Source organism: Corvus cornix, chromosome Z (assembly GCF_000738735.6).
Source record: "Corvus cornix cornix isolate S_Up_H32 chromosome Z, ASM73873v5, whole genome shotgun sequence".
Taxonomy (NCBI): domain Eukaryota; kingdom Metazoa; phylum Chordata; class Aves; order Passeriformes; family Corvidae; genus Corvus; species Corvus cornix.
Window position 1 is genome coordinate 13,996,461 of NC_046357.1, and position 276,911 is coordinate 14,273,371.

General features: G+C 44.1%; 2 protein-coding genes across 2 annotated transcripts; one reads left to right on the forward strand and one right to left on the reverse strand.

Moving 5' to 3' along the window:
- Nucleotides 1-5,615: 5,615 nt before the first annotated feature.
- Nucleotides 5,616-210,253, forward strand: PDZD2 (PDZ domain containing 2). The gene is given in 31 exon segments (XM_039566737.1): nt 5,616-5,706; nt 9,136-9,246; nt 31,312-31,384; nt 70,195-71,008; nt 141,266-141,668; nt 154,444-154,586; nt 155,273-155,405; nt 157,514-157,681; nt 170,240-170,351; nt 172,257-172,405; nt 173,056-173,175; nt 175,647-175,761; nt 177,451-177,524; nt 177,681-177,719; nt 177,721-177,907; nt 178,955-179,072; nt 181,516-181,648; nt 184,451-184,532; nt 185,489-185,592; nt 186,371-186,539; nt 187,688-188,478; nt 189,643-189,787; nt 191,822-195,135; nt 195,137-195,169; nt 195,171-195,242; nt 195,244-195,389; nt 196,018-196,135; nt 199,177-199,278; nt 202,265-202,535; nt 204,530-204,664; nt 206,035-210,253. Coding segments are annotated over 28 exon segments (8,022 nt in total). The 5' UTR covers nt 5,616-5,706; nt 9,136-9,246; nt 31,312-31,384; nt 70,195-70,529; the 3' UTR covers nt 206,202-210,253.
- A 5,371-nt stretch (nt 210,254-215,624) lies between these two features.
- LOC104686752 (translation initiation factor IF-2) lies at nt 215,625-220,607 on the reverse strand. The gene is made up of 3 exons (XM_039566980.1): nt 220,536-220,607; nt 218,818-219,421; nt 215,625-218,500 (listed from the first exon to the last, which is right to left on the reverse strand). The coding sequence occupies exons 1-3, from the start codon at nt 220,605-220,607 to the stop codon at nt 218,298-218,300; spliced, it is 879 nt and encodes a 292-aa protein (XP_039422914.1). The 3' UTR covers nt 215,625-218,297.
- Between the last annotated feature and the right edge of the window lie 56,304 nt (nt 220,608-276,911).

Below are 276,911 nucleotides of genomic sequence, written 5' to 3' on the forward strand. Positions count from 1 at the left end.
CCCTAATCTCTTAAAACACTTCTGTTTGCACAGCCCTTGATTAATGTGATACTGACTAGGCACTGCCTCTGCTATTTGTGCATTAGGGCTGTGGACATTCCCTGCTGACAGATTGCTTTGGCAATGTTTAAGCAAGGCTCGGTATCTATCGCACAGTTATTTGATAACTCCTTGGTGCTGGTTCTGTGCAGAAAGAGTTCAATCAGTGCTTTTCTTATCATCCTGTTGAGACAGCACACACTCAACTATGGTAAATAAAACATTCCGGTTTCTCCTGTAGGTATGACCAGGTAAAGATTTTTGTGCAAAGATGAAGTTTAAATTGAGGAAGGTGCTTTTGAAATGGTAAATGACTCTAGATATGTGACCACATATTTAACAATGAAATCTAATGAATTCTAAGACACACAGAGGCACTTCTGTAGGCAAAGGGAGAAATTGATTACCTAATAATAGAAATCAAAGAAAAACAAACACAGCATCAGAGCAGATTTGAAAAACACTGCACAATATAAAGAGGGGGATGACTAATTTGCTAAAGAAATTAGCAAAAAATCTTACCTTGGTGAGAAGCTCTAAGGTCTCTAGTGACTGATTTATTTTAACCTTAGAATTTATATATCTATTTCTTTGGTCTCTTGTCTACAGTCAAGTTCATCCAGTGGGTGAATTTGTCCTCTGATATCTTATATCACTGAAATTGAAACAAGTGTTGATCTTGGAATTGCATGGAAAAGGGTCTTTAGAGAACTGTGTCTTATGTATGTACCAAAATAATCTAAGGCTTTTACCCTCAGGAGCTTGGAAAATTTATATTTCTATGAAGAGTTGTAGCTGAGTGTTTGAATTTGAGACTTTTTGACTCGTAATATTGACTTTGGTCTCTTACAGTATTTATATAGAGTACGTATCTTAGACTTTTGCAGCAAATGAAAATGTAATGTGTGATATCAAGAAACAATATAGAATAAATGTATCTAAGCACATATTTTCTCATTTTAAATTTTAGATCTTGTTGATAATGGCCCTTTTGCTTCTTGCCTTTACCTCTCCACCCTGTATGTTTAAGGCAGTTATGCTTCTGTTTCACGCTAATTCAAACTAAATACTTCTTAAGGGTTAACCACTTTTGTGCTCTGGGAGAAACTCGTTGCATCTGGGGAACTTTACATCCTAGTCAGGCTTTTCATTTAGTCTATGAAAATCCAGGAGAGACATAAATGGAGAGAAATCCCTGATGATGGAGTCACAGCTCTAAGCTTGTTTTTTCCCCTTGCTGTAAAGATGTAGTAGGGTTTCAGAAAGGAGTGAAAAAATATTGGATCAGAATCATTGTTTTTTCATTATTGCTGCTCCCGTTTGTGGTTGATGATCCAAATTAAAGCTGGAACAAAGTGGAGTGTCACTGTTACAAATGGCACAAGGCTGCGCAAAGCCAAATTGTGACTATGGCTCCAAGCCTGGTGTGACTGTTCACTTTCTGTGCAAGGCTCTATCCAACTTCCAAGATTTCTCTTTCTCAGCCCTTTTAGTCTCATATTTACTGCAGCACATTATGGAGGAGACATATGTAATGTATTCCCTCTCTTGGGCTTTGCTTTTGCAAAGAAAATCACTGTGACTGCTGCTGCAGTGGAAGCAGCATGGATACACTCCTTCAAAGTAAGGCAGCGTCCTGGAAAAATTGCTCTGCTTTTGAAGTAATTATTTCCAAATAAAATTGGAACAGTGTGCCCACCTGAGGACCATGATAACTCTAGGTTATTACTGTAATCATGCTGGTTAATTTTTCCATGTAGAATAGTTCATTTTAGTCTCCTTGTGAATGGAATTTATAATAGCACAGCCAGTGGTGGCTTGTCCTTGGTCTATTTTATACCAGCTATGTCTACGGGGGAGTCTGAGTAAAGGGCAGATATAAGATGAGAGAGAAGATTATTATATCATAATAAAGATGAAGGGTACCAGTTTTGTTCCATAAACACAGCAAAGCACAAGTCTTGCTAGCTCACAATGTGTCAGGACTCACGCTGTGGTTTTTAAATCACAGACCAAAATTTGGAAGCTGCTGGGGGAAAGTCATAATTCAGGTTAATCAGTCCCAGATACTTATTGCCCCACTTTTTGCTGTCAGTGGTGGCAGCATTATGTGCACCCTACCTGGATATGACGATGTTGTGCTTTTTCATTTACACTTTATTCTGTACCTACTGCTAGACAGTCTGTCTCCAAGCCACTAGAAAAGACCCATCAAATCAGCTACAGGAAAACTTCAGAATAATGTAAACCCCCCATATCTGGGGATTTCAGGGAGAGCTGAGGGCAGGCCACAGCTCAGCAGATCTGCCTGAATTGCTGGATGCTGTCCAGCCATCCCCAGAGCTCAGCAGAAGATGGACACTGCCAGTGTGGTATGGGTCAGGGCAGAAAATGCTGCTTGCTCTTGGAAAATGTGACAAAATTACAGATTGCTGAAGATGGTATTGGGATAAAATGTTGTTAGGATGACAGAATTCTGCTGTGTAGCAACTCTGAAAGTACTCCATGTTTCTGAAAAGATGCTACTGAAGTACAGTCCCACTGATACCGCCACACAAGGTTATATGATTTCAGGAGCATTTGGATCTCAAAAGCTGAAAATTATTCCATCAGCCTAATCTGATCTTTCTCTCTGCTTTCTGGTTTCTCTCTTTTTCCTTGGGCTCCAGAATCTCTTTGAGGTTCCTCTGGGGTCCAGATAACTGTTTTAGTTTCAGCATTCTTCCCTTATCTAAAGCAATATAAAATGAGACTTTGGGCACTCTCTGGCAGGTGAAGTATGAAAGACACTAAGGGATATATTTAATCTCTACTCAGCTGGTGTCTGAGAAAAACAGAGAATGCTACTGATGCTATCAACATCTGACCAGGCTGCAAAATACAAGTACTGCAATATAAATGTTGGGAGATCTGTACTCACAAAGCCCCATTTAATTAGGATTTTGATGCTCATATTGCATCAGAGGTGTACAACCTTCAGGAAGAGCAGTAGGAAAAGTAGTGTTTCTCAGATGTGTAACAGGAGAATGTAAAATATTGCTGACAGCCTCCAGAATGACTGATTCTGGTTGTAGATAAAGCTAACCTTTCCACAGAGATCTGCAGAATAAGCCCAGCACAGTATCTTTCCCACCTTTTGGCCTGAAATCAGAAGATATAAGCTGTGATTGATTTACATCACAAAACCGAATGCCAACAGCTGCCTATGAAAGCTTAGTAAAAGACATTGTTTATGAGCATCAGCTTTGACTCCAGCATGTAATCCTGCCAGAAGCCAAATGATCTGCAGCAGGAACACCCAGCCTTCAGTGCTTTATATTGCTATCTTGCAACCTATGCAGAAAATGGGGAAAACGGACACGACTGACTTTAATAAGATTTAAGTGGTATTGTTATATGGGAGGAAAGCAGTCCCTTTCCATGCCACTTCTATGTTGGTGTAATTCCTGAAATGAACAGAATTGCTCTGATTTGAATAAGAAGTGATTCAGGCATAATCTGCTCTCTTGCCTTAACTGTGAGCTGTGCAAATAGGTTGGACTTGTGGATCTTTAAAAAATTAGGATAATGGGTAATCGGAAGTTAGTGCACGTATATTTTGGTGATTCTGATTCATTCAGCAGCAGCTGCTGCTGAAGTTAATCATAGTATTTGCATGGCTATTGGATATGATTTCCCAGAAGAATTGATAACAAGGGAGAATTGTGCCCTGAAACAAGGGCTTAGCACTCTGGGGTGCCATGGGCCCTCTGGGAATTTTTCATGTCCCACTGGGACATAATCACAGTTTTGAGCTGGGGAGTCAAAGGGTATAATTCTCAGAGTTAAACTGCTTCACTCCATCATCCATCTTGCTGTTGTGAGCCAGCACCATTTTCAGCAAGCTACCTGGCAGCATGGAGGAGTGATTTGCAAGCATGTCTGTTCTCATGGGGATAAATAATCAACTGAGCATCATTCAAAGGCAGGTTCCTAGAAACAGGGGGGAAAAGTCACGAATGGGGGCTGAATTAGTCTGATATTGCAGTGCTTTTAGAGAGGCCCTGGTACCCTGTGACTTTGCACCGGCGGGCGCACAGGGCAGCATTAGCCACATGGTGTCTTGATTGGTGGCAGCCCCAAAATTGTTGTCACTGGCATTCCATTGAATTGTGTGCTGGGTTACCCCTGGACCTGCAGGGAACCACCTAACAGGCTTCAGTGTGAAGATGCAGGGGAAAACCAAGGTGGGATGAGGTCTTCCTGAGCACTGTGCGTTAATGGGGTCTGGAGAGGTGTCAGTGTGTTTGCTGGCAGTGCTGGTGGAAAAAACTCCACTTGCTGGGAGCTGCTCTCCTGCCAGTCCCAGCCGGTATGGCTTGCTCCGTGTGCCTGGGATTCCCTCACGGAAACAGGAATTACACTCCTGTTTTTTTGCACCTCATCCTGGAGTTCATCACTGTGAAAGGGGTTGGGTTTCTTTTCTTGTTTCATGGCCTGGCCGACACCAGGCAAACCTCCCTGCTCTGCACAGAGGGTGTTCTGGGGTGTGCTCTGCAGTACTATTCTGTTTTCATGGAAGCATTATTCATTCACAGAACAATCCAGCTCAGCTCACAGCATCCTTCCTGTGCTGAAGAGTCCTAAGGCACTGCCTGGTACCTCGTGCCGAGCCTGCCACTGCAACAAGTGCCTCTAGACAACCTTCTGCTTTAAATGCTGAGCTTGATTTAGTTATCAGCCCAGACATTGCCATCACCAGCAATCATCTTCAAAGAAGTGATAGGCAGAGCATCTGGGCCAAATTGTAACGTGATTACTTGACAGAGTCTTTAATAAAGACAATACTTTAGAGACACTTTGGTTGATCTGAATTCTCTCTCCTTTTTTTTTTTTTTTAGATTTAATTTTAGTACAGCAGTGCTGGAAACACACTCCCTGAGCCTTGTACAGGGGCATGAGTCACGAAAGGATTCTGGCTTGAAAGAAAACAGAGACACTGACCGTTCCCTTTTGCAGTGCCTAGGGAAAGTGAACCTAAAAAAGCAAATAAACACTTCAGAATGCAGTTTGATTTTAATAGTCTGAAAGTTTCTCGTTAAAAAAAAAACAAACCCAAAAAAATCGAAATCTCACAACTTTATTAAACAATTAGAAAGGATCGGTTTAGATTAAAAAAAAAAAAAAAAAAGAAAGAGTAATTCACTATTCATTTAAGCCATCCTTGGAACTAGCACTGCCCGCTGAGCGAGAACCGAAGATAAAAGCGATACAAGGAAATCGTTTAAAGGACTTGAAAAATCCCGATGTGCCCGAAAACATTAAAACCCTGGCAGAGAACAACGCCTGCTCGGCGGGGGCCGTAGATCCCAGGCAGCTCCTGCAGCGCCGGCCGGCCCCCGCAGCGCGGTCCGTGCCCCGGCCCGTGTCCGGTCCCAGGTGTCCCGCGGACGAGGGGAGAGAGAGAGAGAGAGAGAGAGAGAGACAGGGAAGGGAAGGGAAGGGAGCCCCGCCCGCCCCGTCGGGCCGCCCCTCGCGGGATCCCCGCGCTCCCGCCCGCCCGGGCCGCCCCCGCGCTCCGCGGGCCGGGCCGGGCGTACGAGGCAGCGAGGCAGCGGCGCCGGGCCGGGTGCGCCTGCCCCGGGCACGCCGGGCAGGTGTCGGGGCGCCGGACCCCGTCCCGCCGAGGTGAGTGGGGAGCGCGGCGCGGCTGCGGGCGGGGGCGGCGGAGCCGGGGCTGCCCCGCCGGTGGCTTCGCTCCCGCGGGGCTGGGCCGGGCTGGGCTGGGCTGGGCTGGGCTGGGCGCTGCGCTCCCCCCGCGCTGCCGCAGCGGGACGCGGGGGCTGCATCGCCCGGCGGTCGCTGCGGTCATCCCGCCCCGCCATTGGCACCGGGGGCTTCGTGCCCCGGAGGACGGTGCGGTGCAGCCCCCTCGCTGTGGCCACCGGGGCTGCATCTGCCGGAGGTCGTGAGTGCCTCCCCCAGTTCCCTGGGGGCTCCGTCTCCTGCGGGAGGGCAGGGTGCATCTCTCCGCCCTGGGGCTGAGGCTCTGCATCTTACCCAGAGTTGTTTGTGCGGGGCGACAGCCCCCCCTCCGTGTGTCAGTGGGGTGCCTCCCCCGTGATCCCTGAGGCTCCCTCCCCAGGGGGGCTGAGGGTCGCATCTCCTCTGGAGGGACTCAGGGGGATGCGTACCCCATCGTCTTGGGGGCTCCATCCCCAGGAGGCTGGTAGGTCCATGTCCCAGGGCCGGTGGGGTCCATCGCTCTGTAAGGTCAATGGGGCAGGTGTTGATAGGGTCCGTCCTACCAGGGTTGGTGGGGTTTCATTCCTCTGGGGGTCAGTGGGCCACATCCCCTGATATGGGCGTGCTTGTAAGGTCTCTGACCAGCCCTCGCTCTGCTGATCCCGGCGTGCCTGCCTGGGGGGCGGGGGGCAGCTCCATCGCCTGCTGTAATACTTTGTCCTATCTCCCCGCGCCGTGGATTAGGTTATGTTGTGACAGTGCCTGTTACTGTCTTGCAGTGCAGCAGGACCCGGGGATGTAAGGAAGAGGGGTTGCCGTTGCAGAAAAAACAGCAACCGCCCCCCTTCCCTGTACGCAGCAGTTTAATAAAATCAGACAGCATGAAGCATGTGGCCGATTTTTTCCCCCCTAATCATCAGAAGGTAGTTCTCTGTGTCATTAAATAGTCCTGTTAGCACAAAGCGGGCTGTGATATATGCAGTGTTGTAAGCCCGGGAGCAGTTGTGGATGAGATATGTAAGAGGAAAACATCAAGAGCTGACCTCAAACTCTGAAGTTAACTGTGCTGCCTCTCCTTCGGGTGGCCTGGGGTACTCTCTTAAACCTGTCTCAGTTTGTAACTATCTGACCATTCTACGTGGCTGTAAAAAGCTCTTGTGCCCCTTTGAAGGTGTCATAAAGCTGTAAATGGGCTTAATATAGCCCATCCCGTTAACCTCAGCGCTTTCCCTCGGTATCGTTTTAATGAACGGCAACGCTCGTGAATTTCTCTCAACGGGCTGTCAAATCCTCTCTGCTTCTGGCTGGGAGAGAGCGCGGTGAAGCCTTGGGAGAGGAATCGTCCCAGAACTGCCTTCACTCCCTCGTCCCTGGGGGCTGTGGGAGTTTGTGGGGGATTGACACAAGATGCTGGTGCGCTCTGGGCAGTGCAGTGGCAGCGGGTTCAAGCACTGTCCCTGCATCAGCCTCTTGTGTTTAGTGGACACATCACGGCTTGGGCTTCATGCAGCCCCTGGCAGAGGGGCAGCCAGAGTGGCTGTGAGCAGGTGTTACCAGAGTGCTCAGTTGCCTCGGTGGAAGGTCCTCTGCCTTCATTTCAAGGCAAACTGCAATGCCTGAACTCCCTCTGCAACTCTCACTTTCATGTGCAGGATGCATGTCCTTGCAAATACTGTGCTAATCCCTTGGGATGGCTCACAAACTGTAGAGTGCCTTCTCCCTCTCTTGCATGGGTCTTTGCACTCGACGAATTATCTTCTGGGTAGCCAAAGCTCAAGGTGTGTGGAAGAATAGCCTGCAATATTACTGAGTTAATAATTTTCTGAAAAACAAAATGCCTGAATGCAAATAGAATGGAAAATGTGTCTTTGAAGTATTTTTTTCTGTAAAATTATTCAGTGCCTAGCCTGGAGGAAACCTATTTTTTTAAACTTTTATAAAACTCACAAACATTTTACAGAAGTGGGAAGGATTTCTTTTTCTTTTTTTTTATTTTAAAGTATTGTGGTTTTCATGACGTGAGGTCTTTTCTGTGTTCCCTTTGAAATGTTGACAGGGGAATGCTAGTCTAAAACACTTGATGAGTGAGTAGATGTTTAGTCTGGTTTACCAGCTCCTGAGCTGGCAAAGGCAGCTGCCAGCAGCTCTGCCAGGGGCACAGAAAGGCTGGGTCCAGCCAGGGATGCCCAGGATTCCCAGGGCAGAAATCAAGATTGTCTCAAATGAGTTGAAGTAGGGAGAGAAGGTCAGAGTCCAAATGGTATTGCAAAGGATTTCCTAGGAATGCAGAGAGCTGCAGCTATCTCGTGTGGCAGGTATCTACTGCAGGGGTTATTTGGCAATGCTGGTGCCATCAAACCTTGATGTTGTAAGGGTCAAATTTAAAAGTTATTGCATATTTTCATGGTATTGCCATGGGTGTTTTGCTAGCTTTTCAGTAGCTTTGTGAAATAGGGAACATCTCTGAGCAGGATTTCGGCTGGGTGCAAGAGTGCATGCCTGTGTTGGGAGGTAGGGAAGGCTTTAATGTAAGGTCCATCTGCCTTAGCTCATCTGCACAAGCGTTGGGAAATGCTTCCTGCCTTTAAAATCCAAGTCATTACATATGTGGAAAAAACCCAATTTTTTTAAAAATTATGGTTCTTGTACACAGCACACTTTGTCTCCTGAAAGGACAGCTGAGTTGCCCCAAATGAAAAGCTCTGGGTTTCACCAGAGTAGTATGTGAAAAGGTCTTATAATGCAGGCACTTTTCTAAACTGTTTTGAATGTTGTTGCTTAAAGTAGCTTCTTTACTATATTTGTACACATTTCTATACTAGCTAATATTTCTGAGTTATTACTGTCTCCAGTATAGAACTTGTTCTCTTGGCTGGGTTTCCTGCAGGTGTTCATGGGTGCTCTATGTAGCATTCTTACCTGAAATGGGCTCAAACAACTAATAAATTCCATTAGACAAATGCAGAATTAAAAAAAAAAAAAATTAGTTTTAACTGGGCAATGTTAAGTCAGGAAATAGGCTGAGGCTCCAACAGCAATACTAACTTGGCTGCAGTACACATCCTGTAAGCTCTTTTATGACATACACCTCATAATGTAAACAGGAATAAGCACGTAGATTAATGTATGCACAGAAGGAGTAGAAAAGAGTGTTTTTCTGGATTTGCCCCCCTTGTCCCAGTGACAGCTGGGTCTTGCACAGAGCCTGGGAAAGCCTGGCACTGCCTTACACCACGCTGGGCAGTGCATCCAGCACCGACTCAGGCGTACCCGACGGCTGATGGAGTGAAAATAGCAGCAGCAAATGAGTAATTTGGGTTTTGTTTCTGCCAAAACAATAGCAGGGTAATGAACTGCATTTTGTTCCTTAAGGTCTGTCAGTTGTATGATCCTTGAGCATTCCCTCTTGTGCTGCTCCCCACCGGCGTGTCTGGCCCTGCTGAGGATTCTGTGGTTGTAATGAAGTGCAGTGGCTTCACTTTGGTGAGTCTCAGCTTTCTGCTTCTATTACCCACGTGCTACAGCAACAGCTCTCCCGGCTAATTTTAACTAGATCAAGTACAAAAGTGATTAAATGGATATTGTACTTTAATACAGATCTGCAATGGACCAAGCAGTATTGCTCTTTCTATTATGTTGTCTTAATTAAAAACTGTGTCATTAATATATTTCACTGAATTGATAAATTTAGCCTGAAGGTCAGATACTCTAATCTGACCTTCGCCATGTCACAAGACATTATATCTTGTGCAGCTACCACTGCTCTGAGCTGGAGATTTGCATGCGATGTGGTGTCATCTAGGGCAGAGTCTGTGGTCCTTCAGCAGCAGCTTCCAGCAATGACAAAGGTGGTCTGGGTGAATAAAATTAATTTATGGGTACTCTCCAGGAGAAAATAATTATCCTTTTCTGTCTAAAATGAGTTCCTAATGTAGTATTAGCTCACTGATATTGCTGCCTTGCTGTGACATTGTAAAGCTCTGCAAGGGAGGTGGGAGCAGCTGTAATACTGCAATCTAACACTTCTACTGTTATACCTGCCTAAAGGCACCTCCTCTTCAGTGCAGCCTCCCAAGGATGCTACTAGAACATTGTTGTAAGCCATGCTGTTGTGCTTTAATTTCATTATTGTTTGATTTGGCCAGCATTTTATTCACTTTCTCTGCAGTGTTAGACAGTTTGCAAAGGGGGTTCGTAACTGGGTGGGTTACAGCACTTACTGTGTGCACTTAATCTAAATTTCTCTCTAAATGGAATTGTATTAAAGTGATTTGGTAAAACTTTGAAATTACAGTAAGGCTGCTTTTGATAATTGACTTCCCCTCCCCCAAATAACTGTGTTTATTAAAATTATCATGACTCACACGGAATGGTTCAAATCAAACCGAATGCCTGGATCCCACTGGGTTTTGGTTCTGGCCATTTTTACTGTGTGAGAAGCGAAGGTAGGTACTGCTGTGGGGTCTCCCTGTGGTGAAGGGCCAGCTGTCCCCTGTCAGCTCTCACAAGTGGAACAGTACCTGTCAGGTTTTGTGCTGGGGGACTTGTCAGGCAGAACACCACTGAAAAACGAGAAAACCATGGCAAATGGTCTCTTAACTACATTAAAGACTTGTGAAACTTCTGTCATTCTGCAAAAAAACCCTGTAATTTTTACACAGTGGAGCCGTCCTCCCTGACTCAGACTGGGAAAAAGCCCTATTCAATGTTACATTTTAATCATATACAACACAAAGACTTTTGCTGTGCTGTTTAAAATCCAGCTTTCTTTCAGGCTGTGTTCTGCCGGGATGTTTTCATCCAAAACGGACTGCTGAGGCTGACAGGAACAGTCTGAAAAAGCAGCTCTAACCTTCCTTCCTGCCACTTCAATAGTGACACCCACTGTGGGAAACTAGGGCATAAATGCATTAACACTTGTCACTGGGAAGAAAATCCTCTCCATGATGGGGACCAGAAGAGAGTGATTCCTAGATTCATGATACAAATTGGTTCATTATTTATTTCAATCAAAGTCTGTTGGTGCTGCTACAATGAAAAATTAAAGTGCACTTTATGGAATACATGTGAGCTGACACCCTGCCAAACCCAAAGCCTTCCTGACCTACAAAACGAAGGAGAGCTTTGATGCTTGCTCCACTCTTTGCAAAGTCTCAGACAAACAGGCTTTGTCCAGAATTTTGACTGAGGTAGGACCTCCTGAAACAGATGCCAAACCCACTGTGTTCACTGTTGCCTTCCAGGGAAAACATCCTGCTTTTGCCTCCTGGTATTACAGATCTGCATGAGAGCAGCCCAGCTGCTTGGTCTTCCGTAAATACTTTGGACCTCACTGGGTATCCTCTTACCCATGCCACCATCCTGTTGCATGTTGTCTGTAAGTTTAGCAATGTTCTCATCTTCCCAGATTGGTAAAAGACAGCTTGTTTCCTGCTGGAGCAGGGTTTTTCCACTCCTCCAGCTGTATGCAAATACAACACTTGTATAAATCAGTAAGTGTGATCTGACTGAAGAAACACACTCCTGCTTCTCTCTCTGCTTACAGGGCAAAAGCAGTTGCCTGGTAGTGTGGGGAAAATCTGGCTTTAATACTGAGCTGTGTATTTTACTGGATGTGCTGGTCTTAGTATCACAGAATGGCCAGGACTGGAAGGAACCCTAAAGGTCATGTAGTTCCAACCCACCTGCCATGGACAGGGACATCTTTCACTAGATCAGGTTGCTCCCAGCTCCATCCAATCCGGCCTTGAACACAGCTTCCCTGCGCAACCTGTTCTAGTGCCTTGCCAACCTCATAGTAAAGAATTTTTTCCTAATACCTAATGTAAGCCTGCTCTCTTTCAGTTTGAAGCCATTCCCCCTTGCTCTGTTGCTACAGGCTCTTGTAAGAAGTCTGTCTCCATCTTTCTTGCAGCCTCCCTTTGGGTACTGGAAGGCCACGATTAGGTCATCCCAAAGCCTTCTCTTTTCCAGGCAATTTTCTCAATTCCAACTCTGTCTTTCCTCGTAGGAGAGGTCCTCCAGCCCTCTGATCATCTTGGTGGCCTCCTCTGGACTGGCTCCAGCAGGTCCCTGTCCCTCCTGTGCTGGGACCCCAGAGCTGGATGCAGTGCTCCAGGTGGGTCTCAGCAGAGCAGAGCAGAGGGGCAGAATCCCCTCCCTCCCCTGCTGCCCACGGGGCTCTGGATGCAGCCCAGGACACGTTTGGCTCTCTGGGCTGCGAGTGCCATGACTGGGGCATGCCCGGCCTCTCACCCACAGCACCCCCAAGTCCTTCTGGGCAGGGCTGCTCTGGGTCTGTTCATCCCCAGCCTGTGCTGATACCGGAGGTTGCCCTGACCCAGGTGCAGCACCAGCACTTGGTCTTGTTCCCATGGCCCCGCTTCTTGAGCTTGTCCAGGTCCTTCTGGATGGCATCCTGTCCTTCAGGTGTGTCAACAGAGTCACTCAGCTTGGTGTCACATGCAAACTTACTGAGGATGCACTTGACCCTTCATCTGTGTCATTAATGAAGATATTAAATCACACTGGTCCCTGTATGGACCCCTGAGGGACTCCACTTGTCAGTGACTCTGAGACACTGACCGCTACTCTGTGAATGGGACCTTGTAACCAGTTTCTTATCCATCTAACAGTCCACTCATCAAATCATTTCTCTCCAATTTAAAGAGAAGGATGTTGTCACAGGGATCATGTCAAAGACTTTATGAAAGTCCAGAAAAATGATATCTGTAGCCCTTTCCTTGTCCACTGATGACTCTATCACGGAAGGTCACTAGTTTGGTCAGGCAGGACTTAACCTTAGTGAAGCTGTGCTGATTGTCCCAAAGCACCTCCCTGCCTTAGCCAAGCTTCTAAGAGGCTCTGTTCCATGATCTTCCCAGGCACAGAGGTGAAGGTGACAGGTAATTCCCAGGGTCCTCTTTTCTACCCTTTTTAAAGACGGGTACAATATTTCCTCTTTTCCAGTCACCTGGGATTTCACCTGACTGCCATGACTTTTCAAATATCATGGAGAGAGTCTTGCAAACTACATCAGCCAATTCCCTCAGGACTCTGGGATGCATCTTACTGGGTCCCATGGACTTACAGATGTGGTGGTACATTATGTACATTCTGTATTCAAGTGGTCATGGAGCTGATCTCTACTTAGAGTGGGAGGTACTTTGGTCCCCCAAAGTCTCCATCCTGCTGTCCATCCACTCGAGGGATGTGGGAAGAGAGGCTGCCAGTGAAAACTGATGACTGAGTTCTGTTGGGGTATTTATTCTCAATACAAAGAATCCATGGGTTTTGAGAAACCTTCTGTCCAAAGTCTGCAGCGAAACACAAACCCCAAAGGCTTTGCTTACTTAATGGCACCCTATGTTCTGATGCACGTGGTGCAGCTCCTTTGTGTCCCTGTGCTGGGGAGGAGGTGGATGGGACCCCTGGCAGCCACCTCTGTTCATTGTAGTGCCTGGCTGTCAGCCCATCAGCTTTAATCAGGGCTGGCAGGAACTCCGATGGCAACTGACTGTGTGTTAAAGACTAAAGTCCCTGTCTCATCTGAGCTCAGTTCCCTTCGTGAAGGATTTCAAATGACAAGTGGGACAGGTATTAAACTTTAACCAGCTGTTCATCTTTAAAATATTAATCCTGTTCTTATGCTCTTACCTGTCTTCCCAGCATGCCTAGGTTTGAAGGACTCCCAAGAGTGATGACTACCTATCTTGTGGTCATCCCAGATCTGCAGTGCCAGTTTCCAGTTTTCAAGCCCTCCTCACAAGTGTTTTCTGCTGGGAACATGCTCACCATATTTATCTGGGAATACAAATACTGACCTGAATTCAGGCCAGCTTTCAGTTTTCCTCCCAGGCTCTCAGCAGCATAGATTATATTCCCCTTCTCTTAATCATCTTCCCCACCCTTTATTCTACTGTACCACAGAGCAACCTTGCTCCACATGGGTTGTATTTGGATCCTCCACTTCTTGGGGTGAGGAGCTGAGCAGAGAAATGTCTTCATTGCCATGATGGGGCTTGGGCTGTGAGATGACATGTGGCACATCCTATTCCAGCAGGAATCCATCTGCCCCCTCTTACAGAGTAGAAGACATCCTCCTCTTTATCTTCTGAATAAAGCTACAAGCATTTTTGTGTGGGAAATCTGTCCCGTAACTCAGCTGGAAATAAATAAATGCAGCAAACAAATGGGTGGCACTGTTCCAAAATGCAGTTACTCCGTCTGGTGCACCGTGGCTGCTGAGAGGTGTGGGGCTCTGGGGAGCGGGGTGTGATGGGCTCGGCTTGGCCTGCAGCCTTGTCTTTCAGGCCACATCCACAGGCTCATCAAAGGATTCAAACTTCTGTGCAGTGAGTAGTCTGAAGTGTGGTGAATCACAGCTTCTGGATGTGTGGGGTGGAAGGGACCTGCTGGGTCACCTGTGCTTTACTTTCAGGAGGATTCTTCCTAATTAGAGCACGACTTGTGACTTGCAAGATGTCTTATTTGGGTGGTTGAATAAATTGCCATCCTCTCTGTGAGACGTGAAAGTGTACTTACTAATATGCCTGTAAATGTCTCAGCTGTGAGGTTGTTATTTACTGCACTATTGTAATGCAAATGTTTGTGGTTATGTTTGCATTGATCACACAGACAGTGCACACAAATTTTATTCCTTGTGGTATTTAAGCTTGCTTTTTTTCCCCTTCCTGCTGTATCTGTTCTGTTAGACACTATATAATAGAAATTGCTTGAAGTGTAATTGCCTGTCACTCAAGTGCCATTTTACAATATAGAGCTGTATCAATTAAAAGATTCTTCCTCCTCCAATTAATTTTAATTCTTGGGGGTAGATAGCATTGTTTGTCTACAGAACACTCCACTAAATCATTTGGTACTTTGTACATTTGTTTACTTTTAAATGTAATCTATGTGAAAGGTAATGGCCTGTAGTTACAGCTGCAGAAAAGAACATTCATTGTCAGAGTCTTCTGGCTGGCTGTGGTGCTCCTAGCGTGGATGTAGCCTGACTGCTCCAGTGTGATAGATGTGAAATCACTGGTTGTACACAGCCAAAGAGGGGGCAGCTGCCCTCTTTTCATGTGCATCTTCGGTCGGGAGGTAGGGAAGTTGGAAGTTTCCTAAATGAACTATTTTTTCAAGTTTGTCAGTCTGAATACCAGTATGTCCTACATGACTTGTGGATGCAGGCAAGCATTAGAAATGGTAGCTCAGCTTGAGAAACACAGGGAAACTGTTTAGAATTGGTATTTCTTGTTTGGAGTGGTCCTCCAATGGAGTCGCTTTTCAGTGCATACAGACACTTTGGAAAAATGGAGCCTGTGAGTAGGAAGCCTTGACTGCAGTAGGAGCCTGCTTTGAGATTAATGATTTTATCTGTATATATAATACAGATACCTCCTACAGATGGGATGATAGCTCAGGGGTAATCTCTCTGATGGGAAGCAGGAAGAGCTGCTGTTTCGAAGGTATGAGATGACATCTTTTAGTGTCTCTCTTCAGTGTTCGTTGAGGATAATCCTACCTTGGGGTAAGGGATGGCCTTAAATTTGATGGAGATTGGATTAGGTGCCAACTGATTTAGGTATCTAATCTATAAAGAATAAAACTATTAGTTTGAGTCATGTAAGTACACAAGGAAATATATTTTGAACTTCATGTACTATTAGATAGTCAAGACAGTGGACATTATGTTAGCTACTGGCAGTGACACTGCCATGGGCTCATACTCTGGATCTCTGGATCCATTGTTTTTTTGTTGTGGGTGGGAGGCTGTTCCAAGAACTACTGTAAGCTGCTAAAACTGATTACATAATTATTTTTTAATTTGTAACGAACTGTTAGTCTGTCAAAATGGAACTTGAGGTTTTCTATGGAAGACCTAATACTTGCCTTAAAATCACGTGGTTTCATTTTGGTCTGTAATTGCCTGGAGTTTGCCCAGCTGCACTGACTGCCAAAAATAGTTGATATTTCAAGGCCATTGTGTGGGCTCTGAGTGTCAATGTGTGTACAGCTTGTGTTAAGAATCAACATCCCTTATTTGGGGAAAAAAAAAGATCCATTGGGGCCCATTTCTGCTAAAGCCAGAGCAAACCTGGAACAAAACCCCATGTCTTTTACAGTCATCTTTTTCTTTCAGCTCCCACGTCCATTTATTTCATGATGCTGTTGGCACTGCAGGGACAGTTTGTTCTTCCTCTACTGCGCTCAGAAACTTTCTGTTTGCTGGGAGGTGCCTTTGGCAGCTTGCATTGAGGAGCAAACTGTGATTTCAGTTTAAATGAACACTGCTTCTCTTAAATAAGAACTTGTTTAAACACAGTCAGGTTAAAAACCAACTAAGAGTCTTTATAGAAGAGCTTCCAGTTTAAACATGGCCTGGCAGGGATGTGCACAACTTTGCCAGCATTTCAGAGAGGTGACCCTTTACAGCGGTGTCCCTGTCTCCTTGTTGAAGGTGCTCAGCAAAGAGAAGGCTCTCAGTTTCCCTTAAATCAGGCCAAATTTTGAAGGGATAGTGAGAAAGGTGGCTTATCTTGTGTTGATACAAAGTGAATGCAGGTTTTTTCAGAGACCTGCTTGTTTCAGTGAGGAGTGTGTAGGAATAATCATCTCTTGTGTGTTGGGAAAGACTTATAAAGTCATTCAGGGTGCTGGTGTGCTTTCTTCTGGCTACCTGGTGGATCAGATATAAGCTGCTGCTCAGTCCAGGCCACTGTCTGAAGTGGTGTCCCAGAGAAGCTGTGTGTCCATGGGTGATGGGCACAAGCCTGGAAGAGTAAACCCTCTCCCTGTGCTAGCAGTGCTCTTGGTACTTATTGTTCTGCATTGCAGGAGCCCAAACTGATATCCAAAATATGAGTTACACCTGCTTCTTAGTCTTCCTGATCACTTTGGTGTTTCTAATCCCCACTTTATGCTCCTGTTGCTATGAAGAAAGGTAAAACAGGCAGAAGACCCTGATTACGTGCTTGAGAAGCAATTAAAATGGTGTTGGAAATGCTGCCAAAACATGAAAAGCAAAGGGAAAGGATGAATCCGGGAAAAAAAAAAATTCTGTTTCTTACACTGTGTGTATTATTAATAGATGGAAAATTATTTCAGACAAAGCTGTGAATTTTGTTTGCCCTTCTAAAAACATTCTAATTTTTTTTAAAGCTTCCCTCTGAGTATTACGGCCAACCTCATTTCACAGCTAGATGTATTCATCTCCATTAAATGCAATGGACAAAATCTACAAAATCCAACTGCTTAACATTATGAGCAGCTTGCATAAACATGAATTATTAAGGTCACAAAAGCTCCTAGAAACCAGTCGAAATGAGTGCACTGTTGCATTTCTTTTTTCAAAACATGCATTAATTAATAAGGGGCTAAGCAGCCAGACTGTTCCTCCCACCCCCCCACCCCCCATCAGATTTTGCTTTCATCAAGTGGAGGGGAAAGTGTCACTTCTCTCTCTTCCTCCTCCCTTTTGTTTGGCTGGAGCACAGGAAGGTGCCAGACTTCATTCTTCACAAGCCAGTCATTCACAGCTGTGATGCCCTAAAATGCTCAGACGGGTTGTGTTGGGGCTATTACAACACAACACCCCCTCCAGAATGGCCAGGGGTTTCATTTCATGTCTTCTTGGACTGCCAGAATAGGAGCAGGAGTCTGAAGACAGGCTGCCTGGAGCTAGAGAGTAGTCACAACCACATGTTCGGGCAGTGCAGAGAGGTCAGGGTGCTCACAGGAGAAATGTGGAAGAGAAGAAGGCAATGAGGGGAATGTGGTGGTAGCGAGAGGTCTCATCCTCTCTCTGGAAGCACCACACGCCCCGGTTTGTGTATGTGTGGGCATCGTGGCATATGCTGGTCCCCTCTACATGTCATGTGCTGGTCCTTCTTCCATGTAGTGTGGGCACAGGCAGCACGTGGTGGCCATGGAGGTATCAGGGCTGTAGGAGCATTTGGTGGGAGCTCCTCTGCAGCCCAGGAAATAATTTCAGCAGCTTGACTGAGGAAAGGGCTGCTGTGACTGAGGGGCCAAGCCCTCCTTGTGTTGCAGAGTCAAAGCACATGTCAAGTTCAACACAGGAAGATACTTGCAGCAAGGAGCTGAAGAAGAAAAAAAAAATCCAGTAATAGTGTTAGTTTTTAAAATTAATTAATTCAGTTGTTGTGCTGGCTGTAGAGGAGGCAAGTCAGATTAACTGTGTGGAGGGAAGAGGCTGCAGTGTCCGAGTGGGAGTTGAGGAGAACTTCAGTGGTGGGTGTGGGTGGTGTGGGTGGTAGGCGAAGGCTGAATCTTGTTGAGCTTACACAGGAAGAAGCAGCTCAGATGAGAGAGCTTACTCATGGGACTCTATGTTTAGGAGAGGGGATGCCTTCAAAGACGGTCCTAAAATGTCAAAAATATTATAAGTGAATATTGCAAGTGAACTTGTGTATAAGGTGGTTGAGCCTTGGTGTCCTGGAGATAGCAAATGGCTTGAGACTTTCTTACCTGGTTTGTACCTTAAGTAAACCCTCTAAGGCAGACACCTCTCTGTGGCTGTCGGTGTGGAGAAGGTGGGGATGAAGACTGATGGTTGGCATCTCTGCTCTCTGTGGTCCTGGCATCTGGAGAAGAAACTCAGGTAGGCAGGGTTTGGATTGTTGAACTCCAGAAAAACCAAGTCTTTACTTTTGGCCTAGCTGTGACTCCATTTTGCTTGGTGCCCTAATAATAAAGCACAAATGCCAAGACATCTCATGTGGTCTTCTAAAAATCTTCCCAGGTACCACACCTGCACTTTATCTGTGAGGAATCTAATTTCTGCAGCCACTAGAGAAGCTGTGTTCAAGGAGACAAAAATGTTAAAGCGATTGTTCAAATGCTTCTGCTCTGGGGTGGGTACCTAGTTTTAACTTCCCAAACAGCAAAGAGGTTCTTTGGGATGAGTTTGGAGGGAGGACCTGCCTCCACCATGCTGCGAGATGGGACACAAAGGCCACAGTGCAAACATTCACACCAGAGATTAATGTTTATTGGGCCTGCCTTGTTAAAAATCAAGAAAAATATTTGTGCCATGCTTCATTCCAGCATGGTTGTTGAAAATTAGCCTCATCAGAGGCTGCTCTTGATATATAATAAAAAAACTCTAAGCAACAAAGGAGCTTTAAAAGAAGCAAAGACTTGACATATTTGTTAATACTCAGGGTAGCAATGCATTAATTTTAAGGCATGCTTTTTATTTTTTTTCTTAAATAAAATGAGGACACTAATTAAAATTAATCCATTTATAAATCTTTCCACATCCAATTTTAAAGCGTAAATAAAATATTTGCCTTGTCCATCCCTTTTCTCATCCTAAAACAATACAGACTATGTAACTTTTAACTCTTTCAGGTAATGAGCAGATAAAGGTATCTCTAATGATTTGCTAAAAGTTACAAAAATTGGTGGCACAGTGGAGATAGCTTTTGAAGTGCAGGAAGGATGGCTGTGGAAATGTTGGGAGTGCCTTAAAATGGGTTTTAAAGCTTGCCTTTGGGATCTGCAAACCTGAGCAATTTCTTACCCTGGCTGCCTCCCTGTCCTCCATTCCCACCCCTTTCACAAAAATGACCTGTCTGTTTGCTGCCTTCCTTGATGTGCATTTTTCAGTGTGATAATTTGCATTATAAAATACATAGGGATGAATTTACTCCAGTTTTACTCCCAAAGTCAGGCAGGATTTTAATGGGTGAGGTTGGAAGAAGAGAGGTGGTGGACCAATCCACAAATATGCCATATTTGATTAATTTATGTGATTAAAAAAAAAAAAAAAAAAAAAAAGAAAGGGGTGGGGGGCTTATGACAAAGAGACTCTGAAGTTTTAGTTCTGTGACACGTGAGACTGCAGTGTTGCCAGTGCTGAAGGTGTTTTTTTCTGTGCCTTGTTTAGAAAGGAAGCTGAACATGACGACCTTGGGTCTGTGATTGTTGGTAGCTCCTCAATGTATGTTAATTAGGAAAGACTTCGAGAAAAGTAGTACAGCTGCTGAGGGAACTACACACTCTAATTTTTTAATGTGTTCCAGATATTACCAATTGTGCCTACAGATCTTTGGTGCACTTGTGGCTGTGTGGAGGATGCATGTGAATATGTACCACATTTGCATGTAGAGTGTTGGCAAAACTGCTACCCTCTTCCCCCGGCCCCCCCAAAAAAAAAAAAAATCCCAAACAATCAAAAACCCTCTATAGGTGATACTTTAAACGTTAACATAAACTGTGTGTCTCTGCTTTGTCTCAGGCCAAAGTGAAGTGATAGCACGGAGCACGTCTGTTGTGTGTGAGGATGCTCCCCTCTGCTTTCATATGCAGATTTTTAATAAAACAAGTATGCATCTCTGCTTCTTGTCATTCCTGTCCCTGGGAAGTTTCACATCCCTTGCTATCTTCTATCAGTTTTCTGCTCTTTGATTTTGATGTCTGTTCTTTATAAATCTTCCAGCCTGAAATCTGCCCAAAACTGCCCCCACTTCTCCTTGGCAGGACTAAAACTCAGCAGCTGCAGACAAAGTGAAGGTAAGAGGAGGAAAATTGCAAATCCTCAGAGAAAAATGTGCAAACCAAAGTTATGCTGCCTTGGGAAGGAGCAGCTTGCTATGGCTCTCCTACAGACGCAAGTGGGCAAGGAGTAGCTGCTTGGTTGATTAGCAGATGGAGAGTTTAGATCATTGTTTCCAGCAGTGTTTGCACGCTAAATATTTATCCACGGTGCACAGGAGCATTGTTCCACCTTTCCCAGAGAAGTAGTGCCCAGGTAGGAGGTTTGAGCCCCCCTTACTCCCAAGGCTAATGGGATTTAGCTTCGTGATAGCAAGTTTGTGGCTCTTAAAAAAAGTTGCTGAGACCTGCTGTTTTCAGCTGTGCTAGTGGTAATCAGTCTCCTTTTGTGAAAGCATAAAGAGACAGATGTTGCAATTGCAGGAGTCAAGGCTCCACTGGGTGTTTGCTCGAGGTGTTCTCTCTCCATGGGGCGGTGGGGGAGTTCAGGAAGACACAGCTGGACGCTCACCCTCCTCGTCACCAGAAAATGAGAGGATTTCTCCTTGCAGAAAGCACCTTCTCCATGGAGCCATGGTGGGCCTTTTGTCCTGTATGCTCAGTTTTCTGCTTTAAAGTACTGTGCAAAATGACTTCTGTGCTTCCAGCTACAGATTCAGAACTGCTAACCACCCACTGTACAGCTGCTAATGCACAGATTATCTCCACAGCCAACAGCTTTAAGTAATCAAACAGAGATAGTTTTACCTCTGTGACTCAACAAATAAACACCAGAATCAGGAAAAATCCTTTTGCCCACACAATCCTACCCAGGCTTTCAAGGGCAGAGTGAAGAGTTTCATCAGAGCCTGCAGAGGTGTCAAGGTCACCAGGTTTGTCCCATCCTGGATCGATGGTGAGTTGCCTGTGCAGTGGTGTCGGGTGCTCTCAGGAGGTCACAATGCTCTGTAACCTGATGAGACCATCTCTTGCTGCTACTGCAAAAGACATTAAATGAGTAGAACATACACTAGAAGTTGTGTTTGCAGTCCTGCTTTCACAGAGAAAATTGTGGCTTGGAACAGCTTTTGTTAATGACTTCAGCCTTTAACTTTCTGTTCTTCGGAAGAACCGACATTTCTCACGGCTATCATGGGTTTAGCACCATTAAGGAAACACAACTGTTACATATTGTAACATTGCATCTGTGGCTTCTTTCTCACTGACCCAAAGCCACCAGTGTTGAGAAAGAGAAGAATTGTAGCCCAGAATTATCAGAAAACATTTTTGCACTTTAGAAGTCTGTTTCTTTTTGCTTTTATTTCCCAGATCAGCTAATTGTGACCATTTTCGTAGAAATGTGGTTTTTGTGTTAGTAAATTCTAGTTGCTCCAAGCTTCTCTCATTTTCCCTGCCCTTTCCCCCTTTGTTCTAGTCAACTCATTTCCTTATTCCTGTTTTTAAGGATACTTAGCATGTTGTCATTGGGAAACAGCACTAATTTCTTCATGGAAAGAAACTGCTTAATGTTTCATGTGTTACAGTGAATAATTAAATAAAGAAAAATATATAAGCCCACAAAAGTAGCTGGCAGCTGAAAGGAAGAAAGCATTTGCAGTCTGCTGGGGAAAAGTGACATTCCTGGCCTGGTGTCTTTAAGCACAAGGGTAAGATTTAAAAATGAATAGGTCTGGCATGACATTAAAAAAAAATCTGGACTTTTCGACTTTCAATGCATTTATAACATTAATCTTTAATTGTTCTATTCTTGAGCTACTGGTTGTGAGATCAGAGCTGGAATTGGTGGGGCTAAGGAAAACCAGGCTGGTAAGTGGAATGAAATGTCAGCAGGGACCATGACCTAGTGAACTGCCAGGGATGGAAAGGCTGTCAGCACTCAGGCAGGCGGGGAGCCTGGCAGCCTGATAGAGTATGGCATGAGCAGTCTCCACATAAATAAGGGGCTTTATTGCCCTTCATAGTCCTTTTCACCCTTTCTGGGCTGTACAGTCATTGCCCCTTTTCTTTCAATTTTATAATGAATCTTGAAACACAACTGTTGGGCTTTGCAAAAGTGGGGTGAAAAACTGGGCAGATGGGACCTCTGTCCTGGGAGTTGGGAGAGGGCTGCCTGCTCCCAAATGATCTAAATGGACCATGGAATTTTTTTCTTTTCAAATGAAACCAGAAGTGAGCAGTAATTTTGCAGTGACCTTTGCAGTTTTACAGAATGAGATCAGACAGTTGCCATCCTCATGGCAGAGGGAGCCTTGTTCTAACAGTAATTCAGGGCCCAGTTACAAATGGGGAACTGCACTGTGTCTTTATCTGCACCTCCTCCTGTCTAGTTTTTCCTCTCACTGCACGTATAATCTCAAATGTATAACATGCTTTAGCAGAATTTGCTGAGACCAGAGAAGATAGAGAGTTGTGCAGAGCAGGAGCTGCCTGTGCCATTGCGCATCGCTTTGAATTTGGTTAGTGTTTGTCTCATCAGCTGGGGTAGGAGCCTTTGTGTTCTCCTTTTTCTACCCCTGTGTGCTGAGATTTGGAGGCTGGATCACATCATTTTTATCTGCATCATCCAATTGCCTTTTGCATTTTCTTTTCTGTGTGTGATCTGCAGCTCTGGCTCCAGTGAGGACACAGTGGGCAGGACTGTAGTGGTGGCCCGTACCACCCTGAGAATTGTTGATGTAGGTCTGGTGTGCTTCATACTCACCAGAGTGACTGCTCAGCAACCACAGAACATCTCTCATCCCTCCAGCCTTCACATGCTCTGCTGCTCTGCCAGTGTGACTGGTCTGACCTCTGCTCAGAGTGAGAGATTGGGTCCAATTCAACTTGTAGCAAAGTGGGGAGAGGCCTAGGGAGCTGTTGCAGCAACCCGGAGAGTATCCAAAAGGAGGAGAAAAGGGACTTTTCGTTCCCAAGAAGACTGTTAGAAATTCTTGTCAAGGGTTGGGCTGTATCAGTGCTGTTAACTCTTCTGCTGGCTTATCTATGTACTGCTGAAGTTGTGACCTTTTAGATCATGTCCACCAATTCTGCTCTTTAAATTGACAGACTCTGCACTGAATGGCTCATACTTGGTAAGACAGATATGGAAAAGATGAGAAAGACTTTGAGAGGAAATGTGGTTTTATATTACAACTTCTTGCACCTCATCTTTGGTAGCTCACCAGCGTGTGATGGGCTGTATGGCAGAAAGGGTTGTGCCATTTTAAATGTGCTGCTTATTTCACTGGCTTAGACCTTTCCTGTAGACTTGATTCAGCAAGGTAAATAACCACACATCTACTTTGAATTGCGTGAATACTCCTACTGAAATTAGTGACACTCTTCCTGTGGTTCATTTAGGATGCATGGTTGCAGCTGACCCAATTCCTGCTGAAATAAGTGGAAGAATTTCCCAGTATTCTATAAACCCAGGTCAGGTCCTAAATCCGTTTAACCCTTTGAATGCCTGCATCGGTGCCTGCTTACCTCAGTGTCATGGTTGGGGAGTGGTACAAATGCTGGCATGCATAGCACTGACCCCCATTTTTTCCGTAAGGTGCACCAAAAGAGGAGCTCTCCTCGGCCCCAAACACACTGCAGTTCATCTTCTGATGCTGCTCTGTGTCACTATCTGATTCCTCCTCTGCCTTGATCACTCTTGATTTTATTCAGCAGAATCTGCATTTTCCCTGTGTGTGAGTAACAAATAAGAGGAGTCACTGCACTTGAGAGTCAGTAGGAGAGTAACAGCAGCCAGACCTGGAAATCCAGTAACCCTGGCACCACTGACCTGAGGATTAAACCCTGCTCACTGAAACGTGAGCCCAGGCTGCCAAATTGCCCATGATAAACTTGAAAGAACTGGGTAATAAAACCATGCCCGCTTCTATTTTCTTTGCAGCAACTTTTTAGCTGGAGGCTTATAACCGGCTGCAGCAATGTGAATAGAGACCCCCGCAAGAGACCTGGCAGCGCTCAGTTGTGCTCTAGGATCCCATTCTTGGGGTTTTGTTTGTTTGTCGTCTGGATTAAGGGGATTAAAGACTTAACCTTTGTACAGCCTTTCAAATAATAATGTATTTGTGCTTGTACTGCATGTCAGGGAAGCATTCCCCCCCGCTCCTGATTTCATGATGCAAGTGAAGATCTGAGACTGGTCAGGCTCATGTAAAGTTGTGTCTTGTGCTTTAAACCCCCATGAATTCAGCTCAGTGCTCCTGTTCTCCTCTGTTTGGTGGTGTTGCTGGAACCAGGGCAGAGTACCTGCTTCAGACCCCAATCCCAGGAACTGGGAGCTGTCCTGTTAGTGGGGGGGTCGCAATCTGAGCTGCCAGATCCTCGTCCAGCTGCTGCGCCTCTGGGCTGTGTTTTTTGTAATCAGAAATAAAATTTATGCTGCCAGATGGGACCCTGCTGCATGTCAGTCTGTTGGTGGCTGGCTGTGGCTATTCCTTACCTCCTGCTCTGGAGTGGCTTTTTAAAAACAGGTTTCAGAGGTTTGTAGTTTGCACTGTAGCCCTTTGAGTGAATGGCAGTAGCTTTTTTGAGATTCTTTTGGGATTTTTTGGGGGATTATTCCAACAGTGACTGAAATTTTCGAAAGCATCTAAGTGATTTAACAAATTTATTAGCATGTGCAAAAACCAGACTAAGGAAGACTCGAGAGCTGTCTTTAGCTTGAACATTTTTCTTCTGCTCCCTGTGCATATTCCACATGTGATTAAGGGAAGACCCAAGGCCAGCTTTGGGACCAGCTGGTCCCACCTGCAGGTATATCATCTGCAGGCATGTCCAGGACTTGCTGTCCTCAATATGGTGCAACACCTGCGTGGTCTGAGGGATGCCAAAGAGTCAGGCAGACATAGAGATGTGGGTGGCCCTGGCTTTAAGCCCTTGTCCTTGGAGCTGCTTCCCTACAAATAGCACTGATCCCAGAGACACTGTATGTGGGGGTGGGAGTTTTGGGGATTGGATTTGTTGGGAATGAGCATTCATGAGAATGGGAGTCCTTGGGTTGAAGTGTGTGAGGAAAAGGCTTTCCTCTGGCAGTTTTCTCCTTGGCAGGGAGGACAGTCTGCCTGGCTGCCTCATGGCTAAAAGCAGTCCAGCAAGGAATGCACGATTTTGTGATCGCTGTTTTTGGAGATATGGTGATGCTGTAGGATTCCAGTAGATGCAACTGTCAGCATGGCATGCTGCAGACACTTGGTGGAAAAAAAAAACCCTCATGATTTTGGCTCTTCTTGTATACAGCAGACTGGATGTAACAAGGATGATACAACTTTATCATCTGGATCAGGTAACAGCATTACCATCTGGGTGTCATCACTTTCGGTAACTGTTGCCTCCTCCAACAAACTGCAGCTCTTTCCTAGACAGAGCAGCCAATGTAACTACTAATTTGAAAGCTACAAGACAGAGAAAAGCCATGGATCTACAAGTCTGTATCCAAGAGTTTGTACTATCCAGCCATGCTCAGGACATGAGTGACCACTGCTTTCCCTCCAAAGACAGCACATGCTGTGTCAGCCTCTAACAAAGCTTTGTTACCATCAAGGACTTCACTCTAGGGAAATAATTTTTAGAAGAACTGCCTGAATATTGCTTGAAAATGTACTTTAAAGAGAATCCTTAATCAAAGTGATGTAACAACAGGGGTATTTACTTTTCTACTCGACCCTGGAATCAGTAAGTCACAGAGAGTTAACCCTTTTCTGCATTTTAGAGAGGATTTTATCTTGCAGGAAATTTGCCCTACCCTGCTGAAATTTAGAAGATGTGAGTCTCCCTGTGTCTCCTGCACAGCGAAGGGAATACAAACTGAGCTTGAGCAATATATGTTAAATTTGCCAACAGTTCTCCGTTGCAATAAATACCTCTTGCAACATAACACTGCAATCCATGGATTGCAAGCATGTGCTTTCTGGATTATAATACACTTCATCCACTCCACCAAATGCCCATAAGGAAATTGTAAGTGAAATCAAACCACAATATATGAGTGTGAACTTGCACAGACAGTTGATTTAGGACACAAGCACCTCTTTCTGGCTCTTGGCTCTACAATTTTCAGAAGCAATTCACAGCAAGTACGTAATAGTCAAACAAGTTGGGTTGAACATTAGGCTATGTGGTGGGTAACATGAAGAAATAGATGAAAATGTGGTTACAAATCTGAAACTTTATCTTTGGAAACTCTGTGTAGCATTTCTGAGAGCTCCACTTGACCTACAACTGCTGGGTAGAGGCAGTAAATGTGATGTAAAGGCAGTGAAACTGAATTAATTTGAAAAGTCTAAGTGAATATTAATAGGACCTGCTATATTCAACAATTTACAAGCATATCTGGCATTTATAGATGAACTATGCTGTTTGTTACATATTACATTAAAGAAGAATCCTGAGCCAACATATCAAAATGTCAAACTAACACAGCATTTTTCTTTGATCTCCTTTTTTGTTAAAATGAATTATTGATAGCCTTTTTCATGGCTGACAGGAGAAATTTCTGATTTTTATTTGCGTACTAGATCAAATCTCTTATTCCTTCTGTAGACAGAGGTCTTTACAATAATATCTAGATATGATATGTGCAATTGCAGAGCTTGGATTCTTTCTAGTGGGGAATGTTCTCCCCACCCATCCCGTGCTGTTGTGATTTCTTAAGATGATATTTTCATTGGAAGTCTTTAAGCAAACACATAGCCCACCCTGGAGCCAGTGGTCAGGGCGAGAGTGCGATGGCTTTATGTGGGCCTACAGACCACAGTGGTGGGAGTGCAGCTCCACAGAGGGATCTGGAGCTGGTTTCCTAGGATCTGTGGAGAAAAACCTGTTTGTCTTTTCAGTGCTGTGGCTTGGAGAAGGTGTTTTCCAGAGTGAGGTTAGATTTATGCTAGGTTTCAGTGAGATGGGGTGTACGGTTCTGGAGGTTTTGGTGGTACCAGGGGATAAAAACATCTCTATTTTCCACCATTGCCAGGTTTGGACATCAGCAAAGCCTTGGTCACTGCAAGAGCTCTCATCTGCTCCGAGTTCCATGGTTTGCAAAACTCTGTTTCTTTTCAAATCTCACCCCAGCTCTCTGGCAGTCGTGTGTTTCTTAAGGATCCACCTCACTCCTGGGACTTGGCAGCCCCCATACCCATTTGCTGAGCTTCAGCTACAAACACAGAAGTGGTTTTGGCTTGTTTTATTTTAAGGTCAGAAGTCTCTGTCAGAGAAACAAAGCTTCCTCCTCTTGGTCTCCTGTTTATCCTGTTTAGCATTTTTGATTGCATCCAAAAGATGCTGCTTGAGTTTGGCAGCTGTTGGGGCTCTTCCTCCGACATCTCGGGGTTTACTCAGGCACAAGGAAGGATGGTGCAAACTGTAGCCATAAGGCTCATGAAAGGTTTTAGATTTGCATGGATTTAAATTGTTTCACTTGGTTTAAGTCAGAATAAATTGACTGGAAATGTGGGTGAGGGTGGCCCTAGGCAGAATGCTGCATGGGCGACAGAGGGACACACTTATCTGCTTATACTCCCCCATCCTCAAATGTGCTTCTCTTGCCTGCATCCCATAACAGATTTGCGAAATGCATTTCCCTCCCTGCAGTTGTGGAAGGGGGGGGACCAGCAGCCCTTGTCTTTCTGTGCCTCCGAGGAGATGCAGAGCCTGTGAGTGCCTTTCCCTGCCTTCTGCTGTCTCTCAGCCAGCAGGTCTGCTTGCTTTCTTCATGCTTTAATCAGGTTTTTTCTCTCCGTTCTGCTGACCCAGTTTAGGCTCTTTGAAGGCACGGCAGAGCTCCCCGGTGGCTGCAGCTCTGCCTTCAGGGGACATGGATGGGCGGTGGAGCAGAGCAGACAAAACGGCAGCAGCAGCACTCAGCCCAGGGGAGGAGGGTGGTTTTGGAAGTGTGGGTCTCCTTGGTTTGCTCCCCTAGGCATATTTGGGTGCATGTTTTTCTCCCTTAACTGCTGCGTAGGGTGTGCTGTTGTTTGTGTTTGGTTTTTTTTTTAGTTCATTTTTTTTTTCAAAGGAGTTTTCATTTAAAGGCTGCTGGAGCAGTCTGCAGTGGGGTTTCAGACACACATGCTCACAGTTCGTGCCTTAATAGCACCTGACATAACCTGGTCACAGGCACCAGCCAGGCAGAGATTATCCATCCCCCACCACTGCTCTGTCCCCTCTCCTGTCCCCTTTTGTAGGGCATCCTATATCTCTGGCGGCATTCCCTTCATGAATCCCTGGAGGATCCTGACAGGAGCCCTCCTGCCTCCCCTTTTTATCCTGGGGTCTCAGTTTCCTGTTCAGGTGTTGAATTTGGGGCGAGTGTGGCTCTTTTCTTTGTGTGTGGGTGGGGATCCCGGCTTTGCTGTGACTGCACAGGGATGATTGCAGCTCTGCAGTAATAATTACGTGAGCCAGGCTGAAGAGTGATGGTAGGGGAGAGGATCTTTGTGGTGGGATGACTCAGGGGTGGGATGACGCAAGCCTGGGCCCTGACTTTCTCTTTGCAGGCTGCAGAAACTTCTCTGCAAAAAGCTGGCAACTAGGTCGGGGAGTAATCTACCACATGGCTGCCAGTATCCATTCTCTCTGCTTGGCACTGGCCCCACTTCTTACTGCAAAGGCCTCCAGAAAAAGCATGAGACCATTTGTTTTCATTGTTTTTGTTGGTATTTGGTGGTTTCCTGCCTGGCTGAAGGATCTCAGGTGGTGTAGGAGAAAACTAAGGACCTGTCCTCATGAAATGCTGTTCTCAATGAATTCCCTGACAATTGGCCTTTTGGAACTTTTATTACAAATTGACTTTATTCCATCCCATGTCCCATTAACCAAGAAGAGTAATATTGGTTTGCACACAAATTTACTTTAACCTGGGTGAATCTACCTGTGTAGACATGGGGTATCAGAGGATCTGCATGTATAAAGTTGGTCTGGTGCTGTGGCAGCCTTTGAGTGACCCTCAGGAGAGGAGACACCAGATTGTGTTTCATTTGCCATACTTGCGACTTTTTCATGGCTGGTAAGTTCAATCATGTGGGCTGGAGGTCACCTAGATGGGGATTGATAACATTTGTGGTTTCAGCCTTCTGCACACTGTTGCTTGATTTGTGGTCATGCTGCAGAGACTGTTCATAGCCTGTCCCTCCCTCTTCTAAATGCTTCTTTGGGTCCAAGCACTAGCCCTGTGAGAAAGGGCACAGAAAGATGGACTTCTGGGTCTGCCTGATGGTTGGCAGGTAGAAACCAGCTTGTTCCAACCTAGGGTGTTTCCCACGAGTGCTTTGCTGCTCAGGCTCCATGTATGGACAGTTGTGTGCAGGTTCTGGTGTGTAAGAGATGCCATCCCTGTGTATGAAAGCTTTAGTATCTGTTCTACAGATTATGTATTCTTATTTCTGTAACCTCTCTTGTTGCCTGTCCCTTGTCTCCTTGTACATCTCCATGGGGGCTAATTTTGAACACTGGACCTCTTCTAAATTCTGCTGGTGGTTTCCTCATGCCTATTCATTATTCAGTGAATAAAACAGGGTACTTTGAAAATTAGTGTGAGTTGTATTTGTTAAAGTGGGTAGGTAGTGGCTCTGGAAGTTTTCCCATGGGGTTATTTTGGTCCTGGCCCTCAGGAGCAGAGCTGCTGGCAGAGCTGGGCTGTGCCAAGGCGCCTGGTGGTTTGTGGTGTACACACAGGCTCTGCAGCAGACCCCTGGCTTCATCTTTCACTTGAGATCGTGCCAGGATTTAAGCTCTGCAATGAAAGGAAGTGCAAAAACCCTTCTTCACACACATGGTAGTAATACTTTAAGTATATTTATAGGAAGGGCTGGTATTTTTTCCTGTTGGTATTGAATTATTGTAAGAAGTATAGAAGTGTTACTACAACGGAGTTCTTCGTCTCCTCAGAGCATTTCTTCTCCGCTGCCTAACAACTCTGTGTGGTGCTGATGTTGTATGGCCATTTTGGGATCGTTGCTCTCCTGCGGGCTAGGCACAGGTCTTGGAAACCCCTCTGTACCACCGTATTGCTCCACCTGAGGGATTATCAGTGGGGTTTTTGTGTGTGTCAGACACGGGTTTGAGAGTTGCATGGGGTAAGGCTGAACATCAGAGTTAAGACATGGCATTGCTTTTGGACTGATCCTGGGTGGACTCAAGCAGAGCACACCCTGAGACAAGGTGTTTTGCACTGCCTCCACAGCAGAAAGAGAATCATAGGAGCAGCTCAGCTCTTCTGCCGTTAATATAGTGCTTTAATTTTTAGTAATTTCTCCAAGAATGAGCTGTGAATATTTTTTCCCCCTGTGCAATAGCTGACTTCTTAAAAGCAGAGGCTATGTTTCTTGCAGGCTGTCTTTTCTGTGGTTTTATTAATTTAATCAGTATACAGGTGTATATACATGTGGTCATCTGACCAAAAACAAGTGCTGTCAGAGCTTTTGCTCCTGCATTCAGGGCATAAAAACTGGCAGTGCTTTGGGCAGCTCAGGTAGCCTTCACATTGACGTCTAGAAAAATCTAATCAATTGTTCCTTCAAAAAGCCACCTTTCTTTTCAAGCAGCTCAAACATGCATTCAGATATATAACACAGGCAGAAGAACTGAGCTGAAATTAATCCAGTGTGTAGTTCCTACAGTGACAAAATAACAGGAAAACTTAGTAGTAGGTTGCCCCAAGATGGCACTCTGTGTGCATGTCATGCTAAAATACTATTATGGTTCTGGAAGACCATCTTTATGATCCATGCACAGCTTATGTCTCTTCCTGGGGAGGTAAAGAAGGTGTAAGCCAGAGGTGACAGGCATGCAGCAAGTATTGTCACACAGCCCTTGAGTGATGGTCAGTCAGGGCATCAAGAGTGTTGTCAGAGGTGATGCAGGCAAAGACAGGAGGATCACAGGTGAAAGGGAACTAGTGGTTTGTGACCAGTACATGACCTAATATGTTTCTATCTTTTTGCATGCTTTTTTTGTATTGATAAGGTGATGTAATTCCCAGATACTCATAATATTTCACGCAATTGTTTTGCTATTCCTTTATCGTCTCCTATGCAGGGTACAATCCTTTGACAGGGAAGAGAGTCATGCCCTAAGCAAAATCTGACTGCTGAGGAAGCAGCGTTTCCAGGTAGGTCCAAAATAATAAAATAACTTCCTCTTCTTTTGTTAGTGGAAAAAGCCCTGAAAAATTAAAAAAAAAAGAAGCGACAGAATAGAGGGGAAAATATTGTACCTTAACTTTAGGTTAGGGATCATAGGATTATAGATCAGCTTGGGTTGGAAGGGACCTTAAAAGTCATCTCATTTCAACCCCCCTGCCATGGGCAGGGACACCTTTCCCTAGACCAGGTTGCTCAGAGCCCCATCCAGCCTGGCCTTCAACACTGCCAGGATGGGGCATCCACAACTCCTGTGGGCAACCTGTGCCAAGTGTTTCACCACTCTCACTGTAGGATTTTTTCCTAAGACCTAATCTAAACTAAACCTCTTCCAGTTTGAGCCCATTTCCCTTTGTCCTACCAGGCTGTTGTAAATTGTCTCCCTCCAGCTTTCTTGTCAGCTCCCTTCAGGTACTGGAAGGCCATAGTTAGATCACCCTGAAGCCTTCTCCTTTCCAGACTGAACAAACCCAGCTCTTTCAGCCTTTCCTCACAGGAGAGATGCTCCATCCCTCTGATTATCTTGGTGCCTCCTCTGGACTGGCTCCAGCAGGTCCCTGTCCCTCCTGTGCTGGGACCCCAGAGCTGGATGCAGTGCTCCAGGTGGGTCTCAGCAGAGCGGAGCAGAGGGGCACAATCCCCTCCCTCCCCTGCTGTCCACGGGGCTCTGGATGCAGCCCAGGACACATTAGGCTGCATTTTGGAAATTGTTAAGCCCAAGGGGATTAGCCAAATTTATATTTTAATGAATAGATGATTGTCAGATATGTTTAACTTTGGTATCTTAGGTAGCACGTGGGGGACATTTTTTTCCTTTTTTTTTTTTCCTTGTGGAGTAATCTTTATGATTCTGCTTTAATTCTTTTTCTTGTCTATCCAAAAAACTGGAAAAGAAAATTTTAAAATAATTAAACTTTTCTCCTTATCCTGTTCCTCTCTAGCTGTCATTTATAATTCTTTAATGACATACATGCCTTGAATAAACCATACATTTCAAAATGGTTTGTAGGAGGAAAAAAGCCTTTCATGCTTTTGCACTGTACTTTTTGTAATGACTTTTATCAGCCTATGACTGAAAATTTGTCTCCATTTTGGAACTTTCTGTAATGGATTGAGATAAAATCTAATTTTGTACTTCGCATACTCCGTGGGCCAAACAGATCCTTCATTTAATTCCATTAAGCGGGTTTTGCAGAGAAAGGAGTAATTTACAGGAAGCACTTGGCCCCACACCCCCTTCAAAGTGACTGGCAGATTAGCAATGGCACAGGCACGTGGAAATGGGTGCAGCCTCCTTCATATGGGTGGAAGATGAAACCTCGAGCGGCAGGATGTTTTCTGGCGCAAAGGGATGTTACCCAGCAGTGCTGCTGCCCTCCGAGCTTGCTCAGGTGCTCACCCACCGCTGCCTTTGCGTGTCACCTGGAGGACGCCGCCTGCGCTGATGCAGACACTGATTGTGCTGCTCCACAGCCCTGACAGCGCTCACTAACCTGGATTTGATGTGGCATGACAAGACACCAACTTTTGCTCTGGCAGTGAGACTGTTCACGTGCGGTGCAGTCTGACAGAGTCTCCCAGGACGTTTGAGTCGTATCCGTGCGTAATGGCCTTGTGCAGTTAAGTGGAGCACGCTGTCTGAGATGAAAGTCAAATTTCAGAGCAGGCTTGCTTTCCTCCCCTCCCTCTCCCTCCACCAGTGCCGCTTTCACCACCGCAACGGGATGTCTTCCTGTTTCCCCGTCGCTCCCCAAAACACACAAGCCCTCCTTCCTGCATGGTGTAACTAATCTGGTTTGCTGACTGAGATCTGCTGGGGCCTTTAAAGTGATGCCAGCTACTACGTACTCAGTGTAGCATGGCAGCATTTCAGAGTGAAACTAAAAATCCAAATCCAATAAGCAAGGAAATAACCATAAAGAAGCAGCCCTGGTTTCCATTCTGTCCATCAGCTCGCTGCCTGGTGGGGCAGCTTTGCACTAAAAGTTGGCCATGGACCATATGTTAGAAGTATGAAGACCTCTTTTTTCCCTCTTTAAGCTCAAATCTATGAAGAGATGCATTTTTTAAAATCCTATAGGAAAATCACATTATTTTCAGGGATGAGCTTTCAGGCAGTTTGGGTTCTTTTTTCTCTCTGTTGGGATTAGCAAACAGCAGCAAAACTCACCCTTCTCTTCCTAAATCCCCATTCAAAATGGAGGGGAGGTTACCCAAGCTCAGGTTTTGTTCTTTTGAGATTTAACTGAAAGAGAGTTTCAGTGAGGGGGTTGTGATCCTGTAAGGTGCTGGCTTTCATGAAAATTAGCAGAACAATTTTGTGAAAAATATTTGCATTTCAAGTGAATGCAGATTAGTAAGACTTTTATGGTGAAAAAGACTTTCATGGTTTTGTGAAGAAAACAGGTTAAATGATTTCTTGTTTGTTTAGTTTGTGGAGAGAAGATGACTTTTCAAAAAAGCCTAAAGAACCCTCAAAACACAGCTACTGAACATCATGTAGGGGAACAGGATATGACAAAAGCCCAAAGTAAGGGGGGAGGCCATCCATAGTGCCAGAATGGGTCCTGGAAGTAGGGAGATGCTTGCTTTTGGAGAAGAATGGAGCGGGTGCTGGAAGCTCCATGGCTCTCTAAAATGGCAGAGCGATGCTCTCTTCTGCCAGAGCGTTCCAAGAGAAAAAGGTTCTTACATGGTTTCATCAGGCCAATTTTAACTTTTATTTTATTTCTATTGTACAAAACAAATAAAGAAATTTGCCAGTGTAAGGAGGATTAAGAGGGGATAATCCATTTTTGTGACTCATTCCGATAAGAAATCTCCCTGTAGCCTTCCATCTGAAGACAGTTGCTGACAGATTGTACAAAATATGTCCCTGCATTTTTAGGACCCTGAGACAGCATCTTGCAAGCAGATAAAACCAAATAAAACCTGACAAACCATCTTTGTACTGGAGAGATGAGAAGAAAATGCAGATAGTTTCTGCTAGAGGATTTGAAAATGAAGCTATGAGGAAGGGAATTTAGTTTTAACTTAAACTCCTTAAATGTTCTCTTGAACATGAAGTATCTCAGTTAATTAAAAGTTATTGCATAACTGCTGCTGGGGAGTGAAAAGTTTATTTTTAATTATACTGCCTTACATAATTGTTACATGATGACAGAGGCAGCATGATGAAGTGAAAGAGATTTAACTATACTTTTTTAATACAGTGAAATTAAAAAGTGAGGTGTTGATGCATTAATTCCTCCTTGACTAGTACCTGGATCTGTTTCATGATCTCTGCTTCAGCACTTGGTTTTTGAGGACAGTATCTATTTGTTCTGTACTTGTACAGCCCACGGCTGTGATGACAACTTCTTGAGTGTGGTATTCATCAAGATAATAAATAATCTTGTCCACTTTCAGCTTCTCCTTTGATCTTGGAATGTTTTGGCCAGCAGACTGGTACACATGCATTTGTAACTAATACGCCAACAAATCACATCTATAATTTATCGTAATCATGGAAAACCTATTTCAGCTGGATGATTTCCTAAGTAATTTATTTAACTGTGGTTGTGGAACTGTATTTTCTGCCTTGATATGAAGAACTGTTGGCTTTAAAAGCTGAGCATGCAACAGGACAGTTAAGTATGTTGTTTTTAACCAGAGAGAGCATCTACAGAAATGTTGCTAGCACAGAAAGGGAAAATGAGATGGAGAGGAACTGAATATTTGCGTGTAAATAAAAGAGAAACTTGATTTCTCTCTAACTTAAAAATATCTCCTGTAAAATACTCCCTTCCCTCTTTGAAGTCTCTGTGTCAGTGTTTGCCAGCATTGGAAGGGTATCACTGTGGAGCTTTGGGTCATTAGGAGAACTTGCCCTGCTTCTGCGCGCTCGGGGATGGGGCTGGTGGAGGCGGCCAGGCCCTGCTCCAGCCTCAACTCCATCATCCAGCCCCAGTGTGGTGCCTTGATGGCTGAAATGTTGTGTCCTGAAGTGTGACATTCAATTTATCGAAACAAAATACTCATCTGGAGGAGCCACCACCAGCTGATGTGGCTGAACAAAAAAACCAGTAAGGAAAACAGCAGCTCACAGACTGGTCCTGGGTTGATCCTTGTTAGACTTGAAAAGGCTTGTTTCTAGCCACAAGCAAACTCCTGTCCATTTACTTTTGCTTTGACAAGCACCTTTCCTACAAAAGGACTGATGATGACGATGAGTACTGTTGAGCTGGCCTATATTGTGTAGGATTTTTAAGCTAAATGATGATAGACACCATAATAGCTCCAAGGAAATCTGGTGTGAGACTCCTCTGCTTTGTGGCTTTGTCCTTCCCCCTCTTCAAATTCTGTAATTTCTGGAAGTACCAAAGACTTTCTTGAGTTACAGAGGAAAAGCTGGAATTGATTTACAAGCTGACCTACTGGGGCTTTCAACAGAAACTTATGGCTATTGAGTATTTCTGACAAAGTCTTGTCAGAGGTTTAGAGCTTGATTTGTGAATGCGTTTATTAATTAATGTTTGCCTCTCTTTCATGGCTTTGACTATTGTTTTTTTAAATGGAAGCCATCACAAAGGGTTTAATTGCAGTGAGTTTTAAATTATTTTGTCTTAGAAGTATTTGTCAAGAAAAGCATATGAAATTGAACGGATGTAAAAATTAATAGCATCAGATCCTTCCAATAGCAGGGAATTAACGCAATGAAGATCTGCAATGTCAGGCTGTACCTATGGAGTCAGCTATGCAGAGTTCCCTGTCTGAGGTACATGAAATCATTAATTTAGAGGGAATGACAATATTGTCTGTTGATGTTTCAATGACTATGCTTTCGTCCTGTTGTTTGATGGGGTGATTAACATTCAGTAGTACCATGTCCCTGGTGTTACCATGCACCTGTATGAACAGCACTGCCCTTCCCTTTCATGCTTGTCCATGTATCTTTAATTGTCGTCTAAGTATAAAGCCCAAAACCCCAATAACTTGATTGTTAATTTGTAAGCTTCTTATGTCCTTTAGAAGGGCTTAATTAAACTGTTTTTGGATAGCTGGAAAAAGTAGGACAGGAAGGCACTATGTCAAATAAGTCTCCAATCCAGTCTGATCTCCCACCACCAGGGTAGGTCCCGGAAACCCTGGACTGAGATTAAGATACCTTCATGAATTTGAATGCTGCAATCCTGCATCTTTGTTTTGGCAAATATCAGGGCTATATTGCATATTGTTTATCTTAATTTTTAAAAAAATATTAGTGGGAAGTATGTGCCAATTGCAAAACTGGAAGAAGAGGCTTAATTAAGAGGCACTGAGGCCGGAGACGGTGTTGGTGTTGGGGTAGGACTTGATGGGTGGAATGGTTCAGCTCCCCATCCTCAAACTCCAGAAGTACACTGCCTGGTGAAGGGACACAGAGGAGCTGCAGCAAGCAACAGATAACCCCATCCACACCCCAGGAATACATAATAGTGTGCATTTCGGTACATGGTGTTAGACGCAGCTTTTAGGCATTACAGGATGGGGATGCAATAAAAGACTGCAGAGAGCAAATACTGATGAGCCCTGACAAACCTCATCAATTGGCCAGCACACCAGAGCCACCGCCTCCTCAAAGGCACTTCAGCTTTTCTTTCCTCTTTGTGAATTAGTTAACCTTCCCCAGATGCAAGATAAATCTCTGTTTTAAACACTGGCTTACTGAACTCAGCCCTGAAAATTAAAATCTGTCTGCAACTGGGAGTTGTTGGCTTCTGCTCTGTGGTTCTCTGGGGAAGAGCCACTCACTCTCACAGCTGGTTTCCCTGGGGTTTGGCTGAAAATCCGCTGCTGCTTCTGCCTTGTGCCTGTGTGTATCCCAGGGGTGGGAGGCAGTTGGTGTCTTGCTTCCTTGCTGGCATTTTCACATGGGAAGTTTGTAAATTTGAGATCAACTAGAAATCAAGACAAGGTAGAACTTAGATTCATTTGAGAGCTTTTTTTTTTTTGGGGGGTGGGGTGGGGGTAGTGGCCACTGATTTACTAATTTGTTTTTCTAACTCGTGAGTTTCCTCCCCCCATAAATGTAACCAGAAAGGAGGTGGCATTACTTGGCAAAGGAACATTTAGGTTACGTTTCGTTTTGCTGGAAATGTTTTCCCTTAGCTGTTAAAAACAGATTGAGGTTTTTGACAGCACAATGTATTGTCCAGCCCATGTGTGGGTGGCAGGGAACACTTTGTAGGGGGGTGCCAGATGTTTTCCTCTGCCTCAGGGGAATATCTTTGAAAATACTCACCCTTCTGGTGAGATCTGCTGCTGTACAAACTGCAGAAACTTAAGAGGGATCCCAAACATTCGTGTTGCCTGTGGACACTGAACTGGTGCTCTTGTACATCAGGAGCTCAGTAGGAAGCCAGGGGATCTTCTATCTTGATTTGAAGCTTTGTGACCAGACAGGTCTGTGACTCATCATCTCCAGTGAATGGCTACTGCAAATTATTTGAATTTTCTGTGAGTCCGTAACCAAGGTAATGGCACTTGTGGTCACTGGTGGGGCTGGCTGTCCTGTTTCACTCATGGATTTTCTTGCCTCTGATGGTACTATGGGAATGGTTGTCTCTGGCTGAATGACACGATCCCTGTTTTGCTTGGTGATTGAAAGTGTCTGCTTTGCTCTTGAAATCAGAGCTGAAACTTTTCTTCCACTGATGTTCATTTTACTCGTGCCTAGCTGCTGTTAGATGGGTATAGAGTGCAACTCCATGAATATCCGTTCTCCTGCACTGTGCTTTGGGGTCAGTAAAGAAAAAAAAAATGTCTGTGTTCTTAGAGAGAACACAGCATTCCATAGGAGTGCTCTCAGCCGTCGTGGGGATTTGTGTCTGTTTTCTGATGGGTATCTATTTTTGCTCTGAGGAGATGTGTGGACCAGAGTGTCAACAAAATGTAGGTCCAGAGGGACACTGGGAGTTGTGGAATTCAGCTGCCCATCCTGGAACAGAACAATACGCTTAGGCCATCCCTGATGGATGAGTCCTAGCTTACTTAGCCTATTCTTTTAAAAATCTAAGGCAAAATCATCTTCTATTAGCTTGTTCCACTGCCCCATCCTTGCAGTTTTTTTCTAATGTGTAGCCTATATATTCCTTGTTGGCAATTAAGCTGATGAATTTTTGGTTTATTCTCAATGGACATATAGTACAATTGACTGCTGTCCTTTTTGCAGCCTTACCCAGCTTTGAAGACCTATTGTGTTCAGACCTTTCTTTCTGAGCATGCATACATTCTTTTCTTTGAGATTTTCCACAGACAGACACCCACCCCTGCAGTAAAATATCCAAAATCTGGAATATTTCTCTTGGTCACCTACTAGGTTGTCTGGGAAGCTTTCTTACTGTATGCAGTAGAGATGATTAATGGAAATATGCTGGTTATAATCTGTCATGGCTCTCTTCATTTCTAAGAAGTTTCTTTTTGAACCTCTTTATAAAGATGACTTTACCAGCTATGAGTACACATGTAAGCAAAAAAAAAGCCAATTGTCTTTAACACAAAATATTATTGAAGTTCCTTTTTATACAGCAGCAATTTAAGTTCTTCCTTCTTCCTTTCAAAATATAGGATGGAAAGATTTAGGGAATTGTGGGCATTTTTTCTTCCTTCCTACCTCAAAACCCTGCTGCAAAAATTGTGTATCTTCCAGAATACCACAGGGCAATTTTGTAAATATGGGGGCAACCAGAGCTGGAGTTGCTTTGTGGATTTGAATGACTTCAGACTATTTTCTTGCAGCTGAATATTTGACTGTGTGGGAGGGTTTTCTCCTAAAAGCAATGAAAAAACAGGGGGAAGAAAACACTAAGTACATTATAGTTCCAAATTTATTCAACAGATCACAGTTTCCATACCACCGATACAGATTATATCACTAATATTTCCCACAAAGAAAGGAGGTAGTGCCACAGACCTGCAATTAATATTTCACTTCAGCAAAATATTGTGATGTAGCTGTCCTGATTCTCAATATGTACAAAATCAGCATGTTCCAAGCATGATTTTGCACTCTGCTTTATTTCCTTGGGAGAAGCATTGCAGCAGCAATTGGTACTTAGTTTATAAAAAGTGCAGTTGTTATCACTTGGAGGGATTTTTGTGCCGTGTGATGTGGTGTGGCGTGTCCTCTCTTCAGATTATAGACGGCCAAAGCTAATTGCAAGTGTGATACCAGGCTGCAGCCAGCTCAGTGGCTGCCTGGCCTGGCCTCTTGGTCAGTTCCCATGCTCCACACTCCAAAGTTTGGGCTGCTGGTATGAAAAATACGGTGTGGACATCTGCCTGCCCAGGCTGCTGCTGCTGTTCCCTGTGGAGAGAGCCTGGGCACTGGCGTGCAAGGGTGTGCCAGTCCCCTGTGGGTGCCTGTGTCAGCAGGATGGAAACACTGAGCAGCCATGCAAGGAAGAGCAAAGACTCTAGGTCTGGCCAGCAGGAAAGTGAGCAGGCTGGATCTGCTTCTCCAGCTAAGACAGGCTTTAGTGTTTTGGGTATAACAAAGTGAAGCCTAACCTAAGGGTGTGCATCTGTAGAAGGCAGGGGATTTTATTTTTCCTTTTTCAACCATTTTTCTGCAAAATGTTGTAAGTGCTTTGTTGCAGACAATAAGTACATTGTTGAAGAAGGTTGGTAGGCACTGCCTGGGCTTGACACAAGTGCCTGTGAGAGCAACACAATTGGTATAATGACTGACACGCAGAGAATAAGATGTCTGCAGCCGAGACAAAGTGCTTTGTGTACTAGGATTTCTGCTGCCCACAGATGCTGAGAGAAAACTTCAGAACAGCTGGGGAGCTCACAGTTTTGGGTGAAGGCTTCTGTTATTTCTAAGGGCTGAACTCTGGATAGTAGAACCAGAAAACCTGCAATATTTACCACAGGGCACTTGGTGCTCCTACTTAGCTTTGCATTACCATCTCTTTAGAAATGTGAAATTCTACTTTATAAATCAGGGTGGTTTTTTTTTTCTTCTACCTCTACCTGTTTCCATCACCATCATATTACGGATGTCACCAGGTGCAGATGGTCATCAAACCACCATCACATCCCTGCCTGTGCAGCAGTGCACCTTCCTCTGTGTCAGGATCCCACAGGGGACGTTTTGCATGCATGCAGCTCATTTAGGAAAGTACTTGGAACTTCCAGACCTACTGGGAATTGAATTTTATTTTCCTTCCCATGGTAACCACCAGTTTTTGCTCAGCGCAAATGGCTGTCTCTCAACAGAAGACACGTTTTTAATGGAGAAATAACTGGTAAAAAAAAGCAGAGCTGCCATGTGTTTAGAGAAAAGATGTGCCTTAACTAAACCATCACTTCTAGAAAAGTTGTTTAGTCAAGCTGGCACCCAGCTGCCTTCACCCTGGCCAGCAATAGTCTCCCACCAAACCACAAGACTCTGCCTGGAATTTGTTTTCTTAAGAAGTAATCCTTGCAAATCCTCATCTCAAATTGCAATTTTCTCTTTCCCTAGTTTCCCCGATTTTGCTAAATCCAGGTATCCTTGATATCCCTTGCCTGTTATATCTTCCCTGTGCCTCAGCCAATTCCCTACACTCTAATCTTTAATCCTTAAGTTGTTTTTTTTCTTTAGCCTGTGATTTTGCATTAGTTAATCTGGGTTTTGCACATGCCTGGTTTATTTTACAACACAATTTTAATTTGGATCAAGAGTGAGCATATTGTTGCTTCTTCTGAGCGAGCATAGATGCTCTGTAAGTTGTCCTCTGGCAGTGAGAGAGGGTACAGCTCTTGTTCACTCTGCTCTGGCACCAAACATGCTCTGGGTTGCCCACTGATGGTCACCTTCTCCACCAGTGCAGAGCCACCTCTGCAGCTCTTCTTGCTGGCACAGGGAATATGCTGTTAGAAGTGCAGCTGTGACTATGGGCATGATAGACTGGCACAATTTAGGACAGGTCAGAAATTCTCCCAGAACTGATTTGGGAAATTGATTGGATGGAAGTTGGCACAGAAAAGCACCCAGCCCAGTGCAGCTGAGTAATCCTTAAGATGTTTCCTTCGTTTGTGTGTTGATATATAATATTTTCGGCTAGTGTCCAGGCAGCCCACCAAATTCTGTTAACAGTGTGATCCTAAGGGGATTAGCTAATGACTTTCCGTACTGATTGGGTAATGACTTTTTGGAAAGTGAGAATTCAGCAGAAAACAATCCTGGCAATTACAGTCTGCTCATGTCAATACTGCAAGTGCTGCAGAGCAGCTCCATGAATAAAATGGCTTAACTTCTCAAATTAAGTCTCTGTCTGTATCACTCACCTCCCTACGGAGTCTCCTGTTCTTGTCTGATAGAGGAATACCTTTTGTGCTCCAGACTCTTTGGGGGTGAGAGTGGTTATAATCTCCCTGAACAGACTCTTGTTCCATCTGCTGCAAGAGCTTTTGGTGGCATGCCCTGGATCCTGTTGGCATTTCAGGTGCAGCCCAGACCTGTGGTGGCTGGTGGCACATTCATGTCCTCCACAGGCTGCACAGATCTGTCCCCTCCTTTGCACCAGGAGAGATACTCAGTATGCTACTGGAAACAGCCAAAAAGCTTTTCTGACTTTGGAGGAAAAGAAGGGATTTTAGGCATCCAAATCTAGTACAGGCATCACAGGGGACATAAATGCTCGTTTGAAATGTATGGTTAAGAGGGGAAGTCTCTAAGCAGATCCCTGAATGAAGGTCTGGAAACAAGGGGAGAAATAGTTGCATATGTAAACATTTACAGTTCAGATGAGGTCAAGAAGAGGGCAAGTTTCCAACCAGTATTCTGATAGCTCTTCCAGAAAGGTGGAGCATAACCTCACAATGACCCTTAGGATATGCAAAGGAGAACAATTATGCTACAAGAACAACTCAAAAGAGAAACAAAATATACCGAGGATGGGTCTTCTACCATACCAACATTAAAGGCTTTGTTCCCTCCTGGAGGCAAGAAAATGTGTGTGCAGCACAATCTTCCTGGTACTTGCAGTTATTTTTACTTTTTCAAAGCACTCGTTTTGCCAACAAGACAACAGTTTAAAGATGTGTTAGCAGCTGCATTTGCAACTGCATCCTTCAGCCATTGTTACGCATAATTGTTTTATCAATTCTGTTATGCTCCCAGTAGTCTGGTGTGAGAGCCAAAGCACATCACTGAGATGTCTGAGGGTCCCATCAGAGGCACTGAAACTTGGCTGACTAACTGCTTTGTGCTGTTTGTTTTACCCTTGCTGCTTGAAGCTTCATGTAAAAATCAAATAAAGCCCTCCAGCCTAAATGGGATGGCAAAGTTCATGGTAACAACAGTGGCCTGCATGCCACAGTGTGCCTTCTGATGTATGGAGTTTATATCATACATCTTTAGCAAATAGTTAGGAAGAGGAAATACTGCAGATAAGCAATTTATTTGAGCTAAATGTGGCTGCTCCACTCTCTTTCCAGCTACTGTTAGACACAGTTTTAAGCAGTGTTGGTAGGCTTAGTTGTAAATAGTAGCTTAATATTGGAAGTATTGGGTACATCCTGATGGTGAGCATAGAGAACTCTTACACTTCTTTTTACCGTTACATATTGCTTTGGAGATTTTTTTGTGCTACATGCAGGTGTGTTCTTCAAGTGGGAGTAAGCTTACCTCTCCCATAGGTGCTTGCATCCTCCTTCCCCACTGTCACTGACCTGCTTCCCTGAGGAGGATAATGCCCATCCCAGGTTTCAAGAGAAATTTGTTCAGTGAAATGCAGTTACGTTTCTTCTTTATTTTGGCAACCATACTTTTCCCACTCCTCTTCACTTGTAGTACAAAAGTCAGTAGTTTTTTATGAAAACTATTTTTTCCTCCTCCTCCTCAACAAAAAAATTTAAAAAATACAGCAACAGATCTTTTTCTGGAGACCAAATATGATATGTTTTGAGCATGCAAACCCAGGAGATTATAATGCAGCCTGATTTGCAGCCTCTGAGTGCAGTGGCCATTGCCAGCTGTTGGCCACAATGAAGTGCTCTTGTGTCCCCTCATTGTCACTGTCATCTCCAGTGATGCTATGAATGGTGCCAAGTGCATCCCTCACACCCTGCCTCGGAGTCCTCAGCAACAAGTCCCCACCACTGCCACTTGTGAGCAGAGATGCCTCCCAGGCTGCCCCTTTCCCTGTGCTCCTTGTCACTCAGCTGCTTTTGTCCTTCGCTGGTGGGGGGCAGGCTCTGCTGCCTCTTGGTGTTGTGTGTATTTCTCCAGCTGTTGCAGTTGTGTGCCTCTTGGCCTCTCACATTTTTTCACAGGCTGAGTCATCACCACTGCTCCTGAGCACTCCTGCACCTTCAGCATCTTGAATCTTGGTCTAAATCTTAGGCTTGCGCCAGTTTCTGGCATTTTCCTTCATTGTCCTGATTTTGCAGATTATAAATTTAAATGAAGAGGGCTCTGATTTTTCACTCTCTGCTGCTCCTGGGCTCTTGTTGCATAGTAAGCGACCAGCTGACAAACACTGCGTGTAACATCATGCATATTCCTGCTGACATTGTTGACAGCAGAGCTCATGCATAAAAAAATTTATGCCATAAAGCATAGGTAGCTCTGTAGACTTCTGCTCTATTTAATGCCCAAGTCAGAATATTGGTCAAAGCTTCTCTAAGAACAAGAGATGACATTTCCCCATCTGCTCATGTGAGGGGAGGAGTTTTTTCTTTGAAAAGCAGAGTAATTGTTAGAAGACGAATGAGCAGGCCAAACTGCAATATGCTCCAGAAGTAATTGCTCCTGAGTTGCAAATGTGTTCAGTGAACAGGGGCTGTGTAGCAACGCTGTTGGGAACATGTGTGAAAGCTTTTTAATGCTGCTGGCAAAGCAGAATGGGGCTTCTTTTTTGACCGTGAAGTAAAATAAGAGAAGGATTTAATAGTAATTTTCAAATAAGGTGTAAGAGGAAAGTTTCTGTGCTTCTTATCTAATCTATCTTCTTCTGAACCATGCACATTTGTTAAACCAGAGACTTAATGATGGGGTCTACAGGCATCATGGTCCTGTTCTATGTAGCAGCCTTTCTGCTGTTTTTGGCAAATCATATAATTGTAGGATAGGCTGGGTTAGAAGGGATCTCTAAAGGCCATCTAGTTCCAACCCACCTGCCATGGGCAGGGTCACCTTTCACTAGATCAGGTTGCTCACAGCTCCCTGTCTGACTTTGAATGTTTCCAGGGATGGAACATCTACCACTTCTCTGGGCAACCTGTGCCACTGTCATAATAAAAAATGTATTTCTTATATCTGGGCTGAATCTACCCTCTTTTAGTTTAAAACCATTACCGCTTGTCCTGTTGCAACATGTCCTAACAAAAAAATCTGTTTCTTTTTTATTAAATATTAATAATTGAGAGGCCACAGTAAGTTCTCCCCAGATCCTTCCCTTTTCCAGGCTGAAAAATCCCAACTCTCTCAGTCTTTTCTCATAGGAGAGGTGCTCCATCCCCTAATTGTCTACAGTGGCTGCCTCTGTACTGGTTCCAGCAGGTCCCTGTCCCTCCTGTGCTGGGACCCCAGAGCTGGATGCAGTGCTCCAGGTGGGTCTCAGCAGAGCGGAGCAGAGGGGCAGAATCCCCTCCCTCCCCTGCTGCCCATGGGGCTCTGGGTGCAGCCCAGGACACGTTTGGCTCTCTGGGCTGTGAGTGCCATGGCCGGGGCATGTCCAGCCTCTCACCCACAGCACCCCCAAGTCCTTCTGGGCAGGGCTGCTCTGGGTCTGTTCATGCCCAGCCTGTGCTGGTACTGGGGGTTGCCCTGACCCAGGTGCAGCACCAGCACTTGGTCTTGTTAAACCTCATGATGTTCCCATGGACCACTCCTCAAGCTTGTCCAGGTCCTTCTGGATGGCATCCTGTCCTTCAGGTGTGTCAAACACACCTCACAGCTTGGTGTCACGTGCAAACTTGCTGAGGGTGCACTTGATCCCACATGTCCATGTGTTGATGAAGGTATTAAATAGTCCTGGTCCTAATACAGGCCCCTGAGGGACACCACTCATCGCTGATCTCCATTTCGACATAAGCTGTTTATCCATTCCAAGATGTGACTTTGTGGCAAGAACTGCCTCTCAGTTTGCTGAACCACCCTCCTGCATTCAGGGTGCAGGATCTGCAGGCACCTCACCATTCAGCATCAGCACTTCCTGCCCACTGCCCATGTGATGAGACTGTTCACCCAGTTCCCTTCTTTCCATGCAAGGCCTCTCCCACTTCAAGGACACCATCACCAAGTGGACAGAATTATGACAGTTCTTTCATTGTTGAAGAGTCTCTACTGTGCCTCAATGTTCAGTGCAGCAGGGAGCTGCAGCCCAGGTCTTGCCCTCACCTGCCTTGCAGAGCCATCTGTGGCAAACATCACAGGTATGTGATATGAAATAAAAGATGTTAATGGAAACTATCCAAAAGCCAGGTGGCCAGGGTATAATCCCCTCCCTGTGAGAGATGTGAAGCGAGTGTAACAAATATGTCATATTGCCTATTGAGATGCCCTATTCACTATATTTCTAGGACAAAGACTGTCAATTTTCTTGCTGATTTTGTGAGCTAAGTCTAAACTAAGTTTCCCGTTGCTCCACTTATGCTAAAAACATTCCCAGATAGAACAATGAAGGAGGCTTGGGTCATACATTTATTTACACATGAATGAAAAAACACATGCACGAACATTTAGCATTTTATTTTTGTAAAGACAGGCAAAACTCCTTTTTTTTTTTCTTTTTTTAAAAATTCAAATCTGTGCTTGAGTTTTCATGCATTTGTTACACATTTCTGAATTAGTGGTGTAAGTTAGAAATCCTTTGTTTCTCTATCTTTGCTGTTACTTGGCTAGTTTACTTGAATTTGATAATGCACGATGAAAAGCCTGTGGGTAATCTGGGCGTTGCAGCTGCCTTAGACCCCATGCAGTGTCAATCCTATGCTGCCTCATCTGAAGAATCTTAATCTTTTTACCTGAAGGCGCTGAACATGATTTAGTGGGAAGATGTGGGCTGCACATCCTGTATCCCTGTCCACTTCTGCAGGCTTTTGTGTTTCATGACATCATGCCACCGGTGGCACAGAGGAGTTGTCAGTCAACCATCCATGAACACACCTTTCTGCCCAGAGCAGATTCTTTCTAGAGGTTTGTTAGGTGAGAGACATGTTTGACCGTGGTGGTAACGGTAGTATTTAATGTTTCCTAGTATCTAGTGGCACTTTGTGCCAAGCTGTTTCAAAGGCACTCACAAAGACAATGGATTGCAACCTGTTAGATCTGCAGAAGGGCTGTACTGGTGAGCTGGGGTTACTGGGTCCCCATGGTATACAGGCACCTGGCAGTGGTGTGTTTTTCAGCAGTAAATGTTCAAAGGAGGAATTTAAAGCATTCCAGTGCAGCTTTTCCTTCTGGGCAGAAGATATTTGTGCCGACCTGCCTCTGTGTGTCTGTGGACTGCTGTTTGTGCTGTTGAAATGCCAGCTGGCTCCGGGCATCTGCGCTCAGTCCTGTGCTGTGAATGAACAGGCGCCGTTCGGTTGGGCCCCATAAATAGCTTTTGTTCATTCATTGAAAATACAGTAATTGTAAACATGCTAGTTTAATAACTGTGTTTAATTAATGGTGGGTTAGTAAACGATGTGTGGAGAGGAGGTTAAAATTTACTAAAGGCTATCGCTGTGCAGCTCTTAATTGAATTAAGTATGTATTAAACTGGGCCTCTTTCCTGTCCCTGGAGAAACAAGCTGGGCACTGGAGCGTATGGATGCTATTGATTTCAGAAAGTTCTGGTTAAAGGCAGTACAAAAATGCTCTCTGGCCAAAGTCCAGATCCTTCTGCATATATAATAGGCCAAGGCAGTGTTAGCACAAAAAGATAGAAATCATGATGTTTGCTTAAGGAATTCATATACCTGTTATTATTATCACAAGTCATTTCCCAAGAGAAAGTGAAAAAAAAATTCTCTACACTCACAAATTTAGCCTTATTTTGAAATTGTTAGCTTTTGTAATAGTTTTTGTATAGGAGAACAGGTTGTCCTGTGTCTGGTTTCTCTGTGTATTTGTAAAAGCATATATACACTTAAACACAGTGTCAAAAAATCTGAAGGAAAATATCAGCAGATTTTATTTGGTTTTTTTCCAGCAATCTGTGTCCAGCAAGACTGTTTATAGAAAAAGTAGTCCTCGGGGAAGGTTTGTAACACAGACAATGAGGAGCTGCCATGTGCTAGGCATGGCATCCTCATGCCCTGTTTCTTTTATAGAAACTCATCTCATGCTTGAAATGAGTTTCTATAAAACTTGTGTTCTTAGCACAGGAAAGTCATGTGCACATGTGGAATAAAGATTGTCTCTGTTTGCAAACGGGAAAATTAAGGAGAAGCTGCAATTGAGTTTGCTGGGAGATTTGGACAAACGCTACAGTTCCATGTAATGGAGTAAATTTTTTTTAGCTTTTGGATTAAAAGCTTCTAGTGGACTTTTTAATGTATTTTGAAGGTCAAGCATTATATATTGCAAATGGACCTTTTCATGTTTTATGAGTATGTGCTCCCACTGTGTTCATGTGCCTTCTTTGTTTTGCCTTTGCATTACAACCTTTACAAGTAGTTTCTTTTGGAGCCAGCTAGAGTTTTATCCACATGAAAAACCAAGAGTTGGCTTTGGATTTTAATTTTTTTCCCCTCAAGATGCACAGCTTGCATGCTCAGGGAAAAGCAGTTTGCATGAACTCAATGGGTCAATAGCCCAAACAAAAATCTTGCAGAGAAGGAACTTGATGGTATTTGTTTCACAGATCCACAGCATCAGGGCACAAAGTCTTATCAGAGATGTTGGATAACTAACTCCCAAAATGCAGATAGCTTGTACTTGACTGATTTTTCTCCTATTGCATAAGCTGCAGAATCAAAAATGATATAAGGTGACCATTAGGAGAAAGCTGGGAAACTCTCATTAACTATTTGACCAAGCCCTCAGTTACAGCATTTTTTCAGAAAAACGGTGTTTTCCTTCAAGTCCTTAGAAAAATTCTGTTTGAACTTAAAAAGGCAGATATTGTGCAGAATTTATCTCCCATGTTTGTTAAAAACATGTTTTCTAGTTTTCTAGAAAAGTAGGTCACACTAGAGTGCACTGTTCCTTTTCGTGTCCTACAGACAGAAATGTAATCACAGAAAGATGTTCTAATGAAGCAATTAACAGGGAGATTTGTAAAAATATTAGAGGAATGTCAGTTTTCCAGGAAGTCAGGCAGTTTGGAAAGGACCAGACTTTTAAGAGACTCATTTACCTGTAAGAATATCTGAAATGCTTGAACTGTCAACAAGAAAAAACAAAGTAACTCAAAAAGTGATATACAAAAAGCATATAAGGAAATTTAGTGGGTTTGGAGGTCTGACAAAATGCAGGAAGCAGTGGAAGAAGTATTTAGTGACAACTTCTGAAAAAGGGCAAGACAACGCAATATAGAGATCATTGGTTTTGGTGATGTTTGTGCCCTCTGTGTGCCCTTGGTCCTGATGCTGCTCATGCTGGGGTGAAGGGTGAAGTTTCCCCCCCATGTGAAGGCTCTGTGAGTTCCTGGAGCTTTGCATGCCTGGATCTTGGGATGACACCTGTGCAAGGAGATCTGTTATTCTCTGGAGGGCTCTGTGCAGCCCCCACGTTGTGAGTGAAACGGCTGCTTTAAATATCAGTACTAAGGTTTGTGACACTGTGGCACAGTAACACACTTCTGTTTGGGTTTGTGTTGTGAGTATTATGCCTCTGGTGTTTTCCTGAGAGAAATGTGCCTGGTGAGAACTAGAGCAAGCTAAAACTGCTAAAGCTTGCTTACGTGGTAATGTTATCTCTTCCACGGGCTATTACTCTCCCACAATATAATTTAGTTGAGTGTAAGTTGCTTCAAAGAAATCCTGCTGGTGTTGCTGCTTGTTACTCTGCAACATTTGGGCTAAAATAGAAGGAAAAAAAGGGTCGCTTAGCTTTGATGTCTGATACTGTTAGGAGTGAGTTGCTCTTTCCTGCTTCAGAGAGCTTCTCACAGCTGTTGAGAGAAGTACTTACCCCCAAAACGCAAGACTTGTATCCCCCAGGGCTGGTGGAGAAGAGGTTGTGAATAATTTGACTTGAAGTCAAGGTGGTGCTCGGTGGAGCAGGAAATTAGGAGTGCTATTTTTAAATGCTGAAGAACTTATTAAAAAGCAGTAATAGTTTTCATTAGACAAAGAGCTTTGAGTTTGGGAGGCTCATGATTTGAGGTAGCATCATTCATCAAGTAAGTGTTTTTTAAAGAGTGCCAAGTAAATCTGTCTTTCTGGAAGGGTTGGTGACTATCAGGAAAATTAAGTAAGGGATGCGAAGCTTTTTGACATAAATCTTGGCATGCCAAGTATGTCTCTCTAAATTGGCAGCTGGTGTTGCCACACATTAGCATTTAGAATAAAATAAAAATGACAAATTTGTCTAATGTGAGAATAAAACTAACACAGAAATTCTGCTCAGTCTGTATCTTTTGGTCCTCTCTCTCCCTTGCTCAGTGCCTGTGATTTTCCAAGAATTTGAAAGATGAGAAAGACACAAGCTCTCATGCCCCCTCCCCTTCTAACACCAGATGAAAATCGGCCCGTGGACATAGGCTTGCAGCAAAGGAGGGATAATTCAGACATTAGGAAAGAAAATCCTGACCGTAAGGGTTGGGGTTACTTAGCCAGAGAGGCTGGGGAATCCACACCAGTGGAGATTATTGTGCAGGAATCTGCAGGGTTGTGCCATATCTGTCCAAAGCTATTTCAAGCAGGGAGGTTGAGAAGAGGCCCATTGAGTTACTTTCCAAACTAGGTTAGTGTGCTTTCTGTGACAGACGAAGGGCAGTCAGGCTTTGAAGATGGTGATACTAGGTTAAAATCAAGAAGGCAGAAGACTTACCTTTCTTTGTCCCTACTCAGGACAGAAAAGCGTGTTAATGCAGAGAACATTTGACATTAAAAAATTATGTACAACCAGAGCAGAATAAGGTCCAGATCCCCATGGCTGCAAAAAGTTGCTTTGATTTTTTTCCAGACCTTTGGGTTTCTCAGCAGCAAGTTCTCTGCCTAAGGGCTCTTCAGAGAACAGGTAGGCTGAAGCTGGCAGGTCTTGAGATTAATTTTTTATTTTTCTGCTGAATGTAAGTCCAAGAAGATGTGTAGTAATCGTGATAACACATTTACAGCTGCACTGGAACACCTTGACCCTAAGCAGGTCATAAGCTTCAAAAAAGTAACTGTTTTCTGTGATGTTAAAATAGCATTTATTCTTTGGCTTTGTAAGACTTTATAGTTCACTGGAGTGTGAACAAAAGCTCTCTATTTGGTGCTTCAGTAAGATTTTTCTATTTATTAGTGCCCAACATATCTCTTATGTCCAAGACAGAGATGACTTTTGAGGTCTCATACTCTTCAGCACCTGGTCGTACATGTTTACACAGAACTGTAAATGAGAGATTTCCTTGCACCATTGAGTCACTCTCGTTCAACAATTGGTATATATGTAAGTAAAATGAAAGGTTTTTTTAAACTCATTATTCAATGCAAAGCTGATTAGTAAGACCTTGAAACCTAATATCCCCACGAGTCAGTTCACAGTACTGCATGAAACCTAGCTCGTAGCAGGCAATAAAAATTAGAGGTGACTTGAGAGTGAGCCATTATATTGTGTTTGGAGGGGAATTCAGGCTCGGGCACACAGTGGAGTTTGCACTGGGTAACACAGGTCAGCAGAGCTGTGGTAACTGGGGGTCAGTGATTGCCTCTGACAATCAACGAGAGGTCAAAACCAGGCTATTGCGGGGCTCCTGCCCTGCTCACTGCCTGGGCATGGTCCTGCACCTTCCTTTTCATAAGCACTAATGCCTCTGTGGCCAGGTCCAGCCTGGCTGATTCCCTGGAGCAGTGGAAAGGGTCCTGCCCCAGACCAGCTACTCTCTGAATCCTTGGTATGAGAGAGCATGTGAGGACATTGTGCATTCCCAAACATGCAGCAAGGAGCTTGCTCAGCTGTGATGAGTGGCTTGGACTCTGAACTTTTTTTCTAGCTAGATTGTCAGATTTTGAATTTCTACATTCTCACCACTCTCATGACAATAAATGTTTTGTGTAGCTTCCAAGAAACAAAATATTGCTTCTTGGTGCCAGATGAGGTTTACTTCTACTCTAGTGATTTGCAAAGTAAGTCTGAAGTTTGCTGAGGCTGATTATGGTTTTTAGAAACCATTGCTTTTAGCATGAGGAGTTTGGTTTCTAAATGCCCTTTGAGGGGGTTGAAAATCCTGCCTTCAGCCTCCCAAACCACTGCTGTGGTTCAGACTGGTGAGGTTCTTCAGTCATGGAAAGTGGAGCAGGATAGGTTTTGATTGCAGCATCCCAAGGACGAGAGGGCGGAAGAGGGTGGAGGAGGGAGAAGATGTCTGGAAAGACAGTGTCTGGTTTGTGTGTGTGTGTGAGAGAGAGAAGAGAGAGACTAGGGCTTCTTTGCTGGAGGAAGAAAGCAAAACCCCTCTCTGAGGGCATGGTCCTGCTCTTGATTCACTACATGCAAGTTGAAAAGGGCAGCCTGGCTGGATTTCTGTCTGCTCTCTTAAAGAAATCTCTGCTCTCCAAAGCCTTTACTGCTTTAAATGTAAAGATCAGCATCACAGCTCACTCTCCTGAGGTGTCTGAAGCAGAGGCAGACTGGTGACCACTCGCTTGATCTTCATTAAGGTGCCTTTTCAGTGGTTTTCCCTGAGTGTACTGGAGCTGCTTTGGGTTGTGACCAAGGTGTAGTCTCTTGTTTGTTGTCCTGCGTGCCCAAGTTGAGGGAAGGAGTTTCCTACTCCTGCAAGTCCCTGCTACCCCGAGGGGCTGGTTAAGGCCCATGGGGTGAGTTGGTGCCCTAATGAGCTGTGGCCATATGGATAATGAGACAGAAGCTAAATCCCACACACCTCTGTCCATCTTAAAATTGTGAACTGCAACATAATTTATCTGAGCAACCTTGTTTTCAGTATTTTCTTCCCTCTTCTTTTCCAAGTATTGTACTTCTGCTTTGGAAACTGCTCTGCTTTGTATTTATCCCTCTCACATGACAGTCCAGAAAGCTTGCATGCATCCTCTTTTTTTTTTTTTCCCCCCCCAAGTACAATTAACTTCCAACTAAAGATTAGCAGTTTCAAAACGTAAATGTAAAAATATGTGTTCCAATGCGGGAAGAGAAGTTGTGAGCAACCTGCCTATCCTCAGGAGAACTGCAAGGCTGGAAACCCCAGGGATGAGTAGCTGAGATCGGTTAAACAAGGGCTTAATTTTTTCTTTGAAAAATGCTATTACCTGGTGTATTAAGTCTATTCAAAAATAAAGTAATCCAAAATATCTCTTGGCAGATTATGGTTTTAAGAAATCCCATTTAATTCTGCTTCTTTCCTTAATGGATTCCTGTTATGGTTTGCACTTTCAGGCTTTCTGTAGAAGCAGGGCAAAATTTCCATCTGTGTGTTTTGTCTGTGGGGAATAGAGAGTCCATAAATTAGCTATTCCTTGTGGAAAAGCCAGCAGTGGCAATTCCTGTGGGACATTGTTCCTCTCAAGGGACAACATCTCCTTTTCAGGCTTGGCTCCTGCAATGCATGTTGGGCACTTTACATCGGGGTGAGGACTGGCAGGATGAGGATGTGTGGTCATCAGCCTTGTCTGCAAGAACAGTATCAGACACCCAAACTCTTCAGATTTTTAAGGCTGAAAGTAGGGAAAAAGGCAAAAGAAAAGAAAATATTTTGAGATTTTTTAGTATAGTTCTCTGGAACTTTCAGAGCTCTACAGGGGTTTAAATACGACATTCTAGTGAAAATGTCTCTTTAAAACACTGGGTTTTCCCAGTGGATGAGAATTCCAGTTTTTTACTAACTCTATAGTATTTTTAAGGTTTCCCATCTTGATGCTGGGCATCTGGCTTCAGTTTTCCTTTTATGAAAAAAGCACTGGGACATTTAAATAATTCAAGGGAGAAATTATATGCGCTCAGCAAACAGATGTCAAAAAAAAGAGAAAGAAGCTTAAAATCTAGGCCTCCAAAGTCACTTCCATATATTTCCTTTTTAAATAATGCATTTTTAATCAGCTTTTAGAAACAAAGTGCCATGCTGACATATACGTACTTACCCAGTGTTTCATCATGGGACAGAACAAAGAAAGTGAAACCAAAGTTACAAACTATTGTACTATAATGTGTTAAATAAATGTATGATACCAAATTGGTTCACCTGACAAAGCCCAGAGTTACAAGACTGTTGTGTTGTTGTTCTCCAGATGATATGAAGATAATTGAATGAGTTTCTATGCTTTGTAACAACAGGAGTTCATACAAGGGCTCTTGTGGCTCTGGTAAAATAAAAAAGGGAATTAAAGAAGAATACCCTTTTCCAGGAAATAAGATCACTTTTCTGATTGTAATTTGTAATTAGATTTTCTGATTTGTCTTTCATAGTCTTGTTCAGCACATTTTCCGATGAAATAATTTCAAGGGTGAAGTTTGGATTGTGGAGTGTCTCTGCCCCTCTCCACGCAGCACAGCTGTAGGATGGCTCCTGCCCTGGGTATCTTCTAAACTGTCAGCCAAAATATGAAGAAATGCAGTAATCTGAAGGGAGTCTTGCATGTTTTAGTGGAATTAATGAAAGAAAAGTAGGTGAAGACAGACAGAAAGGACCTTGCCCTCCTGAGTTGGCATTGGAGGGGCCAGCCCAGCTCATTTTGAGGCTGCTGATAAAGCTCCTGTTGCCACACGGTTTTTCGGTGCTGCCACGTCATTAGTTTGAGTTCGAGGTATTTCAGTCCTGGTTTAGCACCTGGGTTGGAGCTCTGAGACAGTCTGATCTCTGAGAGCTGCAGGTTTGCCTGGAGTGCCTGGGAGAGAAGGGACAGTGCAGGGTCTCTTGACACATCACAATTTCCACTGGGCTTTGAGCCAGCTAAGGAAGATCTTTGAAGATGACTGAATAATCCAGTGAGGGACAGAGGCTGCTACACCTTCCACTGGTACCTCTAAGGGCAGATCAGGTTCAGTGGAACAAATCTTCTGCCACTCACTGCCATCAGTGTGAAGGAGATTTCTGGGTTTGTCACCTCTCCTCCTTTTACATTTTGGTGGGGGGAGGGGGTTGCTCAGGCTTTAAGGGGTCTTTTTGAAGTTGTGTGTGACACCCTGCTCCTCCTCTCTTTATCCACCCTGCCCAAATTGGACCACGCTAGCAGCTATTGCAAAAGAGATGCTATTTAATCAGGTCCATGCTTGCTTGTTGCCAGAACAGGAGCATGTGGGACTAGCAAAGCAGGGAAGGTTGTACCTGCTCTCTCTGGCACTGGGTGGAAAGAGTAACACTTTGTCATGCTCTGGCTTTCCTGGCTGCTGGGTTGTCAATGCTTGCTGGCAACTCCTCCTGAGCTTTGCTGCTTGGGAAGAGTGGTTCTTTCTGCAATTTCAGAGTATTTCCTTTTCTCTGTTGTTTTTCTTCCCTGCCTGCAGGTTGCTCATAATAAAACATCGGTAAGACTGATTTTTGTTATTAGATACAGAGTGCATGATATGGCTATCAAATACCTCTCTTTGGCAGCATCTTAGTATGTTGCTTGGGATGCTGTGATGATATATCATCATACTTTAAGAAAAGTATTTTCAAATACTAAGAGTTGGGTTGAATATTCTAATGCTGCAATATATACGGAATATTGAATATATATAATATGATCTTTGGGAATATTCTGGTGACAACATATACATATTTCAGCTCCTCATCCCAAGCATGTTTCTGAGCACATGATAAAACAGATACATTGTAAGTCTGATTGCTTACTGATATAAGCAATATTACATAGTTCCTTAAGTGTTTGAAGGATTAATACTTTAGTTTTCAGTAACTGGATTTTTGCCTATGCTGCACTTGCTTTTTTCTTAAAAAAATATCCCCAAATGTGTATTTAATTTATAATATTTGATTCCAATATTGTAGTAGCACTATATTTAGTTTTAAAAAGTCTATTTGGTTTAAATAAGGCTCACTTTGAAGCTTGAGCTTAATGGTAGATTTGGGGGAAAACAGGGGGGTGCGGTGGTTCTGTTTTGTGTCTTTTTCTTTTGTTATATGCTGTTACAGCAAATGATTATGATGAGACCTTATGTGGGGGAGTCGGCTTGTTGCATGTTCTTAATCTTTGGCATGGCTCTGAAAGTCTGCTTGGCTTCTTTTAGATATGATCTGCAGTTACACACATGTGAACACCATAATACATGAAAGTGCATATGATGTTTAAGTCCAGTGTGTGGTTAATACACCAATACTGCTTGGGATAGTAAAGATTATTGTGTGTGTTTGCTATGAATGGACTCCCTCTTTTGTTCCTTCAGCCCAGTAAGAACATTGACTCAGAAACTTGAATATTTAAAATGCCTGAAGGCAAGACTTTGCTTTCCAGGCTTTGCTCCTTGTCTTTGCAGAGATGATGACTGCATAAAAGCACATGATTAGGTGGAGCACTGAATCATTATTTATAGACCATAACATTTATTTATGTATTTTTAATAGGGGCTCAATTCAGCATTGAAGTCTTCTAAAACACCGAAGAGATGCACAAGAACTACCATGACAGCAAATTCTGTGCTTGAAACCTTTGCTCCAGACCTTGTGCAGATTTAGTGAGATTGTATGTGATGTCAGTGTGTAGAAAATTAGTCTCCTGACCAATGAGAGAATTGAACCAACCATGGTGGTTACAGGGTTCCTGAAGAGTGAAGTTGGTGAAGACTGTGTGTATCTGGGTTGCAGTATCTGGACTCTGATGAACCTTGTGTGGAGACTTCAAGGAAGGCAAGCATCTTCTGAAGTTACCCTGAGAGCACAGGCTCTGCAGGCTGGGGATAGGTCCTACAGTTATGGCAGCAAATACTTCACAATTGTCAAAGCCATGTAAAACCCCCCTTACATTCTAAGAAGACAACTAGCTGCACTCTCCCCTCCTTTTTATTGACAGATGATTTTCAGTCAGGCAAAAAACTGTTTGAGAGGAACTAGACCAAAGACTGTAGTGATTACCCTGCCTAGTTATTTCTGGAACCAGAGTACCATCCTGGTCTTGCTTGTGTGGATCTTCAGAAACAGCCATAAAATTCAGCAGCCTCCAAAAGCACGATCACACATTGCCTGAGAAAGGTCAGAAGAGGCTTGGGAGGCTTCCAGATCCATGTTCCACGAGGTCTGCCTCCAAAAAGACATTGCTGCTGTGGTCAGTATTGGGGCAAGTCCTGTATGATATCTTTATCCATGGTCGGGACAAGGGGATCAAGTGCACCCTCAGTCAGTTTGCAGATGGCACCAAGTTGGGTGGCTAACGCAGTTCTTGTGCTCGATGCATGAGCTCTGGCGTGCCCCAGGTTCAGAGACCAGCCCAGCTGCGTTTACTTCTGTGGGTCGCAGAAGCGACTTCGGCATCAGGAAAAGAGCTGCTGGCTGAGCTGGCTAGCTGGCTTCTTTGCAGAGGGAAACACGGCAGGAGTCCGATGGTATCGGCTCACATTAGCTCGGAGACAAGGAAGAGAGAGGCTGTTCTGGTCTGGCTTCTAACAGGTTTTATTGTGAGAAGTTTCGCAAACCCGAACAAGCTCGGAAAGGGATGAAATGCAATGGGACCCCTCCCCAGGCTTGTCCTCAGTTTTACAGGGAATTTGAAAACCTCGGGGAAAGGGGAAAACAACCAATGAGTTACAAGCCAGGGGGAGGATACAATTTAACAAGAACCACTGGGGGAAACTGAGAGGCGGGAGTTATAACAAAGAACCAGTGAACAACCAAGTAACCGAGAATTTTCCCAAACCGGGGGAGGCAGCTTGGACCCGGGGGGGGGCGTGCAGCTTAGGCTTCTGAGCCGCCCCATGACCCACCCTCTGAGTCTGCCTCTTTGGGAAACTTGATCCAGGGGATGGGCTGGGATTGATTGGCATCATGCTGCCCCAGCCCCGCAGGAGGCTGGGTCACCGCAACAGGTGGGAGTGCTGATCTGCTGGAGGGCAGAAAGGCTCTGGAGAGGGATTTGGACAGACTGGATCCATGGGCTGAGGCCAGTTGTGTGAGGTTCAACCAGGCCAAGGTCCTGCCCTTGGTCACAACAACCCCAGGCAGTGCCACAGGCTGGGACAGAGTGGCTGGAAAGCTGCTGGGTGGGAAAGGACCTGGAGGTGCTGGTCAGTAGTGGCTGAACATGAGCTGGAGTGTGCCCAGGTGGCCAAGAAGGCCAAGGACATCCTGAATGTATCAGCAATGGTGTGGCCAGCAGGACCAAGGTGGTGACTGTCCCTCTGTACTCAGCACTGGTGGGGCTGCACCTCAAATCCTGCTTAGTTTTGAGCCCTTCACTGCAGGAGAGACACCGAGGTGCTAAAGTGTGACCAGAGAAGGGGAACAGAGCTGGGGAAGGGTGTAGAGCACAAGTCCTGTGAGGAGCAGCTGAGGAAACTGGGGATGTTTATCCTGGAGAAAAAGAGGCTCAGGGGCATCTTACCTCTCTTTACAACTCCCTGACAGGAGGGTGTAGCCAGGTGCGGGTCAGTCTCTTCTCCCAGGGAACAAGGGACAGGATGAGAGGAAATGGCCTCAAGCTGCACCAGAGAAAGTTCAGGTTGGTCATCACGAATAATTTTTTCACTGAAAAGGTGGTTAAGCATTGGAATGGGCTGCCCACGGAGTCAGCATCCCTGTAAGTGTTCAAGAAATAACAACCTGGCATTAAGTGCTATGGTTTAGTTGACAGGGTGGTGTTCCATCAAAGGTTGGACTCAATGACCTTGGAGGGCTTTTCCAACCTAAATGATTCTATGATTCTATGAAAGAAATGGAAGCTGTGGTCAGCATCAGCAGCATTTATTCTCTGAGAGGTGACAACTCATTGCTTCCAGCGAGTTTCTACCAGCAGTAGACCTTCAATTTGGGAAAGAAGAATTTAGTCTGGCATGCATGCTTTGGGAGGCTGCTGTAGTTCAGCTGGAGGTTAAGAGGACAGAGGCAGCAATGACAGGGTTATGGTTCAGTGGTCTGTGTCCTTCAGAGGTCACAGATGAACCCTTTGTGCCTCAAAAACCTCTGCATTGACTTGAGAGCAGGAAAGGGAACTAAAATAAAACTGCAGAGTGCAGAGACTAACCCTCCATCTGTGAAAATCCTGCTGTTGGCTGCAGTTGAAGCCATGTCCTGTTTTTGGAGATACATTCCCTAAGGAGGTGATGAGCAGTCAGCTTTATGTGTGCTTTTGCCTGTCAGAGACGTAGGGAACAAAGCTGAGCTCTGCCGATGTGCGTCACACACCTGGACTTCATAGAGAAGGAGTGAAGTGTAAATATGCAGTGTTGAAGGGAAATGCAGTTATTGCCTCCAGGTAGATATTGGTGGTAGAGATGTAAAATATTATCTGAAAATCCTTTGGCTTTTCACCTCCCAGCTCACTGGGAGGTAAAAGAGAACATTGGTGTGGATGAGTAAGTGAGCAGAATTGCAGATTCTGCCAAAGCCAAGATGGGAAGTATGTTCTCTGAAAGTCCCTTCCTAAGCTCTACTTGGCGCGCTTGCTTGGGAGCACTCATCGTACGCTGTTAATTATTTCCAGTGCTCAGGTCAGATTAGAGATGATTAATGGATTTTGGGAATAGTGATGTGGAAATACGTCTCATTATATCTGGTAATAATAATACCAATAATTTTGTTTGTCTTAATTCAGACTTATGAGAAAATAGAAAACTATTTATTTATTTATTTACTTACTTACTTAAAATTTTGGCCTTTCCAGTAACATGGTGAAATCCCATCAGTTCACCTTCCAAGTGTGTTCAATTTGCAGTGTTATAAACTGTTGGTTTTCTTGGTGCTTATCAACATTTAATTTAAATAGTTTGTTGGGGACATTTGTTTGTTTAATATAGAATCAGAGTATTGGAACATGAGATGTTTGTGGTTTGTTTGTAATACTAGATGCATGACTCCTGAAGACAATGCAGTCCAAATTTAACATGTTATTTACATTCTCTTGTTTTATGAATAATTATTGCAGATATCTTTCCCACAGGAAGATCTCGAGAAGAGTGGAAGCATTTAAAAATAATTACAGATCTACAAAGCCTATTTTTGTCCCTATTTTAATGTAAGTGTTGTTTTCAGAAAGAACTGGCGTGTACAGTAAATTTCTATAGGAGTGTTCAAAACATGACATGGAAGCCCAGTCCCTCAGGAAGCCTTGCAATTGAGAAAGGGTTTTGGCTGTCAAGGTGCAGGTAAATAGGTGCTTGTTTCCAAGTCATACAGGAGTAGGTGACATTAGTGAGGGCCTTTAAAAGCTGGGTTGTTTATTTAGGTGCCTACATGTAAATTTGAAGTCTAATTCTTATTACTTATATGCCTACAGTTGTGACTCGTTTTCTGTGTGAAAATGTGTGTGTGTTAGATAGAGATGTGCTATTTTCAAACTTGGAAAAGGCAATGTTTCTTGGAATCTGAATACTTAAAATTAAATTTCCTCTGTGGTTACACAACTGTAGAGTAAATCCAGAAAAGCATCACTGACTTTAATTATGTTACTCCAGATTTTTCCTTCTATAAATTATGTCAGAAACTAATTCTGAGTACTATGAACATTCATAATGGTGCTTCCCAGCATCAGCTCTGGACTGTTCAGCACGTGGAAGAGATCCAAAGGATGATTAGGCATGTTGGTGAACAGAGGAGTCTGAATAATTGCAGAACTGGATGGGTACCATTCTTCAAGAAACTCTTTAAGTATAGTTCTTTCATTGTTGAACAAGCTTGCAATAACTTGGTTCCTTAAGCAAGATTTTTTTGTTCTGTTATCAAATTGAATAGTCCTTAAGGGTTTATAGATAGATAAATAGTTTTAATGATCTGACAGCTAAAGAAGTTTGCTTTGATATAGTCTGGGACACTAGATCATGTGAGAATTAGGTGATTTTAAGTCTAGTCTGAAGTAAGTTGTTTCATTCTGGTTTAAATGAATGCAAAAAAGCAAGCCTATTTTCCTTCAATACTCAAACGTACATTGAGCATAAGAGAATATGGGAAAGATTTAGAAAGTCACTTAGAAATTGCAAAGCTTCTTCATTTTCCCACCTGACCTGGACTTGGAGGAGAGGCTGGGTGCTGCAGACAGTTTGTATATAAAAAGGATGAAGATGAAAGAGAATAATTTGATCATACTAAAGGGCTTCTGTATCAGTAAGAGTTTTAGACTTGATCCTCTCATTAATAATGGATGGCCAGACGGATGCTTCCTCCTCTGCTGTCTCTTTTTAATTCATCTGAATGATGGTGGAAAATGGAGCCCAGTGGTTTGAGCCTGGCTGTCTCTGCAGTTTAAAAGCTCACTGTGTCTGTCTTCAGATCTCCTCTTGCAACACAGCAGTTTAGGTATGTTGAAAAGCACATTTGGGAGGTTTCCTTACCAAACCAAGCAGGTCAAACAACCTAGTTGTTTAATACACAAAAGACCTAAAACTGTGAAGCTGCATCATCGCAGCCCTGGCTCAGCATTTTATTGCCATCTGCAACACAACTGGCTTTGGCTTTCCCTGCTTTCAGAGCAGGGCTGCCTGTATGATTGTTCACTGTCCCAAAATACATTGTATTTGCTGTCCCCAGAGGACATCAGCCTCTTGAACACAGGCAAGACTGCAGGGAAGTGGTGTGGGGGCTTGTGCTGCCTGACCTGGAGTGGGAGCTGGCGCTTTTAGTCAACACCACAGTTCAGAGCTTTACTCTTACCTGCTGACATACAGCAGATGTGTTTTTCAGCTTTCACCTATTCATGTTATTTTTAGTAATATCATTAAAATCCCACCATGTTCCTGGTCCAGTGGAAATACTTTCCAGGATATCATGATCCCTGATTTCTGGTATATTTTCACATAATGTGTTTTGGAAATGTGTCTCTTTTTATGAGCTCAGTTATGTTGTATGGACATAAAGAGGAAGAAGGAAGTGGATGGCTTCAGGGTTTTAGAAGGAATAAGCAGCTTCTACCAAGGGGCACTGGTTGGTTTTGTGAGAAGTGAGGCAGCTCCTCCTGAGCAGTGCTGCTGACAAGGACGTACCCTATGGCCTTTGAGGTAATACTGGTGGTGGAAGCCACTGGAGACTTCACACTGTCCCTGGACTGAGAGTGATACAGTCCTGCAGTGCTGTCAGCTTGCTCTCAGATGATCTGAAGCAAGGGTAGAAGGAATTAGGAGAGCCTCGCTCTCTTCCCATCCTCTGGTGGGACATGATGCCCCACATGGTACACAGTAGCGGGGGCACCTATGGTACTTAGAAAATTTTCCAGTGGCCCTGTGCCTACAGGAAAGCTTCAGATGAGGCTGTATGGGATGCCTACTTTTTTTGTAACTCCATTCTCTCTTTATAAAAATGGAAACAATCTCATTTCCTTAAGGAAAGATTTTACTAATTGCCAGTGTTTTGGATACTATGAGAGCACCTGGAAATAAATAACTCCTGTAGAGAGCTATTTGGTGGTGAGGTTTTCAAACCAAATCAAAGTATATAGTTAGATTTTTACCCAACTGTTGTGCCCCCCTTTAGAGTGTAATGTTTCCTGCAAGAATTTTGCATTTCCATGCTTGGCTGTTTCAGTGTCCTCTTGGTGAACTGTTCTTTGTTCTCAGGGCTTGCTTGGGCTGATAACTGTAAATGTCCTGGCAATTATAGGTTTGATTTAGTAAGTCTAGATGTTTGCACAGATCTTTTGATCTTTAATATAGTGGACATAAATACTTGAAAATCAAAGCAGTTAAGAAAGTGTTGCAGGGAGCCTGTCAGCAAGAACTGATACAGTTTCACCACTGCCTTTATTTAGCAATGCTGTATTAGATTTCTCTCTGTGCCCCGTTTGCCTGGTTAACTGGTTTAAAGCAGGTTCCAACTGATCATATTCAGATACCTCTATTTTACTTGCCCACACATTTTTCAGGCAATGGAGCAGAAAGTACACTTTCTGTGCAAGAAAGGTATCATGCATCTAGTCTGAAAATAAAGATCTACAAGAGGTCAGATAACTATTTCCTCCTAAGAGTGCCTATTCCTCTCCTTTGGCTAGAAATGAAGCCCATGGTGACAAGCTCAGATGAGGATTCAGCTGATGTTAAAGAACAAAACCCCCAGTTTTAATATTCCTGTATTCCTGCTGGTTACTTGTGTGGAGGTCAAACCTGAGGCTGTGGTTTGACTGTGCAGAAAATCCAGCTTTAGGGCTCCTACAGCTGTATTAAAAGCATTGAGCCCATGAAATATAAAATGCTGACTGCTATAAAACTTGCTGTCAATTCAAATTTGTTCAAAATCTCTCAAAGCCTCCCGGCATAAGATTTAAATTTTTATTGCCAGGTCACATAGCAGAAGTCTTCCTGTGGTTGGCATAAAGCTGACCTATAAATGTGCACTCTGGCTAATTCAGCAGAAACATGACCGTGTGCCCAGATCTGATTTGTACCACTGGGTAATCCAGAATAAAACAGATCTGCTGCTGTCCTGAAGGATTTCAGACCTCAGACCATTACAGCAAAACTATCTTTCAACAATAGTGTGCCTTTTCGTGAAAAACCTCAATTCAGTTCCAAGGTAGTTTTTTTCCTATTGTTACTTTTTAGCTATTAGTTTCTAACTAGTAAGTAGAAGCTACACTTGAATAGAAATTAGTAAATAAACGTCTTTTGCTGGTAGTGAATTTGTTTCTTCAGTGCTGATATGCCCAGATGACTTTAGGAAAACAAGTACCATGCCTTCATCTATATATAAAAAGATTAACGGTATATGTCAAACGTAACCTTTAAAGCAATTATAAAGTGATCTCACTCAGGGGATGAAAACAATTTTTTGAATAACTGTATGTATGTTTTTCTGGAAGTTTAGGCCAGGATGGAAATGCCAAAGGGGTTATCCTGGAGGATTGGGTCTTAGCCATCCGCACAAATCACGTTTTAAAAATTGGTAATGGGACATTTTAATGGCTCTCTATATTTCTGTTTCCCCCTACAAGAAAGTGATTACTAGAGCTCTTTACATCATTCCTTTGAGGACAACATAGGAAGAAAAACCTCAGTTTGTCAGAAAAGAAAAAAGCTTATTGCTTATGCCCTGAGTATCCACATATGCTTTTTGACAGTTCCAGCCTCAACTTATTTAAAGAAAATATTCTTCCTTTTCCATAAGCAATAATTTAAGACAGCTTTTTTGCTGCCTTAAGAAAGTCTCAAAGAAGGAGCCTCTCTTTACTTACATCACAAATGTTTAACTTGGTATTTTGAACTGAAAAGCTGGAGATGAAGGAAGAAACTGTGTTACTTCCTGAGCCATAACTAAAAACTTTCACTGAGGAATGGAGAAGAAGATAGCCGGTTTATTTATGTGGGTGGTATTTCAGCCCTTGAGAGCACATCTTAGGTGGGCGTGCTGGGTGGAACAAGGGCAGGTAAAAGCTGATTTTTCTGGCTGTAAATACTCCAGGGATGAAGGTGAGAAGAGCTGATAAACACTAAGAAGAGCAGAGAGCTGTAGAAGCTGCATGTCTGTGGGTATAAACTGATTGTGAATACATTTAAGCCAGAATACAGACCATTTCCAGCTATGTGGTGTGTTCGGGCAGCTTTCCAGCAATGTAAGTGTTCTTCACTTCTGTTTGAAATTTGATGAGTTTTATTGATTAGAGCATGAAAAAACTGCTGTGATATCTGGGGTCTGGATTTGATGATGCCCCAGAGGATTTTTGTGGCTGGTGGCACAAGGAAGAGGACCAGGCAGCTCCGCTCACTGGGTGCTGGTGGCACACCTTTGGGAAGAGGCTTCAGCCATGCAAAGTGGCTGTTTTTTTCTTGATTGGATGGAAAGGAGTGGTACTTGGCTGTTTGCACTGCTGGGTGAGAGGGGCTGTGCTTTTTTCAACCTTTTTGATCCTCTGAGAGCGTCTGGCCCAAAAGTTTCTCTTCTTGCAAAGGAGGGTACCTGTCCTGTGCTGTCGGTTGGCTCTGGACTCAGTCCATGGGCCTGAAGCAGTGGGGGTTAAGTCTGAGCCCTAAAACGAGTATTTAGCATGGTGAGAGTCTTTCTAATGTGAAATTCCTTGAAAAGCTGATCTCCTTTGTGGGTCCTCCTCAAACTGAGTGGTCATACTGTCTCTGCACCATCATGATCCTTCTATTTGAATAGGACTAATACTGTTTCCATATTCCACTCAGGATATTAATTGACATTTCCCACCCCAGTATCTTCCCAGTTGAGATGCTCTGTGCTTGCAAACATCCCGTCTGCAAAATCTTAGTTCGCTTTATCCTTGAAACTGTTAACGAAGAAATCTCAACAGACCACACTACTGAGATCTAGGTAAGATGGGAGATTTAATTACCAGAGAATGTGAATCAGTAGCCTCAGAGGGATTCAGAGCAACCAGGATGAAATCTCTTTGGTGGAAAGCTGTCCCCAGGAACAGGGACTCCTTCTCCCCAGGCAGGGGACTTCAGGCCCATGGGGCTGCCCATTCCCAGTTCTGGCTTGTTTTACTCCAGAAAAGTCTAGGCAATTCCACGGTGGGCATAAAATTAGAGTATTTTGTACACAGGTCTGTACTTGATGTGAGGCAGGTAAGACAGTCTGGTAGTTCTGTCACCTACAGAAAGTAAGGTGGTGGTGACTCCAGTAAATTTTCTCACATGGGTTTTGAGTCTATTTTGTGGAAGTCAAGAGTAAAAATAAATTTCTTCTTAGTGTTGAGGTTTCCATTTTTATCAGGCAGGTCTATTTTTTCCCTTGATGAACAGTTTATCACCTTTCTGTTTTTTGCTTCCATTGGTATTGGGCACCTGAGCTGCTCTTCTCACCAGCACAGAGGCGTTCAGCTCAGCGCTGTGCTGTCTGTTACATCCGGAAGGAGCATTTCCTATTTATGCTTGTCTGGAGTAATTTTTCCAAATCCAGAAGGTTTTGTTTGAGAATATCAAATCCCTTGAAAGTACTGTATAATTATCTACATGATTAATTTAAGTGTCTGCCGTGGCTCTGCAGCGAGCTCAGGGGCGTAGACAGGCAACCCGCAGCGTATCGACGCCCGCAGCTTTTCCTGTGGGGAGAAGGAATGGGGTTTTGAAGACTGCCTGCCTCCGGCGGCATGGAGGGGGCCGTCATGCTCTATCTCTGGAGGGATGTGTGTGCATGGAGGGGGAGAGCCCTCCAGCAATGTTGCTAAATGAATGATGGATGAGTTTTGCATGGAATGCAGATGCCTCTGAACACTCCAGCCGGCTAACTGCAGGATTGAAGCTGAAGTCAACATCAGTGCCCTTTGCCAATGCAGAGGAGATTTGGAGACTTGAGCTAAAATCTGAGCTGCTTTCAAGGAGCCCCAGGATCTCCAGGCTGGAGACCCAGGCAGTGCTTTTGATCTGGGGATAGTTGGTAAAAGACAGTCCATAACATGTCTACCCAATATCAAAACGGATAAACAACTGAGAGCAAAACTCCTTAAATTATTAGGCAAAAAGGCCCTCAAAGAATGATCTGGCCCAATCTTCTCTAGAGAATGAATGGTTCTGAACCCTGTATGGTTACTGAGAGAGCTGTACCAATGTTTGCTGTTAAAGCAAAGGGTGGCATAGTCACAAGGGTGTCATTGTCATAACTCACGGGATATTACCCATTAAATGGCCTCTTACTGTACTCCCACTAAGACATAAAATTATGTTGAAGGAAGTGAAAATAAGAGGGATTGAAATGGAGAGATCTACTGTCTCCTGCAACCCAAGAGATAGTGTCTCTAGTCATTGTTCATGGCAGATGTCTGACCCTCTGCAGAGACCATGCGTGATGGTCAGCACCTGAGATGGTGTTCCCCAGTGCTTTGATATTCTTCATCCTTCTGAGTGTTATCTAACCACTAACCTAAACCTACCTGGATGTGATTCACATCCATTACTCCATCATGGACAAGAGGAACAGACTGCTCTTCTCCTCCTGGTCACTGTGGGGCATTTTAAAGTACATGAGGACCTTTAGCTTATGGTATCACAGCCCACCTGCAATACCTTCTCCTTTTTAGACTAGCAGGCCCTAATTTCTTGAGTATTTCCTATTAAGTTACACTTTCAAGACTGGCAAGTAATTTCAGAGCTCTGCTCCAACAGGGTAGTGTTGCTGCTGAGACCTTCCCAGCTCTGTGTGTGGCTACAGAAATACTTCATATGCCGTGTTGGCTTTGTCCCCGCTGATACATCCTGGGACAATGACCTTTTTTTTTTCTCCAACAGCAGGACTTTATTGACAGCAATGATTCCCTCTAAAATATCAAAGCCAGGCTGGATGGGGGTCTGAGCAACCTGGTCTGGTGGAAGGTGTCCCTACCCATGGCAGGGGGTTTGGGACCACATTCCTTCCTAACCCAATCCATTCTGTGATTCTGCGATTCTATGAAACGCTGCATCTGGTGCCAAAGATTTGCCTCATAGCCAATGCTATCTAAGTGACATTTTCCTTTTGTAGTACTCTGCATTTGTTCTTGATGAACTTTACCCTAATTTTTCGAGTATGTTTTTCTGATTTTTGTCAAAATATTTTAGATGCTAATCCCATTCTCCAGTGTGGCTGCAGACACTCCCAGCTTCGTGTAATCTGCAGATTTAATATGTGTACTCGCTTTCATTGTCCAGGTCACTAATGAATGTGCTGAGCAGAACCAGACTATATAGATCCAGCAGAGCTCCACTCACAGTGTCCTTCTGTTTTCACAGAATGTCATTAATAACTACTCCCTGGGTATGGATTTATAGTAGTCTCATTTAATCATATTTCCCTAGTATATTTATGAGAAAGTTGTTTGAGACACTGACAAAAGCTATAATAAAGCCCAGATAAATGACATCCAACAACTTCTCCATTAAGAAAAGAAATTAATTTGATTTTACATGGTTTGATTCTTGTCTCTCCTGTGTCTGCTGCTGCTTATAGTTTTGTTCTCTTCCACATACATGCAAACTGTTTCTTTGTTTGATTTGGAGATTTTAAAGATGATTGAAGCTAGACTGACTGACGTAATAGTCTTCTGCTGCTTCTCTTTGTACCCTTGAAGACAGCCACTGCATTTGCTGTTGTTCTTAATTCTGACCCCTTAACTGTTTGAGTTCTCACAAGTGACTAACAGGGAGGTATCTGAGATGGTTTTACCTGGTTTTGTAGGGAATTTAAATGGTGGTTTGTCCCACTCTGCTGGACTGGCAGTACCTGACTTGGACAGAGGACTGATCTCTTATCCTGGAATTGTCAGAGACGAGGATAGTATGCCTCTGTAGTGATATTGTGTCGCACTGTGTATACTAATCCCCTGTGCACAGCTGGTAATTTTAACAAGGACTAAAGCAAAAATCAAACCAGTGTTGCCTCTTTCAGTGTCATTTTTCAGTAACTTTCTCTCTAAGTAACATTTTTCTGGACCATCTTCTTGGTATTAATATGCATAGAAAGGGTAATTTTTTTATCTTCTGCAAGTTTCATTTCATTTTTATGCCATGATGTTTCTATTATTTTTGCCTATGTGTTCACACTATTTTTTTTTAACTTGTGCTCAGTAACCTTTTGGTGTTCTTTCTTCTTGTCTTTGAGGAAAATGAAAAGCTCGTGATGCTGCCTAGTCTTCTGATCCTTCTGCATTGAGATGCTATTGTACCTGTGCCTTTTAAGCACAAAATATTGTTTCTTCAAGAAAGTACAGCTCACCTTGATTTCTTTTTCCTTTAAAGTCTTCTCCATGAATTCTTGCCTAGCAGGTTTTTTTTTAATGTACTGAAGCCAGGCATTTCTGTTTTGCTGTTCCAAATCCCTTGATTTTACATGCATTCTTACACGAGTTTCTTTCCACCTTCTTACCCCCAACACATCCTTCTCTGGAGGCACTTCCCTGCTGATTACTTGACCCATCTGTTACATGAGAATGTTGCTGAAGGCACTAGGACCTTTTGTCTCCTACTGCTTTTCTTTCCTAACAGATATCTCATGCTTGTACTTTCCCATTACCATTGACTCAGCTGTTACCAGCTGTTTAGGGTTTGTTGTGCCCTCCCCTGTGTTTGTTTTGTTTTGTGCTTTCCCCCTTTATTATTAACCAGATAAATTAGCAGTTCTCACTCCCCCTGTGTTCTGGACCTCAGAAAAAATATATACATCATCCTCTGTATGCCAAGAGATTCTGCTTTAACTTTTTTTTTTGTTGGTCCATATATAAGCTGTGCATTTTTAGATCAGTATTCCAGGTCTAGGTCTTACTACACCAAGTTCCAGTCATGTCAGTTAAATCATTGCTTTTGTCTTAAATACGAGATCTTAAATAACACTTAAATTCTGTGTTAAAAAACCCGCATATTCACCATTGTTGCATTAGATGTCTAAGATGTTCAGAGGATTTAACCTTATCTTCTGGTGACGTCTGTGTCTGTGTTATCACCTCTTGTTTTAGACCTGTGCCCGGGCAGTTTCTGTCTCTATTCTTTCCCTTTTCTTCCCTGTTTTTCCTACCCTGAGTCTAACTCAGAAGTCCCTCTCACTAAGCAGGGGGCCAGTTCCTCCTTTCCCAAGCTGATGTCTGTTCCTGTAGAGCCGTAAGTGTAACATCACCCTCTTGGTGAAGAGGCTGGTGTCCTCCTGTAGGAGCATCACATGTGGCCCTGATCTGTTGTTGTCCCTGCCTGAGCTTTCCTGGGGTCGCTCCTGTCCATCTAGGTAATGCCCACAGCCAGGGAGGTGGCAGAACTTGGCATACAGCTTCTGAGCAGCAGCATTTTGTGAGAGGAAAATTCTTTTGGGGTTGTAAGCTCTTTCTACAGCTTTTCTACCTAACACAAGCCTTTTATACACATCTGCAAGAGCAGACCTGTGTGCTTCAAGCTCGAAGCTGCTGCTTTCTTCAGCTTTCCTGGTGCACAGCTCACTGAGCAGCATCCACTGCTAGGAAATAAATCCCTGAAAGAATCCGGTCAACCAGCCTTGACTTGTGTCAGGATTTTTTCTTGTTCCTAATGATCCTGGCAAAAAAACCCCCCCATCTTGCCCTCTTGCCTGCTAACCCCCAGCTCCTGCTACCTCCTGGCTGCCTGTGTGCCTCCCTCTCCAAACTGCAGGAAATTGGAGAATTCACTTGCCCAACTCTTTTCCCAGAGAACTGGATAGTCACGTCCCTTAGATGCTTCACCCACAGGGCAGCTGTGAGCCACTGCTGCCACTAAGGGAGGGACCCCATTGGTGTCCTCACCCTTCGTGTTTGCTGCTGCCCATCCCTCGTGCAGCTTGGTGGGGAGTTGAGTCCGGGAAGAGGCCGGTTTAAGCCTATCCCAGCCCAAAATGACTGGCGTGGACGGCAGAGCTGCCAGCTTCAGTGGCCGGTGAGGCCGGTGCCCCTCCAGCGGCCCTTGGAGCGGGTTTGGCAGGAATGTCTCCCCTGCTTCGGTGAGAGCTGCGGCAGGAGCATCCCCTGGGCTCCGCAAACCCGTTTCACCGGGAAGGTCAGGAGCTAATGGTGACCTTTTATTCCCTTGCTGAGGAGAGCAGCTGGTGCCCTCAAGTGGTAAATCGCAGAAGGAGAGCGGCCGGGCCTGCGAGCCGGCCTTGGGCCGCCGGGGCTGGGGCTGCCGGGCGCCTGCAGTGGCTCTGGCAGGTCTAACCACGCTGTTCTTCCCTTGCAGGACGAGAAGCTGTGGTGATCGTGGTGGGAAGGACGCTTTGTTCCCGACGGAGCGGGGCCCCGGCGGCAAGCAGACCTGGACAGCCACAGGCGCTCCCAAACACCTCACCCTGTTCGTAAGGCCGGCTGCACCGCCTTCACACCAAACATCCTGCCTTGACTGTGCTCTTGGTCAGCTGGAACCCCCAAAAAATCTCCCTGAGACTAGATGGAGCTTGCTTTGGACCTGCAGCCCCACTCCAGCATGTCCCCAGGGGCTGCGGGGGGCCACGGCGGACGACCAGGGAGCCGACTGGAGGCGGGGCTGGTGCCGTGAGGGGATGCCCAAGGACAGCGATGCCCATCACACAGGACAACGCGGGGGTCTTCCTCCCCCTCCTGTGCCAGTGGCTGCAGAACAGCCGTCGGGAGGGGGCCGAGGGAGCCGAGCAGCAGCTCTGCCGCTCGGCCGTCCAGAAGCTGAGTGAGTACATCCAGCTCAACTTCTCCGTGGACGAGAGCAACCTGCAGCCAGGGAGCTGTGGGACTTTGGATACGGAGATCTGCACCATGTACCTGGCCCAAGAGATGCGGAAAAATGAGGTCCTAGGCTTGAGCTTTGGGAATATCCCTGCTCTGGGAGACTATGGGGAGAAGCGTCGGGGAGGAAAGAAGAGGAAGGTGCATAAGGGGCCTGTGCTTGATGTTGGGTGCATTTGGGTGACAGACTTGAAGAAGAACAGCCCGGCTGGGAAGTGCGGGAGAGTGCGCTTGAAAGACGAGATCCTTTCTCTGAATGGACAGCTGATGGTCGGTGTGGATGTCACCGGAGCAAGGTAAGGGTGGAGGAGCCACCAGCAGCCGCCCCTGGTGCCACTTGGTGCAAGTCACAGTTGATACTGAATGGAAGTCCAGGAGCAGAGGTTTTGACCCCTGCTTTCCAACCCATGAGAGAGACCTGGGTTCATTCTTAAGGTCTTGTAGAAAATAAGTAACAAAAGCAAATTGATAATTAGCCTACATGTGCTACTCACACTTCCTCTGGAAAATTTTCAGGGGTCATTGGGTCAAAAATTTTTATGTTGCAATCACCAGGGGGGCTCCACTAAAACAGGAGCCTTCCTGGGTTTGTATAAAACTGTTTCCTTAAGCAAAAATGAACACAGAAGCAGCAGCACTGGAAGGTATTTTTACAGGTGCTTCTTATTTTTGTTGAATTATTTCAGTTGAGGGAAGCTTTTTTGACAGCTAAATGTTGTCTGAGACTTTCTCAAAGCAAGACATTTTTGTGTTTTCCAGTTTGGAACAACTTCATTTTAATAAATTCCCTTTGATTTTAATGCATTTGCTCTCTTCTGATGTCTCCTGACCCAGAAAACTTGAAATCTTTAGGAGTTCAAATAAAATATTAAGGTTTTTGCAATGATATAGATTATTCTTGTGGTGTTTTTTAAATTCAGCTATTCCATGCTGTAAAATCAGTTATTGTCCCAGTTTTGCTTTTTGTGGGCTGGCAGACTTTCTCACATTACCCTTTGCAAAGGCAAAAACATTTCTCTGCTGTAGATGAGGGTGTAAATGTTCCTTCATACCTGAGGTTACAATGTACCTGAGGGCATGACATCCTCCCCCTCTTGCCAAAAGGGATCTATCTTGGGGATGGACACTTTTGGAAATGAAGTGCTGGTGAAGTGATCCCAACAGGCAGTGAATATGGCAGGAGTTTGGGCTGACCATCACTCCCAATTCTGCCACGTGGCAAGATAAAAGCAGTGGCTCCTCAATCTGTGGGTGCTGGGCAACTCAACCTTCTGTGGTTTTACAGGTATGAAAACAACCTTCTGTAATTCCTAGCCTGTAATTCAATGAGTGTATAAATATTGGTACCATGGCAGTATCAATCAGTGGCACCTCCAAATTTGAGAGTGTTTGTGGCAAAAAGCAGTTAGTTTGCTGTTTCCCCTTTGTCAGATGTCACTGTTTCTAAATACAAGGGAATTGCTTGCAGTGGGCAGCAATAATGTTATCTTGTTAATAATGTAAAATGAGAGGTAATAGCCAATGAAGTCCAAAATATTTGGATATCTGTCCTTTCTGGCCTGTCCCTGAAGCCTTAATTTAGGGCTTGTTCCTTTTGGAAAGCTCTGGTACTAAAACAGCAAGCTTTGACTGCAGCTAATGGGAATGAAGTGCTCCATTTTCCTTACTTTTTTTGGCCATTACAATGGCAGCGTTTTGGTAGTGTGGGGCCAGTGTTGTTCTTGAAATCCTATTTTAGAATATTCTACATCCAATTTAAGCCAACATTTAGGACATTTCTTAGTCAAGCCTGTTTTATTTTCAGCATCCAAAGCATCCTTGTCTAACTTACTGTTGACTGCTATTTGACAAGGGCGATGTTGATGGATGACAGTTTGGGACCTTGAGGATGCTACCAGTTGGCTGGCTTTTGCCTATCAGGAAGCTGGCTGGCAGCTCCAACCCCATGTTCCCACATTGTTCATCTGGAGTGCTTGAGGATGCTTTGAGAGTCTTTCAGTAGCTTTCTCCATTGGGGTGCTCAGAAGGGACGTAGTTCTGTCTAGCTTTATACCAGGCTGAAAGGCAACATCAGCTTCCTTCTGGGAAGACTGCCTCCAAGAAGAAGCTTTTCTAGAGTATTTCCATATTGCTGCTATGGTGGAAGTAGCAAAGCCCTTGCCCCTTGGTTTTTCAAGTTGTTATTGGGGCAGGACAGCACACTAAATAGTAGTTCTGACTGAATTTCTGACTGCCTAATTATTCTCTGGCTGAGTGACAAACACTTCCATGTCAATACAAGGGGCTGTGGGTGCTGTGATTTGTGGTGTGATGTACTTAGTGGTGCCTGCACATGGTCAGTGAAATTAAAATAGTGCCTTAGTTCCTGCAGCACCAGGCTGGATTGGGCAAGCAAAATCACTGCTTATGTATTCATTCCTCACCTGCCAAGTGTTCCAGGGCAGCCCCTTCTTGCCTGATGGAAGGAATTTTTCACATGGATGCTTTAGGGAATCTCCTGATTTATTCCCTTACCAGTGGAGGATTTGGCATGAGGATCTCACAGCTCTGCCACTTCCCATCTCTGCAGCAGGGTTTGCAGCAGTGTTCTCACACACCCTGGGTTTCATGTAACCTCAGCTCTAGTTCCAACCTGCCATCCAAACCCTCCCTGTTCCAAGGGGCTAAACCAATACACTAGACAAGAAGAAAGGAGAGGCGAGGGCACACAGTCCCTCCTGCTGGCTGTCCTATGGATGTGGTCAGCCTCTAGAGGATGCAGGGGCAGATGACTGGAGCTGTAATGGATTGGGCAGCTCTGGACAGACTGGGCTGTTTTGGCACCTGCCTGGTGTGCCTACAGGTCCTCAGGTCTTGGAGTGGTGCTGGGGTCAGACACAGTGAGTAAGAGCAGCACAACACTTCTTGGAGGAGCCAGCTATGAGTACCACTCACCTGTTTCTCCTTGCTAGGAAAGCTGAATATGACTTCTTTAAAGAAAAGGTATTTATTTAAATTCCACATGATTTCCATGTAAACAGCAGAGACAGGTTGATTATTGCTGAATTTGTTTCTTTTATTTTTTTTCTTCTTTTCATTTAGAGAAACATTATGCAGTAATAAAATCATCAAAGCTCTTCGCTTAACAGGGTATTATTACAGTAGAGAGGAATAATGTAGGTGGTGTCATTTTTGGTGATGTTAGTGACTGAGGGAAAATTATTGCTCTCTTTAGAGTTAGCAAATTGTGTGTGTCTATCAAACACAATTGCAGGGAAATGAGCTGTATTGGAGTACTGAATAAAGGTTAGTCAAAACACTGCCTGTTTATTTATCTTCTGTCTATACAACTGTATCTCCAAAATACGTGGGTTATGTTCCCCCAGACAACAACTTCCTATGTATTTTGGAACTATTCTACTCATTTTGGGCTATTACTCACTTACTGGAGGGAGGCTGTTCTGCAGATGACAGATGAATCCTTCATTTTTTGAGCATAACTGAATGGGGCTTCATTGAGCAAGTCTTGGGAGGACTGAAAAAAATTATTTTGTCGTGAATATAATTCAGTTTGAAATATTTTATTATGGATTTCATCAAGCATAGCTGCAGTGCTTGGACACAGCTACCATATACATTTAATCTTTAAAATCAGTGCTAAGTAGATTTCCAAATTCAAACCGTTCTTGAAGAAAGCAGAGTAAGATACATCACCAGTGATGACAGTGTGGTAGAAACATGAGATATTATTATAATTTTGTCATTAAGAAAACTCAACCACTCCTTCAAAATATAATCTTTCTCATTGCCAAAAATTACCAAACATTGCCATATGTGGGAATACAGTCAGAAGTGGCTGGCTTCTTTTTAACCCACAAACTGGAGCTACTTCCAAAAAATGAAGAGAGAAATGTTTTGACAGCCATACCTTTGCACAGTGCTTTCTTAGTCTCTCCTCTTCAGTCAGTGTCCTGGGGGGAGTTGCTAAGACTCCTCTGCAGCACAAGATATGGCATACCAAATGTCAGGGAAATCAGTTTATTTTCCAAGATGCGGAGAAAGACCTTCAAGAATCAGGTCTGCCATGGAGAGGGAGCTTCAAGTGCCACTGCTGAAGGCAAAGCTTTTAGTTTACCCAAAGCTGAGGGTTTTCAGTAGAGCCAAGGTCTTTCTAAATGCTTGCTGCTACTGCACATCACATGTTCATGCCTCCAGGATAGCTGGACCTATGAAGGTGAAGTCCTGTTCCTCCTAACAGGTCAATACCATTAGTAGGTGTGTGATATATGGGCATTCTAAACACAAACCTGCTTCTCTGTAAGTGCTAGCAGCTGATTATAGAGGAAAATTCAAAACAAAATTACAGGTCTCAAAACATGCATAGCACTTTGCGCTGCCTGCTGTGGCAGTCAGTAACAGTCCTGGTCTCTGTTGGGTGAAATCTTGAGGTTCTTTGTCAAAAAAAAGTTCTTGCTGGTGCTGGAAACACAATATGCAGTCCCTGTCTGTAATTAGAGACAGATTCTCCCCTGAGCAGGGGTCTTCAGGAGAGTGATCTTCTTCGTTCCCTTGCTGTGAGCCCTATAGACAAGGAGCAGACCTGGACCTGCAGAGCAGTGCACGTGCTGTGGAGCTGGGAGTGGCGAAATCTTTGCTGTGTCTGAGAAGAGCTGCTTGAAAATCTGAGTGTGGTTTGAAAACTGTTGTTTCAGAAGAGCACACCTCTTAAGGCACTTTTTTATTGAGATCCCCTTCCCTCAGAAGTTTGAATGGAATTATTTTTTAAAAATAAATTGCTTTGCTCCTGCAACAGAAGTATTTTCTTGCTGGGAGGAACATCCTTCCCCTCCAAATGTGGTCACTCTTTGATATTCAAGTGTTCCAGTTTTGCATTTTCCATGGGGCACTGCGTCTTGCCATATTGTGTTGAGGCACTGCCACTGCCTCAGGAGGCTGGCTGTCCTCGCCATGACTACTTTGTCCCTGCCCTGGCAGCTGCAGTTGTCTCTGGAGCATCTACAAGATTTTGTTGCACTGTGTTATTCAGCAGTGTGTTCAAAATGCTTCCATGTGCCCTGACTGATGTGTGGGGATGGGGTACTGTGGGAACCAGGATCAAGGGCTGTGCTCCCTCAGCACATCAGCTGCAGCCTCAGGCCATGTTTTGGGTAACAAATCCATTCCTTAGTAGGGTTGGGTGTTGGGGTGTATGAATGCCTGTGTTATCGTGGAAGGGAGTGGTTCAGGTTTCTGTGCCTATGATGGGACTGTGTTTCATTGAAGTTTTTGGGGATTTATCTTCCTGGGAGTGCAATCTCCTTTATACTTCCTTTTTATTACAGAAAAATCACCCCAAGAAAACCATCGCTGGTCATCACAGAAAGCTTTGTCTCACTGCACCCCCACCTTCCAGGCGCATCAGGTCGCATGGATCGATTGCTCTGCTTTACTGTGTTTCCTCACCTCCTTCCTAAAGCAAAAATGCTGCCAACACAAAGTGCTGCTCAGTATAAACAGCTGCTTTGCCTGGTGTTAGTAGGGCCTTCTCTTGGTTATGTCCGTACGAAAATATTTTTGTTTTAATAGGAAAACAGATCCTGTCTGTTTGCCCTTGGACAAGGGGCAAACATTTCTGTGGGAGCTCCTTGTTAAAATATTAACAGCACTGACTGCCCAGCGAAAAACAAATACAGTGGTCCTGGAGACTGCAGCCTCCAAATGCAGTCTCAGGGAACAGAGTTCTCATAACTGACCTAAAAAATACCCCCAATCCATTGTGAAATTGAATTAGTTTCCTTTTTTATATCATATTACCAATCTTCATGCTGCTAAGTGATGGATAAGGGCACAGAGGCTGAGACCTGGGGCTTGTTATCACGGGCAGGGATGAGAAGTCTGTGCTGATGTGCCCTCCCAGCTGCCTGGTGTGCAAGTCCTGAGGATGGAAAATAAGCAGCACATAGGGATTTTGGCAGAGTGCTTTCTCCTCCAGTTGAGCTGCTGTGAGCTGGGATACAGTAAATGTGTGCTCAACCTGTGCAAAATGAGAGAAAGCCTCTGAATGTCTAACATTTTCAAGGCACAGTCCGAGTCTGACTGTGCTCCTGAAGTCTGGAGCATGCAGTCCCCTCTGAAGCATGGCTGCTGTATTTTACACTGATAGTGGATATAAATCCCCTACTTGATAGTGGGTATAAATTCTTCCCTCTCCCTTCCCTTAAAATATAGCAGGACTAAGAAACTAAGAAAGATACGTTTTTCTTCCCTTCTTTTATGTCTCCTGGAAGGTATGAGCAGACTTAGCCACACGTGTTGAGAAATAAATTGCTCGGAAGAAATGAGCTTTATTCCAAATCCTCTCTTAAGAGCCAAAGTCTTAAACAGAAGGTCACTAATCCCCAGACTCAGGAGAGATCATTTAGCTGGTTTGTCCTCTTTGCTTTATTAATCTGAGTGTGTGTTCACTCTGTTTCCCCTCCTCACCCTCTGGTTCCTGCCATCCCTCTCAATGTCCCCATGCTAAGCCTCTGTGGAGGCACAACTCATACCCTTGCAGCAATGGTCATTTGCAGCATCCCATCACTACAACTGCCTCCTCAACAGACTTTCTGAACCCCTCATCCTCCTCAAATTTGCATCTTATTTATCTTCTTTCTCAGATGAATTTTATCTAAACCCCAAAAAAAGATGGAAGCACTTCCAGTGATTTAAATAGCTCACATCCTGTATGTGTTGCATGTTTGTCCAAAAATTTAGGGAGCAATATGCCTTTTTCATACTGTCAACACTGAACAACAGAGCTGGCCTGTCTCTGGAAATCGTGATCCCTAGGAGCATACATAACTAGGCAACATCCCCAGGGTCATCTGCCAAAATTGCTCCCAGCCCTGCCTCTGCACGCTTGCTTTTCAGAGACATTGCATCAGGCTTGCAAAGACTTGGACAGAGGTTGGCGGTGTTGCCTTAGGAGATGTAAAAACTTCAGAGGTTATAGAGAGGGGTTTTTCTCTGCTTTGTTTTTGTTTTAATGAGCTGTGAAAGTTCTGATGAGAAATCTGTACCCTGCTGCTCAATGTATGGCTGTGTGTCTGAATTTAATTTGCTGTTCTGACCATGCTGTAATTACAAGAGAGCAAGCCCAGTGTTTGGGAGGGAGCTCTGCCCTCCCTGCTCTTTCCTGCCTGCTCATCCACTGTGGGAATGACCTGTTTTGGTGAGTCAGCCTTGTGCCTTGTCATTTACCCTGGTACCAAAGTGCCAGCAGGATCCCTTTTACATCCTGAGTGGGATTTTCAGCCTGACACACAGCAGGCATCCCATGCTCTCAGGTCATCTGGAAGTACAGTCAGGGTGCAGCAGAACTTAGCTAATTGGCAAACTGCTGGAATGTGCAAAATAGAGTCGCTTTTTTCCACTGCTCAGCCAAGTAACAGGTGAGGCCTTCAGCCACAGCATCAATTATTTTCTCAGCCTCTCCAGCAGTGTGTTTGCTAGCACAGAACAGTGTTTTAGCTATCAATAATTAAAAATACAGATGTTATAAAACAAGCAAGGAACATTCCATGCCTATTATTCCTACTCTTTCTGTAACGTTTGCGCCCTTACACACCAGTTTACCATGTGCAGTCATTCACAGTGTCTTCTAAACTGTAAATGTGAATTTCTCTTCATATTCTGGAGTCCAGAACTTTGCACAAAGCAGGCTGTAGGCTAAAGACTGATTTTCTTGAGACAGAAGTTCTGAGCTGCTGCAAGAGGAGGAGGTCACTGGAGCCAGGTTACTGAGTGGCAGTGAGAATCCTGGGAGGTTGTCCTTTTCCACTTGTATTGACTGATGTGCCATGAGTCCTGGAAAGGTACAGCTTCTTCAGTCCTCAATTCAAATATTTTTTTCTTATAGCACTGGGCTATGTGAGCAGTGTTTCCATTCTTAGATATGTTTTGGGGCTAGTCTGCAAGCAGGCCATAATCATACCTTCTTGCCAACCTCTGGGTGTGATGGTTGCTGTCCTGGAAGATGTACTAGAACTGAACTGTGACCCTCCAGAGCTAAAAGCATTAACAGTGATGTCATCTTAAAACCAGCTTATCCCCTGTCACTGGGAATCAGGCCTCAACTGGAAAGGGCAGGAGCGGGGAGGGTTGAGAAATGATGAACAGGAGATGGTTCCACAGGCAGAGGCTCAACATCGGCCTCAGGGAGATGGTTTGTCAGCATGAACCTGTCATCTCTGAACATAAGTGAGAGGATAAATACAGTAAACATAGGTGAGACCAGCAAACAGGCAAGTACATAACCACAGAGGCAGCTGTTGCAGTGGATGGCTTTTGGGATGGGATTTTTTTTTAACATGGAGAACTCATTGCTTTTTTTAGCTGATGTGACACTTGCCTCCAGCTCCAAGCAGTATCACATGCTCCTTGAAACTTACTTTTCTGTCTCCTTTTTGTAAGATGTGGGCTAAGAGGGGAAGGGCGTATGTACCAACTGCAGACTGCAGTATCATTCACTGTACTTGCTGCTTTCTCTGGGTGAAATGTATGATGTTCAGCAAGATCACCTGATCCTCCAAAGGAAAACACATTTAACAGACCAGTAACAGGGAAAAGATAAGCTGGCAGGCATTGCCACAATATTTGGGGCAGTTCAAGAATACTTGTACCTACCACAACAGGACAAGAGTAAGGCAAATGGTGATTACTAGCAGCAAATTTCACCCTAGAGCATTTAAGACTCAGGAAGCCCATCCAACTAAAGTCTCTCTAAAAGAATGTGAGAAACTAGAGGTAGATTGTAGGTACAAAAATGCTGCTAGTGAGGATTTTCTTGCTATTTTCTAAGTCTGTGAGAGACTTTTCTCTCTCACAGAAGAGGTAGCAGTGTTATGTAAACAACCAAGCCACCTGCAACCTTGAAAAGTCTTGTTTATGGTATAGTAGAAAAGTATTTTGACAATGGATGTTTTAGGATTTTAGCCAATCACCCCAAGGGGTGGCTGATCCTTTGTCCAATTAGACTATGAAAAACAAAATTCTATAAAAGAGTTTGTAAAATAATTAAATAAATCAATCTTGCTGCACAATTCCTGCCTGCTGGATCTTCTTTCCTCCTCCTCACTGTGGCTGCGGGACACGGTGATATACCGTAGGAACCAGGCCTGCGGTAATAGTAGATGGAAAATGGATTCAGGCTTTTTCAAAATAAAACAGAATTGTTGAAATGTGACTGAAGGAGATTACTGTTTCTGCTGATGCCTAAGACTCTTTTCTATTGTTTAAAAAGGTGAGAAGGTCTGGTTTTAACCCTTCTCTGTAGTAGGTATTATAGATAACCAGATGATCTTCTAAAAAAGGCAGCAACTGACAAAACAAATAATTGATTAATAGAGCAATAACCTTGACTGTGTTTCCTACGCCATTACTTGATCACTGGAATGGGTTCAGGCTAGCAGGGTAACTATCCGATGAAACAGAAGTCAGGGAAGTCTTCCTTCCCATGCTCATACACTTTGACCAGTGTCTCTTTTTGCCATGATAACTAAAGAATTACTAAGTGCTTGTCAATTTTTCCCAGCCTGGGCTATTTTTATTCTGGTAGTGAAGAGAAAAACACAGACGTGGTAACCAGTAAACTTTGTGGTACCATCTCTCTGAATATAGAGTCCTAGGCTAGAGGCTGGGAAATTCCTTCTTGAAACTCATGGATGACAAGTAGAGCCAAACCAGTGTGTGATATTCTCACTGAAAATGGTTTCTAATGAACACTAATTGTTCTGCTGAAAACATTTCATGTTTTCATCTGTGGAAGAGTTCTACTAAAACAGATTTTTCTCAGTTTCCTCTAGAGGGCAATGTCATATAAATATTTTAAGCAATTTCTGGGCTCTGTCAACCGGGAATTTTTCGCCTGTCTTATCTAGGAATTTGCAAGACAGCAGTGAAAATTGTTTCTTTACATGCTTTTAAGATGTGTATATATGTAACATAATCTGATTCTTGGGCTTGTAGAGTGCAGTAGCTAATCCCTTTAAGAAGCAAGAAATATGTTGTGCATTTTAGATCCATTTGGCTATTCTGGAATGCAAAGAGGGAACTGCTGATGAAGACCTAACTCTCTTCTTTACCCGTGTAGCTTCAAGGACTTCTAGGAGCTGCCTCTTATGTGACAATTGTAAAAAAGATTATAATCCAGTCCTCTAAGAATGAAGTTACTAGTTGCTGTAGTTTATGTCGGTAGCTGGAACTTCAGAGCAGAGGATAAATGTAAATACCAAGTCTAAGTGGTTCATAAGACCTAGGAAGCAGAAGGGTATTGTGTTATTATTCATTTCCCTAAGAATTTATGTATATATTTCCAGGTTCACAATCTGTATATCTTGTTTGATGGATATTAGTAACAGCACAATTTTCAAATTATTTGTCCACATAAACAGCTGCTAAAATTAGTATGAATCAAAGGTGGCCACCCTGGACCTCGATAATATAATTTAAGGGATATTTTTAGTCACTGTAATATAAAAATGATAAGTATAGATAGAGGCTGTTTTGTTTTCCTTAAAGCTCAGATGTAGGATTTGAAACACATTTCCCTGGGCATAAAGTCCTTTTTTGTCACCTGTATCATTATCTTCCTTCCTTCTCCAAAACTGACATTACTAAAAGAAAAATTTGCTCTTGACATTGCAACATTAAAATGGCCTTAGGGAAATCCTTTCACAATTTTGTCTCCTTTCCTCTCCTGATGGTCACTAGTCCTTTGGAGAATCACCATAACAGCCTTATTGGATTATCTTGCAAATCCCATACATTTACTGAATTTGTGGATTAACATTCTTGATAAAAATTTTTTTCAAAAACAGTCGTGGGCAATCTGCAGTTGTCAGGTTCTTTAAATGAATAAACCTGTTTGTTTGTTTTTCCCCAAACAGGAAACACAATTAATTGAAGTAAAACACTTATTCCCAAAAGTGCTTTATTTTGAAAACAGTGGCCCATGAATAAAAAAGCAGTATTTGCATTGGCTTCAAAGCCAGCAGGCATTAGGTAGAAAAGCAAGATTTGCCATCTGCTTTTGAATAATAGCAACTCTAAGAAAAATCTGAGGTCTTCTGTAGGTTTTAAAATCTTAAATAGGTGAGAATTGCTTTTTAATTATTGCTGATGGCCAGGCAGGACTTTTTCTTAAACCATGCCTTAACAGAAGTAGGATAAGCAGTTTGCAAATGTCAAGTTCCTGGGAAAATTTTTTAGAGACCTTAGAGGAAACTAAATATTCTTAGTTTCATTTCCCCTGCTGCATGAGAAGCTTCGTGTTTGAACCTTATATTCATCATCACCTTCATTTAGGGCTTGTGTTTAGATCTCACTCTCTAAATTAGCTGACAGCTTAATGCTTAATCACAGGGGGATTATTCTCTGCCTGGCTGGAAGGAGCTCTCTTTGGGGCTGTAGATGTGTGGGGAGGTTGGTTCACCCTGTGCTGGGATCTCTGTACGTGGGTAGCCCAGGGAATGTCATGCTTGCATGGCTGCAGGTACTGAAGGAACCACCAAGGCTCACAACTTAGTCTTCTCCTTGCCTTTTCTGCCTTCCTTGCTGGTGAGTGCTCTGCACTGCAGCTCTCTTGCCGCTATGCCTGACATCTCTGATAATTCCATAACACCATGGGCTTCCTGGAATGCCTTCCCACTCCAATTTGCCTTCCAAATTTCCTCCTGCCACTGCATATCTGTCCCAGCAATACGCAAAATAGTCTACTCCCTGATCTGGTTTTCTATCATGGCCTGCATTTGGAAAGTAAGTGGTATATACAGCAGAGCAGAAAATTATTTAGTAATCCAGTTTCATCAGGATGAACTACGTGGTTAAAATAAATCAGATTTCAATAGTTCATCACTTATGCTGTGGAGAAAGAAATAATAATTTAAAAAGGTGTACAGATGCCAAATGGATTAGAAGTTAATGACTGGTGTGAGGAATTCTAAATCAACAAGGGTTAACTACAGGGCTCTGCCTTGAAATGGATTCTATTTTAAATTGTGGATGAGAAAGGTGGAATATCAGTGCTTTATAAGAACGATTTTGTGACTTAAATGCTTTCTCTGATGACCTGAGAAACAAATTATAAACAGTAAAAATTAATTTAAGGAGCATCATCATTAAGGAAAAAATCATGCAAGTTAGTAGAGAGGTAAACCTCTCTCTTCAGACACATAGATTTCAGATGAGCTTCAAAACAAAAGAGGTAAATGACAAGAGGGTACAAAAAATTTAGGACAGAAGAAAGACTTAGAAATTCATTAATCCTGGCTGGATGAATAATAATCAGAAGTGTTTTGTCTAATATGTAATTAAATTAGATATTATTATCTGTTAAAACCATTCAGCCAGCTGTAATAACCAAGGAAACCAATCCTGAGTCCAGGTGTTAGCTCCCACACTCCCTGAGGTTTTCCCGGCCTCAGGGATATTCTCTCATTTAATGATAGTATCAATAATAGTATTAAAGACTATGAGAAGGAATAGTTTCCCTTTTTATATAATCTTCAACATGCAGAGCAGCACACCTGGGACCCACTGTCCATGTCCTACATCAGGAGAATCATGTGTGACTTTACGAAGCCAAGTCAAGATCTCCTCTAGATTAAAAAATGTCATATACCATGCTATATGTGGAGTCATAAGCTGGTGTAAGAATCCAGAATGAACCCAATGTAAAGAACTAGTTTAAATTCCATGTAAAGTTTTGACTTCTTCACATTTTAGTGGCATTTGCTATTTGCTTGTAGCTCATGCTGCTCTCTGCTGTAAGCCCATGCTGGTTCTGCCTTCACCTTCCATTTCTCTTCCACATGCTTCTATTTTAAATCACGGACTTGTAAGTTATGTTTTCGTAAACTGTATATGACTTAGAGCTATGTATCTACCTCCTGTCAGGGTCTTACAGCCTAATGGATAGCACATGTGGACTCAAGAAGTGTTGGGTCCTGGTCAAGCCTTTTCCCTATGCTGTGAACATGTCATGGCCCCAGTGACAGGGAGGTGATGACAGCAGCTCACTTTCTGCAGGTGCTTGAGCTCTCGCGGGGGAAAAGCACTTTATTAAATGCTGGGGTTTATGGCAGAGCATTTCTTTCCAGGTACTTGCTTGTCTGTTGAAGGGTTATAAAGTCAGAGTACCTTCATAAGGGCTAAAATTCTTTGAAATACCTGTTTCTGCAGAAGTACATTGGAGCAATACAAATAAGCCCTAGCTTAGGAGATACCTGCCTGTTTATGAATTTAGCTATTATCCAGTCTTCCCAAGTGTCTCCAAGAGGCATCAGTGGACAAGAGTGAGACTTATTTACCTGTAGAGTTTTCCTAGAATAATGACAGAATGGAAAAACTGAATTCTGTTTTTCTGAGGCCTCGAAGCCAAAACCCTGTCCTTTCCGTGCCTAGTGCTGGCTTTGTGGAAAAAAAAACCACAACAAAAACAAACAAAAAAACCCCACCCCCTCAGCCTTGTTTTTGTCATGGTGATCCAGCCAACACACATCTGAAGTCTGATCTCCAGATACAGTATTGGAGATTTGTGGTGAACTGAGAAGGTCCAAAGCCAAGCCTGTTGGAGCTGCCAGTTTTCTGGTTGGAGTGCTTGCTCCAGTTTATAAAACTTTGCGTATTATACCTTATTGCGTTATCTCTTAGAGCTGAAACAGTGAAAAAATCTCACAGGGCTAGTCTTTGGATGGGGGTTTATTGAGGAAAAAGAGGCCACTTTATGGTTTTATTGGGGAAAATGGGATGAAATAGTTTCTTATTCAATACAACTCTTATTTTGTGAGAACTTCTTTCCAAGTATAAATAGGCTTATTGGGAAGCTGAGGAGGAACCAGTACGAAAGATAAGCGTGTGAGGAAGAGGAAAACAGGATTAAATATAACCATATTAGTTCATTGCATGGAAGACACATACTGGGAACAGCCTGGTAATGCTGGGGCCATTCCATTACCCTAGCTCCCAAACTTTACCCTCTTTCATGGTCACTTCACACATCCCCTTTTCTTTGTGGTCTCCAGTTTGCCAGTCAAGGAGCCCATGGGAGATATGCAGGGGTGGTGTGTGAGTTTCAGGTGCAGACTCAGGGAGGAAGGTTTGTATGTAGAACAGAGAATAATGTTTCTTGTGTTCCTCAGGCTCCTTTTCTGAGGATGAACTTGGTGCATGGAAGGGGACAAAAAAGTGCATGTGAGTTTGGGCTGAGAGTTTCCTTTTTGGTCATGTTTTGCCACATGCTCTTTCAGCAGCATTCATCAAAGTAGCCTGGAAATTGTGTCCTGGAGAAATAGCTTGATTGAATATATAAGCTTTAAACTTAGCATTGCTCTTATTTTTCACCAGGTTGCCTGCATATTGGAACTTTTAACCTTTAGATTGTGCCAATTGATCAAAATGTTCCTGTGTCATTACTAAAGCTTGATTTTTTTTTCTTTCAATTGATGGCAAAATCTGCTCCTGACATAGGAGCAAGGCTTGGAACCTTACCAGATGAAAACCTGAAACCACAGAAGAGCTTTTGTTGTTTGGAATACCCCTTCTTAGTACAATCAAAAGGCAAACTGTTTTTCATTCCTTGTAAAATGGATACATATCCATTGAGAGGACAGAAGGTGAATCCCAAATGTTAGGAGATACAGGAGCAGTTCCTGATTTTCATATGTGTAAAAATTATGGCAGGGCAGATGGATTAACTAAAGAGGTGACTCTTGGTTTATGACCATGTAAAAGGAGAATTAAACCTGCAGGATGTGTTCTCAAATATACTCAGCTACCACAGATTGGTCCAAAAGAAAACATCACACCTCAAAAAAAAAAAAAGCTAAGGACTAGTCATAAACCATCAATCCAACAAGATTAAGAGATAGCCTAGGGAAAATTCCAAAAGGGACCAGAAATCCAAGAAGGATCCTGCCCATGGAGCCCATAGGCACAGTGTCTGAGATCTGCAATCAGTACCAGATGCTGCTGATACGTGGTGTGGATCTTGTAACAAAGAAATGCTGGACCCATTCAGCCCAAGCAGGAAGCCTTGCAGATTAAATTTGTATTAGTTGGAGCCTGCAGATTGCTTTAGCAAGCAAAATTGAGCCTGGGTGTTAAGATGATCTGGATCAAGAAACCCAAATTATGTTTCCTCCTTAAAGAGGAATGAGCACATTTTGGCACCAGTTTTCATAACGGTTTTAGAAAGAAAATATTTGGAAACAGATGCAGTATGTTTCTGTATATTAAATCCAGCCTCTGAAATAAAGCTACTCTCTCTGACTGCACAGAACGGTCAAAAGACTCCTGGAACAAAATCCCCCCTAAATTTTATGTGTGTTTTAAGGAAGACTCTTGAAATATTAATAAGTGGCAAGTGGATGGCACGTTTGGATATGTGCCGGGAAGTATGCACAGATGAAATGCAGGATGGTTTGCGATGTTTAAAAAGCAAACAAGATCTGGGCTTCCACTTGGAATATCATAAGGATCACAGCATATTACATTATTGGAGGCTATTCTAGCATAAAATGAAAGCCACATTTGGAGCAATCTCTGCAGCCCTGGTCTAGGACACTAAGGAGAGTAATATAAAATGACTCCAGAGTGGAGCACAGGTTGCTGGAGGGGGCAGCCTCTGTTGTAACCTACATTATTTTTGTAGTTAAAGAGAAGGGGGAAGTGTTGCTTTGATAGGAAATCCTAGTGAGCAGGCACATATGGGCAATGAACTGGGGACCTGGGAAAGTTAATCCCTGAACTGAGAGCTTGTGTAGCCCTATCTGCCACACAAGTCCTGCTAGGTGGGGTGCTGGCAGTGCAAGTAGTGTCTCAGCATCCTCCTGGGTGTTTGCGAGGGGGTAAAACACTCTGTTCCCTGGTCTGCTCTGAAAACACACCATGCCAGAACTTGTGTTACTCACCTTGAGATGTGTTTGAGTGTTGGTGCACTGCTGGCGCACCGAGAGGGGGTGGTCTTGCTACCCCTGGCCCAGCATCATCCTGCCGTTGAGGTAGTGACAGGGGCTGGGAACTGACACCAGCCCTCCTCTCCATGGCCCTTCCCTCTCTTGTGTTTATCTTATGCTTAATTTCCCTTGTGCTTTTTCTGGGATGTGTGGTCATGTTCCATTTTGTGTCATGGCTAATCACTTCCAACACTGCAAGTGAGGGAAGGCAGGGCGAGCACCTGGAGGCTCCATCGTGGAGTAGATTGCCAGCAGTATCTTGATGGGCTAGTTACTCTCTTGCCCAAATCCACTTCCTCTGGTAGTTTTGGAAATCCCAGTATGAGACCTGAACAGCCACAGGTGTGCAGAACCCTTCCAACCTGCAGCAGGGCCTTGCTTCCTCCAGATTGGGGTTGGTGGGTCTGAGGTGCATTTTTCCCTCTCTGTTGACCCTTTGGGGTCAATACTGTGTTCTGTGTGTACAGAGAAGATTCAGATTGCTGTTCTTGTGCAAAGGAAACAACCCCCCTTGATAGCTGCATTCCCCTAGGCTGCTGAGCACCCCGTGCAACATTTTACACTCAGCAGAGCTTAGTGGAGTTAAAAATAGTACTTGTTGTCAAAAGACTTCTTGGTAGTAAAAATGTCCTTAGGATACTTTGTGAAGTGGTAACCTTTGGACATAACAGGGTATGGAAAAATCAGAACACAGTCTTTAATGCTTTAAAAAAACCAAAAGAAGTTTGTCTTAATTGCACAGTATGGGAGAAAGTTTAAGAGCAGAGAAAAGTGCCATCACCTTCGGGAGGGAAAGAATGGAATTTAAATGGAGATCTAAGGGTGAGTATGTAACGTAAGATACTGTATTTTTGTTAAGTATTTTTTCCTTTGTTTCTTGAAATGAAAGTTTATCTGGGAGAAAATGTCTGACTCTGTGTAGTGGATGAAGGTCTTGCTGGGAGTCTTTGAATCCAAAGCAGGGTAAAACCTGGCTTTTCACATTTTATTTGATTTTAAAGGGTAATGTAATTCTAAATTTGGCCCACAAGTTATAATTTCTAAAAACAAGCTTAGATAAATGTTTCCCCCCTGGGAAAGAAAAACAAAAAACAACAAAACAGTCTTAGTGATAACAGATTGTTTTGAGCAAATGCACGTTCCTGTGTAGAGTCTCAGAACTGGGCTGTACACTGTAAAGAAGTGAATGTATTAAGTGAACAGAAATTTAAATTAAAACAGAGGACATTACTGAGAAAAATGCATACATTAAACAGGGATTCAGATGTGACAGACAGTTTGATGATTTTTTTCATTCTAATAACTGTAGCTGGAGTTAAATGTAGAAGATAAGGCAAATTGCTTAAAGGCCATATGATTTCTGGCTTACTGCTCTCTGTTTTACTTCAGCAATACCAGTACATTTCCTGATATCTGTTTTCTGCTCTCTGGTCTGGAGCTACTGCTTTGTATTTCGAAATTAAATATAATATACTTAATGCCATGTAAATCAGCACTGTAGTGAACTATGTGGTACCATATTGTTCTGGCACTACAAAGTTACCTGAATTGGAGAACTGCTGGGTGAGAAGGCTTTATCCCAATTTGTAGTAGACTCTAAATAAATTATGAGCACATAAGGGAAATAATTAAAGAGTGAGGTCAGAGCTATATAATGTAGATGCATTGCATCATGCTTTGGAGTTTCATGGAATATTCTCTGGAAGTATTTTTTTAATTTAGAGAATTAACTTTTAAAAATACCAGCTTATAAATAAACTGCAAATGCATAAAATCAGCTCTAATATGATTGCTTACTAAATATGTTTCACAAACAACTCTCTGCCCTCAGAGCTCAACCTCTGGTTAATAGACCATATTTTGAAGATCATATTCCAGAAGGGGGCTTGTGGGGAGCAGTGGGAGGGGGTTATCAATACAGTCAGTCTCACCTTACCTCGCTGCAAGGAAACTACCAAGCAAAAAAGAAAAGAAAAATAGTCTACTGGAGACTAGTGATCTTAAATAACATTTTAAATAACAATTAGAGGAAGTCACAGTGTCAGCCCTCTGGGACAAAGACCCTCTGTCTGTATTTTCATTACAAACTACTGACTGTATTTTGAGTGCTATAAAAATAATTATGGACAAGTGAACAAAATAATAAAATTGAGAGGTTCAATTTCTTGACAGCTCTCAATACAGTTTCCCATGGATTGCTTTCTATATTTTACCTAAAAATCCCTGTCGTCTGTTGCAGAAAACATCTCTGACTGTAGCCCATGTTAAGCGAGGAGCACAGATGAAAAGCTTGCTGACACACAGAGATAGGGCATCAGAATGCCTCCCAAAAATCAGTGAAAAAGCATCTAATTTCCTACTATTTGTACGGTGGCAGGAATAAGTGAGTGTTTGCAAATAATTCTAGTTTAGGTCTTGTAAAAGCCTGTCTGCCTGCAATTTGCACAAAAAAACCCACTAATGATTAAGGGCTAGGTTGTTTTCAGCCAAACCTGGAGATGCTTGGGATTTTTTTGGTCACTGGAATTGTTCTGCACACCCCATGAACTTGCAGCCAGCACAAAAGGACGAGGGTGTAACTCCCAGCTGAGCTCTGGGTGGCTCTAGGGGCATGCTGGCTGTGGGCTGTGGTATTCAGCTCTCCAGGGCTGTTTATAGTAGTTGTGTGTTGGAGCTATTAAACTTGCATTAAAAAAAAAAAAAACCAACCCAACCCAAACTACTTTTGTTTTGCTTGTGTGCAGAAGAAATGGAGAGGGAAAGGTTTTCTCTGTGGCAGTCCTCCCATAGCTAAGAGCATGTGGTGCAGAAGTAGTGCTTTCTGGAGGTGGTGGTTGCAGAGGCTCGGGAAACTCAGTGGCCTGAATGCCACAGACTGGCTGAGTGAACTGTGAGGAGACCCACGCAGAGATCAGAGATGGGGTTTTTGTATTTACACCGTCACAGCTGGGAGCAGAGCGTGGCCTTTGCAGTCTTTGACTCCGCCCTGGCATGCTGGATGCCTATGCAGTATTAACCCTCTTTTGTGTCATTTTTGTGGTTTCTGGCTGAGCCCTGAAGTTTATTGTTTTGTTTCAGGAAAAAAATGGAACATCATGTTGTTGTCCTGGTTTATATGTGGTCCTGGATGCTTATTGTGTTTTTAAAGGAATTTTGTTTAAATATGCATATTCATTTTGATGTCCATCAGATCCACAAAGGTCCTGGATCCTGGGAACGTGTACCATATAATTAACTTTATCTCTGTGTGTTGTGTGTCAGGGATGGCAGACATCTGGTGCCCAGGACACAGCAGTGTTTACAGAATGCAAATATCTGTGACTGTTGTCAAGAACAAATGTTTCTGGTGCTTCCAGCTTCTGCAGGTAATGCTTGAGATAAGACTAGGCTTAAATATGGTGCAGTTTAAGTAGTTAGGAACAGAGCTAATACTTAAGAACTTTCCTCAGTTGTTTCCTGGAAGTGTTAACTTCTCATACTCAGACATTAGTGAAACTGATTTTAGTGACATTTAGTTTGTATGAATGTGGCCCTGTGGTGATTTGTGTAATTTGTCGTTTATCTGAATGTGAATCAAGAATTTATTTGTATGAAGACAGTCATAAGGAAAGAACCAAAAATAATGGCAGTCCCAAAAATGCCATGCAGCATTTCTCTTGTGCTGGGGCATGGGATCCAACTGCACCTTTATTAGCTAAGAACTGAAGTGGCTTTTTCTGCAGCCTTCTTTTGACTGCCTTGGGAAATGGTTTCATCAGTCCACCATCCTTAATTTTCTTAATTTTCCATTTTGTACTCCTGAAATTCAAGCTAGAAATTAATTTGATGCCCAACTCCGTGGGGCAGAAGAGGATGATCTGTGCTAAGTAGTTCTCCTTGCATATGTATGAAGCCAATTTTCTTTAGACAGATTTCTTTAGATAAATCAATGCTTTATCTTTATAGAACCGTATGACTCAAATCCTGTTTTGGCTTATAGCACAACAGATTACTTTGAAATGCACAGCTGCGTGTATGTGCGTAAAATATGTAAATGCTATCAATATTCTTTAAAATAAAAGCTAAGAAGATTTAGGGCCCAATCCCCCAAATTTCAGTGGGATGTTGCTTTCTAAACAGACCTAGAAAAGCCCTGCACAGCTGTCACCAAGCTGGGAGGTGCCTAATAGTTCTAGATTTTCCTGATGCCCAAGAGCCAGTTTCTGTGCTCTCTTCCAGGGCACTTCAGTCTTGCCTGAGACTGAGCAGCTCATGTGTCTCCTTGTGCCATGGGGACCCAGCATGTCATTTCCCTCTCCACTGTGCCTCCTCAGGCCAGTTGGGAGGAGAAACCACCTTCGCAGTCCCCAGGCTTCTTCTGCGACGATTTTACCAGGCAGAATTTTGTGTTTTACTTTGCATTTGAATAGGAAATTGGGTCATATTTTGTGGCCCATAGGATAAACATTTGCTGGATCCTTCTGGACTTCCAGTATGATAGGAGATTGTGCAGAATAACTAACTGCTGTGGTCTCTTTTCTGTTTATGACTATAGCCTAAATAGTTAGTGACAAAAGGAGGCATCCCAGGGTGTGATTCCCACTCCAAAACTCTTTTGTATTATTATAATAACCAGGTCATGGGCAAAACACAAGCAGTTTTTGGGTGGGGACTCAGAACAACCTCTCCTCCCAAATTAATGTCCTGAATTTTGGATTCTGTTTTGCACAGAGGAATACATTTAAAGAAGAGGTGGTGGGGAGGCCTTGGGCAGGAGTCCTCTGGGAGCTACTTATTTTCCTAGGAAAATAATGCTGGTGAGCATTTCTCTCCTTTTGAGCAGAGGCTATGGAATTTGCTGTCCATATCCTGGATGAACTTCCCAGCACCTCTGCTGCTCAGAGGATGGATGCAGCCGTCGCAGCCCCCTCTCACCGTGCTCAAAATCTGATCTCTGCTTTTTAAATGAAGGGGCTTATGAATTTTTCTTTCTTCTCAGGAGATGTCAGACTATGAATCATGGTGGGAAGGGAGGCATTTCCTGGTTAGCAGTGTTGAGCCCCAGAAAGAGGCACATCCCAAGGATTGAAGGCTTCCCTTCGGGTTAGCTCTAGGTATTCTAACTATTGGTGTGTTTCATTTTGGCACCTAATTAACTGCCCATGCTCCCTGGGAGCTGAGGCACTGACATTAGGCCATGCATTTTGCTTCAAGGAACACAGTTCAGAGGCTCTTCTGTCTCCTTCTGAACTCCTGTTTCCCTCTAAACTCAGGGAAGGCTGAAAATCACGCTGAAAATCCTGAAAAACAGGAGGGACAGTTATCTCTGTGCAGGGTAGTACTTCTTGGAGCCAGAACTGCTGTGAGCAAAGCTAAGCTCTTAAAAGATGGCTTGAATATAGCATGGGACTCAGCAGAAGAATTTAATCCCTGTCCATCTTGATTACAGTGTGATCTGCTGACTCCTTGGGCAAATGTAGTTATACTTCCCCCCCCCCCTCCCCCCAGTTATAGCGGTGGGTTTTTTACCTGTATATGGCCAAAACTTCTGTCATCAGGAGATGGCTGTGACGGCTGTAGTATAGTTTAGATGGCAGAAGTAGAAAATGCAATATTGGCTGCTGTTAGGTCTGCCGGGAACCGGCTGTCACACACCTGGAAAATGGCCGTGAGATGTTAAATGACAGCCTGTGATAAAGACACTTGGCTTTGGCACATCAGGCCAGGCTCCGGGGAAGGGAACAGCTCCTGGCAGTTGTGTGGAGGCAGCAGTAGGGATTTTAATTTGGATACCAGGAGTGAGAAACATTTTCAGCGGGGGTGGGGGGGGCGGTGGGGCCGCATACGCAGGACGGCTCTCAACTGGAGCCTGCTTTGGGTGGAGCAAGTGTAAAAAGCACCGTGTCTAGGGCAGGTACCGCTGCAGAGCGACCTGTGAAGGTGCCCGTAAGCAGCGCAAGGCTACCCGGCACATCCCCCCGGCGGGGGCGGCTGGAGCTCTGGGAGGGGTGGGCGCCGGCGGCGGGGGCCCGGCTCTGTCTCCAGGCCGAGGGCGGGCGGTCCCTGTGCCCCGGGGTCAGCGCTCCCACCTGCGCGGCGGGCGGGGCGGGGCGGCGGCGCGGGGCCGTGCGTGGCCGCCTGCAGCCGCGCCCCGCGCCCGGGAGGCGGCGGCGCCGCCGCCGAAAGTGCCTCCGCGCCGGCAGCAGCGGCAGCGGGAGCGGCGGCAGCAGCAGCAGCAGCAGCACTGCCAGCAGTGACAGCCACCGGCAGCCGCCACCGGCACAGGCACAGCCACCGGCACGGGCACAGCCACCAGCGCCGGCAGCAGCACGGGCACAGGCACAGCCACCAGCGCCGGCAGCAGCAAGGGCACAGGCAGCAGCGCAGCCAGCGCCGCCGCCGCCGGCGTGCACCGGCTCCGCGGCTCGGCGCCGGCAGGTGATGGAGCGGATGAGCGGGCTGCGGGGGGCGGGCTGCGGGGACCAGCCGTGTCGCCGGCGGTAGCGGGGAGGTTGAGCGCGGCGGAAGGACGGGAGGCGAGGCGGAGAGGAGCGCGGAGCCGCAAGTTGTGCCGGCGGCTGGAGCGGGGCGGGTGCGCGGCGGCCCGGGGGGACCCGGCTGCAGCTGCCGGGGTCCGGAGGGTCCGCGCTGGCGGCGAGAGCCGCGGTGACCCGCGGGTTGCGGAACGTCCCCCAACCCGTGCTAGGGGCCCCGAGCTCGGGGCTGGGCAGAAACTTCATTTGGGATCTGGCAGGAGGGTACGCGTTCCCGTGGGGACAGGACTCGGTTCAAAACCACTAAACAGTTCGTTTGAAGAAAACCTTTACAACTCCAGGCACAAAATGCTTTCCTGTAGGACACACGAACACCAGATTTTTAAAATGAAAGCGCTGCTGAAAGCCTTGCAGAGGAGCTTCTCTTGGCAAGCCTGCGTACTGATGGCTTTTGATGAGGAAAATACAGTCTTTCAACTGGATGAAGAAAATAGAGCTGAATTATTACTTCCTAAATCTATCATGATTCCTGGCTTTCAGTTAGGAGAGCTTTTGGTGGCGTTCAAGTGCCACAGCCATCGTGTTCCTTAAATATCTCCTAATCCCCGAGCAAACAAAAGTCTGTTGGTGTTTAGTGTGTTTGGTGCATGTAGGGCAGAGCTGTACTTCATTCTCATTTCATAGTTACTTTGTGATGATACAAATTCAGTGCTTCTGCTCAGCTGAGTTTTGGCAAGGTCCTCTCTTGCAGCGGAACTGGGGGACCTTCTAAATGAAGCTAACAAATAAAATATGCTTTGAAATGGAGTGCAGATGGGAAGCCTCTTAAGTATTGTGTTGCACAACAGTGCACTCTCTGTGTGTGCGTTCGACTCACAGAACTGTGGGGTTGTGAATGCATCCACAATCTGAACTGGACCCTGTGCTGTTCAGAAATACCATGCCACGGTGTCTGAAACAGCAGCAGTTCCGCTGATAAAAGTTAGTTCATCTCTCTCCTGACCGTACTTTTGATGCCTGACATCTCTGGTCAGCATGTTTCTTCAGAAATTTGTATATGTCCTAAGTTTTTAATTCTGAGATATTCTTAAATTTTGGAATAAGAGTAACTGGTGTTTGCTAGCTCAGGTGGGTGGTCTCTCAACTTTTTTTAAAGCTGCTTTGTGAGTTTTGCAGCTGTCCCTTGTATTGTACAGCACCTGCGAATGGCTGTTTCATAGTGACAGTCTATAGCAATAGACTGATAGTAACATGCTTGACAATAGAAATTGAGGTTCTCTATCCAAATTTCTTTATCCCTGCATCTCATCCTTTCTTCACAGTAGGGAGTGTCCCTTTGGCTCCATCTCCTGGCTCAAAAAGAGGATCCCCCTTCATTGGGAAGGTGTGGAGGGGTGGCAAGCCTCTGGGTGGTATTGGTGAAAAGTGGGTGAGAAGGGTGATGAAGGCTTTTTCTTCATCTTGAACTTTGTGATCTTGGGATCTGTTACACCAAGGTCCCTCCACTCTGTTGGAAACTGGAAATTAGGTTCTCACTTTTATTTCCTGAAAAGAGAGCATGTCTCTTATGCTACTTCTTACGTCTTGGAAAGATTTTTTACTTAGTGACTAAATATTATCATGGTATTTAGAAAATCATAATTTAGAATTTCATTCCTCTCATGTATCTGCTCTCAACAGAAGGGTTAGTCATCTTGCGTGATACATCTCTGTGTGTGATATTTAGTGGAAATGTGTTAATGATATATCCTTTATGTTATGATTTTTCTGCATGGTCAGGAAAGTGTCTTGCCTGCAAATTATTAATCCACTTGAAATAGAGAACCTGTGGTGCTGTGGAAGGATCTTGCTGTGATTTAGCAGATGTATGACTATGACTGACTTTGTGTGTGAGCAGAGGGAATCCTATTCTGCAAGTACAGTGAGATGGCAGGAACTTTCCTCTGTGGAGCATCTTTTGCATGCCCTCTCTTTGGTGGAGAACAACTTCCTTCAAATGCCAAAGACAGGAGAGAAAGAGCCTTAGCCAGACTGTAGAACCAGGGTGCTTGTCCTACTTGTGACAGCCAGATTTCTTTATCTACCCACTGTACCCCAAACTGAAAGGGGAAGGTGTTCGGCTGTTCTGTCACTGATATTTAGTGTTTGAGGTGCTGATGGGGGTAGCAAAGCAATGAGGAATAACTTCCTAGAGCTGGTCAGCAGTGTGAAATTGGGAAGATCTCTTTTGTTTCTGTATAGATGTTCTCTGCATTCCAGCAAGTGCCAAAGAGTACGTCAGTGTCGTGTAGTGCTTCATTGTTACTGCCTAAAGTATGACAAATCATGTGGGCTTAGGGTAAGAACTTAAAAAGACAGTGTGGGGTGGTCTGGGTGCTGCCTATGTTTTTTTTGTTTGAGTGGCACCTCAGTAGAGGTGTTTATAACCCTACCTATGGACAGCAGTTTGCTCTGCTCTGGTGCAGTGTCCCCTCCTTGCGTGCAGAGACATTCCTTCTAACACGTGCGGTCTGGCAGCAGGGGGACTCAGGGCAGGGAATAGCTTTCTGTGGGCTGTGGTGGCTCACAGCTTCTCTCTGGTCATCAAGAACCCTTCCCTTGAGGCTGAATATGGTAACTCTCTGAAATCATTTTTTGTCCACAGAGTCCATTGCAGGGGGAAGAAAAAGATAATTCTCAGCAGATTAGCTCTGTATATCTTCTGATGTCTGTGCCTAGCTTTTTACCAAGCTTTGTGCCTGATAGGATCACAGAGCCACTACCACCAGCCCTCCGAGGCTGAGCTGAATTATTTTCTGACTTACGTATCACAAAGAGAAGCATCAGCTCAAGAGATTCCAGCTGCAGAACGTGTGTGTGCGCAGCATGCCTTGTTCGGATGTTATTTCCTTAATAAAATTGCTTGTTCGGTGTGAGGAGTTGGCTGATCTGGGTGTTAGGTTTTTTCCTCCTCTGTCCTACTAGCCCTGGGATATGACAGTCAAGTTTTCTTATCTCTGGCTGGTTCTGTAAGTTAATTTAAGGTCCACAGTCTTGGTAGAGCTGTGATTGCAGGGAACTTGAGGTGGTAGCCTGTTTGACACGTGTGGGTAGAAATAGATGCTGCTGGGGGTACTCTGTGTTTGCAAGGGACTGCAGAAAGGCAGCAGCCCTTGAGGAATGCTGGCTGAAAATGCTGGCTGCAAGGATCCTAGTTAGGTTTGAGTTGCTTGAATATGCCCTGACTTCACACACCAACTCAGACACATGCACTTTCATTCACTGTAGGCTGAGGCACATTTCTTCAGAGTCTTGTCATTTTTCTTCCCTCTTTCTCCTTCTCATCCCCCAGACCTTGCCCTGTGGTAGCTGTTGCTCTAGTGGAGAGGCTGGGTTTGCAGCAGAGCCTGCACTGCCTATGAGATGGTTCCCAACTTGTGGAGCAGGATTTGGTACCTCTGCTCTACCTGATGAGCAAGAAACATTTTGCTTGTCACGGGAATGCTATCACTCGTGGAGCAGTTGCACTCAGTGTTTTGCTAGGCTAAAGACTTGTAACAGCCTGAGACTGCTAATTAGGAATAATATATTCAGTTAAAATACACAGTGGAATTCTATTATTGTAGGCCAAAATGTAGTAAAAGAGTAAGAGCTTAGTCCAGGATTCAGAGAAAATGTTGTCTTTTCTGCAGAGTGCTTTGTGAATGTTGATAGTGATCAGTGTTTGAAGTCACATGACCCAAAACCTGACGAAGGCCCTGGTCTGTTTTCCAGAGTTACAGAGAACTGGGGTGTATGGAAACTCTCTGACTTGAGGACAGAACCTCAGTCCGTCTGATGTCTCAGAGGCTGATCTGCAGGACTTGTGGTTGTGGGAAGGTGGTCACAGCACTCTGTGTTGTCGCAGCTCAGGTCAAGTAGATCCCTAAAGTGTTAGAACGTGGCTCTGCTTCCCCTAGGCCTGCATGGGATGCAGTGTGGCTGTATTTGCTTAGCCCTGTGCTGGAGTGAGCTGGCCTAGGTGTGCTGGCTTTGGGGCATGTCATACCCCTGCCATGTTTTGTTTCATCATATACAGTTCTTCTCCTGACAGTAAGCTATTGACTAAAACTAATGTTATGTAAATCTGAAACATAAGTTGAATGCTGCAAAGGGAAGGCTGTTGGCGTGGCTGGCAGCGTTGCTTTCTGAAGATTTAGATCCACATTGTAGTTCACTTGGTTTGTCCCACAACATCTTGGTTTGTCCCACAACCAGTTTCTACAGAATAAAGAAGCTCTTGGCTGTAGATGAGTTCTGCCAGAGCTGAAATTTGCAGTGATTTACAGAATTTGACCTTTTGTCTCAAGAAACTGTGTTGTGTCTTCCAAGTACTACTGTGAGTATATACAAAATGGACAGGGAATGTGTCTGCAAATCCCTGCAGCTGCTGGTGAACTGGGAAAGCAGCAAGGGCAGCATTGATGTTGCTGACACAGGAGTTGCAGAGAGGAACAGGAATCTCACCGTACTGAACAGGAAGGAAGCTTATTTTCAAGTTCTTGTCCGTAAGGATGGTCAAGAATGCTTTGGTGGGGTCAGACTTATGTGCTGTTTGTTCACAGATTATCTTGCAGTCAACTAACGATACCAGGCAAAGGACCTTTGTCCTTTGTCTTTGAACACTGACCTTCCTCTTTTGGGGCAGGATATTTTCTTATGTGGGTTGATCCTGTTATAGCTCTGGTGCTCTTTTAGGTCAAAGCTGAAAGGGGGGATGCAGCAACGAAAGGAAAAAGTTCTTGAAATCCTTAAATACACTGACATGTAGGAAACAGCTTTTAAAAGACCTTTTTAAAATATGAATGAGTGTGGGATGTAAATGACTTGCTAAGGGGCCAGTTTCCAGAGACAGGATAACCATAGGGGACTGCTTGGCTTGTACTGTATATTCATCCAATTGGCTGAAGTTCCTGGCTCTTTCCCAGATTCTTTAATGTGAAAATATTTCTTGAAATTGATGTCTTGATTCTGTGCATCTTGACCAGTGACCTAGGGATAAGTGTGACATGCTGAGCTGATACTCAGGCTTTTTGGGGTTGAGTACAAAACAGATTTGTTTATTGACTGAGTGGCATCTCCGGTGTAAATTCTCTGCTGCTTGGTTGATGATGAGCCAACAGATAAGAAATTGGGGAAAGTTGCTTTCTTCAGCAAAGGGAGGTTATTTCCTGTATATCTCCTGGGAAGAAGGCTGTGAAGGATGTAGAAATGCTTTCTGCGTGAAGTCACCTCAGCTTTTTCATGTTTGTGAAATATAGGTGAAAAAAGTAAAATGCTTTTGGTAGGCACCACTTGCTTAACAAGACCCAACAGTGATGCAAGGCTTAAAACTGTGCTGCTCTGCTGAATTCCCGGTGCTGGTGTCTGAATAGCAGAGTAGGGAGTAAAGAGTGAAAAAGGGCTTGGGAATGGGACATCCCTCTAGGATGGTGCACACATCTGTGAGAGAAAGCGTAGGAAAAACTCTGAAAAGTGCCTGCTAGCAGTGGAAGGTAACCGAGATAGGTAGGTTGTGTCTTGTAGACAGAGCATGTGTGTGTCCATGCAGCAGTATTTTCGGTCTGCTTGAGGTATTGGTGGGCTCTTCCAAGGGAGCTGAGAAGTTGTGGGGCTTCAAAGGGAAGCATCTTTTCAGGGAACGCGCTGCCCAGACTTAAATGAAATTATCTGTGATTTACGCCAATCTGTAAGAACGTGTCTGCTCTTTCCTAGCTGTAGGCTCAGTTTTAAGCTTTGGAAAAGGAGAGGTAGTGTCTCATCTCTTCTCATGTCCAGCTGCTGCAGTCCTTTTTAATGTGTTGCTTTCACTTAAAAACCATGAAGCATCTTCTGGTACAGGTTTTAAAGCAGAAGTTTAGACCAGCCAAGACGGTCTCCAGCAAAAAAACTTCTAAAGAAGCCGCCACTCAGCCACAGTACTTGAGCAGCCTTCCAGAAACAGCTGCTGGGGATGCAGAAAGCTGAACTTTCATGGCTGAAAAGTTAGTTTTACCATTAAAACTAAAATTTAAGAGAGTGCAGCTGCCTGCAAAGTGCAGCAGCTGGCTTGAGCAGCCAGGACACTTCTGGAGCAACAGGGAGTAATAATTTTATATTATTATGTCTTGCATGAGCTCAGCTGCCCTGTAAAAACAATGCAGAATTGGCCAAAGGCAGTTGTTTGTGTTTCAGGTGAATTGCAGGAGAGCGCTTGGGGGAACGTGGGAACACGCACTGATAGTTTTAAGGACACTTGAAAGAACTGATTATAATTTAATTTGGATCTCAAAAGCTACAATATAAGAATCATTTCCACTCTGTGTTCCTATTGCTTAGCAAAATCTCCTGCCAGTGCTTGGATAAGAGTAGGAAGTTGTTGTCTTTGGTGTTGCAATGACGACTTTCAGAATTCTGCCTAATGAGGGGGATGTCAGGTGTGCCAGTCCCAAAGATGCAGCACAGTGAAAGCAACAGATTGTGGTCCAAAGAACAAAGGGAAATTGGTAATTTCTGTTTGTATTATGTAATTGACTAATGACTCATTTTCTTCTCATGAATGGAGAGTTTAGATGACCTAAGAATACCCTATGTTTTGTTGTAAGGTTTGAAGCTTGAGTAGAGTACAGCAACTGCAAAAATATGTACACATGAAGCTACTCTGTGGGCAGAGTATTTGGTTGTAGGGAAAAAAAATCTGAAATGAGCTAGTCGTTCTGCTTGTCTTTTCTACATCTAAGGTGGCAGTGGGATGGTAAATTCACAGAAGAAAAGCTCATTGGGTAGATCTCCTTCCTTGCAAGTCTCCTGTGGCAGTAGCAGTAGTTAATGGAAGTAATGTGAAGTCTAATTTCTACCCTGCTACAGAGGTATTTTCAGCTTTTGCTGTTGAGATGCTGCAGAAGGCATAAACATCCACAGGTCTCTATACTGCAACATATGGAAAAGGTATTTGTATATAAATATTTGAGCAAGATGTTTTTGTGTTGTGTGGATTTCCAGGCACCTCCTGCCTAATCCTGCTTCTGATGTGGCACTCTCGTACTCGCCTCACGCTCGCTCGAGTGTCTACAGGAGCACTGTCTGGAAGGGTAATGTCAAAAGCATCAGTCATGGGTTTTTATACTGATTGACATTAATTAGCCTCTATGTTTTCCTTCTCTCACCCTTGTCCCCTTTTTAACTTCATGTTTTTCCTTTGAAACAGAGATTAATTTGAAGTAGCAAGATAGTCAGCTGCCCTTGTTTGAACCTGCCTGCACTGTTAATTTTGTTGGGCAGTGTTGGGGAGTATTGGGGAGCCAATGAGGGTGAATAGTTTGCTATCACAGTGATGGTTTCTAAAGCCTTCAGCCACCAACTACCTCCTTTCCTTTAGAAGTGTTTCTCTTCTAACACAGTCCTTTTGAGTGACCTGCTGTGCTTTTCACCAGCCTCCCTTTGTTGTCTTCTTTTGACTTGATTTGGGCATAGCCTCAAGTTTCCTGAGGAGAAGTCATCCCCTTTTCAACTGTGTAGAGATCTGGGAAGCCGAAGTGGCTTCTACTGTGTCTGTGTCATGAGTGTGGACTCCATCACTTAAACACCATGTCTCTGTGGTGACAGCACAAGACCTGGTGGCGGGGGGAAGGCCTGGGAGGTTCTGGGGTAGCAATGCAGCTCCTGAGCCTTGTTTGGTGGGCTCACTGGTCTGTTATGGTGAGGATGTAGATGATCAGGACCAACTTTGGACCTCCTGCATGGCTGGCCATGTTTTTGGCTATCTACAACAAACATCCTGTAGAGTTTGAGGTACTGAATAGTCAGTCTCCGACCTAATTTTTTTTTTTTTTGCAAGCCTCCTTTCGAGTTCCAGCCTAAGCGTCTTCATAGGTGGTTTGTACTGCTGTATCTTTCCTTTTTTGCCCCCAAAGAGAACCTTCATTTTGCTGTTGTAGCAAAGCCATTGCCTTTTTGTCTCATGGGAGAGGTCATCCTGCTGACCTTTCCTTGCACTATTCCAGTGTCACATAACCTTTCTTGAACTCTGTAACCTCAAATTGCACATCGTTCCAGCTGAGACCTTACTAGTGTCTTGCATATTTTCCCGTTCCTCACTGAGACCTCGAGCAGCATCTGGCTTTTTTAACACTCTTGCCATGAGCCACTAAACCATCAAAATCTTTCCCTTTCTATATCACTTCCAACTGTTGAGCTTTCAAGCTGCAGAACATATTTCTTTAATCCTAAAGTGCATGACTGCACTTGGCTTTATTACAAGCTGTACCTCTTGTCAGTTGTTTTAGTCCTCAAATGTTCTGAATATACTTCTGCCCATCCTCTGGGTTGACAGACTTTCCCAGCTATCTGTTGTCTGCAGATTTCATTCACAGTCCCCTACTTTCCCTATCAAGGGAATTAGTGGAACTGCTAGATAAGACTGTCCCAAGGCAGATCTTTTAGGAAATCTGTTTATAGTTTGTCTCACCAGAATTTCAACATCTGCACAAGCTGCCCTTCTTATGGCTTTTGGGAGGTGGAGCTTGGCTTGGCTTTAACCCTGGTCCTAAACAGTAAACAGGATGGATTGTGGAGCTGGGCTGGTGGGTGATCCACACGCAGACAGGCACTGCGTGTACGCGGTATTGGTAACAAGAGTACATGTGTCAGGGCTGTGATGTTGAATATTTCCTCTTGGACGGAGAAAAATGGCTTTGTGTTCTAGTCTGTTATAATCAACACTTAACAGTTCCTGGAGAAGTTTTTTTTTTCACCTTAAAAACAAAAAAAACCCAAACGCAGAAAAATAATAGATACATGAAACCAATTATTTGATTGTAAAGTGGGAATGGCACTTCTAATTTATACTCTTATTAACTGTAGGAATTACCAGAGCTGAAAATATCAGTTGTGTCATCTCTAAGCATTGAAGGCATTACTGAAATAGAATTGTCACTGTCTTTCTTGCTTATTTGAGTGTGTCTCTGGCAGAAAAGATCTTGAAAACCTTAATCTGTGTCTTCCTTTATGGCTAGTGCCAAAAGACCAGAATAGATCATCTCTGTGGGCCTCATAGAAGCCCAGTTCCAGTTGGGAGAGGATTACTGTGGTCTCCCAGAGCTTTGAGCAAGCAGGACAGCCGTTTCTAAAAACATCAAACACACCAAGTGGGTCATTACAGAGTGGAAAAAAAAAAGAGCTATATTTTGAAGCATATGTGGTATATACCTAAAATGGCTAATAATCCAAATTATTAATGGAGAACACAACAGATCTAGGGCATTAGCTTTATAAATTTTGTGAATACGTGTATCAGAGAGAGAAGTCTGTACTTGCATGATATTCACTAAAATCAGAGTTTGAGGAAGGTGAAGTACTACAAACCCACTCTTAACTGCTATGTTTCCTTTGTTCAGTGGCTTTAAAGCACACCTGGAGAATTCTAGCACATAAAAGGAGCAAACAGGCCATTCCTGGGCCCGGAGGGGGATTAGGAACTTGGTGGCATCTGTGAGATGTTGAGTTGAGGTAGTGAGATTCTGGACTACACTAGCTTGAAAATGAACAGCGTTTGCTGTCCAGCCACAGAAATCCATGTGTGACAACTTTCTCTGTGTGTGTGTACTTGAGGAGACAACTTAGAGCTTTGTCCTTGTATTAGTATCTGGAAGAGGAGTCTGTACACAAACAGATCTTTTTCGGTTAAAGAATCATCTAAAGGTAGGATTTTAAAATTTATATTTTTTCAGTGCCTAACATCTGTTCCCTGCTGCTGTTCTGCACATATTTGCTCATCAGAATGCCAGCATTGGGTTCACAGAATCTCTGTTAAAGTAATGGAAATGTCATATGATTGGGTCATTAGTATTTAGTCAGTTGGGTGTCAGTTGTGCAGTGCATGGTTTCCTTTTTTTTTAATGACTCTCGAAGCCTTTATAGGGGCTGATCCCTTTAAGTTGCATGACAGAGGGTTTTTATCACTTAGTTAAAAAATTTCCTGCTTGAAGTCCAATTACTTTCTGCAAAGGTGTGGAAAGCCCCAATTCTCAACAGAGGTTATTTAAGGGAATGTTTGTACTTTGGGTGGCCAGTATAAGAGGCTTTGATCCTTAGATCTGCTGAACTGCGAAACTTGTGCAAAAAATACTTTCCAGACATGAGCCAGTTTTTGTCCTACCACCTGGATTCACCTTACGTGTTAGAGGTGGTGGAAGAGGAAAGGCCAGGTGGGGATGATTGCAGCTGTCTGAGGTTTTGGCACTGTCCTAATTTTCAGTTCTGGTGCTTTCTGCAATCTATTGGAACAGATTTTTGAGACCTCACTACCACAGCTGTGGCGTTGCATGGGCTGCATAGCTGCATACCAGCCCGGGAATGTTAAACAGCGTTATAATGGATTCTTATTTTCATCTTGTGATTTAAAACAAGCTCTTCAACATGTGGTTGTGGCTTGTGTGTTGTCACTTTACAGCACTTGCAGTTTCAAAACAGGTGACTGGAATTGCAGTGAATTTAAGAGCAAGCTTGCTTTTTCCCTAGGGTTTTCCTCCTGGTGACAAAGTTCCCTTCCTGGTACCTCCAGTCCAGCAGGGGTCCAGGCAGTCTGTCTGTTCCCCAAAGTCTCTGCTACAGAGCTGCTGGCCAAGAATTAACTATTTCAAGTATTTACAGTGCTGCAGATGAGATTCCTGTGCTTCCATCTCAGTGAGGTTCCCCATCTTGCGGCAGCATGTGGGGAGGAGGCAGCAAAGCTGAGGATGAGCAGCAGAAATGTCGAGTTTGCCTTATTGTGTGAAGATTTATAGTGTTTGCTGTCGTGTATCTTAGCCTCATTTAGAGTATGCACTTAGGCATGGCCTGTTGATATAAAGCATGCCAAATCTCCATCACTGAGTTTACAGGGGAGACACGGGGCCAAAGTCCTGTCTTAGCTACCATATAGGATTTTCCTTTAATGAGAATAGTGAAGTAATGGCTTATTGGGACTTCGGGAGCAGATCCTCTCCTAGAATAAATAAAGCTAAGCTCATTTAGAGCAATTGAGCATTAATCTCTATAAGACTTTTCCAAAGATATATTGCAGTGAACATAACAAGGAAGAGAGCTCATTATTTTCCAAGAGAAGTGACAGATGAGAGTGCATTTCCACTCCTCAATTATCATAGCTTCCTTTTTAATCACATCACTGAAAACATCTAGTGGCTGTTGCAATGGCAGTATTTGTGAATGGAGGCTGGATGTATTCAAAACAGCATGAGTCCGGCAATTTTTCCTTCTTACACTGTATCTTGCCAAATACCTAATTTTCAAAGATTAGGGTCTTGGAGCACAGAGCTGAGGGTCTGATTGGCTGGAGGACATTCACGGCTCAGTAATGAAACACTGATGTATAAAATGGTAATTGATCCCTGGAGCACTGCGAGCGCTGAGCCAGATCACATTATGTGCAAATTCCAGCGTGGCAACAAAGACTGTACAAATGTTGGCACAGAGGGTTAAATGTGAGATTAACTAACCATGCTCTGCAGAGATAGGACTAAAATGGAATACACTGTTCAAAATTTTTGGGGTGGTTCGTCAGAGAAGTGGTTTTCCATGCAGTTACAATCTCTGTACATCTGTTTCACAGATGCAGTCAGAGGTGGTTTCTTCTTAGAAAGGGCTACTGCAGTTTACTGCTAAGTCCAAGCCTGACCAGTCACAAAAAAGTAACTTTGGAAGCTAATGGTATTTTTTAATGCACCTGTAGCTGTTATATGTTACTTCTGCAGACTCTTTTAAGCATATTGTATGCTGAGGAAAACTTTTTTTCTCTGTGTCAGAAAGGCTGCTGCAACACTTCAGTTCCAAAATAATTTAAAAAATAATCCCCACCCTGCTGCTGTTTTTAGACATTTGTGTTTGGCCTGTATGACTCGTCTCTCCATGAAGTCCTAACAGAACTGGTTTTGTGTGGATAGTTAAGCAAGCAGGACATTGCAGTTGTGACAATGGATTTTGTGCCCCTGGGTACACTGGGAGACTGAGCTGGAGCTCCTCTGTCGTTTCTGATCTTCCTGAAGTAATGGTGATTCTGTTGTCCTGGGCTGCTGTAATTGCAGGTGCAGACCTTCCCATGTTTCTTGCCTTGCTTGGAGACTATCCAGACTCCTTTCTGCTGCACTGAGGGAATAAGGGTCACTTGAATATGCTCTCTTCTTTCTTTTGTGTGCGGGTGGCGATAGCACCTCTGTGGTTTGTGTGGAGGCACCTAAACTCTGGATGTCTGAATCCAATGCAGAGGCTGCTTGAGAGTGTGCTCACCACAGGCTGGACTCCACCATACCTCTGTTGTATTCCCCATCTGGCGTCTTGAGATCATTGGTGTGTACAAAACATTTCTTCAGCTCTTCCGAGGTAATAAAAGTCATCAGTGTGGGTGGAAAAAACATCCTTCCTTCATCAAAAGCTTGGAGAGGCTGAAGCTAGGATAGTAGCCAGCCCCTGGTGCAGGACGAAAAATTATGCCTGGGGCAATCAGCTAATCTTTGCCAATTCTCTACGCTACTCTGGACAAACTTTCTTTTCCTGCAGTGTGTTTGACTGAAAGCAGTCTCCTTTTATTGGTAATTTTGGAAAATGTGAAGGTAAATTGGTCTGTGTTTAGAAGGGTAAAACTATTCAATTCCCAAAATCCTAGAGACATCCGTCCTGCTCCCTGCCAGCCAGGGTCACGTTGTAGCCAGTTGGGTGGTAGAAATTCCTGATGGATTAAGTGACAGTCCATTTTCCAAGCTGTTGGACAGTCTCCGAGATGAATTGCAGGATCTTCTCTTGATTTCTTTCAACAGTTGCCTATTGTGTCTGAAAACAATTGCTCAATTCTTCGTTTTAACCATGGCAAGACTGTAAATTAGGTTGCTTGTTTCTTTTCTTTTTGTTTGGGTTTTTGTTTGTTGGTTTGCTGGGGTTATTTTGGTTGGTTGGTGGTTTGTTTTGTTTTTTGTTTTTTCTCCTTTAATTTTCTTTTTGCTGCATCGTTGAGTCATAAATCTAGTGGAAGTTGGTAATTCTGCCTCTGCTGTGGTTGTTCTCTGGAGCAGGCGCCATGTGGTCATGGCACCATGTCTCTCAGAGTTCAAGGAGCTACTGGGTTTAGTTAAAACTGAGGCAGTTCTGTGAGGAGCAGGACTTGGTGATCTGTATGGGCCCCTTCCAAGTTAATATGTTCTGTGATCCTTTGCGTAGTTTAACTTATGCTTGCTAGGTTTTGCACATACTTGTAGATATCTTGTGAAATTGCAGGGTGGTACTGCTGTGGACTTCCTGTCTATTCAGCGTAGCCCACAAATGGAGCATCCAGAGCTCAAATCAGTTCAGGTAGTAACAATTAAGTGCTGCTACATGAGTTTCACTATGGTCTTGAGTGTTGCTTACATCATTTTAGCCTAATCTTGTGGGGAAATGGTGTTTAAGTATGCTGTAGGTACTGGTGATGTCCTGTGAGGCTGTTGAATCATTGCTGTTTGTGAGGCCAGTAGGAAGCACAATTGTTAGGGTGGGTGCAGTGGATCTTCAGTTAACTGGTGTGCCCTCCATGAGCCGGATAGCCCATGTGCAGAGCAGGGTACATGATGCCACAATTTAAAACACCACTTTTGCACACAGATGAAGATGCAGAAGGGCACCTGGGAAGGTTGGTAAGAGCTATCTCTGTTTTCAAAACTGCTGGAGTTGCAAGAGGACTGCCACTTCTATAAAAAAACACAAACGGCAAGAAACGCTTGTTTCTGTTTGACTCTTAATCCCCCTGTATTTTTCACTACAGCTGTTGCCTGTGGGGTTTTGAATTACTTGGTTTGGACAAGAGTTAGCCATATGAGTGTCTCACTGACTCTCCCTTTCCCGTTCTGCCTCTCTGTGTTGAGCTGTTGGCGTTATGAACATCCCAGGATGATGCTTAAATACAAATAAACAGAGTTGCCATGGCAATTAAAAAAAACCTGGAGAACCGCTTTTGTAGTTCTTGTATAATGCCTTGTATGATGCCATGTTCATAGAAACGTCAGCTGTGGGTGGGATAATACAAGTTTTTTAGGAGAAATAATGAAATTAGGATCTGATGGATAACCACCTAGTGGTGATGGAGTTGTTGAAATTCATACTTGCAGCCTTTGGTACCTTGCAGCCTCCAAGAGCTCTGGGTGTGCTGCGCAGGGCAGGCTTTCTCTCATTTTCTTGAACACTTGTTTTGGGTATTTTTCCGCTCCAGACTGTGCCACTTGCTGTGATTTGTGGTGGACCGCTTCTAGTCTGCTCAGTTAAATGAGCAAAATGTCTCTGTTTTCTTCTCCTGACAGCACCATGGCCATCACCAGCTGACAGATGCTCATGAAGTTAGGTCAGTGGTGCTCCACTGCCAGATGATTGTAGTTAAAAAAATATTTATAACTGGCTAGAACTTTTTTTTTTATTCTTTGCATATTGATTGATTGGCTTTTAGCTGTAGCCAGTACATATTTTAGACAGATGAAAAACAGATTTTTTGTGAGCATTCTTCTTGTGTCTGTTTGCTTTAAGAATGCTTTTAATACTTGGCTCAAAGGAATTTAATCTTTTTTTTTTTTTTTTAATCATCAGAAGATGATCATTTTATAGCATGTTGAACATTAAAGTTAATACAGGTATTCAGAGTGTATGAAAGGTTTTTTGTACATACATTTTTAACACAAAAATACCTTGCATGCCAGCAATGCCATCAGCTTATTCTCTTCCTTTACCTTGTTCTCAGATCATTTTATTTCTTTAATCTTTTACAGATGTACCTTCTTACAAGCAGGATTGTAAGTCTATCATGCGTAATAAAGTTCTGTTTTCTTTACATATCTTATCTTGGCAAAAGCACATTAAATATAAACTGGGAAAATGAAAAGTATAATAAGTAATTAACAACAATGGTTTTAGTGCAGACATCATAGAAATAATGCACATGTGTATTTTAGAATGTTTCCTAAAATTTGACCATGAGCTAATTGCTGGAAGTATTGGAAAGATCTGAGTATGAAGGAAAGAAACACTCAATATGCAGCAAAATTGGGGAAAATGTAAAATAAAAATGGCATGGTGATCATTATTCATTAGTAGCATGCCTCTGTGAGGACTATCAGGGGCTTAATGCAGAAGTCACTTGACGAAATTTGTTGTGTGGTAGGCCAAAGGTCAGTGTCGATGATTGCAATGATCTCTTCTGGCCTTGAAAGCCTTGAACTGAGTAGCTCCAGTCATGTTTCCAGCAGTATAGGACCTAAAATATGGGAAGTCCTTATTCTGAAGAGTTTGCAATGCAAACAAGAGAAATACAGAACAAACAGGATGTGCCAGAGAACTCCAGAGAGGAAATGACTGGGATGTCATTGTTTGTGAACGTGTCATCTGTGAGAAAGCACTGTAGATTTATAACTTCTGGGCATCATGTAAGAAAGGAGCAGAGAGGAGGACTTGAAATGGGTGGAATAATGTCTAGGAGGAAAGATGACAAGAAGCATTTTATCCATTGAGAGAAGAGGGGAATGGAAGAAAACCCACAAGGATAGGCCAGTTGCTGTTTTTGGCTGGCAGATGGGAGAAAAATTAATAAAGGCTGCTTGGACCTTAAATAGGGCTGACTCAATCTGGGCTTTCAGGGCAAGGCTGCTGAGTGAGAGCTTTTTGCACCAGAAGGTGTCTGTGATCCTGTGGTGTCTGGTACCCAGGCTGGTGATGATACTGAGCTTCGGTCTGCTCCTTCATTCAACCCAAATTCTGCAGACAGGACTAAGTTCAGACTGGGCAAGTAGTAGTTCTCTTACCTATTAGCAAGGGGATAAGATGAAAGGGGTGACCATGTGTCCTGGCAATGGAAGTGGGTGAGGCACTGGGTTTTTACCTGCTTTGGGCCTTGAGCATCTGAGGTTGTGGCCCCAAACCTAGGCTGTGGCAACTATCTCTAGGAATCCGCATGCAAAATAGTTACATCTTAATCTATTTTAATATTAGGGATGTAAACTGAGGAAAATATGTGATGTCTTCTAAGTGTTTAAAGATCTACTCTGACAGCTGCTAAGTAAAAGCAGTGCATTTAACGTGGCATGGCTTCCGTCTCTTGCCAGCCTGTGCCGCTCTGTATGCATGGATATGTACCTGCTTTGGAAATGCAGTCACTGGTTTGTGTGCAAAGATCAGACCCATGTGCATGCCAGGTGTGCACTTGACAGGGATCGCTTGCCTTACTGGGACCTCTGGACAGTATTACTGGCTGTATTATAAAGACCATTGCAGTCTATGTTGTTCTGTTTAATATATCGTTTAAATAGCAAGGATTCCACATGATAGATTCTTTTTTCTGTGTGCACTGAAAGCATTTTAAAAACCGTTTAAATATAATCCATATTAATTTGGCTGTATGGATGCCTTTTCAAAAAGCACTGAGAAGAGAGAGAGGAGACTTTGGGAGCATGCCATTTGCTGCCTCCCATCAGATGCCAAAATTTGTTAGTAGATGAGGCTTTTGGATATTTTCTTGGCGGTCAGGGGGTTCAGAGCTGTTTCAGTGCAGGATGTGATATTCCTCTGGGTGCTGTAAATCCTTTATATTTACAGTGGGATGGATTGCTCTAACTGGAAGAGATGAGCAGTAACGCAGGCATGCCTCCCCCTTACCGCTTTCTCCTCTGGGCATTGGAAGACCTGCATGCTATGGGTGACTTGCAGGGATGGCCAATATTTGGTGCGTGTGAGCTCGGTGACCATGACAGGAGGTTGGGGAGAGCATGGTGGGTGATGGCCAGAAGAAAATTTTTAGAGACTGTAATAGTGAAGATGCTGGGCCACTTAGCAAATACACATGCGAAAGGGTTTGAAAAATGTGTGTGTGCAGGCAGGCAGGGTTTAGCTGAATAGCTCTTGAGGTGGGACTCCAAGATCTGCTTAACAGTTGAGGTGAGTCATTGGGATCAAAAAGCATTCAATCTGTGCTGTGACAATTTGGTTGCTCCTGTCCTCTCTTGCTGCAGCATTTCTGAAGAAGGGCAGTGGGGCTGGTGAAGGCTCTGGAGCACAGATCTAATAAGAAGTGGCTGAGGGAGCTATTTAACCTGGAGAAGAGGAGGGTCAGGGGGGAACCTGATCCTTCTCTGCAGCTGCCTGAGGAGAGCGTGTAGCCAGGTGGGGGGTTGGTCTCTTATCTCAAGGAAGAAGTGACAGGAAAAGAGGAAACAGCTTCAAGTTGTTCCAGAGGAGGTTTAGATCGGATATTAGAAGTAAAAGTTGTTCACTGAAAGAGTTGTCAGGCACAGGCTGCCCAGGGCAGTGGTGGAGTCTCCATCCTGGAGGTGTTTGAAAGAATGTAGATGTGGTGGTCATGGGTATGGTTGAGTAGTGGGCTTGGCAGCCCTGTGTTAATGGTTGGACTCAGAGAACTTTTTCAACCTAATTGATTCCCTGATTCTTTATTGGTCCCATGAGAGGAGCCCTGTTCATGTAGCATTTATTTGGTTCTTGGTCTATAGCAAAATTGATTAAAATTGAAGCATTATTGATGATAAGTACTGCATTATTTTTCTGGATCTTTTTCTCATCCATGCAGAGAAATGAAACACTGCATTATTAATTTTTTCCCTGCATTACGTGGTTGTCTAGTATCTGCTGATCTTTTGAAGTCCTGCACTCTGAAGACCTCACAGCTGAAGTGCTCCTGGCCTTAATTCAAAATTTTGAATCAAAATCCCATTACGTTGCTTCTGTGTTCAAGGGATGGAACCTGTATTTCTGTGGGACCTGGGCTGGGCACACAGTGTGGATGCTGCTGCCAGTGAGAGCGGGGGTGGTCTCCTTTTCCCCCCAGCTGCCAGCTGCTTGGCAGAAGAAGCAGAAGTCAAGGAGGAAGCTAAAGTGGAGCCTAAAATGTCTGCAAAGCGCTGGAGAGGGCTTTTGGCCTGGTTATGGCTCCTTCGCTCAAAGGAGAGTGTCTTTTTTTGGCAAGGCAAAAGTCTCATGAAACAGGTCAGATCAATCCATCTGCTTTTTTGCTAGAAAAGCAAAATTCAAATGAGACTCGTTATCGGCACAGTTTATATATTTAGGAGTTGCGTTAATTATCCTCATTAGCTTAGTTTCTTGAGAGAAATGCTCTTGATCTTACCCCTTGTGCCAGAAATACAATCTGGAACGAGTCTGTGAAAATAAATAACACATTGATATGGTTCATGCAATGACTTCTGAGTACCCTGCTTGGGCAGCATCTGTCATTGTGATCAATCCTGTCTCACCTTGTTGGGACCCTTCAGATTATCTTTATTGGACTTCAGCTGGTAGGAGCTGCCATCTAGCAAATCAGTCCATGTGGTTAAGAGGTACTGCTCTCTGATAATACTCAGTGCAGCTTACACTTGTCAGACACTGGAATCTATTTACTGAATTCTTTTCAGACAAGTCGGTTTTGGCACTTTGCAAAGTTTCCTTCCATGTGTCCTCACTGGCTGAATGCTAATTTATTCAGAAAGGCTCAGCTCCAAATGCACGAGACAGTATTTTCAGTGTTTCCTACTGTCTGGACAGCATTGCATTTGGAGAATTCATGCCTCCTCTCTCCTTTGGGTCCTTAATTTCCTTTGCGAAATGTGTGATGATGTGACACAGACACTTTATATACTTACATTAAATGGCATTGTATTGTAATGAGAAAATGGATCTCCACTCATAGCCTCTCCATTGGGAAACACCCGATAAGCTCATTGTATCTGTACAATAAATTCACTCAAAGTGCCTTTGACAAATGACATCTCTGAATTTTCTAGTCTTTAGTGATTCCTCTAGCCGGGAGGATACCGTGAATTAGCTGATCTAAGCTGAATTGTCCTAAATATCCTGATTATTTCTACTGTCTGAACCAGTAGTGGAAACAGAGGAAAACTGTAAGGAGAAAGGGATAGAAATTATAGGGTATGCAGGACGAGAGATTGTCAGGTCTGAAGGGCACTTGTTTCCATTTAGTCTGACCTTGTGTATAAAAAGTAGCAGTAGACCTTCTTGAGTGATGTTTGCAACATATAATCACTTAGTCCAGGCATTGGGATGAGATTTTGCTCTCAGTTCCAATTCCATAAGCAGCTCAGATATCCATCTGCGTGGCTCTCAGCATCACAGCACCCGATTATTCATGGTGGATTAATGAGATGCAGAAATTAAACCAAGGAAGTGCTTTTGATCTCCTTTACAATCTAGGAAATAAGGCACAGTGTCCCCTGCTCCCCTTCCCCTGGGAACTACTTAGTTTGAGCGAGAGTCATTTAAAAACGTGTGTAAGCACCAAGAAGGGCTTGCGTGCTCTGCCAGCACAGAGCTCTGTCCTGCCCTGGCACCGGGCGTGCTCCACATTGCGACTAACCCACATGGCCTGGATTCAGGCTCTGTTTTCCAGGGCACCTCAGCTGCTTTGCAGCAGCACGTGCTCGATGCCGCTGCCCTCGTGGCTGGGTCAGGAAGCTTAGTGCTGATCTCATGCCTGGACATTCAGCAGTGACTTGTGAACTGCATGTTCTTAGACCTAATTCCCCGCCGGTCTCATCAGTGAGGTGACCTCTGGGTGTGCTGGCCAGTCATGCATGTATGCACAACAGGCACAGTGTGCAGGTGAGTTCTTGTGGCCACTCTTTAATTATAAAAAATAATTAAAAGGTGGTTAGAGGACGTCATGCCTAGTTTAGTTGGGCTTGGGGCTCTGGGATTAGGGCACTTGCTCATGGACAATTGCATGGAAGGACCTTGTTAAAGCCTTAATCCAAATGTTTTCTGTTTCATGGTGTGGATTTTGCTTTTTTGTTGGTCTTGTTGTTTTGTTGTTTTTTTTTTTTTAATGAGAGGAAAGCTAGATGCATCCTGTTAATTAGCTGTGGATGTTTCATTGCATCTGATCTGACTCATGCTTCCTCAGCCCACATTTGAGACCTTTGGTAAAGACAAGATCTTATTTCTTGGGAATCGGGTCATTGGGATCAGTTAGGGAAGGAAGCAAAACAAAGATTTTGGATTTAAGGAACTCCTCCAGAGGTGCCTTGTTTTTCACTGGGCAATGTTTTAGCAAGGTAAGGTGTTACTAAATCTGTCTCTTGGGTTTGGAAATCTTTGTGAGATGCTACTAGTCAACCAGGTTTGAGTTTGAAGAAAAACAGGCAATTAAGTGGGGAGGCATCAGTTTCACCTGCCTACCACGAAGAGCCAGCTGATGTCCCAGTAAATTACAGCTTTCAGGAGGCTGTGATTCATCTCTGCAAGCGGCACAACAAGTGGGAGAGCAGTAGTTTGGCAAAAGTAATGTTCAGGCCTCTTAGCACACTTAGTATTTTCCTGTAGAAACTTGGGGACAGATTAGCACATGGTGTTCTTGCTGGAGCCTCTGGAGAACCCTTTCAGAGGGAAACAGGAATAGCATGTTTTTCTTCCCTTGGTTGTGGCAATGCTTTCTCACCCTGTCCTTGTGCTGATGCCAGTGTTAGCATGGGTGGATGGTCAAACAGGTCAAAGGACCAGTGCTGTTGAAAACAAACCCTTTGTGCTACGCTCCCAGGTTGGTTTTTCATACAATATCCCAGTCTGGAAGTGAACTTTAGATATCATCTGGTCCAGCATTTCATGGGAATAGGAGCCTGGATGAGTTTATCTAGCACCTTGCATGGTGACACCATGAAAAAACCTCCAGCAATATGGACTCTCCCACGTGCCTGAGGAGGCTTCTGTTTTTAATTGCATCATATCTCTGGTTTGCTGATGGAGCAGCTGGCCAATGTGCCCTGGCCATGGCACATGGATGGCAGTGCAAAAGCAGACAGGCACAGCATCATGGTGGCATTGATTCCGCTTGTCCTAATCTTGCTTCTGCTCTCAGGTCTGCCATGGATTTGCTGAGTAGCCTCAGGCAGTCACTGTAATCCCATCACAGGTTTCTCCATGACAGGGCTAATGCCTAGTGACCTGTGTGGAGCAGTGGGGTGCATCCAGCTTTAGGTAATCCAGTTTAGCATGTGGACTAATAAGGGCTGAGAGCTGAGCCCAGTTTGTTGGTGAAATACTTGTTTGTTTCTTATCTCATCATGGCTCTGGGGCCGTGGGGGAGCCCACATCTGAGTGGGATGTACATTTACATAGCATCCCAGTGTGGGGACTGATGAAACCTGAAACAGCCTGGACTATCAGTTATGATCCTGTAGGGGACCCACGGCATGGGATTGTTTGAATGGTGTGCAGTGATGAGAAGGACATCATGGAAACCCTACCTGATTGTGAAAGTAAGTGTGGCTGCTGTGAAAATAGACACAACTAATTGGATTACACTTAAGAGGAATGTGGTCTTATTCACTGCTGAGTGATGAGCAGAGTGACTTTTGGGCTGTGAATATCATGATGTGATTTATTAGTAATCACTTCCATAGTGGTTTTCATCTGTAGATCTAAAGTTGCAATTGGTATGAAGGTACAAAAGTATTGTTCTGACTTTATTGAGGCACAAAACCCTCTCAAACAACCTGCTGCAGGGCATTTCATGAGTCAGTGGGGTTGGGCATAATGTCTGCTTTGAGGAGGATAGTTTTCCTGTGATTGGTTTGTGTCGGCTGATGCCAGGTCTGTATGTGATTTGATTAATAATTGTGAATGTGACTTGAAATTTTACGGAGTTATTTGCTGATGGTGGGTTGGAGCATTGCCAGCACTTGCTGACAGTAGAGGCTAATTCATGCTAATCTGTAGTCTTCATATGGTTTAATCCAGTTCATCTCAAGTAACGTGTTTCTCCTTTTAAATTCTAGTGCTCCTTTCTATTGCTTCAGTTGACAAATAGATACCTGTGTGTTTTAATGGGAAATAGGAAAAACTCTGCAAGCCTTGAGAGCTCTGTAGGTGTCCTAGCTGCTCTTAGTCTGCTGCTTTCTTGAAGCTGGAGCTGGTTTTCCTCCTTCTCCAATTAAGCCAGATAATTAAATCTCCTTTTTTTAAGTCATAGCCAGCATTTTTAATCCTGTAACTCAGCCTGCCAGAGGAAGTCCTCTACATTTCTCAATGCAGCAGATCCCTAGTAAACATGGCATTAACTCCAATCCCATGCTGCTTCTCTCTGTTCATCTGTCTTTTCTTGACCTGGTGCTTTTATGCTTTGTGTTTCCTGTGCTAATGGTTATTTTATTTAAATGCCAGATGCACTGTGATTATACTTTTAGCTCGAAGTATAGGGAGGGTTTTTTAAGTGTTAGATTTAGCTACATGTACTTGATATTTAGAGTACAAGCACAAAGATGTTTTGACTAAAGCTGCCTAGACCCAATTTGACAATCAAATAAAAAGCTGGAGGTTTCAGCAACATGTCTTCAGCAATACTAATTGCTTCCTCACTTCTGTATTCATTGCATGTCCTTTGTTTGATGGTGAAAGCTTTTAAATCAGCCATTGCATCTTACCTGAAGGGTGCTTTGCAGTTGCTAAGTGTAGGTGTAGGGTATGATGATGAGACAAGGAGCTGAGTTGAAGAACTTGAAGTCTTGTGGGGCTTTATATACAGTGATGCTTTATGACTTTGATGTACCAAACAAAATTTGAAGCACTACAAATAATGTTTCGCTTCATGGATAAAGAAATACAGATATCTCTTCCTGTTTGGATGTTGTCCTTCAGGACTTCTGAATTGTTTCTTTCTCCGTACCCAAAGCATCTCCTTGTGGAAGCTGCTTTCAGAACTACATTTTGATAGTTGTTGACTAGTTTCATTTTCAATTAAATTTGAATTTGCTGTGTGAAAGACATGAAGATATATGCAAGAGGCTACTTAAACGGGGATGTGCAAAAAAGCCCTATGCAATATTTGGATTGCTTTATGACACTTTGTCATGGGTTAGCAAGCATAGTCCCAGAAGTGATGTTCTTGCAAAGGGGTGCTTAGCTTCCCCCATGACCTGATAGAACCTATCAGCTGGCCAGTTTGAATATGGACAGTTCTTTAAGCCACTTAAAGTTGTGACCACCTCTGTGATCCACACTTAAGAATAGAAAACCTCCCCCACAGGTCTGTCTCGTTTCCGGTGCTGGGACAGGTGGCTGCGGGCCCTGTGTGGGGGCCAGCAGGCCAGGCCCAGGCCCTGCTCGGGCCAGGCCAGGCTGGGCCACGGCCATCCTGGAGCCGATGGACCCTGTTCCACCCACGGAACCCCCCCCTTATAGCCCTGCTGTGGGCAGACGGGCCACTCCCCTTCTCCAGTGCGGCCAAGATTCAGCTGAAGCTGCACCGCTGTCCGGCAGAGATCATGTGACCAACAGCAATAAGCGAAATTCCAGCTGCAAGGCCGAGGTGAGATTGACCCTTTTAGTGCTGTGAAGAGCTGAAAACCTGAGGGAGAAGAAAGAGGAGATGCTTAAAGCTTAAATTCTGTTGTAAAGCTACGATAGATCAGAGTACCCGTTGTAATTTCATGAAGGCATGGGGGGTGGAGCGTTCAACTTGTACTTGAGAGCAAAAGCACCTGCGCTGAGATAGGCAGATGCTGAAGCAGCTGTAATTTCATGATAAGTTTGAACAGGGAGAGATGGAAGCGATGAGGAGTTTTGCTCCATATGGAAAAGGAGAAAACCTCAGTTCCTAGAGATGCTCCCAGAGATAGTCCTAGAGATGAAGATGAGGAGGACCCTTTGCTCCCAGGGAAGGAGAAGGGCCTCTGTTCTTAGAGATGAAATGCTCCCAGAGATGGGTGAAGAGAACTTTTGTTTCTGAATGGCTCAACCTTAAAATTGTACCCCAGTAATTTCAAGAGTGGACCCTCGAAAGCAGTTGTGGGAAAAGCTGCAAGTCGTGGGAAGGGACTCACATGCGAGCAGAGAACCAAGCTGGGCGGCTGGCTGATTGTGATAATGTTTTCATAGCATGGATAAGAGAGACTCCTCTTCCTAAATGGACTGAACAAGGTTATTATGGAAGTGATAAACAGACTGAACATCTCAAGGGCTGTCTTTATACATTGTCACTGGGAGAAGGGAGAAAGGTGGGGGGAGGAGAAGAGTTTTGAAGGTGTGGTGTGGTTTTTTTTTTTTCTTCTTTTAGGTCTGTTAATAAACTTCTTTATATTCTTTCAAGTTTGGTGCCTGCTTTGCATTTCTCCTAATTCTTATCTCACAGAAGGTAAACAGTAATGAGTATTTTGGACCAAACCACTACACACTTGAAAATGAAGACTTGGGTTCTGTAGCTGCAGTAACCTGGCCCTTTGCATAGCATGATTGGCATAATTTTGTGCTTATTTTATGGAACTCAGGACTAGACTTTCTTTCTTGCTGAGCTGTGACCTGAGGGAGCAGAGTAAGTGATGCTGTGGGCAAGTCCATACACTTGTGGTTGGAGCGTACAAAGCCAGCTTGGACACTTCAGTGTGCATACCACAAGTGCATCCAAGGTCTCTGTATCATCATGTTCCCAGCTCCCATTTGTGTCATCGGGGTGCCTTTTTGCCACAGCAGTTTGACAAAAGGCTGTGATGTACAGTGTTTGTGTATGTTTATATTATGTCTCATTGATTACTGTCTGTTCCAAAGACAGATTAATAATTAGCAAAACAAATTGCTGAAGAGGGGGTGTGTGTAGGGAGTGGTGCTGGTGATGTAGGTTGTGATGTCTGGAAGAGATCCAACAAGGCATGCAGCTGTCTGCTGTATAGTTAGGATGAGGTCGGGTCGACAGTGCAGAGTGAGACTTCTTGTCTAGGAAAGAAAAAAAGTAAGAGTTTAGAACAAGGAGAGAAGTAAAGATAAGAAAGCAAAAAAATCCCCCTTTTTTTGGGATGTTGTTCCAAATGGGCAGTACCGTGAAAGGAAGAGTTGGCTTCTGGGTTATATATATTGGGAGAGAGCTTTCAAACAACTGCCTCAGTATCTCATGCTGTTCCTTTCCAGAATTCTACTTTTTTTTTTTTTCAAAGGAATGTTTTCTTTTCCCTCTTTGCTTATAACTGGTTTCTGTGAGGAAAAACCTCAGCGTGAATCAGTAGCTCAAAAAAAAAAATAATAATCTTTCACAAACTATAATTTTAAGGGTTTGGGTGCTGGGGATTACTTTTTGCTTCCCACCTAAAGTGATTTCAAGGCTTTTGCAGGCTGGGTGTACAGCTGGGGACCATGGCCCTCCAGTCAGGGGAAGCTCTGATGCCTCATTATTCAAGGATGCAGGGAAGAACACACCTGGGAGAGCCTTGTCTGTGTATGTGCCACTGCAGTTGTGCAGCACAACTGTGCCAGGTGCTTCTAGAAATGACACTGCACTGATGGGGGATTATTTGGGCTACAGAAGTGAAAATTTCTGGGGCTGGAATGCACCGTGAAGGAGGGAGTAGACAGGGAACTCCACAGGGGCTTTTTATCTACTCTGTATTTTCTGCAAGAGAAAAGCAGACCTGAAGCATAGCTGCGACTAATGCGATCCTGAGCTGAACTTTGCAGCTTTCCCCTGTGATCGCAGCAGACTGACCAAAGCTCTGCTCTTGGAACTGGCTGATTTCAGGGTGTGTCATTGATTTGTTCTGGATGGTGGCAATTCCTCTGACTTAACTGCAGTTTTTTAAAAAGGAGGGGTTGTGTTTTTCATCCATTGCAAAATTGTATTGACTGCATTGTCCCTGAAATATAAATAATAGGTGCCCCTGATTTTTGGAGAGGAGAAAACCAATCCAGGTTTAGTTCAGGCACTGCTAACTTGCTATCTTTTTATTCCTCACAAAAAATTCTTCAGTTCTGATTTCACAGAATTGGAAGTAAAATTTAGTTCTAATTTTAGAGCTAAAATTCTACCATTTTAGTTATACAGGCACTGTTCATATCATGCTACAAAGAAAACGCAGAAACTTGAGTGTGCCTCTGTAGTTACTAAACATTTGCTGTTGTAGATAAAATTGGAGGGAGGAGGAAAAGCCAGGCTGAGCCAGAGGGTGATCAAAAGTCCAAAAGGTCTCAGAAGCCAGTGTGCCTGGGAGAGTTTAAAAATGGGACACTGATACCAAAGCCATTTTGGTGCTTTCAGATGTGCCATCCTCGGAGTTCAAGGACCCTGGAGCCAAAATGAATGGCGTGGGTTGGGAGTAGTTTATAACTTCAAGTTGTCACTTTATTTTCTTGTTGTTATTGTCATACAGTTAAAGTCATGGCCATTGAGATAAAAGATGAGGGGTTTTGATTGGATTTTTGGGTCTCTAATTGCTGCTGTGATGTGGCTGCCTGGAGGCAAGGACTTGCAAACTGATCTTTCCAATAGGAGGATTATAGCTGAGGAGGGAGTGCTGAGTTTAAAGAAAGAAAAGTTTAAAGCTGTCATATAGTGGATTCCACTCAGATGAAAAAGCAGAGGATTATAAAGCTTTTGTAAAGAAAAAAAAAAAAAAAAAGAAAAAATAGCATTGTTAAGGACTGACAATGGAAAAATTGCTCTTAGGGAAAAAAACCTCTTGGGACTTGCATTTTGAAAGGATGATTCCCCAAAAGTAGAGGGTGAAGTGAGCTCCCAAAAGGCATGATAGGCAGCTCTTGGGGCTGTGCATCTCTGAAATTCTGCTCTGGAGAGAAGTTTTCTCAGCTAAACTTGTGGCTGAGTTGTGGTTGTACAGGGCTTTCAGCAACGTAGCCCCTCTAATCTGAGTCTGGGGCTGGGGACTTCATATACTTTGTAGGTTATTTTTTCTGTCATTATGTTTTGGACCCTCACATTTTGTGTAAAACTTGTGGCTGGGGTGGAAAAGCGAGAAAATGAGATGGAGAATATGGAAACACAGAGGCATTTGAAGAATGAGGGGAAATAACTTCCTTCTTTCCATATTGTCTTGATGCTGCCTTAAGCCATTGGGGCAGGAAAGGATTTAAGTGTTCATTTCAGACCCTTGATGTGCTGTCAAGTTAGCCCAAGTAGACAGGGCACTCAGGTACCTGAGATGTGGAAACCCAGATTTGTTCCCATGCTCTTTTTGTGTGATTTACCCAGGATTATTTGTATTATTTTCCCGACTTTCTAAAGATCAGTGGTATTGCAGTGTCTGAAGATTTTTCACTGTTGTGTGCCATTGGGTCTCTGAGTAGCCTGTGGTTGTCTTGGATCAAAACATGGAGCAGTGTCACAGGCTTCAATACTCCCTGGTAAGGGCCAATGTATTTAGTCACGGTAAGTGTAAAAGATCTCCATTTGCAATTGAATTTGATTTCTGTACATGGTAGTACTTTAAAATACCACCTTCATGATAACAACTTCTTTCTGGGTCATGTCTGCATCAACTGGAAGGGTGATGGCTGTAATATTAATTGCTACAGAAAGAAATATTTTTTTCACTTATTAGGAGAAATTAGTTAAATGTGAAAAAGCTGGGTCACACGACTGCACAGCACACACGAGGCCAGGCTATAATCCTTGGCTAAAAACCATACACACATCCACGTTAGGTTTTAAGATGCAAAACTAGAAGTTGAATGCCTTGCTAATTTCCCCCCAATGCTAATTGAATTACTGGGGCGTTGTGAAAACCTGTGGAAAGACTGTGTGGAAAGAAAGCAGCTTGGCTGGAGGACCTAAGCTGACTGGCATCGCTGGGGGCTGGTATTTCTGGAGAGGCTGGAGTTGCCAAAAGCTTGCAGACACTGTGCTGAGCATGGCCAAGTGACCAGGTTAGCATGGGAGTCCTGCCTTGCTGACAGCCACAGGGACATGCAGGATGCACTTTGAGCTAATGTGGGCCAGGTAATGGAGCAGGCTGCTAAAATCCTTGAGGCTACAGAACAGTCAGGTTGATACCTGCCTTCCTAATGCTGGCAAGGAAGCGGAAACACTGACTGAAGCAAACCAAATCCTGCAGTTTACTTCAGAGCAGGGATTGCTGCTGTGCAGCTGGCTGTGGTTCTCTCTCTTTGTATTTGTCTTTTAAAATTCAAATGGCTTTGGCCAGAAATGTTATAGCACAAGTCTGTGTCTCAAAGGACATTAGTCTGTTGAGACACTTGGCAGGACCACAGAATATCTGAATGTGGAGTAACTTGCTTTTTCATTTTGTAAACCCTTATGTAAACTCATTGTTTGGATCACTGGGAGTTGATTGTTTAACTTTTCTCTCTGCGGTTTGAAAAGCAACAACAACAACAAAAAGCCCAAAAGGAGAAAGAAACAAAACACTACTTATTTTCCTGGTGTGCCCATGTAACACTTTTCAAATGTAAAAGCCTCTTAGGATATGGAAAAGCAGCAATACTATTTATACTGCCTTTATGAAAAGACTGATCAAAGGAGCACAACTGTGCTTGGCTTTATTTAGCGTTGATGACTGCATTAAGGTCAGGGTGCTTATTATTTTATTGAATTCAAAAGTTGTGGGCTCTGCAAAGCACAAAGCCGGATGAGGCTCTGGTGTGTGCTCGATTTATATCGTATTATGTGCCGTACTGTCACAACATGTTTTGTGCTCTGATGGCTGCATTTCTCTGTCAGTCATTTGGAAAGTCTACTTTGTGTTTGGGGCTTGTCTGTCTCACTTTCTCTCTTTTTTAGATTTTTTTTTTTCCTTTAAACCTTGCTGAAGGGTGTTGAGAATTAGGAAGGTTTGACCTTGCTGGGAATGCATGAGTTTTCCTCCATGGGAGAGAGCTAATCCCAGCTGTGTTCAGCTGAGCAGCCAGTACTCTCAGTGCACAGGTGCAGAGGGGTTAAAAGACATTCATGTGCCCTGACTCATCCTGGCCAGCTGCTGTGGTCAAGCAGCTTTCTTGGCCACTAGCAAGGCTGTGAAGAGATCTGTGGAGTAAAAACAGGCACTCAGAAAAGCCCAAGGACTTGAGATGAGGGCAGTTTCTGCTGATTTCCCATACAGACATGGTACCTTGTACCAAAATGTTCTGGTGTTCTCTAAGGATATGGGACAGAGTGTGGGGTCAGTGCCCTTCTTCCTGGGGCTGGGGAAGAGTGCTCACATGGACAATTAAAAGGGTTAATATTAAAATGGTGGTGTGCCAACTGACTGCACAGCTGATTAAAGCTTTAAGGAGTGGATCATATCAGATCCCAGACCAGAAATCTCACTAAAAAGCTTTGCATGGCTTTTTATGGGAGCTATTGTCTCTTTTTCTGCATACAGAGTAGTGACACAGCTTTTTTTCTGTCCTGTGGACAGTGGCTGTGGCTTGTGAGCGGGAAGCACGGTCCAGCTCTGAATATTGCTGGCGTGGGACAGCAGCCTTTTGGCATGGCATAGTTCAGCATTTTATTGTTGAGATCTCTCCTTTTGTAACTGCTGGTCATGTTGGTGGTGAAAGCAGTGCAGCTTTTAATGCAGACAAAAGGAATTCTTATGTGTGAGGCAAGTTTGAAATAGTTGGGTTTTCCCACGTTCTCTGGACTTCAGAGGTTGGCTGTGATTCCTGGCCCCCCACTCCTCCTCCAGTGGTCCCATTTCTCACTTTATGGATCAGGTACTGTTTTTATTACCTTCATTTACTTCCTAGGGAGGGTCTCTCTCTTTTTTTTCCTTTCCATTAACTGCCTTTTCCCTACTTGTAATTTGACCTTACCACCTGCTTGGCAGTAAAGATGATGTGTGACCCTGAAAAATGAAAGGTGATTGATTCTTTCCTAGTCTGCTCTTGTACAGGCAGGTTTAGGCAGCAGTGGCCATGGTGGGTGTCCTGCCTGCAGCCTTGTTGGCTGCCTGGCAGAGCTCTCCTCCTGTTGGATTTGGTGAGGGCAGAGCCCAGCTGATCCACAGCCTACCTACATTAGCCCTGGTCAGATGAGCTGGAGGTGCTTAAGAGCTTCTCATTTTCCAAACACTGAAAACTTTGGTCTGACTAAAACTGGCAGCTACTCCAGTAACAACACTTCCTGTAGCATGTGGGATCTGTGTGTTTTCCCCTTGATCACTTGGAAGGAGAGCTGGTAGTCAGGACCCTGGCAGAACTGCAGATGTCCCTGTGTTTTTTCAGTCACATCTTTGCATCTGTTCATCTCAGCATGTCTTTGAGACCAGAGCTGTTCACAGGGCTGTACTCACACCTTGCCTGCCCTCCTGTGAGAAGATTAAAGGTCAGCCCTGGGAGCTGTGGGTCTGCTCCTGGTGCTCCTCAGATGGTCTCAAAGACAAAAGATGGAGCTGAGTTTCAGGGATGCAGGTTGTGTGTGGTCCTGGCTGCTGCAGAGTGGAGCACATCCAAAAGCTGGGCTTGCCCTCCATGTCAGTAGCTGTGAAGCAAGTGCCTGTAGAGCTCTGGTCTTGCAGCTGTATCCTTGCACAGCTTTGGTGTAAGAGATTAATGCACTGTTGATGCTGTGAGGTTGTGATTTGATTTAATTTATTTCACATTGAACTCATTAACTGCTCTCTGTCATGCATATTTTTGACCAGCAGTGAGAAAACTGTGATATGGGTGCCAAGGATGTGTTAGCTGACTGTGTAAAAGGGTACAGATGGGATGGGTGGGGAGACACTTGTCAGCTCCTGACTTCCACTCAGTTTCCACTGCAGGCTTCACTGCTCATTTGGGGATGAAATGCAGGGTCTGGCACTTGAGTCTGCAGGGGTGCTTGACCCATCTTAGCGATGTCATTAATGATATAAAGCAAGTGTTCAACTGCAGTCATAATTTCCTTAGGGTAAGGACCTCCATTTTGAATTCTTTGTGACAGGATCAGTAAAGGTACAAAAGAAATTAATAAACTGAGCAAATCAGTAAGTCAGTAAATCTAATAGGGATTTAAGGTCTGCCCTCCCTTCATTGAGCTTGAGTAATGATGATTATATATGAGTTTATACTGCCAAGTTTGGACTTGTATCCAGACTGCTACTTCAAGCCTCATGTCCTGGCTTTTAGCTTCTGGTCCAGATCCAATACATTACGATTAATATATGTATATTGGCAAGTGTAAATAGACCTTAAAATATGGTAGATATTTGTGAGATATTGGTGTGCTCTGTTCACAGCTCTGTTTCATATATATGCATCACGGTCTTGATTTTTAAAATTGAATAAACTGGAGGAGGTGACAAGCTTTTATGTGCAGCAAATGGCTTTTGTGACCCATTTTGGAGAGAGCTGGAAGTATTCTGGAGGCTGCTGGGCAATACTGGCTTCCTATCCAAAGAGCTGACTTAGGAAGGTACAGAAGGAAGGTAAGTAGAATGTATTAAGTAAGTTGAAAAATGAAAGTGAAATGGCACAAAATACATAAATAAATTTGGTGTGATAGCTCTTTTCTTTTTAGGAGTTCAACTGTTAGGTAAGTTAGATGACTGTTGCTTTGCTGAAGGCAAGTCTGTCCAGGTGGTAAATTGTCCTCAGTCCCTCCAAGGTTTAGATCTTTTTTTGATTTCTCAGATGGTGAAAGCAATCCATCTTGCAAACTGAGTTTCGCCTGTGGCAACTCCTCTAAGGCATCAACTTCAAGCATGGTCCAAAGCTAATTAAATCAAAGAGTATTGATGAAATAGTTGGCCTCATGCTTTGGCTTTGCGTTCTCCTTGCTTGAACAAGGAGCTGCCTTGAAACCCTGACATCCGCTGATGTATTTAGAACTAGGGAGGGAAAGAACTTGTGCCTCTGTTTCTTTGCAAAACAAAAGTGAAAATGCTGGGGGGATTGAGGAGAAAAATATTCGGAGAGGAGGGCTAACGCCTAAACTGGGAGGTAGGCTAGGATTTTCAAGGGCCAGGGGCATGTGGAGAGCTGACAGCACCTTCCTCTGCTGTTACCCAGCATGTTTCCATAGGGTCTTTGCCAAAAACTTCCCCAAAGTGAGGGACTTTAGTCACAGCCACTACAAGAAGGGCTTTGTGAGTACAGTCCTGCCCCTTGTCCCCTCTTGCTTTCTTGTGTCACAGGCAGCTTAGGCCAGCTCTGGTTTTGGGAATACGTGGCATCTTTCATGAAAAATGCAGTAACAGCTGTAGCACGGCAATTCTGCTTGGTCAAATGAAACTCAGATTTGCAAACCGCATGATGAGAAGGCAGAGCCAGTGCTGGCTCAGTGCTTTCAAGGTAGTAAAGGGCTTTCTGTTTACCTCCATGGAGTATGCATGTTTTATATATGTACAAGAAAAGTGCAAAATCCAGTAGAAAACATCTGATTTAATCAAACTTTTGGAGTTTGATAACCATTTTGATAACTATAATGGTTTGGATAACCATTTTGTTTGATTTTAAAATATCTTGTAACTTTTATTAACATCTACATCACTGTCCTGCATTTAATGCCAAGCTTTACATCCTGTAGCATTTTAGATTTAACATGTATTTTGTTAATCATCCAGACCCCAGACTTTGACCTGGCACTTGAACTCAGTTGCCCAGCACACTGCAGAATTTTTGTACGTGTATGTGTTTCTATATTTGATCAGTGTGAGAGCAAATATCCCAGACAAAGAAGAATTGTTCATGGGAGAGCAACTGCCACAATATTTCAGAAAAAAGGCTGTAGCAGTCTAATTTTAAGATTTTTGCATATAACAGATGAAGCTGTTAGTAGCGCCTTGGCATCAAGATAGCACCAAAGAAAAAGGAGATAATCAACAGGTGCCCATCCTTTGGTTTTGGTATTTTCCTGTTTTTAATACCTCATTCCTAATGCATAATGGGGGTGGTGCTGTCATTGTCATGGAAACGGGGCATGATGGCGATTAAAATAGTTGTGGGTCTTTTGTTTCTGGGGTGCGTGTGGTCACTGAAGTGTCTCTTCTTGTGCTCAGTCACAATTTGCTGAGATATCTGATGTGTGTGACTTCCACGAGCACAGCCAACAGAGACCATGTGTTTTGGTGCTTCTCATCTGAGTAAACACCAACAAATGGGACCCACAAATCAACTTATTCATTGAACACAAGTGCCTTGGGGAAGTGGTGGTGGTGTTGGATATTTCTGTCTTCAAAGAAGCTGGTATTATGCTAAACTGCTTTAATTTTGGCTGGTAGGGAGCGGGTGGACCCAAAACCTCCTTGCTGCAGAAGGTTCGTATTAAGTGAGAAGAAAGTGGAAGCTGGAAGTCCCTGGGGCAGTTATTGCTGTGCTGGGTATTGTGGCTTAGGGCTCCTGTCCTGGCTGGCAGGAAGGAGAGTCTTGTGCCTCCTGGTGAACGGGGATGTGTCTCTAAAAAAAGACACTGTGCTCTTCTTGGCACAGCTTTTTGAAGGGCTGTGAAGAAGCAGCTGTGGCTCTGAGCCATCACTGTGCTCTGGGAAGGAAATCCTGGTCTTGCAGGGCAGGCGGCAAAATGCTCATTGACTTTTGGGGAGGGTGAGGATTTGTCAGGGTTTTACTGCTAGAGGTGGGTGTGGATGAGGACAGAGGACAGACTAGGGCTGTTGTAGGGTTGCATTGGCCAGGGAGGATTGAAAATAGCATTGTATGAAAGTGCCCATGGCAGAGTTGCTTGGCATACACATGTACAGCCTCAGCTTTGCATGTGGGCTGTCTTAATGCCCTTCTGTGTTGCTAAAGGAGCAGAAATGTCCTGCCACAAGGATGTGATCCAGCCCCCTGCTTGTCCAACAAAAAAATTCTTGTTGCTAAACAAAAGGCTTTCTTAAGAAATATATAGATGCCCAGAGTTTGAATTTATGCTTTTCCCTGTGGGATGAGTCATTGCACTGGTTTTTAATAGAGCCCCTCTGGATTTATGTGGCTGCTGCTCAGATTAAACTCTGATCCGGTGTGTGAAATAAGATTCAGTAGTTGTCGTGCTCTACTGCTGTCCTGACACTTGCAGAGAATTGCTGGTTAAAGTCTGCTTCTGGCTTTTTCTGTGAAGATAGCAGTTACTAAATACATTATGGAGCATCCTCCTTTCAGGTTACACTGGATGTCTACATGTGTTGCTACTTGATTTTTTTTTTAGGCAAACATTGCATACCTGCTGGCTTGTTGGTTGTATTTCATTTAATTGAATTCAGTCTTATGTGAGAACATGCTGACAAGTCCAATCAATACAGTCAGTGAAAGTGTAGGAAGAGGAGGGGAAGGAAATCAGCTATATGACATGTTATAAACTAATAACAAAGTTGTTGTGATGATTTGTAATGGTAATTTCTAGTTCCCCCCCCTTCCCCTGTCAGAACTTGCCTTTTTTTCTCCTCCCTTTAGTTGCTGCCAGGTTCTGCCCTGAAATTCAGAGTTATGATTTGTCACACCTTTGGAGCAAGAGGTGTCAATTCCCTTGGGCAGGGAAGTGAGCTGGAAGAGCTGGTGGAAGAGCTGGGTGCTTTGGGTGGGGCAGGGAGCGGAGGAGGAGCAGGAGAGGAAGGGGGATTGGGGCTCTAGGGAGTGCCGGTGCTGCTGAGCCCTCGGATCATCCCTGCTGGTCTCTGCTGTAAGTAAACCTGCATGTAAAGCAGATAAATGGAAGTCAGAAGGGGAAAGGAAATTTCTTTTCCTATGATGCTGTTGCCTTTGACTTTCTTTACTTTTTTGATTTTTTTTTTTTTTTAAGAAGCAAAGGCTTATCTGCCAAGTAAACCTGCTCTTTAAGAAGCAGGGATGGCAGGAACTCTTGGAATTAAAATTTGTGAGCCTTGCAGTCTGCTTCTCTGCCCTTTGCATGTCTTGTGGGGGTTCATAAACTTTGTTTTGCTTGATGGCCTATCTGCATCTATGAGGAAGGGTTTGCCTCTGGCTAGTGTGCCCTTTGCATTAAATTAAGCAATCCACACTTCTCTGTCCTGTAAAAATGGAACTGGAACAGCTGTACTGCCCATCTGTAGTACAGCAACTATTTTTTCTACCCGCTTTACTTTTTTTACTGGAGCTTTTGTTTTTGTTTTCAGCATCTTCTCTTGTGTGTCTGTCTTCCATCCCCTCACGCTATCTGTCACTGTTGAATATTCAAACTCTTGATCTGCACATGGGCTAAAAATCATTATTGCTTTGAACTTACAAATGAATTAAGTGAATTCCCACATCCACCGCAGGAAAGGAAAATATTCAGTTTGAAATATAATTTGGAGCCTATAGGAAAATGCATCTGATGAAGTTTGTGCTAATTCTATAGCTTCAGTACCAAAGCACCAGCTCTGTTATCATCAAGAGTATTGAGTGTAAGCTCTGTGTTTTCATAGTAACTCAGTATGGCTAATTAGTTTGAAGGCTCTTTGAAGAAGCCAATGTATTGACTAAATAAGCTCTTATTTTTCAAAGCAACTAAAGGCATTCTTAATTTACAGAGCAGATAGTTGTAAAACTGCCTTTGGTTTGCATACTAGGAGCCAGTGTGAAGCCTGAGTGTGCTTGGAGTCAAGTTTACTCCTGCGACGTCTGCCAGGGTTGGTGTCAGTGTGCTCGAGGGAGGTTTCTGGGTCTTTGGCACAGCAGCATGGCATAAATGTGTGCCACTGGGCTGGATGTGTCCAGGAGGAGGATGTCATGTAATGACTGCCTCTGCATCATTGAAATCAGGGGCAGTATTACCAGTCTGTTCTCTGTTTGCAGGCAGGTTGGATCCGATAATGAAGAGCAGCTTTGAGTTTCTAACCAGATGACATGGCTAATCCTAAGGCATGTATAAAGTGGCCATAGTTATTAGGAGATTTGTGGCTTTGAAAATTCGGATTCCCTTAGTGCAGTTTGTTAATGGCAAGGATTTGCGGTAAGTGAATAATAGATGAAAGTCATCAAAAGGCTTACAGGGGATTTCTTGTGACGTGGTGCTGGTCTGTCTCATGCCAGAGCTGCAGATTTCTGGGTGAATCATAAAATCTAAAAAAAAGGAAAAAAATGAAAAAAAAAAGGGCAGTCATTCCTGTTTTGTGCCACTTTGAATGGTGAAGTTGATGCTGTGATGCATTGGGAAGTACAGCCTCAGTGCAGACTGATAGATGCTTAATTCCCTTGACTCTGGCTTGTGCCAGCAATGCCCCAGCAGCAAAACAGACCCTTCCTAGCCCCGGGGTCTGGCAGCTGGAGGGGAAGGGATGCCCCTGGCCATCTTACCTTCTGCAATGTGCAGGGTGAGCAGGGCTGGTGCTGCACCTCCTCACCATCTGGCACAGCTCTTCGCTGGGCTCCCAGGGGTGTAATGCCTTTGGTACCACAGCACCAAGCATTTCCAGGAGCTGCTGGGCAGCAACCCCAATGGGCTCTGTAGCTCTGGGTGTTGCCTCTCCTATGGGACTGTCCCCCACTGCCTAGGCTGGAGGCTGTCCCAGTGCTTGTGCCAGGGACTCCTCTCAGCTGGGGTGGAGTGCAGTGATGCCTGGCCTTACCTGCTTCTGTGGTCATAGATTTGGTCCTGACTGGTCACTGGGCTGGTGCACCTTTTGGATCAGTCCCTGCTCACAGAGGCCAGGTCAGGGCTGCAGGCAGCCCCTCCTGAGTCCACGAGGAGCACAAATCAGTGAACAACCCTCCCTGTTGTCATGGTTTGATGGAAGTGTGAAGCGGAAAAAAGTTGGGCAGAAAAGTTGTGGGGTGGTATCCTGACAAGAGACGAAGCATGAGAGCTTGCTATATCCAATTGTTTTAATTAAAAAAAAAAAAAAAAGTACTTAACTCTGCTGTCATGTTCCAAGTTGAATTGCACCTGTGTTATATTTGGCAGCATCTAATGAAGCTACAACTTGAGGCAAATCCTGATGAGTTTTGCCTGTAGAAGCAGCAGGGGAAGATTGATTTGGTGCTGGGAAAAGCCAGTTATGTGAAGAAGGCAGAATCCCATCTACCCTCCTGACTGTTGAAATAATCTCCACTTTCAGGGGTGCTAGTGGGGACTGTCCCAAGGCAATTTCTGTGATTTTCGTCCCCATTGTGGCCTACCAGAGGGCCTGCATGTGTGTTTTGTAGTTGGAGAGTGGTTACAACAGCCTGTAAAATCTGTATTAAATCCAGAAACTACACTGTGTGCAAAGCATTTGTTGGGAAGTTGACGTCATCTGCAAGCTCTAATCCATGGGCCCTCCGAGGAGGGCATGTCTGTCTTGTTTGTGTTGCAAAACCAAGTGAAAGTTAGGAAATGTTTATGGCTACTGCCATGTGTGTTCCTTAATTCTTCTCCCTTTTGGCTGCCTTCAAACTCACTGTGGTAAAAACAGAAAGTAAGGATGTAATTAGAAGCTGGTTTATGTGAGGATCCAAGAGGCAAACTCCCTACAGGCAGATAAGCACATGTATATCTGGCATAGTCCAATTCCTGCCTTTGCAGGCTGTTTTGTTGCAGAGACCTGCTGTAATTCCTAAATTCGCTTGAGCATTAGATCTTGGGGAAGTGCAGTGTCAGTGGAGGTGTCATCCTGGGGACAGTTGTCACCTGAGGGGGCGTGACACCTGGATCAGTGACAGCCTCAGCAAGTTGGTAAATGCTGCTCTTCTGCTGCTGATCTGCTTCTGCCTGGGAATCCTGAGCATCCGTCGGTGAAGTGCCTGAATTCAAAGCAGTGCACTTGCCTGGGCAGAGGTAACCTCAGCCCTGTAAGCGGGCAGCTCATTGGGAAATGTTTGTTCTCACAGGGAATTGTAAAACTGAATGAGTATCAGCACGGTTTGCTTGTTTCAGAGAGGGCGAGTCCTTTATTCTGGCCAAACGGCAGGAATATCAAAGATGTGTTTAGGCAGTGGGAGACAGAAGGGGTTTGGTGTGACTGACGGAAGCTGTTGAGCGAGAGATGGTGCTTTGTGCAGGGTTATTATGGTTGGAAACCTGTCGCAGCACGCAGAGGAAGCACGGTTCAGCAAGCCCATAGTCAGAGACGAAAGCAGTTCATCCCCAGGATTTACTGTGTGCACAGCCAGTCCCCACCGCGGAGAGCAAAACAGTGATGTTAAATAGCTAAATAAACCTCCTGTCCCCGCGGGCGATGGCCCTCAAAAGGCAAAATTATCCTTTGTGAGAGTGGGTGCAAGTGAAAGGAGACGCTGATGGCCTGGCAGGGAGGGCTGAGTCAGGGCAGCCTGTGAGCACCGTGGTGTTTGTTGGGTGACGGCATTGCCCGGGCGTGTTGAGAATCTCACCACCTGTGGAAGATTCACTCCTTTTCCCCTCTTCTTTGGGCCTAGCCGTCCTGATGTCACAAAAAGTAATGTATGTGGGGGTACATTTGTATGAGTTCAGGCTCCTTCCCACCTGTTAAGGTTTCTTGCAGTGTTGTCAGATCATACTTTCCAACTTCTCCCCTGCTCCGATGGAGGGTTCGGTTTTCTATTTTGCTGTTAGTGGAGAGCTGATTTTCTCATCTCAAATACATGTTTCTGGCTTTGTGAGCTTTGTGGTCAAATTTCAAGATCTGGGGATGCTGAATAACAGACATTGCTCCCCCCAGAAGGAAGGAAACAGTTGATATAAGTAGCTACCATTTTCAGTATTAGGAAGAATCCTGGAAAATGCTCAAAGCCGAGCGGTCTTCTGAAGGCCAGTAGCACTTGCTGCTAGAATTGGCCTCCTCAAATAAATCTCAGAGCTGTGAATTTGTTCCTTCCCTATCTGCCCCCCAGCCGTTGCAGGGTTATTTGCAGCCTGGCCTCTCTCTTAATAGGGCTCCTCTCAGGAGCTCAAGTGAGCCTGCAGTAGCTTTGGAAATAAGTCTCTTCTAACCTAGCATACTGCTTCCTGCTGTAAAATAGACTTGATTAAATTTTCTGGCTCTCATTTTCATCGCTCGCAGACATCCAAACCTTCACTTCTCAGTGGAAAGAGGCACATTGGGAATTACAACTAATGCTGAAACCTAAATAATGTGATTTGCCAAAACAATGTTGCAGAGATTGTTATTTTATTTTTTTTATTTCTCCCCCCATTTAAAATAACATTGTAAAACTTTGCTGCTGGAATGAAAGCTATTTCAGTGAGATATGTTTGTTCTTTTACCTTTTTGGCATTTGTGATAATTTCTGCATGGGGGAAAAATAGGCAGTTTTATCCCAAAAGGATGATCTCACCTCCCAGAAGCACTTCCCTATGCTCCTGTAGCAGTGCTGGCTGGGGGCAGATTCAGACCCCCATGGTCTTGCAGCCCTCCCACCAGTCAGCTTGGCATCAGGGGGTTGTCATAGTCACAAATGGAAATTTTTGTGGCATCCTCCCTGGCAGCTGTGTCTGTGCAAAAATCCTAGATTATGGTAAAGAATATAGTCCGTGCTGAACTTCTCATTCAATTTTGGATACAAACCATTTCTCTCAGGTTAAATCTATTCCTGGCTGTTGCTGCTTCCTGGTGTGATTTGAAACTGGGGGCAGAATTAGATAAAAGATTTGCAGGGAGGAAGAGGGAAGGATGTGAGCTGGATGCTTAGAAAGAGGTTGTTTTAGAGGGGTGATCCTAAAATAGCATGGAGGATAGCAGGAAGCCCTGGAAATAGGGTGGTGAGGTGTAAACACAGTGACAAAATTTGAAAATGCAGGGTGAAGTGGCAGCCGCATCACACGCATACTTTGTATGTGGGTCACACGTGGATGGCTTTTGACCCTCTTCCCTCTTCCTTCGTGTGAGGCATGCATGCCTTCCAGTTGGGTGGTTTATTTTGGACAGTGCTCTCAGGCACATGGTGTAATTCTTGGGGCTGTCCTGTGGAGGACCAGGAGTTGTACTCGAGGATCCTTCTGGGTCCTTCCCAACTCAGAAAGTTGGAAACTTCCAGCTCAGAGTGTTCTGTGGTTCTGCTCCATGTTTTGCAAATGTGAACTTGTTTGGGCATTCCAGTATGGAGTGAGTCTTAAACCTTGGTAGGAACAATATGTCATCCAGGAAAGAGCACATCCACCTCTGGGCTTCCAGAGGAAGGGAAACAGATGCCTTCTTTGGTAAAAGCATAGAAGAGGTGTAAAACTCAACCTGTCTCTTAAGTGCTCAGTGAAACATCAGTTGCACAGAGGGCCATTGGGAACTGGGAGCAGTTGCATAGGACAACATTTGGAGCTTCCAGGAGCATGTATTCTGGAGGAGGTCATCGTGGTGGGAGAGACTGTGTCTGAACAGCAGTAACACAGCATGAGTCATGGGGTAACTGCAGGTGATAATGCCCATGTGAAACTTGGTATCATTTTGTCCTGTTACAGCCAAGATTTTTGTAATTTTTAAACTGATAACTAGCCACTTTAAATTGTTTAGTATATTTGTATATGTTTAGTAACTGGAAATTGTATCTGTGAACTTGGCTGTGTATCCAGCTAAACGGCTGTTTGCAGCAGAGCTATGAACTAACAAATTGGAGCCAGGATGGTTGTACACTCTGCCACTAACCAAGGAACAAAGAGAATTTGGCTCCTTAATAGCCGTTAGCCTGTCTCTAGGACCCAAATCCAAGAAGCACCATGTATTTCTGTCTACTCTGACTTGTAAATGCAGATGTGGGAGTTGCAGTAAGATCAGCACCTCTGTAAAGCTTGAGTCCAAAATCTCTGCAATCTGAGTGCACCATCACTGCTCTGCCCTGCTAGCACAGCCATACATCAGCAAATCCCAAAGGATTTTGTGGTGCCTGCAGTTGCAAAATCTGCTAGGTTCAGGATGTCCGTCAGAGCTCTGGGGGTTCCTCAGGTGTGGAGAAGCTATGCAGCTCCTCAAGTCGTCCTGTTCAGATGTTTGTTCTGGGAGGGGAGAGGGATTGGTGTAGCCGTTCACGTCTTTTGTCCATGTGCAGTGTATTTGGAGGTTCCTTCTCTGCTTGTTGCTCTCCCAAAGCCCTAGATATGCTTCTGAAGCATCTCAACAACATGCAGGGCAGAAGTGTGTGTGTTTTGTGCTGTGCCAGCATAATTGAAACGATCCAGCCTGTCTTCTCTCCACACCTGTGATGGGGATGTGATTCAGCTGGGCTTCCTTGTCTGTGGCGAGGGTGGCTATCCTTTGGGTTTTAGAAATGGGAGGTGTGAATGCCATGCAGCCAAGGCCAGACACTGCTCCTGTCTGTATGGTGTGTGCAACTCCCTTGCCCTAGGCAGTGTCCACATGCGTCTCTCGGCTCTGCACAGGTGGGGGCTGTTGGTGGGAGCAGAAGTGTGGTCCCCTGCCACTGCCAGCCTTCTCCTGTCCCTGCCTCTGCGCTCCTGGGACCAGATGAGGGTGTTGGGCTGTGTTTTAAAAGTTTGCTGTGTCTGGGTTAGTTTCAAGCTGGATCGGTTCCCTCTTTGGGTTCATTGGTAGTGTTGCCCATATGACTGTGCCAGCACCTGAGCAAGCAGAATATGGGGTGGGAGGAAGGCTGTGGTGTTCTTCGGTGTAGGCTGATCCCAGATGTAAGGTGATTGTGAAACTGCAATATTTAAATTCAGTGGCTTCACCACCTCAGACCTTGCAGCAACTCTGGGATGCCATGTTGTTGGCCCTATCTTACCATGGAAAGACTTGCCTGGGGTGCTGTCAGGGATGTGGAACACAGGAAGAGGAAAGGAATTCAGTCTTCCCAAATTCAAAGCCATGTCATTGCGTTGGTACCAGATGGAGTGAGGTATCTCACCAGGCTTTTTCTTGGTCCTGTGTCGCAATTCCATCTTCCAGCAAAAGCTGTAGGCAGGCAGGGAGTCCACAAAAGTACAACAGCAATCCTCTGTCCACTCCCTTTCCACCACTCCTCAGAGTTCAGGATTTCACAGTGTGCAAGGAGGTCTTGCCCAAGGCCTCCTGCCAGCCTTACCAAATATACATTGAAATTTAACTTCCAAAGTTGTTTTTTCTTGAAAATTCAACAAGTCTAGTTGCATTCTTTGCTATAAATTTAATTGTGAAAAACATGCCATAGACAAAACCACTGGGTTCAGCTTTCTTTTTCAGAAGGCTGCCAGTTTGGCTATCCTGAGAAAAACCCGGTGTGCCATAGAGAGCCACGGCCTCTGGGAGACTTGGGGGAGTTGCTGCTTAACCTTGGCCACAAGCTGAGGGTTGCTCATCCTGGAAAGGGAGATGGGAGCACCTTTTGTGTTCCCTGGGCTGTTTGAATGCCCGCCCTGGGTGTGATTAGTAGCTGAGCTCTGTGACTGACTTTTCCTTTGCCTGTTCTGCCCTTCCTCATGCTTATTAAGGGAGGCAGAGAACATTGTGTCCCTTGTATGTGCCATTGCCTGCAGAGCCTGGGGCAGGAAAGGGCTTGTTGGTGATGAGATACTGGATCAAGCTCATTCCTGGTGTGCTTCAGCTCTGTGCCCAAGACTGTGTTGAAGTAACAGCCAAGTTTACCAATTGCTTTCTGCTAAGATAAATTATGGCTGGAGAGCGTAGTCCTCCAAGGAGGTGGATGAGAGGGCTGCTCATGGGGTGTCCTTGCAGCTCTCAGGAGGTGGAACCTCTTGCAAACTTGGATGTAGCAAGGCTTGCCCAGGACTTTGTAGGTTGGTGTTTCCCTTTGCCTGCAGGCATTAAGGCAGGCTTGACTCCTGGCTGAAGATGTGGCAATCTGTGGAAAGCTTCCATTGGTGCTTGCCAAAATCAGTCCTCAGTGGGACGGGTATTCTTGCACAGTGACAGCAGGCAGGTGAGGGTTTCATCAGGATCCCTGTGCCCTTCCATCAGTCACTGTTAGTCATTAATTTGCCTTACCTGAAAAGCAGGTTAGCTCATTTGCAGGTGTCATGGAGAAATGGTTTGTTAAGTTTAGCTTCTAAAATCCCCCTTGGGGCTGGAGGTTTCAGTTCTGTGAGGATCTGCACTGCCCTTCATCTTTCCAGCCTAGAGAAGATTGAGTTTCAAGACATTTTACCATGCCAAAGTCCTTCTGAGAAGAGCATAAAAATTTGTGGTCTGCCTGTCCTGCAAAGGCCATTATAGGTCCCAGGAGGGCTAAGCAGGGGCTCTGAAAGTGGTCGTCTCGACTGAGGTTTCTGCTCCGTGTCTTGGTGAGCCGCACAATGGGCTGGCTAGTGAGATGTCAGTGATGCTCTGTGTGTATCATTTCCAAAGCACTTTCTGATCTATCAGGATGAAGGTTTCTGGAGAAATGCTAAATAGTATTATTAGTGTAAAATAAACATACTTCAATATTTCTGACCCTAAAGTGGATCCAGATGCTTTCTTATGGCTGCTGGATCTGCTTTGGTTTTTCCATGGCTCAGTGTGGCTGTCTGCATTTGTTCAAGTGAGATAGGATGTGACAGAGAGCTTGTCACAGCATGCTCTTGTCAAGTCAGTAAATCTTTGTATTTATACATGCACACACTCAAATATATATATATATATAAAGAAAAAATGACTGTCTTAGTCCAAGACGCTACTTCCGAGTCTGACACTTCACGTGTGTGCCAAGGAAGCTGGAATAAACTCAGTGAGTTTATCAGTTCTTGTGATCACAGCAGTCAGCTCAGCTGTGTAGGGGAGAAATGGGATTTGGCTGAATAACTCAAAATAGTCTCCCAAGAAAGTGAACGTGTGTCTCTGTCTTTATTGCTCTGATACAAAAAGGGTATTAAATGTCTCTTGATACCAGCTACAGATTGCATTTTCCAGCCTGTGGTTGAGCTTTGCAAGAGGTAACTTTCCAGCTCTGTTTCAAGTGTAAAACAGCTTTCTTCTGGTTTTAAAGATTATTAACATTTTCATGGTTTCTCTACTACAGAGAAGATCAAGTCCTCCCCACTGCTTAAGGGTTACATTTTAGATGGGTTGGGGTTTTACCAGCACTGGTGCCAGGGTGAGATCAAAGCAGCAGAAGCAGCTGGGTGGTCCTTCCTTCTGAGCATGCTAGTGGGAAATGTTTCCAAGCCAGTATTTCAGTGATTTTTTTTTTTAGATCCTCTTTGTGGCAATGATGCTGCAGTCTCTGAGGGGACTCCCAGCTGTGCCAGGGAGATTTGACACTACCTGGCAAAAACTGGAAAATACAGAAAGTGTGAATGGGTATTCTGCTGGTAAAATGTTTTGGTTTGATAGCTGATACTAATAGGTGTATGATCAGCTAGTAAAATATCTTGTATTCTTAAAATCAGTGATAATAGAATTAGTTATGTGTTGCGATTTGGTGGCAGCTGGAGTATCTGTCCAAGGTTTCTTAGCTGGTGTATGAGATCTAAGGCTTTCACCAAAACCTATTCCATCCCCTGCAAACCAAAGTGAGAAACAGAGAGTCTCATTTTTCAATAAATTTAGATCAATCAAAGCTGAATTAGGGATGTTCTTTGTTCACACACCTTCTCCATCCAAGCTGAGGTCTGTGTTCAAACTGAGTGACAACTGGGAGGTTGCAGCTCATTCCCCACACCTGTGCAGAGAGCTGCTGCATGTGCTCATCAGCTCTGATCCTGCCCTGCCTTGAGACACTGTTGGTGTACTACTGATTGCTAAAATCTCTCTGAGTGCTCTACAGGGACCAAATCTAAAAAAAAAGTTTGTCTGCATTGTACACATTAAACCCCTTGAGAAGGGGGATTTGGGGTCCTGTCTGTCTTTTTGCTGTTTTCTGCTGTCCAGAGACTGCATAATTACATTTTATTGAGTCCATCCCACTACTCCATTCTGGAATGGGATGCTCCTGGATTGATAAAAAACAATTTAAAATCGTAAGGTTCTCACTCATTTAATACAACCTTACCTGTTCTTTGCACAAAATGTTGAGAGCTTTCTGTGCTTCCCTGGTGTTTTTTGGCTTTTTACTTAAACAGCAAAGAAATGGCAAAGGAAGAAAAGGAAGCCAGCTAAGTAGGTGGCACATACTTAGCAGAAATTACAGGTGGCTCAGGCTCCTTGGTTGCCATCATCCCTGTCTTGGGAGGGCAATACAATAAAAGGACCACAATTTCTTAGTATATTATCTTCCTCTTGGCTCCTGTCTTGTGGTATGAGTTTCATGTTATATCAGTGCTGGTTTTCCTGCTGTTTGGTTTGAAACAAACTCTTGAGAAAATGATGCCACTTACTGCATCACTGGTCTCAGCAGGACTTAGCCTGTCCGGAAATACCTGACATGATCTGATGTATGCAGTGACTTGCTGCCATGCAAAGATGTCTCATTGACCCAGAGAATACTTATTTTTTTCTCATGGAAACTTACTGTGTTCTTTGAACTGCTGAGAAGTACTCAAGAAGACATAAACCCATGAGTTACTACAGGCTGCATGCCTGGAACATGCAGGCCATCTCAACATATGGAGTAAATCAGCACAGCTCTGTTGACTTCAGTGCAGCTGCACCTATAACCACTTGCTGTAACCCTGCTCAGACTGGAGGGATGATTGTGTATGAAGAATGGATAGGAAAAAACCCTCCCTTTTTCTTACAGCTTTACACTTTATGAACAGAATAAATGTGCCGTGAGCGGAGGTGAAATAGTAAATTATTTTTGCCTCTCTAGAATTACTTTATTTGGACATACGCTAAGTTCTCTCTTGTTCCCCTTACTTCCTAAATCAAGTAGTTGATATGCGTGCACTTGGTTGCTGGCATTAAAAAATACAGGTTTTCAGAGATTGGTGTTTCAAAAAGCCCCATATACATGCACCTGCACAGAAACAAGTCAGACAGACTTGACACTGTGTAAAGACAGGGTGGGCAGCACCCACGCAAGCCACACGACTATGGGAAGAGGAGCTGCCTTCCTGCTTCCATGTGCCAGGAGAAGCAGTGCTATCAGGCTTATGTGTGATGGATCAGAGTGCAGTGGTATTGCTGCAAGCAAAAGTCATGAATTTTAATCAACTTTACTGGCTGCCTTGAAATTTGAGTTGAAAGATAAATGTGAAAAACAGGCAGCCCATATTGTTTCTGGAACAGAACTGCCCCTTTTCAGTTGATTAAAAGAATTCTTCCTTTAACTTTATAATCAAAAATACTTCCATCTTAGTTCAGGATTTTTTTTTTTTTTGGCTAACCCTTCAGGTCCTGCCAGCTTCGTGTGTCCCCAGAGCCAAGTGTCACCTTGTGGCCACCCAGACAGCTGACCTTTGCTGCAGAGACTTCTCAACCGCTGGGGCTTGTTGGCTGTCTGATTTCAGCCGTTTGGAAAAAGATGGGTTTAGGGCTTTATTTAAATACTCTTTATGTCTGGAGAAGGGGGAGGAAAAAAAGGATTGCCTGGTGAAAACTGAAAGGACTGTCCAGGGAGTTGGAGTTCAGTTTATATTCACTGGGAACTTTGGCACAGCAAGCATACTTGTCCTTCCCGTCTGTTGCTCCAGGGCTGCTGTTAAGGTTATTTAGTTGTGGTATTCATTTGAACATCAGTCTTCCTAATTAAATATAAGTGATTTGAATGCTGATGTTGTCTGTGGGGGATATAGAAGCTTTGGGAAGAAGTGGAGTGAAAATACCAGCTCTTGTCCCTGATCAGAAACACACACCCATTATGTTACTTCCAGCCACTGCCAGGCTGGTCTGGATTACTTTGAGTAGTTGAGAGTGCTTTCCTCACTCATTTGCTTCAGGGGTTATCATAGCTGCTTTTCCTGTTTTGCCGTTAAGTCACCTCTGTGAAGGATTAAGTTTGAAGGATTTATTTTAAGGCCAAACAACTTTCAAGACAGGGAAAGGGAAAATTAGCCTACAAGCAGCAGGGATGGAAAAAACTTGGTGGCAGACTCCTGAGTGGTTCCTCCTCTCTCAAGCGCAAGTGCTGTGCTATTTTCTCTCATGATCTATGGTTCAACTCCACACCTAGCTTCTCATCTCCACTAAAAGCTGTAGGTTCAGCAGCTGCTCCATATTAGTGAAGAGATCATTGTAGCAGAGGCTTATTTGATGCTCTGGGAAATTCATGCTGCCTTCACTAGTGGGAAAGGCAATATAGTTTTGGGGCCTAAATTAGTGTGAAAGGGCACATACAAACCTGCTATGTACAAATTCCAGCTTGTTTGTACTCTCAGTTGGTTACACCCTTGGCTCAGAACCCAAATATTTCAAGAATTTGGGTTGAGGTATATCCTTTCCTAAGAGAGGCATGAAGTTAGATTCCCCTTTTGCATCAGTGGGTGCAGTTTCTGTAAGGTCACAGAGGGTTTGTTTGAAGCAGAAATGTTAATTGCTCCAAGGCATGTCCAGAGACTTCGGGAGCAGAGCTGATGTGTTGCTCTGGTAGGAGAACCTGGGGGCTGCTCCTTGCACCGCTGAGATCACTTGGCCCCTGTTTTGACTGGAATATGCTTGCTATGAAGGAAACCCACCTGATTTCCATGTCCCTATAAAGAAGTTGGGATGCCTTGTAGTGCCATGCTTTGCTGTACTGGGGCCGTTGGTGCTGTGCCTGTGATGCCATGAAGATTTTTTGCCTTTTCTTTTATACCGCTGTTATACCTTTTTTACAACTTCTGTATTCTTAGTGCTTTTCCCCTACATTCTTGGACTTGTTTGTCAAGCTAAGAGACTAAACATTTTAGAAGCTTCTTAGCTAGGGATCAGTGTGCCCCAGACCCCAAGGTCCTCTCCAGAACACATTCTGTAAACTAAGATAGAACCATCCAGGGGAAGGCTCCTTGGGGAGGGGGGCTCACTTGAGCCTCTCATTAGAGAATCTTTAATAGATATGCTAATTAATAAAAACCTATAATGTCATACCTGATCTTTTGGGGTGGGCATTCGGCAGGGTGCATTTCAATGCATATGACCTGGACGTGTGCACCTAAGGATCCTTAAAATAAATACCAAGGTAAAATCCCTTTTCCCCTTCTAACCATGTATGACTCTTGATTTTAAGACCAGGAAAAGGCATCACCTGCTTACCCTAGTGGCTGATTTTTTGTTTTCCCTGAGGCCTTCAAAGCATGTACATATTCTTAAACAGAAGATTAGTTTCAGTAAGGAGGCTCATTTCAGATGCAGATGCTCTGTGGGCTGCTGCACAAATGAAGCCTGCCTGATTTTCAATTTTTTTTAGAAGATACTTATTTTAATGCTCTGCTGGAAACATTCTCTGCTTTGCTTTCCTTATTCCACCTTTCCATGTTGCTGTGCTGCAGGTATGGAGGTCAGGGTCATGGGAACTGGTGGCATTTACCAGCTGTCACGTTACACTGTGGTGGGATCAGCCTGGGTGGCTGGTAGGGCTGTTATTTATTCCTGGTATTTTCTTCCAATACTGAGGAAAGAGAGCATTTGCCAATGCCTCGAGTTGTCCTACATCAGGTAATCAGCTGGCTGAGACAGTGCATGAACATCACAGGGCGCAGTGTGCTGGGATGCCGGGGTGGGACGCGGGCACTGTGGGGTGAGTGGTTGGCGATCCTCACGCATCCCTTTCCTTGCAGTTACCTGGCCGAGCAGTGCTGGAATGGCGGCTTCGTCTACCTGATCATGTTGCGCCGCATCAAGCGCAAAGCCCCTCTGCCCCCCTCCAACGGCAACAACAGCAACAGCTGTGATCCCAAAGCCAAGCCCAGCCCCGAGCCCGGAGAAAGAGCTGCTCAAAATGGGAAAAGGACCAGGAAGTTCGGGGTCATCACTAGGACACCAGGCAGCAAGGACAGCAAGGAGAAGCTGGGCTCAGAGCACGGGAACGGGCACTGCACCCCGATGGAGGTGGAGGTTGCTCAGCCGGAGACCTCTGAAGCAGAAAGCAATGGGGAAGAGCAGCACCAGGGCACCGGGGCACCGTACCAGGGCCGGCTGTCAGATGGTGGCATGCCAGACATTGGGGACCAGGCTGCCCAGGTATGTTTGCTTTGTTCCTTCTAGAGAAGGAAGCAGCAGGTATGCAAGCAAATTAGGTTGATTTCTCAAATCAATTCTCTTGTTTCAATGCTCTGGCCTTGAGCTGACCCTGTAGGTGACAGAACAAGCTGTCAGGGTACGCAGCTGTGGGATGGGGTTTTAAAATGGGGCAGGAGGATTGGGGAGTTAAATAATAATTGTTGGAAACCTCTGTCATACTCCATCTCTGATGGAGGGGAAGGTCCTTCAATCTCTTGACCTGCCAGAGTTGGCCTTAGGATTTTTTGTTGAGGCAACTCATGACCCTACAACACTGGAGCAGGCGGTGTCAGTAGAAGATGGTAATTTTGTCCTTTGAGGCTTCATGTTTAGCTCTGCCTGAACTTGATGTCACCTTACAGTTCACGTTAACATTGGGATTGAAGCTTCCCTTTTTGGTGCACCAGACCACGTTGCATGTGTTTGTGTTACAAAACTTATTCGGCCAGTGTCTGGGAGCCACATGGAAGTAATTGTGGATTTTGCTCAGAGTTGATGAGATGGACAATTTGTTAATACTTGGGATGACAGTGGGATCGGGGCTTTCATTGCTTCTCTCTTTGTCGTAATGGAGATCTTGGGGTTTGTTGCTTGTCTAGAATTGCAGCATTTCTGGATGGAGGAAAATAACCCAAGCCTTGATCAGGTTTCAGTATGCATCTATCATCAGAAGCACTGTCTGCCAATCTTTCCAGAGGCACTGATAGTATAAACAGATGAAGGCTACTTTGTTGGGCTTGGGGCTGGCTGCAGCAGCTGGTTTTGGTTTTAAGACTTCAAAGCTGGTGACAAAGCACTGTGAGTGGACATCTCATCACTAAATTCTGTTGAGAAAAGCGGGGGATTAAATGTGCCCTCTGAATGAGTGCTCCTCAGCACTACTCCAGGGTAGTGGTGATCGTGGTTGTGAAGTTACAGTAATTTAATTTAAAGTACTTCGTAGGAGCTAAAAGCAATTTTAAAAAAGCTCTGGTTTTTAAAGAAGCATAATTGCAAAAACTTGCTCTTCACATCAGTGAGACATGTTGGATTTTATGGTGCAACAGAAAGGGTAGGGTGTTTGTGTGTGTGTTCTTGCAAGCCTCATAACTGTAGTCATTCTGAAAGAAAACATTAAAAGCTTAAAAATAAATAAGTGAATCATTGGGTATTTTGAAAGCTCTGGTCCATATAAAAACTTGCTGAATCTGTTCTGAAGATGTCTAATTAAACACATGTTATAAATGAAGTTGATCAGACATTTTTTTTTGAAGTGGAAAGCCAAAAATATATATATGTAAAAAAAAAAAGAAATTTTTGATACAGAGCCATCTTGTTCTAGGGCTACCTTGATGTTTTGAATCATTTTGGTCTGAGGAGTAAATTGTTAAATTCAGAACATACATATATATATCAATGTGAGCAATAAATACATTTTTAATGCAAAGCACATACAAGATGGCTTTGTAAAACATAAAAACATAGCTGAGGCACTGGAAAAATTCAAGAGCTATAATCTTTTCAGTTGTGGTGTAGTGTCGTTTAGTAAAATTGCTTCTTTTTTTTTTTATTTCCTTCCCCCCCTAATATTTTGCTTAGAAATATGACCTCTGTCTGTGTCAGTACTAATTACATTTTCCTGACAGTTGAATGAGGAGAAATGTGAATAGATGGAGCCTGAATACATGCCTAGCTCATCCTTTGCTTTTTAAAGACCAGGGGTCCTTAGAGAAGCCCATCACTTAACAGCATCTGTGGGGTAGCTGCTATCAGAGTAATGAGTAGCTTACTTCAGTTTCTTAGTAAGTATTGAATTGGGATGGTGAATAAAATTTTCAAAATTATTTGTGTCCTGTTTAAAAAAAAAAAAAAAAGGGAAAAGCAAGGAGTAAATACACTTGGGAGCCTCAGATCTCACTTACAGCTCCATTTTCAAAGCGTGACCTGGCACTCAGGCATAGGAGATCCAGTCGTGTCAGGAGCCTTTTGGAAACGGCATCCAGGATGTCCTGTCAGAAGCTGCAGCCTCCTTCCAGGCTTCAAAGAGTGAGCCAAACCTCCTGTAGCCGCAGGATGAGTTATCTCCTCCTGAGCAGGGACAGGGGGCATTGGCAGGGCACCCTCTCCGTGGGGAAAGCAGCTCCATCCCCACTGCCTGCCCCATGCTTGCCATCTCCTCCACATGTTGACTAATTGACTATCCAGGGCTGTCAGCCATGTGCCCTTGGGGAGCACTATATTTGCTTTCAAGGGGGAGAGGCAGCCTGTGGCAGACAAAGAGGTTGGCTGCAGGTGGGAGGAAAGGCTTTGAGAAGCCGCTTGGGGACCTGCACAGATGTGGGAGGACCTTGTTGGTCCTCTGCATTGCTCTTTTTCCACCCCAGGAGGCAGATTGGAGCATTACTGAAACTGCAATGTGTAGTCCAGGAAAATAACCTTTTTTTTTCTCTCTGTAGAAAGTTAGTTTGAAGTTGTTGTAACCAAAATAAGAGATAAGAGGTTGGGTTGATCTGCATGTCTTCAGCCACTGCTGTGCTGATCCCAGTGGCCAGCTCATGGCCAGTGCCTAGGGCATGTTGTGCTGGGAGTGCTTTTGAGGCATCCACATGTCATTTCAGTGCCTTTTGCTTTCAGGGCGCTTCTCCCACAAGCATGGGGTTGTTCTGCCATTTTCTCTCCTGCTCACAACAGCAATGCTGGATTGTGAAACAGGCGAGATGACTACTGTTTGTCAAGTGAACCTGCCAGGAGATTCCTGTGTTACTGGTTTGTGTGCATGTGCCAGTCCCCTTCTTCAGGCTTGCTTTCATCTTTCAGATCTTGATCTTCTCTCCTTGCACTTGGCATTGCTATCACCATGTATAAACAAATCTGCTAGGCTGTCTGCTGGTATGTAACCCTCAGTAAATATTGTACCTGTCAATTAGCAGGCAGCATTTAATGTTTACAGGTGGTTAAGTTATGCTGCAATATTTTTAGGATGAACATAAATGCCTTTTAAAAATGTGGGGATTCAAAGCAGCAAAGCTGTGTATCTGCCTGGCAGGAAGATCTCTAAGATCTGGAAACCAGACCTGACCTTGGAGAGGACCCAGGCTAGCAGCAGTGGGAGTCAAGGGCAGTGATTTAAGATTAGGCAATCTCTGAGCTGGAGTAATGATCCATCACATCCTGGGAAGATTGGGGAGCTTAAATACAGATATCAAAGTTTACTTCTTTTATTCAGTGGCCTGAGACAGGGTGTAGTTTTGCAGGCTGGTAATTATACAGGCACAGATGGAAGAGGAATATGGGAAGGGTCTGATGGAGTCCATTAAAAATGATAAAGAAAAGGAAGCTCTGAGGTTTCCTCACAATATACCAGTCCTGTGGTTTCAGTGTGTTGACTGGTAGGACAGAATCCCTCCGTTTTGTTCTCAGTTTCTCTGTCATGGTGTTTTTGGAAGACCTGCAGACTGCTTCTGTAGCCGCTCAGCCCCTAAGGAGTACCCAGAGATGGCCAGATACAGCTGGCATGGGCAGGGATCAGAATGCAAAGACCAGATTAGGCACGTGAGGGGCGGGAGTCTGGTTGTCAAAGGGGACTTAAACTGATCCAGGTTTGGCTGACATGATGAGAGGCTTTCACTGATTAAGCCAGAGGGAGCTTGGACAAAGATGAGTTGTACCAGAACAGACCGGCCACCTTGGCTTCTTCCTGCCCCAGCAGGATGCTCTGAAAGCCCTTAAAAAGCCAGCTGTTAGGAGCAAAACCAAGACACCCCCAGAATGCTCTTGAATCCTCTTACTTCTTTGTAAGTATCCAAATTTTTAAGGGCTTGGAATCCAGATCCAAATTTATCAGTGATTGGTGGAAACTGTCTACAGGACATTGGGCTGAGTGAAAGTGCTTTAATAGTTAATGGAGGCAGGTAAGAGGGGCTGGGACTGTGCATTTCAGTATTTCTCCAGTGCCAGAGATACATGGCACAGGAGGAGTTCAAGGTGTCATGGGTGGTGGTGGCGGCACTGTGGGGTGAGGTTGTGGTGGGATGCCTTTCCAGGATGGAAACAGATCAGCATCCGGTGGCCCTGGAAACTGTGTGTGATTTTAAAGTCTGTGCTTTTTTAAAGTCAGTGTGCCATCTATTAACAAAAGGAGAGAAAGGGGATAGCAAGGGAACTTCAATGCCTTGCCTTCTAGAGGTTTTGGGTAGGTCTGGGTTATGGCGGTGCTTCAGGATCTTGGCTCCATGCTGTTAACCCCATTACTCTGGTCACAGCCACCAGAGCAGTGTGCCTGCCTAGCCAGCTTTGCTCTTACAGCCCAACTGAGCCCAGTTTGCATGGACCACAGCCCCCTCCAGACATGTGCGCTTGTACACAGGTGCACACAGACTTGTGTGTATGTAGAGAACGAGCCAGAATTTCCTTTTTTACTGCTCCAACTGCATGGTACATTTTATCAGCAGCTCTCTTCATTCTTCACGCCCATCATTGCTTTCTTACTGACGTGGCTCATCTCGGGTGGGGATGAATGCTTTTGAATTGCATTTTACTTCGCAGTTAAGGAAGGCTGACAGCCTTTCTATAGTAGTTCTTGCCAATTAGTGTTGGTAAATGCCAGCATTACCTTGACTTTTGGTTAGTGGAAAATGTTCCTTATCTTGCCAAGCAGAAGAGGAAGGCTAATAGCACATTACAGGAATCAAAACATGAGGCTTGAGATAATGCAATGGCTTTAAGCATTTTATTATTTTGTTAAAATTGATGGGGAAAAAAAATTCTCACCCTTTTGCTGTACCAAAATGAAAAACTTACTGTGAGCAAGGTAGTCCAGTACAGCTACTGTAGCTAAGTTGCTTTATGTCAATTTTTTTTGGCAACCTAAGCAGTAATTACTGTTTCATCAAGGCTTTTATAGGATTCTTATGATGCATGATTTAGACATAAGTAACACTGGTTTTAGGTGTTAATGTAGATACTTTTAGTCATGTAAAGGCCTTCCTCAGAATCTGATTCAGTTCTTAACATCTTTTTATCTGTTGTGTTTTCTTCCAACTTTCATTAACATTGATCCTGAGGCTATCTACTGTCTTGAAGTTTTAATGTGCACTGTGATAAGCTTGTCTTCCCTCTTTGTTGCTGTTTTGGGTTGTAAACTCTCTGAGGGACAAGGGCTGTCTTTTAATTGTAGCTGTACAGCACTGACAAAACTTGGCCTTGTTTTTGCTTGGGATTTTAGGAAGTGCTTTGATGTAACTAGCAGTGAAATTACAGTTAATATTTTTTGCTGCCAGTTATATCCCACCTCGTCATAAAACAACAATTGTCACAATTTTCTGGGGTTAAGTTGCTTGCTGCCAGATTTTTTCAACTGACTTATGATTCTGCCTGCCTTTGCTGTGATTAAGTGATAGCTACAGCTGTGGTGCTGTAGATTTTAATTTTGAATAGCAACCAGTTCTTTTATCTTGTTTTGTTCTGAATTTTCCAAGGGTGCTCGGATGTAGAGTCTGGAAATGGATAAGTTACAGTGTGTTGGTTTTACTGTGTCACCTTGAAATGAGGTCCTCACTCTTGGGAATGAGCTGTCCCCAAAGGCAGCACAGGAATGTTTGAGGTTATATTGCAGGAGGTCTCAACCATACTCAGCTATCAAAAACCATAGGTGAGAGCACCACTGTGAAAGCATTTCCCACCTACACAGAAAGTGGATGTTCGGGGTTTTTTTTTTAATATTTTGTGTACTATGTTAAAGAAACAGCAAACTCACAACTGAAATGCAAATGCCTAGCTTTAGCTGAAATGTAAGTTCACACCATTTTATGTTTTAATCATTAAATGCCAATAGTTGAAACCAAGTGGATGTGCCTAAAAATAGAGTATGCTGTTTGCTTAAGTGCTGTAATGTTTCAGGTGTTTGTTGGAATTATAAAGCTACGTACACTTAATTTGTGAGGCAGAGTGCTGAAAGCACTTAGCAAACCCAAAAGATTCCTGTTGTGGACAGATGTAATACCAGTCCCCATGAGAGACCACTCTTTGGCTGACATCAGAGTGTGGTGACCTCCTCTAGGCTGGGCTTTAATCCTATTGCAGGCTGCAAGGGTGTTTTTTGAGAAACTTCAGACTAACCAACCAGCCATTCCCAATGGCCCAGTAAGAGCATGAGACTGGGTCAGGTACTCAGTGGAGTGCAAACACCTGTAACCCTTTAAAAGCCTGAGCTCCTCAGGGGCAATTGCCAGGCAGAAACCCCCCAGGGCCAGAGACAGAGGAGAAGATCCTTTGTCTGATCTCACAGTTAAGATTCAGTTGATGGCAAGAGTGGAACAGCTCAGGGAGGTGCAATCCAGATGGTGATGGCTCAGGATGATAAATGACTCCAGCAGACTTTTGTAAGGGGTGATGGTATAGTTCAGGTGCTTGCACTGGCTGATAAAATGTTTAAAGTCCTTGCCAAGGAGATGATGTCAACAAGCAGTCTGTCTCAGGAGATGGATCCCTGGGCGACCGTCTTGTTTTAAGTTGTGGAATTTTCATCCACGCTGCTCTGCTGCCTGTTTCGTGTGTTTTAATGATGTGTTTGTGTTTGGGGGAGGGTATGTTTTGCTTCTTACTGTTCCCCAGGCTTCATCCCCTAGGACACTTCACTTTTCACAGGGAAAATACTCATATTTCAGTGAAAAGATGCCAAGTGTCTGGAGGCTGTTTGTCCAAACAAGGGGACTTGTGAGATCAGGAACCAACACTTGAACACAATCACAGTTGTGTCTGTGCTCCTGGCTCCTAATTTGAGGACATGGAGAGTTCATATTGTCAATGCTATGTAATTCCTGTTAGGTTTGGGAATTTTCCCCCTCTTTCAAGTAGTGTAGGAGACACACAGTGTATGGCTTGCATCATCCAGATGTAGAAGCCAAAGGCTTCAGTGGTTCAGTGTTAAGAAACTTTCATAGGCAGCAAGGATGGACAAAGAACTCCTGTCTTGGAATAATTTATTGATGAAGAAATTTAAGATTTTTTTCCTCCCCTGCTTTTGATTTATCATGGAGTTGTTTAGCTTGCTTGTGCAACAATGAAAACAAAACTCAGGGTAGTAGATGAAAGCAGGAGTCCTGCTGTCAGACCAACCTTAAAAATAACCTGGCTAAGATCAGACAAAAAATTCATTCATTATCCACTAATTAAATAATTGCTTTGTTACGAACCTGCAAAAATCAGATTTTGGCATGATTTTCTGGTACTGAGTCATTCACATTAATATCTGCTATGTGAAGAGTGATGGCTTTTGACTGTATCTTGAGACTGACACATTCAAGCTGCTCACTTGGTGTGTGATGGTGCAAGATAATTCCCCAGCTACCATCTGTCTGTCCCACCTGCCTGCTGGGGTATGGGGATAGTGGGAGGAGGCATGATGTGATCCAAGGTGGGGCAGGGAGCTGGGAGTAGTGCTTTTAATTTATCCCACATCAGTGAAGGATGCTGGGCAGTGGTATGTGCTGGTATGGCCATCCCAATGTTCTCCCTGTTGATGTAGAGAAGGCTGTTGCACTGCAGGTGTGAATGTCATGCGTTTCTGTTTGGGGCATTTTGTGCTGGTTTTCAGCTCTTTGTGATCAACGTGCTGGTTGCCAGCTGCTGTGAAGCTTATTGAAGTAAATTTTTATAACGCATGGAACTTGGAACTTTCTCTTCAGTGTCGCATTTCCAGAGCAGCTTTGTGGCTGGTGAGGAAGATCTCACTGTTTGCTTCTGCTATTCCAAATGGGAAACCCTGTGAAATTTGTAAGTGGGAACTGGTCCCTGCAGACAGACGGTAAAAATCCATGTTGAATTGTGGAGGGAGGGAGACATCCCATGGGCTGCATTCAGGTCCAGGTCAGTTAGTCAGTGTGTGCATACAGACCTTTCATGGTTATTGATATTCTTATCAGGGCTTATCTCTGTTTTTGTTTTAAAATTTTTACATATTTACATCAGGTTTGCTGCTGTGACAGAAAGTGCTTTTTCATAGACAACTATTTTACATTTTCCATTTTACTGTCTGGCTTTTTAACTACTTACAGCATTTCTGTTTTCCATTTGTTTACACCTTGCTCCTGCCAAGCTTGTCTTTTATTAAAGATTTCAAAGCCTTTGTATACACAGATTTGCAGCTTCTTGAACACAGCACAGTCAAAATAAGTCAAACCCCTTTAAAATCCCCTGCAATTAGCTAGTGAAGGAGACGCGGGGGAAAGAATGGCTCCAATGTCTTTTGCTCATTTATTTATTTATTTTCCTCGACACTCGGAGGAAAAACGTTCCTTTTTGTTTTATTAATGATGTGCTTATGAAATGGAGCGTTTGATGGTGTGCACTCGGAGCAGGCGGAAGGCAAGCTTCCCCACGTCGTGCTGGCAGTGCGCTCCCTTTCTGATCTGCAGCACTTTTAGTTTATTCCAGATGTACGCTTGCTCTCAGCAGAGGCTGCTTGATGCACAATGGCTTCACGGTGGAGAAAAATGGCCTGTGGGGACCCACTGGAAGCTGCCAGTTGTATTCTCTATTCTCACTTGTGGTCTGTTACATAAGATGACCCTTCCCCTCTGAGCCCCCCACTTTGCAATTAATCCTAGCGGAATATTCATAATGTCTTTTAAAACATTTTAATTATTTGTAACCTAGGCACTTTGAAGTTGATCCGATTCAAGTGGAAAAATCTGGTCCAAAGGGCTGCCTGCTTTGAAAGAGCCAAGTTGGGAGGAAAGTTGAGTCACTAAGAGTGATGTAACTGCAGAGAACAGAAATTAGCCATTAGTTCAGCTGCAGCCTGACTTGACTATTTGTGTTTCTGCTTGCTGTGTGAGGGAAGTCAAAAAATGCAAGTCTGGAAGGGATTTCAAGAGATGACCCAATCTCATCTCCTTCTCTGAGACTGACTTTGACAAATGTTGGTTCATCATGTCCATGAAATCCTTTGTTGGGAGGAATCCATGTAGGCAGGGCTGCTGCTGCCTGGGATTACAAGCAAAGTCTGTTGGGTGGATCTGGGCAGTCAAGGTTTGTTCAAGTCACTAACAATTAATTTTTGCTTCTTATTCCTTTGAAACTCTCAAAGCAAGCATGTCTTTCTGAGAGTCCATCCTGGCCAAATCTCAGGTGAACTGCATGATATTTTTTGGATCGTCATATACTTGATCCCATGTTATGTCGTGAGCCTGTTCTCAAGTGCTGCACACAGTGCTTGTGACCTGTCTTTGGTTAAGGGATATAGTTTAGTCTCCTAAGGAGTAACCAAGGCTGGATATCACCTGGTCCCTGGCTTCAGTAGGAGCTGGTAGTGCCTCGCTCTCCATCCTTCATGAGGATTTCTGGAGTTTGAGACTGGACTGGCATCAGCTCATCTGTGCTTTGTGCTTGAAGTGTTTTTGCACCAAGAGCTGTGACATGTGCAGATTTCTTGTGTCACTGGTGAACAAAGCTGGGGGGAGGTTATTCTGAGTTATTTGTAAGTGAAGCTGTGAGAACTATTCTGAGAGGATGGGAAAATTCAGCTCTTAATAGAAACGTGGAACTGACAGCAACTGAGCAGCAACTGGAATCGTGCAGCCGATCAAAGAAGACCAGTCAGCATTTAAACTCATCCTCTGGGCAGGGATTAAGCAAGCTCCAAGGGCAGTGACATCATACCTGCAAAATGCCAAATCTAACTACACTTGGAGTTTCCTTTGGGTATTGCAAGTCTCTGGAGTGGAGTGAATGCACCAGAATCCTAGCTTTCATTTAAAGACTAAGTGAGCTTGTAGGCTTTTTGTTCATGAAGGAAAGCTTGAAAATATGGTACTTCAAAAATTTTCAAAAAAACCCACATTTATTACTACTTTTTTTTTTTCTTTTCTTATATTTTAAAGCATTTAAGTTTTGTGTAGTTGAACCTGAGAGTCTCCAATAACTCAACAAAACCAGCTTTAAGTAAAATTTAAATGCATTTATAAATCCTTGGAATTGGCACAGAGCTTTACTATTAAGATTTTCCTGTGACGGACTCCCATAAGATGCACATTCAAATCAGCAGCATTTTTAGCCAGCTGTGAAGTATCCCATACTGCTCTGTACAAAAAACACAGCAGCTTAATGGGGAGGGAAAGGGGGTTCTGCTGGACACCCCCTTTCTCCAGAGGCCTTGAGGAAAGGCTGGCAGTCTGCTCTTCAGTACATAGCTTTCAAAATCTTGGAGTGACATCCCTCAGAGGTATGTGTGTATTGGTGGGGGGGCGTTTGCTTTCAGCGCGTGGTTAAGTGAAGAGCTATGAATGTTTTATGAAGAAAAGGGAAAGAACAGTGAAGGGTTCTGATTTCCAGTCGACGACGCTGGGTTGTTTATTCCCAGTGAAATGCCTGCAGCTGACCAAGGACTGAAGGGACAGCCTTTTCTTACACAGGAGTTGGTGACAGTGGCATTTGAAAATGAGTGAACAAAATACATGTTTGGGCATGTGCCAGATGGTTTTGTTGTCTGTATTGTGGATGTGTTCTTCTGCCCGTGTCTGGACTGCGTAGTGCTTGCAAGTGCTTTTGATTACTTTGCAAGGGCGTTTGATTTTAGTGGGCATTCAAGGGGAATGAGATGGGTGCCTGCATCAAGAGCAGCAGAGTCTTGCCATTTGCTCTTATTAAGTGCTCTGTATATGAATATTTGAGAGTGGATCAGTTAAGAATAAATTTGGAATTTTTTTGGTAATAAAATGTGTGATAGTGAGGAGTGCTGAGGAGTGCAAGCCAGGCACTGCACGACGGGTCTTGGTGTAACTTACGTTCCCAAAAGCTTTTGCAAGTCATTAAAGGCAATTTTATGACTGCATTGTTAAACTTTATTGAAAGGTCTGCTTCCAAACTGAGTTTAAGAACGGGACATTCAAAGTGACATCTTATGAGGAGAATGGATGATCATCCTTTCAGCTTGGGCTTGGTTGGGGCAGGCAGAGAGATTGTATTTCTCTGTTGTACTGTCTTCATTATGTGTGCAATGTACTTCATAGCAATAAAACTTCTCTGAAGCATTTTCGTGCTGTAGCTCAGTTCTGCTTTTTAACTAGATAAATATAGTTGACTCTTGCCCCTGCATTTAACACAGTGTCTCATGTGTCTAATTTATTTTAAAGTGTCCTCTGTCCTGACATGTCTTGTTACTCAGCAGGGCTTTTATCAAGGCATTGAACATTCCAGTTAAACCTGCTGGGATATTGCACATCTGCAACGCTTTCAAGTTAACAAATTATCCACAGGTGTATGTTTTCAGGCTCAAACTTTTGGGTAACCTCTTAAGGAACCTGGTTCGGTTTTTCTTTTTCTCCTACCTGTGGTCTAAGGACTGGGATTCATTAGTATCATAGTTGTTACTATTATATTCATGTTAACATTCCCATTAGTAATGTTACTATTGATAATTATTAATTATTCTTGTTATTTTTCACTTTGTTCTTAAGATATTGTTGTAGATACTGACCTCTTTGTTCCTGTATCTGAAAAAGTCGTATTTAAAAGTTTCAGGGATCAAGTGAAAAAAAAAAAAAAAAGCACATTTTATTCACTTAATACTCTGACGAACAACGCTGGCCTAAAATCTGCAGGTTGCTTCCACAACCCTTGGGTTTGCTGGTATATTTAGCAGTTCTCCTTCTCAGAAACAAGCAGCAATTTGTGCATGCTCTTCACAGTTTGCCATGAAATGTTAATCATCTTTGCTACTTGGGCGTTTGGGTACTGCAAGAATGTTACTTGTGTGCATAACACACCCAGTCAGAAATAGCTGACCCGGTGCCTGGTGACTACGGCACATAGCTTAAAAATTGCCTCCGAATTGTGCATTTTGCTGTCTTGCAAGCTTGAAAACTTCCAAGGGTTTTTCATAATTCTGTAATCCTGGTTCTTCCCCTCTGTGACAGCGTCCTGGCAACCGCTTTACTTGTCTTGCTTGCTTGTTTTTCTCTTTCCTTTTTTGCTCTACTGATACTGTCACACTTGTGTTTCCTTGTGCCCAGTCCTGCCAGTAGGACTCATGGGAACCAGTTTTGTTTTGCATTTCATATTGCTCTGGATTTTGTAAACCGCTTTTTGGATAAATCTTTACATCAATTAAAAATAACCAAAACCAATAAAGGTGTTCTGAACATTGCTTATTACCTTGCTCATACTGAAAATTATTCTCCACAGACGGTAAATTTGTTATTTACAATCTGTACGACAGCTGCCCAGTAAGAAATACTTGATTGGCAGTTGATAATTTGAAGTTGTTTTCTTTCCTGTGTCTCAAATCCTGCAAACCCCTCTGGAGAGGGAAGCACTGTGTGATGCCAGTCTGGTGCCTGCTGCAACAGCAGCTGCACCACCTGATGTTCAAGGTCCCCCTTGAACCACGTCTTGCTCCTCTGCAGCCCTGCACAGCTCATCCTTGAGTTTTGGTGAAGGGGCTTGAGGCTGCTGGTTGCTTCAGGAAGGATCAGGGCATTGAGAGCAGCGCCTCTGCGTGGCTCAGAAAAGCTGCAAACATCCCTGCAAGGAAACTTCTACGTGCTGACCCTGCTCTGTGCTGCCTCCTCCTTTCCACCTCCTTCGCTTGGACCACAGCTAACATAGCAAAGCTCAGCAGAAACACCAGTATAGCTTGGGCTATACAGGTGTGTGGTGATGGGCAGATAGGTGCTAAATAGCTTCCTCCTGTACCCTCCCAGCCCTCTCTTGGTGTTCCAAATCCAAACTGAAGGACTTTCTGCACGTTTTCTCTCAGCGAGAAGGTTGCCGCATATGGAAGATGCACATCCTGAAGGGTACAGATGGGCTGGGAATCCAGATAACGGGAGGCAGAGGGTCGAAGCGGTCCCCTCACAGCATCATCGTCACCCATGTCGAGGAAGGCGGCTCTGCACACAGGTGAGGTGACAGTGGTGCCTTCATGGTGGTGGGTGTGATGGAATGTCCACGGCCCCTGCTGTTAGCTGGATTCACAAGAAAAGTGTAGGGGTTTTGCCCTCCCACTGTGTGAGGGTGAGAATATGGCATTTTTAGCTTAAAAATACGTTTTTATGTTTGATCACTGAAGCTTGTAGAAGAAGGTTTAGTCCAAACTGTAGACAGATCAAACACTTCCTTGGTGGTTGGAGGGAAAACCAAGGAGCCGCATGGCTTGTAGGGCTTTTCCCCCAAGTTCCTTTTTGGAAGATGTGCCTTTCCCATGGGATCTGTTGTGCAACCCAGGGTGCTCACTGCCAGCCCTGCTGTTCCTGATGGGGTGGAGATGGAGCAGAGATGGGGCTTGCTGCTATTGCCTGACCTAATCCAGTGGGTCACAGAGAAGACTTGTGGGGTTTCAGCCCTGCAAAGAGGGTGAAATGCCCCTGGCTATAACAATGATTTCCTCATTGTGGGAAATTCCATTTCCTCAAAGTGGGCACCTTTCTGAGCCCCGCTTCCTAGAAAGTAACACTAACTAGTAAGTGCAAGCCTAGCTTAGTAAGATCACGTGTTGTCCATGCCTCCAAATCCTGCCATGTGCCACTGGAGCCCAGCACTGTGGGAGAACCACCCTGCAGCTCCACGTTCCCGCTCTGTTTCTGCAGGGATGGCAGGCTGATGGCCGGCGACGAGCTTCTCATGATCAACGGGCAGTCACTGGTGGGGCTCTCCCACCAGGACGCCGTGGCCCTCCTTCGCTCGGCCGCTGGCCTGGTGCAGCTGGTGGTCTCTAGCAAGGTACAGACATTTCCTGGGTGGTCTCACAAATGTATAACCACAAATGTTTGTGCAAGTGCTGCGTGAAAAAGGCGTATTTTCCATAGGGAATCACATGTGCACGTTTGCTGCGCTGAATTTAAGGCACAGCAAGGGGAAATATATCAGTAGCTGCCGTAAGTCTACGGCAAATCAGCTCAGTATAGTCCGAATTAATGATTTGCTTGTACTGTCACTGTCACTCAGTGTGCAGATGAGTATTTATTCCTGCAGACATTACCTAAGTTCTGGCCAAAACCATTTTCTTAAAATTACATGCTAAGTAAAGCAGGCTGTTCTGAGCCTCTTCTGCTTCCTGCCTGCACAGGCTGTGTACCTCTCATCTCTGTCCTATCTGTGTGCCTGAGATTTCTTCATGATGATCTCTTGGCTCGAGTTCCTTTTTTGTCCTTGTTAATAGTGTGGAGTGGAGCTCTTACAGATAAAGAAATGTGAAATTTCAGGGAAATGAGAGTGGAACTTAGTAATCAGTTGGACTCTTCATTCTGTCTTGATCACAGAAGAGGTTGAGGGGATATTACATAATATTTTCGTTCTTTGTTTAAGAAGATCTTGCTCAGCCCTGTTTGCTCTTCTCCATGGTTCACATCCTGCTTCCCCTGGACCTGGGTTGCCACAGGTGTTTGGTGGGTGGCCAGTCAACTCCCAAAAGCACCCAGGGGTCTCAAATTAGGATATGTCTGCAAGGTGAGGGTCACCAGGGCCTTTGAGGTGGTGACAGGAATATTGCAGCCCAAGCGGAGCACTTGTATACCTGCATTTCCAGGGTGTCAGCAAGGCACTGTGTCAGTATTTTTAAATTTTTGATTAGCTTCACCTTCAGATTTCCCCAGCCATCTCAAAGCAGGTTTCTGTGGCTTTAGTGTCTGGATGCTCTTAAGGCTTCCCCAGGCTCTGTATGCACATGTTTTTCAAGAAGAGACACTATTCCACCATATTCAAGGTGAAGAGCCTGTGACTTCTCTAACATTTCTTTTAGACATTGAAGTTCATTGTAGACCTTCTTCAGGGTCACAGTCTGGTGTTAACCCCACCAATGTTTTTTCTGAATACACCACACTTTGACCTGAAGTAGGTACCTTTTGTGTTTTCCTTAGACAGCTGGGCTCTCCCAAAATACAAGGCAGTAAGCTGCATGTATTTCTCCTTAAAATTAAATGCTTGTTCATATGGTCACGTCATCGAAATAATCATCATGCATAAGCTTAGGACATAAAACTTCACTGTCCTGATCAGGCTGTGAATCTGCTTGTCTGTGCTCTGTGCACTCGGACACTTTTCATGGCCCTGGAAGGGGGGGACTTGGAAAGGCAAGCAGTAGGGAATACAGCCTGTGCTGTGTTTCTGGCAGCCCCAGAAAAGGTGTGGATAGGTGAAGTGTTCCCCAGCAGCTCCCTCTGGGCATTATTTGTTAGCATAGGAATTCAGCTTTGCCTTTTGGCCTGGTGAGTGCTCAATAACACAGAATTTGTTCTAAAAGTAATGAGTCTGTCTGGCCACTGCTTTTGGCTGAGGCACATGTTTGCCTGCCAGAAAAGATGGCAAACACTGGAAACAGATGCTGGAGCATCAGGACTGACTTGGTAGAGGATTGGTAGGTCAGCTTGCATTGTATTCTCCTAAGTAGGGTTGTCAGTGTATTATTCTTATGTGTGTAGGTAGATAAACATGTGAAGGGAACATCCACAAGGAGGGAACAGGAGCACAGGGTGTGATTTGGGATGCAGTGGAATGAGTAATGGGGTCTGTCAACTCTCAGACCACTCGCAGTGACGTTTACTAAACCCAAAGTGGGGAGGAACTGGCTGCTGGAGAAGCATTTATTTTAAATTCTCCTTTATGAAATCTAAATGTTTTAAATGTGCACTGGCGTGTGTTTACTATATATGCACTTTAAAACCAAGCCTGCTTTTTATAACCAAACCATTAAAAGTTTGAGCACATGGAAGTGTGTAACCAGGGGGAGGATTACCAGGGAGCTCACACTGGGCAGGTGAGGTGGAGCAGTTTTACTGTGACACTGCTGTTTTTCTGCATGTGATGTAATACATTTTTTGTCTCTCGGGTAGGAATCTTCCGAAGGCGATCTTCTGAAGTATCCTTCTACCAGTTTGCCAGACTTGCTTAGCACTTGCTCAGTCCAAGACTCTGTCTCTTGCACTGACAATAAGGAAAACGAAGAGCCAGAAGAAGAAGATGTGAAAGGAGTGAATGTGTCTCCTGAAAAACTGGTTGCTGTAAGTGTGGTTTTGGTGTGACATTTTTACTCTCTCTCTCTCTCTCTCTCTCTCGATGCCCATTTGCATCTGTCACATTCTTCTATAGCCTGACATGGAGCAGGTCCTCGGGACGAGGCAATCCCATCCCAGCCAGCCGTTCTCCGCACAGGAAGCGGGTGAGAAGCTGGAATGGGGATGGCATTTACCACAGCCTCTGCCATCTCTGCGCTGCAGCAAGGCAGCAGCACACGGAGCAGGAGCTCTCGAGACCTCCAGCCTATGTTGCAATCGTGGTTTTGTTTTTCTCTTCGATTGTTTTCCAGCCACTTCCACTGCTTTTGTTGGATCTGATGCAAAGTCTCTTGCCGTGCTTACGCAGTTACATGATCTTCTTTCCCCTCCTTTTGTAACAAAACTTCTTTAACAGTTTATGATCCAAGTCTTGAACTTTGTATTTGCTCTGTTGAAGCCAACAGACTCTTTGGAGAAGGGATAGGAATTTCTGGCTGTGAACCATAGTTGAAGTTCCGCTGAGTAAATGCTGCCAGTTGATAATCTCACTTGTATTCCCTTCAGGGCTGCATTAAGAAGAGATTAAGTGGGTTATTGTTATTTATTTGTAATGTAGGAGCTCTATGAAACTTCATAGGTCTTCTGGGCCTCTCTTGTATTGTACAGACAAAAAATAAAATGTTTCTAATCTAAAGAGCTTGCGGACTTGTTTTCCAGCAAGGGAAGGCATGTGGATTCACTTGAAGCTTTTATCTATTTCTTATTTTCCCTTCTTGTCTTCCCCTCCCCCTCTTGTCTGTGACAGTTAAAATAAATCAGTTAAGCCTCTGGATGGCTCAGATATGATACTGGTTTGGTGATTTGTTTTGATTTTATATTCTTACGCCTGAGCAAAAAAGGCTGCTCCCCAGGATGAGTCTCATGCTGTAGTCTAGCTGATGCTGGTGTTCACTTCCTACCTGCCTCTCATCTCTGACTTACTTTGAGTCAATGTTTGTAACAATTCTCACTCTCACACATCTCAGTACTCTGACAATTTTGTTATTTCTTCACTGTCTTCTCTTCTATGTGCCAGAGTGCCTTTTTGGGGGGAGGAAGAGAAAAAAAATAAATGGGGGATGCTTAGCATGCTGATGTTGGTGTAGTGTTTGTGTGCTAACTTGAGTGGGCATTTAAGCATTCTTTTGACTATCAAAATACTTCAAATTCTTCTATGTATCATGCTTCCAGTTCTGGTAGTTTCTAATAAGGCTATGGCTCAGCAGCACTTAAATATAAAAATCAATTTTGACAAAATTTAATTATGTGTGGCTTCAGGATTAAGCTCTCTGGCATTCCAGTGACTCTTTTAGCACACACGAGGAGTTATTTGTCACTTGGTTGGCTCATGTGTTTTCCAGCAACTGTGCCTGGTTGCCAGTGATGGCTTTTTTATCAAGCGTTTCCTTTCCAGATTAACATAATGCTCAGGGAAGCTCAAGATGGTTGAGGTGCACGTGACCATGAGGACACAGCTGCATGAGCCTCCCAGAGCCCTTCAGCTTGGACTTGAGTTTAGAGCCTGATGTCCTTTCCAGTGCCACTGCAGCTGGCAGTGATGGCAGCCACTAACTCAGAGCCAGCTGGGTTTGCCTGCCTGACTGGTATTCTCGCCCCTGATGGCAATAGCTCTGTGCTTTCAGAATACATCATGGAAAGGCTGAGGGGAAATCACAGAAATCTGGGTACAATAAACACTTTAGAAGAGCAGCAGCAAGATTTCCTTTTCTTTGTGTTTTCTGCTTCTATTAATTTCTTTTGTTGAAAGGATGTAATTTAAAGGAATGTAATAAGTTATTGGTGACTCTCTGGGACCTCTTCTGTTTTTGCTTGATCTGCAGCTGAAATCATTGCTTTTCTGATCCAAAGCACAGAATGTGTTTGTGTTCCCCTTGCAATTGCTGTGTCAGCCTCGGAGTGGAGACAGGGCTCTCTGCAGCCTGGGGTGGGCAGTCTGCACAGTGTAAACCTCTCTGCTTTACATCCTCATCCATCCTCATTGGGTGTGGGCAGCCTGAGCTGAGCTGGGCTGTGCAAATACTGCATACCACCAGCCAGGACAGAGGAAGGTAAATGTATGGAAAAGATAAAATTCATGTGGCTTTTTTCCACCTGGCAAGACTGGGGGGGGATTTTTCATAACAAAGCTTAAAAGCTGATTTCAAGGCCAGTATGAAATCAAAGCATCAAAAGATTTTATTTTTAAATATATATAAATGTATAGTCAAATAGATTATTGCAAAATCGCTTTGGAAATCACTGTTCTTTGCTGCTCTCACGCTTTTGATGATATTCATGTGTCTTCTCTTTCTCTCACATGTATTCCATTATATCTGTACTGTAGATAAGGGATGACAGCGTGACTGAGGATTAAAGCAGGAACTAAGCTGAACTATTTTTAATCAGTGCAAATGTAATTGTATTAGACTTCCACGATGGGTTGTACTCAAGGGCAGGAGCAGGTAACTGAGACTCTGATCTCAGTATAAGAGTCAAGACATCTTAGATTTGAAGCTGATTCTCAACTCAGCCCTGTCCAGGAGTTACCTTTCTTACCTCTGACAAGAGGTTAATGGATTTTCTTGTTTACTCTGTGGGGCTTTGGAGGGACTTAAAGGGATGCTGTCAGGTGCTGGGTGGTTATGTCATAATGAGTAATTCAGAGTGTTTTATTGTCAGCTGAGGCTTCACTGTCCCTTTTCTGACCCAGAACAATATCTTGTCTAATTATTAAGTCTAGAAAATACTACAAAACTTTCAGGAGCTTCTAGGTTTGTCAAAGATTTATTCTGTTGTTAACTTCTCTGTGAATGTAGTTCACTGCTGAGTATTCAAAACCTTAATTAATAGACGTGATGGACTTGCTGCTTTAGCACCTGATTGCCTAAAGGCTGAACCAGGCAGAAAAAACCATCACTTGGAATGAAGGTATGTATTCAAATCTTCATCCTTGTTGCTACTTAGAACTCAGCTGGACCAGGCTCTCGAGGAAACTGATGTAAGTTGTGTCACTGTTTTGAAATGGGCTGCCCCCCCAAGGTCCCTTCCAACCTGGCTTACTTTAAAATTCTGTGAAATAAAATAATAAAAATTAAAATTATCTTGTCTAGAGGCTGGAGGCCAAAAAGTTTCCCCACGAGCAAGTTGTTTTTTCAACTCTCTTAAGTTCTGCTCCAGCATTTTCAGACAAGGAAATAGAGTCCGAGCTAGTCAGCTTCTGCAGGATACAGCAGAAGAGTTTAGTGGCCCTTGAAAACTGTAATTTAAGAGAAATACCACTTTAAGTCTTACTTGAATGTCCACTTGTTAAGTTTCATTAATAAAAATCACATAATACAATTTTATTTGAGTTTGCTTTTGCAGTCTCCTTATGTAAAGCCCTGTTTAACATTAAACATGCCTTAAAGTTCTAACTTTATTCAGCCTTGTGCTGCCAGGCAGAAAAAGGATTACATTAATATCCTTAAAGTGCATTTTTTTCAGAAGTAGTTTGGCCAAAATGTTCCTTAACTTCAGACACGAAACTTCAGAGAGTTGTGTTGTCCTTTAGGACAGCACAACAATTTTAGGGATTTTAAACTCCTCCACCCTAACCCATATTTTGCCGTGTGCAGTTGACACTGCTGTTCTAAAATGTCACTATTTATGTCCAAGTGTGAAATAGGATAATATGATAGTATTTGCCTTGGACGATTTATTTTTAATTCTAATTCACTTTTACTAGTTTTTCTGTTGCTTGAAATTGAATCTGTCACTGTATTGCTGGCTGGTGGAGCAACCTGGGAAGTGAACTCTAAAGAGAAGGCTCATCTACCAAGAGTTTGCAAAGTGTCCAATGAATTTGGGGCATTTTTGATCCCTAGACAGAAGCATGTGCCATTCTTAATTGCTTCAAAAGTTACTTGCCTATGTATGGTTCCATATCTGATGGTCTGAGTATTTTTTTAAACGTTCAGCTTCAGTGACCACCTTCATATTAATGGCTTGAAATTCTAACAAGTTAGTAAACACAGCAAGAGGGTGTCTGCCTCGGAAGGTTTGGATCTGCAGTTGCTGGAGGCAGGGATGGAAGGCTGGGGACTGCTTCTTTGTACTTAAATCTTGTGTTTTCCCTTGGGCATCTGCCAGTCCTGATGCTGGAGGCAGGACCCTGAGCTGAGTCTACTCCGTGGAGAATGGAACTGTGCAAAAGAGGAAGGGAGGTCATCCTTACCTCTGCCTTTGGAGGGGGCGCTGGGAAGAGAATTTGCCTCCCTATGCCCAAGCTCACTGTGCAGGCAAGCCCTGGGGACACACCCTCTGGCATCACCCCCAGCTGCGTGACCCTCTGCTGTGGGTATCAGGGCCTTTCTACTCATATTTAATCATTTTGAGATGACCTGAAGTGTGTGATCTGTGCCATCGCACCAGCACTGGGCACGTTGCACGTGGACACAGCCATGACCCAGCAAGGTCTTCACTCTCCTACCAGGAACAGAAACAGGATGTCTCCTGTTTAAGGTTCCTTTCGTGATCCAGGTTACCTGATCCCTGCCAAAATCCACTTGTGGTTTTCATGCAAGACATGTAACTGAAAGGGGATGAATAAACCTGTTTGGTGAACGTGAAGAATTGCATTTGTTTAGCTAAGTTCCCTCCCTGTTTATATATTTTTTTCTGTGCTATAGGACTAACTAGTTGTTTTCTGCCATGAGCCTTTCTGTCTTACCAGGGAATCCATACATAATTACCTGTAGCCATGCAAGCATAATGAAGAGGATAACAATGCCATAACTTTAAAAGCAGTCTTGGGGTCAAAAGTTCTTCTGGAAACACTGAGAGAGAATTTCAGAGAAAGCATTAGCATTGAGAAGGAACAGGAAGCATAACTCAACAATTAAATGTGTGCAGAGCCTGGGGAGGGGCCCTCGTTACTTGGAGTACTGGAGTGTTTGTTCCCATTAGGGCACTGCAGTCTCAACACAGGCTGCATAAACATGTCTCACTCCTCAAACAGCACTGCATGGCTGGAAGAAAAGCAAGAAGATGATTTTCCTGGCAGAAATTTGGTTAGCAATGAAATACTTTACTTAGGGTGGCGGGAAAGGAAGAAATGGAAGAGCCTGGTGTGGGGCTTGGTTATGTCCTGGGAATGGTTCAGTAACTCTTTTCATGGTGAGGTCTGGCAATGTTTGCAGATCTTGCCTTCTGCCACATCACCCTTGGAGATGAGGCAGGCAAGGGCTGTGTCCAGCTACACCTTGGTATGGCTCAGAGTTGCTGCTCAGCTGTAAATGCTGAACTTGTTGAAAGTCTGGCTGAACTGTACCTTTCTGAGGTACGGTCTTGTCCAGCATATCCATGGGTGCCCAAGCAGTACCCTTCACCCATGCTGTGGCTGATGAGATGCTGAGTCCTACAGTGAATCCAGAAGCAAGTTTTCAGAGTAAAGTTAGGAATTTGGCCAAGAGGAAATGACAAAATGCTTGGAGACCAAATCTTGTTCACACAGATCGTGTTGTTTCTAGAAGCCCTATCACATTAAAATAAGCATTTGCAGTTCGACTTGTTGAGGGTGGGTTGCTCAGCCATGGGCTGATTGTGGTGGTGTCACACTGGTCAGGGCTGGAGGAAGGTGTTGGCACACATCACATGAGCTGGGGGAGGAGGAAGAGTGCTGAAAGGCCCCCAGGGGGTGCAGTGTCACTGAATTACTGTTTTTCATACATTGTAAAATTCACCTGTCAAGGAGACATTAACATGAATGCGTTCTTCATGTCAGGAGGGAGCTCCTCAGAGCACTCATATCATTCCCTGTGCCTGGCTCCCAGCCCTTCTGGGCCTCTTCCTGCTGCCTCCATCTTTAAGGCAAGACCAGAGAAAACTTTCACCCAGGGGCCCAGGGGCCAGTACTTGAAGGGTTCTCTGTAGATGTGGTGCAGTCTACAAAATGTGAAATACCTCCTCTTGCTTTGGCTGGTGGAAGATAACCTTTCTGACTTGACCATAAATAACAGTGTAGAAAAGGCCCCCAGTTATAATTTTTGCTCTTCCTATGTGATATATTTGAAAGCCAAGTCAGCAGAGTAATAGAAACACAAGTTTATCTACAGTACAGGTTCTGTATGGTCTTTGTTTTTGTGAATGAGGGCTCTTCCCATAAAGCATCAGATACAGTACAGCCTGTCTCTCCTTTGGCTGTTTGGATAACTGCCCAGTTTTGAAGGAGATGAACTGCCTTTAACAAGCTAAAAATAACACCCTCATGGCACTGGAACAAGAGAAATGCTGTCGCAGCCATGCGGTTCACATACATTAGCAGAAGGATGATACAGGCTCTAGAATTTTTGAGTTAGTGTGGATGTCTCACTACCACATCTGCAAATTTTTGATCATGTACGCTGTCCAGTCTTGGTTGGGATCAGGTAGAACTCATTTGAGATGTGCTGTGCAGCCTCTATAATGTATGAGGCTTCAGATCCTTGAAGATGCAGGTATGAAAGACACGTAATTTTTACATATTCCATGTCTTCTTGTGTACTTAGGATGGTATAAACTGCCAGTTTGGAGTTGAAATCCAGAGCTCCCACCAGTGGCATCATGGGAATGCTCTCTGCAGCTGTTGGTTGATGTCAGTATTAAGAAGGTCTTGTTTCATTCTCAGGAGAACTGTTTATTTTGAGGCGTGATTATTGCATGTTTTGTCCCTTACTGGGAATAAAAAGGTTGTCATTATTTAAAAAAAAAGAAAGAAAAAAAGATAAGCAGTTTATTGTTTGTCAGGATGCAAAGGCTCCGGATTTGTGCTAAGCCATGAACCGAGCATGTATTAAACAAAATAATGGAGTAGCTGAACTAGCTTTCACACTGCTTGAGTTCCATGTTTGTCATAGATTCATGGAATCCTTTAGGTCTCTGCTGTTTACTAAGACTGGTCTTCTGGGATTTCTCTGCAGCACATAGAGACATCTCGTGGGCAGTGACTAAACTACATGGAAAGCATGTGTCCTGCTTTTTTGATGTTTGGGGGGAGAAAAAGGATAAAGCATAAAAAGGAGAACAGGAGGGATCTGTTTGTGTGCGTTTGATTTTCTTTAGCTCAAAAGCTGTTTCTAGTGAAAATCATAGTATACTGCAGAAGAAGAGTAATCTGGTCCAAAAAGGATTGGGAGCTGTTTAGCTGGGAGCATCTTACTGTTTCCAAGTGCATGTGTTGTCTGCAATATGTGTTTCTTGGAAAACTTGGCTGCGTTAGCCATTTCCTGCATTTCTTCCTGTTTAAAAGGATATGTTTTAGAAGATTTTTTTCTCTTCAAAACATTATTAATAATTTTAGTGACTCTTTGGAAGTCTGAAAATGGAGTCTGCTTTGCTTAGTTGCAGCTCTTGACCAGTGAGTCATTGGAGCCAGCACAGCTGGGATCCTGCGACATCAAGAATCTGCCAGCATCCTCTGAACATGGTCAACACATTGTGGCTCCTGCTATCACACACATTCAAGAAGGTTTTGGAGAGTCTTGTAAAAAATAAATACAACATTATGGAAGATGAGAGTAGCTCAGCTCTTCCACAGTGCATTTCCAGTCTGTTTACAGAGTGTGCATAGGCAGATAATGCTGCTGTCTTTGTGCTAGTGAATGCCAGGTTTTGTTTCTTGTGTGTGACTACTCTGTAGATTTTGAAAAGAGACACAAAAATAACTGTGCCTCCTGAAGTGAATAGTAATTCCTTGTCGAGCAACTACTGCATTATACTGAAGGCTTAAGGTCGCTTTTGAGTGCAGGCATTCGGTAAAGTGGCAGACTAGATGTTCTTAGAGACCACTTTAAAAGCTTTTGTTTTGTTTATTTGGCATTTCCACCTATTCAGAAAGCTAGGCAGCTCCAGTTCTTGACTGTTTATCAGATTTCCTGATCTCTTGCTGCGCATGAACCAAGAGGTTTCCAACACTTTCTTTAAAATTAAGTAAAGGAGGCCTTGGGTTCCCATCTCCTTTGCCTGGGTGGGAGGAAGTATGGTCTGCACCAATGGTACCAGCACAGGGAATTCCTAGGCAAGCTTCTGGGGAAGGTGGTGGATGCTTTGTTATATCAGTGCTGCTAAACACAGCCCAAATTTGAGCCTTCCTGAAGCCTCCCTGGTCAATTAACAGAACTGCTGTCTGCTCTGTCAGCTTTGCACCAGCTTTTTTGAAACCAGGGCACTGTTTTTTTCTGAGGTGCCAGTTTAAGGCACTGGATTAGTGCTGATGTGGAGGTGATGTTCCTTATCTTTTCCTCCATCCCTGGCTCCAAGTTGTTCTCTGCTTTTGTGTCATGACAGAGGGGACTAGTAATGCAGTGCCCTTTGGAGGAGGGGAATCCTCTAGCTTTCACCAAAAATTGCTAAGTCTGGATTTAATCTGGACTTCTTGTGAGCCCCATGGTTCAGTTGAGGGAGCTCCCTGGGTCTTGGGATGTGCTGTGCTTTGGAAAAATGCCCCTGGGTGCTGCAGCCCCTGATGCAGTATGTCCCAGCTCATCAGCCTCCTCCTAGGATCTGTGCAGCTTTGTACATGCTCTAAAACAGAGCAGTAAGGCATGGCAAACTCAGTGCTGTCCAAGATTAGAAAATCCATGTCCTCTGCATCACTTGCAGTGTTAATTCTCGTAAATTATAGTGCTGCAGTTCGTAATTTGTCTGTGAGATGGATTCAATTAAAGTGAAAAACGGCTAATTTAAAAGTGAAGGTATTTTACTTTCTGTGCAAGGCAAAGGGGCATGTGGAGCTCCCTGCCTAGTGGATACATTTAAGGCTTAAAGCATGCTGTGCCCCATAAGGCAATAAGTAATTGCACAAATGACTGAAACAGCTAGAATTATACCATATCTTGGAAAAAAATCTTGACAATTTTTTGAAAGTTAAAGACTTTAAGGCATCAGTTAGTCTCAAGGGACTAGGAAGAAAGACTCTGTGCAGGGAGCAGGTGAAGGCTTGCATTGGGTCTTGTGGGCATTGCTCTGAAGGGTCCGTGCTGGCTCCTCGTGGAGGCCTGTTGGGTTCCTCCTGATGGCTGCCCCACAGACAGTGGTGTTGGGGCAATTCATGGTTAAGTGTTTGGGGTAGTGCTGCTTAAGGAAAAATTGTCGTGGTCAGAGACAAGGACAGAGTGCCAATGGGACCAGAGAAGATGCAGAATTTTCCCATGGAGCTTGGGCTGGGGCACAGCCGTTCCTCTTTCACATGGCTGTTCTGAGGAAGGGCGGTGGTCTTGCTGGTGGACTTGCTTTGCCAGTGCGGGTAGGGCAGAATTTGGCATGCTGCAGACTTCTCAGTCTGGTTCTCGCTGCTTCATTCCCAAACCACCAGCATAAACTGGTCTGCATGTTGCTAGTGCTCCTCAGCAGAGCCAGCCAGGCTGTGCCACGGGGAGTCGGGTGGGCTCGCTGTTGGGAAGGGCAGCAGCTGAGGAGCTCTGCAAGGGCAGCAGAAAAGCAGTTTGCTTATTAAATTGTATCAACCTCTGTGTGCCGTCTTGTTTTTGTAGATAGGCAGGGATTGCCAAGCTGTTTGCGGTTAAACAATACAGACTGTCATAATCCTGCTCTTCATCTCGCCTAATTAAGAGCCTGGTCATGCTGGAGCTTTGCCCAGGCGAGGACTCTGAGGGCAGTTGTTCATTCTGGTGCAGTGCCAGGACCGCGAGTCCCTGATAGCGCCGTTTCCTTTGAAATCAATTGAGATGTCACCGTCACTTGATCCCAGAGCTACTTAATGAACTGGCAAAATGGGCTCTATTTTTACATCTCCCTTCAAACTACTGTGCATGTTAAAGCTCCCCTTGTCCTTAATGCTGGGATGGCACTGGGCAGGATTTATTGGTTTAGTTTAATAAGAGACCTACAGGACTGAAATAATAAGCTTCATTTCCTTGAAAGTGAGGAAAATTAAAGTGGCATGGTTAAATCTGGGCAGCCACCTCGAGACAGTAAAGCGATATGTTCACAGCCAGAAGGATAAGGTGGAGCTGGGTTTTTCTTCTTGTGTAAGTTACAAGGGAGCCAAAGATTACAGACACACACGTCTTTGGGGAGTTCTTGCAGGCTTTGTAGATCAGATTTCTAAGTGTTTTCTGAATAGGATAAAACTCCTGGTGGTTTATTAGGCAAGCTCAACAACTTAAAGAGTATCTACTTCATTGCAAATGCTAGTGTCTTCCCCTATGTGTTTATAATTAGCGTCAGAAAAATACTTCTAGTAAAATAAAAAATACCCACAGACATAGATAGTCTAAATGTTTTTACTTCCTAATTGTTGTCTGAAGCCTATTTGGATAAAATATAATTTCAGGAAGCTGCTGAGAATGTCTTGAGGCTTTCCCTAGCATTGGCGTTTGCACACATGTGATCTTCTGTGGATCATACATGGGGTTTGGGCTTTGACGTCTGTAGGCTCACAGGCTCCAGGATTGCCATGAGGGGAAGGTAGCGTGGGGTGCACAGTTTTAATACAAGTGGCAATTGTGTCCTGGTTTTCTACCCACCCCAGCAGATGAAAATGTATGGAGTTGCAGAATGCATTGGTACTTTTCTCCTGTGGCACAAAAATCAGCAAAAACCCCAACCTACCGGCAGCAAACCAAACTCAAACCTCATGTAGTAGAGGCACAGGATGTACTGAACAGGTCACCCTTGAGCCTGGGCTCAGGGTGGAAACTGGCCCTGGTAGAGGTGATTTCAGCATCTTTTTGTACACTGCTACAACCTAAGTCATTTTTTCCCCTGTCCTCTGAGCTGGAGGAAGTTATCCAGCTTTGCGCTGGGAGCTGTGTGGTCTTATCAGGTGTAACTGCCCATGTCCATGCAGGCTGCTTAAAGCAAACAGCTCTATAGCTCCAGACTTGAGCTGCATTGTGCTCAGCTCCAGAAAAGTCAGATTCGACCCATCCCTGTCTGTTCAGATAGTTAAACAGCACACCAGCAAAACTGGCTGCTTTAGGGAGACATTCCTCTTGTTTTTCTTCATCTCTGTGCTTCACATATTCCCCACCACAGAGTTGGCACTGGCCCTGGGCACCAGTTGGTTTGTTGGCACCTGTAAAGCCACCAGCTACATGATTTTTTGTGTCTGTGGAAATGATTTCTACCCTTCTACAGGGGAGGCATACTCAGTTCATAAAGAGTGTTCTCGCTTGTGGGGTAAATTTCAATGTATCTTTGTGAGATCCATGAGGTCCTGTCTTATTTCCACATGCTTCTGCTGTCTTCTGGATATCCCAGAAGTCTCTTGGAAGGAGAGCTTGTGATACTTCGGCTGTGGCCTAATTGCTGATGGTTTGGGTGTCTTGGGTGGGTTTTTGAATCTGATGTCTTACATATTGTCTGGAATGAATCCCTCATTAGGATGACCAAATCATAAGTGCTGGGTTTTTCAGACTAATGAGTGAATCACATGGTTTTAAGTTTACATGGATCTGTGAGCTGCAGAGCATTTGATGCTAGAAGTGGACTCTGAAGTAGTTGCTGCAATGTCTTGAAAAATCAAAGACTACTACCTAGGATGTACAAACTGTGTAAATTAAGTGTAGCTGTTCGTGTTGAAGGGGAAGGAATAAAAAGCAGTTTCCATTCCAGCTTCCTGTTTTCTGCCAGTTTTATGTTTTCCTGAAGTTTCTACTGTTCAAACTGAAATCATGAAGTCTAGACTTTGCACAAAAGATAAACTTTGGCTTTGTTGGCTTGGGTATAAGAGGGACTGGGGGATGGGAGGCTGGTTGTGGGAAAGACTGACGTTTTTAAGACTGAATAGCAGAAGCAGAAATTATTTTTACAGGAAAGTGTTTGGTTACTTGGGTGGGGTTTTTTTAAAACTGACTTCCAGCAGTTCACCAGCACCTTCCAAAATGCACGGGCTGGGCAGAGCCTGCGCATGGGCAGTTCTGCTCCTCCTGACCACAGGATAGCAGGAGGCAGAGAACATGTGGCCGTGCTGCATACCTTGTTACTTGGCGTCCGGGCAAACACACTCGGTAAACAGACTTCTCCTGTCCTGGTGCATTTACTCAGGGTGGTGGGGTTGTGATTCCACGTGTAAACTTAAACTGCACATTTCCAGGCTTTTAAAGTGCTTAGCTGTCATAACTTTCTGTTAAAAAAGCTTTTCGTCATCAAGCTTTGCATTGGTGCTCAGCAGATACTAACAATAAAGTAATGCTTCTTGAAAGTGGTTTTCTCTGTAAAGATGTGATGTCTGTGGAAGCCTGCAGAGCAGCACAAATGCAAGTGAAAGCTAGAATTTTGTTCAAATACATGCAAAAGCACCTGAATGAGGTGCCGCAAGTGCTGGATGCATTCTGGGGGCATTCGTGTGGTGTCTTGCAGAGGATGCAATGTCCAAAGGCATTGCTAAAAATTACTTACTGCAAATGTATGCTAGCTTAGTACAATGACATGTTTTGGAAACAAACATGATATGCAATGGAATTTTCTGTTCCGTAATGAAAATGAGAAAAACGTCACCAACGTCTCTAGTTTACAACAATTTTATTTCTTTTTAATTTCTTTTAGGTGCTGGAAACTGAGAAGTCTCAAGATCCAGCTTGTGCCGAAGTGTCCAAAGGAAACAATCAGAGTTCAGCTCTTGCAAGTGGCATACTGAAATACAGAAGTCGATCCCAAGGTAAAGCTGGGCTGATAGAAGATAGCAATTGTAGATTTTTAATGTGTATTTTTTTTAACTGTCTAAAAGTGAGATGGCATTCCTTTGAAATCGTATTAAGTTTGTTTTGGAAGGAAAATCCCATCTATAAGATAATTGTATTCAGCCTCTTGAGCTGAACTATTGTAGGAACAGAAATATCATGCAAAACTTAGAAGTGTATTTCTTTTTTGTTTCTTTCGTTCTCTTTTTTTTTTTTTTTTAATAATTCAGTTTGCTCTGATCCAAATGCCTTTATGGTGACTAATCCCCAGATTTTCTGTTGCTTTGTCCCCACATCTTAACAGTAACCTGTGTGCAGAGCTTGATCATGTTCAAAACCCTAATGCTTTCTGAGGCTCCCTCCCTCCTGTGTTCACTGTAATTTCCAATTACTAAGGTATTTTTAGCGTCCTCCAGGATGCTCCTCTGCCTGTAGCCCTGAGGCCGTGAGTTGGTGGCTCAGTGGGGATCCAGACCCTGTTCCCATGAGTGCTGATGCCCTTTGGCTGTGGGTGAGGCTGAAGCATCTACCAGCCTGGACAGCAGCACGAGAAGGGAAGATGCATTCAGAGATGGGCAGAAAATACAGAATTACAACTGTTCTCCTAGAAGAAGGGAGGGAGAAATGATGGGAAAGGGTTAGTCGTAGGTGCCAGGGAATGAAGGAATGCCAGGATGCTGGTCCTGCCAAGATTGCGATCCTGTCTGTGTGCAGTAGCAGCAGCCTGTGTGCTGGGGGAAGGGGAGTTGAAAAGCAGAGGTAATTTCAGATCCCAAAGCAGGGAGCAGGTTTGAATTGCACTCTGGGCACTGGATACAAATTCTGCCTATGGATGCATCAGCAGAATTGTTTTCATGCTGAGTGAAAAAAAAGCGGCTGCCCCAGCTCTATGCTCCATCCCTCCCTGGCACTGAGAGCGATGCTTGCACAGTCTCCAGGCAAGGAGGAGGTGGCAGAAAATGTGTTTGGGGCTCTCCTGAGCAAATTTTCAGTGCGTCTACCTCAGCCCATGACTCCCTGTTCCTGGAGTACAGACAGGGCAGTGAGGATGAAAGCTGTGAAAACACAGCTGTTGCTCTCTGTGACAGCTACAACATAATGCTGGTTTAAAGTAATCTTAAATCCTCCTCATGAAATCCAGCTTGTGCATATTTGGCATGTGTCTTGGGTTTTCATCTGTAAAATAGGGGTTAATGGCCCTTCCCTGTGTGGTGGGGAAATGACAAGGATAAATGTGCGGGAACTGCTGTGGCCGGGGATTCTGCAGGGAGCTTGGAGAAAATGAGAATTGGAGGAGCCCTTGGTGCAAGGAGTGGGATACTCTGTGGCTAATTACAGGATGTCCTTCAAGACAAATAATTCTATTTGTTACATGAACTCTGCACTCCTCTCTTTAAGACAAACTAGGATTGTTGCCAAAAGGAGAGAAAATAGCATTTTTTTGGCACATTTTTACTTCTTCCATTCCAGAAAAAATTCCCTCAGAGTGACATGACACCTCCAGAAATGAATACTGCTGCAGTGTCAGGTCTTTTAATTTTAAATACATGAAGCTTGAGAGCTTAGTGCACTGGCAAGTGCCATTGGGTGTGAACAGATGAATTTCTTTCCTGTCCCTGAGCTACTGACTCAATTATCTTCTTCTTTTCCTTAATACGATGAGTTCAGTATCACTGAAAGATTGCAGGAAACCTATGACAGCAGGAAAAGTTCCTGGTTGAGTGTGATCAAAACTGGTTTCTAACTGCCCGTCTGAGAAGCTGGTAGCATTGTCTTAAGGCACTTTAAGTTGGTTTTTTCAGGAGGTGATTATTGCCTGCTGGTGAGAGAGGCTAAAGCAGCTCTCAGATGTTTGCAGGATGTGTTTCTGTGGTTTTTCTTAGGTGCCGGATCCCGCTTGGAGTCTGTGGGAGAAGATGATGAGCTGACAGTGGAAAATGGTGAATCAAATTATGAAATAGCAGTGAAATATTCCCGGGGTGGAAGAAAGCACTCTCTGCCCCAGCAGCTGGAGTCAGCAGGAGCCAGACAGGTGAGAGGGAAAGCGGAGCTGGCTGTGAGCACCCCACTGTGCTCGGTCCTATGGCATCTGCCTGGAGCTCATAGAAGTGGGTGAGGGTCATGAAAAGAAGCACGTAGGTACATCATGGGACTTGAACCAGGCCTGCAGACCAAAATGGGATGTGTTGGCCACCTACGGAGAACTTCTTTGAGCATTATGATGGAGAGTACTGCTTGCTTGTGGCCACAAGGTCCTAAGGCTGTTCATCTTAAAGTGTTGCAGTTCTAGAGATGTGAGGATTTTACAAAAAAAAAAAAAAAAATCCTAATGCTCTTTATTTTTATTATTTCAAAATGTAGACCTTTCCCTTCTTTTTTCCTTTCTCTTTTTTTTTTAGCAGATAAGGACTTGAGTATATCATGAGGTTACCTTTAATCCTTTTAATTCAAATTGTGACTGATACATTTCAAAATGATTCTACTGTGAGAAATGTGGGAAAATTACTGTGGCAAGATTCACTTTGATTGTAGTGAGCTGGGGTTTCATTCCTTGAACATTCCTCTGAATATATCTCTAAGATACTGCATCCCTCTTCCTTGACACATACAATTTTCCCGGTATGACATCCCCAGTATCTGTGCCAAGCAATCAGAGCAATTATCCTTGTTTGTTGATATTAGGACTACCATATTGTGAAGAAATCTACCCGTTCCTTCAGTGCTGCCCAAGTGGAATCTCCATGGAGACTGACCCAGCCGTCCATCATTTCCAACATTGTCCTGATGAAAGGGCAGGGGAAGGTGAGGGTTTCTGTATGTTTCTCACATGTAGCAAAGCTGGCATTTAAGAGGTATCTCCTGTACTTCCAGCTGCCCTCAAGCTAGCCGGTAGTAATGCTAATGATAAACAAATCCCATTTCCAAACATAAATGCCAAAGTTACCCCTGCAAAGTACAGGGGATGTGATGTTCGTGTCGCGCACTTGACACAGGGTGGTTTCATTGTGGTTTGGTGCATCTCGCCATTACTGAGATATCACATATTAATAATGGATCTCTAAATATGTATGTTTATGCAAAGTTGGTGCAGCTACAGAACAGTACCTGTTCACATGTATATTTATGGACAAGCATATTTTCCCTCTGTGGAAGCTGAATACATTTAAAAAAAAAAAAAATTACTGCAAATTAAGTGTTAAACCTGAAGACAGGTTACTAGCTGATTGCTTCTCTGACACCACTGAATTCCATGGGTCAAAAAGTCCTCTTCTCTCTCCCAATAATATGTTACACACTTGCTAGGTACCAGCTGGCTGAATGCTAAGGAAAAATATATAAGCGTTAACCCAGGTGTATATTGTTTCCCCTAATCAAATCCACACTAGTATTGGAGCTGTCATTTAAATATGCTAAAAATATGCATGTCCTTTTGTGAAATACTCTTTAAAGTCATCAGATGGATTTGTTTTAGACTAAGAAGACTTGTTTTGACTTTCAAGCTCTAATGCAAAACTAATTCCTTATTGTGCTTTATATTTAGCAAAGAGAAATACTGATTTCTCTTGGTAGACTGACTCACAGTTGCTTTAACTTTCCTTGGTTTAGGAGCTGTGGGTTTTTTATGACAAGCAAATATTTTTTCATTTTTCACATACTTATTTTTTGACTCTGTTTTTCTCATAAAATTAGATTTTTTTCCTCCCCCTGGGATAAGCCACCTTCTCCTGCCTTTCTGCACTTACCTCCAAGGTTTTAGGAAGCAGCGGGGAGAATGTAGACTCTAGAGATATGAACCACCTAAAGCAGCTGCCATTTGGTGTGCCTTCCACCCACCTCTTGGGTGATCTCCTCTGTTAGGGATTGCACTTTGTACAATTTGTGCAGTAGCACTCACTTTATTATCCCTGTGCAAACCTGGGACTTGAAACATTTTTCCACAGAGTTGCAGTGTTCATGGCTGGGAGCCAAGTGTTTGTCTTCAATTTTTCGTCTGTAGGTAGATCTGCAAGGGGTGGCTTCCTCTGTGGAGTGGCAGTGCTTGTCTGGGAAGGTGGGCTAGTGTAGGAACTGCTGTACTTTGCAGACATATTTCTCCCAACCCACCCATGGAGCCATGGGGAAAACTCTTGTGTCCAGGCATGGGAGTACCAGGAGCATCCTGCTTTCTGTAGGTTGATTTACAGTTGCTAATTGCACTGGGTTGAACAGTTAGTGGAATTACGTTGTGCTGCACAAGGGACCTAAGTTGCTTCCTTTCCAGAAATAAGTAATGTCTTATCAAATTCCTAGAAACTTTTAACTGTGGTGGCCTGCTCTGTATTCACGTAGTGAAGCAAAAGATCTGATTGTTGTATTGGACTGTAAACACAGTGCTTGCCCTGGCAGCATCCCTCAGCTGGAGAGCGCTGCCCAAGGCAATAATAATATCCATGGCTTCAGATCACTAAAGCATAACAGTTCTCCACATCCCTTGTCCACCTGGTCGGTGACTTTTCTCTTTATTCTGTAAAATGCATGTACAGCAGTGACGAGGGGAAATACGGGAAAGGGTTGTGGATCAAGGAAGTGATTTGTCTGGGAAATAACTCAGTAGAAAGAGGAGAGGTTCATTGTGCTATGTTCATCAGTTCTCTGATCAGCTTTGCAAGATGGTCTCACAGCCAGCTGCGGTACTGCAGGGATAAGAGCTAATGGATGGAGCCCTGGGGAATCCATTGATCTAGATTTTTCTAAATACAACGTGATCTATGTCTCCAGAATAATTAAAAATGTACATGTGAGTGGAAGCCCCCACATGCCATTCCCCTTTAATCTACATTCCTGACATTGCAGGACTGACCTTATGTCATGGTCTGAAGCTTTTCTTCTTCCTGAGGAAATGTAGGATCTGTGACATAAGAGAAACCTATAGTTAATCCTGGATATAGATCTCAGGGGTAGGAATTGACTGTCTGTTAATTTAAAAGGAATGTGTTATGTTTTTAAAATGAGAACGCCTTCAACCCAGTGTTTTGAAAAACCCAAAATAATCTCAGAAATTTTGCTGTATCAGCTTAGAGTGCCTGCTGCTACTTTTTGGGCTGATGAGTGTGTTGATAATCAAGTGAAAGTAAATGAGGAAATGGAAGGAGAGAGTAAGATGGCAATGCAATTCATCAGAAGGTTTTAGGTTTTCATCTTTCCCTTGTGTTGTACATTACTGGCAGTCTTTCTCACACAGGTGATAATAGAGTAAGGTGCCAGCTGTGTGTCTTCTCCTCTCTTTTCTGTAGGGTCTTGGATTCAGCATTGTGGGAGGTCAGGATTCTGCTCGTGGACGCATGGGGATTTTTGTGAAGACTATATTCCCAAATGGAGCAGCAGCTGCTGATGGAAGGCTTAAAGAAGGTACGGTAGAGGGAATCCAGCTTTGCATAAAGGACTACAGTGGGATATTATTTCAGTCCAGGAGGAAAACTCAAGTACAGCTATATTTAGGCACCTGGCCAGCAGAAGGAGGCTATGGAAAATAGAACATACCCTGTTTGTTCATCCTGTGGAAGATCATTCATATTGCATATTACATCACTGATTATATTGCATATTGGGAAGGGGAAACTACAGCATAGTGGTGGCCACTTTGTTTTCCCCTTTCTCTTTCATGAACTTTATTTGTCCAAATAGTAAGCTGCAATTCTTCAGTTGGACAGGGCCAGTGACAGCATGGAAATACAGATAGTCTACAGCATCTGGCTTAAAGATGCTTGTCTGACAAGGGGTTATATATAGGGACATGTTTGGGAGAGGCTCTTGGGTATGATTTTGACAGGACGAGTAAGAGTCATAACCAGAAAAAAACCAGAAGGATGGGATTGGCAGTAAGCTCACCCTGGTCAGAGAAGGAGATATAGCCAGAGTTTTTACTGCTGTTCCATTCTTGGTGTCTGAGCTGAATGCATAGTGTGCTCTGCGTGTGCTGCACCCTGGTCTGAGTGCTGTGTCAGACAGACAGACTCTTAACACACTGTTGAAAATACAAAGTGACCATGAGTGGTGGTTTACAACCCTTCTGCAGGGGTTGTATTACTTTGCTTCCACGGAAAGCTACTCCTGTCTTACTTCTCTCAAGCTGCTCGTGTGTTACTTCTCTCCTCATATCATCGTTCCCCTCTTTACGTCTTATCACACTTGGATTTGAGACTGCCTTTGATGCCAACTCTCACGCTTGCTGCCAGAGGGAAGCTCGCATCCCTGCATCAGAGGTTGTGCACTTGCCGTGGGAAGCCAATAAGTAACAGCTGTCCCATAAACCCAGCAATCATTTGCAGGCTATTCATAGCTTGCAAACTCTTCTCTTTTTTTCTTTACTGAGGCTAGGAAAGGAGAGGAAGGGTAGACTTAGCTGATGGTATTGCCCCATGTAATTTTGCACAGACACAAATAAAATTGCAGGAAGTGGATCTGGATCATGCTGACCCTCCTTTTAATAAAATGAAGGTAGATAGCACAGCTGGGTGTAAGTAGTAAGACCCAGAGCCTGAAAGCTGGTGGAAATCTGACAGGACATGTTCCTTGAGGTGAAAAAGACATTTGCTGTCACAGCGTGTGGGCTACTACATGCTTCTCTGTCCGCAGGCATTTAGTAAGGGAACACATTTGCTTTCTGCACGTGGATGCAAGGTTAGTTTTCTCTGAACAGGCTTTGAAGTGATCTGCTGTAGTGTTTCACTTAGTTCCTCATTTCTCCTGTTAATGCTTCCAAAAGAAGGGCACTTTTATAGTACCTTTGGACTTTGTGTCATAATCATCTATTTTTAGATTTCAATTAAAATCCGTTGTGTTTTCAGCTTGTTTGTGCATGTGAGAATGCCAGGTTAAGGATATCTGCCGAAGAACAGTTTTCACTCCGGTAATTCGTCACTGGTAACTTGCAGAGACATTAGTACAAGTGAAAATAAATTGAGGACAGTAAAAGGCTTTTTATTGAATAGTTAACTGGAATCCTCATAGTAGTGGGTCACCTCATGCTCAGGAAAGATGTTTTGAATCTTTATAGTCTCTATATTGCTGACTTCATTTTTTGTATCTATTTACCAGGAGATGAAATCCTGGAAGTTAATGGAGAGTCTCTACAAGGACTGACCCATCAGGAGGCCATCCAGAGGTTTAAGGTAACATGGATGTAGCTCTGAAGAGATTCATGTTCCTCTTCACTCGGTGCCATCTTGTACCCTCAGCTTGATACTCTTGCGCTGCCACGAGTTACTGTGTGCAGGTTTAGTGACAAATGTTGGTCACCTCACTGTGGTTCTGTGCTGTCTCTGCAGCAACTCAAGAAGGGTGTGGTGACGCTGACGGTGCGCACAGCGGCTGCGCAGCCCCAGCCTCACACCCTGCGTCACCCCCACTTGCTGAGGCCGCTCCAGCTCCCCAGCTCCAGTGCCAGCAGCAGCGTGCCTGTCCCCCGGCCTTGAGGAGCCCGATGGCTCCTCCTCCAGCCGCAAAGGACCTGGCCCCAAGGACAGGATCGTCATGGATGTGACACTCAATAAAGGTGAGGGTCCATCAAAATGGTCTGGGAGAAAAAATCCCTGCTTCTTAGGGGAGTTTTTGGGAATGGGTTAAAGACTCTCATATCTGGTGCACCCGCCTGTGCCCGTTTGACCTTGAACCACAGGGTGAGGGGGAAAAGTACCCTCTAATGCAAAAACTTCTGAAGAGTTCCCCTTTCTGCATTTTGCTTCTTCAGAATCAGCAGTGTCCTATGGGTAGCAGTCAGTGTCTATGCTGCTGAAGAGGGAGGCTGTGAGATACCAGGAAAAATGTAAATCAGCCTCTTGGCAGCCCAGGTAGCCTTGCCCTTCTCTTAAAGGGCATCTCCGGGGAAGACAAAGCTGCACAGTGTTGAAAAGTTCCCAGATGACCTGTTTGAATTCCTCCATAAGGGTTGCTCTCATTATTAATAATTGCTCATTATAAACTTAAAGTATATGTTATATATGCTAGACAAATATGCCAATTTTTAAGACTTAAAGTAAAGTGATTTTAAAGGTTGGATTCAAAATTTTGAGAGAGAATGTAAGATGTCCAGTAATTCCTACTTCAGGGATGTAGTTACCTGAAGGAAAGCAAAGGTGAAAGTGGACAGAGGTGATCATTGAATCAGAGATAATGCCTCACCTTCCTTTGTGCTTCTTTGCTGAGGAATGCCATAGAGATATTTAACGAAAGAGAGCAATACAATTGGCAGCATCTTCTGTGCTCGTGTTTTCTGCAGTAATTTTAAGTGACATCTTGACTGGATTGCTGCCCCTACTCCTTTGCACCTTGGACCAGATCAGACCTTGTGTGACATTTCCAGGAGGTTCCCACGGCGCACGGAATATTTTCTGAGAGTGATGAATCTCAGAAAACAGTCAGGATCAGCTATTTTCAATCCTGATTTCAACTTGTTGGTCTTGGCTTCCTGGCTGACTGCACCTAAGGCCAGCCCTGAAACAATAACAAGAGTCCTGAGCTCAGATGGGATGTGGGAACACAAACACTTGTGTGTCCTGTGCGATTACAATCTGCCACATTTCTTTGTACTTGTTTTTCACAGAGCCAGGGGTTGGGCTTGGCATTGGTGCCTGTTGTCTCACGCTGGAAAACAGTTCTCCCGGGATATACATTCACAGCCTGGCCCCAGGATCAGTGGCTAAAATGGATGGCAGATTAAGGTTGGTTAAAGCAGAAACTTGGTGGAGTGGTTTTACAATAAAATCGGTTGAGACTTTGTTTTCACCAATCAGTCGATGTAGCAGGGAGGAAATTTATACTTTAGAGTTCACCAAAAAGAAAACATATAAGTAAAGACATTCCAAAGTAGTATTAAATACCCAGGAAACATTATTCTGTGTTCTGGAAACAGCATGATCATTAAGGTCGGGGTTGTTTGGTCATTTTTTTAAAAAAATTTCTCTATACAGAAAGCTGAGCCTAATAGCACCCTTTGAAAAAGGGGAGCAGCAAGAAGTGCAGCCTCATGCATTTTTGTGAGAGCTGCAGCCAGAGACCCCAGACTGGGAGGAAATTTGCAGAGCTCTGCTAAAAGCTCAGTCACCTGAAACTCTCCTAAAAAGAGCTGGGGTAGGTGTTCTTGCAGCTGCCTATGCCCGTGGCTGCATCAGTGCTTTCCTGCCCTTACTCTCAGTCTGGCAGGATTGCTGCAGGCTGACCAGCCCAACTCACTCTGTCATGGAGCTGGGATGTCTTTAGGAAGCAATCATTCCCAGGATTCCCTTGTGCTTTACATTGGATTAAGTGACAGAAACTTGCTTGCTTTTCCTCTCATGGAGGCTTCATTTTTGAAAACCATTGGAGGAAACCTTGCCACTTTCTGTGTTCCTGCATAAATGTTGGTGGGTGCTGGGAGCATGGCTCTGGAGGGGAGGCTGTGCTGAAGGCATGCTGGGACTGTGTGATCCACTTTGAGCGTGTGGTGCGAGCGCTGGTGCAGAGAGGCTGAGCAAATGCCTTGCTTTCACATGGCTAGAGTGCCTTCTGTTTCCTGGCTCACCAGGAAAACTGCGATAGAGAAATTTGATTTCTTGGAATAAGGGAAGAAGATAATTTTATGGTGGCGTTGCTGCCAAAATCTTGGAAGTACCTATCATATAGAAATGTCTGCAGGAGACAGCATTTAATGGTAACTTGCTTTCTTGCAGGCCCTTTGGAAAACATTGCAGTGCTGGTTACATCTGTATGTAACAGCTGTATTGTTTATTAGGTTTACGTGATTGATTGTATCCAGGCACTCTTCCCAGACTTTAGCTTGCTTCTTTGAGACATTGCTTCTGTTGTCCCATCAGCAATTTATGGCTTCATAGGCCAAGACTTACAGGATGGTTTTGATTTTTGGAAGACGTTGTTAATCAAACATTGGCTTCGCAATGCCAGGGGAGGTTTGAATCCAGCTCCTCTGTATCTGAGCTCCCCCCCTCAGTCATGTGGCCCGTGTGACTACATTTGTGTAAGTCTAAAGAATGGGCAGAGCAGTGGGATGATTGCACAACTGATAGGTCACCCTTTACTTTCCTGAGCCTGTACCAGCAGTGCAGGTTACTGAATTGCAATTGTTATTTCGCCTTTGTGTGTACTCATGGTGTAAACACAATGTCATTGTCACAAGTAGCCCAACATAAGCCAGCAGTAGTAGATTCTTTGAGTGCCTATTCAAAGCAAATGTTTCAGGAATTATGGACAATGCTTTAATGATATCCCTAGCTGATGATATTTTCTTTTGAATAGTTCCAGACGTCTGAGCACCATAAGCAAGAGTTAAGAAACTGAGAAAACAAAACTAAACAATCACAGAATCATGGAATGGTTTGGGTTGGAGGAGACATTAAAGATTGTCTTGTTTCGAACCCCCCTGCCATGGGCAGAGAACCTTCCACTAGATCAGGTTACTTAAAGCTCCATCCAGTCTGGTCTCAAATGCTTCCAGAGATACTCTGGGCAACCTGTTCCAGTGCCTCACCACCCTAACAGTAAAGAATTTCTTCCTAATACCTCATCTAATCCTGCCCTCTTCCAGTTTAAAGCCATACTCCCTTTTCCTATCACTACATGCCCTTTTAAATCACACAGTGTGTTTTCCTTTCAGGAGAGTTTTGTTTTGTTTTTTCTTTTTCTTTTTTAATGGGTTCTGTATGTTAATTTTTAGCAAATACAGACTTACCACGCCCAATTTTTCCCTGGAGTCATTTCCTAAACTCATATCTAAATCATGAATTTCTTATCAGTGTTTCTCTTAAGTAATTCAATATGATGTGAAGGAACAGCCCATCTGAATCTCATTTTTCGTCTTCTGTGCTCAATAAGTATCTGAATGCAGAACTGGAATTGAAGCTTATTTTCACCCTGCTCCGAATGCAGACAGTTTTCTTGACTGATTTAATAGAGATTTTTGCGCTGACAGTAAGTGCAGAATGGGTCTCCCTCATGAACTCAAGAGGACTTAAACCATTCAAATCACTGGGAGCAGCAGCAAGACCAGCTTCTTTGAAAGTCACTTTTCCAGACCACTTGTGTCTCTGAAGAACCTTGGCCATCAGTTGAAGGTAAAAATTTTTGGCATGACAAGTGGTTGTGATTAGATGACTCTGTATCTCTGTGCAGCCGGGGTGACCAGATTCTGGAGGCGGATTCTGTGAGCCTGCGTCACGCCGCATTAAGCGAAGCCTACGCAATCCTGAGTGAGTGTGGACCAGGCCCAGTCAGCTTAATCATTAGTCGTCATCCTAACCCAAAGGTGAGGAGAAAATGAATAAGTGTATCTGGGTTGTTTTCATCTGGCACTGTAATTTGAGCCTTGCTGTCAGAAAAGCAGAAAATGAAGGAAATGGCTTTTTCTCTCAGTGGCACGTATTGTGCAAAATGTCAGGATTGTAATGATGCTTCCCAGTTTTGTAAGTCATAGCAATGCTGGACCGTCCCTGCTGCTTTGCACTTAGTCACCCACTGATCAAATGCGATTTTCCTGGAACTGCTTGAATATGACGTGTTCCCATCTTTCTTGGTACTTGGACGAAGTAGCAACGCAAATACAGCACAAGACCTCTTCTCCTAGAAGTTATTTTGCAGTTACTTTGAGTAGAATACAATTTAGGGCCAGGAATATAAGTATCAACAGCTTGAACTGATCAACTATAATTAAGTAAAATCTATCCAAAGATGAAAGTTTTCCTTCAGGAATTAAAACGTGAGAATATGGAGTGTACTGCTACTGAAAGCGTGCAAGGTCAATTTGGAAATAAGGCTGTATTTACAAAGTAAGTGTTCTCAAACATTTTTAAAAAAATGATGATAGAAGATGAAAGCTTATTAGCTAAGCTATAAGGAATAACAGCTTCTTTTATTTCAATATTTCAAAGAACTTCATGAGTGTATGAAACCTTCCTGTTTAAACAGGAATGAAGCTGTAAAAATATTTGCATTAGTAGGTCCAGAAAGCTTTGACTTTTGAACTCGTAACTACAAATGGAGGCCTTAAAGCCATATCTAGGAGAACTCAGGTTTCTTATTTTGTAATTAATCATGTATTTTCTGCTAAATCAAATACACAATCGGCAAATAGGGGTCTACTTGGCAGTGTTTGTTATCTTTGCTGGAAGGCCTGGTGCTGCTAGAAAGAAAGAGGCTGTGGTTCTGTTAAAGGGCTTATGGCCTAAGATAACAATATTTCTGGTGAGTCTGTGTGCTGTGCTGAACCAACACAATGGTTCAATGTGATTGCACTATTAAGGCATACAGACTTTCTGGAGAGTCTGCAAGGAGCATGGAAAAAAACCACCACGCTGTAGAACCTGCCCTTTTTCATCTGTCCATCTTCTTGCTATGGCAGGGTCTTGAAAGCTGGTGAGTGACCTAACTTGGTGTCTGCTGAAAAGATGAACTGAGTTAAGCTAATTGCTTGCTATTACTCAGTAACAGAGGGAAACTATTAAGTGACTCCGATTACAGTTTTCCATAAGCAATATTTAAGATGACAACAAATCCTTTGCCAAGAAATGTATGAAAAGCTAAAAGTTGAGCTGGAGAGACCCTAAAGCATTTTTCCAGTACTGAATCCATAATCCAGGCACTATTGAATCCATAATCTCTCATAACCAGATCTCTGGAGGAGTGTCCATGTGGGAACCCATATTTATTGTTATTTTACTGTCACCCGTTTTCTGAAAGCACTGGGGGATCCATAGAAAAGTGTGGGTATTTTATTTAATTTCCTCTTAATAATACACCGGCATGCAGATTGGAGTTAGGAATTAGCTTGTCTCTCTCCATTTTGAACTGCTTGAGCCATAAAGGACACTAAACATCAAAGCTGGCAGAGTTTGCAGAAGTGTGGATTTTTGGTTAACTTTAAAAAAATACTGCAGTGTGCCTGGGACCTGGTTTTACTCTTGGAACATGTTTCACCAAAAGGTTTGTGTTAAGGCCATGGATCATAGTCTAAGGACTTGGTCCATGTCCTGAAGGAGCTCCCTGTGCCCCAGGAGCCCAGGTACTTTAGGTTTGCTGTAAGGTCATAACACAGACTGGAAACAGAGATGTGTTTCTACAAAAGTTCATCTTGTTTTGAACATTTTTATACTTAATTTCTTATTTTATAAGACAAAAGGTCCACAGTACATTTTGCTGCTGAATATGTTTGCTTTGGTGTTTTCATGTACTTCCAAAAGAAATACCACAAAATTTTCTTTCTTCTTGTTATTCTGAGTGAATATGGTATTTATGCTACATTTAAACTGATGAGTTTGCTTCGGAATCTCTCAAATCTTCATGGTTCAGGAAGACTCAAGTTTGTAGTCTTTATTTATGCTGAATTTTAATTCATGGAAAGCAATGTGCATAGAAAGTATTTTTGACAGAATTAATTTGCTTTCAGTTCTTAAGTATATATTCCTGCAGACTAGTTGTTCCTGTATAAAATCATATGTTTTCCAGTAATAAGAATTTAATGTATGGCAGTAATTAAGGGCTAAATTAGCAAATCTGGTAAACCAGTATTTATTCTAAAACCAGAGAAACATTAATTAGCAATTACTGATTTAGGTTTTCTTTTCAAAAGCAAGGAGAAATGAAAATTAAAAAGACAGCTAATATTATGGGAAGTCTGGTATTCTTCCGGTAGGTTAAGTGTAGAATAGCCTAAGTTTCTGATGTATGCCTGTACAAAGCAGTCTTTGTCTATTTTAAAGTAGTCTATTTTCTTGACTAACCAATATACAGCTCTTAATTGAGTTAAAACTGGGCTGTAATAGCTTCATTTGATTTCTTTAACTCTGGGGCTCTTTTATTTGTTTGTATTGTGTGTCACTTGGATGCAGTGTTCATGTAGCTGGCAGGCTTCTGTTTCCTGGTTTCTGTAGGAAAGTGGCATCGAGAGAGTCTGAGTCAGGGCACAAGGACTTAGGAGCCCTCAACTAGGTCTTCTTTACTGCATCTTTAAAAATAGTGGCGTATATGAAATGAATCATGTACTTGTGATAAGTGGTAAGGCTCTTGTAATTTCTTGTACCCTGTTTGAGCTTTGTCTTCCACCCTACTTCAGGTTTCGGAGCAGGAGATGGATGAAGCAATTGCGCGTACTACCCACCGAGAGAGCAAGGATGCCAGCTCCTCTCACGTCACAGGTAGCAACTCTCTAGTTCTCTTCTCTAGTGTGTGTTCTTTCCCAGATGCAGGAACATTTAAGGGCATGTTCTGAAGTTCCCCAGCATTATTATTTTGAGAGCCCTTAAGGCAGCAGAACAGTGTACAGGGTATCATCACACTGCAGAAATTTTAGCACAAACATCTAGTTCAGATGGATCGGCTCTGCAGCTTATGTAACTTGCTTTTTTTCACTAGGCTGCCATGACCTGAACATAGGGTTGTCAAGAGGTGGTTGCTCTAACCTTTTTTCAAGATGAGGGGGAGTACAGTGTTCCAGTAGGGAAAGAACAGGGGGGACCTACTCCATCTGTGTATGCTTGTCCTTAATGGCAAAAAAAGTATTGTGACCATTTGAAAAAGTCCAGGTGTTGCATACTGGACTATATGTTTTAATGTCATTTTGACCTTTAAAGTCATGTAAAAATATCTGCTCTGGCATCTTTGTGATGTGTTCAAACTCTAGACTTAGCACTTCCTAAAGTCTGGCAGATTAAAGCAAACTCTTGGCAATGGCAGAGTGACCAGTAAGGTGATGTTCAGACAGAAATGTTAGATTTGTTACACTCCCCTTTATATGTGTGTCAGCTAAGACCGACTTTGACATTGACCTTGCCAGTGGCTGCTAATTTGTCTTTTGAGGTTGCCCTAGTCAGCAGCATGCTCCAACAGGTGGGGAATACCATCTTCTGCTCACCTCTTGTTCGTAGCACTGCCCTGGGCCTGGCTGGTGTAACATGTCTCTGTAGTAACATTCCAACTGATTTTAGAGAGAGCTTGTGAAAGGTTAAATAAATCTCGCTTTAGGAAAGCAATTCAGATAATAAATAAGTGGGGTTAAAGCGCAGTCACCAGCTCAGAAGATGAATGAGAAACTTGTTTGGTTATATGTACCACAACTTTGATTTTTGGTATCTAACTAATATGTGTTTAACAGGAGCTGTACAAAAAAGTCCATCTCCTAGCGTGAAGGCCAAACAAGGAGAGACCTCATCTCCCCTCAGCTGGACTATGAAACGCTTCTTGGAGCCAGCAAACCGGGTAAAAGGATTAGATGCAATGAAAATAAAGTCTGCTTCAAATTCAGCTTTTACTGAATCTCTTACTTGGTCAAGGGGCTCAAAACCAAACTGGTATGCTTGTTCCCTGTCACATGGGCTCCGTAAAAGGCTTTGTTTCTTGTGTCACACATTTAAATTGTGACAGCAGCAAGCTCCTGTTTGTCTGTGTGACTGTAGCCTTTGGGAGTGATGTGCACAGCATGGCAGAGAAGGCTCTGGGGTCCCACCTGCTACCACCTTGGAGACACCCCTGCTCTGTGGGACACAGAGACGAAGTTTGCAAGCGAGACCTGAACCTGTGAGCAGAAGGCTGAGACTAAATTCAGTCCCTCTATAGTCCCTCTATATAGCCATTGCAGTGGAAAGATCTGTTTTTCCTGGGAAAGTCAAGGAATGTGTAGACACTGTGTCTGGAGGTACAAAGCTTTCCTTTCTCTCAGTGTTGAATGTGTATAAAGGGAACTGCAAAAGTGAGTAATTTCATCCCTTGTTTCTGTACTGAACCACACCTGCAAAGCAGTGGGATTTGGAATCCTTTTTTATTTATTGTATTGAGTAAAAATGTGTTGGTGTGCAGTGTTTCAGCCATCCAATTTCAGCAGTTTGGCTCTCAATATACTGACATGTCCTCTATTTTAAAAATTGGCTTTAAACTTCCTTTATTGACACAGCAGTGTGAGTGGAGTCTGTGGTACTCACATGCAAGCAGGGGCTTTAAGCATCGATGACGGCTGGTCACCAGGCTCACTTCTCTTCAGCAGGGATCCGTCAGCTCTGAGGCAGAGCTTTCCCAGTACTTCTCCCACGATGGTACAAGCCATCTCCCCTTCTCTGATACTGTACCTGGCTCGTGTGATGAAGAGCAGCTCCGTCAGAAGAACAGGAACAGTTTGTTGGATGATGGCTCTCTTCTCCCTGGCAACCTGAGTAAGTGATGCAAATGTGTCTGGTCACTGGGCTTGTGGGGGGAGAGTCACTGAGTGCTGGGTTCCTATACAGGAGAGCTGTGGTGGTAGGAAATGCCAGGCAGTGTATTGCAAACCAGTGCTGATCGCATGAAATTCTGAAAAATTGAAGGAATTTACAACAATCCACAGAAATGCCTGTTTCCATGGTATTTTCTTCAAAACGCTGTTCTGATAATGTAAAGTGAGTTTGATTGGTTTGGATGAAATGAGATTGATAGCACTGCAGGGGATTTTTTTTTTCAAATGACTGATCGTCTTACGATCATTTACGGAAAAACTGTTCACAGCTATCTCAAAAACTTTGAAACGTCACATACAGCAAAGGGTCAATACATGTGTAAAAACAATCAAATGTGCAATTTTACATCAGATACTTTGCATGTGTGTCTTTCTCCCCATAGTAATTGACTAAAAGAACCTTATATGTCCTTACTGACATGCACCTGATCTCCAATTCAAAGGATATATTTGTCCTCCCTTTCCTGTGGTTCTCAAGTAATTTCTTTGTCTACAGCTTATTTTCTTTGTAAATTATTTAATGTTTAAAAGCATTTTTACATTTCTAACTACCCACCAAACAAAGCAAAACAAAATAACTTTCTATGAAATAAGATGCAGTTCTTTCTAAGGAGAACATGGAAAGGGTTCTTGGGTTTGCTAGTTGTTAGTTGGAAATTGATTGTTGTGTGCTTCAGTCTTTGTTCAAGAAAGCAATTTTTACTCTCTGTAAGTTAATGCAGGAGTCCTGAGCTTAGATTTAAGCAAAATGTGAAAGAAAATCTGTTGTTTAAACTAAAATACACATTTGAATTTGCATCCCTTTCTTCTTTGAGTCATAGTCATAATTTAGAAATAAACTGAAAATAGAATTAGATGTGCCAATGAACTGACTTTGGGAATTAACCATAAATTGTAGTGTTATCTGCAGTCCCTCTTGATGTTTACTGTAGTTAGAGGGAGGACATGAAAAGCCTGCTTTTTGCTTTGTGAAGAGGACTTAAGCTTCCTCTGCAAACAGAGCCACATGTATTCTGCTGTAGTGAGATGCATGGTGTTAAAAATCATCTGTAAGTACAGTTAAAGTATAACTCTTTTTTTTTTTCCTAGCTGCTAGAGATGCAGGAGTGACCAAGGCAAATGGTTTGGCTTCTCCAGCTAGTGGTAGGTCGTCTGGCCATCACAACAAGCATGTGGAGTCTGTCCGACCCGGCATCCTCAGTGACAGCCCCAAATCTGCCCGCAGCCCCTTTCACCGACAGAGGAGGGTTGTTTTCTATGACGGTGACGCCAGTGATGATGACGAAAGTTCCCACTTGCACAGAAGCCAGAGGGCCAAGAGCCAGGAGGATGCTGACATTGTCATTACAACCTCGTCTGTAGAAATCGATGATGAGAGCCAGGACAGTGAGTCATTGAGATACAGTGGCATGGAGACATCCTCCCCTGTCTTCAGCAACTCTGTGGAGTCTGCAGACAGCACTCTGGAGCAAATTGAATCTCCTTTTTTCCCCATCATAGCATTCGATTATTCAAGTGTGCCTGAAGTTCGTCTTGGCAGCCTGAGTTTGAGGGAGCTCCGGGAAGCACAACTTGAATCCAAGAGATCGCCAAAACTTGAGCACAGAGCGGTCACCAGAGTGAAAAGCATGATGAGCACTGAGTGCCGAAGCCTTCAGAGACACAGGACAGAGGAGCATGGCTCTTACAACAAGCCTGTTGCCAGGATGCTCCCTCACAGCAGGAAGTGTGAAGCACCTGATGTGGCCGGACAGGGCCAGGCTGAAGTCGTCACTTTGGTTCGCAATGAGCATGAGTCATTCGGCCTGGATTTGGAAATCCAAGCCATGCCCTTAAAGGTTGTTGTCACAGGGATGCGGCCAGGTGGACCAGCAGAAATGGTAATTTGAATTGCCTTGTTGTGATGTGCCTTCCCATTGCAGGGATGATTATTACTATTTTTATTGGTATTATTAAACAAGTGATCTGTTGAAAGTAAGCGCAAGTGAGGTGTTTGTCCTTGCTGGGCAAAATGTCTCACCCCATGTTGTTCTGGAGCTGCTGCTAAATAAACTGTTTCTGATTCAGAAGTGCACCCACGCTAATTCAAAACTAAGAGAGGCAGGACACAGATCCACTGAGATGATCTCATCCCCCCTTGCAATTGCAGTTTTGAGGGAATGCCATTTTTGTGTTTATTTTTTAAGTATGGGCAAAAGCAAACTGAGTAAATCCTGGTGGCAGAGGATGGTGATAACAAATGTTTATTATGCTTTACTATTTTATATGCACATGTCCCCGTATTACAGGGATCTGGAACCACAAAGCTTTAGCTGCTGGCCAGGTTTGCCAAGAGCTATGGTAGTACCAGTAACACACTGTTCTTCTGCATCTCATACATGCCTATACTAGTACGGATACGTACTTCATGGTGGTTGTAGAATTGCTACATGCAGAAGTGCAGAAAGAAGAATAACACTGATGTACAAACCTGTCTGTAGCATTTTTAATCTCATTAGTGGCCACTAGAGTAAGAGGAGATAGGGCATAGCAGTTTGAATGGGGCTGTGAGATCTGGGGATTTGGGTTGTGTTCCTGCCTTTTTCTCAGACATATTTTACAGTATTTAGAAACAAACTTTCACCTTGAGAGCTCAGTTCGTGTCTGTTTACTGGTTGAAGAGAGTTCCACCTGAGTAGTAGTTCATGCATGGAATTAAAAGATGACACACAGTGTTCCAGTCCTGAAGAAGCTAGGGCTGATCCATCCCATTTCATTTAACTAAGAGGGCTATGTCTTCCATCCTGATACTCATCTCTCAGAGAAACCAGCAGCTCTTTTGACCTTCCTGTATTAGATTGATCTTTAATTCTCGTCCTGGCAGAAGCACAGTCTGCTCTTTATTTATGTGCTGGCAAACTGACAGCAGTGATACCTGTGCTGTGCAGTGACATGAAGTAGGGGATGTTGCTCATAAGCTATTAATTGCTTCCCTGCAATCTTTACCTCTGTGGCAGGGCTTGTGGTGTGTATTTATAATTTCCTCAAATCTCTCATTGCGTCAGGGATCAATGGGCAAGATGGCTGTAGGAGATGAGATTACCACCATCAACAGCATCCCCGTCAGCAAGATGACGTACGAGGAAATCTGCTTGCTGATGCAGTGTCTTCCCACATCCGTAACCCTGGAGATCCAGAAAGCAGCATCAGGTGAGAAAGTAGTTTTGCTTTTGTACCATTTATTCTGGGTACCAGTGAACAAAACATCCTTGGATCAGCTGGGTCTGACCTTCTGCTGTCCTAGCTTTCCACATGGATTCAGAGAAGAGGACAGGGGGACATTGTGTCTGCATTGGTGAGCCAAGCAAAGCACTTCATCACCAAACCAGGCTTCAGGGTCCTCTCTAGCACCATGATAAAGGGAGGAAGGATATTCCTGTGTGAGGCATTCAAAGGTCCCACATGGAGTAGGTCCCTTCTGCCAGTGTTTGCAGAGGTCTGAGTCATTTCATGCAGTCCTGGAGCTAAAATGGCAGTGACTCTTATCCTGACAACTCATTTTATTGCTGTGCTTGTTCATTAAATATATTGGCCCTTTATAATCAAATTTCTCTCTCTCTTTAAATCTGAAGTTCTAGTAATACTTTTATGAATGGACAATAATACACTAAAAGCCTCTTTTCTTTCCTTCCCTTTTTTGCGTCAGAATTGTCTAAAGTGCAGGAAGATGAAACAGTAAACCCAAGAAAACGAAAATCTTATAAAAATGTTTATTTGGATGTTTCATTACAAAAGGTTTTCTAGTGTGAGTTGAAATACTTGATACTTCCTTGCTTTCTGCTCAGGGCTGATTTATGCTGCTACAGCAATATATGAATCCCCACAGACTGTACAAATTACGTGGTGTGGAAATGAGTGTTTGAAAAAGAAAAGCATACTTTTCAAATTCAGGAAGAACATAATATTTTGCTTTGTTCTAGCTTATGATCTGCTTTGTGTACCTATTAATACCTGGGAACCTAAAGTGCTTCCAGATGCTTGACTTCCAGTTACTCTTTAAGGAATTCCAGGCGTGGCAGAATCTTGTTCTTGTTTCCTGAGATTGCTGTGGCTTTTCAAACCAATAGCATTGGGGTAAAGACACATTGGAACTCCTTTGTCTGACACTTCTTGTGCTTCATCCTTCCCCTTTCCTTGTCCCACTGGCAGAAAAGGTGGTCTCTTCAGCATGTGATCCACCATGCTGAAGCAGGCCAGTACTTCAGATTCTAACTTGGCTGCTTCAGATTGCTGTCCTGAGGTGTTTTTCCCTTGTTGACTCAGGAGGAATCAGCACTTCTTAATATGGATACCTAAATTAAGTGATGTGGATAATCCTGCAGGTTTGTGTGAGAAGTACAGAGACACACAGGCACATTTGAATGAGCAGGAAAGGATGCTGACACTGTGAATAACTTCTCCTTCTCCATACTTTTTCAGGCCCCATGTCATAATAACTGGCCTCTGGAAGGCAGCTTGAATGGGGATGCGTATCTCAGAAGCAGTGTAGAGAGGTGGAATCTGGTGCTTAGGGTGAAGTGCTGAAAACTGAAGATGTGAGAAATGGGTGAGCAGGAATGTGTCAGAGTGCAGCAGTGACAAGGAGCTCAGTGTGTTGCCCAGGAGCAGGTTAAACATGTACTGGAAGCAAGGAGGTCTGTCCCAGAAATGCAGTAAAGCCCATGTGCTTAATGTATGCATAACATCACCCATGCATGTCACATTGAACATCTGCAGAAGTGCTGAGGGGTCAGAGCTAAGTTATTTATGCACAGACTGTCACTGTGTTATCTGGTCACCCTGGCTATGTCAGGGCTTTCTGTGCTCTCTGGAGTCTCTATTGGAGACTTGAGTGATCAAACAAGTGATGAGAAGCAGTGCTGCTCAGCGTGACTTGCTGCATGCTGGCACTTTGGTAGTTGGCTGCTTGACTGCTGCAGTTTCAAAGATGAGAGTTAAACAGATCATGACTACTCACCTTGGATAAGTGGATTGCTCCCTTCTGTGCACTACTCAAAAACACAGGGTTATGATTAATTTGAGTTGTTGTAAACATCATTACAGAAGAGGAGGAGTGCAGAACAGAATGAAAACATGTAGTCAATGTGGGTGTCTATTTTTGTAATAAAACCTGGTGTTTTCTATATCACTTCCTAGATTTGACAGGATTTTGCCTTTTTTTTTTTTTTTCAAATCATGATGCAGCTGTCAGCAGATTTACAAGCCTCATCCTGTCTCCAGGGGCAGACGCTCAAAATCAGGCCAATGTCAACAGCATCCTCGCAACGGAGGAAGAACAGAGTTCTGGGAAGCGAGAAAGAGTGGGTCTGCAAGCTGCTGTCAGCGGCTGTGCAGCGGAGAGAGCAACACTGCCGCCTGATGCCACCAGCAGGGACGTGCACAGAGGCACCCTGAAGGGCAGCCGTGACGAGGACTGCACGGCCATCCCTGTCACCGACATCGATGACCTGCTCAGCCAGATGGGTGCCTCCGAGAGCAGGGCCCCACGCACCCCATCGCGCGCAGAGAGTCCCCTCCGCGACGAGTACACCACGATGTGCTGCTGTGGCACTGATGAAGGCTGCCCCGGGTCTGAGCCACGAGCAGCCAAGGAGGAGCTGCTGGAAAAAACTGTGAATTGTGGAGCTAATGCACAAGGGGTTTTGGGGCTGTCTGTGTTGGATTCCATTAACACAGGCAAACTTTTTACTGTGAATAAAAACTCTTTAAATAACTATTCTAGGAATTTTAGCAGTTTGAATGAGGATGAGTTGCCCGCAGCAAACTCTCTGGAAGGTAAGAGGAGTGACCTGTTTCCAAAGTCAATGTATGGGGCTGCGGAGGATTCTCACTCGGACACAGAGTCTGTCACAGAAGCCTTTGACAGTGCTAGTGAGGTGTTGCTTGGGCAATGTGCTGCTGCTAGTGCCCCTGCAGGCTGTACTGCAACAGAGTCAGATGAGGAGCAAATTGAGATTTGTTGCGTGAACGACGAGCTGCAAAAGCCCGCGCAGGAGCATCATCTCACCTCTGGAACAAGCTCATCCTCACTGTCCCTGCTGCATCCTTACAGTGGCAAAGTTTTGCAGAATGAGGGCTGTGCAATGTGTGGGTCACTGGAGACAAGCATCAACAAACTAGGTTTGGAAGATCCTGGTGGTCCCACTCCATGTCCCTCACAGTGTCCAGATGTGTCCTCTGCACCCTTGTGTTCTCCTTCCTCAGTTTTCCTGCCAGAAAAAGACATCCTAAAGAATTCAGTCAATATCCCTGAAGTTTACTCTTTCTGTAACAATGGTGCCTTACGTGCAGAACAGATGGATTTGGGGAACAGTAATGAACATAAGAAATGCTGTGAATCCCTTGAAGAAAAAGGATCTCTGCACTGCAAAAAGACAGGCTTTTGCTCTGCTAGAAATGTCAATGTCTTGGAGAACAACTTGATTGAGAAAGAAGGATGTCGTGATGAGCAGAGATCCAAATCTGAAAGTGAAATGGCCGTTGATGACTGTAATCATGCTGTTAATTATTGCTTGGTGAAGAAAGAAACCAACAGTTTGTCCACCTTGTCTAAAACAGACAGCAATCATGTGAATGCATCGCCAACAAGAGGAATATCACTCAGGTCACCCTTTCCCACTAGATCTAAAGATCCAAAGGCTAATGCAACTCATGACTTGCCGGGAAAAAATGAGAAAATTAACTCTGTGACTTCAGGAAGGACTTCAAATGGAAAAGTCCAAAGCTCAGGCACAAATCACTGCAAAGGAGCTGCAGTACCGCACAGCCCATCCTCACAGAAAAAATCCTGTCAGGAGTCTAAGGCAATGGCACAAAAAAGTATAATGGACACCCTTTTAAATAATCAGAAATCTAAAGCAGGACCAAAGCTAAAAGGGTTTACCATCAAAAGCAAAGCAAAGACAAATTCAGATTCTTCTGGCATTACTCCTACCAAAGTCAATGGGGCTGATCAGAAAAGGGCTTCTGTTTCTCCACAGCTGTCCCCCAAACTCCTGGGAAAGAAAACACCGCTGTCCCGTAATTCCCCTACAAGCTCAGATCCTGGAAAGAGCATTTCAGCAGCCTCAAAGACTCTGAAATCAGAGCTAGAAAATAAACCATCTCTGGTAATTTCTGAAGATTCACTTCTGCCTCTCTTGAATGGCAGTAGCAGCCCGACCATGAGTGGTGAAATGAAATGTGGCTGTGGAGAGCTATCATGGGGAAAGCCAAAAGAGAAGCAAGTTTCCATGCAGGCTGTGGTGTGTCAGGGTAAGGATGCTAAGGTGGATGATTTCAGAGCCAGAGACAGTCAGTCCATAGTCACTTCACCTCCTCAGGGGGCACCAAAAGTTGAGTATGTGAAAGGGAGGACTGATAACCCTGGAACAGGCTTGAACACAATCAAGAGCATCTACAGCGCAGATGACCTTAGGCAGTTAGATCTGCAAAATGTAGGAACATCTGCTGAAGCCTGCTCTTCTTCACTGAGGTCCCCCTCAGTTCAGCAGGAGCAACTGGAAGGGCAGGAGATCCAGCGCACCTTCATTGAGGTGAAGCTTTCCTCCTCATCGTCCCCTTCCTCCTCCTCCTCTGCCTCTTCCTCACCAGCATCGTTTTTGCGGCTGCCATTGCTGGAGAAAACAGAAGAGGTAAACGCGGAGGTGCCTCAGCTGACTGAGGAGGTGGGGACTGTGCAGTATTTCTCGAAAGCGGACACTGCTGGAGACAGACATCTGTGTGGCTTGTCAAAACCTGTGACGAGGACCTACTCAATGCCATCCCAGTTATCAGGTCACTTGAGGGAGGACTGCCATGCTGCAGAGGTTCACCCTGTGCAAGGCCCCCAGGGCCAAACTGCAGAGGAGAAATACGCACAGGCAGCAACGGGGATGTTGAAGATGGTTCACCTGAATCTGCCTAACAGCCAGAGTGGAAAGGAACAGGCGTACGCCTCCAAAAGTGCCCAGAAGGTCAGTGACATCAGCTACCCCACTGCTGATAAACTGAGAAGCTTCAGGAGGAATTACTATTACTATGAACTGAACTGGCCACATGAGCCGATTTCATCCTTCTCTGTCAAACAGAGGATCAAATCCTTCGAAAACCTGGCAAATTTTGACCGGCCCATTGTGAAGGCCATTGATATATGCTCCGCTGCAAGGTTGCCCCTTGCCAGGAGGTCGTGTGGTGGGTTGGCCACCACATCCAGCTCTGCTGAGGCACCATGGGTGCTGCGGCGCAGCTTGAGCTCCTATGGTGGCAGCCCTAGCCCAGCCAACGCTGTGGCCAAGTCTGCCCCTGGCACAGAGCCCGTATGTGCGACCGAGGGTGGCAAAGGGGACCGAAAGCCCCAGAGGAGCGAGGAGGACGGCGCTGGGGCAGACGTGTCCGCCTTCCCCACCTTGGCCTCGCAGGTGCGCCGCAGCCGGGGCCTGGGGCGGCCGCCACTGTCCCGCTCCAGGCTGCGGGAGCTGAGAGCCCTCAGCATGCCCGACCTGGACAAGCTGTGTGGAAGAGGGCTTCTCAGAGCCACCACAGCCCGCCTGCTTTCAAGACAGAGCTGGAAATCACACCCCATAGAGCCCTTGACACGTCTGCCCAGAGCGGGGCAGCTCCACCAGGGCCGCTGCAGCCGTGCGGAGCTGGGTGCGATGCAAATGGGAGCCTGCAGCCCCCGGGACAGCGGCTCAGGGACGCCAGGTTCTGCCTCAGACGATGATGTGCCCCATGTCAGCTCTCTGGATGGGGGAAACAGCTGGTCCATCAGGTTGGTGTCAGCTTTGCTTTTATTGTTTCATCCCTACCCAAGGCAAAGCTTCCACTCTGCTACAGGTCTGCCCCAAAGCATGTTTCAGCTGTGGCCCCAGCCTGCTGTCCCTTCATAGTCTGAGGGTGCCATTCATGCTCTTGATGCCTTGGAGCTGCCATGCTGCTGTGTCTTGGCTCCAGTACAGGATGAAACATTTTATCCTGGCATGGCTGGGCTCCTTTCCTGTGGCCCCTCTAGCTGGTTTTGGTCAGTTTTTGGCCATGTTACAGCAGTAACATGTAGTGGTGGAGGGGGGGCTGCAGAGCACTGGCAGCCGGCACACCCTGTGGTGACAAACGAGCTTGTTGTCCTGCCAGAAGCAGTCTTCAGATGTAGCTGTCTCCTGTTAATGTCTGTTGCTAAAACCATTGGGGAAGGATGAGGGGAACAGAACAGGGACTGTTCAGTTATTCCTAAATTTATCCTCTCTGCCCCTTCCTATTCTGCCAGCAGACACCATTTCTTACCAGTTTTCAAGACCCCTTCTTTGTCATTTATACTAATACAGCCTATGCTGTATGTGTGAAATGTATCTCTACAAAGCTGGGAAATACAGAGCTCTTCTGTCTTTTTATGTTTGTTTTAGCTTGGATCAGCTGCTCATCTCAAGCTTGGACCAGCAAAAACTGCAGTCTGTTTTGTCAGTGGTAGTACCAAAATGTGATGTTGCTGCTATGCTCCAAGAAGTCAAAGCACAAGTAAAGGTAAGTACCACAAGATAAAACTGGATTATTGGTGGATTTTTGAGGGTTTTCTTAAGGGTCAATAAAATCTTCTCCAAACTGTTTGAGGGCTCCTCCAGTAGTCCCGTGGCAGGCTATTACTATCAACTGCAGTTGATGTTAATTTTACTAAGGCTGGCTTTTGAATGCCTGCTATAAGCCTGTAATAATTTTGAATGGCTTTTTGTATAATAAAGTTCAAAAAGCAGTTTTGAGTCATAATAAATATACCTATTTTAAGTGGAAAAGTATTCTTCCATCTGGGCTCCCCGGTAACTGCACATCAGAATTTAGCTTTCCACCAGCCATCTGGATCAGACTCAGTTTCCCCACCATGCAAGGGAAGCTCTGCTCCTCTTTGTGCCTGATGCTTTCTGCTAGAAGCTGAAATCACAGAAGTTGAATTTGTTTCGTTTAATGCTGAACTTGAACACCAGAATGTGGCTGCTGAAGAGTTTATAAGAGACTCCTGTGACCTTTTTGTTCTCTTCTGTGGAAACTGGTTTTTGCATCAAGATAACCTGCTTCATTATCTAGGTGTTTGAAGAAGACTTCCAAAGTGAAATGCCTGCCAGAACATTACTTCCCTGCTTTCGGTGTTTCTGTTTGTGGGATACATCCACATCCTTATTAAATCAGAACAGAAGTTGATAAAATAATGACAGTGCTGGAAGGGAAACTGCCATCTGGTCTGCATAACTACTGGCTGAGCTGCATCTAGAGTGTTCTTGAGTTTTGTGCACAAAGATTGCAATTTCAAACATAGAACAGGCTGAGGGGGGAAAGGACCTCCCTAAAATATCCAGCTTTATCTCCTTCCAGGGCACAGCCTAGCTAAAGCATGCAAGTCTCAAAAGCTTGGTGAGCCAAGAGGGTTACCTAGGTTTACTGATAAAATTAGGATTGGATTGCACAACTGGACAGAGGTAATTAAGTTTTCTCTAAAATATTTTGCATGCGGTCTTGGAGAGATTATTTATTTATGCCAGTTTTCAGAGTCTGAGAGCTCAAGTATTTATAAAGCTGAATGCTTTTTGGAATGCACTTCTTGTCTGCATAGTTTCTTATCCATATTTAAGCCCAGTGTGGCACATACTCTGGAAAATTTTATGCTATTCAAATGGTGGATTTTGAACGTACAATAGAACAGTTCTTCGTAGTTATCCAGTAGTTGAAAAATGAGATGGACTGCCTGATTTGGAGTGAGAGCTTCCCTGGGAAGGGTTTGTCACCATCCTTTGCTCTAAATAGTGCTGAATTTTCTGCTAGCATTTAATAAATGCTACTACTAATAATGAAAAAAGGGCATTTTATTTAGGTCTCTATGACTGATATCTTTGGCTGACAGTCTAAACAGAGGTGATTACTGGAGGCCGGTGTGTCCTTTGTGTGTCCAAGTAAAGCAGTAAGCATCCATAACCAGGTCTCTACCCAATATTACGTGTGCTGGCAAGGAGCAGCTTTGAGGGCTGGTGAGGGAGGGAATGCACCTAGGGAATGGGAAGCCGGTATCCAGACTGTGTTGCTGGCTGGCTCAACACATACGATCCTTGGATAACTCTTTTAACATCTGAACTAACTCACTTTTTTCTTTCCTTCACCAGTGTTAAGCAAATTAAGTTGAGATAATCAAGGGTTGGAAAGAGCCTGACCTCTTGAACAAAAAGGGTTGCTATAGTACTAACAGTCAAAGATAGGTATATATTTCCTTTGCCTTCACTGCACTTGGAAAGGGGCTAGCCTGGTTACTTAACTGATTTTATTATTTCAAGCCAAACATAAAGCTGTTCTGACTTGAGTACAGGTGAGCAGGGTCTTAAAACACTGTGGACAAAGATGTTCTGCCCTCACTGCTCCTCTCTCCTTGAGTGCTGATGGATCAGTGATGTGGCACAGGGTGACATCAGTTTCTGACATTGCCTCTGTATATTGCAGGGATGCCTCTAGTGTAGGAAATCTTCCACAGACACTTTTTGGCAAAAAAGACGCAGCGAAACCAAAAATTTGACTGTTGTTTCACCAAAACCACTAATGATCTGTGTCTTTCAAAACAAAAGGCAAATGCTGAGTTAATATGCTGAGTTTAGTGAACTAAGTAAATAATGCTAAATAGATTAAAGAGATTGGTTTCTAATGATTTACTATTAATTTTAGTATTGGCAGTTTCTGGAAATAACTGGTGTTAGATGGGGTCCTGGGGAAAAGCTGAGAAACCTGCTTTCTACTTCCCACATCTAATGCTCTGCCCCAGAGCTAGCTATTATGTGCCTGCTCCACCAAATTCCTTCCTACAGTTCCCCTTATACCACAAAATGTGATCTCTGTGACAGCATCAGACTTGTTGGATGCAAACCTGCACCAATCCTTTTCCTGTGCTGGATGGTCCCATTTCTGCAATGGCGCAGCTTAGTCTTGTTTAGGTCACTAACAGGTCCTTACTTTCATCTCTCAAGTGAAAGGGTTTTTTCTGCTGTCCACTCTGACCTTCCCAGGCTTCAGCAACGTAGCCACTGCGCCTTGCAAGATTGTCCAGCACTACTGAGAAGAGGTCAATGCAACTGCCCTGCATTACATCTATGTTATCCTTTCAAGAGGAAGAAGAAATTGGATAACAAAAGTGTTAGTAATTCCCTAAATAGTACAGTGCTTTGTCCAGAAAGGTGTATGGGGATATTGCATTTTGACTGCAAAATGTTGAACAATGCAAAACTGACTACAGCCTGTGGAAATTAAGCTGCCCAAAGTTTAATGCCATTTCACTACCCTTATTTTGACTTTGTTTTCTAGCCTCGAACTGGCTGAAGAAATCTTCCTTGTCACCTGAGTTCTCCTAGATGGCTGCTTCATTCTGTAGCATGAAGTGAAACGCATTTAACATCTCAGTTTTAATTCCTTGAGTTGCCTTTTTTCACCTGCCATAATCTGTGGGTATGGGGAATTTGTCATTTATGTGGGTGCTTGGTCTTGATTTTTGGTTTTGTGTTTCTTCTTCCCTTTCCTGTGCACCTCCATTTTTCTGCTAGAGCAAAGAAGACACATACTTTGTAGTCTTGCACAAAGAAGAAGGAGCTGGCCTGGGATTTAGTGTTGCTGGAGGAATAGACTTGGAACAGAAATCAGTCACAGTAAGTGATGGCTGCAAGTCATTTTTCTACAAAGCTCACTTTAAAGCAGGCTGGTGATTAGATCAAGTGCTCGTTTATCAAGACTCACTGCAAGTCATTCACAGTGTCTCTCAGAAGCAGCAGCTTACCATCTGCTACTGAAATCAGAATGTCTGGGAAGCGTAATTTTTATTACTGGAGATGGATAACAATTATGCTTTCAGGATTTAAAAATCTGTTACTGGATGGGATGGGCTAGATCTAAATCCTATGCATTTAAATACAATTCTGCATGCAGCTGCAGTGCACACAGCCTTTTAGGGGAGACTTTCATTCCCAGCTCTTGAAAGGAAACTCTGTGCAGCAAAGTTTTTGAAGGATTTTTCAGATCCTGAGACTGATTGTTGCAGACCTCAGCAAATGTTGGGGAAGATGAAACAGGAAAGCCTTATAAATATGATTGCCTGACAAAAGATTTTGGGAATATGAAAACTATAAGTGACATCGAAATGAAGGCCACCTTTGAGATACCAAGTCTTAGTTACTGAAAACTGGAAAACAATGGTATGGCCGACTGAAGGTAATCCCCTCTTGATTGAGCAATACCCTCTGCTTGCAGGCAGGTCCAAGGGTCAGAGCAGACCCTACTAGCTCAGCAGAAGGGGTCCAAAGAGTAGTTTTTAGAAGTTAAGATGTAACACTTTATGGTAATATAACAATTCTTATAGGCTGTATGTAAATACTATAGGATTTGTATCTTGTATTAGATTGGTTAGTGAAAATTAGAATATTCAGTACAGAAGATATTTATTGTATTGTAACCAGGACTTCACTGTTACTCTCTTACTTACCTCCTGTCCACTCTACTTACTCCCTTACCTGCTTACACTCTTGCTCTCTTGGGCCTGCTCAGAGCTGCCAGCTGCAGCTCTAAGCAGTGCCCCTGTACCCACGCCCTTTGCAATAAACCGCATGTTCCAAGATCTGACTTCAGAGATCTCTCGTCTCCATCCGTCCCGACCGTCCAACCCACCCAAGCTCCTACAAGCAAACATTATGAATTTCACATCACAAGTTTGTTTTGAGTTAATAAGACCTGTGGGTGGTCAGTTAATGAGGGTTGTTGTCTGGTTAGGGATTTTTTAAGTCTTAAGGAGCATTCTGAACAAAAGATAGTGTCCTATTAAGATACTGGTGTGTAAAAAGTGACTGTTCAAAAACAGATCAGTGAGACAGAAAAATCCAAGAAAACTGGTGTCCTGTGTGACGGTTTCTTTAACACAAAATACGCATTTAAATTCTGCCCCAAAAGAGAGAGATCCATTAAATGCTGGGATTAGAAGAAGGGTATGTCCTCTGTTTTGGGGCCTGCAGAAGCCCTTGCAGGAATCTTCTGGGTTTTTCTTTTAGAGAAGACCAGAAAAATTAAAGTATTTTATATTAAACTGTCATTAAGTTAGAATATGGTCAACGTCTAGAGAGCAGGCCTCTACTTCTCTCACTGGAGAAGTTGTTCCCTGTCTTTGGCCCAAACAGTGGCAGCTCTGAGCAAGAGGAAGGCTCAACAGTGTCCCACCCAGAGAGTTCCTTACACACCCAGAGAGTTCCTTACAGAGTTCCTTACCTAGAGATCGAGACTCTACCTAAAAAATAAGCTCTCTCAGACTGAGGAACTGATGAAGTCCTTTTCCTGAGTTCTGTTAGCCATTAGACCAGAAGAATGTCTGTTCCTGCTCTTTCCTGATGCTTTTTGTTCAGTGGGTGTAAAGGGATCTTATTAATGTTATTGACCTACTGGGATTCTGGGTCCCAGGTATATTTACGGTTGCCACTGAGTACTGAGCTGCTTAGATGGGCTGTTATATCCACACTTGGATGCAGAAATAGAAATGCCTAGTGAGCTTCAAGGTACTGAGGAGCTGAGCAACTGAGGGAAGGCAGCAGATTTTTTTGGACATGACCCCTGTATTCCACTTGCATTTGCATGCCTAGATCTGTTATTGAGGCTGTTATTCCAGCTTTGAATGCCTGCTTAGACTGGCTGGAAATTTATCTCCATGAATCTGTGGGTTGTAGCAGGTGCCCATCTCAGTGTGGCCCTACAATGAGATGGAGCAGGAGCCAAAAGGTTTCTAGTGCCTTGCTGTTGGTCTGGGTATTAGGATAAATTCCTAAAGATCATGCCATGCAGAATTGTGTCCACGGATTTGCTGCCTTGAACATTTGCTTGGCAGACCCAGTACTGTCTCCATGGGAAACCATATTCTGGCTGCTAAAATTAGAGTGCCTAGTAGGCAAGTCCTTAAATACTGGATCTTGAGTCTTTTAGTCAGTTCCTTTTTGTAAATGACACACATCTAAACTTGCTGAAAGTTTTCTCAAAGTTTAATCCACCCTGAATAGAGTATTTTTTTTCTCTAGAAAAATGCATTTCAAGTCGCTAAATCATCCCTTTCCATCCATTCACATGATATTTGATCAGCCAGATTGAGGCAAACAATTAAATACTTGTACAGCTGCAGTAAGTCAGAGCCTTTCTGTGCACAGATGTTTAGAAATGTGCATTTGAAAACAGCACAGGATGCATGTCCCAGTCAGTGGGAACTGGGGGAGTGGGTGTCACACACCGCAGCGTTCTTGGTGGTTGCTGTGGCACAGACATGGATTTGACCTCTGTGTCACTTGAAATATGTTAATTGAAGGCCTTTGAGGAGTTTAGTGAAAGCATAAGTGATTGTGATATTACATTCCTTAGCTGTTTTTCTTATCTTTGGCTTAGAAATGACCATGCAATAACGCCATCTTTTCCTCTGAACTCCCCCATCCCCAAATGCAGCTCTGTCTCATCACTTTGAGGGTGTTCACTGGAGCAGATGCTATGTGCTCAATATCCAGGCAGTGGACACTGGCTGCAAATCTTAGTAAAGCGTCTGTGTTCACCTTGGCCTGTAAGAATGCTTTGTGTGGTCACGAGATTAAAATACCCTTGTTAAAACCTTTCTTTTAGGTCCACAGAGTGTTTTCAAAGGGAGTGGCATCTCAAGAAGGGACTATCCATCGAGGAGATCTTGTTCTGTCAATCAATGGCAAATCTCTGGCAAGCTCAGTCCATGGGGATGTCCTGAATACTCTTCATCACGCAAGGCTGTACAAATATGCAGTTGTTGTCATCCACAAGGAAAAAGACAAAACAAACAATTCCTCCAGACTTGAGATATCAGCTACTGGCAGAAAATGTGTGGGGTCTGGAAAGGATGTTTCCATGGAAATAGGAGCAGGTATGATCTTTGTCCAAGAACAGTTGGAAGAATTCCTTTGCAGGGCAGACTGAAGGGAAAAATATCCATGTGTTTTAGATTAAAAGCGTCTGTGCCTTATGTGATTGAAGGGAGAAAATGAAATTACTTTAAATTTTATTTGTTCTTTTTGGAACCTAAATACAGTTTGGGATTTTGTTGTTTGGGTGTTTTTTTTTTTTTTTTTTAATTATTGTAACTAGGCACAAACTTAGAAGACTTAATTTAGGGCCGAATCCAATTTCTACTTAGGTAAGTGGTTCCGCGTATTCTTCCAATCCAGGACAAACTCCTTTTAAGTAATAACAGTAGTCAATGCAAGAAAGAAAACAACCAGAAATTATTTTAAAAATTAAAAAAAATCAAAACCCCATGCCCTGCAATTTGTTATGCATAGGAACTGAGCTTGTTCTCTGTGAAAGCAGATTTCATACTGTTTCTACTAGAAACATAGAAAAAATTATTTTTATATTGCAGTAAATGGAAGTCATATTGAACTCAGCCATCCTGTAGGAAAGTAGGGATAAATGGTTTAAGTGGTAATGTATCAGTGGAATATTAAGTTCCTGTTCAGGAACAAGACAGCATTTTGGTGTAAAGGCTGCACCTGGGGTCTTAGGAAGAGATCTCTGAAATTTTTTTGTAGATTTAAGACCCAGACTTCTTCAGCACCTGTCTGGATGGTGCTGCTTGGGAGCAGGGGATGACCTGCTCCAGAGCTGCACTGCTGCAGGGTCCGGGGGAGGGAGTGGGCCACAGTTACAAGCTTTCTGCTGAGAGAGTTGGCAAGGGTTTGTCCTGCCCTCCAGGGCAGCACCAGGCACTCAGCTCTGTCCACCCCAAAACCAGGACACGGAGCTGCCACTTAAGTTATTTTTAATCTGTTGGCTGAAGTCATTACTGTTCTCACAGGGTTTTATTTTCTGTAGCAGTTTCTATTGTTTTATGCTTACACTGAGTTTTATGATATGACTTTGTAACACAGCTTAAAAAAAAAAAAGAAGAAAGCACACTGTTAATTAATGGATCAGCCTTTCTGGAATTGCTCCCGTGGATATAATCTGTATAATTACTTCAGAATCCCTCTCTGCCCTAAACTCCCTACTTCCTGCACCCTGACAAATGCAGAATGTCTGCTGGGTCCAGGCACTAGGGGGCAACATGATCTCATAAACAAAATAGTGTTGGGTTATTCAGAACCTCTTTCCACCTTTCCAGGCAAAGGACATCTCCAGATGTTTTAGATAACGTTTAAACTTGTCTGAGATAACAATAGCAGTAATTTGTGATAATGCAGACTGCATAATTATTACATCACACTAAGCAAAGAGGATCCTGTTTTCCAAAACTGCAGATTTATTTCCTCTTAAGCAAAATTGTATCTTATTTCAGCTACAGCAATATTGCATTTCATAAATATCTGCTATGTAGGAGGCATGGTGCAACTACAGTTAATTATAATTAAATACATAGATAGGAAACTAGAAACAATTTTTCACCCTAGTAAGTGATTACAGATTTTTGCTTAAGAGAATGGAATATGTTTGCTTAATGAAACATTTCATTCATTCCTGTTACTTAAAAAGATGTGGCTCATTGAATAAGCAAAGGGAACAAATGAAAGGAAAATAAATGCTCTCCACTCCCTATTTTTGTAATTTTTCAGTTATTTTGTTGATGTTTAGAGCATTTGCTAAATTTGCTAGCTATAATTTTGCCCAAAAAAAAGATGCCTTGGCAGGTTTTGTTGAACATGTAAACTGAAAATATCTCTGTGTGTAAATGCATTTTGTGCTGTCTCCCATTCGCAGCTACAGTAGAACACATTCACTTCTGAGAAGCTTGGTGGCCTGTTCTAGTCTGAGTAACTGAACTCTGAATTGTCTTGTCAGTGCAGCAAAAGCAAAAACCAACCAAATACAACTTGCAATTTACTGTTGTCTGCATAACAAGATGCTGTGTATGTTCAATTGCAGATCCAAACCTGGATATGAATGATGTCATCTGCGTTGAATTATTGAAAACCTCTGCTGGCTTGGGATTCAGTCTCGATGGTGGAAAAGCTTCCATTGCTGGAGATAAGCCCTTGCTTGTAAAAAGGATATTTAAAGGTGCTACATGCATGCAGTGGATGTTATCCCAGTTTTCCTTTTGTCTGTGCAAAGTACAGATATTTCAATTACTGTACTCAGCGGTTTTTTTTGAAGCAAGGGTGGGTTTTGTGGCTCTCATTTATTACCACTTACTAGGCCAAAGTGGTCATTAAAAGAAAAAACGCTCCTGGGAATGGCTAGGGATTGCATCTGCTAGTAAATGTTTGTGGAGCAATCTGCTTTACTAAGCATGGCTCTGTCCACTCTTCTAGACATTAGACTACAGCAGCAGTCATCTATATAGTGGTCTGAGACATTCATGCCTTATCCAGTTCTCTTTCCTAAGAAATACATAGTGCATATAATCAGTGTGGTACTCAAGCACCGCCCTGCATTATGTCCAATTGTGAATTTTACCATATTTTTGTCTTTTTTTTTTTTTTAATATTAGCATTAGTTTTTGCTAAGAATATGAGATATTTGTATTCAAAAGCTGCCAGTCTTGGGTGCTTTGTTTGTCATCAGGTAGTTAAACTTACATGAGCCATACATAGAAAGAAAACAAATCCCAGAACTACACTGTGACTTTCATATGTCATGTGTCAGTTTAGTGAAAAATAAGGCCCTTTCTGAAGGCAGCTGAAACTCTCAATGAAACTGCATGTGCACAGCATTTTTACAGAATTACCTTTCAGTAATGTGTGGTTTATTCCCTCATCAAGATAAAAAATCAAACAGGTATTTACTGAATTGCTTAGCAGTTCTTGTGTGTGTTTGTTTTTCCCCTCTTTAGAAAGTGCTTCTTTGGGTAAAGGACGTTTAATTTTTGAGCTCATTCATTTACATCCTTACATACAGCCCTTTTCCCCTCGCTCTGGTGACTCGTATTAGCTTAATTATCATTACAGAAAATATTATTTCATCAGTAGTGAAAGGTGTGCGCCTCTCTAGGAGCTTTCCGTGAATGGTGTTTGTCCAAAGTTTGCTACCAGTGTTTGGCTTGTTCATCCCAGGTTTTACAATCTACTGCATTATCTGCTTACTACCCTGCTAAAATTGAGAAAGTACATCCATCCCACATGTCACGGTTATTTTATCAACCAGATTTTCTTCCAGCTACAGAAGTAACATTCAGCATATTTAATATACTTCTGTTGTTTCCTTCAAAACCAGACATCTTCTCGGAGAACAAGGCTTTATCTTGGTTAAAATAACCTTTTCTGTGAGATGCAGCCTGGGGTAGGTTGCTAGAGCTGAGCTGAACAGCTGTGATTTGTATTGAAATTGTTGCAGTTGGGAAAAAAACGGTGTATTTCATCCCAGTGGAAAGCAGATTTTTGTAGGTTCACTTTCTCTTAACACTGACTTTTACCCTTTTTTGCTTCTAGGTGGTGCTGCGGAGCAATCTGGAAACATAGAAACTGGAGATGAAATTCTTGCTGTTAGTGGGAAGTCTTTACTTGGGCTTATGCATTACGATGCCTGGAACATCATTAAATCTGTGCCAGAGGGGCCTGTTCAGTTGCTGATCAGAAAACACAGAACTGCAGTATGATGGAAGCACTACATCTAATCACACTTGCTAAGACAAACCATTTAGAACTGTCTGAAAGCTGTCTTTATTTATAAAGCCACACAGAAGTGTCTTAATGCTTTACAGAGAGGTGCTAAGAGCCTTGGAGAACCACTGAGCAAGCGTGTGATGAGCTTCACAAATCTCACTTAATGATTGGGGATGAAGGAAGCCAAAAGTTAGAGACAATTTTGTATTATGTGGCAGTTTTATTAGAACTTCAAGACCTCTCCTGGGTTTGGTTTAAAGTATTTTGACTGAGATAAATAACACTGTGCCTGTCCCTGATATTTTTAGTATCTGCAGAGTGTTGGTAGTAGAAATTGTTGGTTGCCATCCTGTTGACAAGGGTGGGTTTTAGACTGTACTATATCACTTAGCTGTAATAAGTCTTAAGGACACTTCCTTAGGGTCTGGTCCTCTTTTTTTGTTGTAATAAGAGAATGTCTGGAACAATCTCACTTTATTCTTCTAAGTGAAGTTTTGCTAAAAGTGCATGACAAGAGAGTATAATTTTGCACAACTTCTATGCCTAAAATAAGAGCATTTTATTGCAAAGCTGAAAATCCTCTTAAAACTAATGAACTAACTCAGCATCCACCACACCTGAATCTACTTCTAGGTGCAATTTGTATCAGAAAGCACTTGGTGTTAATGTGGTAGAAATCTGTAAGAAAATCATGTCCAAATAATAGGTGATTGTCCAGCAAGGTGTATACTGAGTTGTTAGTTGTGATTAAAATGGGGGCGATACAAAATTGGGGTCTGAATTTTCAAATTTAGGCTTCTAATGTTAGGCACCTTTAAAATATATATATTTTTAAAAGGGGGATAATTTCAAGTGCTGAGCACTTACAGATCCTACAGACTTCAGCGACCGCTAAGAACGTCTGCAAGTTGGGCCGCTTTTATTTGTCTTCAAGAGGTTTAAGGCCGCCCAACTTGAAAGACTCAAGCTGAAAAGTGGTGATCTAAAAATGGGGATTATAACAGATTAAATCTGAGCTGGCCATATTTGTGGTGGCTTTTAATTGGTCTTCTTTGTTTTCTCCTGTCCAGTATTTATTTTTGCTTGTGTGAGAGTGAGGATGTGTGTGGATGATGCAAGTACACCCAACTGCGTCAGGATTGGGCTGATACTGAGGGTTCTGGGTGGTGAAACTGAAAACTGTTTGTGTAGATGGGAAAAATCATGGTGTTGGGTACAGCAAAAGAGAAAGGGTTGCAATGCCACAGGAGCTTAGTTTGGATTTTCTCACCTCTACTCGCAGAAGAGGTATCAGTAGCAGGCCATGCCGCTTAGTCTGCTGTGCTGGGAGGAGAGTGTATGGGTGCAAGAGATTAGACTCTGTTATTTCTCTTCCTACATCTGGGATAGCTAAACAACATAAAATACATACAGGAGGAAATGGGCCAGTGTCCTTATCAGCTGAGAACAAGTTGTTTGTTCCACAGTGCTCAGGTCGTTCATCACATCAGGCTGGAGACTGCTTGCAGCCAACATGCCCAGGATGAAGAGCTCTCAGCCTGGAACCAGTCCAAGTCTGAAGTGCTGCCTCTGTTTCTAGTGAGCCAAGACACTGCATAGCTGTTACAAAAAGGTCTGGGCTTGTCACTTGGCCCTACGCCAAGATCATACTGTAGTTCAGTTTATTTACATTTATTCAGCAGTGCTTGAAGCAATTGCTTCCAGGTTAGTGGAGCACTCGCTTCGGTTCATTTCTGTGACAGCTTCATTAGACTGCAGCTCATGATGAGCAGAAGAAAATTCAGTTCTGTGAGGCAACCTGAGACCAGATGAACAGAAAAGCTGTGCAATGTTTGCCTAAAAATTAATGAATAGGTTTAATTCTTTTTCAGTGACATATTAGCATGTGAATCCAGGGAGAGATGCAGCTTTTGGTTACAGGAAAGGCAATACTGTACGTAGTCCAACAGCTCCTTTGCCTGCAGGATTTCTGCTGAAACTAATTCAGATTCAGTGCTGTGAGGTGACTGTGGAGTTGGGTCCCCTATGAACCCAAAGCTCAGCCACTCTATCAGGACTGGTCCGTGCCTCCGGTCACCTCTGTGGTGGAAGAGGCTTCAGGAGGATGCAGCTCTTAGGGCTGGAGGACCACACTGAGATCCAGGCCTGTGATAGGATAGAAGAGGTTACCCCTGCATATTTGCTGAAAAACAGGGAGAAAATAATTTGGCAATGACAACTGAATGGTGAGGCCTTGTTCAGGAATGACCAAAATCCGACTGTAATAGAGTGTATAATAGATACATAAAATGCATGTGGAATTTAATGCAGCGTAGTGAATGCATACCTGTATACGTATAATACGTGCAAGTGCAGTACTGACTTTTTGCTACTTCAGTGTAGTAAATCACAGCTGTGTTTTAGGTAAATGGCATTTTTTTCAGTCCGCAGTCTAAAATTTTGGAGGTTCCATCGCAGGGAGGCATATGTCTCCCTCACTCCTAAACCAGTGTGAGCTCAAAGGTAAAGTCTTCATTTTGTAAATTAAAGTTAATTTGAGGTGTCTTAAGATGATACGTGGTGGATATTTTCAGATGCTTATTTGCAGGTACTGTTCATTGTGAGTGATTTAGAAGGCTTTTTTTTCAGTAATCAGATACTGTTCAGTATTTTATTTTACATGCACGTAGATAAGTGTTGGCTGAGTAACAGCAAACAGAAATGGGGATTTTTGTGTGTGATTCAGTAATGGCTATAATTTAAAAGATAGGTTTAATGTTTAAAATCTGATAATAGTTACTATGAGTAGAATGATAACACTTCTCTACTAACGTTAGAGCAAGCAAAAGAATTGTATTTAACCCTGATTGTTTCCGTTCCTGAAAATAACTTTTTTTTTCCTTGTGAAAGAACAACATCTTCACAGATGTTGGTATGATTTCAGTAGCATTTCCTGACATCTCTCTTGGGGTGACATTCCCTGAAAAAGCTCCAGAATTTATGCAGTATGGGTGTCTGCTTTATTACAGACAAGATGGGTAGACCAAGCAGATGTAGTAAGCTTTTGGTTACACACCTGGCAAAGTAAATGTTGTTTTTCTGAGAGCCTGGTTGCACTAAAATGATGGAAGGCGTTGCATTAGTTCATCAGTATTCAGTAGGATCACGACCATTTTTGGCCTTGCTGTTTGCATATCAGTCCCCATGGTGATTCTTCACCCTGCAGGAGTGTTGGCCATACTCTGGGAGAGCAGTGACTCCCCCAGAGACTTGGCAGCTGCATCTTAGAAGACCAAATAAGCATGATGAAATTATGCACTTCTTCACCAGGGAGCTGAAGGCATTCCAGACAAGGGGAGTTTGCTCCTAGATGGAGAAGGTTTAGTAGAGGGCTTTGGTGCATCCAGGCCTGGGGCAGCTAAAGGTGCACATCATGGATATGAGAGCAGTGAGATGCTGCTGTGAGATTCTGCAGCCTTTTGTACCTGGAAGCTCTTTCCAGCTTCTGTAGGGACTGCATCTGTATTGAAAACTCTTGAGATTAGGGAGGGAAAAACATTTGATCATTTTCTCGCAAAAAAAAAAATAGTAGAAGGACAGATAAGTATTAAGAAACTGTTAAGTGATATTTCCTAATGACCCTCACGTAAAATTAACCCTGGTTAATGTTCTGCAGTGGTTCTTGTCAAATTCTGAAGGAAGTGTTCCCAGATGGGAATGTTTACCTGTTTCTATGTTTAGGTTATGTAAATGTACAAGTGAAAATATTGATGAAGAGTAGACTAGCTCATGAGAAAAATGGGGATCCCACTGTAGGTAGATTTTGTGTGTTAGTCTGATACACTTATTGTATGATATTGTATATTTACACTTTTATTTATATAAATAAAACTTCTTTTAATGAAAACTGTTTAATATGCCTTGTATATTATAAAAAAGTCAGTGCAATAACATGAAATAGATTGTACATTTTTTGATTTCTGTCTCTTCTCTGTGAATCTGTATCAGCATAAACTGTTTTGCTTGGGTTTTTTAGTGATTTTGAAAATAAATGGTATCCTTAGTACTCCTCTAGATATTTAATTTTGTTATGCCAGAGTCTGTCTGGTCTACAGTTGGAACTGGCATCACAGGGACACGGATGTCAGGGAGAGCAGTCAAAGACTTTGTGTAAATGATGTCCAGGTGTGCATCTAAGGTAGAACTAAAATAGTGCACTCGTAAGAACTGCCATTCAGTGTGAAGAGGACGAAGGCATTTAAGAAGTGGTACAAGGTAATTTGTAGAACCTGCTTCGGTATCTTGGTTTTTTCTGTCCCTGTTCTAGGAAAATGTGGAGTTTTCATCAAAGCAGCAGTCTCCTGGAGCATGTTGCTTATAAACTGTACCTCCTGCCCAGACCGTGTAAGGGAATGGGTTAGATGTGGAGAGAATGATTTTATACAACTATTCCTAATCTGGTATTTGTTCTAGTTTCCCACCTACTCTGTGGATAAAATTCCCTTCAAAGCCACAGTGAGCTGGTGGAACAGGCTGGGATGAAGACTCTCTGTGGGTGGAGTGGAGTTGAAGTGCAGCTCATAGTGGGAGGTGGAGACCACAGCCTCCAAACTGGGGAGGTTTGCATCAAGTGGGCCACTCTCTTAGACACAAGTCACTTCACAGTCACTGCACAGCAGGTCAAAGCAAGCCTTCCTCATGGGAAGATGAGCCAGCCGAGAAAGCTCTCCTCTCAGCTGCTCTGATGTGGGGAATGCCAGAGGTGCCCAAAATCGCGTGCTGCCTGGCAGCACACAGACACGTCAGCTGGTTACTGCGGGGAAGGCTGAGCTGGAGGAAGGGGCTGGCGGCTTTGCGTGTTTACACTGCGGGCTCATGTGCATTGCTCTGTGTTCGCCTGCTGGGTTGGGCACTTGGAGCAGCGCTCCCTCATGGCACAGGGCAGTCCTAACCTTCCCTTGGTGTACCCGTGGCACTTGTCTGGGTCTTGTGCCAGACCTGGCAAACCTCACTAGTTCCTCCTGTGCACAGTGCTGCCCAAAAAGGCCAGGTGAGGTTTTGTGCAATGGGAAGGGAGGCGTTTGCTCTCCTATGCCAGTGGTGCAGAGGACATTTCCGTCATCCCCAGGATTGTGCCCCAGAAGCCGCTGTGTGTGCTTTCGGTTTCCGTTTCTGGATGCCACGCTGCAAGGGTGCAAGCGAGCAAGTACCTCATGAGGAGGGATAAGACCACAGCTTCTGCTGACTCATCCTGTGGGAAAGGCCAGTGTGGCTGGCTCCCAGGCTGCCCTCTGGGCACGTGGACTCTTTCCCGGGCTGGAGGGGAAAAGGAGTTTTGTGGTATCCCAGTCTTGCATCTGTCTTGGGACCCTTTTTTCCCCATCCCTCTCCCTTGCACACAGCCATGATGACGAGGGGTGCTGCCGTCTGTGCTGTTGTGCAGTGAGACTGTGCAAGGCATAAAACCAGCAGAATGGGAAGGAGATGGATGAGAAGGTGTGGGATGGTGTGTGCAGTCCCCTTGCGCTTGGTTCAGCACATCTGTGCCCAGCTGGAGCCTGGCTTCTCCCCCAGGGCTCCACAGGGAAAAGGAAGAAGACGTTTTCAATCATAATTTCCTCTGCCTTTTTGCTCCCCCCTGCTGTCACCAGTGCTGGGCCAGCCCAGCTTCTCTCCTCTCTTTCAGTGCATCCCCTGTATCCATCTTCCTGTCTCTTCTTCTGATTTCTCCAACATGTGGGCTGAGGTGGGGTCAGCAGGGCTCAAACCTCCAAGCAGCATGGCTCTTGTAAGATTAGTCTTGAATATCTTTAATTGAAATCTTAATTGCCACAGTCAGTAGCTAAGAGGAATACAAAAGCAAGAAGACACAATGAAGTTAATCTGTAAATGGATTAGTACATGTGACTTCATTTATCCACCAAGACATGTGAAGTACTAGAAAATTTTTATTCTCTCAGTTGTGAAAGCCTTAGGGCATGGGCAAATGAGGAATTTGAAATGTGATTCTACCTAAAAAGTTCCATTTCATTTCTCATTTTTTTACAGCTTTGCTGCTCTTCTGCTCCCTGTTGGCATCACTGAATGCTGTCTGAATAGGGTCTGTGATTCTGGTGTGTCTGTTCCTTCATCTCTGTTTCCAGGAATGTATCAAAAATGCCACTTTACCACATTTGACCAGAGGCTAAAGGTCACTGTCCCCTCGCAGGGATGCTATGAAGGAGAGCCCTTGGGGAGAGAGAAGGTTCCCACAGGCCACCCAGGAGCAGGGCAGGTGCTGGCTGGGTATAACACTCATGAACAGAGGGAGGTGATGCCACAGGGTAGCACATCACTGCAATGACAAGAGGAAGTCAAACCTTCCCAGACCACAGCCCTGGGCTGCACTTCCTGGTGCCCATGGCCATGCAGGGTCAGCCACAGAGCCAGCCATGGCTGCAGGGGGGACATGTCCACCCTGCTGCCTCTGTGCTACCAGTCCCTGGCCCTTGACTGGTGCTGGGAGATTTTTGGTCCAGCATTTGGGTGCTTGATATTTTCCTTTCTATGCAATACTGGGTTGTGTAACTGCTTTTGCAGTACCTCCTTCCTGTGTCCAGCAGCCTCATAACAGTAGATGCATGGATGTTACCAGACTGTCTCAATCAGCCTTTAGTAAGCCTGTTTTGGACTCTGTTTATAGGGAAATCCAGACATGACTTCCTCTTTCATGTAGCTGTGTTTATTAAAGCACTTGACCCAGCTAAAAACTTCACAAATTAATAGTGACTGCAATAATTAAGTTGTTTTCCTTTTTAAAAAATCCTTCACTTTTAATGATCATATGAAGGAACCTTTGATGCAAGTATACATCATTCCCTAAAACAAGGAGTTGCCCTTCCATCCCATAGTGTGTAAAGCTGTGACCAGAAGGATATTTTCTGTCAGTCAGGGTATTTTCTGAAGTTAGTCAACACTAAACCCAGAACTTCCTGCCTTTCCACCGATAGTTCCATATGTGCAGGCCTCACCCCTCTGTGCAGCTGAATCAGTCTGATACCGTTGCCCTGAGCAAACAAGTTACCTGGTGCTGAAATTCCTTGGATTTTTCCCTACATACCAAAGCCATTTCCTTGATGCGCTATGGTGGTGCTGGGGAATGTCCAATGTCCAGCTGCTCTTGTCAGAAAACTGCCTCCCTAATTCCTGATCCTGAGCAGGGTAGACATGACTGTGGCCTCCTGCCTTTGTTGCGGCTTTGTCACATCCCTGTCAGGAGCACGAAGGAGAAGGTGGAAGCAGAATGCTGCTTGAATTTCTGCCGTGCAGTAGGGGGCTGTGATCCCAGCTAGGCCCCAGGAGCTGAGGGAGGAAGTGCCAGCATCCTAGGATTGGTCTTATTTGGTGCTGCTGAAAGTAATTGTTTTTTCAAGCTGGCCTGTCCACTACAAAAAGGTGCCTTGCCCCTTCAAGTGATGACCATGGCATGGAGGAGCTGAGCCTCTGAGCCTAGTGGTGCTCCCACCATCCTTTCATGGGCAGGAGGGAATGACACGAAAGCCACCAAAGATGAAATGGCTGAAGATGAAATAGCTGAAACTGTTTCATTTCCAGTCACTGCTATTTCATGGGATATCTCCTGTTGCTAAAGGAGTGACACCAACCTCCACGCTTTCAGAAGGCTGGTGAGAATTGCATTGCAAAGAGCCCATGCGTGAGAAGGCAGGGCAGCCTTGGTGTGGCCCGTTTGTTACGTGGGCCAGACAATGTCCTGACGCACTTGGGTGAGGACCCTTGTTTACAGCTGTAATAGCTTTTGGGACTATTGCTCACTGACGGTCCCACCATCAGACAGTCCCCTGCTTCAGGGGACACCCTGACAGACTGAAAGGCAACACATCATATCCCCAGCCCTTCCTGTCTGACCTCCTTACGCCTCCATGGATGCACATAATGCCCTCACACCCTCTTGTGTTAATGGGAGGAAAGTGATAAAAGTTAGTCCCATCTAGCAGTGTGTGCTAAAAATAATGACCAGCATATGAGACATTGTTTTTCAGTTGATTTATAAAAACATCCCATGAGGGGAAGAGGAAGGAAGTATCTCCTTGTCTGGCGCTTCGTTTGAGAAATTCCACTTGTGCATCCGGTCTCAGGTGTGAAGGCATGAGCTGGCTGAGGGGGCCAGGCTGGTCTTCACCTAGGGGACCGCAGTGCAAACATGACCCAGGGCTGCACTTGTTGTCCAGCCAGGTGCTGTGCTAAATGGAGAGCATTCCAGGGTGGCAACTCTGTCAGTTTTCTTCAACAGGTGGGTTTGTTGTGGGTTTTTGGTATCAGGTGCTTGTGGGTGAGTCAAGTGCATTCAGATTGCAATGCCATGCCCCAGTGATAGGATTTTTTTTTTCTCCTGCCCTTTAGGGAGGAGCAGGTCACAAGCATTATGCTACGTAGGTGACTGGACACCGCTCTGGAGGGCTGGAGAGAGGCCAGACTCCAGGGGGAAGCAGGTGAGAATGTCTGGATGTTTTCACAAGTCTGATGAGTCACACTAGTATGATTTGCTGCTGAAGCTTTACAAAACCAGATCTCTGTGCAGTAGCTGTGGTAGTACTTTTCACCAGGCTGATGGGCCTTCTCAGGACCACTTCACCGATGCCCTCCAAAGTAAAAATCTTCCAGGCTTCTGCTGGTGACTAAGTGGAGAAGAACAAAGAGTTGCGTCTCTTTGGGTTTTTTTCTGGTTGTTAGAAACAGGAGCCTTTGGCCCAGAAGATCTTAGTCCTCCTTGCACTGGGAATATGAGCCACAGGCATGGTGCTCCCTGCCTGTGAAGCTGGGGAAAAGCAGCGCAGTGAGTCAGCTGCTGATGTGCTTGGCATAGCAGGTGAGGACCTCAGGCTCTGCTCTGCACAGACACATCTTTGGGTCCCAGATTTAGGGAAGAAGAATGTGCTCTGCACTATCCCTCTGGTATTCCCCTTGTGCTAAGCAGCATCATTTCCCACTCTTCCAGAACTCCAGCTTCAAACTTTGGAGGAAGTAAAAATTTGCCTGACAAAACACTGTATCCCTTTCTGCCTGCATCTTAGACAAACCCCTAAACTTGGATGTCTGTCCTTTACTAGGGACACTCCTTTTCAAAGCTGCAGCTACTCTGGCAGAAATAATGGACCCCCAATATCACCCAAATATTCCGCCGCCAGTAATTAACAAAAAATACCAGAATAGGTGTCTCATTTCGAAGTTCAAGGTCATGGTTATGCCTAGTTCATCTTAAAGGCAGAAGTCAAAGCCTAATCTCCAAAAGCAAACCTGCTGGCACTCTACTCTTGCCCTGGTGGTTTTGCCCTGCTGACATGGAAGCATGGAAGGAATTTGCATAATATAATCATACATTTACAGTCCACAAAAGAAAACTCGAGTTACAGCAACCTTTGTAACTCATTTTTCTTGTAAACACTTTGTATTTATTATCTTAGCAAGAATTCAAGACATACGTGCATGAGGCATACAGCAACACATCTGGCACACATCCAGAACAGGCCTTAAGGAAAACAAACTCACATTGATAAAGTCATAAAGTAGATCCTTCCCAGAAGCAACAAATCTAGGGTGAACATCAGCAAGTGCTTGGTCATGTACTGGCACTGACCTCTTGCATCTGTGTCTTTTTCCTGAGTTCCAGTTGAACACTACCATTCTTAACAATGCACCGAAACACCTAAAACATTGCAAAAAAAGCAAATAGTCTTTGCATTTCTAGGCAGACAAATAGTGTGCTAACACTAAACTTGGATATCCCCATGACAATGCATTTATGAGTATACTTTTTTTTTTGTAATATTCATATGTGCTACATCCTGAAGAACTGGGTGGGCTCTACAAATCCACACCTTATTTCCTGTTGAATTTCCAAGCAGCATACATTGAACAGAACAGTTTTATTCACATACTTTTCAGCTACTAATGTGACTGCTAATGCTGAATTTTCCTGAGAGTTCCAGACAGGCATGGTCATTTTTCAGTGTCCTTGATGAAGATTCCACCAACTGCAGGACATACAATAGCAACCCTTCTTATGAAGCTGGAGCTGCCTTTGATGAAGTTTAGCCTGGGAGCTGGTGTTCTGCTGATCTGAAACTCTTTGCATTTACTTTTTAGTACCTGAAAAACTGACCTATGTACATGTCAGCGAAACACACTGCTATGCAGTACTAAGATAAATAACAACTATTCTTGAAATATTGTGTTCTCCCTGAAAAGGTACTAGCTAGCTTAGAGGGGAAGGGAACCATGCATGTGGCTCAAGCCAACAGCAAAGCTCCCGGTAAAACCACTGGGATGGATGGGGTTAAGTCTTCCATGTGGAAAGAAGGGAAAGTCAGTCAGCTTCTGCTCAGTGACAGAAGTCAGTGTCAATATGTAAATCCCCTACACGGTTGGTTGTGAGAGTGACCAGAGTTACGTAATGATAATTTTGCAAAGGCAGATTAAGAAGAGATAACAGAAAAATAAACTATAAATACAAACAGGAATCCACCACAAGAAAGGAGAAGACAAAATTTGAATAGACACAAATAACAGAAAGTGTAACTATACAGTCTTATAAAATGCAAATGTATTTATAGACAAGTTAAGAGAAGGAACTCTGACCAGTGACCCTAGAGGTAGCTATGAAACAGGATCAGCTTCAGTCCTTTTTTTGCTATCTTGGACCCAGGAAAAATACTGTTTAGGATGGAGCCTGACATGAATTGACTAGTAGAGTTACTGTTTGCCTTGACTGCAACCAACATGTTTAATTCAGGTCCTCTGAAGCCAGCCAAGGTAATATCCCCTCAGTGAGATGGGTTACACCCATGTAACTCCTCAGTGGTGATGGTGCATCACCATCCACTGGATGTGCTGCAGCAGCTTCACCATTCTGGAACTGAAATGAGGAGGCCATGAAATGAAATGGAAATAAAGTACAAGGGAAGAACCTCTGCCTGAAAGTATAATTTAGCAATCATAAGGCTACTTTCTCGTACCGCTGTAACACTCAATTCTATTGATATTATTTCTTCAAAGAGAGGTAGTTGCTTTCTTTGAATAAATAACATTCTCAACAAAACTTGAGATTCGACTTTAAGATCTACTTCTATTGAAGCTATTTTGTTACTTATAAAGACACAGCAGAACTGTACCGTTATCAAGAAATTCTTTGTAATATTGAAAGAATCCTTCCACCACAATTACCTCAATATCTGTGTTTGTGTAATATATATTCAGATATATGTCTTATATAATGCTAAAATATGCTTCCCTCTCTGAAGCATGATTTATTTCCTTTATCATCAGAAAATATTATAGGTTTTTTTTGTTTATATACCTTTTTATATTGAGTTTTGTCATGTTTTGAACATTTTTTCGTACTGTGTTTTGAGACTAAACAAACAGCTTTCGATTAATAGTTCTGTTAAATACTCATGACATACACTAGCGGTGCACACGTTTATATTTTACGTATACTATATATATATATATATATGTAAACTTATACTATATATTTATATAGGCTAGAACTATGCAACACTGTGTTAATTCATAGAATTACAACTTTTAGTCTGCAAAGCAACATCCTGCAACAAAGAACTTTTCAATAAAGATAGTGGTTTACTTTAATAAATTTTACGTCCCGCCACCAGATCGCTGTCCAGCAGGATCCATGCTTTAGAAAAGAGGAGCAGTCAAAAATCCAGCAACTGGCTTTTCCTGTGTGGTATGTGATCCCAAGTTCCAACACACTGACACTTTTTTTGGCTTCATCCAGGAGGTGGCCCGAACTCCTTGGTGAAACAGGGTTATGGGACATGAGGACCAGAGGGTGACTGGGGTAACCGCATTCCTGAAAGTCTTCTCAGACCATGGTGAAGGACAAGTTCAGTCTTGCCCCAAATCTCCCCATGTCACCGGCTTGCCCTAAGTCACTGCTGCACGGTTGAGAGGCTCTGCCCGTCGTTATCTTTATTTCCCACCTGGCATTCATACGCCAATATTGCTGTAACATTCTTCAGACAAATCATGTGATAGCCATCCTCCAGCGGCTACGGGCAGCTCAATACAATGCAACCAGATTTGAGGTTTCTTCATCTCCCACTGTCAGTGGAGCCTCTTCTTCCAAACCCACAAAGCCAAGATTCTCCTCCGTTCCCCTCGGCGTGTCCGTGGGCAGCCCACGTTCCGGGGCAGAACAACTTGGCGAGCAGGTTCAGGATCCTCTGCCGCAGGTCCCACCTGTCGCCGATGCGGGCCAGCTCCAGGGCGCACTCCTCCGCCGCCGCCTCGCGCCCTGCGGAAACGCGTGTGGTTATCGCTTTCATGAGATCCTCATGTACTACGGTGCTACGGTACTACGGTACTACGGTACTTCAATATTTTACTTTTTCCTCAACGTGAAGCACACCCCATCCCGCACCGTTTCTCCCCGCCACTCGCTGGGGGCAGCAGCTGCATCGCTCCCGCCTCCACACGGGCGCCCGCAGCCGCGCCGGGCGCTCCCCCCATCGCGCGCTGCTGGAGCCGGCCAGCAGCGCCCGGGCGCAGCACGGTGTGTCCCTCTTCCGTCCCTTCCCGTCCCGTCTCCCCCGTTCCTTCACCCTCCGGTACCTGCAGGAGCGGCAGGAGGCGCGGCTTTGCGCAGGGTCCGACCAGGCATCCTCGCGGCGGCGGGGCCCGGCTCGGCGGGGCACGGAGCGCCCAGGATCGGCTCGGCGGAGCACGGAGCTGCGGGGCACGGAGCGCCCAGGATCGGCTCGGCGGGGCACTGGGCTGCGGGGCACGGAGCGCCCAGGATCGGCTCGGCGGGGCACGGAGCTGCGGGGCACGGAGCGCCCAGGCTCGGTTCGGCGGGGCACAGAGCGCCCAGGTTCGGCTCGGCTCGGCTCGGCACGGAGCGCTCAGGGTGCTCTCGCGTCGGTGGCAGCAGCGCTCTGCCGGCACGGAGGCGGAGCGCGGCGCTAAAAGGCGGCTGCCGGCCGGCGGGGGTTTCCCCGGTCCTGACGTAGCGAAAAGGCGCGGGGATCCCGCCCCCCGCGGCCGGCGGGCAGGCGGTGGCGTGCCCGGGCGACGCGGAGCCCCGGCCGGGAAGCGCCTGCGCTGCCGGCGCGGAAAGGGCTGGAGGGATGCGGTGTGCGGGGCAGGAGGAGATGGGAGGATGGGCTGTGCTTTTGGTGGTGGTGGTCCAGGAGAGGTGGACAGGTTTTCGATCATGCTGAGGAAGAAGTGGAGGGGTGGCGAGTGCTTGGGCAAGCAGAAGAAAGGGATAGGGTGTGTTATTATCACAGAAGCATAGAATAGTTTGATTTGGAAGGCACCTCTTGAAGGTCATCTAGACCAGCCACTTTTTTTTGCTGGTTGTAGCCACAAAGACAGAAGGATCTTAAACTAGATTAGCTTGCTCTGAGTCCCACCCAACCTGACCTTGGATGTTTCCCAGGATGGAACATCCACCACCTCTCTGGGCAACCTGTGCCAGTATTTCGCCATACAAATAAAAAGCTTCTTCCTTATAGCTAATCTAATTAATGCACCTTTAGTTTAAATCATTCCCTTTGTCCTGTTGCAAAAGGCCCCTCTAAAAAGTCTGTCCCAATCTTTCTTATAGGCCCATTCAGGTACTGGAAGGCTGGAGCCTCCTTTCATCAGGCCGAGCAACCCCAATTCTCTAAACCTTCTTTCTATTCAAGGTGACCTTGCCCTCAAACCAGCCCTGGGCAACTTGGGGCCACCATCCCACTGCTGGTTCTTCCCTGTGGCAGTGTAATGCCTGCTCAGCATGGCTCTGGCTGACACATGCCAGGGCACACTTACCTGTGCTTGCTGTAATTTTAGACAGTGCTTTTTGCAAGAAACAAGAGCTGGAACAAAGTCATGCTCATGTTTTTGTGATTGTTGCACAATGTTGGGAGAGTTGCCAGTGATAAATGGATCGCTCCTCTGCCTCCTGTCTCAGAGAGAGTTGATACTTCATGTTGTGACACATGGCATGGACTTCTGCTTTTAGGGGAAAATGAAAACTGCTTGATGTAAAGAAAACACAGATGGGTCAGACATAACAACGAACTGACTTGTGTCTGAAAGTCACTAAATTACTACCTCTCCCATCAAAACACAACTTAAGATGTCATAGTGTAATACAGACCCACAAGAGCATGTTGAGAAGCTCCATTCTATGGGGTAGGAGCCTCTGAAATTAAGTGTCTGGAAATGCTGGTGACTTTGAAGTTCCATTAAAAGGGGAATCACTCACCGGCTCAGTGCAGATACCCTTTTCCTTGCTATGTCCCAGAATGATGGCATGCTTAAACACGGCTGATTTCTCTCACTGTGTAGGAAACCTCAGCCCCCTCGGTGCCCGACAGGAGGCAGCTGGGACAGTGGTGCTGCAGGGCTGGCATGTAGGAGGGGCAGTGGTGCCAGCTCACGGACAGGGCATTTCTCAGAGCAAGATGGCTAAATGAAAGTTATAGCTGGATGAGGCTTTTGCAAGGCCATTCCCGAAACAGTGGACCACCTCTCTCAGCACCACACAGCACACCCTGCCAGATTGTGACCTCATGTCAGAGCAGCTTAGGTTGGCCACAGAGAAGTTTCTCACGTTTTTGAGAATGTATTGCCTTTGTCTCTCAGCTGGTATATAACCTATATGGCATGTAGGCTTATTTCCTTGACCCGATGTGTTTAGGGTCTCTTTGGCTGTATGAATGTGCCTGTTAGTAACTCAGCCCTATTCAGGCAGGGCTGGCCTTTGACAGTCATTCCTGTTACATAAGAAACTGTTTCTTCAAAACAAGTTTATTGGGTTTTAGGTGGTGGGAAGGCAGGTAAACAGGTCAGGAGGATGTCTGCATGACACGTCATCCCTTGGGGCAGAGGTGTGGTGGTCTGCAGCATGTGATGCCCGGGGCTGCATCTCACACCACAGTCTGACAGCTGCTCCACAAATCATGGCAGCCTCTCCAGAATGTCAGCACAGGGGGCTGGAGCCCTTACTGAGACCCCCACATGACCCTCCTGCCCCACTCAGTGCTCAGCAGTGCCCAGTGCAGGGGAAAGTGCCCACAAACTCAAGCTATGAGGTCACACTGGTCTCTTGAGCTGCTGGCACATGTGTGTGACTTGGCTCATTTGTTTTGCATGTTTGGACAGAGCCAGGTATAGCCTGTGGCTTGTTCTGCTTTGTGAATCTGCAGACAGACCAAATACATGGGCAAATTATTTAAATTACTTTTCCTCCAGCGAGGCCAAAACCAAATTAACCTCAATCCTGTCCTGCTCAGCAACACTTCCTCACCCTGAAGGCAGATAACTTTAAAGGCAGCTTTTCGCTATACCCCTGCAGTCACACGAAGAGATGGTCCCTTCTTTTGGGCATACGTGGAAGAGACTTTCCTATCAGGACAGCTGGGCACAAACCAGTGGGATAGTCAAGTTGAGGGCATTCATTTATTTTCTTTGTTTTATTTTAAAATAGTGATAAAGGTAATAAAAATCGGGTAATAGGTAATAAAGGATACAAGGTAATAAAAAAGGAAAAAAGGTAATAAAAAGCATACAAAATGGGTTAATAGACCAGCCTGTGAGCCTGAGTACCTGAAGTGCTCGTCTCCCCTTTGCTGCAGTCAGAGCCATGTATCTGAGTGCAGTGGTGTAACACAGGGAGACCCACTTCTGTTTAGATGGGAATTGATTCAGGTTCCAGATCTTGCCCACATCCTCACAGGGTGTTACTGGTGTGTGAGGGAGTTACTGATGTGTAAATCACAGCCCATTTTGGCAGGAACAGCACACGGTGGGGCTGCTGCTAATTATAGTATTGTGCAACAGGGGCTGAGCGAAAAGAAGTCGATTGTGGTTTCAAAAGCCACCAGTGAGCTCTGACGTTTTCTTCTTTCATTTCCCTTAAATAAAGAAGTTTATCTGTGGAAAGCACAGGTCCCTGGGAAGCTGCTCTACCAGAGCAGCCACAAAAGCTGTTTCTTGCTGTGGCCACACTGAGCCACACACAGGTCCCCAGGTGAGCACAGCTATGACAGGGAGCAAAGCAGCAGCCCAAGGAGCGCTGCCCATCTGGAACAGCCTTCCAGTTTATTTCTGTTTAATATTTGTTTATTTCTGTTTAATTCATTTAAAGTTATTGCAATTACACAGCTGAGAAGAGAAGATCATCTTCAGATAATGTGCCCCAAGCTTCACCGGTGTCTCGATGATGTGGTTTTATCAGTAACATGTCACTGAAAGACAGCATGTGACATATTCTCACCACACATAACAACAGTGGGCAGGCTTGCTAAAAGGAAATCGAAGGTTGCAGAAACGAAATCAAGAATGGGAGAGAAAGGAAACTAGGTGTTTTTTCTCTGAACTCACTTATTTGTGCTGAATCATTTTCAAGCTGTTTCTGTACCTCCCTGTAAGATCTTAAAAGAATCTTTGGTACTGTTTCATCATTGGAGTTATCTTCTCATCTTCCCAAGACTGGTGTTGACAGCTCTTCTGTTAACTGAGAAGCTGCTTGTTTTTCTGTCTCCCTTTTCCTGTTTCTGCAGACCGCAGAGTTGACGGTTCCTGTTGATCCTTGTGTGTCTCTGCACCCAAGCAGGAAACTGGCTCTATTGTCAGGAGCACAAACCAAGGTCATTTCAGGAAAGTGCAGTGGCATGTGGCCATAGGCCGTGTCAAGAGAGAGTGATGAGAGCCGCTGATAAGTTTTTTTGGTTTGATTTTTGTGGGGTTTTTTTTTTGTTTGTTTGGCTGGGGTTTTTTAAATTCTTCTTAAATCACTCTAATTTTCTGGTTTGCTCTTCTCCAGCACCTTCCTTCCAGGAATCTCCCTCACTGTTACAAGTAAAGCTTCCTAAATCCTCCAGCCTTAAGCATTAATCTCAACCTCACTTTTCATGGAAATGGCCTTGTTCTGTTTCTACAATATTCTGGTGGCAACTGCAGTAAAGCTTTGGCCTCCAGCAGCTACTGCTGTGCTGCTGACACCTCCACTATGGTGAGGGAAAAGGTTAATGCAGCTTTCAGTAGTTAAGTGAAATACTACAGCTAATTTGACTTTGATTTGACAATATGATCCCATACCACCCAGGAAAAGAAACTAGGGAGAGCTGCCCATACACTGCTGGGGTACAACCCCACTTGCGCAGATCTCATCTGCTGTTCAGATGTTACCTAAAGCCCCACAATTAATTCTTAGACTGTCCTTCCTATGCTGTTCTCTCTTGCCTGCTTCCCTTGAAAGCTTAAACACATAATTTTCTTAGCAAAAGGTGAACTGTATGGTTGCTCATATATTACAGTGCTCTGACACTGGTAGAGGGATAAACACACACCTTTTCCTCTCTGACCACCTCTGTGCGAAGCAGGCAGCACTAATTCATTACTTGCAAGATGCTACTGAAAGGTGACTCACATGTGTCTGATCTGGGCCCATCCGAGCCAGAATGGGCCAGGCTGCTTTCCTGCTGAGAGCAGTAGCATTTGGTTGAGGATGGGGTTGAACAGCAGAGACACTCCTTGATGTAGCTGTGTTAGAGTGTTAGAGAGTATGGTCTAATGATGATTAAAGACCATGCTCTTTAATCAAGGAGTATTTGTGAGGAACCTTGGTTGACATAAGTCTCCTGGTTTTAGGCTAAGATCAGTTCTAAATTAGGTGGAGCAGATTATCTGGTGAGCTGAATTTTCTGTGAAAGTCGAAAGCAGAGCCCCTACCGGTGGCTCCTGGTAAGGTCATTCCCAATTCAGCCCCTTGGTAGTCACCGAAAAATTTTCTAGCTTTCTAAAAAGGTTGTAAGAGATGGAAAGATTCACTAAGTACTTTGTTTAAGTGGGTTTTAGCCTCTGTGAAGCTGACAGCACCCTCATAAAAGCCAGTCTTTGCAACTGCTCTCCAGAAGTAGGGGTTGTAAAGTAAATTTTGGTGTTGATCGCTGTTTATCAGGCTAGTATTTGCTGAAGAGCTCTCCTCCATGTGTGTAGGTGTCTATGCAAACGCCAGGCATAGTGTTAGCACAGCTGCACCATTACTTCTGGGGTTTTGCTGAGGTCCTCCCTTGGACAGTGACTACGGCTGTTTTCTGTCTTGCTATCTTTGCTGAGAATGTGAATGTGCTCCATTTCTGAAATTCTTCATTGCTTGCTGCTCTGCCAGATCTCTTTCAGATTACGGCTCCCTTGTTTTCCTGGTTCCCTTGTTTCCTGCACCTCCCCCACATTTTGTCATAAATTTTGTGTATAGTCAATGCAGCAGGCGTGGGGTTGGAAAAAAAAAAGGGAAATCCCATTTGTGAGACAGTTGCTGCTTTGCTGGCATGCCACTGCCTTGCAACCTGGTAACCCCCACAGGGCTCGTTATTGCTGACTTGCTGTGAATCAGTGAAGTCTAACAGGAGAATTAGAGAATACAAGCAAGCTTTTCTGAACACCAGCATGGTGATCTGGGATTCCCAGTCTAGCACAGACCCAGTGCCTCAGTACTGCCATGTCTCTCCTGTACCTTTCCAAAGCTCTCCAGGTGGGACAGGTACTATTTTGCATGGGCAGGGGATTTTCAGACTATTGTGAACAATGATTTCTTTGAGCTGGGTTTTGGAAGTGCCTTGTTTGAACAATCTCTGTTTGGATAAAGTATCCCTTAGTGCCCCTAAATCCCACAAAACAGACTTAAAGTGGAAAAGGTTTTAGATGGAGCACCTCTCCTATGAGGAGAGGCTGAGAGAGATGGAATTGTTCCGTCTGGAGCAGAGAAGGCTTAGGGGTGACCTAACTGTGGCCTTCCAGTAGCTGAAGGGAGCTGACAACAACGGAGGGGGACTTTTTACTGGGGCATGTAGTGACAGGACAAGGGGGAATGGCTTCAAAATGAAATTGGGGGGGGTTAGATGAGATATCAGGAAGAAATTCTTTACTGTGACGGTGGTGAGGCACTGGCACAGGTTGCCCAGAGAAGCTGTGGGTGCCCCATCCCTGGGAGTGTTCAAGACTAGGTTTAATGGGGTTCTGGGCAACCTGGTCTGTTGGGAGGTGTCCCTTCACATGGCAGAGGGGTTGGAACAAGATCTTTAAGGTCCCTTCCAACCCAAATATTTCTGTGATTCTGTGATTGTCTAAATTTAGAGCAAAAGGTGAAAAGATTTAATAAGAGAATGCAGGGACTGAACCAAAGTAGAATATGGTATCTTTTGGGAAACATTCTCCCTTGATTTTTTTAGGGCTTTAAAAAGTGTTTTGATATTTTATTCACTCTAAAGATTAGAACTATACATTTGAAAAAGGCAGGTGGTATGTTCAATATTATAAGTACAGGATCTCCTCTACAATTTGAATTGCTAGTGATTAAGCCATTTGGTGTGTTTGGTTGTGGATCTTGAAGCCATGGCTTTGCTGTAGCAAAGAAAAAAATGAGAATACGATTTAGGTTTCTCTTCAAAATGTCTGTTTAGGAAAAAAAAGGCACAAAAGCATGAGACTTTATTGTGAGTAGATCACCACAGTCCAGACCCCAGGATCTGGCAGGACTATAGGAGCAGGTTGTTCCCCAACACATACACACACACACACACACACAGAGCCTGCCAATATGTATCCATTTTAGGGTGTTGTGGTGAGCAGCCTCCAGCCACCAGAATATTGCTGGGGGAGGCTGGACCATTTCCATTTCAGGATCTGCGTGCTGCATTGTGGCAGTGTGAAACCTCTACACAAGAGGTCCCTTTGTGGGCTGTGCTGGCTGAGAAGTGACAGAGGCTGAAACTGTGTCTTGGTGAAAGCTGTCAGGGTGGCAACCAACTGTGAAGGCAGAGGGACCACTTGACTCATCACTAGTCTGACAACAGATTTAGTATGAGTGCTGACAACATCCCATGTTGTGAGGTAGTTTCACTTTAAAACTCTGTGACTGATAGCGCTGAAGTGAGCTCATTTCCTTTTTCATTTTTCATTTGCAGAAAACACACAGAGAAGGAGAAGGGTCTGACTTTTGCTGCCTTTTCTGAGCAGGAGACAAAAGCCTCCCAGGAGATGGGAAGTCCCCCACAGCTGCTCTGCAGATAAGCCCCAGGAGCCTTAGGCATGAAGGGCTGCAAGAAAAAATGTGTTGGTGGCAATGACCTTGCACAGAAATGTAAGGAAGCTTGTCCCTTCCTGTCAAAAAGGACTCCCTTTGGGCTCCCAGTGCTTCCTCTGTGAGTGTGAGCAGCCTCCAGAGAAGAGGGGGAGATGCTGGAAGTGGTTGAACACAGTGGTCAGGTGCAGACAGGAGTGCTGTCCTCCCTTAGTTCCCGTCACCATGCTGACCTAACCATTGGATCCATCCACGTCTTGGCTTCAGCAGAGCCCTGCTATGGGGAGCAGCTCCATGTAGCACCCTCAACTGCAGCTCATAATCCTCCCCTTTGCTAAGTGAACCCCACATTTGAGAATTCTGCTTTGGTTTTTTCCAGGTGACATCAAGGAACGCAAAACCAGCACAGAGCTGATTTTTGATATCCACACTGGCTCTGAACATAGGGACAAACTTCTCCCATGCATCCATAACCTCGTGCTGGGGGAGGTGTGTCTCCCCACAGCATACACACTTCTGGCTGTGGTTGTGCTGCTGAGGGATGTTGGTTACTGGTGTGAGAGGGAAAGCTGTGAGGTTGACCTTTGGCATTAAGGGTGCAAACAAAAAAGTGAGAAATAACAAGTCTCCCTTCAAGGGTAAGGACACCGTGTTCTTCCTCACCAGAGACCTCTCTGCAGATGCACCGGCTGACTCCAAACAGTACAAAGGAGAAGTAAATAGGGGAAACAGAAAAAAGGGGGTTGCACTTAACAACAAAGTATTTTTTGTACTTTACAACCTGTTTCTATTCTCTGGACCCTATGTGCTATGGGAAAGCCCTGTGTCAGCTGCTCCATGCCTCCTTCATGGATCTGGGTTCTGTGTGTATACCCTGTGCCCCTCAGCAGGGCTGTCACCATCCCCACCTACTCCACATGTGCAGGAGAGGAGTGAAGGAGTGTGGATGCCCAGAGGCAGGAAACAGAAGGGGGCCATTCTGACCAAATGTGGGCGTTGTGTCCCACAGGCACAGGTGTAGGAGCTGACTTCACTTGACAGCCTCTTGGGGGGGTTGCGTCATGTTTTGTGGTCATGATGCCATCCTCCCTGCCTATTTCATCATCTTGTGGTGGGCAATGGTGTGCAACTGGAGAAAAGTGCACACAGGCTGTGAATCTGGAAGGAGCTCTCAATCTGCAAAGACACAGGAAGTCAGGGTTCGTTTTGTTGTTTCTTTTTAGTTTGTTTTAAGGCTTTTGCTTCATTTTATGTTTATTTCTTTGTTCTGTGTGTTGTTTTGGCTTTAACATAGGGCAATTTAGTTGTCAGGTGTTTTCAGGTGTCCAGCAGGGGAGAGACTGCTGTGACCAGGCTGTACCTGTGGTTGTGGCAGAGCATGGTGGTGGAAAGGGAGAGGTGAGGGGAATCCTGTGCTGAGGAGACAGAAGACCTTGGGGAAGGGTTGAGAGGTGGAGCAGCCTACCTGAACAGGCAATGGCTGCTGGCCACTTCCTTGCAGCTCTCAGGGAGGCTGGGGATGGCTTTGCAACATAGAGGCAACAGAACCCTGACAAATCAGTAAAAGCCCTGTGCAGTGATAACCTCACAAGGTGTTTCTTGTCTGGACCACAGTGCTGCTGGCAGGGGTGTCAGTGGGAGATGCTCTGAAGGGATCAGCAGAATATTAGCATGCCCCGAGGAACAACTGACCCAGCAGGTGCACCAGGATGTGTAAATAATGTCCCATGCCAAGAGGGCTATAGGGTCCCACTGAGCACAGCAGAGAGGAAGAGAGAGTTAACAGCCCCCTCTGTGGGGCACTTGGAGCAGGCTGCCCAAAAAATCCCCACAACCCATGCAAGGGCACCTCAGGTACCTGTGGTTGGCATCCCACAGGTGTGGTTCACCTCCTGCTGGGGGGACAGTGGTTGTCTGGCTCTGCTACCCCAGGACATCCTGATTTACCCCATGGTGACCCCATGGTGTGTGTTTCTCTTGGGGTGACTCTGTGCTTTCCATGGCATGTGACCTGTGAAGTTGTGCAGAGGCACAGGGTGTGGGACCAGTTGGCCTCAGGACTGTCAGTGTAATCATTACACCCTGAGCTGCATGTTCCTGCTGCCCAGCAGAGGCCACATCAGGCAGAAATCACAGTATATCTAGCAGTGGTGACGTCTGGGTTTCCACCCCAGGAGTTCACAGGCTCACAGAATTGCACATCTGGCCGATAAAGTTGTCAGTGATAATGTCAAGCCTAAAAACCCAGAAGGCTCAGAAGAGAAAAGGCCACAGAAGTTTGGATGCTTAGTCAAATTAAATAATGTGAACTTTCAGTTTTGGCTCAGGGCTGAATCACTGCGAAAACCACCTTTTTTGTGATATCTCAGCAATTGTCAAAAATTGGAAAATGACATCATCCATCAAAACAACAAGTAAAATACCTTGTCAGGCTTTTTAAAGCCTCAGTTAAAAATGTCTTCATATTGTACATGTGAAAACAGACTCACGAGAGCCATCAAATGACCCATTGCAGCTCTGGGTAGCACAGAGAATCTCTAGGATCCCTCTTGGTGAATTTATCCCCTAAATGATGAAGCATGTACAATAAGCAATACACTGAATCTGGTATTGGCATCTCTGATAATCATCGCATCTATCCATGGTATTCTTCACAGTGCCTGTTTCTGATTTTCTTCCTGTCCCCTGTTTTTCCTTCCTTTGCTTTTTTCTTTTCTTTTTCTAACTATTTTTTTGAACTGTAGTGAGTTTTGAACAGCAGTTTGTCTCTTCCTTCTGAATGATGTCCTAACAACCAATCACATGCAAAACTTAAAAAAAAAAATTGAATTTAAGCACATCTGGTAAACAGTAACTGTGGTGGCCGGTGAACATACATTACAAGGGACAGAGAGTTTTCAGCAAGACAAGTGCCTAGCACCACAAGAACCACTTCATGTAAGGGTGACCAGAAAGGCTTCTCCCAGGATGCTTGCTCTGTTATGCTAATCTATCCCAGTTTGAATTCCCTGGTTGGCTGTCAGCCTCTACCCCTCATCACTCCCCCAGAGCTTCTCCATTGGTCCCCATTCCCTGGTCCTGCCTTTTCCCCGCCCCCAGATAAAACTGTGAGCTTCGGAATCATGTTCGTATTTGCTTCTGCAACCTTCGACAGTGTAGAAGCAATAAATGCTCCTGCTGGAACGCACGCAAATGCCCTTCTCGACTCTTTGCTACTGACTATAATACTGAACCCATCCGTGCTTCTGTGGGTGCACGTGGGACCCCATGGAGCCGGACAGGGACAGTATTAAGTAACCATCCTGATCTTCAATTTTGTTGTTGTTGTTGTTATTTTTGGTCTAGTTATCCTAGGTTGTAAGATGTTTGAAGTGAGGGTTATTGGTTCAGGGCACCAAATTGACATTATTATTATTGATTATTATTCATTAATGTGTGAAAAATTGCACTATTCCTTTACAGATCGTTTATAACATAATGTTGGAAATGTGAGGCATACATGTAGTTGGAGCAATCACCAAAATTATACATTTCACCTGATACTTATGAGAGTTTAAAGGAAGATCCAGTTTTGTCACAGATGCATAGGCAAAGTGACCTGTAAACTGAAAATCTCTTAAGGCACAGCTTCCCCTCTAAAACCAGAGCAACAGTATTACTTTTTTTTCATTAGTACAGGGTTCATTACTAGAGAAAGACTGCAAACATCCTTAACTGTGATTTCCTATATTCATTCTAATGTAACCCCACCTGGAGTACTGCATCCAGCCTTGGGACCCCCACCATAATAAGGACATGGATCTGTTGGAACAAATCCAGAGGAGGTCAGGAAGATGTCAGGACCCTGTGAAAACAGGTTGAGAGAGGTGGGATTCTTCAGCCTGGATAAAAGAAGTCTTTCTGGGGAGATTTTCTAGCACCTTCCACTACCTAAAGGGGCTACAGGAGAGCTGGAGAAGGACTTTTACAAGGGCATGTAGTGATAAGACAAGGGATAATGGCTTTAAACTGGAAGAGAAGAGATTAGAGTAGACACTAGGAAGAAATTCTGTACTGTGAGGGTGGTGAGGGACTGGCACAGGTTGCCCAGAGAAGCTGTGGGTGCCTCATCCCTGGCAGTGTTCAAGGCCAGGCTGGATGGGGCTGTGAGCAACCTGATGGAAGGTGTCTCTTCCCATGGCAGAGGGTTTGGAATAAGACAATCTTTAAAATCCCTTCCAACCCAAGCCATTCTATGACTCTATGATTTCATTTTTCAGTTATTTTTTATATCCTCCCAACAGAGTAGGATCCTATAAATTCAACAAGTTGTAAACCAAGTTTCTGTGTGCATGGGAAAAAATGCCAACTGAGAAATGGAGCCATTAGCAGTAAGGAAATGGAGCCTGTTCAGTGATACCAAGACCTTGGTAGTTACAGAATTCTCCCAGAGCAGAACAAGGTGTGCTGTCTGTAGAGCAAGAAAAAGGGCAGGTTTCATAAAAGCAGAAGATCTAGGCATTGCAGCTGAGGTACAAAAAGGTATTTTCTACCTGCTGTTTTCTTTTTGTCTTCTTAGCTCTCCTCCACAGTCCCAGGGGTTTGCTGCTAAGGCTTGTTTCAGGGCAGAGTTTTTTGGAGGGAGTGCTCAAGGCAGCCTGCTGCTGAAGTGCTGTGCGCTCAGCCATGAAGAAAGAAACTTTCTTGTGTCCTTCTCTTAATAGCTGAGGTCATTCTAGCTGGATGCATCTGGCTGCTCTTCCATCCCCACCAACAAGCAGTGTATGGTCACACCCAGTGGCAAGGTTTTCAGCACTGTTTCTCACAACATCCTCGTAGGCAAACTCAGGAAGTGTGGACTGGATGACTGGGCAGTGACACAGATTGAGAACTGGCTGAGTGGCAGATCCCAAAGGGTCACAATCAGTGGCACAGGGTCTAGCTGGAGGCCAATCACTAGTGGTGTCCCCAAGGTTCAGTACTGGGCCCAGTGTTGTTTAGCTTACTCCTCAATGACTTGGAGGAAGGGGCAGATGCCTCCTCAGCAGTTTCACTGATGACACAAAGCTGGGAGGAGTGGTTGATATCCAAGAGGGCTCTGCAGCCCTTCAGAGGGACCTCGACAGGCTGGAGAGATGGGCAGAGAAGAATTGTCTGAAGTTCAGCAAAGGCAAGTGCAGCATCCTGCACCTGGGGAGGAATAACCCCTGTACAGGCTGGGGGCCAACCTGCTGGAGAGCAGAAGGACAAGGACCTGCGGGTCCTGGTGGACCACAAACTGTCCATGAGCCCAGCAGTGCCCTTGTGGCCAAGAAGGCCAACAGAATCCTAGGATGCATTAGGAAGAGCATTGCCAGCAGGTCAAGGGAGGTGATCCTGCCCCTCTGCTCAGCCCTGGTGAGACACATCTGGAATGCTGCATCCAGTTCTGGTCTCCTCAGCACAAGAGAGACATGGAGCCCCTGGAGTGGATCCAGTAGAGGATAACAAAGGTGATGAAGAGACTGGAGTATCTCTCTTATGAGGAAAGGCTGAGTGAGCTGGGCATGTTCAGCCTCTAGAAGAGGTGACTGAGAGGGGACCTCATCAATGTCTGTCAGTGTCTGCAGTGAGAGGTCAGAGGATGGAGCAGGCTCTGCTCAGAGGTGCCCAGCAATAGGACAGGAGGCAACGGGCAGAAACTTATGCACAGGAAATTCCACCTGAACATGAGGAAGAACCACTGGGGGGGGTGACTGCACATTGGAACAGATGCCCAGAGAGGCCGTGGAATCTCCCTAACTGGAGATATTCAAGAACCCTCTGGATGCAATCCTGTGCAATGTGCTCTAGGTTGGCCCTGCTTGAGCAGGGAAGTTGGACCACATGGCCCGAAGTGGTCCTTTCCAACCTGACCCATTCTGTGATTCTGTGAAATGTGATGGAAGAAAATTCTCAGTGTGAGTCGAGGAGGATTTGACAATAATGTTACTGGAATGGAGCAGCAAAGTCACTGTGTTCTCTGGGATTGTTGGGTCAGTACATTTTTCTGTGGCTGAAAAGTATTTAAGCCCATGCTGTGGGCTTGAGGGAGAATCAGCACAGCACATTAAGCACTGCAGGGGCAGCTCAAACACATGCCTGTAGTGGTGGCTATGGGACACCTGAGAAAGAAGATACTTGGACTACTGAAAACAGAATGAGCATGAAGTAATATTTCTCTTCTTTATTCTACCAGTTTATGGCAATCTAGAAAAATAAGGACTCCTTTATTCAGACAATAGATTTAAGAGCTACCTATTAAATAAATATAACAATATTGAATCCTACAAGAGTAAGTTTTCTTCTGACCACATTTGCACTTTTGACCTCGACACTACTGTTTGGCATCGCGGCTAAATTCTGCACAGGAGTTACCAACCTGCAACCTGCTTATCGTAGCTCTGATTTATCACCTAATTTTTTTTCTCCAGCTCTGCCAGTATGATTCATTCCTAATTTGCATCATTTTCACGACACGTGAGCCGGATAACCATAGTAAGCTTCAGAAATCCAGGAATGATGAGACATGTTCACAAAAACAAACCTAGGCCAAGCTTGCTCTGTCTCCAAGGATGCTTGGTTAGTTTGTTTAATTTATATCTACTGGTGTGGAAAATCAGCTGATGGGAGAGTCTCTTTAAGAACAAAACTGAGAAAAAATTTTTTGCAAAGGAAGAAAGCCATCATCAAAACTTTTCTATGTAATTATGGGCTATATCAATCTTATATTTACTGAAACAGAGGAAATGGAGCAACTTTAAACTACACGTTTAAAATATGATTCAGCCAATACCCAGCACAATTAAAATATATCTTCATGTCTTTTTGCTTTGTCCTTAATTAATGTTTCCACAGTTCAGTAATCTCTGGTAAAGAGAAAAGGGTAAGAGGCCTCTCCACAATCCCTTTTTATAATGTTTCTCTGAATGTTTAGCACTGAATTATCAGGAATTCTTACTTCTATGTATAGACTAGCCTAGGATAATGTTAGTGATCGGGAAAAGGGATCCTTATAAAAGAATAAAATTTATAAGTTTTAGAGTGGTGACAGTCTTTACATATTTACAGTGGATGAAGCATACATATAAACAGGACGATGGGGAAAGCTGCATTCAATTAAGACCATTAAACTATGTTATCAGAGAGTCTTAAAATGTAAAACCTGGGGGGAGAAAAAGGAAAAGAAGGCCTCCAAGGACTCCTTATGGGAAACATTGTATTTGCCTCTCTCCCTCCTACAGAGACCAGAGAAGTAGCCACTTCTTGTTATATGGGGCAAAAAGCTCTGCTCATTATTAAATTGGTAGATAGTGTGCTGAAAGGTTAGTCTTTGTTTAATGTTGATACTTTCTCCTCTCCATTATGTCATGGAGCTTTAGCCTAACCACAGCCTCTCAGTGGAAATTCCCAACAGGTAATATTTTCTCTTTCCTTTATTCCATTGGCATTTATTGTACAAAATGTATATGGGAGTAGCTTTTTTCAAGCCATTGATGAAGAGGACAAAAACTGAAGGAGAGGCCACTCCAGGGAAGGACATAATCATCAGACAAATAATTGTACCCCTTCCCTAAGTTCTTATCTCTGGCCCACAGAGCTGGGAACTGAGCCAGACTCAGGGCATTGTGACAAAGGTGCATGAGGAGGGGATGGGCTATATCATCTTCTCCTTTGTAACCTTGGTATAACAAACCCAATTACCCAGTTTAACACTTGCATCAATTGATTGCTATCCTTTCCCCCAATACTGGCCTCTGGACTTAAAATACTGCTGTGTATCCTCAAAGAGCTGCTCCAGTGGGTCATCTGCATGACCACAGAAGTGTGGCCTTCTTGCAACATCTCCTCCTCCTCTGCTGTTGGCTTAGAGATCCCTCGAATCCCCATTCCTATTTCTGGGATAACAGGAATTGGAATGAAGATGGACTGAGAGGTCCCATCTCTGTGTGTGTGTGTGCCTGGATGGGTGGGGTGATAACCACTGCTGCTTGCTCAGAGAAGTGGATTCCCTTCTGCGGTGGCTTCTGCCATCCGCCACATGAAAGTGAAACAATCACAGGAACTCTCAGTGGTATCTGACTCTGTGTTGCAGTTTCACGAGCTCCCCATCAATAGATTTCATTACACAGCCAGTTTGATTTCTTTTGTTCTTCCTTTTTTTCCTCCTCCTTTCTCTGTTCCTTACTTTTTTCTTTATTTTTTTTCCTTTCTCTTTGTTTTCTTCTTTTGGGAGATGACATATTTGTATACCACCTTTTTAAACCTCAGCCCTTTGCATTGTAGGACTGCTCAGATATCTGCAAAAAGTATTTGTACTGTGCCCCAGGATGGGGGAAGTGCAGATGACAGGTTTTGGCAAAATTTCACTTATTTGCTCACTGAGGTGGCCTGAAAAGCCTGAAATTCAGGTTTACTAAAAGAGGACCTGAAATGACTCATGGACCATATTTGACCCCACGTTTGAGGAAGATGCCCTCATGACTGTGAACAACCTGTTCAACAGGGCAACAAAGGTGCTGCCAGCGTAAGAAGGACTTTGAAAAGGCCTTTAAAATTCTGTGTTTTGACCTCTGCGTGGTAAACTTCATTTAATCAGTTTCCTTCCTTGTACTAACCAGACCATAATAATGATCAGTCATGCTTACATAGAAGAATTTATTTTAAAAAAGGGAAATGAACAAGAGGGAGAAAACAGCTTGATTTTCAGAGGAACATGACCAGACTTTGCATAGGCAGATGCTGATGCAGTCATGTTGGTGCAACAAGTTTCTAAACACAGCCTTTGTTTGGATACCTTTACATAGTCTCCAGATGGACGAAGGGAGACAAGTGGTCTCTATTTAACTTGAGCTTAGTCCTCCAAAACCCCTTTCCAGCTCTCAAAAGAGATGGAGAATGGATGTATTGAGGTGTTTTTCAGTTCAGTCCCAAGAAACCCATGAATATGCCATGGAGCATCTCCAGTGTTATGCTGCCTGCATAGGTTTCCTGGGGACTTAGGTGTGAAGATGCTGTGAAGAAGGGTGCAGTTAGGGTACAGTAATGGTTGTGGAAGTTTTGAAGTTTCCAGAGCCTTTTAAGCTGCTTCAGGATGAAGGAGGAAAAGACAATGAGTGAAAGGAAAAGTACAAGAGATGGTAAAGGATAAAAGTGAGATGTTTACATGTATTGGGGTCAATGTCCATGCAAGCAGTAACAGAAACATGAAAACGTGAATGGTCTCCTACTCTCTTACAGCTGATAAAGCAAAACCTGTAGGAGATGCACAGAGCTCAGTGCAACAGCAGGAAGCTGTTAACAAAGATTTTCCCAGGCTAGTTCCTAGGAAAGGGCTGTTTTGTGTTCTTGGAAGGGAAACACAGACCTGTTCTGCAGAGAGGAAAAATAATGGAAACAAAAGCCGAAGCATTCCGATAATCCTGTGAAAATGAAGGCTTTGCAGGAGATAATTCAGAGGAAGAGTGTAAAACCTAGAAAACAGGTATTGCGTCATTTTGTTGGGGGTTAATTTATTTTTCTGCATGAGTGGGCACATCACTGCCAGCCAGAAGTCACCAGCAGAGCTGTGAGTCATTCCCTGAAGCAGCCTTCAGCCTGGTAAAACTCACATCCATTTTCCAGCTTTGCTTGTGCTGTGTATCCAGTTGCTCTCATTTTACAAACCAAACCCTAAGTTACTGACTCAAAACCAACAAAAAAAGTGAGCACTCTTTCAAGTATGGGAGAAAATAAATATTGAAGTTCTTGGACTCTGTGATGAGCCTTTCAGACATTACTTGCTGGTTGAAAGGCTTAATCCTGAAAAAGTCCCTGCTTTAAAGCACAACGAAATGGATCACCCTGGTTATGTCACGCTTCTGTAAACACAAATATTGAAAGGTCCCCAAAGACCAGTATATTAATCTTTCCTATTTATAACTTTGTGAAAAACCTCAGCCCTCACCTTGAAGCCTTCCCATACTAGGTATCTTTTTGATTTAAATGTGGTTGATGATGTCTGAGGTTTTCTTCACCTTGTAGTTCAGCCCTGTCTGACTGATGATAAAGCTGTTTTCTCTGACCAGCTACAGTAACAGATCCCTTTGGGTACAGTGGGCTGAGCAGTTCCTTTCCATGGTTATTGTGTGCTGTAATCAAAGATCACTGTAGTCTGATTAAGAAGACCTTGTTTGTCAGGAGTTTATCTGACTGAATGAGCTGCTGAAAAGAAGCACTGTCCTTAGCCTGGACCTCTCCAAGTGTCTCTTATCTTGCTTTATCATTGTTGGCGGGTGAAAAAGCAATGATCAAATGTCGGTGAGTCTTGCCTGCCTCAGGGCCCAGGCTTTTACTTACTGGCAATTATTGAGAAAAGAAGTGCTCTGAAAGAAGGGGCTCCAAGCTAGTTTTGAGAAAGCAGCAGGTTCCTTCAGAAACTTAGCACATTTCTTGGAGTCTGGGCAGCATGACTTGAGGCACTGGATCCCACCTCGGAAAACGGAGTTCCAGAGTGATTGTGTGAGGTCTTCAGACTCAGCTCGCCCCTTCACAGAAGTATTTCCTGATTGATAGTTTGATATTTTATTTTCTAAACTCACACTGTAGCACAAATTCCTTCAGTTTGGAGGCAGGCAGAACACTGTCCTATTAGACAGGCAAACAAAAATTCTAGTCAGCAGTTTGCAAATAGCTGCACATTATCTCTGCAAGAGAAGAAAGGAGCAACAGTAGCCTTTAATTGTTTGAATTGGAAAAACTGAGTTTAGAGCGGACTGTTCTATTTAGGGATATTTCTTGACCAGAGAAACTGGTTAAGTCTATCAAAATTATATTTTCTGACTGCTTCCCTGTTGTCCACCCTGCACTGATGGCTCAGGGTTAGTGTGGTTCATGAAAGAATTTTAGTCAGATATTTTTTAGTATGAGAAATATTTCAATTATTGGGGAATAGCAAATGAAATTTTTGCTTTTGATGCCATATCTTTGTAGAGAAGCTGGGGACAGCTGTGGGGAGCTGGAGACAGCTGGTTACGTTGTGCATGAAAGCAACACTGCTGCAAGTTCTGCTTCAACATCATGAAGGTGCCTGAGCGGAAATTTTAGATGTATGGTTGTAGTTTGCAGCTCACTCAGTTAGGGATGAATTTTCTGACTTCACCGGAAAGGACAGTAGATGCAAAATGGCCTTTTTTGGGTCATTTGCCCTCATTTGAGTCATCTGCAACATCAGGGTGAAGTTTTCATAGCTGTGGTGTTCCAAGCAGGCCAGGGACTGAGAGGAGGAACATCCTGGCACCTGTGCGTTGGCACAGTCCCCGTGGCAGCCAAGCCCCAGCTCTGGCCCCAGCCGCCCACAAGAAGCAGATGGGTTCAGCTCTCCTGGCCCCACACAGCTGCAGCTCTGTGGCTGCTGCCAATTTAATTTTGTGTCTGGGCTTCACGCCACCTGCGAGCCTCGTGGGAGGCAGCAAGGAGTTCTCCTGCACGTGGGTGTCCATTCCCACATGTCTGTGTGTGTTCTCCATTGCGATCAGGGAGCAGCAAGGGCTGCTGTGTCCCTCTGGCAGAGGTTACCATCAGGTCAGCCAAAAGGGTAAAGGTAGACTTGTGTGGCTGGAGCTCCAGCATCTCCAACCAGTGCTGAGTCTAGAATGTTTCAATGGCAGCCAGTGCCAGACCTGGCTCTAAACTGTCCCTCGGGAAGCATGTGTTTCCTTCAACTCACTCCGCTGTGGGATGGAAGTTTCCTGTGCAGGGACAAAGGGGACAATTAATAAAAGCTACCAAAAAAATTATGAAATTAATAAAATGTCTTACACTTGCCCTCAGTAACCCATGCCAGATTTTGCTTGTCAGGGCTGTTGACCTAATGGATGCTGGATGATGGAAGAGATTGGTGCTTGAAGTCCTGCTCCAGATGTTTGTGCAGAAATGGCACATTTGACAGACAGGAAACCATCTTTGGCTGGTTTCACTCCAATCCCAGCAGCCATGGCCTAACTTCCCTACACAGAAGTTTATCTTTCAGTGCTTTATGGTTTTCTTTTCTTTGTAGCAAGGGAAGGAGGTAAGACATTTTTCACCAGAAGTGCCCGTGGATGGTCTGTGTGTCTCATTTCTCAGCAGTACAGGGAAAGGTACCAAGAGGGTTTGCTGTGTCTTACCATGACTGAGGATATGTAGAAATGGAAAGGACAGGGTCATAGTGGAGAGTCCTTATTTCAGAATGCCAAACCCTGCAGGACTGGACTTTAAGCAAAATCTGGGCCTGCGTGTCTTTATTTCAATCAGAAACAATCAGGCATCAAACCATTTCTGAACATTCCTGTTCAGCCTGGAGGTCAAACACATAATTTCTGCACGTGCTGTAATTTCCTCTCCAAAACAGGAAAGCAATGATACCTCTGACTTCCATTAATCTTTAGTAAAGAAAGCAAGGATGGACAGAAATGACACCTACTGGACACATCTGGGTACCATCTACAACAGATGTACGAATATAAAAACATAGACCTTCTAAAGCAAATGACTGCAGTGACTGAACTATTTTGGGGACTTGACAGCCTAAGTACTTCTGCTCTCTAATAGGATTGTGGGGCATTGTTGTTATATTTATAGCAAAGTGAGTTCAAACTCAGGGCATCTAAGGGCAAGACTAATGTTTCTCAGGAAAATATTGCACTGTTTCTGTGATTCAGTTCCTTTGCCCATAAATTGTGGAAGTCCTGTGGTTTCTTCCCTGCTGCATCAAGACCGCACTGTTGAGTCCTTGAATTGTATTTCAGAGCTGAAGAATTATTAAAACTCCTTATGGTTTAAAACTCCTTATTGCATCCTAATGGCAAGCATTTTAAAGAGGGTAGAAAGGAGCAGCTTGGTGACTACCAGCCTGTCAGCCTCACCTCTGTGCCTGGGAATATCATGGGACAGATCCTCCTAGAAGCTCTGCTAAGGCGCAGGGAGGACAAAGAGGTGATTTGAGACAACCAGCACAGCTTCTCCAAGGCAACTCTGGCCTGACTATTTTAGTGGCCTTCTATGATGGAGTGATCACATCAGTGGACAAGGAAAGGGCTACAGACTTCGTTTGTCTGGACTTCTGTAAAACCTTTGGCACGGTCCCTGACAACATTCTTCTCTTTAAATTGGAGAGAGATGGATTTGAAGCCTGGACTATTTGGTAGATAAAAAATTGGCTGGATGACTACATCCAGAGTGTGTTGGTCACTGGCTAAATGTCCAGATAGAGGTCAGTGACAAGTGGTCACTCATCACCCTCAGGGGTCTGTACTAGGACCAGGACTATTCATCAATGACACAGTCAGTGAGATCAAGGGCACCCTGAGCAAGTTTGTAGATGACACTGAGCTGAGTGGTGTGTTTGACTCAGCTGAAGGACAGGATGCTATCACAGAGACCTGGACAAGCTCAAGGAGAGGCCCATGGGAAAAATCATGAGGTTCAAGGACAAGGTCTGTGTTACAGTGGGGATACTGCAACACGTGTATCAGACAGTGAGGCCCATGGAAAAGAAATATATATGGACTGATTCTTGATAGATGTTTCAGAGATGTTTATTTCTCCAGCCGCATGGCCGGGGCTCTGCCCAGGAACTGTTCCAGTCACGGGACCAAGGGTCCTTCTGCCCGCGCAGGGAACACAAACCAACCCATGGGAACGAGGCTGAGCAGGGGCAGGGAAACCCCGTGTCTGTGCCCTCAGGGCCCCTCTCCCAGGGCTACACGGCAGGGGGAGGAGACCCCAATATCTCACCCGTTTATTTTTAACAAAGAGAGATTTAAAAATTAACATTGAAAACAACTGGATAAGCATAGCAAGAACAGTTTCAAAACAAAACAAGCCACCCTCCTGAGTCTTTAAATGTCCAATCAGATTCTGTGGAACATCTTAGGGCTGACAGAAGGGAGACAGGACTCTCTGAGCATGCTTTGTGGGGAAACTGAGGCAGGAGAGGGTTTCTTCCATTTGTAGCTGTTGGAACTCTAAACAACAATAGTTAATTTCTTCCCTCCCCCTCTTCATCCCCCTCTTGGCATTGGAAAGGGATTTTTGGGGAAACAATTGGCAAAAGCATGGTTTTGTGAGGGAAACCATGTGTGAAAAAACGGATTGGGAATGCACTGGGGATAATAGGATATAGGGCAAAAGAGAAAGGTGGGATTAGGAAAGGGAGACTGTAGGGGCTGTTTATAATGCGGATATTGTCTAAAATGACTACAATTTTTAGCATATATACTGCCTTTCACAGAAACACCATCAGGCCCAGTGACCTCTGCTGCTTGGAACCCTTTTCTACCTTGCACAATTTTGAACGCTACTACTTCTCCATCTCCTAAGCTTGGGATGTATTTTTCAGGGTTATTCTTTTTAACAGCAGTTCCATGAACAAATACATCTTGCTGGTTGTTACATCTCGTTATAAATCCATAATTTTGTTTAACATTATACCATTTTACTATTCCTAAGACTTGTCTACAAAGATTTTTTCCTTTTTCTGAGTGGCTGCTGTTTTCTGTCTCGCTGCGTTTTTGCTTTCTCTTTCACTTTTGCTCGCTCCCGTGTTGGAACTGCCAGGGCTGCCAGGGCTGCTGGGGCCATGGGGGTTGCTCATGCCTGTGCGCTCTTCCCGGGGTCGCATTTGTGGCCACGCGGGCCAGGCCAGGCTGCGCCGCTCAGCTCCCTGCTTGTCGCCTCCTCTGCTCTCATCTGTGCTGCCGCTGCCTGGGGCCGCACCCACGTCTCGGCCGGGCCCCCGAGGTGATGTCCCCACGCCCTGCTCCAGTGCACGTTTTGGCTGGGCGTGGCTCCTCTCAGGGGATTCGCTCCACCACGCGCTGCGCGGGGCCGGGCGGGCAGCACCGGGTCGCACCGCTCCCGCCGCGTCTCGCTCCGCTGCCGACACTGCAGCTCGCATTGCTCCGCCCACGAGCGGGAACTGCCTCACTGCTGCTCACAGAGCGCTTGGTGCACGTGGGCGAGGCTGCACGGTCCCTGAGCCAGGCTTCCCTTCGCCAAGACACAGCTGACATTGCTCAACAGTCTCAGTAATTAAATAATATTCACGAAAATATATTACTGCAGTCTTAGGGTATTTTACCATGTTCCGCAGCCATAGGGAGGAGGAGAGAAGATCCAGCAGGCAGGAATTGTGCAGCAAGATTGATTTATTTAATTATTTTACAAACTCTTTTATAGACTTTTTTCTTCATAGTCTAATTGGACAAAGGATCAGCCACCCCTTGGGGGTGATTGGCTAAAATCATAAAACACCCATTGTCAAAATATTTTTCTACTACATTATAAACAAGACTTCTCAAGGTTGCAAGTGTTCGGTTGTTTACAGACAACCTCTTCTGTGAGAGGAAAGTCTCTCATGGACTTAGAAAATAGCAAGAAAATCCTTGCTAGCAGCATTTTTGTATCTACAAAAATATTCTTCCATTGGCATATATTTTGACTCAGAAATTAACTGTCCAAACGGTCTTCTAAATGTCTTTGGTAAGAATCAAGTCCAAGAAACATAGAAAAAGTTCTCAAACAACCATGCTAGGAAGTGTTTCAGTTCCTTTTGAGCTTGAATTAAGCTAAAATTTACAAATCGTTGTTCAAGAATATTTGCTAGTTTAAGATGAATGTCCACATGCGGTTCTGAGAGCCAAGAGTCTTTCCACGGTTCCTCCATAGTTTAGAGATGGAACAGCAAAACGAAAACAAGAAGAGAAATCCGGAGTTTACTCACAAATCAGTCATTGTCCTTAGGGATTGGGGTTCGTTCTGCTCACATTAACCACCATTTGTTACAGTGGGGATACTGCAACATGTGTATCAAACAGTGAGGCCTGTGGAAAAGAAATATATGTGAACTGATTCTTGATAGATGTTTCAGAGATGTTTATTTCTCCAGCCGCATGGCCGGGGCTCTGCCCAGGAACTGTTCCAGTCACGGGACCAAGGGTCCTTCTGCCCGCGCAGGGAACACAAACCAACCAATGGGAACGAGGCTGAGCAGGGGCAGGGAAACCCCGTGTCTGTGCCCTCAGGGCCCCTCTCCCAGGGCTACACGGCAGGGGAGGGACCCCAACAGTGCTGGTGCTGCACCTGGGTCAGGGCAACCCCCAGTATCAGCACAGGCTGGGCATGAACAGACCCAGAGCAGCCCTGCCCAGAAGGACTTGGGGGTGCTGTGGGTGAGAGGCTGGACATGCCCCGGCCATGGCACTCACAGCCCAGAGAGCCAAACGTGTCCTGGGCTGCATCCAGAGCCCCGTGGGCAGCAGGGGAGGGAGGGGATTGTGCCCCTCTGCTCCGCTCTGCTGAGACCCACCTGGAGCACTGCATCCAGCTCTGGGGTCCCAGCACAGGAGGGACAGGGACCTGCTGGAACCAGTACAGAGGCGGCCACAAAGACAATTAGGGGATGGAGCACCTCTCCTATGAGAAAAGACTGAGAGAGTTGGGATTTTTCAGCCTGGAAAAGGGAAGGATCTGGGGAGAACTTACTGTGGCCTCTCAATTATTAATATTTAATAAAAAAGAAACAGATTTTTTTGTTAGGACATGTTGCAACAGGACAAGCGGTAATGGTTTTAAACTAAAAGAGGGTAGATTCAGATTGTTAAAAGGAAGAAAAGTTTTACAATGAGGGTAGTGAAACACTAGTTGGAGCAGGTTGCTCAGAGTTTGTAGATGCCCCATCCCTGGAAACACTCAGGATCAGGCTGGATGGGGCTCTGTCCCACCTCATGGAGTTGAAGTTGGCCCTGCTCATAACCTTTAAAAGTTCCTTTCAATCCAAACTTTTATAAGATCCTGGGATTCTGTGATCCTTTGTGGATTAACGCTTAAAAGGTGGAGGTAGAAAAGGCATGCCTATTCTCACAGTAGCAAAGAAAAGTTTATCATCCCAAACTATTCTTGTTGTAATCACTAGATTTTGTTTAGCAGGCCGTAGCTTCCTGAGAGCTCAGAGGGGCTGCTTAGGGCAATGCAACATGGTCACATCCTGCAGTCCATTTCAGATGATCCTGCGATCTTGCTCCAGCAGCTATCAGCATTACACCCAGTGATGACAGAGGAGGCGAGAAGGGTCTCTCCACGAGGGTTTGAGATGACTTTAATCACATCTTGTCCCAGCGACCCCCAGAAGCAGAGAGACCTTGTGGTCCAGGCACAGGGGGTTTTGTCAGGGGCTATGGGGCGGTCCCTGGGCGGGGCCGGGGTACAGGAACCAATAGGGAGAGCCCGAGGAAGTGGCCAAGGCTAAGGGCAGGGGAGAACAGGAAGGGGAGCGTGGCATCACAAAAACAGTGGGTTAACAGGCTACTGCATATTCTGATAACAAAGCAACTTGATCTGACACAAATAAATGTTAATTTTTTATCCTGACAGATGTTGGTTCTGGGGCCCAAACTAACAAGCCACAAAGGTGCTGTTCTGCTGTAGGTGGCCTTTGGGTTGGAGGTCCCTACACAGGTGAGTATGTCAAGGCCGGCACCATTTGGGCAATGCAGGGTGTGCAAGACGTACTTCCATAAATCTTTAATAAAGCACATGGCTCTTCAGGTTGGGTTTAAGGCCTCTTTTTGGTCATCACAGATGACACAGATGATAAAGACATTCAGCCAGGCTCAGATAGCAATGACTCTGCTCACCTACTGAAGAGCAGCGAATTTGGTGGTGTTAGAGAGGGTGGTCACAGGAGAGGGTTATACCTTCTGTGTTTTCATCATTTTTGTGGGGCTCTTAGACTGAAACTGAAGCTGTATTCACTATTTAAGGGAACTTTGCTTTTCTAGAAAGTACTGTGTATGGTCAAAGAGAGGATAATTGTCTGGGGAATCGCTTTGGCCATTTGAGACAGATGCTGAATCTTTTCTGAGGGGATTTTTTTCCCCCCATGTCTACTCATTCATAGTTCCCTGTTTTTTAATTAAATCTGCCATGCCATTGCTTTTCAGTGCTGCAAGATTATCCAGCATTTTCTTGCAACACAGTGTAGCGGTACTAGGGCTGTTCCACAAATCATCCTCCCCCATGAGTACCAGTGATTGTGGTTTCATGATGTGAAATTCCCTTCTCTGAGAGGTGTGGCCAAGGCTAGGATAGGGTCAAGGTCAGCACCACGTGAGAACAGGTTCACAGGTGAGTTCCACGGCTTGCTGCCAGATAATGGGAATCTGGAGTTGGATTAGAGTGACCACAGAAAGGAAAAGTTTTGAATGTTGCTGCATTCAAAACTAAGCCCTAAAGTACTGGGCTTTATATACAACACATAGAACAAAACATGCTGGTGAAAGAAAAAAAAGTCCTTAAAAAGAAAAAGAAAATTTTAAAAATCCCTGGAAAATGAAAGTATCAGAGAGATGCAGTCAGAAGCATCACATATGTGCTGCTGATTATCAGGAGTTTTTGGGTTGGAAGAGAGGACCTCACCACAGTGGAACACAGTGAATAATTGGAGATTTAGGGCTGTGAACTGACTGTTACACCCCATTTCTCAGCCATGAGATATTTCCTAGTGGCTTGGCTCCCTCTGCTGTGTGTGTGAGCTGGTCTGAGACAGGAGGATTTGGATGGGCTTTCGAGGGAAATCAAGGGGGGCTGTCAGAAAAAAAAAGACATCACAGGAAATCTTGTGTCAGAATGTGCCAGGCTGTCACTTAATCTCTGTATTTCTGCTGGTGGCGTCCAACCCCCCCCCAGCAGCCTCACCAGCCCTGGTGGTGCAAGGCAGGGTTCAGAGAGACCACTGCCAATATTTATAATAAGTCAGTTTGCTTATTAGGAGATTGACACTTCCAGTTTCTTATAGGAAGATCTTAATTTTCTTTCCCCTGCTAAAACAACAGCTTGATATAAAATTAAAGACCAATGTAAATTTGCGCTTCTTATTGCTAGGGGAGTTGCTTGCTCCTAATGGGTAGTTAGTCAATGTATTAGCATTTTCATGCTGATTTCCTTATTAGCCTTGCTGGTTTTCTGTTTTCATTCAGGGATCGCTTTCCCTTCTCATGATCATGTTGTACATCCCACTGCAGGTTGAAAACAAACTACTGATTACTGTGTGCAGGTAGGTATGTTATCAAAGGTATCTCCAGGGCATTTGAAGTGAGTTGTTTCATTAGCCTCACTTCTACTGTGGATGAATCAGAGCAATCAATATTTCAGAGCTGGTTCAATTGAACTCTGTTCACTAAGTTATGGGGACAAAACACATTAAACTGCTTTTGAACTGGATGATCTCTGCCTGGAACAGCCAAGAGGTCAGTCAGCACAAGAGGTTATCAGGCTGCTAGTTGCTGGCAAAAATGAGCTATCAGCAGAAAAGTCTTCAAATCCTGTTGGGTTTGTGTGCATAATACACCCCCAGATAAGATTAAGAACTAAGAACTTCTCTTGCCCCAGAAAAAGTGCAGCTGGCCGGAAGTCCAACACAGATTATGTTTGTCAAAGAAGTTGTGGATGCCCCAGCCCTGGGGCCAAGTTGGATGGGGCTCTGAGCAACCTAGTCTGGTCAAAGTTGTTCCTGTCCATAGCAGTGGGGTTGGAACCAGATGATCTTTGAGGTCCCTTTCAACCATTCTATGATTCTACAATCAGGACTCAAACTCTTCATTAGGTGCCTAAACAAAGTACAAATTGATTTTCTCCCCTTCTTTTTAACAGCAGACCCATTAGAAAACTAGGCCTTGCATCCATATGAAAGCCTAAAGTAGTAACTGGGACTCCTTCTATCAGCTGAAGGGGTTTGGGATCAGGCTGTAAGTGAAGCAAAAGGAAAACTTTTGACAAGAGTTAGCAATGGCCTTTGCAAAAGCTCTGTTTGTTTCATCAGGAGCTGCTGTTTAGCAGTGCAGGATATTTAGAAATTTCCTGTCCACAGGTACAGCTATGTAGGTGGGAGAAACCATAAAAAAAGCTGCCTCAGCTTTATCATGTGTACCTGAACTCTTTGCTATTTCCTTCCTATGTTGCGGTCATCTAGATTGTTTTAACAGAGAAACATTGTTCCTGCCTTTGAATATTTGTTTTTCATTTGGATTCAGGTTAGATACACTCCCAGGAAGGCTAATATGCCCATTTCAGCCAAGTTTTCATTCCAGAGATGGCTATTGATTGGCCAAATTATGACCCTGAAAAACCGCTGAGAGATGCTTTGGAACAGGCTCCTAGAAGGACTGAATTGGGAAAGATAAAAGTGTACAAGACATTTTTTCTACTTGTATACCAGTTTTATTGAGCCTGACAGCATTTGAGCCCAGGCAATGGAGACATCATTTTTATGATGGTGTCTGCATTTCCTGGTGTTTTATCTTTAGTTTTACTTCTGTGGAATCAGGGTCCTGAGCTTTCTAAGAGAAAAGTAACACAAAATAATGCATATTAGAGTCATTTATAGGTGGATGAGAAGTAGTTAAGGAAAGCTACTGCATAGTTATGCTTTGATTTTGAAAGGTGTTGCAAATTATTATTAATTTGATGTGAAATACTAAATGTAATTCAAAGATACTGGAACACATTATAAATCAGAATGTAGATAGTTGTGAGTCTATCTTTAAATATGCCTGACTACTTCCCTTTCTGCCACTGCAGACATCAAGACACACAGTCATAGTTCAAGGAAACATGAGTCAACCTATAATTGTTTTTCATCTCAGAGTTCAGGGACAGTAGTAACCTGCTCTGCATCTTTAGACATCTACAGGTGCATTTATTTATTGATCTTTAAGAAGTGGTTTAGTTCTGATGTCACAGGCATTCCCAAAAGGGATTTACGAGAGAGTGTAAAGGAAAGGTTAATCCCTGAAATAAAGCAGATTGTGCTGAATTCTGAGCAAAACGCTTTCCTTTCTGGAACTGGATTGAATTTGCACCATTAAAGAGGTGCATCTGTTCTACTTCATCCCTGATTAGGAGAGCCTCACCTCTGCTGCTGTTGCTAGCCCTAAAGGCAGGCAGGAGGATCAGAGCCCAGCTGGTGGGAATCAATAAAGTCAGATTGATTTATCAGAGCTGGAAGGGAAAAGGGAATTTGGTGGGTGACTGAAATCTGTGTTAGAGCAGTTACTTCAAACCATGGCCGTTTTTGTGTTGTAGCTGTAGACTGATGTCACCAATAAAGGAGGTGAACACCCAAGGTTTCAGGCCTTTCTTCAAGCATGACTGAACATTGAATTTGAGCCTTTACTTTAAATATATATGTGTTGTCATTTCCTTTCTAGTGTGTCAGATCCTTACTGCCTTGCCCCCTGAAACTCCCCAGTGTTTATTTTTCTCCAAAATGCACCACCAGCCCCAGACAGATGACTATGTCTTGATTGTTTCTAAGAGCTGGGTTTATAAGCACTGTTCATTTGCATTTGATTACTTCATGTTTGGAGCCCAGTTAGGGAAGGGTTAAAGTATTGGTATGTTTATCCACGTTCAGAGCTGAAAATGTCTGTGTGCTGTGAGTCGTGCTGCTCCCTGCTTTGTTGAGCTCAGAGCTGGGTGAAGGTGGAATTCCGTGGTAACCAGTTATCTTATCTGAAAAGCCATTGGGTTAGGAGAAGTACTCAGGTGATGTGTGGTTGGATGAGGGGATGACTCCTCACTCCAGTGGCTTGTGGGATCTTCTCTTCCCCAGGCAACAGTACTGCAGATGAAATAAGAGCACAGTTAAGGCGCACAAGATCTTTTTGGAGGGATACGTCAGCGTTCTGCAGAGGCATCGCTGAGCTGGTTACGTGAAATCACAGCATCGCGCCGGGAACCAAAAGGTGGTGCTGTTACTACAAGAAAGGGGAGAAAAAACTGCATTCCCATCTCTTCAGCGTTGTTGTTGATCAGCTAGGGAGCGGGGGGAGAGCCAAGGGCTCTCCTGTTTTTTGCAGATAATGCAATACTCCTGGGCTTTCTTAATGTATAGGACAACTGGTGCTGGTGGGTAGAGCCCGGCAAAGAAATAAAACACGACACAAAGATATGCCCCTGGAGGGAGGAGGAGGAAGAAAAAACCTGAAGGAAGTCACAGGATTTCACCTTGTGAGGCATCAGACAGAAAGCGAGACTGAAGAGGGGTGGCAGCTGATGCTGGGCTGGGCTCTGCAGGGCACACAGCCCAACACGTGCTCTGCCAGGAGTCAGCCGCAGAGCTGCTGCTCGAGTTAGACGTGTATCAGGAAATGGAAGCATGAAAGGTCCTCAGAAGTAAAGGGAAAAGCAATGGGAGAGTGTGGAGACCCTTAGTGTGGCAGTGGGTAACAACAAGGTGTAACAGAAACCCTCTTAAGACGGTGTCTGCCTCTGTCTTGGTGTCTGCAATGGCCTGTGTCAAACGGGACACTGAGCTAGTCCGACCCAGACAAATCACATTTAGACTAACACAGCAATAATATCTAGGTGCTGTGCAGGTGGATTAGGGAATTGGTGGTCCTGCAGGAAAAAGTGTTGTCACCTGTCATCTCCTCGTGAGACTCCTTCTTCCCGTGACAATCATCACATCGTGTCAGTGAAGAGGTCTGTGTCCAGCTTCTGCTTCTCAAAATGTCTTGATATTATGGTGCAGCCTAACAGACACTTGATATGTGGTGGATTCTGTCCTTTGGGGCAGAAATTGTCCCCAGTCACTTTGGGGAGATTGAGAGTTACATAAATGAGAGATTTCAAATTCAGCCCTGGAGGGGTCCCCCAGGGTTCACTGTGGACAACAGGATGAAGTTCAGTGCACAGCCTTGGCTGTTGGGAAGTTGCTGTGTCAAGTCATTTTAGGAAGCATCAAAACAGCCAATCTCTACCACCATTGTTCTCTGGCCATAACATGTAGCAGTGACCACCTGAGGTATAGGGCATGGCATTCTGCACCCTCTTCCCCCTTGCTCTTCTAGGTCACAGGTACAGCCCCACTGTGAAAACCCACAAAGGGGAGTCTGACTAGATGTTTCTCCCCTCTCCCTGTGACTATCAGCCTTACTGAATGACTTCAATTTGTTAAATGAATTGGAAACATTGCTTAGGAATGGGCTGAGCCGTGCAAGACACCACCCACACCTAATTTTTGTGGTTGCAGATTACTGAGCAGGTGTAAGTGCCTGCTGTGTTCAACTCGTGTGTGCTTTGGAGCAGAAAGACCCCTTCATGCAGCTTTGCCTGGCTCATCCTTCAGGACCTTCCACAGATAAAAAAAAGTAAGTCCAGAAGGAGCAACAGATGACAAAGGGGAAACAGAAGAGGGTTAAAAAAACAGACCCAGAAGCCTTAATGGGGACCCCCAGCACCCAGCTCTCCCTGGAATTGCTCTGTCTTAGCTCTGCCGCTCATCTTTGGTGTTCCTGCATCCTGGTGCCTCTCTGGGGCTATGTCCATTCAGAGCCTGAACTCCAGACACTGCTGTATGATCTCAGCTGTTAGACCTACTAGAAAGCAGTTGCTGTAAAAACTTTTATTTCCCCCAGGAGATAAAAATTGGAAGCGCTATATTTGGTCTTTACTTAAGGATGTTCAGCACTGATTAATACCAACAGGAGTTAATGAGAGTGCAGCAGCATAGATCTGTAATCAAAATCTTTATATAATCAGAAACATGCCAAACACTAAATGTATGTGTCAGACTATCCCTATGACATAAGTGCATTGTACCTGAATACGAGATAAGTGAGAATAAACAGCGCATATTTGGAAGAACAGTTGCTGTGTTTCTGTGTGCTGGAGAGCTGTGTACATGTAGCTCAGGGGTTTTGCTGTGCAGTGATATTCATGTTTGTACTGGATGTTTTTTCACTTCTTATCACCAATGGCTTAAAGCTTGTTTATTGAACTCTGGGTCAGTTTATTCAGGTTTAATGACTCTTCCACCGCATGTTTTCGTTTCAAGCACATTTTTGTGGGGGGAACATTTTGTGTGCTGTTGTGTGGCTCTTTCAGGAGGTTGATCTTGAGTCACTCATTGAACTAGTAGATGGATGATAGGAATGACTGTTATGGTCTCATTTTCTTTATTTCTTTGGGGTTTTTTTAGATACATGTTCTTCATTTGTGTCTAATATTCCTTTCTCTGCTTCTGTAGAGGTGAGGACAAAAAAGAATGTGGTTTCTAGAGGATAGTCTTAACCTCCATCAGAGCTTGTCTCCCAAAAAGAGAGAGAGATGTTCCTGTGGTTTGTGCATAAATGTGTGGAATTTAATGACACATCCTTTTTTCTTGGTGTTGCTATAACCTTTTTGAGGAAATCATGACAGGGAATTCAATTATAGGATATATTTGTGGTAACACAAAAAGATTGTGGCTTCATTAGACAGCAGATTGTGATGCCCTGCCTTAGTTTCTGCTTGTGTAGGAGGCCTTGATGGACGCAAGAGAGGAACACATGTGTTTTCCAGAGGATACTCTCTGACTGGGGGATATCGAGTTGTAATAAATCTGAGTTTCTGAGTAGTTCCCACACTGTCTTCTCATGCTTTCACAAGCCCAATGAACAGCTTCCAAAAGCCTCTGTATCAGACACTTACAGAGCCTGGGCTGGCAGGTCAGGCTGTGTTTCTGAACGCACATCTGGAACACAGAAGCACTGACCTCTTAGTTAACCAGCAGCTTACAGATGTGCCTGTTCACGAGTGAAAGAGAGAGCTGTGGAAGCTGTCATGTAAACTGCTTCCTGTGTGTCAGGACGTGGTGACAAATCATCCAGGCTGTGCCGTGCCTCGGAAAGACAGGGAGTGTTTCACTGCAAAAAGTTTAAACTTTCTCACTAAGGGACAGACATCGGTAGTTTTCTCATCCACCTGATGGATATTCTAAATATTCATCTGAATAGCTCTAATGGATGTTGTCTTAGTGGGATGTGTTACAGACATGTCTCCAGACACTGATGTCCATGGCTTATTTTGCATAACATGGAAACGGATTTTTGCTCTTTTGCAGATAGGAGTGACTGAAAGTGAACCTTTGCCTTGAAGATATCATGGGTGCTCCTTGACCATGCCCTGTCCTGTACTCTTGCTCACCATGGGGAATCTGAATTTAAGATATGAGTCCCCTGAGTGGGAGAACTGGAGCTGCCAGAGACATGATGTTCCCATTTTGTCTTTCACAAGGCCTTTCACCAGTTTGTAATTAAAAAAGCATGACTGTATCATTCTGATAATTTTGTTTTCCATTTAAGAAATAAACAAAAAGGCTGATGTCTGATTTAAGTCTGAATTACCATGAAAAGCATACAGGAAAAAAGAAGAAACCACAAAACCACTGATGGGGGTAGGTGAGGTGTCTTTTCGTTACGTGATGTAACATTTTCAGCCCTGTGCAATGTGGCTTCTCTATGCAAAGGTGTAACTTTTTTCTGTTCTCTGACTATGGATGACTCCCTTTGTGTTAAATATCTCTGCTCTTCAACACCTGTTCTACAAGAAGTATCTTAGATCTTAGGAGTATCAAATGCAAACCAAGTCTCCTACATAGAATAATCAAGATTCTTAAGAGTTTTTCTGATACTTTGAAATCTGAAAAGGTTCCCAAAAACTCAGTGAGATGTTTTGAGTCTTTACCATGTTGTTTCTTCTTCAGAAATAATTTTATGGTCCTGCATAGGGGCTGGAAATATATTCAATACCTGGATCTGCCTAAGAGTCTTTCTATGGCACTGGTTGGGTAATTTCATGATTTTTTCTAATTTACACCTCTGAAGAAGAACACCAATAATTCATTGCCTCATCAAGTTATTGTGGTGATAAAATATATATATGTAGCTATAGAAGGGAAGTGATTAAATTCTACACTGCCAAAAAACAGACTTTGCTATTCACCCCTCCAATAATTGTTGGGCTTTTTTCATATCCTTGTTATTAATTTGTGTCAGGAGATAAGAGTCAAAGATTGAAGTGCAGTCACTGATGAGCACTTCAATGTTGATTTGATGGTCATTACAAGCACAAGCAATTGCAGATGGAGAGTTCTTGGAGTGATTTGATCCAGCTATATCAAGGTTAGGGTGGTAGTTCATAGCATAACTTCTTAAATTATCTCTGCACCCTTCTTAAATTCAGGGGGAGAGAGTTAGTTTTGATACCATCATTTGGGACTGCTCCATAGCTTGGGCATGGATCGAGCTTAGTGCCTCAAATAAGAACAAAGCCAAGGCAGTGAGAAGAGGAAATTGTAGTGGATTTGTATTGAGAAATCTCTCCCATGTGGAATAGCAGTTCTAGCCTAGGAGTTATTTTTGTTCTGATGTTATAGATCTACATAATGAGATAATCTGCAATAACAAATTTTTCCCAGTTTTTGTGCATGGGCAAACCACATTGACTGGGAAATGTTGCCAAACTTGTCTGCAGCATACAAAGCAATAATGAAGTTCTGTGAAAGGAAGTGTGTGTAATGAGTGACATCTGTCTCCTTCACAATATCTGCCATCTCCATGACAGTAATTGCCACATCTATGTGAGCAAAATGTTTGATTCTAATGTCTGATTTATCAGTGACAAGCTGCATAGTGTATGTTACAGATTAACATAGCTAATGTTGAAAGATTTGATGGCTTGGAAAAGCACAGTAGCCATTCTAATATATGAGTACAGAATAGATTTGTTTAAAACAAGAAATCAGTATGAAACTGTTCAGAGTTCCGTGTGTGTTTGTGCAAAAGCTATTTTCATGTAAAAATCAAATTCATGAGAATGAAATGAGATCACTTTTGCTTGCAAGGCAAGAGCACTCCCATGGCAGCTGTGTGCCTTTGACTGTGTCTCAGGGGTGTAATGGCTTATTTTTAAGTAGTCTGGTTTATACTAGGTGCTGTGGATTTAAAGGACTGGTACATCTGTGGGGTTGCAGCTATATGTGTGTTGTGTGCTTGAAGTCTGTTCAGTCAATAAAGATCTTCTGGAGATCTGTGTACCCAGAAAAGATTCCTTTTTTTGGGCAGTGGGAGAAGAGCATTTTCTGTACTAATTTCATAAAACTATGAGTGCATGTCTATTTTACTTTTGGCCCCTTTATTTCCACTTCCACAAAGATTCCTAAGACTTTCTATAGCCAGGTATTCCTTGCTGCATCTGGCCAATTCCTTTGTACCAGCTCTTTCTATTCTCTGAGGCTTTCTCATGGCTGTTCAGCACAAATATGACATTATTATTTATTTCAGTTGGCCAAAAAGGCATAACTCCACACTAAGAGATGATGAACTCATGAGAGCCACTTTTTTTGTCCTGATCCTTTCAGCACACACACACATACAAAAAGGCAGTTCTTGTTTTCTTGATGCCACTTTGGCTACCTGCCAAAATTCAAAATTTCAGTCTATGTCCTGGTCATGACATCATGCTTTTTACATGGGTTTTCTAAGCAACACTTGACATGAGAATAATGCTGGTGCCTTTTAAATTGACACACACTGCCTGTGTCCTGTAAGTGGTTTGGACACCAGTGTTATAAAAGTACTGGCTGCTGCTGACGATATCAGTGTGGGAGTGTGTGTGCTCCCAGTGGTGTTCATATGTAGTGTTGGTTTTGATTGAGAGCTTCTTTGGTACTTTGGGACTTAAAAGGGAGTTTTTTTCACCAAAATGACTACTTCCACCTCTGAGATACCACCACACCAACAATAATTACAGTCTGTTCAAGAATGGGATGCTCAACTCTATGTTCTACTACAGAAACATGTCTCTTCCCAGTATCTGAAAAAATATAAAGCTTCTAAGAATGATTTTTCAACACATTCTTTCAAGATTATTGCTCTGAGTGATTCTGCTAACCAGCAAGTATTATACTACTGAATCATAATGGTGTTAGAAAATATAGCCCCAAAAGGGGAAAGAACACCCCTTTTCTGTCTTCTGACCTGTACTCTAATTTTTGGTCATTTTCTGGCTTGGCAAGGCTGTGTGTGTTAAATGTTGGAAGATGACTAATTTCTGTGAAGTGCTTTGTTTTTCTTTTTTCTTTTTTATTTATCCCCCTCTTTTCCAGTGACCTTTTTTCTGACAGAGAAAGCCAGGATATGCATTTTCATGGGATGAAAGTCAGCTAAAGAAAGAGGCCTAGATCAAGTGGGAATCATCTATATTGAAACAACTAGAGGAATTCAAAATGGAACACAATTGGTATGTCAACAAGTTTGCCTGGAAAATGCTTTGACATTTGCCAGAAATAAGAAATTTTGGCAGTGGGTGAACTTTAGAGGAAGTCAGGGAGAGAAATGAGAGAAGTCAGATTTTTTAAAGTGAAACTAGTTATGTAAAAGTGCATATGATCATTTTATTGTTCTCCTTTTGAGTTCCAATCACAGCCCCAGTGTGTTCGGTTCTGCTGAAAAATAAACATTATCTGCTAGCTTCAAACTTCCTCAAAGCCTGACATGGAAAAATACCCCCAACCCAGAAAGATGAGCAGGCTAGAGTTCTTCCTTTGCCTTTTTTGATGAACTCAAGTAAATGACATGCCCTGGTGGATCTTGGTCCTATTTCTTGTGTAAATACATACCCACAGATGTGTGTCGGAAAGCAATTTTTCCAAATTACTTGCTTTTGGAACCCCTTTTATCTGATGACCAATGATTCTAATCTGGGCCTGAGAACTATTTCCAAACTATTAGAGTTTGTGACGGGTTTAAATTTTAACAAGTCGGCATTTCCTAACAGGAAAAAAAGTGGGTTTTTTTGAGAGAGTTCCCATCTGGTAGTGCTCAGATCATAATATCTTGTGTCTCTCTGAAATTAAAACAGATGGAATATCTTAGAGCATTTCATCCTGCTCTTCTCATTTCAAATCATGTGCCTTCAGGAGGTGGGACTTTGAGAAACACTAAATCTGGTAATCGGAGTAAGAAACTGTGAAAATTGGAAGCATTGAGGGAGACAGTCCTGAGAAGTTCCTTAGGTTTCATCTCTTAGATCTATAGCTGCTTAGTCTGCAGCCTTCAGTTTAACAGCTTGACCACAATGATTCGTCATATGATCAAGATGTCAGTTTTGTTGTTCTTGCTTGTTTCTTTCTTAGGTTTTTTTGTTGGTGTCTTTTTTGGTTTTTTGGGGGTTTTTTTTGTGTTGTTATTGTTGTTGTTTTTTCTTGTTTGGGGTTTTGTTTGTTTTGGGGTTTTTTTGTTTGTTTGACATTTGGTTGGTTGGTTGGTTTTGGGGTTTTGTGTTTTTGTTTTGTTGTTTGTTTAGGTTTTGTTGTTTCTTCTTGTTTGGCAAAGTTCTCCCTTTTCACTTGCATCTGTAAGGAGGCTACAGTAGCTGGTGAGTGTTTCTGTTATCCATATATTGAAGAACAAGGTAGAAGTACCCTATTCCTTCAAGTCTCCATTCCCCACAGAAAGTGAATGGACAGCAGATACTGTGTTGGTCAGATTGCAGAGACCCTCTCAGAAGAGGCTATTGGTGTATCTGTATCACATCAAGTAAAGACTCTTAACTTATCCAGGACTTCTGACTATGTGTTGCTAATTTTGGACAAGGCAAGGCTCCCTGGTGCAATGGGAGTTGGGGAAAGGGTGGGAGAATTTTGCTTTCCACTTTGGTCTCTGATTGAAGTTTTTTCCTAGAATAGAGTTGTTTCCTGAGAACCTTGCGTTGATATTGGGCTGAGATCTCTAGGCAGTGGCTTCCCATTTCTTAGTCAATTCTGTTCTAGGATTTGCAAATATGTGTAAAGAAAATGTTGCATTTACAATTTGAAGCTGTGTCAAAGGATGTTTAGGTTGTTTATTTTGGGGATGTCCTGGCCCTGCACAGGACACCCCAAGAGTCTCACCATGTGCCTGAGAGCATTGTCCAAACACTTCTTGAATTCTGTCAGACTGGTGCAGTGACCACTGCCCTGGGGAGCCTGTTCAGTGCCCAACCATCCTCTGTGTGAAGAACCTTTTCCTACTATCCAGCCTAAATCTCTCCTGACACAATTTCAAGCCATTCCTTCAGGTCCTGTCACTGGTCACCACAGAGAAGAGATCAGTGCCTGACCCTCTTCTTCCCCTTGTTAGGATGTTGAAGGCCACACTGAGGCCCTCAGTCTCCTCCAGGCTGAACAGACCGAGTGACCTCAGGCACTCCTCACACAGCTTCCCCTCCAGACCCTTCATCACCCTCCTGGCTGTCATTTGGATGGTCCCTAATAGCTTAATGTCTTTCTTATATTGTGGCACCCAAAATTGCCCCCAGCACTCGAGGAGAGGCTCCCCCAGCTCAGAGCAGAGCGGGACAATCCCCTCCCTTGCCCAGCTGGCAATGCTGTGCCTGATGCCCCCGCACACACTGCTGACTCAGTACTGCTGGGCATGCATTCAACATGTAACCCTAACTGACAGTAAAAACAGCACACTGGTGGACTACAACACAGCCCCGATGTTAATTCAGATGCTTAAGTGACCCTCCTTTTTATCCCTCTTTCTCTTCCCACTCCAAACTACCCCAACCAGTTGGTTTAGAGCAAGGGGAACACCATATGTTTGCCAAAGGAAAGCAGCTGCTCAGAAATCAACACGTCAGTCTGCTTCAGAGAGGGCTAGTCCCAAGCTGTGTGAACATAAGTGCCTCCAGACCACTTGGCAGCGCCTGTGAGTCCTCACTTGCTTTCAAAGCTGTGCAAAGACCGAGTTGTCAAACAGCGCTGAGCACTGGAGTGTAGGTGCGCTGCTCTCTTGGAGTTGCTTTCTTTGCAGCTGTTCTGCAAAACTGAACATATCCTCTGTTCTTCAGCCTTGGACCAGGTAGAGATGGAGGGTCCTGCAAGAGATGATGCTGTCAGGAGGTCAGGTCTGTAGGCAGGCACAGAACACGTTTTCTTTGAGCTGTCTCAGACTCAGTATAATGTGAAAGTCGTTTTCTGAAAAAGACCTAAAAATGAAATCCTAACCAATTTTTATGAACTTGGATTTTCTGCAGCAGTGGTTGAACCAATGCTTGCCTTCTGTTGCCTCTTCAGTTCTGGCCTCTGATGTCCTTCAATATGCTGGTACTGTGTTATACCACACCAGGTGCTGCATGTGGTGATGTGTGTGATGTGCAAGCAGCTCTTAAACAATGAAAAAAAAGCAGGGGGAGGGACGGAAGAAGGAAAAGGGTTTTTTTTCTTTCAATGTCATTGTTGCCAAAAGAAATATGTATCAAACTGTCAAACTACATATCTGGTAGCTCTACTTCTTGGCATATTTGTCTTTAACCCTATGTCCTCATAAATGTTATGACACAAATCTACGCTGCGGGTCATCGTATCCTTATCTTTAAGTCCATTCCTTCAATGTGTTAATAAAACAAAAAATCTGTCTGCTTACAGCCCACTATATTTTCATAACATCAATAACTGAATTAAGGAATAAATCCGTGCTCCAAAGTGTCTGCTCCTTTAAACCCCCCTTCTCCCATTCTCATGAGTCCCTTCTCCCTGGAAATTGGGCAAGGGTTTCTTTGTGCTGGCAGTTGCAAGGAGGCAGATCTCCAGGTCAATGCCAGCACATGAGTGAGGAGAAAGAAGGGCCAAGATTCACTCTTTCAAGTCCAGAGGTCTTGATTTCATTTCCCTTTGCTTTTGAGCTGTGCACAGCACTGGAAGATTTTTTTATACACGAATGTAAAGCAAAGTAAGGCACTGTATCTGGGAATCTGTTTTTACATAGAAATCTGGCATACGGAAGTTCTTTCTTTTGACAGAACTTTACTTCTGTGAGGCTTCCACATGCAATATTTAAGAGATTAGGCAGTAGAAAATGCCAAGTCATCAGCATTTTCCTTCTGGACTCATGGTTGCTACAGCCCTGATACAGTCTGATGTTTTCCAAGTAAAAGCAGTGTTGTCTTTGTGAATATTTACCCACGCTACTTGCTGGGCAAATGCTGAGAGCAGTTTGCCAGAAGGTTTTGCTTAGAAAAGAGATTCTGATTAAGGAGTTTCATAGAGCACAGTTTGCATCAGTAGACTATCAAAACAGCATCTCTGACATTTGCATGTCACCTAATGCTAGAAGATATGTTTATTGTGTAAGCTGAAAATAATAAACCCAAGATATGAAGATCTGTTTAGAAAGAGAAAATAATGGATCACTGAAATGGGGGTTAATTTCTCAAACAGAAAAACTGAATCCATGAGAACTTGCCATTTCCACCAGCCCCACAGAGGACTGTATTGCTGAGAACAAGACTCACTTTGGAATTTCTGCTCAGTGTTTCAGCTCAAACCTGTTTGTTAAAAAAATGAAATCAATGCACAATGTGGAGCAACTCATCAGCTGGGGAGAGCTCTGACAACAGTGCTTGAGACTACACATTTAAGGCTTCAGTAACATCTTCCAGTCTTGCTGGCAGGAGAAGGAAGAGAGCATTAATTCTTATTTGTTTATGCGAGTGTTGGCTGTTTTGAATTATTGATATATCCCTTGAAACTGTCTCTGATCATTTCCCATTGAGCACAGAGGCATGTGGTGGTAAGCAGAGACCTGGCCTAGCTGCTGGACTTTCTCCTGCTGAACTCAGCATCCAAGCTGCTCATAACAGCAACAGATGTTTCTGCTTTTTAAGGTCTGTGGGAACCTCACTTAACATTTTTTTTCCCCCCTTCTTCCTTGCAGGAAAAAATGCCAATATAGCCGAGATCCAAAAATCTTGACCTCAGCTTCATGTTATTATTGGAAGGTATTGCGACTGGATATCCTATTGTCCATTCTCAAGTAATAAGCTGATAGCTTTTAATGCTGTATTTGCTTTTTCACGCATACTTTCTTTGTGTTTGTTATTCAGATACTTCCTGGCAATAAATGAGGGAACACATAATCACTGTTGCCTTCAATGCAAGCGGGTCTGCAAGATTCATCTCATTTCAAAAGAATTAGGCAAGCTCAGGAACAAGCTCACTAGCAACTAAAACAAATCATTCCCTTTGTCTTCTTAGTGCTCTAAGCAGTCACCTGGTACATTACATTGCAGGGATCCATGTCAACACTGTTCATAAGGCCTGACTGTCCTTAGTGCCCACAGATATCTCAGAGTGATAGGTAGTGTGTGTTAAACTTAAAACTTCCCAAATGAATGCATATATTTGAAATATTATTACTATTACTTATAAAAAAAAGAAGGGGGAAAAAAAAGGCACTTAAATCAAAGCCTGCCTTCATTTCCTATATGTCGACAGTACCTGCTTTTGCCAAGGAGACCCTTGCTAGACAGGAGATTTACTTTCAGGAAAAGATGGGCTTTATGCCATATTTCCACAGGTAGTTCCCATGTGTGAACTAACAGCTTTAATTGCCAGCAGGAAGACCTTAGAAGCATTCTTGGCAGTACTTGACCAGGGGCTGTGCCAAACTCAAGCATCCCTTGGCCTCCCTACCTGTACCAACATTTTCAAGATATCAGGGCTCTGCGGCAGACCTCAGTACTGTCTTATCTCTAGAAGAGAGCTGGACCTTGTTGAGTGGCTGGACGTGAGCCATGGGGCAAAGCTGTGGCTGGGCAGGGTGTGAAACATGTCCTTGCTTTTGCAACATAGGCTCTGCCTTCCCTCCTCTCTGCAGCTGCTGTCAAGAGCTCAGAAAATGAGCCAGCTGGCTACATCTCCTGCACGGGGTTGTGAAATGTGAACGACATCCTGCAATTGTATTGGGCACGTGCAGTTCCTGGAGGGCAGGACTGACAAGGAGGCAGTTTTCAGAATCACAGAATTATTTACAACAGACCTCTGAAATCATTGAGTCCAACCTTTGAACACCACCTTGACAAATAGACCAAGGCACTGAGTGCCACCACCCTAGGAATGGTGACTCCACCACCTCCCTGGGCAGTCCATTCCAAAATTTAACAACCCTTTCTGTGAAGAAATTCTTCTTGATGCCCAGCCTGAACCTCCCCTGGCACAGCTTGAGGCTTTGTCCTCTTGTCCTATCAGTTGTCCCCTGAGAGAAGAGACTGAGCCCCATCTAGCTACACCCTCCTGTCAGGTCATTCCAATGAATTATGAGGACCCCCTTGAGCATCCTTTTCTCCAGGCTAAACACCCCCAGCTCCCTCAGCTGCTCCTCATCAGAGTTGTGCTCCAGACCCTCCCTGCCCAGCCAGGACTGGTAATAAACAATGAAGAGTGGCTTAGCGACCTCTTCCACCCACTCCCTCAGTACCCTTGGATGGATCCCACCTGGTCCCACAGACTTGTGAGTGTCTAAGTGGCTCAGCAGGGGATCTGTTCTGCTCCTTGTCCCTGTCTACCAGCTCTGGGGGTTGGTTGCCCTGAGGATCACTGGTCTTTCTGATAAAAACTTCAAATCAGGCATCAAGTATCTTAGCCTTTTCCTCATCCTTGATCACAATGTTCGCCCTCCTCATCCAATGAAGAATGGAGATTTTCCTTGGCCCTCCTTTTGTTGTTAATGTATTTATAAAAACACTTTTATTATCTTTTGTGGAGGGCTGTGAACCCTTGGCACAAGAGCCCTCTGCACTCCCTCAGAGGAGAGAGGCCAGAGCCCAAAAAGACTTTCCCCAGTGGTAAGCAACCTGCCTCGGATCATGGTGACAAAGTGAACCACCCCCAGCATGCCTTGTTTCTGTATGGTAATAGCCTGTACCCAGTTGGCTAATTGGTTTCTACCCCACCCCCTGCCTTTCCCATAAAAAGCCCCCTGTTTCTACACTGTGGTGAGAGCTTTTGTCTGTGGCCTTCCCTTCACAGGGGCTGCTGGACAATGAAAGCCACCTCTGTGGAACTGCTATATGAGGCTCCTGTCTCTCTGTCCCCAAGTTTTCCTTGGGTGATTTCACAAAGGGCTGAATCACAGGAGCTGAAATCACTTCTAGCAGAGAAGTTGCTACACTTGCTGAAATCACCTGCTGCCGAGGAAAGCCTGCCGCTGCCCCTGGAAGAGTTGTTCCTTGCGGAACGCTCTCTCTAGGAAGGTCGCTGCTGTCGCTGTTGTACCGGAGATGGCGAGAAAAGCGGCATAGACTCCAGTCGAGGGGAAGGGACTTTTTGTATTAATTTCCAAACTCATTTTTATAACCTGGCTCACTTGAATGGCATAAGGTTATTGTTCCCTTGACCATCCACCTCTTAGAATGATTGGTTAAACCCTACAACACCCATTTCAAAATATTTCTCCGGTCAGTAACATAACAAACTGTATCTGCAAGATAAAAGTCTTGTTTTACAAAAACCTCTCATCGTTCCCAGCTAGCATGTGTGTGAAAGCAAGACTTTCACATGGATGCTGGCAGAAAGCTGGAAAATTTCTCTGCGATCAGGCTTTCAGCATCCACACACAGCATACCGGTGCTGACCAGCATCGGACCCCCTGCGATAATCTTTTACAGGAGAGGCCAGATTGAGCTCTAGTTGAACATTTTGGCTTTCTAATTTTCTTTGACCTATCAACATCCTTTTACTCTTCCTGAGTTGCCTGCCCCTTTTCCAAAGGTTATAAACCCTCTTGCTTCCCTGAGTTCCTGCAAAAGCTCCCTGTTTAGCCAGGACAGTGTTCTTCCACAGTGGCTCTTCTTTCGGCACATGGAGGTAGCCTGCTCCTCTGCCTTTAGGATTTCTTTCTTTGGGCATGTCCAACCTTCCTGAACTCTTTTCTCATCAACAGCTGTTTGCCAAGGAGTTCTCCAAACCAGTGTCCTAAATAGGCCCAACTCTGCACTCTGTGAGTCCAAGGTAGAAGTTTTGTTGATCCCATTCCTTATTTCACCAAGAATAGAAAACAGTCATTTCATTGTTATAGCCTCCGACCACCACATCTCCCAGCAGCCCTTCTCTGTTTGCAAACAGCAGGTCTAGTGGGTCACCACTCCAGGTAGGCTCACTTACCAACTGTGTCAGGAAGTTCTCTTCCACACTCTCCAGGAATCTCCTAGACACCCTCCTCGCCCCTGTGAGTTTCCAGCAGATATCTGGCAGGTCCAAGTCTCCCACAAGAAGGAGGGCTGTCAATAGTGAAACATCAGCCAGGCACTTACAGAATAATTCGTCTTCCTCTTCACCCTGGTTGGATGGCCCATAACAAACTCCCACCGGGATATCTTGGTTATTACCCATCATCACTGTCTTTGAGAGCTCTACAGCCAACACACTGCCTGAAATACAGAGCCACCCCACTGCCTCTCCTTGCTCCCCTGGCCCTTCTGAAGAGCTTGTAGCCACCCATTGCAGCTCTCCAGTCATGTGAGTCATCCTACCACGTTTCCATGACTATGTCATAGCTTTCCTGCTTCTCAGTGGCCTCCAGCTCCTGTTAGTTACGCATGCTGTGTGCATTGGTGTAGGGTAACAAGCAGGAGGAAGGCAAGCAGGATTTATCTGCTATGGTGCCTAGCAAAGGAAAACCAGTTATTTCTCCCAAAAGCAGTTTTGCTCCTTGTCCTGTTTGATCAGCTGTTGTCACAAGCCCAAACATGAATATGGCTCTTGGTGGTGGTCTTACAAGGAGACTGTGTTGGCAGGGTGAGTTCATCATTGATACAAAAATCGTTTAAGGTTGTATGGGCTGCAGGCAGAGGAGTGACAAACTGCACAGTTAGATTATCTTCCATCTCAAAATTCAATGTTCTCCTGTTTGGGTGAAAAAGAAAAGTGTTTCTGTGCACTGGACTCCCAGCTTTGTGGCCAATGACATGGCCAGCTGATTTGGATGTTCAGTGACTCTGCTGTGGAAATGTGTGCTGTTCTGCCCACAGCTGGCACAGGGGTTAAGGTCTGTCATCCCCACATGTAAAATGCTGTGCTGGAAGGAGAGGAGGGAACCTAGCATGGGAAATGCCAATCTCCCCAGCTTCCTGCTACTGCTGTTTGTTTGGAGATGGCTTAAGATGTAAAAATAAGTCTGATCTGTTAGTGTTTGCTTTACTGAAATTTTTACATGCTGGCCTGGTACTGTGCAGTTCCTGTGTATCCTGCCTGGCATGCAGCACCCATGGGGCAGTGTCCATGACTGGATTTCACCCCTGTGATTCAGCAGCAGCAGGGCATACAATGTAAAACCCTCCTCTGTCCTTGTTGTGGTGGGGGTGTCAAGTGCTGGGATGATTCCCCTCAACCTCCTTTGGAGTTAATCCTTCTGCAGGGTGGAGCTCAGTGTGGAGCTGCTGGGTGGGATGCTGTCAGCGCCTCTTGGGGGCCTCTTGCAGTGAGATCTGTTCCCCTCCTTGTCTGGCACTAGCCACTGCAGCTCTCCTTGCATAAGCTCAAATGAGAGCGCTCAGCTCTCTGCAGTCCAGAAACAATGTCACAAAAATTGCATTGAATTTCAAAGGTTTCACAGGATTCAGAAACCCCATTTCATCAGCTGTTCCTTCCAAACATCACCCTTTTAAAATTCTTTAAATCTATTTATCTTTTTATAAATTCTGCTTCATGCCTAGATCTTGTCCAGCATCTCTGGCACAGTCTCTGCTCAAATCCCTGCTTTCTTTCTTAGTCCCTGAGAGTTTTCACTCCTTCCAAGGTTAATTAATGAGGTTAAGTTTAAAATGAGGCACAGTTCCAAGTATGAAAAGATCAAAGTGTAAGCAGATGCTTTGCTTTGTCTCTATGAAATCTGACTTTCAGTGCATCTACCCCTAGAAGCCAGCTCAAGATAGAGACTTTTCTGGCCTTTGCACTGCATCTCAAATGCTTGTCATGTAGCTTTTGCTCAGAGATTTGTGATTTTTAAAATGGCAAGGAAATGTTGAATAAAAGGACATGGCAATAAAGTCCCAACTTACATGGATGAATGTAGCTCTGGATGTCAGAGTTTTGGAATGACATCAAGTGCATGGGCTTTCCGAAGTCTTGCTAAAGTAATAGCAAGGGAGTACATTATTAAATGCCTCCTGTATTTTATAGGGTTGATACCTTTACAGTAATAGAGATCCTAATATATATGACCCATTGTTTGCCAATGTGTTTTTAGATGTAGTCTCAAATGCAAAGACTCCCCACATTCTTACAGTAATTCATGCAATAATAAACTACACAGACCTTGTGATTTAGCATATCAATGAAATATTTACACCGATTTTTTTTTTAGTGCCTGTGAAAGCATTGCCTGTCTGCTGTGCACCTGGGGAAGAACAAAAAGGGGCAGGTTGTACTGAAAATTTTGCCATCACACAGTGGCAGTAAAGACCTTGGGTCAAGTCCTGTTGCTGGTGGCGCTGATAAGACACCAGTTGTCAGTTGCCATAAGGAGGTCTTTCAGTCTCTCTTCAGATTAATATAAGTAAAGATATCATAAACAATTGGTACTCTATAAAAAGATTTTAAAAGTGAATAGCTGCTCAGTCTGAATTGGGATATGGGACGAGGAAGGCATTTTTAATAAAAGCAGGGATGTGGTTTTCAAGAACTAGGACTCCAATCTCCCACTGAGAAGTATTCTTCCTCTGTCTCAGTGAATTTTAGCAACTTGTGTTTTCAATATTGATACCTAAAGTATTACTTTTTTTTTCTTTCTTTCTTTATGAATATGAAGTGTTTGGCTCCACGGTGAAGTGTAAAATTCATCTTAAACTTAGTAATAATTTCAGATTAATTAAAACCGCAGTTTTCATTGGCAAAACAGCTCATCAAGGAAATGTCTGTGTGTATCCTGTTGGAAAGCTGCAGAAAGACCCTGTCCTCTCTCCCATGTCCTTTCCCTCTCTGACATTAATAGTTTTGCAATTGACCCCAGAGTCAGTGGCACCGGGAGCAGACCAAGGGTCCCTTTCTTCTAGATTCTGGGCATCCTAAACTAAATCTACATTTAGCAGTGACTTTTCATAGCCTGGCAGGATGAGAACATTTTTATCATGATTAGTAACTCCTTAGGGGATTTTTGAGGACGTAAAATGTGATGAACGCCACTGTACATTTTGTAAGGATAGGTTAAGAAGGCAGACTGCTTAACTTGTGGTGACCTCCCATGGAATTATGATAGCACTGTGGTATAAATCTGCTGGTCAAATGTTTCCTCCCTGCAATGCAATAAACATCCTTGTAATTTACTCTGAAGTAGCTGGTGATGAAATGTGCCTGAAGCACAGATGTGTGCGAGGCAGCAATCCTGGGGGTTCCCGTGGGAGCAGTGCTGGGATGCCGTCTGCACAGAGACTGGCTCTGGCTGTGGGGCAGGACCTGCTACTGCTTGCTGGCCCCTTCATCCTGTGCTAGAAAATCCGTGCATGCAATAGGTGTTCTGATATGTGACTGGTTCTCAAAGACTCTGTGGCAACACTAATAAATATTTCTGACAACTGGACAATCCCATATTGGTTTGGCTTGACTGTGGGTTTTTTGTTTGTTGGGGTTTTTATAAGCTTGGATGTTTTCTACATTCCATTTGCAGACTGAAGGGCACAGTTCCTATCATAAACCTGCTTCTCTGATCAAATCATTCTTTCTGCTCTTTCCTTTGTGTGTTTTGTTGGGTTTTTAACATTTCCATTCTATCTGCAGTTATCTGGACAAATGGACATTATGTGTCATGGTAAATGTTTTTGATGTTCGTGACACTGTCAACACATGGCAAATGTATTGTAGCACCACCAAAATACTGTGGCATTGCTAAGAATAATTTGGGATGTACTGCCATCTAATGGCTTTGCTGACAGTAGAGGAAATGTAAGAGTGAGTTTGGCTCCTATTAGATTCAGAGAGAAGTTAAAAGGTTTGCAGTTGCCACGTGGAAAAGTGTATTTAAATTACATTGCTGAAGAGAATGTGTGCAGCCTTGGCTATTTTTTGACTATTTGAGGTGCTGCAGTGTTTCATATCCCTGCTCTGGTCTGTCACAGGAGTCAGTAAGTAAATAAAGGGACACATTCATATTTTGCTGGGATATGACTTGAAACATTCTTGAGTCTGTGTCATTAAACTTAATGGTGCTTCTTAAAACAGAAGTTCAACAGTTTTGCATTCCAGCTTCAGAGAGGTCTTCCTTTGGCTGTAGCTTGACCTCTCTTCGTGGTAAAAGAGAATAAATTAATTCAGCCTGTGGCACTCTGAAAAGAAGGCATTTGCCAGGATGATCTCTACCTCCTCTGCTGAGAACCCCCTCCTAAACACCCTTCCTGATGCATTTTGCCATGCTTTCTTCTAAGTGTGGAAACAATAACTGCTCCCACCAAGTCTTTGAATACTTCTACTGAGCAAAGAGATTTCTTTTTGCTGCCATTAATTTAGCCATGTTGAAGTCTGAGCCTCAAGGGCTACAAGCTGCTGGCCAGAGTCAGCAAAAGAGCTGGTGTTCAAGGTAGCCCTCTGGGATCCTGCCTGGGAAATCCCACAGAGAGGGAACCACGGTTCTGCCTGAGCTTTGTACAAGAAAGTGATTTTTCCTTCTGTGGCTGATCAGGAAAAATAGTGAATGATGAACAGTAAGAAGTGTCTTCCCTTGCCTCTGCAGCCCCAACTCTGGCTCTGCTCCTGCACCATCCAGCACTTTGTGGAGCTGCCCTAAACACACCTGCACAGCCTGTTTTTCTCACTGGATGTGTATTCATTTTCCCTGACCTCTTTCTTCTCAGTGCCTGTCTGTGTGTCCCTGACCCAAGCCATGCTCGGGATGCATCTTGTTGGTGCTCCAGCATCCCAGGAGCATCCAAGGGGCACAGGGACTGTTGTGTGTGCAGCTGGCCATGCACAAAGGGAGATCTGGGAGTAGAAGAAGCTCTGCGGCTCCAATGGTTTTTTTTATCAACTGTGCACCACCCAGGGAATGGCCCCACTTTTTGAATTGTTCCTTGATCAACTTAAACTGATGATTATTTGATAACCCCTCTCCTTGGAGCATCACTCAGCAGCCTTGTGGAGTATGAAGTGCATGGCACAGTCCAACTGTCCAGTCAGTTTGCAACTTCTTAATCCTCTTGTCTTCCCCTTGATGATCCCAGGAGGAGTGGAGAATAGTAACTTCTCTTTCCTGCTACGCCTAGTCAGTGGCAGTCCTGTGTGCATGTCTGATACCCAGAAAGCATAAATTGAAGATGCTTTTTAAAAACAGTGTGTATCTCATCTGTTATGGTTCACATCTCAGGCTTAAATAAAGGGGTCTGGGAAGGGTATGACTACATAAAAATGCAACAGTTACAGAAATAGGCATATTTGAAATGGCCTAACTGGGTAAATGGTCTAGCTGTGAGATTAACTTGCTTAATTCCCTCAAGATTTTAAAAGCTAAATTCACTTTCAGACTCTCTGACATAAACAGTTCTTACATATATCCAAATCCTTTTCTTTAAAGAAAACAGACAACATTGTGCTAAAGTTAACTATGCACAGGACAGACAACCACTGTGAGTAGAAATGATCCTAATGAAATGAGGGAAGCTCTCACAAGTACTTGAAAATCATTCTGTCAGTGTTCAATACACTGCATCCCTGGTTAATGCTATAGACCCGGGACAGATGGGTGCAATGGACTTTTTTTCCTCTGGGGAAACAAAACCCTGCACAGCCTTCAAAGAAATAACTGCTGGCAGTAAAAAAGTCACTCTGGAAATATGCACAGGGAAGTTATATATAGCAAAGAAAACTGTTCTCTGCCCTGGGGAAGGCATGTACAAAAGGGTTATGGGTCAAAAGGGAGAGTTTTCTTCTCTGCAGTAAGAAGACCAGTGAACAAGAGGCACAGACTGGAGTTTGTCAGTGTGTGCAAGGTTTCCAGGAAAGAGTGAGCTGAGACAACTACTCAGGCATGACCTCTTCCTACCAGCCTACTTGCCTGAACCCTAGGCTGGACCCTAGGACAAGAGGCTTCTGGCAATATTGCACATACAAGTTTCTTTCCAGCTTCCTCAAGCTTGCAGTTGGGTAATCCTGGCCAAGGATCACCCCTGGTCCTAATTGATTTGCACCCAAGGTCAGTTTGGTTTAGGCCCTGCATACCTAATGGTCACAGTGTTGTTTTAGGAGTGATTTATCCTCCTAAACCCAAATGAGCTCTCTGTCCCTGTGTTGTATGGTGCGCACACAACTGAGAAATTCAATTTTTTACTTGGGCACAAAAATTCCACTAGGGATGATATTCTGTTAAATCTCACATAACTTTGATCATTTTGAATGAAGTGTCAGTTGCCAACAGGAGGTCAGAGGAAGTAATTTAAACTGATGGTTTGTAAAGGAAGTTATCAGTTAGGGTTTAATGCATTTGGCCCAAGATGAACTTTAAAACAGGGATCTTAAATTGCTTTTAGGTTGGTCTTCCTCTGAACTGATTCCAGTAAGAACAGTGTTGCTGTTCAAATGCAGTAGCTGTTTTAGTAATTAGGTTTTTAAGTCTGTCCTAAAGGACTTGTATAACAACAGCAGTGAGTTGAGGAGGAAGAGCAAGGGGATTTTTCCAGTATAAAAGGGACAGAGAAAGATGGGAGAAATAACTTTTCTGTATCCATTGCAGAGATAAGGCAGCAGGAATTATTTTGGAAGTCTTCATCCCAACTAAATAAAATGCGATGTTATCTACCTGCCTGCCCCTTTTCACAGTTTAGCAGCTCATTTGTAGCTAGCTTTGTATTGATGGATTTGAATCCAATCCTAATTTAATGCAATGGAGTTGGAAACTCTACATTTTCCTACCTGTGAAAGCTGTTACTCCCCTGGTGTATTTTTCTTGCTCTTCCTACCCAACTGTGCCTTTCCTGAGGCAATACAAAATCCTCTCCCGCAATCAGGCTTAGTGCTCCCATCTGCATAAATCCACTTTCTCACTCAACAGATGTGTGGTGTGTAAGAGTTGCTGCAGACAGCAGCAAAATCTCCATTCAGCAAAAGTCATCAAAACTTCTGCTTACAACCCAAAATGCTCAATTCTCAACAGCCTCTTCTCGATTCATACGCAGCTGCTGGCTCTTACCACATCCTGTGTGCTTGGTTCTCGCCCACACATTGCAAAAGTGTCAGCAGTGCTGTGGGCACTTGCTAAATCTTACAGTACTGATGTTCTGAGTTGATGAATGAATTATTAGTAACTGTTTTATTAGGTTAGTGTCCCAAGCCTAGCCCTTGGCTGTTCTTGGCATGAAGAGTGTCCTTCTTCAGGCAGCTGGGCTAAAGCTAAGCTCATGTCAGTTTAACCTCTGTGTCCCTTTTGGAAAGGAGTTTGTTCATACAGCCCATCTACTTGTTCATTTTATCTTGATCATGTGTTTCACATCATCTGAGCTAGTCTTGGCTTTGGGGCTGGAGTGCCTGTATTGGGGTCTTCATCTCTCCTTTCCATGCTCTTCATTCCCATTGCATTTAGAGGCCGGAATGCTGTTAATATCCATGTGTGATGAAGTTAAGTCATTGTCTTTTTCTCAGCTGTTTGTTTCTGGCAGCTGGTCCTTCAGAGCAATGCACCAATGGGGCGGGTCACTAAAAAACTTTAAGTGTGAGGAAAAGATGAGGAGAACTTCTGCAAAACTTGGGATGCCTCTGGGTGTAAGAAAGGCACTGTGGGAAAGACCTTGTGGTTTTTCTCATTGGAGCCTTTCTGAAGCAGAGCCAACCACATCTCACAGCCAGAAAGCAAGTTGGGTCAGAAAGTTGGCAGAGCTTTTGGTTCTGTTTTGGTCTTTGTCTGAAGCTGACGGGCTGTGAACGCTGCTGAAAGCAGAGCTCTCCTTCCCACTGCTGCACTTGGAGGGTTGAAGTGTTTATGGTGATGGGTGGGGGAGTGAAAAGGGGTTTGGGTGGAATGCTGAGCTACTGGGATACACTGGTATGAGATGAGCTGTGGGGAGTTGGAAACCATTTCCACCTCTGCTTCCCAGTCTCAAGCAACTGCTTTGGAGCAGGGGAAGAGATCCTCTAGAGGAGATGGTTTTCCAAGTAGTGGTTTCTTTGCCATAGGGCTGCAGACGTTCACTTCCCTTTGGAGCTCCACCTGCACATGAGGCCAGATGCCACCAGCAGCTCATTGGCAGCCCCAGTGGCTGAAGGCGCAAAAGATGGGATAGTATTGCCATAGAGATTTTACATACTTAGAGTTCTACAGAAGTGGGCAGGATGCTGGGAGAACGCAGCTTAACAATTCACAGTTGTTAAATTGATATTTTTATAGAGTTGTGGAGGGAGAAAATGTCATCCATGTTGCATTCAGTCCTAATTTATTGCTTTTGTCTCTTATTCCTATTTTTGTTTGCTGGGGTGACAGAAGAGACTTTGAAGACATGTTTCCCTTAATTTACATGGCTTGTTGTCCTCAGAAATACTGGAATACAATGAGTAGTTTTCCACTGCCATTGTGCCCAGTTAAGTCTGCGTGTTTCATCCTCATGCAGAAATTTTGTCACGCACAGGTTTCTGGTATTTCCCTTTCTCTCCTCTGCTCTGGCTGTGCTCTCTGCAGATCAGACAGATATGGACATCTCACACATTTGCATGGATCCAAAATATTTTGAATAAGGAAGCTTTGGGTTGCATGTTATTTTAATTTGCTCACATATTAACACTTAGAAAACTCTGCTGCAAGGTCAGTCTGGTTGTTCTTGCAAAGCAGTCCCCACCCAAGGGCAGGTTGTTACACTCTATGTTATTATACAGTTGAACATGTGTATTGGAAGTCCTCCTTTTGTCTTACCTCTCCCTTCAGCCTTCTTGTCTTGGCTGTGACCAGCCAGTGGTTTAGGCTCTCGTTGTTGTGCTGTGGCCCTGACCCACATTCATGGGAGCAGGCAGCTTCCCAGAGCCTCCAGCAGGCAGCTGATACTACTGAAAATTGTCATTTTGTGCTTTTCCCTTCCCCTACTCACTTACAGCTTAGCTCTTATTTTTCAAAGCAGCAAAATCCTTAAAATTCAGCTGAACATTTCCTGTTTATGGCTCTTTTTGCCATATTTTGGCCTTATTCAGCCTTAATGCTTTTCTTTGAACACAGAAATATAGAGGGAGAGAAGTGGTATTGAATCAAGCCTAGTTTATTGATCCTTAGGAATATTTGCTGCCTTGCTGTACTAATGATGGCTGTTTTGCATGACATAGGATGTATTTCTGTGACATCCACACAACCTCTTGGTCCACAGGCTAGCCCAATCTCCCACTAAATGCCAACTTGCAGGTAACTGTCTGACGAGCAAAAAGAGACCCAATTCTCGTGAGAACACCAGAATGGGACAATGTGGAACATTCAGAGCAGTGATTGCGACTGGGCCAGGAGATATATATATATAAAATTCATCACCAGTGTCAAGTTTCTTTCAGGAAGAGCATGCTTGCTGCTCTGTGTTGAAGTTGTGAAGGGCTCACCAGAGCTTTGACAGCATCTGGATGTTAAATATTTCAAGGGCTTTCTCAGCACAAGCTAGGATTGCCTGACACATGCTGAATGCCAAATTATTTTACTGAAATCGGTAAAGGCTGCAGCAAATCAGGAGTGCCTGAAGAATAACCACATATGAACTAGGTTTGCCAGTATGTTGTGCTATTAATGATTACCCACACTTCGTTAGGGAACAGCACAAGTAGCACAGTTGGTGTATCTAACCATTAGCCAACAAATGTTTTCCCTTCTGTTCTGACTGAACTGCTAAGGGGGGAAGGTGCTGTTAGGGTTGCACATTGATCATGTCTACTGTGGAGTGGCTGATGCCATCGGTCCCTGGAGTGGGAGCCTGACATCTCAGAGCTGTGCTGGGTGATTGTCACCCCAGCTCCAAACCAGTGCTGCTGGGGGCAAGGAGTCACCTACGCCAACTCAGGAAGGGAGTGGGAATTCTGGGATGGATGGGGTTGTGGAAGGACAGAGAGGGAAAATGCTTGGAGGAGAAGGCAGCAATGGATGGCATGGGGGGCGGGGCTGTCTTGTACAGGCCACACATTGGATGCTTCAGACAGACACTCCTCAAACGTTTCTTCTCCTCTGCAGATGCATTTGGCTGGTGATGGGGCTGCACTCATCTGATGGACACACTGTCTAAAATCAGGGCAGATACTGAATAAACAGGAGCCCTCCCGAGCTGCTCCTTGGCTGCTCCTTCATGCTGGCCTGAAACCCGGGATGGGATCTGGAGAGTTGCCTCAGAAAGAGAGGCAGAAAGCAGCAGTGGGGTGAGGGCACGCTGATGCATCCCTCGACCAGTTTCTGTGCTGTGCCTGCTCTGACACCACGTCTGACAGCCTGATTGTTTGTCCGAGCTGCTCAGCTTGGAAAGGCGTTATCCCAAGAGTAATATTTCATACACATTCTTGTAATTCATTGAACCCCCCTTTGCTCTCATGGCAACCAGCCACCTACATGTATTTAATCCAAAAATAATTGTTGTAGATTATAAATAGCTCCTGCACACACTAGGAACGTATTTCAAGGAAATATTTTGACATGATGCCTGAAAGAAGAGTCAGTTAGGAAAAGCAGCTTGGTTCAGCTAAGTGCCAAGGTATGCATTGCTAATTTCCCCTGTCGTTCAGTGGAAATAAGTTACTATCGTGATTGTTCCTTTGCCTGCTCTTTTTTTCTGGAAGAATGGAAAAATAGCTGACCTAACTTTGATAAGTATTGGCTGCAGAGGTATAGTATAGAAACATAATTTTCTGGAGTATTGCGTTCCCCCTCACCTGTTTAAGGAATCAAACAAAATATAAACAAAATATCATTCCACAGATACTTTTTTTCTCTGTATGTCTGTCTTTTTGGGTTTTGGGTTGTTTTTTTTTTTGGACTGAAACACAGACCTGGAAAAGCTATTACTTGATACATAAGAAAAAATAGAAACACAATTTTGAAATACAGTATTCTGGCTGCAAGAGACCATGTGGAATTACAAGAACAGTGTAACATAATTCTCCAGTGTTTTGGTCCTTCCAGACCTCTGCTGAGAGATGCTGAACCTTGTTAAGCTCTTTAATAGAGCAGATTGATGTATTTTGTCTTTCGCAAGAACTTGGATCCCTGTTATCAGTGTCCTGAGGCCTTAGAGACCTCACTGTGTATTTCCTTGAGGACACCTGGAACACACACATCATGAGTCACTGGGCACTGCCAGATGTTTTGAGTGACCTTCTTGCAAGATGCCGGAGACCAAGCCCTGCCTGCTTGTAATATTAAGGGATCTGCAAAGGGGTAAATGTGGAAAGAATGTATCTCAGATTCGTTGGTGTGAAGCATGCACAATTTCTCATTGAGGCAAATCAGCCTTCTAGTGACAGTCAAGGCTTAGGACTCTTTTAGCCTGAAGTCAAACCAGACGTAAATTGCTTTTTTTGGAGAGAAAGGTCCCTCTCAAGGCAAAACTCTGTATTTATCCTAACAATTAACACCTCAGTAACTGGACATCAGAATGTGGATTTTGCCCTTTTCTGGCAGGAAAATTATCTTTCCCAACTTGCTCAGTTTGCTTCCTGCCTGTTCTTGACAGACTCTGAAATCTCCCACATCCGTCACTGAAAACAGAAACTCAGCACTTTATGAGCTCAAATTAATAGATTTTTACAATTCTTTTTCATCATTGATTTTCTTCCCTCCAAGTGACCCATACCACTGCCTTAAAATTCTTCATCTTTGGCCATCCACTGCAGGGATCAGGCCAGAAGCAGTACCATCAATCATGAAATAAACACTGAAAGATTTAGATAATTTCGTATACATTTCATACAGTCATCCACAGAATTAGGAAGTGTTTGCTGTTAATCATGGCGGGTGCCTGGAGATTCATTTTCCTGCAATGAAAGTGCCAGAGCCTATTTCTGAGTAATTTATTGTTGATTTGTCAGAGTGGTCAGTCCTCATAGAAAACAATCTTTTATCTCTGACACAACCAGCACGGCTTTAATGGGAAGGGACTCTTTAACCGAGACAGTTTAAAAACACTTGCCTTTTGACCCCTTTCTTTGAGATGTGATTGAATGTGTGGAGTGTTTTTGCAAGGAGTGCAGAATAAATAAGCAGTGAGTGAGCTGTCACAAGCTGTAGAGTGAAGGTCATATTCTTCTTTTTTTTTTTTTTGCTTGTGTTTTGCCAGATTAACTTCAATGAGATGGGTGACTGGTCTGAATCGAGCCCATTTCTGTGATGAGTTACAGGTGCTGCTCCATAGGGCAAAGTGAAACTCCCCAGTAGAAGCTGCCTCATTTAGAAAGAAATCAGAGGGGAAAAATGTATTGGAACTAATAAGGCAACAAAACTGGCATGCAGGAGGTGAGAAGCAAGAAACATACAACCATCTCCATGTCAGGGAAAACTGCACTGTCAGTGCAAAGCTGTTGCTTCCACTGTCATGCCAGGTTGATTTTCAGTTTAAACAACCTGCCTGAGTCTGTGAGTGTGGGGGGTTATATTTGTGTAAACTTCATTTGCCCACTTATAAATTATATGCAAGTTAAAACATTCCTTCCCCGGTAGATTTAGAGGTAAGGGTCGAGGGGTTGTGCTTGCATGAGTGTGTGACCCAGCTTTTCCACGAGGGCAGGTGCAGTCAGCACCCCAGGAGAGGCAGATTTAAATCTGTGGCATACTAATCATCTCTCAAGCCTCCCTGCACCTGGCTTTGCCCATAGCTACAAGAACTGTGATTCCATAGCCACACAAGGAATCTGTGCTCCCCAAGAAGGCTCAAAAACGTTGGGATTTTTATCCTGTTGCATATGTGTTAATGCATCTATCATTGGAGAGTGCCCATGGCTCCACAGGAGCTCGAGCCAAAGAAAACACATCTTGGGGGAGATGCCACAGCAGGGACACGTGTACAGAGTCTCCAGGCTGCATTTGCTTTGGCACAGGCTCCAAGGATTGCCATAGGCAGAGCAGCATGAGGGCTGCTTTGCTTTCCCCTGTGTCACAGGGCTTCCTCAGCTTCCCTGCATAGCTCCAAGTATAGGAGTACTTTGAAGGAGTGCTGCAGTGAGCTATGGAGAAGCAGCTTTCTCACAGGTGTAGCTACAGCTACCTGAGCTGCCTTGACCTGTGTCCGGCCATAGCTGCAAAACAGCTGCACGGCCCATGAGATAATGTTTCCTTCTCTGCAGGTGGGATGGCAAATCTGTGGGAGATCCCATCTACAGGGACCAGACCATGGCAGATACCCGAGCTGTCTGCAACTTGCTGCAGATGGGCCCATAATGGAAACATTTTGGTTTAGCAGCCAGGAAGGACAGTGTGCAACACTCCTTGAGGAAATTTGTGTTGGGAGCAAGTAGGAAACTGTAGTTACTTATTCTCGTATTCTATAGAGTGAAACATAATTTCTATAACTATCCAGTGTATTTTTCACTCTTAAAGGTGTCTGTTTTATTAACTTGATACTGTCATGAGAACAAATAAATACCTGAGACCTTACATAAGGTGTGGCTTGATGCCTTAGTCACTGGAACATTTTCCCTAGCATTTGCAAACCATTGAAAGAAGCTATTTTCTTCAATGAGCAGTATTCTATACTCCAAAATAAAGGCTGGTCAGTTTAATTACCACATGTAATTAAAAACAAACAAACAAAATAGCCCACCCTTTATTTGTAAATTTTCAGTTAGCATGGATTTTTCACTAAGGTCTCCTCTTGCTCAAGCCTCTATGTCTAGTCTCTGCACTCTTTGGCGTAGGGTTTGCAAAATAAACCCCAGAACCTTGCTGGGGATCCATCATAATCCTAATTGGGTTGAGAGTGTCAGGGTCTGACCATTTACAGGCTGTTTGGTAGCATGCACATGCCATGTCTTGAGTATTGCACTTCCTGTGCCAACAGCTTGCACACTAGAACAGGGCTCCCACAGTTTTTTTAGTCAAAGGACACCTAATTGCTTTGTGGAAAAGAAGGAATACTTCCCGGGACCATCTTCCTCTGTGCTGCCACCATGATGTGCCTCTGCAAACAAAAGAACAAGTGCTCAAATTTGACTTCAATTTGTATCATCAGATCTAGTTTCCCACCTATTCAGTTTCTTCTACATACATGTGGGAACTGCCTGCTGTTGAAAAGTTATTTCTGGGTCAGTGACCTTCCTCCTCAACATCCAGGGCTTCTAGAACATGACACTGCTATGGGATCCTCATCAAAGGAGCAATTTAGGTGGTTAACCTTGTAAACTTCAGAAGCACAGTGCCTTCATTCTGACTCTTACAAAGACTGGATAGAAGGGGTCTGTTTGTCTTGCTGTCCGTGCACTTAGAGCAGTGTCCCAGGCCTTTCAAAGGAGCCCAGACTGAAAAGGAGCACATACGAGCTGCAGAGGTTGATGGTGTTTGATAGCTGGGATGCCATGGAAGATTTCACATTCTTCAGCTCTAATCTCTTATAACAAAATGGAATTCAAACCTAACCCCTGAAAAAATAAGTCAGGTCTGGTTAGTGTGATGCCATGTCCCATGTATCCATCAGGATTTGGTTTTGGTGGATTAGTGCTCTCATTTAGGTGTTTTCTTCTTGGTCAGCAGTGTTATTGTTTTAGCTGATACTTTCAAAAGGTGTTTATTTTTGCTGATAATCTAAGATGAGCCCTGTAATTATCTGTGAAATAGAAGCAATTCCTTTCTGTAGCTGTGATGCTCTCTGGGGGCAGTGCCTGATGGTCATCATTTCATGTTTTCTGACGGGCCTTTTTCCATGGCTATTTTCAAAACAGTTGCATCACATTTCAACTGCCTTGGTCCTTCATTGACGTGTTTTACCAAAAATGCCTCCAAAAAAAAGCAAAGACTTTTTGTCTCCTAGATGGATTAAGTGCCATTCTAGTGTTTGTGATGAGAAGTATCTTTCTCTGCCTCAATATTTTCATTTAATGCAATTTTTGTTGGGTATTTTACAT

Bases quoted from the DNA above. Each gene is read 5' to 3' on its own strand.
- LOC104686752 (XM_039566980.1), bottom strand. From the start codon at position 220,607: ATGCCAGCCCTGCAGCACCACTGTCCCAGCTGCCTCCTGTCGGGCACC. The intron at 219,422-220,535 runs GTGAGAGAAATC...CTTCTTCCTCAG, and splicing joins GGGCTGAGGTTTCCTACACA to CATGATCGAAAACCTGTCCA. The intron at 218,501-218,817 runs GTACCGGAGGGT...GCGTTTCCGCAG, and splicing joins GCCTCCTGCCGCTCCTGCAG to GGCGCGAGGCGGCGGCGGAG.